At 40.7% G+C, this 247,407-nt stretch overlaps 4 protein-coding genes, 3 long non-coding RNA genes and 2 other non-coding genes across 10 annotated transcripts; 2 read left to right on the forward strand and 7 right to left on the reverse strand.

The window, feature by feature from the left end:
* The first annotated feature begins 1,786 nt into the window (after nt 1-1,786).
* On the forward strand, nt 1,787-20,978 carry LOC103278799 (uncharacterized). The gene is made up of 4 exons (XR_010006937.1): nt 1,787-1,900; nt 10,097-10,208; nt 11,010-11,074; nt 12,337-20,978. It is a non-coding gene; the product is annotated as an uncharacterized LOC103278799 (long non-coding RNA).
* Nucleotides 20,979-22,101: 1,123 nt separating this feature from the next.
* On the reverse strand, nt 22,102-46,221 carry LOC100568046 (TRPM8 channel-associated factor homolog). Its single transcript, XM_008110275.3, has 8 exons — nt 45,963-46,221; nt 38,485-39,126; nt 31,044-32,035; nt 28,647-28,741; nt 27,123-27,336; nt 25,374-25,613; nt 23,524-23,861; nt 22,102-22,948 (listed from the first exon to the last, which is right to left on the reverse strand). The coding sequence occupies exons 2-8, from the start codon at nt 39,099-39,101 to the stop codon at nt 22,697-22,699; spliced, it is 2,748 nt and encodes a 915-aa protein (XP_008108482.2). The 5' UTR covers nt 39,102-39,126; nt 45,963-46,221; the 3' UTR covers nt 22,102-22,696.
* Nucleotides 46,222-57,842: 11,621 nt separating this feature from the next.
* On the reverse strand, nt 57,843-76,157 carry LOC100568242 (TRPM8 channel-associated factor homolog). Its single transcript, XM_062983315.1, has 8 exons — nt 72,662-76,157; nt 69,172-69,813; nt 65,972-66,966; nt 62,589-62,683; nt 60,408-60,621; nt 59,959-60,198; nt 59,354-59,691; nt 57,843-58,326 (listed from the first exon to the last, which is right to left on the reverse strand). Exons 1-8 carry the CDS (start codon nt 73,276-73,278, stop codon nt 58,090-58,092), a joined length of 3,378 nt encoding a protein of 1,125 aa, XP_062839385.1. The 5' UTR covers nt 73,279-76,157; the 3' UTR covers nt 57,843-58,089.
* Nucleotides 76,158-97,089: 20,932 nt separating this feature from the next.
* Nucleotides 97,090-103,045, reverse strand: LOC100551672 (endonuclease domain-containing 1 protein-like). The gene is made up of 3 exons (XM_062983316.1): nt 101,952-103,045; nt 99,861-100,163; nt 97,090-98,048 (listed from the first exon to the last, which is right to left on the reverse strand). The coding sequence occupies exons 2-3, from the start codon at nt 100,140-100,142 to the stop codon at nt 97,437-97,439; spliced, it is 894 nt and encodes a 297-aa protein (XP_062839386.1). The 5' UTR covers nt 100,143-100,163; nt 101,952-103,045; the 3' UTR covers nt 97,090-97,436.
* Nucleotides 103,046-103,169: 124 nt separating this feature from the next.
* On the reverse strand, nt 103,170-106,158 carry LOC100551872 (endonuclease domain-containing 1 protein-like). The gene is made up of 2 exons (XM_008110289.3): nt 105,736-106,158; nt 103,170-104,602 (listed from the first exon to the last, which is right to left on the reverse strand). Exons 1-2 carry the CDS (start codon nt 106,015-106,017, stop codon nt 104,078-104,080), a joined length of 807 nt encoding a protein of 268 aa, XP_008108496.1. The 5' UTR covers nt 106,018-106,158; the 3' UTR covers nt 103,170-104,077.
* Nucleotides 106,159-112,040: 5,882 nt separating this feature from the next.
* On the reverse strand, nt 112,041-238,834 carry LOC134299673 (uncharacterized). 2 transcript variants are annotated; one of them, XR_010006939.1, is made up of 6 exons: nt 238,495-238,834; nt 210,756-211,737; nt 188,282-188,479; nt 156,035-156,133; nt 118,408-118,563; nt 112,041-114,667 (listed from the first exon to the last, which is right to left on the reverse strand). It is a non-coding gene; the product is annotated as an uncharacterized LOC134299673 (long non-coding RNA). The 2 variants fall into 2 exon arrangements; XR_010006938.1 differs by having other exon boundaries at nt 112,041-118,563.
* mir29a-1 (microRNA mir-29a-1) lies at nt 113,211-113,307 on the reverse strand. The gene has a single exon (NR_129944.1). It is a non-coding gene; the product is annotated as a microRNA mir-29a-1 (primary transcript).
* mir29b-2 (microRNA mir-29b-2) lies at nt 114,528-114,627 on the reverse strand. The gene has a single exon (NR_129947.1). It is a non-coding gene; the product is annotated as a microRNA mir-29b-2 (primary transcript).
* On the forward strand, nt 188,475-197,514 carry LOC103278800 (uncharacterized). The gene is made up of 3 exons (XR_010006940.1): nt 188,475-189,041; nt 189,710-189,781; nt 197,245-197,514. It is a non-coding gene; the product is annotated as an uncharacterized LOC103278800 (long non-coding RNA).
* Nucleotides 238,835-247,407: the final 8,573 nt, after the last annotated feature.

A 247,407-nucleotide genomic window follows, 5' to 3' on the forward strand; every position in this document is an offset into this window, starting at 1 on the left:
TGTCCATCTTCAGTAATGACCTAAAATGTGGATGTTTTGCTGTGCTTTTGACTAGATAACCCCCCCAGATAACTTGGCCCCAAGGAGTCCCCGGTGGTGCAGCAGATTAAACCGCTGAGCTGCTGAACTTGCTGACCGAAAGGTTGCCGGTTTGAATCCGGGGAATGGGGTGAGCTCCTGCTATTAGCCCCAGCTTCTGCCAACCTAGCAGTTTGCAAACATGTAAATGTGAGTAGATAAATAGGTACTGCTCCCGTGGGAAGGTAACAGCGCTCCATGCAGTCATGCCATTGGCCACATGATTTTGGAGGTGTCTACGGACAACGCCGGCTCTTCGGCTTAGAAATGAAAATGAGCACCAACCCCCAGAGTCGGACACGACTAGACTTAATGTCAGAGGAAAAATTTTACCTTTAACTTGGCCCCAACCAGGATCCAAAATCTTGTCCCTGCACAAATATATTATTCTCCATTTTACATTGCCTTCCAACCCTAATTTTGCCATCTGACCTACGCACTTCGTCCATTAGCCCTATCCTCAAAATTGATTCTCACCGGTCCGCCTACCCGTGCCCAGAAACTGATCATGGGTTCAGGTTCATTGGTTGTTGGTTCGATGGTTGCTCTTATATTCTGTTATAATGTTGTTTTATTCTGGTTTATATATTTTAGTGTGTTATATTATATTTTGACTATGTTGATCGGGGTCATCCCCATGTAAGATGTCCCGAGTCCCTCTGGGGAGATGGAGGCAGGGTACAAAAATAAAGTTATCATTATTATTATTACAACCAGCTGTTAGGATTTCTGAGAGCTGAAGGCCAAAACATCTGGGGAACCACAGGTTGAGAACCACTGCCTTGTGGCAACAGCAGTTTCTCCTGTGAATCTTAGCCTCTTTATGGAGAGAAAAAGCGGGGAATAAATAAACATAATAATAACAACAATGACAACAATGCCAGGCCACTGTTGTTTATTTTCTGGACTCAGATTTTGAAGGGTATCTGAGACAATAAATTTTTCCATCATGAAATCTGGCCACCTCTGTTTTCAATTTCCTTCCATCACAAAAAAAGCCTGTTTCCTGGATTTGCAATTTACCTACTTCCATCACTTTCCTGGATTTGCAACTTACCCATTCCCTTCCATCACTTATGTTCCAGCTTCCTGGATTTGCAATTTACCCATTCCCTTCTATCTAGTACATAAAATCCACCTTCCTGGATTTGCAATTTACCCATTCCCTTCCATCATATATATTCCAGCTTCCTGGATTTGCAATTTACCCATTCCCTTCCATCATATACATTCCAACTTCCTATACTGTATTTGCAATTTAACCATTCTCTTCTATTACATAAAATCCAGCTTCCTGGATTTGCAACTTACCCATTCCCTTCCATCATATATATTACAGCTTCCTGGATTTGCAATTTACCCATTCCCTTCCATCATATATATTCCAGCTTCCTGGATTTGCAATTTAACCATTCCCTTCTATTACATAAAATCCAGCTTCCTTGATTTCCGATTTACCCATTCTTCTTCATCACCTAAAAACCCATCCAGTTCATCCATTTCCCTCCATGACGTGAATTCCAGCCGCCAGGATTTTCAGTTTACCCATCCCTTCAAAGCGCGCATTCCCGTCGTGGACCCGCCTCCTTCGAGCATACGGATTGGCTTTCTCAAGCGGAGGGCGGGATTTACCCCACTTGGGAGATTGGCCAATGGCGTTTCCGTTGACGGGAGGCTGGGTAGTGACTGACATGCGCTCCAGCCAATAGGAGCCCGCGTCCGTTTGGCGAGCCGTCATTCCGCGCGTGGCGGAGGCTGAGGGAACAAGATGGCGGCGTGAGGGGGAGAAGCGCAGGCTGCGGCCCATTGGGCCTCCCCTGAGGTGAGCGGGGCGATTAAATAGCATACTATCTAGTAGCATAGTATCATAGAAGCCTGGGGTGTCTAGTTTTGTAAGATATTTACCCCATGGTTGAATTAACGCTGTGGGAGGAACCCTGGGAGTTGTAGTTTTACAAGGCCATCAGCCTTCTAGGCCGACGAATGGAATATGTCCCTCACCCAGGGATGCAGAATGCTTCAGGGCCATCCATAGGGATGGCTGAGATAGTGACAGCTTTGTATCGTTATTACTGTATTATATTTAATTATGTAATTCTATTTATTTATGCTCCGCTTTGCATTCCATATGCCAGCAAATATGGAAGAGGGTTATTGTATGTTTTACGGGCTGTATGGCCATGTTCCAGAAGTATTGTTTCCTGACGTTTCGCCCACATCTATGGCAGGCACCCTCAGAGATTGTGAGCTGTTGGAAAGTAGGCAAGTGGGGTTTATGTATCTGTGGAATGTCCAGGGTGGGAGAATGAATTCTTGTCTGTTTGAGGCAGGTGTGAATGTTGCAGTTGGCTGCCTTGATTAGCATTGAATGGCCTTTCAGCTTCAAAGCCTGGTTGCTTCCGGCCCGAGGGAATCCATTGTTGGGAGGTGTTAGCTGGCCAACAACTTCAATTCACCACGGAAAAAGAAAATGAAGGAAAACTGCCATGTCTAGATGTCCTAGTCATCCCCAAACCCAATCAGTAATTGGGCCACACAGTTTATAGAAAACCTACACACACAGATAAATATCTACATAAAAACATCACCCATGTTGAAAAAGAAGCACAATCCTGGCTGACCGTTCAAACCCGACCTCCTTCAAGCCAGTGGATATGCCGCCATAGATATCAGAAGAGCTTCAAGACCAAGAACAAGCCACAAGAGTAAAGACCCAGAGTAAAAGTGTTCTTACCATACATCAAGGGAACCATTGACTGCAAAGGGAAGCTGATGAAGAAACACAACCTACAAACTATCTACAGACACACTAGGAAAATAGAACAAATGCTACTTTCAGCAAAGTACAAGAGGGATCCTCTTACCTCTGCAGGAGTCTACCATATACCAATCAGCTGTGGACAAGTCGACATAGGGACCACCAAACGCAGCATTGCCCAAACACGAATCAAGGAACAGGAAAGGCACTGCAGACTGATTCAACCATCGAAGTAAACCATAGCAGAGCATGTGATAAACCAACCTGGACACAGGATATTATTTGAGAACACAGAAATGCTGGACCACTCTAACAAGTACCATGTCAGGCTACACAGAGAAGCCATTGAAATCCACAAGCATGTGGACAATTTGAACAGAAAGGAGGAGAGACCATGAAAATGAACAAAATCTGGCAACCAGCATTTAAAAAGCTCTAGATTCAGGACAGTAAATAAAGAGCAACACTCAGAAAACAGGGGAATTCCAGACAGGAAACAATCAGGGGCAGCTAACCTCCCAATAAAGTCCCCCCCCCCCCCCCAGTCAGGAAGCTGAAAGGCCATTCAATGCTAATCGAGCTAGCCAGTTGCAACATTCACACTTGCCTCAAACAGACAAGAGTTCTTTCTCCCACCCTGGACATTCCAGAGATATATAAACCTCACTTGCCTATTTTCCAACAGACCCAGAGGCCAAAGTTTGCTAATGCCTGCCCTACGGCAAACTTATCCTTGAGTTTTCTTGGCAAGATATGTTCAGAACAGGTTTGTCCCCCTGAGGCTGAGAGTGTGTGACTTCCCAAAGAATTATGCTGCCTCAGAGCATGGTGGAGTCTCCTTCTCTGAAGGTTTTTAAGCATAGGCTGGATGGCCTTGTGTTGGGAATGCTTTAATTGTGTCTTTCTGCATGGCCAGATAGGGTTGGATTGATTGACCCCTGGAGTGTATTCAAACTCTATAATTCTAAAACCCATTCTACACTGCCATATAATCCAGATTATATGATTTGAACTGGATTTTATGGCAGTGTGATAATAATAATAATAATAATAATAATAATAAACTGCACGCATCATCCGAAAATACATCACACAGTCCTAGACACTTGGGAAGTGTTCGACTTGTGATTTTGTGAAACGAAATCCAGCATACCTATCTTGTTTGCTGTGTCATACAACGTCGTTGTGTCAATAATAATAATAATAATAATAATAATATGCTTAGCAGGATGTCCCTCCTGCAAAAAACAAAGTTTTGGCAGTTTAATAAACTTCCCCATTTTTTAAATGATAGAACAGATTAGGAAATAATAACATTTATAACCCAGGAGCAAATATTGTGTTACATAGTGTAATGCATTCCTAAAATTGACAGCCAGCTTTCGATGGACAAGTAGGCAGTAAACTGTCTTTATTATTGTTTTTTTGGGGGGAGGGTTGTCATTGTGTTGTCGAAGGCTTTCATGATAGGAGAGAATACTTCTAGAACATGGCCATACAGCCCGGAAAACATACAACAACCCGGTTGTCATTGTGTTGTAGATGCAGGCCCCCTGTATACAGCTGTATAAAATCGAGATTATCTGCTTTGAAGTGGATCATATGGCCGTGTGGACTCAGATAATCCTGTTCAAAGCAGATAATGTGGGTTATCTACCTTGATATTCTGGATTATGTGTTAGGCGATCCTTCGTAGATCGAGGACGATTGTCTTCCATCTTTCTTGGAAGATGCCTGTGCGTGATTTTTTTTAATGTGTGGAGGTCGGTGCACGGCTGGTCAACACACAGTCTTCACAGAGTGAGGTTCCAGCAGTGGTGTGATTACACAACGACAGTGGCTTCTCAGTCTGTTGCAGCTTTCTTCCGCCTTCACAGCCGTTGTAACATGCACCATGTTATCTTCCCCTGCTCTGCCGTTGAGGTTTTAGGATTGTTCTTGGTCTGGATCCTCCCCTGTGGCCACTCCTGGGAATGCATGACTCCAGTGGTTGTGCCCTCAGGTTCATTGAAACACGCAAGCCCCCTCACCACGTCAAGGTGACAATCCATTGAGGGGGGATTCTGGATTATATGGCAGTGTAGAAAGACCCTAAAATAATCCAGGTTAAAGCAGGTATTGTGGATTATCTGTTTTGATAATACTGATTTTTATAGCAGTGTAGAAGGGGCCTAAGAATATCAAGTCAGATGATCCACAATATCTGCTTTGAACCTGGTTATCTGCCATATAATCCAGTTCAATTTGGATTTTATACACCTGTGTGGAAGGGGCCTCAGTCACCTAGTGAGTTTCAAACCCTGGTCTCCAGACTTATAATCCACTGCTCAAACTATTACACAAACCCTCCAATTTGTAGTAATTATACAACTATATTTTAAGATAGCCAGGTTTCATCTGGAGTACTGCATTGGGAACCTTATTTTAAGAAAGACAACATTGACTGAAGTTCAGAGAGTAGCAGTAAGGATAATAAGTATGGAGAACAAAACATAAGAGAAAATGTAGAGAAAGTTGGGCATGTTACCTTGTGGGAAAGATTATTTGAGTAACATGATTGCACTTTTTAAATAACTAAAATGTTGTTACAGAGCAGATGGGACAGGTTTGTTTTCTGCTCCCCAGAGAGGGTCAGACTAGATCAAATGGTTTTCAATTACAGGAGGATAGATTTCTATTGAACAGTTCAAGGAACTTTATGTCAGGAAGAGAGGTTCAGCAAAGGAAACAATTGCCTAGGGTCTCTTTCTCTAAATGTCTTCAAAAAGAAGCTGGAGTGTCATCTACTGGATAAAATTTCATTTAAGTTCCTGCATTCAGCAGGTGGTTGGGCTCAATGGCTTATGAGACTCCCAACTCTATAGTTCTATTATTCTGCCCCTTATACAGTAGAATGTCAGTCAAAGCTTCTACATTTTTTGCATTCTCACTTTCTTATAATAATGCCATAGTTGAGGTACCAGTCCTGGGGCTGATCTGTAGCTCTTTCTGCAAAGAAGTCGGCCTGTTCCTTTCCTGCTTTCAAAAATAACTTACAGTATGTAAAGCTGTGCCAGCCTTCTTGACCAACTAAAGATTTTAAAAATCAAAATTTATTTTTTTTGCTTCTGGTTTTGCACATTACTGCGTAGTGTTATGATTTTTTGTCTGGATATTTTTTTTTATCATTGCTTTTGGTTAAGCCTTCAGTTCTTTTTTGATTGAGCAGGGAAAGTTTTGTTTTTGAACTCAACTTGCACTTGGCTCTTTTGGGTTTAGCATTTGTCTATTTTGGAAAGAGTATTTAGGATTTTTCAGGGATTAGAAATGCTCTGACTAGCCTGTATGTAGACTATGAGGACAGACAGACTTCTTTTCATTTCAAACCCATCATTTCTTGAATGAAAGGCAGAATGAGGAAGGATGATCCCATCTGCAATGAAATATAATAGACCAGCTTGGAGGAGGCATTGAAATATCTAGTGTGAAAGAGTTGACAGATCTAATGCAGAATTGTTAGCGAGCTTCAGCAGATGGTCCTGGAAAGCATTTTGAATATATTAATTCAAATGCAATGTATTCATCATTATATACTCAGAGCAGCTGTGTCTATTGAAGCAGATATTGCTGAATTATTTCTTTAAAAAACATGCTTTGAATGTTGTTTATTCAGTTGCTGAAGTTATTTTTAATAGAGAAGGGAAAGATGTAGAAATAAAACAGAGGACCTGTTCAAAGTGCCTCATGTGCCAGATTATTTTACTGGTGAAGCCAAAAATGGTAGTCAACAGCTCTTCTTTTTTGGCAATCACTTTGAACATTTGTGAAAGAATAGATACTAGCAAATATGCAGATTTGGGTATCATTGTTTTAAAGACATGCTGGGTGTGTTCAGATTGTGGCACCCAGTGGCATCATTCCTCCTCCTTTCTTTTTGTAAAGGATGGAGCAACGGGATATATATGGTAGCTATTTGAAGAACTGCATAACCCTATATGATCTTAACTGAGCTCTTTATGGGAAGCCATCTCTCAGAGCCATCACCTTCTCAGGCATATGGTGGGAAAAAGAGAGCGCCTTCTTGGTGGCTGCTCGCAGACTCTGGGACTTCTCTAGGTAGGCTTTGATGGGCTCTCTCCTTGCTCCTCTCCTTCTGGCAAGTGAAAGCTTTCCTATTCTAAGAGGATTTTAGGAATTGACTGCAATAGGCTTGCAATAGTGTGCTGTCTTCTTAATTTTTATCACCTTTAAATTGATACTAAAAGGTTTTAATTGTGTGGATTACTTAATTACATTTTTAAAATAACTCATTTATATTTGTACTTACGTTTTTGTATCTCTATTGGTTTTAATGTTTTGTAAGTCCCATTGAGTTCTAGTGTTGAGGAAGAGATCAGAAATAAATTTAAAAAATAATGAATTGTGCATTATTGATACCCCCTTCACCTGCCTTCCTTGAATGCTGGATGAAGCAGGTGGACTATTGGATGCTGTTACTTGAAGGTGTCCTGAATCTCTACTGTTGTGATTCATAACACTTCATTTATTTTTGTTTTGTGTCTTCAAGTCATTTCTGACTTATAACGATCCTAAGGCATTCCTACCAGAATATTTTTTTTGTAAGAGTCGTTCAGAGGGAGTTTACCATTGCCTTCTTCCAAGAATGAGGGAATATGACTTTACAAAGATCCATTGGGTTTTTATGGTGAATTGGAAGTACTTATAACATGCTGATTCACTTAATACTTTGTCACCTGCTTTTCCTACTTGCCCAGTAAGGAGAATATCCTGCTGAGTCTTGCTGCTTGCATCCAATCTTTTCTCTCATCTTGTTTCCTACTGAAAATTTGCACCCAAATTCATGTGCCTCTAGGTTTTCTCTGGCTTATGGTGACCTTCTCCTAGGGCTATGTTGGCAAGGTGGCTTTAGAAGAGGTTTGCCATTGCCTTCCTCTTAAGCTGAGAGAGTGTTACTTGCCAAGGGTTGCCCAGTGGGTTCTGTGACTGAAGAGGATCCTTGCTGATTAAGTGAGGTGGTGACTACTAGCATATGCTTCCAGCCATATACATATGGTACTTTAAAAATGTACCTGTTCTGACTTGCATACAAATTCAACTTAAGAACAAATATACAGAACCTGTGTTGTTCGTAGCTTGGGGACTATCTGTGTATTCCAAATATACAGGCATTCTAAATTCCAAAACACTTCAAGTTCTAAGCATTTCAGATAAGGGATACGTGACCTATAATAATTTTCACAGTGCTGATCGATTTTAAAGTTCCTTACTATTCTATTCATTGGCTGACAAAATCCTTACCTTCTGAGGGTTTTGGTGGGAGTTGTTGGTACTTGTATCATTGAACATCAATGCATAATTTTGTTCTGAAAAAATACTCTGGAGATTTAAATGTGACTAGAATAGAGGTTGTCTATCTGCCCAGTACTTTTGTTGCTGCTCTTTCATTAGTAAAGTATTTTAGACCTGGGTACAGTAATTTATAACAGGATTTGTAAGCAAATGTAAATGCTATGGTGTTGGTTTTAAAAACCATTTAATTAGGAATCATTGCAAAGTGATTTGACATGTAAACTCGCTAAGCCAGATGTTGGAAAATTTAAGGATATTCTTGATTGTACGTGGTTGGAATCTGCAATAAACCTAGAGAGCTAAGTCTTGCTGAGTGTGCTGATTTTTTCCCCTTTGCCTTTGAAAATAATTCCGCATTGCAGGAGCAGGATAATAAGGACCAGAATGCTCTGGTTCGTATATACTAGGGATGTGTGTGTTTAATTGTTCAAGCAGCCTATAATGAAGCGGCCTTGCTTGCAGGTGATCCATCATTCTGCTACTGGGCTTGTCAGCTTTGCATTCTTGGGACCTGATTCCACTCCTTCAGTGGAGCTGAAGGAAAAAAATACTTAGATTTGATCAAGAATTAAAATTACTTGATGAGATTGGGGTTGCGTGCAAAAGCATGTATTTCTTCATTTGTAGCTGCGTTCATTTTAATTACGATAAATGGGCTTAAATGCTGGATGGGGTTACTCTCGGCTTCCATAAGAATACCATTTTGTTTCATCACCTTCACATGTAGATCTTTTGGGAACACAAGAGAAGGCCTTCTCAGTGGATGATACCAGATTCTATCATTCCTTTGTTTAGATTAGAGCCTGCTTGTTACCCTTTCATAAATAGGTGAAGACCTTTTTTCAGAAAGCATTTGAGGATTGATTGTATAATAGTATACTGCTTGGATTCCCCCCTTCCATTTTAAAGGGTATGTTTTCATATTTTTAATACTAATTTTAATGTAATTATATTTTAACTTTTAACTTCTTTTCTTGAATTGACTGGGGGAATGGTAGCAAATAAATAGATAAACTTAACTTGCAATAATCAAAAACAGTGTGAATGAAAAATTGTTTTCAGACCATGTTTCTGAGAATTCTTAAGGGATGGAGCTTTCTGATTTTGCCAGCATGTTACTTTTATTTTCTTAAAGAGAAGAGATGTTTCATGATATATTTGATGGCCTGCATGGATAAAGATGAGGTAGAAGGATGAAGATTGGTATGTCTCCAACACTCATTGGAAATTTGGCTGGAAACTGTGATCAACTGCAAGGCTTTTATTTATGTCCCTGGGTGTTGGGAGCATATGACTCTTTTAGATGCATATGATATTGAGGTAAAAACTGGTGTTCACAGCTAGACTGGGAGGTGTATGCTTGCTGTGTTTTTCCACTGACCATGATTAGAAGCTTCTGATTGTTTTGCATGAAGGGAGGAGAAAGTATGTAAACTATATGCTAAGACAAAACAGCTCATTAATTACAAAGTGGCAGCGTCGGTGGCAGACACAGGTTTAGGTTATGATGCTTTAAATTTTTAATATTTTGTTGTTATTTTGAAGTGTATTCGTATTTCACCTTTCCTTGAAAAAATAGATTCAAGGTGATTTACAAATTAAAATGACTCCTAAATATTGGAATCATACAAAGAAAACATTAAAAATGGAACTAAAAGCACTTTAAATCATACAAAATAGTACTACATGCTCTTAAATGGCCTTTCCTTTAAAAGATTGTCAAAATAAATTTTAGAAATGAACAAATTTTGCTTTTCAATAAAAATAGACCTTTCCTAGGAAGTGGCTCAACAACAGTGTCCTGGTTTAGTATGGACCTCTTCAGTGGTTTTGAGACAGAAGAGAGCAATTATCTTTATCTAAAGCGGTTTGAACTTAGACGTTTCTCATTTTGTCCTTGCCCATCTCCAGGCCCACGTTTGCACCATATTGATTGACAGTCCAAAGAAGAGAACTGGATTACTGTAAAGTGACGGCCAGAAGTTCATGGAGATAAATTATTTGTGCAGCTATGATACAAAAGGTATATGTCTTTCCCTTTTGGAATTGTTTGTCCTGCTACTTGATAGCTAAACACTATATGCATGCTGACATCCCAGGATCAGAATGTATGTTTAGCATCTTGTTGGTGAAATGTGCAGATCTAATTGAAAGATATCCCTGCATATGTACTTTTTTGGTCATGATAGATTCATCTCGTGCAGCTCCCTTCATGAGTCGTAGATCAACCATAAGTGAACAAGGGATACAATTTAGTTATGTGTGGCAGGACATTTTTGATCGACTAGTGTGGTGTAGGATCCTGATCCATGTTATGCTTTAATTTGGTTAGAGCATGCCATGAAAATAATACACATCGTACGTCAAGAAGATGCAGAAATGTTAGCAGGTGCTAGCAGGTGGAATTGTTCAATTTCCAATTAGTTTCTTTTTTCCTGGGGTGAAAACAGCCTCATCTGTTAGCAGTATCTAATTATTAGAGAGCTCTAATACCTTAGCAGACTACATATCCCAGGATTATGTAAACTGCAGCCATGACAGTTAGATTGGTGCCAAGGTGTAATCATTGTGTAGTGTGAAACAAAGCTATCTAAAATCTTTAAAATACATTTTTATAAAACATTCTGAGCTATATTTTAAACCTCTTGTAAAAATTATATTTTTCTGATGAGCAAAAACCTTTTTGAAATGTTGCTGTTGATTTTAATTCTCATATAATCCTACAGCAGTAACAAGAATCACCATCATTCAGACAATTATGAGACAATGTTTGTAATTTTTTGTTTATCTGGTTTGAATTGCTCTTAAATCTCTTTTTCCACAGGGAAAATTCTTATGGTTTCAATTAAACAATTAGAAGCTGAAAAACAATTGTGGTCTTGCATAACTGTAAGTATGAAAAGCTATGGACTAAACCTGATAATTGATAATGCTTGACAATCAAGTTTTAGGTTTCTTGATGAAAGTAGAAGAATTGGCATAGGAATGTAATCTGTTAGAAATCCCACTGTACCCTCATGAGATCTTTGCATAGTCGTGGTTGTATTGAAATGACTGAAAATTGGTATGCATTGGTAGCAGCTTCATAAAACACTGACAGTTTCCTGATAGTTGTCATTGCAATCTTTAGGCCCATTCACATTGATCCCTGAAGTAGAAAACTCTTTTGTATGTTCTGAAATAGAAAGCAGATAGGTTTATTCTTAATCAGTGGTTACATTGCTAGAGAGTTAATAGAATTATTTCAGACACCACAAACACAAAATAGTGGCTTCTGTTCTCTTCCGTGCTTATCTCTTTCTTCCCTGGCAAAGATTTTCATTTATTTCAACAATATATGCAGCATAAGACAAGTTTTGTTGTGAATGGAAATGGGGAAATTTTCTCTAGTAATCCGGTTTATTATCAAATGCATGCAAATTGATGGATTCCAGAATGAGCAAGAGTATTGCTATCAGTGGCAAAGTGCTTTTAGGATAAATAAAAAAGTAGTGTTCCATCTTTTGACAAGACCCTGGAATTCATCTGCAAAATGCTTTGTGTTAAACAGTATTCTAGAGGCTTTTCCAGTGTTTTTAAAGCATGAGGTGATCCTATGCATAAAAAAGCAATATTAGCTCCTTTTTAATGCAATCTGTCATTTCTGTTTCTTATTGGAATCTTTTCCTGCTGTTTTTCTTCAGTTGTACTGTAAGTTTTATTTCAATGTATTGAAATGAAATTGAAATTATTAATGCATTTTTAAAAGCAATTTTTTCCTCTGACTTTTAAAAAGCATTCTTAGAGATGTCGTTTTAAAATGCAAAAGTGCCAGGTCAGTGATGCACTGTAACTCTCCAGATATTTTGAAGGGGGAGAAGAAAGGAGGATGAAAGAAAGATATTTTTTTCTCTTTGATACATTTTAAGAATAAAAAGAGTCACAAATAGAAATAAATTTTAGCAGCTGTTGCTGAGAATTGTCAGGAAAAAGTTTGGGACAAGAGAAACATCATATGGATGTTTTCAAAAGTGCCAAAGACAGCAACAAACATACTAAACTCCTGACACATTTGCTCCAGAGTGTACATCCATATACTAAATATTTTATAAAACATGTGTGCATGTAATGCTTCGTTTCACTTTAATTATGTTAATTGTGTTCATTTCCAGGTTCTTTCCAGTCCCAACAAACGAAGGCTGAGTGTGAAGCTTTGCCTGTTTGTGAAGGCACTTCTGGCGAAGAAAAATCCCTCATCATCACCATAAGAGAAAATGAAGAATAATTACTCTCCTTTTGCTCTAGTTCCTTAACATAAAATTTGAACTTTTGTAGTAGAGGGGAAAAGATAATCTTGCTCTTTAAAATAGTTGACATTTTGTAGAAGTGTCAGTGGTGACAACCTGTTTTTCACTGTTTTGGCACGCTACAAATGTTTATCCATCCAGAGAAAGACTAGCAACTGTTCTGGCAGATAGTTATCCCTCTTCAGAATACCATAGTTAAGGAAAAGCTTACTCCCTACATTGCATTACTGAAAACCTAACAATTAATGTCCTTTGAGTAAGTGGATCTTAGTGTATGAAAGAACCTGGCAGAATAATCACGATATTATGTGCATATTCTAAAAGAAAGAATAACCTCTCAAAGAAAATAAAAACCCTTGGAAAATTCCTTAGCGGGGATTGTTCTCCTGAAAGGGAACCGTTTACAGATCACCGTCTTGATATCTCTATTTAGCAGCTGACGTCCAGCAGCTAATAGTCATTTTTTTTAATCCACTGTGTTGAAGTGCATCTTCCTTTTGTAAATCAAAGCAAATGAACAAAATAATCCCCATGTCTCAATCTGCCTAAAGGATAGAAACAGGAAATGTTGCTATAAGTTGCTGCTTCTCTAGCAAGTCCTTTCCTAAAGGGGCGAAGCCTTGAGGACTTCAAAGTGACCCCAGGTTCCCTGGCATTTCCACAGGTTCCTTGGGGAAATTCAGCAGCCAAAGGAGCAATAGCTTTCTCCAAGTCAAGCTCTTACCCAAAGGGAACAACAGCAAGTATAAAGGTATATATACTATTTTCCATTGCTTAGGTGAACAAAGAGTAGACATGCTCAGGAAGGGCTTCTTCACTACTTTCCTAGTGGGTGTAATCCACAGCTAAGGTGGACATTGTAATTTTAACATGTTTACAGATGATTCCTTTTCTCTGTTGTTTGTGATTTATACATGATCTTTTTTTAAAAAAAAATCATTGAGTAGTAGCTATCTTTCTCCACATTTTGCCAGGGCGAGTAGCTTCCTGGCAAAGTAATGTACCCTTTTATGCTGGATCCTGGAACCTTTAGTAGTGCACCTTACACAAATTATCAAAATGTGAATGCCAACTTTTTATTTTTTTTAAATCCTCAATCTGGGTTAAAATGGGATGACATAGATTGTAAATAATGGTCGGTTGTGGTTAACCAAATTCTGAATACTTTTTGATGGTCTGGTTAGAATTGGCAAAAAGGTTATTTTATACGAGGGAAAGCAGTGATGCTCATTTGGAGAGCCAGTTCTCTGTTCTGTAATTTCAAAATAATTTTAAGAGGAGCATGCCAGTCTAAGCACTTGTATGGGCTCACCACTTCTTATCTTGATTCTGTGTGATAAATGGATGCACAGAAAGTTCTTAGTATAATTTTATTCTGCTGTTTTCCTTAATTGAAAATCAAGTCAAACAAAATGAGAACACTCTTATAATGGTGAAAATATGTAGCTGCAGAAACTAAACAGAATGTCTGACCAGTTCATGAGCTTGTTATTCAGATTGATTTTCAAGTATATTGGGATCCCAAGCCAGATGGAAATTCCAAATGTAAAATAATTGCATATCTTTTTCAAAATCTTTGAAGGAATATCTATTGAAAATCAAAATTTGAAATGTAGTTCCAAATTTCTTACTTGAAATATAAGCTGTATTCTTCAAAACTGATACTAAAAATGTAGACGATTTTCACCAGTCGGTGGGATTTTTAATGTCTTAGCTACTTGACCCTTAGAAATATCATATTTGGATTTCTCACATTTTCATAATAGACATAATCAAGATCAGCCATGCCACTCACCCGAATGTCCAGCAAAGAAGTTTGTCCCTCCACCCTTTTCTCCTCATAAATCTCCTTCTAGCTATGTATTCACTTAAACTCAGTACGACTACATTAGGAGGAGATTTAAAGTTATCCTGGAGAGAAAAGTCTGCTAAATATGGCCAGGACATCCTGTTGCAGTACTTATCCTGTAGCATACCCTTAACAGTACTGTGAAAAAGGCAATGCTGCCTTAATCTTTGGTTTTACATGTTGAATTACATCTTTTTCTCCTCATTGGCAGGAAATCTTTCCATATGAAAGATCAAACAAATACGGGGCACGTGCAATAGTATAATATATACATATAAATATATTTTAATACTTGTGGACAAAACGTTACAAGTTGTTTGAGAACAACAAAATCACCAATGTCTTCCATTTTGAGATGTGTATAGTTCCATAAGCATTAGTGCTTTGTAGCAAAACTGTAGTGCCATTTTAGGATCGGTGCATGAGCCTAGTAGTATCTTTTTTATTTTAAATAACAATTTCAGAGTGACAAATTAATCGTGCTGATGGTGTAACTCATAAACTGGTACAGTTATGGTCTAAAGATGCAGTGTCGTTTCTAGGCAAATGGTAGCAGAAAGGCAGCAGTGTGAATTAAGGGGTGTTTACCGATAACAGCCTCCATGCCGCCAGTTACATTTAGATACACTGAAAAAAACTGCAATTAAAACCAAGACACAATGTTGAACAAAACCCTTGCTCTCTGAGCAAATAATTTGTTATGGGGAAAATAACTGATTACGTGTACTTTTTCAGTTTCAAGGGATGACCAGTTGACATATGGCTAATGTCTCCCTCAGCAATTCTTACTTAATATGTGACTATGTTTCTCATTGAGAAGGCCCAACATACTTTGAATTATTTAGCATATGTACCCTTAAGTATTATTGTATTGACACATCAGTGTAGCTCTTATTCAGAATGGTTTTACCATTATTGCTATTCAAGATATGTTGTTAAAAACCAGTGATCTTAAATTTTGATCACATAGATATGTAGGAAAAACAGTTGTAGGTGTTTCCTTACCATTTTAAATTTTAGATCACATTTTTTCTTGCAGTCCAAGTACCATTTGTATTGTAGTTACTGATTTTTTTTAAAAGAGTACGACTCCAAGAAGTCATTGTTTTCTTTTAAGTTCATACAATTCAGATTGCTCACTATTAATCGTACATGTTCTTTGCAGATTTGCAATTCTGTTTCATGTGTCTGTAAAGTACCGTATATGTAACAGAAGCACTACTTTTAGCTTAAGGAGGATACTGCATTTTATTTCTTGGTCTTTTCTATAAATGGCTGCCTTGGTGAGGGAAGGGATGTTTCTGCATTTGAGTTGATTATTGGCTGAAATTCAAAGCAAAGATACAGATTTTCTGCAGAAGATGAGATCTTGTGAAATTAGTAGCCGTTTAAAAGACTGTACCCATTCTCTCTTGTAAACTGAGAAGGTGGGCTGTTTATAGAAGAGCCGTAAGGACCAGAGCTCAGTCCACGTTCTTGTGTGAACTAATGTATCTGTACCGTTAAGAGAAGTAGATTTTAGCGCTTGGGAGAATCAATTGATGGAAAAATACCTCTGAAACTGGAATGCAAAATAGCACAGTATGTAGGGGGAAGAATCCCCAATGCAAATAAAGCCATAAGATGACTTAATAAATAGAACTTTAGTAGCAATAACTGTTTGCATGTAATAGGAACTAACTTGCAGTAGCAAGAATTGTACAGTAGAATAAATGGTATTAACCAAATAGGTTTGTGGTGCTCTGTGTCACAGGGAGTTGCTTGACAAGATGAGACTCAATTAAAAAAGTAGAATATCCTCTCCTTAAAGGAACATGGCATGAATGCCTCAGAGCTGGTTCAGGTGTAAGCTAGAATGTTTGTCCATTTTTTTTGCAACTGGAAAGACGTTTGCTATGTGTGAAGAAATGGATGAAGTCTTATGCTGCTTGTCTCTAGAAAGAATATGTTTGATATGCACCTCTATGGTGAAAGGGAGGCCTTTTGGAAGCAGATGTAGAATGTCTTTCACATTACATAATTACAACACATTGATACCACTTTAATTGCCATGGCTGTATCCTATGGTATTCTGGAGTATGTCATTTTGTGAAGTATCTAGACCTCCCTGCCAGAGAACTCTAGCATTTCTCTAAGCAACAAATCTCAGGTTTCTGTAGGATACACCTATGGCATTAAAAGTGGTATAAAAGATCTGTGTGTTGTAGACAATATCTAAGTCTGTCTATCCATTGGTGTAAGGTATAATGTTTAATTGTGGGATCTTGTCATTTCATAAAACTGCTTAGCTGTGTCAAATTTTCATAGGAATTTTAGCAAAGTACAGATCATTCAGATACCTCTACCAAGAGCTGTTGATGTCTCTTAGAGATGTACTTCACCTTTTTAACATGGAGATCCCATGTTGTTATTTCATTTTTTCTTAGTTTAACACAGATACTTTTGTAATTGAAAAGGAAAGGACATGATTCAGTTGAGTAGGCTTAGCAATCTCTTACTCCCATCACTCTAGAGAGTGTAGTAATACCTCCTTAACATACAGTTTGCACTAATCTTGTATGCGCGCGCATACTGAAGACCAAGGAAACTGTAAGTCTAATATGTAACTCTGCCTTAAGCAGTATTTAGCTGAAGAATATAACCAGATTCACCTGCAACATTGGGGTGTGTGCTTGACGAAAGGGATGTTACCTTTATTTCTATTCTTAACATTGATTTATCCATTACCCACCAACAATTTGATTAACACCACTTGTGTTTAAGAAGTAAGCTCCTGTTTTCAAACCAGAACGCACATGCAGTCTCTATGAAAACATGCAATTTTTTCTAAGTTAGCAATAGTTTCCAAAATAATGTTTGCAAACGGAATTTAGAAAAGACACATGCAAAGATAGTTAACAAATAGTTGATCACCAGTTTTACTTGCACAGAATATATAGCATTCTTTTCCAGAACTAGGAAGTTATTTTAAGCAAACATAGAGTGTTAAAAGTGTCACATACTTATATCAGTAGAACTTGCTTTGTTCCTAATCTTGTAGGCATATGCTTTGCAAATATATTTCATAGTGAACCTGGTGCTAGACATCACAGTGCTGTTGCTCAGTTCCATATGAAATAAAACTTCAGCTTATGTGTTTTGATTATGACCTTAAGGATATGGGCTTCATGACTACCATATACATTGGGATTGGCTTGACAGCTATTTAGAAAGTTACAGTCTGGTTGGTGACTTGTAGACACACTCGCACAGTTTCACAATGGAAAAAATATAATCTTGATCAATGGAAGTAAGGGCTGTAGGAAGCATGTACTTAAGGAGTTGTGTCTAAACTCAGTAATCTAGCATTGAAGTTTGTATCCATAATCACATAACAGGTGAAGAGAGTTTTTCAGCTATTCACGGACACTAGCAGCCCATGGTATACACATTTCCTTTTCTTCTTTGCACTGAAGTGATTCTCTTTTTAGCTCTTACTTAGCTTGAGATCAAGGTTTATTAAAAGCATATTGATGCTATTTTTGATGACTAGGAGGTCAATGTTTTTTTCGTGACATGTGCAAGCATGCCGACCCTCACCTGCATTTCTGTATTTTGTTGTCATTGCAGACTGGTATTCTTTTCTATCCTCTGCAATGGCCAAAATGACTCAGTTTTACTATACTAACCTCCCTTACAAGGTTAGTGGAAAGCATGGGGCTCCAGAGATGTGTCTGGATATGTCTCTTAGCCAGGCTCAGGATAATGACACAATCCATTAAGGGTCCCAACCTTTTCTCTGTTGCTGTGATGACCTTCTTGCTCTCCACCAGCCTCTGGCTGTTCCAGGGGTCTTCCAAAGTCATGGATGTAGCGAGTTGGGAATAATGGCAGAACTCTTAGCCTGCACTGGGCAATGCGGTGTCTTGGCCGGAACTTGCTTTTTGTAGTACTTTTGTCTCTCAGCCCTTGTGGTGATGTGATGAGTCTAACTTATAACTTCCCCAGTTTAGTGGAGAAACTCCCTTTCGTACTTCTTCCTTTCAGACTCATTTCCTTCCTTTCTCTTTGCTCTGCAATGAGCAGGAGTCCAAGCACAATACAAAAAAAAATACAAAGGTGCCAATCAGTATGTCTGAAATATAGGCTTCCAGTTTACACATGGCAGGCTTGTAAATGGTAGTTCTGGGGGACTTGCAACTTCAAGAGGCTAAGCTGAGCTGAATTTGCTTATCATGACATGAGTAATTTGTATAGGATGGATGGGAGGCATCTTTACCATATTTTGATGCATAGAGAGGCAGTGAGATCTCTGAAACACAAGCGTGTCCAGCAGTGTGAGGGCCTTTGTGTCATTGAAGAAAGACTTTGGCAAAAAGAGCCAATTAGGTTCTGCTTTGTAGGGTGAGACGATAAGGGCCCTTTTGTGCTATGCAGTTATAGCACTATGATTCCGGCTACATCTATAAAGGGATACTGGGATATATAATTTGCTGAAATATTCAGGGTCTCTGGCCCTAAACTGCAAATCCCAGATTTCATTAGGATGGAGTCAGGGCAGTTCGGATGACATTGTAATCCTGTAATTGGGTCTCATTGTAGCTGGAATTTGGGAAGTAAAGGAATGAAAAACGAGAACATAATTACATCTGGTGGGATATGACTGAAAGGTTTCTATACATCAAAAGAAGATAGAAATTGACTCTTAAGGGAAGGAGGTAGGAGAGATAGGTAGAATGGTAACAGAACTGGTTTTGATTGTTCGTTTTAGGTAGATTTCTTAATGTTTCTAAGTCATAGCACAATAAACATATCCACAAAGCTTAGCATTTCTTAAGGACAGGATGTTGCTGCAATTTACTCACTTGTTCCTCTGTGTAAGCACTTGAAAGCTTGCATGGGGCAATGACAGTGACACAAGCACACAGGCGCGCAAACCGTCTTTTATAGAGCTAGTATTCTAATTATGCATGATTGAGATGTCTGGTGTTATAGTTATTATTACCAGTAAATTGATATATGCATTTATACATTATGAAGCAATAGGAACTAATATACCAATAGCTTGAATTTTAACTGCTTTGATTCTCGGATTTTTCTTTTTTGTAGAGAACGCGCTGCCTCTTGAGTAAAAAAGGGGGCAGAGCATATAAATAAGGGAAGAAGCATGACGCCAAAACTGTGTGTTGGAAAGTAAAATCAGCTGAAATGAGCCCTTTTTAAACCTCTTACCAGGTTCACTGTGGTCCCTTGGCCCTGCATTGTATGAGCATGGTGGGTGGCAAGATGGGTTTCTTGTACAAATAGAAAGGGTGCAGAGTTTCAGAGTCCAGAAAAGTCAATAGGGAAAGCCCAAATTCAGAAATGGGGTGGGTAGTGGGGGGTCTAAGAGGACTTCTTGGTAATTCTTCAGGTAGTAGATAGAACTGTGTAGGAGCAAATACATGGAGTAAATGAAATCAGCAGGCAGTCTGCACTCTTCTGGCATTGAATTGTTTCAAGGACAGGTCTGCTTTTCAGGTATCTTTCAGCACCTTGGCAGCTATACAAAGATGAACTGGTTTCAAGCCAGCAATAATGAGGTACCTAACAGAAATCTATACATTGGAAAATAATGCTATATGCACTCAACTCAAATTGAAGCTTACTAAATCAGAGGGGCAGCATTTTCCTTTTACCTCATCTCTGTGTTTTGCTCCAGTTGAACAAAAGAAATACTGAGCATTGAAAATTGGGTGCCTTTCATGGAAAATATGTTAGTTACGTAAAAAACGTTGGACAAGCTTAGACCTTGTTGTATATCCTGGATTGGAAATTCATTTTTGTTCACTTGAACCTTAGATTTGAAATCCCTTTAAATTGCATTCTGGATGCACTCATTTCTGAAGGAAAACTATAGCTAATATGAACATTTCTTCATGGTATCATTTACCTTTTTCTTGCCTATGAAACTATGTTAATCAATACCTCTTTCTTTTCCTGAGCATATGTTTTGAACTTGTTGCGGAGGCCATATGTATACTGCCATTATCAGCAATGAGTAGCTGCCAAATGTATTTATAAAGAGTTTTGAATAGATTTGTGGTATTGACTTAAGCTTGGCTGCCCCTCTGATTTCATGTTGACAGGCTACACAAAATACATTTAAATTATCTCTAAATTCCTCCTCCTCTTGTTGGCTGTATGTGTTTGCTGATTGCACCTAGTTGAGGGTGGAATTTAGGTTTGTGCTACTTAACATCCTCTCACTTAATAGAATCAGATTATCTGTAGAGTGTTTGAAAATGTGCAAAGAACAAACTGAAAATAAGAGTAGCAAAGCCTCGATACTGGGGGAAAACACAGGAAATTTTGCCTCGATTACAGAAATAGCACTTATTGGTGTATTGCATCTGAACAACGGGAGAGAGATGAGGAAGGTGTATGTCGCACATATTATAGTCCACTGCACAAATTGTGTAACAGAACAAATAATCTTACCCTCTGTATATATCTATATCTGAAGTTTTCCAGAAGGCAGCTTGCTTTTTGTATCTATGCATCTTTGGGGGAGGGAAAGAGGGGTGAAATTGATTCTTTTGCGATTGTAAAACAATTATTCGACAATGAACTTGGAAACTCTGCTCCTGTATACGATTTTTTTAGCAATAAAGCAGCATGGGCTGAGAATGCACTAAAATGTCATTGTGTGGTTTCTTTGAGGAAGGAAATGTTGTAACAATTCTCTTGTATCTGTCATTTGAATGTTGTTATTTCCTAATTGCTGAATGAGCTTTGTAACAGGACAAATAACCTAGGAATTCTGCCCTGAATTATGTTTTCCTTCAGACTCCAAATTTCTAAAACTGCAAAATTTTAACTCAAATGTTTTTATATACAGTATGTGGCATTTTTGTTTTGATGCTGACCCCATCAGACAGACATTGCTAAATAAAATCTAACACCTACTTATGAAAAGGGGAGCAGAAAGTTTATATGAAAAAATCATAAATATAATGGGTTGCTGTGAGTTTTCCGGGCTGTATGACCATGTTTCAGAAGCATTATCTCCTGATGTTTTGCCCACATCTATGACAGGCCTCACAACTGCCGAGGATGCCTGCCATAGACGTGGGCGAAATATCAGGAGAGAATGTTTCAGCAACATGGCAATACAGCCCGGAAAACTCACAGCCACCCAGTAATTCTGACCATGAAAGCCTTTGACAACACATAAATATAATATTGAAGATACATTAGTATTAATTACTGAAAATAGATTGTCAGTATTCCAACTTGGTTATTTATGACTCTGTTACTATCACATACATAAACTTACATGCTTCTGTTTACTTTCTTAAATCCTTTTCAAGATGCTTTAACAGTGGTTCTCAACCTGGGTTCCCCAGATGTTTTTGGCCTACAACTCCCAGAAATCCCAGCCAGTTTACCAGCTGTTAGGATTTCTGGGATTTATAGGCCAAAACATCTGGGAACCCCAGTTTGAGAACCACTGTGTTATTGGGTGGGATTCTTAATACATTTCAAGTTGGCTCAAAGTGTGGAGAAGCGGTGAGCACAATAAAAGGCAGATTTAAGATTCAAAGGAGGTTCAAAGTGCAGGGGAAAGAAATGTTCCAGACTGAACAGTGCGAATTTCAATAGAAATGTAAAGTCATGTACCTAAATATATAAAAAAATCAAAGCCATGAGTGGTGTTGGTGAACTATAACGGCAAGCATATTTGAAAAGGAACGCATATCCACTAAAGCAGGGCTTAATATTTTTCTACTCCTGAGAAATTGTTATACGACAATCAAACATTTCATGATAATAAATCAAAAATATTTATTTTAAAACAATTCTTTCATATACATAAAAATCTGTTTCTTAATTATGAATATTTGATACTACAAGACGTAGAGGATCTTCACCATTTTTCATGCCACTCTGGTATGTTTCTTTTGCAGCCTCAAGTGGCAGACTACTCTTGGCTCTAGTTTTTCCTCTTAGAATCAGGTAAATTTCTTAATGCAGTCATTAGGTGGCAAGTTACACAAATTTCTTTGACCCCTAGATAGAGTTAGAGGACCCCAAATGGAGTCACAGCCAACAGTTTAAAGAGGTTTGGATTTGCCCTAGAGCAGGGTTACTCAAAGTGCTTGTCAATGACAAGCTTCCAGGAAAATAAGAAAGAACTGTATCCAAATTCAACAGAGCTTTAAAGATTTAAAACATTTGAAAAGTGGGAAGGCAGAGTGTTAATCAAGACTGTCCCTGTCATATTGGGATAACTGGATGGTATGTAAACTTATTTAAAATAGAAGCACCATCTCATATTTCACCTGATCAGCCTAATTCCAATGCAGGTGCACAGTTCTATGAAGTGCAGCTTCAGTTTGTTTCATTTCCAGTTCCTTACAGTGACAGGTACTGCTTCATTGGATCTTCTTCCCAGGAAGGGAAAGTTTTGGCTAATTTCCAAGAGACTTCATCTTCAATTGGCCACCCCCAGGCTTTAAAGAAAGGACCTAGATTTTTGTTTACTCTTCGTGAAAACGTTTCTGCCCACAAATTCATCTTGGATTTGTTGTCATTGGGGATTTTGGTCATTTTTTGGTACTCGGCAAAGATGTGGATATAGGGTTCCCATCCAAACGCTTCCTGTAGCTGGGGGCGAAAAGGTATATATATTTATTCCCTTAGCTACATTCTTCAAAGTAATATTCTGCATATTCTTTGCCTAAGAAAACCCTATAAAATGGATGCCCACTTGTGATTTGAAGATATACAGACACACCCACCCTAATAAGTAAAACCAAGGATAAACATGAATATTTACATCCTTTACCCCAGTTTGGGGCTCATACAAATCTTATCAGGGCACAGTGCTTATTGGATTGGATATTGAGTCCAGTCAAAACCTTTTTCATGCAGACAGCATGTAGCGAACAACCACTTTTAGATCTTTTACTCAAGTACTAACTAAAGTTCCAAGATCAGATCAGATCTGGTGCCTTTAGGATATTTAGGTCCACTACAAGCTATTTGGGAGTGGATTCTGTTAGGGTTCTTGGAAATGCAAAATGTGGGCATGACAGCTTCATGTATCTCCTGTGTTGGACAAACCCGGAGTAGACTTTTTGCAGGCTAATCAAGGCATGTTTACTTAGGAAGAAGTCCCTCACTGGGTTCCATGGGACTTGTCTCTAGATATGTATCTCAAATTCATGCTTCCCAGTTACCTGTAAATAGGGTTCCAGCGCAGTGAATACGTCAAAGTCCTTCAGCTGAGCTCCCTTTTGGAGATAGTCTTCAATTCTCTGCTTTCTCAGACATGGTTTGAGTTCTGGATGAGCTTTGTCCCTGGGGATGTTCAGGACCGTCTCATTGACGTAAACAGACCAGAGGTTGCAAGTGGCTTCAGTGGTATGGGGAGGGAATTCCCACCCACTTTGCTGCTGGTTGTGACCCAACTCATGGATTGGACCCCAGGTCCCTTTGGTTTTGAAGGCTTGCATGTTCACAATTTCCTCTATTCCCCCTACATTAGACATGACCGGATAACCAGAATGCATCCAACCTAAGGGACAGAGTTGGCATAGGAGAAGATATATATATAGAGAGAGAGAGAGGGAGGGAGATGGAGAGAAAAAATGTGAAGAAATAAACTGAAATTAGAGTTGTACAAATTCAGCAGGACTGGAGGTTGAATTTACCCAAACTTTCATTTTTTAGGTCCTCTAGGCAGTTCTATACAGTGTTCCCTCACTACTTCATGGTTCACTTTTCACGGATTCGCTGTTTCGCGGTTTTTCAGTAAACCCTAAAAGACTATTATAAATCATAAAAAATTACAATTTACAGCCTAAGGAAGGGAGGAAGGAAAAGCCAAAGGGAGAGAAAAGGAGCCCAAGCGGCAACAGGAGAAGGAAGCAATTTATCAATACACGATTGGTTGATAAAGACTTAAAATAGTGTATACAGTAGAGTCTCACTTATCCAACATAAACGGGCCGGCAGAATGTTGGATAAGCGAATATGTTGGATAATAAGGAGGGATTAAAGAAAAGCCTATTAAACATCAAACTAGGCTATGATTTTATAAATTAAGAACCAAAACATCATGTTATACAACAAATTTGACAGAAAAAGTAGTTCAAAAGCAGTAATGCTATGTAGTAATTACTGTATTTACGAATTTAGCATCAAAATATCATGATATATTGAAAACATTGACTACAAAAATGGCTTGGATAATCCAGAAGCTTGGATAAGCGAGGCTTGGATTAGTGAGACTCTACTGTATTAAAATAATGTATAAATATTAAAATAAATATAGTGTCCCTACTTTGCGGATTTTCACTTATTGTGGGTGGTCCTGGAACCTAACCCCCGCAATAAGTGAGGGAACACTGTAATATACTTCCACCAGAAGTTGACCAAAGAGTCATACTGGAGAATCTATTGATTCCTAGACATTTAGTTGGACCTCCATTGTGACTCTGATATGCTTCCACCAGAAGCCATTCATTCAGTAAGGTTTGCTATTATCTGTGGTTTTGCATATCCACACGAAGTTCTGGAACGTATCCCCCATGGATATGGAGGTATGCTGTATCTGACCATTTTCACTGATATGCGTATGATATGAAGTGGTATCTATTGCGCCAAATTGCTATGTGTGTGTGTGTGTAAAGAAATCCTTGCAAAAGTTGTTTGCAAGAGATCTCTGCAAAAGAGCTCAGCTTTTTGCAGAGGCAAAGCCACGCCTCAAACAATGTATCTGTTTGCTGGTAGATGGCTGGTTTTGTCAGTTGGGAATTTGAGCTTGGAGGGAGAGCACAGAAATAGACAGGCTCTCTGGCTACGGTCAAGTAGCTGTTTAAATATGCTATGCTGTATATACTGAATGCTGATTGATTAGTTATTGATCTTATGCAACTACAAGGACATTGTACAATTGACTTCAACTCAACAAGTAAAGTTCCTTTGTTCTTTCAATTCCTCTGCCTGGTCTGAGTCTTTTGCACATGGTGTTAACTGGACGTTGCTGGTTCCGCTATACACTCACCTGGTAACAGTATCTACTTACCAGCTGATATTTGAACGTCAGTCACAATTCGTTCTGGTCTGGGGAAAACAGGAGGAATGAATGCCAGCTTGGTCACAGCATTCATCATCTGGGCCCAGGTAGTGAGCAGGGTCTCAGGATCATCTACTTTGCGCGCATCATCTGAGGGCAATGTCAAGATGACGTTCTCGGTTTCTAGCTCAGCCCAGGGAGCAGGATAGTGACGTATGGTATCCTGCCAGGCCCGGATGCTGGTTTCACCTGATCCAACATTTTAAGAAAAGAAACATTCACTAACACCACTAGGCTCTGTGCCAGAGGATAAATGCAAGAATACACAAAACCCAATTGGATAACACTTCCTGGACACTCCACTTCAGAACTCCAAACAGCAGTCCTTGAACAAAAAAAAAAACCTATAAAGAAAGTTTGGAAACAAGCAGCTGGACAGAAATAGTTTCAGAAATTCCAGCCTTATCAACAGTGGATTGAACAGAGACAATGGTTCCTTGGCACACAGCACATAACATTAGTTAACACACCAGTTGTATGAGGGCTCTTGGACAGTTTATGGCATCTCCTTTCTGGTTCCCAGTCAATGTCACACTATATTCTAATAACTGCCTCCACCAGTCATACGGTTATCCACTCTCTTGTCTTAAGCAACGTCTCCCTCCTGCCTTCGTCCTCCAATAAATTTGTCACCTCATTACCATGTCTACAAGTTTTGCATTTCTATAGCTATAAAAGCCTGTTCCTAGACACGTCATTCCATGTATCTGAGGAAATAGTTTTGACCATAAAAACTTACTAGGTGACCTTGGACAAAGCACAAACTCTCAGTCCCAGAAAACCCTGTGATAGGTTTGCCATAAGTCAGAAATGACTTCGAAGCGCACTGCAAGATAATCATGGGAAGGTGCTAGAAATGTATTAGGTTAGGTAAAGGTTTTCCCCTGATGTTAAGTCCAGTCGTGACCGACTCTGGGGGGTTGGTCTCATCTCCATTTCTAGGCCGAAGAGCCGGCGTTGTCCGTAGACACCTCCAAGGTCATGTGGCCGGCATGACTGCATGGAGCGCCGTTACCTTCCTGCCGGAGCGGTACCTATTGATCTACTCACATTTGCATGTTTTTGAACTGCTAGATTGGCAGGAGCTGGGGCTAACAGCGGGCGCTCATTCTGCTCCCGGGATTTGAACCTGGGACCTTTCGGTCTGCGCTACCATCAGGGGAAATGTATTAGCCAATGATAAAATAACATACATTAAGCCATATTGAAAAATTCCAAGTAACACTACATAAAAAAACTTTTCACACTGAACTTTTCCCTTCTGTTTCAGGTTGTTATTTTTAGTTGAAAGTGTCACTTGCTCAATGGTAGAGATGGAATGCTCTGAAAATGTTGAGTTTTTTTGTTACTAAGATTTGGTGAATAATAACTCTAAAATTTCTAGATTTTTCCTCAGTTTAGAATACATTTCCTTTAGCTTGGCTCTACTTAACTTTGGTCTAGTGACGTAACCTTTCCCTTCAATGACCTGCTTCTTTCCAGGTGTGAATTCGTACGCTCTGATTTTAAGACATGTGCATTGAGCTGGTTGCAATGCTGGTAACAAAGTGACAGTAGTGAATTGTGCATAGCTTTTTGGATGGACATCCAAGTGCAGCTGAACTTCTTGTACCTTGCCACCACTTGTATCCAAATATTTTTTTGAGTTTACCAACTATCCCACAATGATTTGATTTTTGTGTGTGTGGATTCACTTGCCATGCTTGAAGTAAGGAGCCATGGTGGCCCCTTCTATGGTGATATATATGAAGCCAATGGAAGATTTCTCTGGCACTATGGTGTATAAGAGGCCTCCCCACAGACTGGAGACTTCCACTCTTGGACTCTTGACCTGAAATCGTCTGACCACCACCGGAGGACGTTGTAGCTCGCCAGCCTTGCTCAGGTCGTCAGAATGGCAGCCAATCTGTACCTGGAAAAAAGGATATTGGATTTAAGAGCCTGATGGTATTGAGACAGGTAAGGTTCCTTCCCAAATTTCTTTAGTCTCAGGGATGAGGGATTCTTTGCCATCTGTTGCCTAAATACACATTTGTATGGAGGTTGCTATCATCATTTTCTTGCCTGGGTTCCCAACTCATGAACCACAGGATAGAACAACCATTAATAGTCCACTTAAGCACTCCTAAATATAGGAATCTCCGATTATTTACATGAGAGAATGAGCACACTTATTTTTCCATTTTTTATTATATTATTATATAATATATTATTATATTATATTTTATTATATTATTTTTATTATATACGATAAGAGATATGAAAATATACATTTCCCTTGGACAGACACATTCAATTCCTTACATTACATTGCAGATAAGACATTGTGCATATTGGTGGCACAATGGGTTAAACCCTTATGCCGGCTGAACTGCTGACCTGAAGGTTGGGTTGCTAACCTGAAGGCTGCCGGTTCGAATCCACGAGGGGGGGGTGAGCTCCTGTCTGTCAGCTCTAGCTTATGGGGACATGAGAGAAGCCTCCCAGTAGGATGGTAACACATCCGGGCATCTCCTGGGCAACGTCTCTGTAGACAGCCAATTTTTTCACACCAGAAGCGACTTGCAGTATGTTCTCAAGTCGCTTCTGACATGATAAATAAATTAATTGTGCATGTTAAAAATTAAGGCAGAGTTTCTAACCAAAAGATCAACTGTAGAGGAAACATATAAGCATTCAGGGAAATCCTGTTTAGACCCAAGTAATAAAGCATTAAATAAGTGCACCATACAGACATAACATATAATGCACAGATTAATTTTGCTCCTGTTTCTAGGTCACTTCTACATTTTTCATGTATTTGGCCGATTGGATTGCAGAGCTGGAGAGAAGGAACCTAAAAGGAAAATTGCTTGGTGAATTGTTTCTGGTAATTCCACTCTTCCTTATCCTGAAGATGAAGCCAAGCAATTTTCTGCTCATAGTCCTCACAGGTTTGCTAATTTTAGGCCAAGATTACCCAAAGTCACAGAAGAAATCTGAAGCCAAGGCTTCTCAACAAGCATTGTCTGATTCTGATTCTTAGGTTTTTCCAGGGGATGCAATAAAATCTAAGTATTATTCTAGAATTTCAGGCCCAGATACCATATATTCACCCCCATCATACCATGTGACGTGATTCAGACATTATTATTATTATTATTATTATTATTATTATTATTATTATTATTATGTTTATTACGTTTATTATGTTTATTTATATCCCGCTTTTTCTCTCCGTACCTGCAGATTAGCATCTAGAACAGTGGATGGAAAGATCAAGGTGACAGTCTTGGCTGGAGGAACGTACATGCCAGAGCTTCTCCATGCTTCATTTCCTATAAGACCAAATCAACAGCAAATGAAATTTGCAATATAGCAATAGGTACAAGTCTCCAGGCCAGTGATTCTTAACCTGGGGTCCCCAGATGATTTTGGCCTACAAAAATCCCAGCCAATTTGCCACCTGTTAAGATTTCTGGGAATTGAAAGCCAAAAAGCTAATTTAACTAATTTACGTCATTATAAAAATGTCCAGCGGCATGCATGCCAGAAGATGAGGAAGTACTCCATCAAGGACTCGGCGTTACAGTGAATGATGAAGCAGCAACTCCCCCTGTGGCCGGAATCGAGCATACCCTCAGGAAGCTGGAAGCTGGAGAAGGTTAAATTGCCTCTGTGTCTCTGTTTCTATTTTCATATGGCATTGAATGTTTGCCATGTATGTGTACATTGTAATCCGTGTTGAGTCCCCTTCAGGGTGAGAAGGACGGAATATAAATACTGTAAATAAATAAATAAAAACATCTGGAGACTCCAGGTTGAGAACCACTGCTCTAGGCTATATATTAAATTTGACTTTGTCTTGGAGAATGAGAATTTTCTGAAATTGCTTTAACTGAATTTTATGATAGATCGTTACACATTAGAGAAGAACCTTGCCAAGGATCTAAAAAAAGAGTGGAAATTGTGTGTATAAGGATGTTATGAGTTACTGGGAATTATTAATATGATTTTATTTGTTTATTAAAAGAAAAAAAAGGGAGTTATGTATTAATGAAGGCCGGTCTCACTATGCGGTCTCAAGGCACTTAGTTTGAGATGTTAAACGTATCCCACCGCTTGGCACCAATTTGTAAACCGGTCTTTCAAATATAGAGGGAAGATATGTTTGGATTATATATATATATCAGGAGGATTTGGAGAGTAAGGAAGGATAACAGAACTAATGGGCTTAAATGAGTAAAGATGGTAACTTATATAGAAAAGTACGGTAACTGCCACCAACGTGAGGTAATGTCTTTTAAGGTAGGTGATAAAACAGTCAATGGTAATGGCTTTCCCTCATGCTCTGAGTGAGGCAAGGAGACTGATCTTTATGAACAACAAAATTCAAGTTTATTTGTACATAAGCGAGTGGTTCAAATATATATATGTTCAGGATCTTAAGTTACAGTGCAGAATATTTCTTAAACAACTTCTTTCAGAATGTAATAGATTAAACTCCCGGTCAGCTTATATCTTCAGCCTTTCCCTGAATGACACCAAGCTGCTGTCTCTGGCTGTATGAACAAGCCTTAATTTCCTAATTTTCCAAGTTTTAAAAGAGAGCTAACTCCAACAGCTCCTATTTCTTCAGAAGTCTAACAGCACCCCAAAACCGTTTTTTTTAAGGGTCAGCTTTAACTGCTAACTAAGCCACGCCCCCTTCTTCTCCAAGGAGAGGCTACGTTGCTATGGCAACCCGCTGCACTCTGCTTCCACAGGTCTCCAAGTGAGACCGGCCTTCATTAATACATAACTCCCTTTTTTTTCTTTTAATAAACAAATAAAATCATATTAATAATTCCCAGTAACTCATAACATCCTTACAGTGTGACTGTCCAAATGTTGGACCCCAGGTCCCAGCATCCGTAAATCAGCATAGCCAATGGGAATCAATGTTGGGAGCTGTAGTTCAACACCTGGAGGGCATTGCGATTCATGCCCCTTATTTAAGGCATGGTCACTTTGTAAGGAAATTTATCTCAAAGGGTTCTGGCTCAGGAGGCAATCAGGCAGAAAACCCAGTCTCGTGAGAGAACAAAAAGCAAAGTATTTGTTGTTATCATAGCTATGATAAAGCAAACAACCGAATGGCCACTGCAAAGTGTGTCGCAGTTAACAAAGAATATATATCTTGGCTTATCTAAACTTGACCAATTGCTGATGGTCTTCTTCATCTCCACACCTATTTTGGCACAGTTGGTGTCTGTGACCTAACATGTTTACTCTGAACTAGCTTCTCTCCTTGGAACTTTCTGGAGAAAAGCACCAGGCCACAGAAGGGAAGGGCACAAGTCCTGTGTTACACGTACTACTTTGGTTCATACAAAGAGCTTACATTGTCTATATAAAAGGGTAATATGATATATGAAGAGGCAAAGCTATATATGCAAAAGTTTACTATTTTCTGGCTTATGGTCCTTTCATCTTCACTGCTAAGGATATCTACCAGCTGCCCCATCTCCTTGCTAACATATGCTTATGGCAATGGTGGACAACTGCAGAAAGCTGGAGACCACATTCGTCCTCCCAGGAGACCTCTATGCCCTCATAGTACCCCTCCAAATATATCGACCTTTTAAAATCTTCTCTTACCGTTATTTGTTCCATTAATCCAGATGGTTTGGGGAGATGCTATTGGAAAGGGTTTTGTGAAATGTTGATTCAGGCAGGGGACTAAACTCTGGAATTCGGGCATCAGGTTGTAGAGATCCCAAGACATATAGAGTAAAACAGCTTTGTCTGAGTTGGATTTGATTGGGTTGTTTGCATCGATGTCGGGAATCCCACAGCGCTGGACCAGTTCCACCATATGCTTGTGAACCGAGGAGAAAATAGGGGATTTGGCAGCTGGGATCTGTAGGAATGCGGCTGAATCTTGTGCCAGTTTCTTACACCACTGGGAATACGGCGGATGTAGAGGTTGATTGTTCTCAACCTGTTCCTTGAAATAAGAGAGCATTTTTCGGAAGTTGTAATTCAAAGATTCGTCTCCAGCCTGTCTCACAGGGTAGGTTTTAGAGTTGCTTGTTTCTCCAAAGATTCCTATTCCAAACTTGTTCAGGATCTTGTTTCCTGGAAACTGCGCAATGGCACTGCTGTTGGGATGGTTGTAAGTCCAATACCAGGCATGACCCCCGATGAGGAGACCACCTCCTTCAGAGACAAATTCGTGGATATTTTCCATCTCGTCATCGCTATAGGCTGAGCAACAGTATACGCTGAGGCCTTCCTGAAGACTGGTGAGTTCACAAGGGATCATGGCTTGGAGTAACATAGAATGAACCCCATAGAAATCACTTCCAACTCCAACCTTTCCTCCTTTCCCAGCCATAAGCCACCGAATGGCATTGAGCAAAAATGTCTGCATTGAATCGGTATTCAATAGCCCTTCATGGGAGGCAACTACAACGCGTCCCCTGCCATAGTATGCGGCTCCGATGAACGTCTCATCAGAATCGGATACGGCAACTGGAAATGCCAAATTCCCGTGGATGAGCAGGGGAGAAGGGATCTTATCGTACATGTCAAACTGAGTCACTCCATTGAGAAGGGAATTTAAGTCTCTTTGGATGTCTAACCCAGACCTGTTGAAACAAGAGATGAAGAGTAGTATTAATGCCCTTCATCTAGACATTGTGCTCCTATTAAGGTGTGTGTATCAAGATCCAGAAGGAAAGAAGCTTTCATTGGAACAGTCTTTCCTATGCTAAGCTTGTGTCTAAGACCTTTAACATGACTGGTGTGTAGGAAGTAGAAATGCTGTTCATTATTAAAGAGCAAATTTTATTTATTTATTTATTTACAGTATTTATATTCCGCCCTTCTCACCCCGAAGGGGACTCAGGGCGGATCACATTACACATATAAGGCAAACATTCAATGCCTTTTTAACATAGAACAAAGACAAGACAAACATAGGCTCCGAGCTGGCCTCGAACCCATGACCTCTTGGTCAGAGTAATTTGTTGCAGCTGGCTGGCTGCTCACCAGCCTGCGCCACAGCCCGGGCCAAATCCCATCTCATCTATTTTACGGAAGGACATTTCAAGTTACAATTACAACAGCAGGGCCTAACAGAATTGTCTTTCTCATTACTTCCAGAGTTTTCCAGTGACAGGCTGGGGTAGATGTGGGCTCCAGACTTTCATATTTACTTGGTTATAGTAAAGTAAAGGTAAAGTAAAGGTAAAGGTTTCCCCTGACGTTAAGTCCAGTCGTGACCGACTCTGGGGGTTGGTGCTCATCTCCATTTCTAAGCCAAAGAGCCAGCGTTGTCCGTAGGCACCTCCAAAGTCATGTGGCCGGCATGACTGCATGGAGTGCCGTTACCTTCCTGCCGGAGCGGTACCTATTGATCTATACACATTTGCATGTTTTCAAACTGCTAGGTTGGCAGAAGCTGGAGCTAACAGCAGGCGCTCACTCCACTCCCAGGATTCGAACCTGGGACCTTTCGGTCTACAAGTTCAGCAGCTCAGTGCTTTAACACACTTCGCCACCGGGGTTCCTTGGTTATAATGCACCATCAAATGCACCATCAAACCTTTGGCCCTGAAATATACTGTATAAGACTCATCTATCCCTAAACGGTCTATGTTAATATATTTGGCTAATGATCCCCGTCCCCTTGATCAAGGTTTGTTGGTGGCACAGTGTGTTAAAGCGCTGAGCTGCTTAACTTGCAGACCAAAAGGTCCCAGGTTCAAATCCCGGAAGCGGAGTGACGCCTGCTGTTAGCCCCAGCTCCTGCCAACCTAGCAGTTCGAAAACATGCCAATGTGAGTAGATCAATAGGTACCGCTCTGGCAGGAAGTTAATGGCGCTCCATGCTGTCATGCCAGCCACATAACCTTGGAGGTGTCTACGGACAACGCCGGCTCTTCGGCTTAGAAATGGAGATGAGCACCAACCTCCAGAGTCGGTCACGACTGGACTTAACGTCAGGGGAAACCTTTACCTTACCTTTTTATAGTTTTACTTCATTTTTAATAATGTGTTTTATTATGCTGGCTATGTAGTGTAAGTTGTTGTTTTATGATTGGAAACCGCTGAGTCCCCTTGGGGAGATAGAGTGGTATATAAATAAAGTTTTACGTAATTTTTTACTTACTTAATGTGCACCCCAGTTTTGAAGAAGCACATTACATAAAAGGGATTTCCTGTTGTATGTAATGCACTCAGTTTATTAGGCTTAGGGCTTCATCACAACGACCAGCCAAAGCATCCTGCTTCACCTGATTTTGCTGTCGGATGTGGGGGGCAGCGGGGCAAATCCGTTAGCCCGTGTCCTTCTCCCTCACAACGGTGCAAGGATCCGTGCTGGCTCTATTGTAGCAGCACAACACGTGCGGGCTCCCGTGTTGTAGGGGTGCCTTTGCCAACGCTTCCATCCCAGTTGGGGCAGAGCCTCCGTCAGATGTCACACAACGTTGTGTGATGGCTGGTGTGGGGCTCCATCCCCAAGACAGGGTGGAAGCATCCTAGAATGCTAAATTTACCTCGTTTGACGAGGCCCCCATATGTGAACAGGAATCTGTCAGAGTTATGATTTGTGTGGTGTGAAATTTTCAAAATGTAGTTTAAAGCTAGTGTGTGCAGCATCTATTAGACTGAGCAATGGTTGAGTGCATAGAGTAAGATTAATTGCCAGAGTAACACTTCGTAGCTTCCGCAGACGTAGCCGGTAGGCTTGATCGATCCACGAAAAATTTGATTCTAAACTCGTTTCAAAACTAGAGGGGGGCAGCGTTTCGTTTCTGAAGGTATTTCCGAATTTTGCCCCTCAAAAAATTCGAAATTAACGAAAATTCGTTATTTTCTAAATTAATTCGTTAATGGCGGACGCGCATGCGCAATTCCCAAAAACAGCACAGAGGGAGAGGACTTTACAGGACTCTCCCACCCTCATTTTTTGAGTGATCTTCTTCAAACTTGGTACAATGGTAGAACACATTTAACACTGATAGCTCACCAAAATTTGGAATGTTTCCCTTATCCTCTGATTTTTGGAGAATTTTCATAGCTTTTATAATAAACCATTTTTTTAATAATTGCAGAAATCTGTTCCTGGTTTGAAAGTCTTATTTCCTGTTAAATTGGGTTGTCTTTACTGTGAAAGTCGTTGTTCTACTTCAGAAACTTTGTTTTTGTGGCTGAAACTTTGTTAAATTGGTGTGTGTGTGATATATACTGTGTATATATATATAGTCCCTGCATATGTGTGTGTGTGTGTGTGTGTGTGTGTGTGTATAGGTAAAGGTAAAGGTATCCCTTGACGTTAAGTTCAGTCATGTCTGACTCTGGGGGTTGGTGCTCATCTCCATTTCTAAGCCCAAGAGCCAGTGTTGTCCATAGACACCTCCAAGGTCATGTGGCCGGCATGACTACATGGAGTGCCATTACCTTCCCAGAAACACCCAGAAAATGGGAATTCCAGACAGGAAACAATCAGGGCCAGCTAATACCTCCCAACAAAGGATTCCCCCAGGTAGGAAGCAGCCAGGCTTTGAAGCTGCAAGGCTATTCAATGCTAATCAAGGTGACCAATTGCAACATTCACACTTGCCTCCCACAGACAAGAGTTCTTTCTCCCACCCTGGACCTTCCACAGATATATAAACCCCACTTGCCTAGCTTCGCACAGACGTCAAAACCTCTATGTCTGCCACAGATGTGGGTGAAACGTCAGGAGAGAATGCTTCTGGCACATGGCCATAGAGCCCGGAATACATACCACAACAGTGTGATCCCGGCCATGAAAGCTTTCGACAACACAACCACAGTATCCATTCAAGTTCATGTAGCGTGGTATGGAGACCTGTATTGGGGGGAGGGAGGGTGCGAATCTGGGCCCCTGGGAGTCGTAGTCCTCCCTCCCTCCCCGGGAGCAGCCGAGGACGGGCCTGGCCCACACCCCCTCGCATCCCGGGCCTCTTCCTCCTCACCGCCGGGCCCCGCGCCAGCCTCCATCTCTGCGTGTCTCTATAGACCTCTGTCTCTCTCGGTCTCTCCATTCCCGGCTCCATTCGCCGCCTTCCCGCCTCACAGAGAGACACCAGGCCTGAGCTGAGGCGAGGCGGTGGCGGCGGCAGCCATTTCCCCCCTCCGTCTTCCTCCTCCTCCTCGGCCTCCTTCCCCCTCACCCCCTCCCATTGGCTGAGCCCGTGACGCCCCTTTTGCTGAGGGGCAAAAGGAAAGGGCCTGAATGGTGGGAGTTTGGGTGATTTGCAAAAGCTTTTTTTTCCTAACGAAAAAAACGAAGAAATAAGAAAAAACGGCCTCTCGCGATTCGAAACCGCGATATCCAGACGTGTGGACAATCAAGGCCGTATATTGCTTCAAAACAAATGAAAATAACGAATTAATAACGGGTAACGGGGAAATCGAATTATTTGAGCAAGCCTAGTAGCCGGACATAAGACACTGTTGTGGAATGGGGGCGTCAACAAGTTAACTGATAATGTTCTTTGGTCGCCGCTATCAATTGAGCCAGACATGTTTATGAGCTTTTCCGGCAGTGCTTTGTAAATAGCTGTAAATTACTGCAATAAAAGATAAGAACCACCGAGTTCAGCTGTTTGTGGATTTATGTTTATGTTCGTGTGGCTAAGCAGCTTGCTAGTTTGCTGACGAAGAGGAAAATTGAGACGGAGAGGTGATTGTGTCTCAATTAAGCCTCTCACACACGGACAGAATCCACACACCTATCCTTTGCAAGATTCACATGGTTCCCAACTGAACGCATTCACAGAGGTTTTGAAGGTTTTGTGAACGAGGCCTGTTGGAAGGCACCCACTGCCTGCTTTCCCTGCCTGGCTCCTTGATATCATACAGTGAAATGGATGGCAGCAAAACAGCCGGCAGGCAAGGGGAACGGTGCCCCTCCATCAGGCCAAGTTGTTGGACTGCCAGGTTGAGGAAAGCGAGGTGGGCAGCTGATCTGACAAGAGAGGGAGGAGGAGGAGGTGATGACAGTGCCTGTGACTCTCAAGGCAGCACCAACGAAGAACGAATAGGAGAGCCGGGAGTAGATGAGATTATGTGTGTGATTCTAATGCGCCACCAAATCTAATGCACATCTCATTTTTGGTGATGTAATGTCGCCAAAAAAGGTGAGTATTGAACTCGAGTAAATATGGTGTATGAAACTGCAATCTAACTTAAAGATGGGTCTCAACCACAGCATTTGCTGTGGTAGGTCTTCCAGTTATTTCTGATCTATGGCCACCTTAAGGTATTGTGGTCTGAACAAGGGCATGGAAGCCCATTGGGTGATCTTAGGCAAGTCATACGTTCTCAAAGTCCGAAGAAACTCTGATGAAACCAATGTGTTGTCGAAGGCTTTCATGGCCGGGATCACAGGGTTGTATGTATTCTGGGCTGTATGGCCACGTTCTAGAAGTATTATTACGCCAAATTGCTAATGTGTATGTATGTGTGTGTGTAAAGAAATCCTTGCAAAAGTTGGTTTGCAAAAAGAACTCTGCAAAAAGGGAGCTCAGCTCTTTAGCAGAGGCAAGGCCACGCCTAAAACAATGTATCTATTTCTGGCAGGTGGCTGGAAATGTCAGTTGGAATTTGAGCTTGCTAGAGAGAGCAAGGAAAAAGAAGGCTCTCTAATAGCTACGGTCAAGTAGCTGATTTAACATGCTATGCTGTATGTATATATTGATGCTGATTGATTCGTTATTGATCTTATGCAACTACATGGACATTGTACGATTGCAGAACTGTTTTGTATTTCAACTCTACAAGCAAGAGTAAAGTTTCCTTTGTTCATTTCAATTCCTCTGCCTGGTCTGAGTCTTTTGCACATGGTGTTATCTGGATGCTACTGATTCCGCTACGCTACGCTATAATCTCACCTGGTAACAATACGTTCTCAAAGTCCGAAGAAACTCTGATGAAACCAATGTGTTGTCGAAGGCTTTCATGGCCGGGATCACAGGGTTGTTGTATGTATTCTGGGCTGTATGGCCACATTCTAGAAGTATTCTCTCCTGACGTAGCCAGATTTTGTTCATTCTCATGGTTTCTTCCTTTCTGTTGAAGTTGTCCACATGCTTGTGGATTTCAATGGCTACCAGTATTAAAAAACTCAAAAATCAGAACAGTAGATGGGAAGCAACACTCATAGAATCATAGAATCATAGAATAGTAGAGTTGGAAGAGACCTCATGGGCCATCCAGTCCAACCCCCTGCCAAGAAGCAGGAAATCGCATTCAAAGCACCCCCGACAGATGGCCATCCAGCCTCTGCTTAAAAGCCTCCAAAGAAGGAGCCTCCACCACAGCCCGGGGGAGAGAGTTCCACTGTCGAACAGCCCTCACAGTGAGGAAGTTCTTCCTGATGTTCAGGTGGAATCTCCTTTCCTGTAGTTTGAAGCCATTGTTCCGTGTCCTAGTCTGCAGGGCAGCAGAAAACAAGCTTGCTCCCTCCTCCCTATGACTTCCCTTCACGTATTTGTACATGGCTATCATGTCTCCTCTCAGCCTTCTCTTCTGCAGGCTAAACATGCCAAGCTCTTTAAGCCGCTCCTCATAGGGCTTGTTCTCCAGACCCTTAATCATTTTAGTCGCCCTCCTAAAATGAGGGCAGGGGAGCTCCAGGGACGGCTAATGACTCTGAACAAAGGATGCCCTCCAGGCAAGAGACAAACCTTTCCAATGCCAATCAAGGTGATTAATTGCAACATTCACGCTGACGTCCAACTGATAAAGAACTCTTCTCATACCCTGGACTCTCCACAGATATATATTAACCTTCCTTGCCTAGTTTTTCCATGCCTCACAACCTCTGAGGATGCCTGCCATAGATGTGGGCAAAACGTCAGGAGAGAATGCTTCTAGAACATGGCCATACAGCCCGGAATACATACAACAACCCTCTGATGAAACCTTGCAAAGAAATCTCTGTGATACGATTGCCCTTCAACCAGTGCAAGTGACAGAAACAAACTATCCAGGCATGCAAGAAAAACTGAAGATATACAATAACAACACTAAAATAAGGCAGATAAAGAGAAATACTTACTTAGTGATCAGAGGGAGCCTTGGCATTTCCGTGGGTACGGGAAAGATCCCATTCTCTCCCATATTGGCAGTGAAATACACGCCAGCCACACTGGTCACCCAGTTGCCAGGGAATTCCATCAGAACGTTCTCTTCACCGTGTTGATATGACCAGTGCCAGGCCTGTCCTCCGATCAGCAGACCTCCACCTCTTTTGACAAACCGTACCAGGTCCTCCGCCTGGTCACCATTGTAGGCATCCAGGCAGTAGACCCCTAGAGGGTCTCCAAGGGGAACTCCAGGATGCACTTTGACTCCATTGCTAAGGAGTACCTGGGAGAGGGCAGCCATGCTTTGGTGGACCCCCACTTGTGCTGTGGATGATGGCTTCAGCCACTCCAGAGCATTTCTAATCAATGGCAAAAACCGGGGAAGGACCGGCATTGCTTCATGGGCGAAGACCACCATGTGTCCTTCTCCGTACTGAGACGCAGCAATGAGGACTTCATCCTTCGAACTCAGAAGCACCGGGAAAGCCCGGTCTCCGGTGAGCAAGAGCTGACAGGGATTAAAATCTCCTGTTACATCCAGAGACTGAATGCCTTTCACTAGAGATGCATAAGATGCTTGGGAATCCATTGGAACAGCCTGTGTACTATTATATCTGAAAGAGAAGACAGAGATATCAACAGAAGCCTACCGAATTCTGACAACTCCATGTCAACAAAAATTTTAATCAGATTGTGTTGTCAAAGGCTGTCATGGCCGGGATCACAAGGTTGTTGTATGTTTTCTGGGCTGTATGGCCATGGTATCTGGCTAAGGTAAAGGTAAAGGTTTCCCCTGACGTTAAGTCCAGTCGTGACCGACTGAGGGTTGGTGCTCATCTCCATTTCTAAGCCGAAGAGCCGGCGTTGTCTGTAGACACCTCTAAGGTCATGTGGCCGGCATGACTGCATAGAGCGCTGTTACCTTCCTGCCGGAAGGTAGGTACCTATTGATCTACTCACATTGGCATGTTTTCGAACTGCTAGGTTGGCAGGAGCTGGAGCTAACAGTGGGCGCTCAAGCCGCTCCCGGGATCTGAACCGGATTTCATTTAAATTTGGCATCTGGCTACCAGTATTAAAAAACTCAAAAATCAGAACAGTAAATAAGAAGCAACACTCTGAAAACAGAAGATTTCCAAGGACAGCTAATGACTCTGAACAAAGGATGCCCCCAGGCAGGAAAAGCCAGAAGATGAATCAAGGTGATTAACTGCAACATTCACTCTGCCTTTCATCTGACAAAGAGTTCTTCTCACACCCTGGACTCTCCACAGATATATATTAACCTTCCTTGCTGAGTTTCTCCATACCTCACAACCTCTGAGGATACCTGCCATAGATGTGGGCGAAACGTCAGGAGAGAATGCTTCTGTAACATGGCCATACAGCCCGGAATACATACAACAACCCTTTAATCAGATTAACAGACCTGTATTTTAACATTATCTTAGAGGCAGATTGAGGTAGTTCTATTAGAAAACAGTAGATAAGGAGGAGAAACAGGTAAACCCTTATCTTATCCTGGTGCCCTCTGCTGTGGTAATCTCTGAGCAGTTAGACTCAATTTAACCCTCTCCGAGGGAGATTCCACCAAAAATCAGCAGAGTAGCAAAAGCAAAGCTCTCAAATGCAGCAGTTACTTACATGGGGCGAGCAAAGAGAAGCCTTTGACCATTTAGGATTGCAATGGACTGCAGAGTCTCAATAAAAGTTCAAAAAGTATTTATTCAGGTAAAAAGAACTCCATTGTAGATAGAAAGGCTTGGGAGCTGTCTAGTCTACTCTAGACTGGTTTCTAAGGAAAAATAAGAAAGGAAAAATAACAAACATCTAAATAGTTATGTCTTGCCAGGAGAGACAGCAAGATGCTGCTTGTTAGCTAGAAGAACAAAGGGAGAAGACTGAACCAAAATGGTTCCAACCTCATGGTCCAATTTATTGGGGCCATAAAAGACATTCTGACCAATGAGAAGTTAGTGTCCCTAAAGATTCACATTTCCACTAATTTCAAAGTAAGGGATGTGACGTAAACAGGATAGAGTGAAACACAGTAAAGCCTGTCTAGGCATGCTTTGGAAACAGGGAAAGGATTCCCTCAATCAAACTCTATCATCTATCTAATTACATCTAGACTTGAGTAGTCCAGGATGATTCCCAACACCCTCCTTCTCCCCAGGATCCATCTTGGAATGCTGAGCTGGAGCTTCCTTTGATAAATGAGGCAACTTGTGGGAGCTGGACGTAGGCACCAGAGAGAGAGGGCTGGGTCTTAGGGAAGCTAAGGAAGATGGCTCCAATCTTGGTGTTGACCCATCCACCCACTCAAGTCTGACTGGTTGCCTAGATGTCAGGTAGGGATTTCCCTCCCTGTTGGAAGTTTTTTTTTTTTTGTGCCTACCCCACACTGTGCTCTGTGGACTGGGGAATTGCATCCATGATTACACAACCATTTCTTGGGCAGGATGTGGAGCCCTTTGCTGATCTGTGGGACCGTGTTTGAGATGTCTTACTCCTCGTGTTTGCACACGCCTCTTGTAATGGTTGTGTAGGTGGTAATAAATTGTTTGAAATAGAGCCATTAGTTCTTGAGTGTCTCAGGTAGGTATAATTGTCGTTTGGGGACTCAGAAGTTTCATGTGGATTTTGTGTCATGTTAGGCGCATGGTTCCCTAAGGTTGAGGAGCCCTGTTTATTTTGGTCAACTTGTTGGGAAAATTCATCAGGCTCTTGGATCTCATCTTGGAGGGCTGCGCTCTGATCGTTTTTTAGAAAAGAAGAGATTTTCATCTGGCCCTTAGGATTCTTTTTCCTCTTTCCGGGTGGCAGGGCATCCGTATCTCCTGGGTCTTTAGAGCCTTTAGAGTCTTTAGTCATTTTGCCCAGAAACTTTTTTCTTTCCTTGGTCTTTGCTCAAGGGTGGAGGATTCTGAGAGGTGAACTCTAGCCTGCACCTCGTGTTTCGAGACCTTACAGGAGTTAGTCCTAGGGACTAGTGAGCCTTCCTCCCCCATGATGCTAAAGTGATGAGCTGATTCTGAAGGCATCTCCAGCATCAGCTCTTGATTGCACTCCTCATTTATTTTCTACTGTTCTTCGATTCTTATTATCGGTGATTTTGGGTGTTTATCAGAGGCGGGTATTGTCCACCGTGTAAGCTCCTGAAACATTGTCAGGGGAGTTTGAGGGGATTCTATTTGAGAGATGGGGCCATTTGTTGCTATGGGTAAGTGTGTACGTTTTGTATGTTTCACATGTTTTGATATGGTCAAATTGACTAATCAATAAAGAGTTGTTGTTGTTGTTGACTGGGGAATTGGCTTTGGGTATGGTCTACAATTAGTTTTTGGTCACTGGCAGATTTTTGTTGATATGGAAATTGATGAGCACCCATGGAGCCATCTGGATTCCCCTCTTAGGTCTTGGGGCTGGAGAGGTTGGGATAGAGGCTCTTCTTCGGGGCCTACTCCTCCGTCCTTGGGGATTGGGATTTGCAAAGGGAGAGACTTCGGGGAAGCCTTCCAAGTATGAGTGGTCTTGAGAGGAACCCACGTTTGGGTTTACCTTAGAGCTCTAATGTCTTCGCCTGAGTGGTGGCGAGGAGGTTTAAGAAATACCTGTTGCTGCCACCTTTTCCACATCAGTACACTCTCTGGTTTATTAGCTGAATCAAATAAACCAGGAAATTGGTTAGCATACGAATTGAGGAAGGAAAAGAAAAAAAATGTAATTGTTAAGATATCACACAAGGATAAAATATTAATTGATGATATCAATATTCAACAGTATTACAGTAATGTATTTAAGGTTGACCATATATCTCTGTAAGACATAGACAGTTACTTAATCAAGCAAAAGTTATCAAAATTGCTGAAGCACCAAAGCAATTGATCAATGGGCCAATAATACCAAAAGAAATAGCCGAGGCTATCAAAAAAATAAAAACTGGGAAAGCACCAGGCACAGATGGATTACCAGCATTATAAACATTTTGAAGGTCAACTTGAGCGACTGCTTTTACAAATAATGAATTCCATACTTAAACCAGGATATATACCTGAAACATGGTGAGAAGCTGTAATACCAAAGGAAGATCAGGAATTGGATTTTACCACAGAATTATTGACCAATATCTTTACTGAACAATGACTATAAATTGTTTACAACCATCCTGGCTGAAGGACTGAAACGCATATTTCAGCAGTTTACTTATCAGGATCAATATGTTTTAATGCCTAAAATACAACTACATCGCAACATAAGGACTATATTTGATATTTTGGAGTACAGTATTTGGAAGAACATAATGAAAAACAAGTGATTTGGATCTTTTTTAAATACAGAAAAAGCCTTTGGTAAACTAAATTGGCCATCTATGTTTTAGGGATTTTGTGTTAGGGGAAACTCCCAAAAATACAGCAGAGCATCCAAAATACAAACAGGATACTTATAGTTGAGCATTCAGCTCACAGCAAGCAGAGCGTGAAGTGTTGTGGCTGGAAAAGAAATTTAGAGATTAGGAGGCAAACACTCTATAAATTAGAAAAAGTTTATTTACAAAAATAATAACTACAGTTCCTAATAGTAAAGAACTGCATCTGAGCTACTCTAATGCTATATCTTCTAGGGTTCAAAGAGAGGAAAAAATCTCTAAGCACAACACCTCTCCTCACACACAAGCAGAAAGAGGTCTCAATATGATGCAAGAAGCAGAAGTCTGAAACAAAGGCATGCACCTGCAAAGTATCCATTCTAAATAACGAATCAGAATGAGAGTAGAAATCGAGAGAAGAAAACAAATAGATACATTCCAACTGCAATTCAGGAGACTGACTGTTCCTCATTAAGGACTGCAGACTTGAGTAGTGTAGGGTTGAATTCCAATACAATGTTTAAGGCAGGGGTCCCCAAACTAAGGCCCGGGGGCCGGATGCGGCCCTCCGAGGTCATTGACCTGGCCCCCGCCCTCAGTTTTATAATATAATATATTGTATATACATATAATATTGATAATAATATTAGAATGTAATACAATATAACACTAATAATAATACCATATAATAATATTAATTATATATTCTATATTACATATAATATTACTAATAATATTACATTATAGTGGTATAGTTCAATATAGTAATATATAATGCTAGTATTGTGCTATGCTAATAATATAATATATTGTATGTACATATAATTTGTAAGCCACTCTGAGTCCCCTTTGGGGTGAGAAGGATGTGATACAAATGTAGTAAATAAATGCAGTAAATAAATAAATAATAAATAAACAAATTTTAGATTTAGGCTCGCCCAAAGTCTGAAATGACTTGAAGGCACACAACAACAACAACAACAACAACACTAATTAACTTGACTATCTCATTGGCCAGAAGCAGGACCACACTTCCCATTGAAATCCTGATAAATGTATGTTGGTTAAAATTGTTTTTATTTTTAAATATTGTATTGTTCTTTCGTTGTTGTTGTTGTTGTTGTTGTTGTTGTCTTTGCACTACAAATAAGACATATGCAGTGTGCATCAGAATTTGTATTTTTTTTTCAAATGATAATCCGGCCCCTCAACAATCTGAAGGATTGTGGACCGGCCCTTGGCTTAAAAAGTTTGAGGACCCCTGGTTTAAGGTATTGAAAGACATGGTTTTTGGAGATAATTCCATAAAATTGATACAATCAGTTTATATTAGGCAGACAGCACAGGTGGTTGTAAATGGAAATTTAACCAAGCCATGTGAATTTCAGAAAGGGACTAGACAAGGATGCCCACTCTCAACACTTCTGTTTACACTAGCTCTTGAAGTACTTTTAAGGGACACATGATATGAGGAAAAGATTTCTGGAATAAAGATTAAACAGGAAAATTATAAATTGTGAGCGTTTGTAGATGACTTGATGATTACTTTACAAAACCCATTAAACGGAATAGGAATCTTGATGAGAAAGTTGACAGATGTTAGAACTTTAACAAGATTTAAAATCAATAACCAGAAAACAAAAGTGTTAATTAAAAATATGGATATAAAAGAAGGAAAAATGTCAGATATAACTGGTTTTAAAATAGAGAAAAAGTCAAGTATTGTTCCAAAATAATTATGAAATTTTATGGATAGGTATTTTAGAAGACTTACTATAGTGGGATAAGTTACAATTATTATTAGGCAGAATCTGTGATAAAAATGAATGTTTCCAAGGATTCTATTTCTTTTTCACACAACACCTGTGATAGCGACAGATAAACCTTTTAAACAATGGCAAAAGGATATACAGTAGAGTCTCACTTATCCAACACTCACTTATCCAATGTTCTGGATTATCCAACGCATTTTTGTAGTCAATGTTTTCAATATATCATGATATTTTGGTGCTAAATTCGTAAATACAGTAATTACTACATAGCATTACTGTGTATTGAACTACTTTTTCTGTCAAATTTGTTGTATAACATAATGTTTTGGTGCTTAATTTGTAAAATCATAACCTAATTTGATGTTTAATAGGCTTTTTCTTAATCTCTCCTTATTATCCAACATATTCGCTTATCCAATGTTCTGCTGGTCCGTTTACGTTGGATATGTGAGACTCTACTGTATCTAAATTTGTATGGCAAGGAAAGAAACCAATAATTAAACTTAAGGTGTTACAAGATGCAGAAGAATGGTGTGGACTAGCTACACCTGATCTGAAACTTTACTTGTTATTTACTTTGGATAAAAGACAGGGTTCTGTTGAGTAATACTAGGATGTTGGCACTGGAGGGACATGATTTGAGATATGGTTGGCATGGTTACATGTGATGTGACAAAGTGGAAGTGAACGTGGCTTTTAGAAATCATTATGTTAGACCTGCTGTATTACTAATATGGGAGATATATAGATTAATCTTATGACCGAAGATGCCAGCCTGGGTTTCTGCACAAAAAGCATTTTATAGAAAAGAGATGAAAGGCAAGACAAAATGGTTAACTTATCAAGATCTCCTAGAAAATGTACATGGAGAATATCTAATTAAAACAAGAGAGAAATTTGATTTCTTTAACAGCTGGGAACTCTGGGGTATGGGTTTGGTTTCATATAATCTTTACTGAATAAATAAGGTTTACAGTCTTTTTCCTTTACACTTAAGCGTCTGAGGGGGGAAAGGAAGGGGTCTGAGGTTGTTAGGAATGGTGGGAGTTGAAGTCCAAAACACCTGGAGGGCTCAAGTTGGACAATCCTGGTGTAGATGCATTCAGAGGTGAAACAGAGACTACAGAAACTGGTATTCATTCATTGGTGACCTCCCATCCAAGTGCGAACCAGGGCTGACCCTTCTTAGCTCCCAAGACCAGATGGGATCTGACAGTTTGAGGAAATCCCACATATACAAAACAATCCAATCAAACAAAATTTTCAATAAGGAAAAAAAGCAATAAGTAAATAGTTTTCAGAGACTCACCTTCCAAACGGGTTACGATCCCTTCAAGTCTATCTGCTTGCAAAACGATGCGAGACCATCCGTTTGGAGCATCTTATTTATGGCTTGAATGAAAGATGTTGATGAATCACAAGCGGGTCATAAACTTACACATTCGTTTTCTGTAAAAGGAAAGTAGATATTTGATCAGTCCACTGCAGAGGAAACCATATGAACTCTTAGTAACCTTTTTAAAGTGGGTTGCTGTGAGTTTAAAGTGGATCGCTGTGACCTTTTAAAGAGAATTTTTTTTAGAGACAGGAACAAGCCTTCCTAGAAATGTACTTAGGAGTTCAGGCAAAAGATAAAGAAACCGGAATTGGAAGTTTACTTCTGCCCTTTGCCTTGGAAAAATAAATACAGTAGAGTCTCGTTTATCCAAGCCTCACTTATTCAAGCTTCTGGATTAACCAAGCCATTTTTGTAGTCATTGTTTTCAATATATCATGATATTTTGGTGCTAAATTCGTAAATACAGTAATTACAACATAACATTACTGCATATTGAACTACTTTTTCTGTCAAATTTGTTGTATAACATGATGTTTTGGTGCTTAATTTGTAAAATCATAACCTAATTTGATGTTTAATAGGCGTTTCCTTAATCCCTCCTTATTATCCAAGATATTCGCTTATCCAAGCTTCTGCCGGCCCGTTTAGCTTGGATAAGTGAGACTCTACTGTATATGGAAATGTATTCAGACAAAGAATCAACTGAAAATGGAGCTGCACAGCAAAATATTCTCATAAGATTGTTAGGTTATGGTAGGTAGTCCAAACTATTTTACAGTTATTAATGAATACGTTTATTAAGGTTAGATTCAGTTCGGAAAATATATAATAAGAGCTGTGGATCAATTCAGATGGAAACCAAAACTATTGAGGTCAACGAAAGTATATACAGGGCCATGATGGTGCAGCGGGTTAAACCGCTGAGCTACTGAACTTGCTAATCAGAAGGTTGGCAGTTCAAATCCGTGGGGCAGGGTGAGCTCCCACTGTTAGCCCCAGCTTCTGCCAACCTAGCAGTTCGAAAACATGCAAATGTGAGTAAATCAATAGGTACCACTTCAGCGGGAAAGTAACAGAGCTCCATGCAGTCATGCTGGTCGCATGACGCTGGAGGTGTCTACGAACAAAGCCGGCTCTTCGGTTTAGAAATGGAGATGAGCACCAACCTCCAGAGCTGGACACAGCTAGACTTATTGTCAAGGGGAAACCTTTACCTTAAAGTATATACAGGATGACTTGTATCCCTTATCCAGAATGCCAACATCTAAGGTTGGCTGAGATTGTGAGACCAGTGTTTTCTGATTGGTCCATTCTGCAGTAACCTTTGTTTCACACACACAATGATTAAACATATTGTATGTATAAAATGACTGCAAGGCTTTGTGTGTAAGGCACATTCCATCCATCCATGAACTTCATGTTTAGACTTGGCTCTCATGTCCAAGATATCTCATTCTGGATGTATATGCAAATGCAGGTATTCCAATATCTATCTATCATCTATCTATCTATCTATCTATCTATCTATCTATCTATCTATCTATCTATCTATCTATCTGCATAATACAAGTGAATATCTGTATGTGTGTATGTGGCACAGTTGTCCACTCTCACAGATAGCTCCAGCCTTCACAAACAGGCTATAGTTCCCAGTGCTGAGGAGCCACCAAGTCACTTCCTCCCAGGACATTGCAAGTTACAGCGAGCACATCCCAGCATTCCTTTCTCTCTTCATTTGCATGACCCTGCCCACTGCCTATCTCTTAACCCTTTCCTACCCTTTCCTATGGCACACAGCAAAAAGAGGAATTGATCAACAACTGAACATAATGGAGAGGTTCATTGAGGAGAATTCAGCATTATTTATAGGAGTTGTAGGGACTGGGATGTATAGTTCACCTGCAATCTAAGAGCACTCTGAACCTCACCACCGATGGACCTGGAACTAACTTGCCATACAGACCCAACATGACCAAATTTGCATCCTGGCGGGGTTTGGGGGTCATTGACCTTGACATCCAGGAGTTATAGTTCATCCATATTTAGAGAACACTGAATCCATCTGATGATGGATCTGGACCAAAATTTGGCACACAAATTCAACATGACCAACTGGGAATACTGGTGGGCTTGGGAGGTGAGTGACCTTTATCTATGGGAGCGATAGTTCACGTGAGCTCTCTGAACCCCACCAATGACAAATCTGGAGCAAACTTGGCACACAGACTCAATGGTGCCAACTTGGGGTGATTGACCTTGGCATCAGAGAGTTATAGTTCACCCGTATTCAGAGAACACTGAACTGAGCAAGTGATGGATCTGGAACAAACTTGGCACACAGACCCAACATGGCCAACTGTAAATACTGGCAGGCTTTGCAGGTGATTGACTTTGGCACCAGAGAGTTATAGTTCACCCGTATTCAGAGAACACTGAACCCAGAAAGTTATGCATTTTCTAATGGGAGCATTCATAAAAAACAAAAGCAAAGACTGAGCTTTTTTCCTAAGAAATAGCATAACATATGACCAAACTGATATTACTTAACATCCGAAAACAAACAATGCCCTTTTCAAATAACCCGGACATTGCCAGGTACCCAAGCTAGTCTGAAATAAAAGTCAGATCTAGACACAACTTGCATTTTCTAAATTAATTAGAAATCACACAGAGCTACTTAATTTTTAAAGAGTGTAAGAAAAACAAAACACAGCACGGAGGAGGAACTCACTGTTCATATGTCTGGATAGAAGGAAGCCATTGCTTCTTCCCAAATTATTGCGTTGTATTTACTACACAGAGAGAGACGTGGTTCTTAACTCACAGTTCTGGCAGGTCCTTTTTTTTTTAATATCTGGACTTTGCACTTTCTTGAGCCATTTGCCACACCTATTTTAATCCACATATCTGGTGATAAGGAGAATGCAGGGACTGTGCTTTCTTGGTGCAGATTTTTCAATAACTTTAGTCAAATCCCTTCTTAGCTACATTATTTTCAATGCACAAAATGGCTAGATAGTTGCTCTTGATTATTTGCACTTCTTTGCCATGTTCACCAAACTACATATCCTGTGATTCAATAGGATGGAGCCAGAGCAGGTAAAGAGGTATCAAGGCAGATTTCTACTTCACATTTGTATTGAGGTCTCAAAACTCCAAATTCTGAAAGACAATTATTGTAATAAAACATAAAACATGGCATATCATAGAATCATATTGTTGGAAGTGACTCGCAGGGGCATCCAGTCCAACCCCTACTGTCATACAGGAATACACAAGCAAAGCACTCCCAACAGATGACCATCCAGCCTCTGTTTGAAGTTCTCCAGAAAAGGAAATAGCACCACACTACAAGCCAACATAATCCACTTTCAAATAGCTTCTACCAATAGGAAGTTCTTCCTAACGTTTAGGTGGAATCTCTTTTCCTGCAGCTTGAATCAATTGCTCCACATCTGAGTCTCAGGAGCAGCAGATAACAAGTTTGCCCCCTCTTCAATGTCATATCCTTTCATAAATTTAAACATGGTTCTCATGTCCCCTCTCAGCCTTCTCTTTACCAGGCTAAACATCCTCAGTATTATGGATTGATGATGATAAATGGAAACTCATATGTGTGCCTGCGATCTAGAGTCACCCGCAGATCAATAACGTGCTGCTCAGGTTTGCAAAACAAAAATACAGGAACTTTACTAATTCGGCTTCATGCACTTCATTTTCCAGTTAACACACACAGCACAGTGCCTTTGCAAACCATGATACTCAGCTCCCTAAATCACCCCTCAAAGGGATTCATGGATTGCACACTGTTGACAGTTTTGGTTGCCCTTCTCTGAAGACACTCCAGTTTGTCAATATTCTTCCTGAACTGTGATCCCCAGAACTGGACACTGTGGTCTGACTAAGGCAGAAGAGAGTGCTATTCTTGTTTTCTTCAATCTCTAGACACCATTCTCTGTTGATGCAACCTAGAACCACGTTGGGCTTTTCTTAGCTGCTGCAGCACAGTGTTGGCTCATGTTTAGTTTGTGATCTATGAAGCGGATTCCTAGGTCGCTTTCACATGGACTGCTGCCAATTTAGGCCTCTACGTTTCATTTTTGTTGCCTAAATTAGCTTTAGTACCCAGTGATGCTGGGTTAGGTCTTTTGTAATGCTATTTATAAGAAACTAGCTGTGCCCGGCCACGCGTTGCTGTGGCGAAGAATGGTGGTATGGGAAATAAAGTATTGAGGAATTGGTGGTAGTTAAGGTAAAGGGTAAACGTTTTCCTCTGACATTAAGCCCAGTCATGTATGATTCTGGGGGTTGGTGCTCATCTCCATTTCTAAGCCGAAGAGCCGTCATTGTCCGTAGACTCCTCCAAGGTCATGTGGGATGACTGCATGGAGCGGCGTTACCTTCCCACCGGAGCAGTACCTATTGATGCACTCACATTTACATGTTTTTGAACTTCTGGGTTGGCAGAAGCTGGGGCTAACAGTGGGGGCTCTGTCAGTTCCCCCAATTCAAACCTGCGGCCTTTCGGTCCAGAAGTTCAGCAGCTCAGCGCTTTAACATGCTGTGCCATCAGGGGACATTATTTCCTAAAGGTTGTGAATATGCAATATTTCTGATTGTTTTGTTTTTTGTTTGTTTGTTGGAGGCAAGTATGAATGCTGCAATTAGGAAAAATGATTAGGATGTAATGGCCTTGCAGATTTAAAGCCTAGCTGTTTCCTCCCTGAGTGATTTGTTTGTTGGGAGGTGTTAGCTGGCCCTGATTGTTTCCTGTCTGGAATTACCTTGTTTTCAGAGTGGTGTTGTTTGCGATATTTTATATGCTTCTACTGTCTGTGGCCCTGAGAAAACAGAGGATTGGCCAGACTTTGATGATGGGAATCCTTTGTTGGGAGGTGTTAGCTGGCCCTGATTGTTTTCTGTGTGGAATTCCCCTATTTTCAGAGTGTTGTTCTTTATTTAGTGTTCTGATTTTAGAGATTGTATTGTTCTGTTTTATTATACCACATTAATTTTTATATATTCTGATTTTAGTGTTTTTGAATACTTGGAGCCAGATTGTATTCATTTTCACGGTTGACCGCAACACAATAATAATAATAATAATAATAATAATAATAATAATAATAATAGTAAGGATAGTAATGATAGTAATAATAATGACTTTGGTAATACATAGTGCTTCACTGCCTTCTCAGCTTCCTTTCTGGAAGAATCCTTTCTTGGGAGGTGTTAGCTGGCCCTGATTGTTTCCTTTGTGGAATTTCCAATTTCCTTGCTTTATTTACTTTCTTTATTTCTTTATTTCTTTATTACTGTCCTGGTTTTAGAGATTATATTGTTCTGCATTATTCTATCCTAGAAATTATTTCATATCAAAGTAGAATCTCACTTATCCAACATTTGCTTATACAATGTTCTGGATTATCCAACACAGTCTGCCTTTTCATAATCAATGTTTTTGTAGTCAGTGTTTCAAATTCATTGTGATATTTTACTGGTAAATTTGTAAATACATTACAGTAGAGTCTCACTTATCCAACATAAGTGGGCTGGCAAAATGTTGGATAACCGAATATGTTGGATAATAAGGAGGCGTTAAGGAAAAGCCTATTAAATATCAAATTAGGTTATGATTTTACAAATGAAACACCAAAACATCATGTTAGACAACAAATTTGGCAGAAAAAGTAGTTCAATACGCAGTAATGCTATGTAGTAATTACTGTATTTATGAATTTAGCACCAAAATATCACGATATATTGAAAACATTAACTACAAAAATACGTTGGATAATCCAGAACGTTGGATAAGCGAGTCTTGGATAAGTGAGACTCTACTGTAATTACTACATAGCATTACTGCGCATGGAACTATCTTTTCTGTCAAATTTGTTGTATAATATGATGTTTTGGTGCTTAATTTGTATAACGATTACCTAATTTGATGTTTAATCAGCTTTTCCTGAATCCCTTCTTATTATCCAACATATTCACTTATCCTGCCGGCCTGTTTATGTTGGATAAGTGAGAGTCTACTGTATATTTCTAATCTTATATTATCTGCTCAGAACTGGATTATATGAGGCCCTTTCTTCATAGTTGTATAAAATGCACACTGAAGTGGATTATATGGCAGTGTGGAGTCAAGATAATCCAGTGCAAAGCAGATAATATAAGATTATAAATGGGTTATATAGCTGTGTGGAAGGGCCTTGAGTCTACACTGCCATATAATCCAGTGCAAATTAGATAATCTGTGGAAGAAGTCTAAGTGAGGCCTAAATCTGCCTGTCCCCTAACTGAAACCTGGCTGTCCCTTGGTTGCTAGGCAACCAAGTGGGCAGAGATTAGCCCTCTAAACTGGCAGCAATTGGATAAAAACAATTATTGCTCTCCCTCTAATTAGGACTTTATTTTTCTTTTCTTTTTGTTGTATCAACCTAGAGCCGTGGATGATGGGTTGTGTTGTCAAATTTTGAGGTTGAGGGGCCTGTAGTTTTGTTGTTTTGTCCACTGCCCTGATGCCATCACTCTTTTATATATATAGATAGTCATTTATTTGCTTTTGTTTTTTTTACGAATGCTCCCACTAGAAAATGCATAAGAGGCCAGGCTGTGGCGCAGGCTGGTGAGCAGCCTGCTGCAATAAATCATTTTGACTATGAGGTCATGAGTTCGAGGCCAGCCCGTAGTGGGGTGAGCACCTGTCAATTAAAAATAAAATAATAGCCCCTGCTCGTTGCTGATCTAGCAACCCGAAAGATAGTTGAATCTATCAAGTAGGAAATAAGGTACCACTTATAAAGTGGGGAGGCAAATTTAACTAATTTACAACGTTGGAATGAGGAAGTGCCGTCACAATGGATGATGAAGCAGCTGCTCCCCCCTGTGGCCAGAATCGAACATCCCCTCAGGAGAAGGTTAAATTGCCTCTGCGTCTGTCTCTGTCTCGGTTCGATGTGTATATGGGCACTGAATGTTTGCCCTATATGTATATACTGTGATCCATCCTGAGTCCCCTTCGGGGTGAGAAGGGCGGAATATAAATACTGTAAATGAAATGAATGAATGCATAAGGATGTGGGTGAACTACAACTTGCAACAACATGTGTAAATTCCTCCCAAACCCCACCACTATTCAAAGTTGGTTATGCTGGGTATAGGAGCTGTGGCCGTGCAATGTTAAACCCTTGTGCTGACTGAACTGCTGACCTGAAGGTCGGCGACATAAGGCGAGCTCCCGGCTGTCAGCCCCAGCTTTCCATGCAGGGACATAAGAGAAGCCTCCCACAGGATGGTAACACATCTGGGCATCTCCTGGGCAACATCTTTGTAGATGGCTGATTCTCTCACATCAGAAGCGACTTGCAGTATGTTCTCAATTAGCTTCTGACATGATTAAAAAAAATGTTAGTTATGTGTGAACCCAACAAGTGATGGATTTGGAGCAAACTTGGCACAGAGACCCAACAAGTGTGGTCCAGATCCATTGGCAGTTGGGTGCACAAAGCTATTTGGATGTGGGTGAACTATAACTCCCAAAATCCAATATCAAGCCCCTCCAAACCTCTCCATTATTTTCTGTTCCTCATGGGGGTTCAGTGTGCCAAGTTTGGCCAAGATCTGTTGTTGGTGGGAGTCTCAGAGCTCTCTAGATGTGTGGTGAACTATAACTCTCAATGTCTAAGGTCAATTTTCTCTAAACCCCTCCAGTTTTTTCTGATCATCATGTATGGGATATGTGTTATGGTAAAGATCCATCATCAGTGTGGTTCACAGGGTTCTCCAGATGTGATTGAACTACAACTCCCAAAATCCAGGGCCAGTCTCCCTCAACCAACCCTCCAGTATTTTTTGTTCATCATGGGGGGTGCTCTTACACTGGAAACCCATTGCTTGGTGGTGTCAACTTGTTTTGACAGGTCAGCAGGAGTATAATGTATCATTACCTTAGACAAGGAAAGAATGAGAATGAATCAATACCTAAGGTCATGCACCCTTCTCTGGAAACATGGAAAGGTACTGACTAATCACGAGTAGCTTCATTACATAGGCAATATCTGCTTCCACAGAACAATGTTGGGTGCTCATCGAAATTATGTGATTCCAAGGAACTGGCCTTTGCACTCTACGTGGGGCTGCCGTTGAAGATAGCTCAGAAATTGCAACTACAGTAGTAAAAAGATAAATGGGCAGACTCTGTATGGGAGCAAGTTGTAGGGAGCATAGTATGCCCCTATTAAAGCAGCTCCACTGTCTGCCCATAAGTTTCCGGTCCCAATTCATGGTTCAGGTCCAGCCTATTTAAGAGAGCGCATCTCCCCCTATAAATCTGCACAAATCTGCTGGAGAGGCCCTTTTCTGAAGTTTGCCCTGGTGTTGATATTAATTGACTCCTGGCTGGGTAGTCTAAATGGGTTTGTATACTATGGTTTTAACTTCTCACTTTGAACCTTGTTTATTGTTATTTTAGTTTGATTTAATGTAGTTTATGTTAAATTTTGGGAGCCCCGGTGGTGAAGTGTGTTAAAGCGCTGAGCTGCTGAACTTGCAGACCGAAAGGTCCCAGGTTCAAATCCCGGGAGCAGAGTGAGCGCCTGCTGTTAGCCCCAGCTTCTGCCAACCTAGCAGTTCGAAAACAGGCCAACGTGAGTAGATCAATAGGTACCGCTCCGGCGGGAAGGTAACGGCGCTCCATGCTGTCATGCCAGTGGCCACATGACCTTGGAGGTGTCTATGGACAACGACGGCTCTTCGGCTTAGAAATGTTGATGAGCACCAACCCCCAGAGTCAGACATGACTGGACTTAACGTCAAGGGAAACCTTTACCTTTACTTATGTTAAATTTTATTGTCGTGTTTTATCTTTCATTTTTGGAGCACCTTATATTGATTAGGTTATTGTTGTATTCTTATATTTTATGTTGTCCTGTTTTATAAGCTGCCCCGAGTCCGTCTAGACAATGACTAGGCATGAGAGAAATGTAAACTCATGCTATACACACACACACACACACACACACACTAGAGTCCTGGCTATCCGACTTCCGGTCATCCAGCACAGCGTATTATCTGATGCCCGGGGCCGCCCTCCCTTGCTTGCTCACTCACCTGCCCTTCCAGGCCAGCTGGGTCTAGGTTCTGCATGAGCAAGCAAGGGCAGGTGGCCAAGGTGGCAGTGACGGCAGAAGCAGGAGCCTGGTCTCCCCTTCCTGCCTCCTATGGATCCTGGCTCCCTATCCCGCTTGGTGGCAGTGGCCACCTTTGCCACTTTCCCTTGCTCGCTCACTTGCTCACCAGGCTGGGTCTTAGTTCTGCCGCCACTGCCACTGTCACTACTGGGACCCGGCCTGGTGAGTGAGTGAGTGAAGGAGGGAGGGCGGATGGGTGAGTAAGAGAGGGAGGGAGAGTGCGCAGCAAAGGCGCAGCAGTGGCAGAAACAGGAACCTGGAAGAGGCAGCCAGGCTCCTGCTTCTGCCGCCACTGCCCTTTTGCCACCTCCCCTCATTAGCTTGCCCTCGCTTGCTTTCTCACTCACTCACCGGGCTGGGTCCTGGTTCTGCCATTGCCACCGGGACCCGGCCCGGTGAGTGAGCAAGTGAGGGAGTGGCTGCAAAGGCGCAGCAGTGGCAGAAACAGGAGCCTGGAAGAGGCAGCCAGGCTCCTGCTTCTGCCGCCACTGCCCTTTTGCCACCTCCCCTCATTAGCTTGCCCTCGCTTGCTTTCTCACTCACTCACCGGGCTGGGTCCTGGTTCTGCCATTGCCACCGGGACCCGGCCCGGTGAGTGAGCAAGTGAGGGAGTGGCTGCAAAGGCGCAGTGGTAGCAGAAGCAGGAGCCTGGAAGAGGCAGCCAGGCTCCTGTTTCTGCTGCTGATGCGCCTTTGCCGCCCGCCTGCTTGCCCTCCCTCACTCGCTTGCTCACTCACTTACCAGGTTAGGTCCCAGCGGCAACAGTAGAATCAGGATCCGGCCCGGTGAGTGAACGAGGAAGGGAGGGAGGGTGGGTGGCAAAGGAGCAGCAACAGCAGAAGCGGAGCCTGTCGCTAAGCGTTTAAGAAGCCATTCATTATTGCAGGGCCTCTTAAAACTTACTGCTCATGATGTTTTTTGGCACATAAATTTTTTCCTTGGCCCCAGGTATATAGATACATAAAATAAGTAAACCAATCAAACTATTACTGATAATAAATCATAAAGAAATTTATTTCAAAACTAGTCTTGGTATACAGCACATAGAATTTTACCATTTGTTAAAGATGAAAGAAAATTTGCAAATTAATAAGACAGACGTGCTTATTTTTTTTCTTACATAAAGAATCAAATCTTGGGTGAATGATTTGCAGACTGTACTCTATTGGTTCTCCTTTTTGAATAGGCTAATGGTAAAATTATATAAGATTTATTCTTCAGGTAAGCCTGAGATTGGTGACACCATGTAACAAAAATCCTGGTCTGAAAGTGTTATTTCCTGTTTAATTATTCGGTACTTACAGTAGAGTCTCACTTATCCAACACTCGCTTATCCAACGTTCTGGATTATTCAACACATTTTTGTAATCAATGTTTTCAATATATTGTGATATTTTGGTGCTAAATTTGTAAATACAGTAATATATGGTACATTTAATATTTTCTCTATTATTATTGGTATTATTACATTTATTATTTTTCTCTATTATTGTTGCTACTATTACGTTTATTTTACTCTATTTTTATTATTATTAATAATACATTTATTATTTCACTCTGATCTTATTATTATTACTGCATTTATTATTTTACTCTATTTATTATTACATGTATTATTTTCCTGTATTTATTATTATTACATGTACAGTAGAGTCTTACTTATCCAACATTCGCTTATCCAACATTCTGGATTATCCAACGCATTTTTGTAATCAATGTTTTCAATATATTGTGATATTTTGGTGCTAAATTCGTAAATACAGTAATTACTACATAGCATTACTGTGTATTGAACTACTTTTTCTGTCAAATTTGTTGTATAACATGATGTTTTGGTGCTTAATTTGTAAAATCATAAACTAATTTGATGTTTAATAGGCTTTTCCTTAATCTTTCCTTATTATCCAACATATTCGCTTATCCAACGTTCTGCCGGCCGGTTTACGTTAGATAAGTGAGACTCTATTGCATTTCGAAAGTAGTTGTTCTTCTCCAGAAAATTCATTTTTGTTGTTGCCACAAACTATGTTGAATTGGTTGAGACTCGATGAGATATTAATTGCAAAACCATAGCAAAATGTGCTGTGGGATGTCCTGCAAAAACACAGTTTTTGCAGTTTAATAAACTTTGTTCATGTTTTATGATAGAAGCAATTAGGAAGTAACATTATAACCCAGGGGGGAAAAATCATGTTACATAGTGTATCCTCAGCATATACAATATACGAGGGCTATCCAGAAAGTAGGTTACGTTTTGGATTTTAAAAAGGACAAAGTATAGGATAAATCATTTACCATATGCAGCTGAAAGACACATTCCAAGACTACAATCTCATGTAATCCCCATTGAAATTTAGGCATGTTTCATATAGATAAATCAGTTTGAAAAGTACTGCTCCAGTAAATTCCCCGCTTGTGTCCTCAGCTCTTCTCCCTTCTCTCTTCCTGCTGCGTAGCTAAAATGCTGCGCTGCCAGCCACGCCCCCATTATTGGAAACGGAGGAGAGAGGCGGCAAATTTATTGGGGCAGTATTTTTCAAACTGATTTATCTATATGAAACGTGCCTAAATTTCAATAGGGATTGCATGAGATTGTAGTCTTGGAATGTGTCTCCCAGCTGCATATGGTAAATGATTTATCCTATACTTTGTCCTTTTTAAAATCCAAAACATAACCTACTTTCTGGATAGCCCTCGTAGTTAGGATATGTGCTGATCTCCTCAATTTGCAGCAATTGAAATAGACTTAGGACAAAGGGGGAAAAGGAGAAATAAACTGGGACGTTTCAAAAGTACATGAAAAGTGGGAATGCAGAGGATTAATCAGGAATGTTGGGAGAGTTGGTAGGCATGTAAATCCATTAAAAACAGAGGATCCTTCTCTGGTATCTCTCCTTTTGACCCTACTTCATTGGATCCTCTTCCCAGGGAGGGAAAGCATTGGCGAGCTTCCAAGAGACTTCATCCTCAATCGGCCACCCCCAGACTTTAAAGAAAGGGGCGAGGTTTTTGTGCACTGTTTGAGAAAATGTTTCTGCCCACAGATTCATCTTGGATTTGTTGTCACTGGGGATATTGGTCATTCTTTGGTACTCGGCAAAGATGCGTTTGTAGGCGTCCCATCCAAATGCCTCCTGGAGCTGGGGAAAAAGTATATATCTCATTAGCTAAGTTCTTCAAAGCAGTGGTGAACCACCTCTGAGTACTCCTTGCCTGTGAAGACCCCATGCAAGCAGAAATTGATGCCAGCAGGTAACTTGAAGGTAACGCATAAACACACCCACCCTAATAAATTAAACCAGGGATAAACACGAAGCTGCATCAATAACTATTTACATCTGCAGCATTGGGAGAGAATCTTAAATGAGAATCTTCACAGTTCAGGACTTCTGCCCTATAAAAATAAACTTTGTTTTTCACCCAGAAAACCATTGATTTTCAAAACAATGCAGTTGTCAATGGCTTTATTGCAACAAGAAAAGGAACAGTAAAATTATTTGTTCTTGCCGTCATGAATTAAATGTTATAGCCTGAAGAAAAAAAAACAACTATTTACATCCCCAGTTTTTCCCAGTCTGAAGCTCATTATAAATTTTATCAGGTCATAGTACTTATTGGCTTGGATAGTGAGTCAATTATTAAATTATTTTCCATGGTATATAGTCTTTAAAATAGGGTTCCCAAACTAAGGCCCGTGGTCCGGATGCAACCCTCCAAGGTTGTTTACCTGACCCCTGTCCTAAACTTTAGACTTAGGGTTGACTTAAGTCTGAAATGACTTGAAGGCACACAACAACAACGAGCCTAATTTTGGATTACAGTATTTCATCATAGTCTGGCTCCCCAACAGTCTGAGGAACCTTGAACCAGCCCTCCACTTAAAAAGTTTGATGACCCCTGCTTTAAAAGCTGACCCTGCTTGTCTTCCAAGATCAGACCAGATATGATGCCTTTAGGATATTGAGATCATCCACAGGTGGGAAATATTGTTGTTTTGGTGATATTGAGATTCTTGGAAATGCAAAATATGGGCATAACAAATGCATGGATCTTCTGTGTTGGGGACACCTAGATTAGATGTTTACAGTTGCTTTGGGAATAAGTCTCCCACTAAGTTCCATGGGCCTTGTCTCTAGATAAGTATCTCAAACTCATGCTCCCCGTTACCTGTAAATAGGGTTCCAGCGCAGTGAATACTTCAAAGTCCTTCAGCTGAGCTCCCTTTTGGAGATAGTCTTCAATTCTCTGCTTTCTCAGGTCTGGTTGGAGATCTGAATGAGCTTTGTCCCTGGGGATGTTCAGGACCGTCTCATTGACGTAAACAGACCAGAGGTTGCACGTGGCTTCAGTGGTATGGGGAGGGAATTCCCACCCACTTTGCTGCTGGTTGTGACCCAACTCATGGATTGGACCCCAGCACCCTTCGGTTTGGATAGTGTTCATGTCCACAATACTCTGCATTGCCCCTATGTTAGACATAACCGGATAACCAGAATGCATCCAACCTATAGGAAGAACATAAGTAAAGTTAGAGAGAGACTGAAGTAGTAACTGTAAAATGAGAGGTGTACAAATGGAACAGGGTTGAAGAGTTTGGGAGGAGACTTATTGAGGACGAGCTGAATGAATCCCATCCATGACAGATCTGGATAAAACTTACCCTTCAAGATCCAACTTAAAATATCAGAATATTTTCCCTACAGATATGGGAGCTGTACTGTATTTGACAGTTCTCACTGATACGCGTATGATATGAAGTGGCTTCTACTTACCAGCTGCTATTTGAACATCGGTCACAATTCTTTCTGGTCTGGGAAATACAGGAGGAATGGCTGCCAACTCTGTGATGGCATTCATCATCTGGGCCCAGGTGGTGAGCAAGTTCTCAGGATCGTCTATTTTGCGCGCATCATCTGAGGGCACCGTCAAGATGATGTTCTCAGTTTCTAGCTCAGCCCAGGGAGAAGCATAGTGACGTATGTCATTCTGCCAGGCATAGACACTGGTTTCACCTGATCCAACATTTTGAGAAAGGAAACATGTGTTAAGACTACATTGAACGAACAGCCCAGTAGAGCAAAAGAAGCTGGTTTGGCCAAAGTAAAACGGCTAAAATGGATCTGTGCATAAGTCTATTAGCCACCTCTATCCAAATACATTACTAAGTTTACAAAATATCCCACAGTGACGTGGTTTTTGTAGAGAGAGGGGATTTGCTCACCATGCCTGAAGTAAGGAGCTGCAGTGGCGTCTTCTATGGTGATAGATATAGAGCCCAAGGAAGAGTTCTCCGGCACGATGATGTACAAGAGGCCTCCCCACAGGCTGGAGACTTCCACTCTTGCATTTTTAACCTGAAATCGTCTGACCATCACTGGAGGACGTTGCAGCTGATCGGCATTACTCAGATCATCAGAATGGCAACCAATCTGCACCTGTAAAAAGGGATACCGGATTTAGGAGTCTGGTGATACTGAAACAGTTCCTCCCCTTGATCTCATTAGGCTGATGGATTGGATTCTTTGCCATCTGTTGTCCGATGAAGGTTGCTATCATTATCTCCTTGTTGCCTGGGTTGCAGGGAACCACAGTATAGAACAAGCTGGTAGAGATATCAAGAATACTGTAGTCCACTTTCAAGCACTCCTAAGTATAGGAATCTTACGCTATTTATATCAGAGAATATTATCCTTTTAGACTATGTTATTATATACCAGGCATGGGCAAACTTCTGTAGTTGTATTTTAGTGTAAGGGTGAAATGTTGAATCAAGTGTTTTGCTGCTGAGTTTTTGCAACTGTGTATTCCGGCATGCTTTCCAGCAGCACACCGGATAATAGCAGGCCAGCTTGAATGATAGCCTGCCTAGCCAATAGGTTAAGCCTTCCGGTCTCAGAGGGCGGACAGGACGTTCATCATTCTGCTATGGAATGTGGTCTTTGCCGACAGAAGAGCTTCGCTGACGATTGGCAAAGAGAGAGGACATACTTTGCCTTGCATGGGTCCTATGAGCGATGGACTTTGTAACTGTATATAGTTTGTATATACAGTATAATAAAGCCTTGGAATCGCTGTGATCAGCTGAATTACGACTATGGTGTCGTTTGTCCGTGCTGATTAGCTGGATGCTTAAGAAGTCTGACGGAAAATGGATTGGTGAGAGGCCTGACTCACCAATAAATCAGGGTGATTCTGAACTAATTAACCCCCCCACCCCCGACAACTTCCACCCTCCAGGTGTTTTGGACTTCAACTCCCACTGTTAGGAGGGAGTTGCTGTTAGGAATTGTGGGAGTTGAAGTCCAAAACACCTGGAGGGCTGACATTTGCCCATGCCTGGTATATAGGATAAGAGATATGGAAATATATGTTCCCCTTGAGGAGAAATATAGGCTTTTCAGTATCTAGGCACATTACATTCCTCATGGTACATTGCAGATAACCAATATGCTAACCACAGAGGAAACACATAGGCATCCAGGGAAGATAAGTATCTTCCATAGGCATTACAACTTATTGCAGTTTTTGTTTTGCATATGCACACAATTAGCAATTATCTAGTTAGATTACAGTTCTAGTCTACTTAGCTGGGATTTTCTCTTAGCTGCGTGGTCTGGGTCTTATCAGCGAGGAACTTCGCTATCAGCACATGAGCTATACTAAAGAGCTATTATATAAGCTATTATAAAGAGCTAGGGAGGCTGATTTCAATCAATTTAGCATCTGTTGAATGTTTAATATCCCTCCCAACCTACAACTATTTAATCAGAGACTGATCTTACTAGTTTCTAATAATGTGAAGATTGTTAATTTCTTGATATAAACATCTACTCTCTTACAATCAGATCAATTGATTTCATTGATCTTTCATTTGTAATATAATACTTGAGAATTAATGGTTGGTGGCTGCCTACTATCACATTGCATCCGTTATCTGGTAGTCATAAGCCTTTACAACTAGAATCGTAAATCAATCATGCAAGGCTATCGCTGTTTATAGTTTGGTTGGTTTCTTCCATGGAATCAATGAGTTTTTATGACTTTCAGCAACATTTTGCAATACGTAGACCTTTATACTTTACAACTTTCATATTTTATGATTTATAAATATGCTCATTATACTGTTCTTCCATTCAAACTTTAGTTTTAGAAAATATACCCAATGTGCTCAGCCTGCAACAATATAAGATATTAGATGTCTAAAAGGTAACAGAAGTAATCTAAAGCCAAGGCTTCTCTGCAATTGAAGTTCTTCATGAGAACATGAGTTGTGTGATCCCTGAGTTGTATTTTTGCAGGGGATGCAATAAAATCACAACATTACGGTACTCTAGAATTTAAGCCAAGGCATCATGTCTTGATTGGTTTTACATTTATGCAACACATTGTTTAGTAACTTCACCTGCAAATTAGCATCAAGGACAGTTGATGAAAAGACCACGGTGGCAGTCTTGGCTGGAGGAACGTACATGCCAGTGCTTCTCCATGCTTCCTTTCCTGTAAGACCAGCAGAAATAATTTGCAGTATAGCAATAGGTGCAGGACTCTATGGCAGATGTCAAATCTGACTTCTTCTTGGAGGATGAGACTTTTCCAAAATTGCTTTAACACAGTTTTTATGATGGAGGGATATGTCATGAATACTTTTTGACCCTCAGTGAGACAGGTTGCATTAGATAAGATAGTCACAGACTATATAGCTACATTGGTTACACAAACAAAGGGGATATTACATACACATTCACTCTAAATGCATACATTACTATCCCTTCTTCCTGCTCCTGGAGAAGAGAGCCACATGAGGAAAGATCGTGGTCCCTGCAAATCTGGCATTCGGCTAATACACCAACTTTCTCTGTCCCTTGGAGAAAGAGGCAGGTGTACAGACCATGCATTCCTGCAGTCTGCCACAATATTGGAAAGTAAGAAGGTCTCTTATATAGCATTTCTGCTGTTGTTGAAGTTGTAAATGACTGACAACCTGCTCTTCAGCTAAAACTTGCTGTAATTAAGTACAAATTTTAATATACAAATGTTATGTTTAATTGTAGTTTTGTGTTTTAAAAGGGTAAGAATTGCAGTTACTGCATCTCAGCACTCGATTGCCATGGAGAAGTGGGCGGAGCCAACTGCCGTTTTGCTGAAGAAGTGCAGAGTTTAAAAAAAGGAGAGCCAGTCTGTGCTCTGATGAGGCACAGGGAAGATTGATCCTGGTTGAGAGGATCAAGGGAGACTCAATTGGTCATTTTGAGTCAGTTTAAAATATGTTTGGTGACTTATTTGGCATAATCTGTGTCCTGGTAGGGAACAGAGAGTCTGTGATAGCTTATCACAGGGGTGACTGTGGTATAAAAGTGGAAGAGGAATAAGGTTTAACTACCTTAGGTAAAAGAAGTAATATTTTAGAGAGTTGATTCATCTTATTCTGGAATTGTAACCGTTAATAAGAAAACCTCTACATGAGAAACAATACTGTAACCACTAAGCTCTGTGCCTGAATGAACTTGTTTATATATATATTCTGAACCAAGTACGCTACCATCTAGAGTGAATAAAAAGAAGGAAAAAGTCCCTGAGGCGTTTGGTGGTTGCATCTTCCCAAATAGGTGGCATTCATACTAATTAGCCCTTTATAGATTGGCAGGCATTAATTAAGATCCTTTACAATTTGGTGGCAGTAGTAATTAGATTCCCCCTTGTCTGAAGGAGCTTCAGTCGTAATTAAGCATTCTACACACTTGCTTACTTCATAATTTTCTGGACAGATTTATTTTTCTTCCTTAAGTAAAGAACAATTGTTTGATGTCCTTAACTTAAAGAATAATTGTCTCTGGCCATGCAAACATGTTGTTTTCAACCTCAGTTCAACAGGCCAGCAATGGCAGCTGTTCTCATCAGTACCTTTCTATCACAGTTCAGCAGTTCATGAATTCTTCACTTCCTTTGCAGTTTTCCAGGCTTCATTCCCAGAATGCTGTCTTTAGCCTTATATAGGTCTCAATCATACTCGAATCATACAGTTTCATTAAATCCACTCATTACAGATATGTATTGGAGAAGAACCCTGCTAAGCATCGGAGGGCCCTTCGAGACAGGCCCTATATCCTAGGACAATGATGGGCGAGCTTTTGCGCTTGGTGTGTCAAAATTCACCAAAAATCCTAGCATGACTTTGGGTAGTGTGTCACTCTGAGAAAAAAAACCCCCATAATTTCGCAATATGTATAGTTTAAATAACAAAAATGTATAATTGTAATATATAACTGTATTTAATAAATCAAAAACTATTTACTACCCTTATTTCCATGTACAAGGATCTATGGTACCTCTTGCAGTTTCCACGCTGATTTCTCTCTATTCTAGTTTCAATGTAGTCATGAATAATGAATAATATAATAGTAATAATATGATAATATACTACAATAATAATAAAATAATAATAGAATAATAATAGAATTATATATATATATATATATATATATATATATATATATGTAATGAAATTTCGGCCTACGACAAAACAACAAAACTACACATCCCAGAAACACTAAACTTGGCAGCACAACCCCTCATCCATGCCTCTACGTTCATACAACAAAAAGAAAAGAAAAAATAAAGTCCTAATTAGAGGGAGAGGAATAATTGCTTTCATCCAATTGCTGCCAGTTAGAAGGCTAAGCTCCGCCCACTTGGTCTTCTAGCAACCCACTCAGCCCAGGGGACAGGCAGAGTTAGGCCTCGCTTAGGCCTCTTCCACACTGCCTATAAAATACAGATTACCTGATTTCCCATACCACCATACTTTGCCACAGCAATGCGTGGCCGGGCACAGCTAGTGTGTGTGTATGTATATATATATGTGTGTGTGTGTGTGTATATGTATATGTATATGTGTGTATATATATATATATATATATATATATATATATATATATATAAATGTAATGTGCATAATTTCCATGGAATAAACAACAAAATCACTGGACCAAATCACACCAAATTTGGTCACAAAAGACATAGTCATCCAATCAATCTGCAGGCGGCAGCGTGTCAGCAAAAATGGCTAGGTGTGTCAGTGCTGCCACGCATGTCATAGGTTGGCCATCACTGTCCTAGGATCTGATCCCAGGTTTTCTGCATTAAATTGGGTTATATGAATCCCCATTCCCAGATAATCTGGGATAAACAGAAAGCCTGGGATCAGATCCTGGGATATAGGGACTGTCTGGAAGGGCCCTAAGTGGAAGTAGAAACCACATGACTGTTCAAATGTTGGTTTCCAAGTCCCAACATCCTTAATCAAAATACCCAATGGTGTGCAGTGCTGGGAGTTGTAGTTTGATTGTTGGCGAGAGTCAGGATTTGTGCCTCTGATTTAAGGCATGCTAACAATAACTGTCAATTTCCCCACACCTTCCTGCCAACATACACTTACGGGAGGGATAGATGTCAAATTACTCCTCCCAGTAGACCTTGGGAGACAGCACTCCTCCCAAGTTATAAATCACTGTCCCAAAATGCTCTCTCAGGGCATGTTTTTACCCCTCCCCAGCCAAATGCTCTACAATTTCGGGGTAAAATAGGGGGGTCATCCCCACGAAACATTAAAGCCCATGGAAGGCAAATATTACTCATGGGATGCACTTCACAACCCCTGGCTTAAGGCAACTCTATTCAAGGAGGGCTATTCTTAGTCATATATCTCAATTAATACCTGGGCATCCAAAGGATTACGCCAAAAGACCCAATAAACACAAGGATCTGGATTCCAAACAAACTTCTCACCATTATTAGTTGCATTGATCCACATGGTTTGGGTTTCTACAGGAAAGTGTTTTGTGAAATGTTGATTCAGGCTGGGGACTAAACTCTGGAATTCGGGCACCGCGTTATAGAGATCCCAAGACAAGTAGAATAAAACAGCTTTGTCTGAGTTGGAATCGATTGGGTTGTTTGCATCGATGTCGGGAATCCCACAGTGCTGGACCAGTTCCACCATATGCTTGTGAACTGAGGAGAAAACAGAGGATTTGGCAGCTGGGATTTGTAGGAATGCGGCCGAATCTTGTGCCAGTTTCTTACACCACAGAGAATACGGCGGATGTAGAGGTTGATCGTTCTCAACCTGTTCCTTGAAATGGGAGAGCATTTTTCGAAAGTTATAATTCAAAGATTCGTCTCCAGGCTGTTTTGCTGGGAAGATTTCATTAGAGTAATCAATTGCTTTCCCAACGATTCCTATTCCAAACTTGTTCAGGATCTTGTTTCCTGGAAACTGGGCAATGGCACTGCTGTTGGGATGGCTGTAAGTCCAAGACCAAGCCTGAGCCCCGATGAGGAGACCACCTCCTTCAGAGACAAATTCGTGGATATTTTCCATCTCGTCATCGCTATAGGCTGAGCAACAGTATACGCTGAGGCCTTCCTGAAGACTGGTGAGTTCACAAGGGATCATGGCTTGGAGTAACATAGAATGAACCCCATAGAAATCACTTCCAACTCCAACCTTTCCTCCTTTCCCAGCCATAAGCCACCGAATGGCATTGAGCAAAAATGTCTGCATTGAATCGGTATTCAATAGCCCTTCATGGGAGGCAACTACAACGCGTCCCCTGCCATAGTATGCGGCTCCGATGAACGTCTCATCAGAATCGGATACGGCAACTGGAAATGCCAAATTCCCGTGGATGAGCAGGGGAGAAGGGATCTTATCGTACATGTCAAACTGAGTCACTCCATTGAGAAGGGAATTTAAGTCTCTTTGGATGTCTAACCCAGACCTGTTGAAACAAGAGATGAAGAGTAGTATTAATGCCCTTCATCTAGACATTGTGCTCCTATTAAGGTGTGTGTATCAAGACCCAGAAGGAAAGAAGCTTTCATTGGAACAGTCTTTTCCTATGCTAAGCTTGTGTCTAAGACCTTTAACATGACCTGTGTGTAGGAAGTAGAAATGCTGTTCGTTATTAAAGAGCAAATTTTATTTATTTATTTATTTACAGTATTTATATTCCGCCCTTCTCACCCCGAAGGGGACTCAGGGCGGATCACATTGCACATATAAGGCAAACATTCAATGCCTTTAACATAGAATAAAGACAAGACAAACATAGGCTCCGAGCTGGCCTCGAACCCATGACCTCTTGATCAGAGTAATTTGTTGCAGCTGGCTGGCTGCTCACCAGCCTGCGCCACAGCCCGGGCCAAATCCCATCTCATCTATTTTACGGATGACGTGAAAATGGTTGACGTGAAACTGTTGCAATAGCAGATTCCCAGATTAGTTTAGTGTTTACACCTTATTTTATTTTTGGTTATTTAATTTTTCTTACTTAAGTGATATTTGGTTGTACTGTTCTAATGTAGCACAAATCCTATGTGAAATCATACTACGTATTTTTGACATTAATATTAAAATCTGAAATATATACAGAAAGTCCTTATTTATTTATTTTTTTACCATATTTATATCCCACCTTTCTCTACTCCAAGGGGGGCTCAAGGCGGCTTGCAAACTTCTACAGTGCCTTGGGCATAAAACACACACATAAAATACAACTATAAAAATTAAAACATACATAAAACATAATTAAAATACATTCCAATATGAGACACATCATCCAAAGGCAAGGTCTAAAGCCGTTCCCAAATCCACTGCACAATTTCAAGGTAAAAAAAAAATTGCACTGCGCTATTTATCAAAGGACTAATAGTTGCAAGGAAAGTATTGGGAGATTTAATTACTTCAACCAACACTGACATCTTAAACTATTTCTTTCCCACTACATTACACATTTAATGCTCTAATACAGTGGTTCTCAACCTGTGGGTCCCCAGGTGTTTTGGCTTACAACTCCCAGAAATCCCAGCCAGTTTACCAGTTATTCTGGGAGTTGACGGCCAAAACATCTGAGGAGCTACAGGTTGAGAACCACTGTTATAATATACGTATTTGGCACTCCATTGGACCAGACGATTTCATAAAGGGGAGGAAAGGGAAGATCATATTTCCAAATAATGATGTGCCTTTATGCATCGATACTAGAACAGAAACAGGCACTACCAAAGTTTTGCTTTCGGCTCCACCACTCACTATACTTCTGACTGAAAATAAAACTATTTCCTTGGGGTTAAAAAATAAATGATCTCAGGTTATGTTTTAATCAACCACCTTGATTTTTGGGTTATCTTTGTTTGGGTTATCTTTGTTTGTCATACTAAAGACTAAAGACCAAAGGAAGCAATATTATATAGGAAGGTATAGCCAGGCCAGGCTGTGGTGCAGGCTGGAGAGCAGCTTGCTGCAATAAATCACTCTGACCATGAGGTCATGAGTTCAAGGCCAGCCCGTGGCGGGGTGAGCAACCGTCAATTAAAAATAAAAAAATAGCCCCTGCTCGTTGCTGACCTAGCAACCTGAAAGATAGTTGCAGCTATCAAGTAGGAAATAAGGTACCACTTATAAAAGTGGGGAGGCAAGTTTAACTAATTTACGACTTGGAATGAGGAAGTGCCGTCAGAGTGGATGATGAAGCAGCTGCTCCCCCTATGGCCAGAATCAAACATCCCCTCAGGAGAAAGGTTAAATTGCCTCTGCGTCTGTCTGTCTCTGTCTCGGTTCGATGTGTTTATGGGCATTGAATGTTTGCCCTATATGTACATAATGTGATCTGCCCTGAGTCCCCTTTGGGGTGAGAAAGAAGGGCGGAATATAAATACTGTAAATAAGTAAATAATAGTAACATGGTACTGTGGTTTGAACAAGGGCATGAGAGCCCATTGGGTGACCATAGGCACGTCATAGGCGCATTCTCATTCTCAGAGGCAAAGTCCAAATCACTCTGAAGAAACCTTGCAAAGAAATCTCTGAGATACGATTGCCCTTCAACCACGACAAATGACAGAAACAAACTATAGTCGCACAACAGAAACTGGAGACACACGATAAGAACACAGAAATAAGGCAGATAAAGAGGAATACTTACTCAGTGATCAGGGGGACCCTTGGCATTTCCGGGGGTACGGGAAAGATCCCATTTTCTCCCATATTGCCAGTGAAATAAACACCAGCCACACTGGTCACCTGGTTGCCAGGGAATTCCATCAGAACGTTCTCCTTGCCATGTTTAGATGACCAATTCCAGGCCTGTCCTCCGATCAGCAGACCCCCACCTCTTCGGACAAACCATATCAGATCCTCCGCCTGTTCGTCACTGTAGGCTTCCAAGCAGTAGATCCCTAGAGCGTCTCCAACGGGTGCTCCAGTATTAACTTGAAACCCATTGCTAAGGAGCATCTCAGAGAGGCCAGACAGGCTTTCCTCGACCCACACTTGTGCTGTGGAGGAAGGCTTCATCCACTCCAGAGCATTTTTAATCAATGGTAAAAGCTGGGGAAGGGTCAGCATTGCTTCATGGGCAAAGACCACCATGCGCCCATCTCTGTACTGGGACGCAGCAATGAGGACTTCATCCTTCGAATCAAGAAGTACCGGGAAAGCCCGGTCTCCGGTGAGCAGGAGCTGACAGGGTCTAAAATCTCCTGTTACATCCAGAGACTGGATGTCTTTCACTAGAGATGCGTAAAAGTCTTGGGGATGATTTGGAAAGATCAGTGTACTTGTGGCTCTGAAAGAGAGAGATCAACATGAAGATATTGATTTCTGAAAGCCATTGAATTCTATCAACCTGCCTCTCAACCACATTTTTGTTTCACATATTTATAAACAGAGTGGATATTAATTGTTTCTGAGACAAAATGAAATCGTTCTGCCTGGTATCAGCAGTTAAGGAGGGGGATCCCTTGACCCCCTCCTAGGACCTCATCACATGGAGCATTTCCCCAGTTGTAGGCCACTTTAGATCCATTTCAAGGACGAAGTGGCACAGAGCCCAACAGATGATGTTTGCCTGCTTCCGTCCGTCATTCATTGCCTTTTGTTCTCGAAATGGAGCTGAAACGTGCTGAAAGGAGGGAGTTCTGAACAAGGCTGAGGAATTGCTTTCTGAGCTCCTAGCGTGCACCAGAACCATCATTAATGCCGAAAAATACAAAAACGGAATACAACAAAATCAAAATAATTCAAAAACAGGACAAAATACTTAAAAGACTCCAACTTATATGTAAAACAAATAAATACAATTGACTTCCATCTATTGTGTTGTGTTTTTGTGATATTCTCTTGGTGTATTTGATGCGCTTGTTTGTATAATTTATTCTTTCCTATCTATCTATCTATCTATCTATCTATCTATCTATCTATCTAAGACTACCTTATATCATTATTTTGTAATTTTCCTTTTTAAAATAAATCTTGATTGGTTCCCAGTCTGTTTGTTTTCTGGGTTTTCCTTGTGTATTTGATAACAGATATGTTAACTTATCTAAGTTCATAATTTCTAAAATTTTATTGAGCCTGTGAAGAAGTATGAATTTTAGTTTACAGATGTCATGTTTAACTGCGTTTTAAAAGTCATGTTTAACTGTGTTTTTTAAAAGAGTCAGTATTTCAGTTACTCTGCACTCATGAGTGGTTGCCATGGAGAAGGGGGCAGAGCCAATTGCGTTTAGCTGAAGAGAGAGTAGAATTTGGAGGGAAACTCAGTCTGTGGTCAGAGAACCACGGGGAAGGTTGATTTTAGAGTCGGTCGGTGCCTTTATGAAGTACCGCAGAGACTGATTCTGGTTGGCTCAAATGTTTGATTTTTGAGTCAATTTTAAAATAAGTTTGGTGGCTTATTTTAAGGTAGTCTGTTTCCAGATAAGGAACAGATAGTCTGTGATTGAAATTCACAGGGTGACTGCAGGTTAAAGCAGTGGAGAAAGAAGTGACCTTTTAGGAAGTTTGAATCACCTCATTCTGTTATTGCAAGTGTTAGTCAAAGTGCCTCGAAGAAGAAAAGTTATTGTAACCATTAAGCTTGTGCCTCAATAAACATGATATTGTTCTTTTTAACATCTCAGCTTCTGTCATCTATTTTACCATCAAAAGCAAACAAGAAAGAAGAAAAATAAAATTTTAAAAGTCTCCTCTCCAAGAAGCCAGTGGCTAAATCTTCTAATAGTGGTGGCAAGAGTTGATAATCCCCTTAGCATTTGGTGGCAGCATTATAAAACCTCTATAATTTGGTGGAAGCGTTTTAAAATAAACATCATTATATTGGTGGTAGCGGATATAAAATATATAATAATATAAATTTCAACATCTCTTCTTTGCAATTGGTGGCAGCAGTGGGATTTCAAAAGATTCCCCCCTGCCTGAGTTCTTTGCAGAGCCATGTTTTTATATCTGGTCTATTTTTTCCCCTCCAACTTTTGGCGTATGTCATTCTCGCTGCCGCGATCAGATAATTGAACAGAATTTCTTTATTTTTATCTTTTTCTATGTCGAACATGCCAAGTAGAAAAAATTTAGGTTCCAGATCGATCTTAATCAGTAACATCTTTTGTATTCCTTGTACTTCTCTCCAAACTTCTTTGGCCTTCTCACATGTCCACCAGCAATGGAAATAGGTGCCTTCATGCTTTCCGCATTTCCAGCATTGGTTCGAAACCTTTTTGTAATATTTCAATAATTTTTGTGGGGTCAGGTTCCATCTATACAAAGTTATTATCCAGTTTTTTTTGAGGTCTGCCGAATAGGTTAATTTTAATCCCACGCTTTCTCCCATTCTTCTATTCTTATTGGTTTCCCTATATTCTCTGCCCACTTGATCATGCACTCTTTAATTAGTTCTTCTTCGGTTGACCACTCCAATAATTTTTTATATCATTTGGTTATAATTTTGGTTTCAGATTGTATTATTTTGTCCCAAAATGATTCTCTGTCTTCAAAAACCTCTTTATTATCCATATTGAAATACTCTTTTATTTGCACGTATTGGAGCCACCCTACATTTCTAAAATCCTGGTTTATACTTTCTTGTGTTTTTAATTTATATGTGCCTCCTATTCTTCAGGGCAAAGGTGTTTAGGAAATTGGTGGAGATGTCCTTCTTTATTGCTGTCATTCCTAGGGATATCAACCCCCCCCCCAAAAAAAACAACCCCCAAAAAAACAAAAACTAAATAAAGTTCTGTTTTTGCAGATTATTTTCTGGGCATTCCTGACAACATTTCCAAATTTTTATCACCACTTTTGACTGAGTTTCTGTTGAACCCTGAGACATATGGAAACAGTACTATATTTTCCTTCTCCTCCTTTTCTCTCTTTTTATATGATTTAAAATATTTCAGTGCATCTGTTGTAGATGAAGGGAGATAACACCAAGAGAGATCCTTCTGAGAGACCAAAAAGTCCGGTTTATTATTTCAGCTGAGTCTCTGGAAGTGGAATGTGTTCCAAAAAGCAAACCAGAGCTAGATCAAGCTGTGGACTCATGCCTTATATACATTTTCAGACAAAGAACATGCTCTTACATACTGGAAGCTAACAACAACAACACAGAAATAAGGCAGATAAAAAGAAATACTTACTCGTCAATCCGGGGGACCCTTGGCATTTCCGTGGGTACGGGAAAGATCCCATTCTCTCCCACATCGGCAGTGAAATAAACACCAGCCACACTGGTCACCCGGTTGCCAGGGAATTCCACCAGAACGTTCTCCTTGCCATGTTTATATGACCAATTCCAGGCCTGTCCTCCGATCAGCAGACCCCCACCTCTTCGGACAAACCGTACCAGACCCTTCGCCTGTTCGTCATTGTAGGCTTCCAAGCAGTAGATCCCTAGAGAGTCTCCAACGGGTGCTCCAGTATTAACTTGAAACCCATTGCTAAGGAGCATCTCAGAGAGGCCAGACAGGCTTTCCTCGACCCACACTTGTGCTGTGAGGGATGGCTTCATCCACTCCAGAGCATTTTTAATCAATGGTAAAAGCTGGGGAAGGGTCAGCATTGCTTCATGGGCGAAGACCACCATGCGCCCATCTCCGTACTGAGACGCAGCAATGAGGACTTCATCCTTCGAATCAACAAGCACCGGGAAAGCCCGGTCTCCGGTGAGCAGGAGCTGACAGGGACTAAAATCTCCTGTTACATCCAGAGACTCAATGCCGTTCACTAGAGATGCATAAGACGTTTGGGGATCCATTGGAAAAGTCTTATACTAATGGATCTAAAAGAGAGAGATCAACATGAAACAATTGAATTCTGACAGCCACTTAATTCTGCCATCCTGCATGCCAACCATATTTATGCATCTGTTGTTCATGAAAGGAGTCAGATTTAAACATTGTCTCAGAGGCAAAGTGAAATTGTACTGTCAGGTAGTAGCAAGTAAGGAGGAGGAAGAGGCACGTCCTTATCTTCTGCTAATGCCCTCTTCCCCTTTTTTCTCATCCTCCTATTCTTCCCTTCTTTTCTTCCTTCCATTCCTTCGTATTTACTTAAGTATAAAGCACCAATTGGAAGAAAAGGGACAATGACTCAAAAATAGGAATTAGCAAACGATGACATCTTACCTTCTAAGGCTCATGAATTAAGAATATGCCACAAATAAAACCTTTTGAGGTTCGTGAGAATATTTCCTGGGATTTCCAAATAGAGGAAGAAACATTCCTCTTAAGGGAGCATATTCAGTCTTCTTGACAAGGAACAGATTTACTTCTCGTGCCTAAAAATAACATCTTCTGCATCAAGGAAAGAGCTGGGTGCCCTCTTCCCCTTTTTTCTCATCCCTCTATTCTTTCCTTCTTTCCTTCCTTCCATTTCTTATTCTCATCCTCCCCTTTCCTCCTTGTAATTTTCCTCCTCTTCTCCTTTTCCCCCCTGACCTTTCTCCTTCTTGTATTCTTCTCTTCCTCCTCCAATTTTTCATCCTTCTCCTCTTCTCCTTCCCTGTTCTCCCCATTTTTCTCTTATTAATATATATTTTAAAATTATTAATAATACAGTAGAATTTGCCTTATCCAACCTCTGCTTATCCAATGTTCTGTATTATACAACGCAGTCTGCCTTCTGCCTGGATCCACAGCTGTTTCACTAGGCAACAATGTGCAGCGGGCCAACACTATCCAAGTGGCAGCAGCCACTATCCAAAACAAATGGCAGACTTCTTGTAAAACATGTTTTGGTGCTTAATTTGTAAAATCATAACATAATTAGATGTTTAATAAGCTTTTCCCTAATCCCTCCTTATTATCCAACATTTTTGCTTATCCAACATTCTGCCGGCCCGTTTATGTTGGATAAGTGAGACTCTACTATATATATATGTGTGTGTGTGTGTGTGTGTGTGTGCATCAGTGAAATGTCAACCTTACAGGATGGTACAACTCCTGTATCCTCAGGGGATACACTCCTCAGCTTATTACGGACAGAGGAAAACATTGATAATTTCAACCACTATTGAAATGATCAACTGTAATGAAAGTTACTTTTGCGTCATCCTGGAGGACCTGGAAAAGATTTAGAGAAGTATCCCCTCTAGTAATTTGCTAGGTCCTCCAGAATGACTTCATGGTAACTTCCAGCAGAAGTGTACCAGAGAATTACCTAGAGGACCTAGAAAATTCCTAGAGGATGGACTAGGAGATACATATATAAACACAATCAAGGAGCTATACAGGAACGGAATGGCAATAGTCAGAATATCAGAGCAATTTCCTATTCAAAAGGGAGTCAAGCAGGCATGTCCACTGTCACCACTCCCATTTCTGTTATGTATAGAAATAGAATCAGAAATAACATAAGAATATAGGGATATAAGATAGGGCAAGAGGAAATAAAGGTAAACTTGTATGCAGATGATATAATGATGATTCTAACTAATCGTGTTATTGCAATAAGAGAATTAAAAATTGTCCTTAAAGATTTCAAAATAAATTCAGGATTGGAAGTCAACATAAAAAATTCTGAAATTATGTATTTTGATGTAAACCAATCAGAAATAAATAAATAAATAAAATGACAAATGGGCATGGGTACGAAAAAAATAAAATATCTAGGCGTAACAACAATATGAAAAATATAGATAAAATGGCAGAAAGAAATTACAGTATAAGTAAGTATTGTAGAAAGTCCTAAAGGCTAAAAAGGGCAGAAAAATAAGAATCTAATCATGCTAGGCAAAATAGAAGCAGGTAAAATATTTAAACTCCCAACCTAATGTATTTATTTCAACTCCTTCCAAGGAAATCAATCAATTCATTTAGGATATGGAACAAAACTATACAAGATTGGACTTTTGAAAAAAAGATATCTAGAATACCAAACAGACTTTCCTACACATACCCAGGAGGAAATAGGATGGGGATTACCAAACTTGGAATTTTACTGTGAGGCATTTCAAATAAAATCATTATTGGAAATTAGTAGCAACAAGAAAGAAACATGGATTAGGATAGAAAATGAAGGAAATAAAGGCAAGGGAAGGTATGGAATGTTTACAAGTAACCTAACAAAAGATATAAAAATACAGTCCCAGAAAAAAGTGTTAGAAATATGGAAACATGACAGAAATGTATAAACGAACACTTTTAGAGAGTTTATATGAGAAAGCGATTGACCTGAAATGGTGGAAGGAAATGAGAAGTATAGGATATGACAACATTAAAGATACGTAACTCTAAACAAACAAATGAACTTACTAACTAATTGACTAATTAGAGAAGAGGATCATCCTTCACCCAATAGGACAACCCTAGCAAACTATATACAGTATCGTTGTTAAATAAAAAGCCATTGTTTGAAATAGCCATAGCTTCAAAAGCCATACAAATAATTCCCTTAAAAGAAGAGAAAGAGTTGTTGTGGAGGCAACAACAACAGAAAATACTTAAGGTGCTAAGTTGTGAGATGTCACTCTTCTTTCAATCATCTTGGAGAAATTCACCCTTTTCTCCTGCTTTACGTCCTCTGTGCTCCTTCAAGTTCTTCTAGTCTTCTTCCTATTAGCTTTAAAGGAAAAAGGAAGAGGATGGAGTCAAATCGTACGGCGGCCAAAGTAATGATGAGAAAGACAGATGGCTGCCCAACATCTGTCAGCCGCAGCTGTGCATGGGGTGGGAACCATGTGCCTCCAATCCTTATTATCTCGGTTTTCCAGCCTGCCTGGGAGTGGCCGTTGAACCACACGATAGGGCGCATCTACAACACACAAGGGCAAACTTCAGCCCTCCAGGTGTTTTGGACTTCAACTCCAACAATTGTGGGAGATGAAGTCCAAAACACCTGGAGGGTCCAAGTTTGCCCATGCTTGATAGAAACTGTAGAAATAATGCAACTTGACACTACATTAACTGCCCTGATTCCAGGCTATGGAATAATGGAAGTTGTCTTTTGGTCAGGCACCAGATTCATTCGGCAGAGAAGGCTCAAGATCTTGTGAAAGTACAACTCTCATTAACCACAGCATTGAGCCATTGGCAGGTAAAGTGGCAGAGGCGGTTCAACCACCAGGCCAACTAGGCAGTTGCCTGTGGTGCCATCTTGTTGGGGGCGCCATCAAGGCACCTCCTGTCTCCACAAAGTATTGAACTGCTTTTTCTGTTGATTTGTTGTAAAACATGATGTTTTAGTGCTTAATTTGTAAAATCTTAATGTAATTTGATGTTTAATAGGCTTTTCCTTAACACCTCATTATCAAACATTTTCACTTATCCAACACTTTTATTTTTCAGTGATTGGTTTGGGGAGGGGGTGCACCAAAATTCTGTTCGCCTACACTTGAAAAATACCTAGGGCTCTGTAAAGTGGGGTCGAACTACATTAAATCTACAGTGTAAATCAGTGGTTCTCAACCGGTGGGTCCCCAGGTGTTTTTGCCTACAACTCCCAGAAATCCCAGCCAGTTTACCAGCTGCTCGGATTTCCGGGAGTTGAAGCCAAAACATCTGGGGACCCACAGGATGAGAACCACTGGTGTAGATGTACCTTAGGTAGGTGTCAGTGGGAATAAACACAATTGGACTCAAAGCACTTTTCTTTAGGTGAGCTCCCTAAAGACAGACTTCAGCAAAACCTTGCTTTAGGCTGCTCCAAACTCAGTTTCTCAGAGAATTATGATAATCTATTGTATTTACTCAAGTATAAAGCTCCAATTGGAAGAAAAGGGACAATGACACAAAAATAGGAAAAAGGAAACTATTACATTTTCATAGAATCATAGAAAAAAAAAGTTGGAAGAGACCTCATGGGCCGTCCAGTCCAACCCCCTGAGGCTCCCTAAGGCTCATAAGTTAAAAATATGCCATAAATAAAACCTGGAATACTAGTTTCAATTCTGTGCACCACAATTGAAGGGAGACGTTGACAAGCTGTGTCCAGAGGAGGGCGACTCAAATGAGCAAGGTTCTGCAGAACAAGCCCTATGAGGAGCGGCTAAAGAGCTGGGCATGTTTAGCCTGCAGAAGAGAAGGCTGAGAAGAGACATGATGAGGGCTGTGAATGGAGAGGTGAGTGGAAGTCATAGGGAGGAGGGAGCAGGCTTGTTTTCTGCTGCCCTGGAGACTAGGACACGGAATAATAGCTTCATACGACAAGAAAGGAGATTCCGCGTGAACATAAGGAAGAACTTCCTCACTGTTCAGCAGTGGAACTCTCTGCCCCAGCATGTGGTGGAGGCTCCTTCTTTGGAGGCTTTGAAACAGAGGTTGAATGGCCATCGGTCGGGGGTGCTTTGAATGTGATTTTCCTGCTTCTTGGCAGAATGGGGTTGGACTGAATGGCCCACGAAGTTTCTTCCAACTCTAGGTTTCTATTATTCTATTACTATTGGTAATAGAATAAGACAGATTGCATCAAAACCTTGCTTTAGGATGCTCCATACTCAGTTTCTCAGAGCGTTATGATTACCTATCGTACTTACTCAAGTAGAAAGCACCAATTGGAAGAAAAGGGACAATGACTCAAAAATTGGAATTAGGAAGCTATCACATCATGTTGTCAAAGACTTTCATGGCCGGAATCACAGGGTTGTTGTGTGTTTCCTGGGCTGTATGTCCATGTTCTAGAAGCATTCTCTCCTGACGGTTCACCCACATCTATGGCAGGCATCCTCAGAGTTTGTGAGGTATATATATATCTCACAACCTCTGAATATATATATATATATATATATATATATATATATATATATACACACACACACACACACACACACACACACACACAGTAGAGTCTCACTTATCCAACATAAACGGGCCGGCAGAATGTTGGATAAGCAAATATGTTGGATAATAAGGAGAGATTAAGGAGAAGCCTATTAAACATCAAATTAGGTTATGATTTTACAAATTAAGCACCAAAACATCATGTTAGACAACAAATCTGGCAGAAAAAGTAGTTCAATACGCAGTAATGCTATGTAGTAATTACTGTATTTATGAATTTAGCACCAAAATACCACGATATATTGAAAGCATTGACTACAAAAATGCGTTGGATAATCCAGAACGTTGGATAAGTGAGACTCTACTGTATATATCTCACAACCTCTGAGGATGCCTGCCATAGATGTGGGTGAAACATCAGGAGAGAATGCGTCTGGAACATGGCCATACAGCCCGGAAAACACACAACAAACTATGACATCTTCCTTCCTAAGGCTCATAAATTAAGAATATGCCATAAATAAAACCTTTTGAGGTTCATGAGGATATTTCCTGGGATTTCTAAATAGAGGAGAAAACATCTTTCGGAATTCTTTCTGATTTTTTATTCTTTGCTGCCTCTGTCGCCATTGTCCATCTTCACTCTAGACAAGGATCAGATTTACTCCTTGTACCTAAAAATAACACCTTCTGCATTAAGTAAAGAACTGGGTGGTTTCAGTTGGAGTTTTTAATAAAACTCCTTGGAAGAGTATCTCAAGAGTTAAATTATTTTAGACACAGCCGAAGGATGGATTCTCATTTTTGTCAGACAGGGTGAGTATGTTGGAACTCTCTAATAAAGTGGAAAATTCGTTTCATCGGATTTCTTTAACAGCTGGGAACGTCATGAATTTCATAAAGTTTGCTTCGTAAAGGAAGCACCAGAAGACGTAGAATTAGTGCAGCTTGACACCATGGCTCAATGCAATGGGATCGTGGGAGTTGTAGTTTAACACGGTCTTTAACCTTCTCTGAGTAAAGGGTGTCTCAGCAAACTACAAATCCTAGGATTGCATAGCACTGAACGTTGCCGGTGAAAGTGTTGCCAAATTGCATTAAATTTATAGTCTAGGTCAGGCATGGGCAAACTCCGGCCCTCCAGGTGTTTTGGACTTCAACTCCAGTTGAAGTCCAAAACACCTGGAGGGCCGGAGTTTGCCCATACCTGATCTAGGTGCACCCAAAGAAACTTAATATTTATTAGTGGCTTCCCATCCAAGAACTAACCAGGACTGACCCTTCTTAGCTTCCAAGCGCAGATGGGTTTGGATACTTTTAGGTTCTCTATCTTATACTAAACAGTTTAACCAATCAAACTAATTATCGATAAGGAAAAAAGCAGTAAGTAAAAAGCTTACCGGTTTCAGAGACTCACCTTCCAAACGGGTTACGATCCCTTGGAAAAAGGATGCTGGACGGTCGGTTTGGAGCATCTTATATATGGCTGGAAGGAAGGTTGTTGATGAAATCACAAGTAGGTCATTTGTTTACATAGCCTTAAAAGGAAAGGAGTGCAAAGTAGCTATTCGATCAGTTTACTGCAGATGAAACCATATGGCATTATTAACATTTTAAAAAGCTATAGCAGTAGTAGCAAAACGTCCCATCACACTGCTGAATAGGTTTCATTGCCAGGAAGTTATTTCTAATGTTTAGGTGGAATCTCTTCTCCTGCCATTTCATTCCATTGCTCCGTGTTCCAGTTTGTAAAGTAAGACTGACTTTCCCCAATTGAGACATTATACTCCTACCCTGTTTTCCTGAAAATAAGACATCCCCAGAAAATAAGACCTAGTAGAGGTTTTGCTGAATTGCTAAATATAAGGCCTCCCCTGAAAGTAAGACCTAGCAAAGTTTTTGTTTGGAAGCATGCAGGATCGGTAAATGTACATACCATAGATTGTTGTACATGGAAATAAAGGTAGTTACAAGAAATAGTAGCAATATACAGTAGAGTCTCACTTATCCAACATAAACGGGCCGGCAGAATGTTGGATAAGAGAACATGTTGGATAATAAGGAGGGATTAAGGAAAAGTTTATGAACATCAAATTAGGTTATGATTTTATGAATGAAGTACCAAAACATGTTAGACAATAAATTTGACAGAAAAAGTAGTTCAATGCGCAGTAATGCTATGTAGTAATTACTGTATTTACAAATTTAGCACCAAAATATCACGATGTATTGAAAACATTGACTACAAAAATGGGTTGGATAATCCAGAACGTTGGATAAGTGAGACTCTACTGTAATAATAACTTTTCTTGTATCCCACCTCCATCTCCCAGAAGGGACTCAGGGCAGCTTACACAGGGACAAGCCCAACAACAACATAAATTTACATACAAACAGAAATTTAAAACAGTAATTTAAAAACAGTATAGCCATAAAATATAATACAGAAATTCTTGAAAGGATTCACAGTTCGGTTATGCTGGTTTGTGATGACAACTACTGTACAGTAGATAATACATTTTCATTTTTAAACAATTCAACCATAAGTGTGAATTCTTATTTGTGGAAAAATAAGACATCCTCTGAAAATAAGACCTAGTGCATCTTTGGGAGCAAAAATTAATATAAGACACTGTCTTATTTTCGGGGAAACAGGGTATCGATGAAGCCTAGATTCACGTTGGCATTTTTAGATGCCATATCTGTAATGTTGCAAAGCATATGTACAAAGCATAGTGTGGTGGAGGTTCCTTCTTTGGAGGCTTATAAGTGGAGGCTGGGTGGCCATCTGTTGGGGTGCTTTGAATGCGATTTTCCTGCTTCCTGGCAGAATGGGGTTGGACTGGATGGCCCATGAGGTCTCTTCCAACTCTAGGAGTCTATGATTCTGTATTCCCAACCAGACAGTAAAGCAATCTAGAACAGTGATTCTCAACCTTTGATCCTTCAGTGTTTTGGACCTCAGCTCTTAGAAATCCCTTACCAGCTGTTAGGAATTGTGGTAGCTGGTACAAAACACCACTGGTCTAGATAATACTTACTTACTTAGGCGATCCCTCATTCTCTGAGTATGATGGCCTTCCAAGTGTAGTGTCTTGGCGGTGAATACGTAGGTGATTATGGAGCCCTATTCTTGATCTGCATGTTCTTTCGCAGTGAGGACATTGGTTTCCAGGTGGAAGGCAGTCCCAATCAGGGTTGGTTTGACATGCCTTCCTCTTGGCACATTTCTCCCTTTCGCCTTCCATTTTTGCCTCTTTAAATTCCACAGCACTGCTGGTCACAGCTGACCTCCAGCTAGAGCACTCAAGTGCCAGGGCTTCCCAGTTCTCGGTGTCTATGCCACAGTTTTTAAGGTTAGCTGGGGCTAAGAGTGGGAGCTCACCCTGCTCCCTGGATCCAAACCATCGACCTTTCGGTCAGCAGGTTCAGCAGATCAGCAGTTTAATCCGCTGAGCCACCAGGGGCTCCATAGACTTATATAGATAAAGGGTAAAGGTTTCCCCTGACGTTAAATCCAGTTGTGCCCGAGTCTGGGGGTTGGTGTTCATCTCCATTTCTAAGCCGAAGAGTCGGCGTTGTCTGTAGACACCTACAAGGTCATGTGGCCGGCATGACTGCATGGAAGCAGTACCTATTGATCTACTCACATTGGCATGTTTTCGAACTGCTAGGTTGGCAGGAGCTGGGGCTAACAAAGGGCGCTCACTCCGCTCCCCAGGTTTGAACCTGGGACCTTTCAGTCTGCAAGTTCAGCTCTTTAACACACTGAGCCACAGATAATAAGGATTCAGAAACTGGACGATATGGCAGTGTAGATCCAGCCTAAGTGTAGTACGTTTCTTCCAGTTGAAACCCATTTGGTTAGTTTTGGCCCGGCTCTCTCATCTGTTAAATTTATTTTGGATTTTGATCTTGTCTTCTGGACTTTTGGCTTTCTCTGCCCATTTGCTGTCATCTGCAAATTTTGTTAAAATGCCTTCTATTGCACCATTGAAATTATTGCTAAAGATGTTGAGTAGCACTGGCCCAAGGACAGACCCCACTGGTCTCTTCTCTCCAGAATGAAGAAAGAGTTGGTCATCACCCTTGTCGAAAGGCGGTCAGATGCCTTGCAAGAATCAAGATATGCAAACTCCAAGGGATTCCCTTCATCTGAGAGCTCTGTCGAATGAGAAAAGGGTCCTCTGCCTAGACATATTTTTGAGAAACCCATGTTGACTTTTTGTGAGCATTGCCTTCTTTCTTAATTGCTTACAAGTCATCTGTTTCATTATCTAATCTAGAATCACTCATGGTATTGATGTCAAACTCTCGAGTGGTCATTGTTTGGGAAGTGAAAGAATGCTGGACTCAAACACAGAAGGGCTGCTTCCCGAAACGAGCCTTGCATTTTCACCAGAACTTGCAAAAGATCCAGGTTCAAAGCCATTCAAACGATCATTGGATTGCGTTCAGTGTCACGCTCACTTCAAACGACCAGCATGAACGCAGATCAAAGGCAGCTGCTATCAAAACCAATCTTTATTGAAGAATACACGACTTGGGAAAAGTCGAGAATGACATAATGTTTACATACAACCACTTTTATTACCTTTGCTACTACGTCACATCACACGTAAATATCATCACCAAAACCCCACCCCCTGTATCACATTTCTACCATTTTCACACAAACTACTCATTATACTTGTTTACATTTTTACTCCACCGGTTCCCAGGCTGTGCTGCCAGGTGTTCCAGGAGCGCGCTTTGTTATGGCTCCAATTTCCAGAGCTTGCAGACTCAGCTCTGGGAATTGGCCCCATGACATGGTGCCCCTCCTTTCGCCGACCCCTCCTTCTGTGCTCTCTCCGTCTTGATCCTGAAATAAATCAAACAGGAATACTATGTATCCATTTTATCCAAAGTACCCATATACTTTTTTAACAAGCTGCGATGGAATACAGGATGTATTTTTCCCAGACTTTTCGGCAAGAACAATTGGAAAGTCACTTCGTTTATGACTTTCTGTACTCGGAAGGGTCCAATGAACTTGGGGCCCAGCTTTTTTGAAGGTAGGCCTAGTTTGATGTTCTGTGTGCTTAGCCACACTAAGTCCCCTTCTTCCAGTTTATCGCCTTCCATCCTTTTTTTATCTGCGAATGTCTTATATTTTTTGTGCGCCTCCTTTAAGGATGCAGTCACCTGACCCCAACATTCTAGCATTTGGGCTTTCCATTTCCCTGTCCCTATTTCTTCATTCTCTGCCCAAGTTGGCAATTGGGGGAGAGGCTGGACCTCATATCCATAAACTATTTCGAACGGGGTTTTATTTGTTGCAGAATGGACAGTAGAATTAAAGGCTAGTTCAGCGAAGGCTAGCCACTTAGACCAATCGTTTTGTCTCATATTAGAGTATATGCGAAGGAATTGCCCAAGCGTCTGTTGGGTACGTTCTACCGCCCCGTTTGTCATGGGGTGAAAAGCAGAACTTAGGCTCCTTTCTGCTCCTAGCATTTCCAAGAATTTCCCCCAGAATTTTGCCGTAAATTGAACACCCCTATCGCTGACCACCCTACTAGGACATCCATGAAGTTTGTAAATGTGGTTTATGTATAATTCAGCCAATTTCTCTGCTGATGGTAATTTCGCAAGTGCTATGAAGTGAGCCTGCTTGGAAAACAGGTCTAACACTGTCCATATATAACGATGTCCTTTGCTGACAGGCAGTTCTCCCACAAAGTCCATAGCTACACATTCCCAAGGTCTGGTAGGTTCTGCCACTGGTTGCAACAGACCCATTGGCTTCCCTCCCCTCGATTTATTCATGGCACAATCATCACATTGGGTAACATAATTTTTTATGTCCTTTCTCATCCCTGGCCACCAACAATGTTTTGCTATTGCCTTCGTTGTCTTTGTAATCCCCATATGACCAGCGCTCTGGTTATTATGAAAACGATGCAAAATCTTAGTCCTTAACATTGCTGGAATATACAGTTTCTTTTTCACAAACCAAATTTCTCCCTTCTTCTCCCCTTTTTCTGTGTTGGATGAAATCCACTGATCCCTTTCATATGATTGTATCAGTTCCTTTTCCCAACTATCCCCTTCGTCAAATTTGACTACGGCCGTACTCTCCCTTTGGGCTTGTGCCCTTGTACTGACAGCTAAACCCCATTGCCTTTCGGAAAACAAAGTTCCTTCCTTTGCTGTGGCTACATCCTCGTGTTGAGGCATGCGTGAAAGGGCATCGGCCAAGACATTCTGTTTTCCTTGGAAAAATTTCAGTTGGAAATTGAACCTGCTGAAGTATTGTGCCCATCTAATTTGTTTGGGGGATAATTTTCGTGGGGATTTTAAGTACTGGAGGTTCTTATGATCAGACCAGACTTCAAATGGAATTTCGCTCCCTTCGAGGAAGTGTCGCCAACATTCCAATGCCTTTAATATAGCTAATGCTTCTTTTTCCCATATGGGCCAGCATTTCTCAGTTTCGCTAAATTTTCGTGATAAATACCCACAAGGTTTCAAATTCCCATTTTGATCCTTTTGCAATAATACTGCCCCATATGCACAATCCGAAGCATCACAATGGATTATGAAGGGACTCTGGATATCGGGGTGCTTTAGGACAGGTTCCTCCGTGAAGCGTTCTTTAAGGGTTTCAAAAGCCTTTTGGCATTCTGGCGTCCAACTCAGTTTGGCGCCAGGGGCTTTCACTTTTGCCGTCTCCCCTTTCCCCTTCGTTTTTAAAAGTTCAGTAAGGGGTGCAGTTATTTGCGCAAAGCCTTTTATGAATGATCTATAAAAATTTGCAAACCCCAGAAATGATTGCAATTGCCTCCTCGTTTGAGGTACTCCCCATTCCTTTACGTCTGATACTTTAGACGGGTCCATAGCTAATCCATCCGGAGATATCCGATACCCCAGAAAGTCAATTTGTGTCTTATTGAATTCACATTTGGAAAGTTTTGCATACAGCTTTGCTTCCCTTAGTTTTTGCAAAACTTCCCGGACCAGTTCCACGTGTTTTTCTTTGTCCTCGCTTACGATAAGGATATCATCCAAAAATATGAATACTCCTCGGTACAACAGTGGGTGCAAGATTTCATTTATAAGCTGCATAAAGCAAGAGCCTCCGTTTTTTAATCCAAAAGGCAAAATTTGATATTCAAAAAGTCCGAATGCGCAGGAAAATGCAGTTTTCCAAGTATCCTCGGGTTTGATTCTTAATTTATGATACGCTTCGATTAAATCGAGTTTGGTAAATATACTCCCTTTCTTTAACACGGTAATCAGATCTTTTACTAATGGCATAGGGTATTTATTATCCTTTGTAATTGCGTTTAAATTGCGATAGTCAATGCACAGTCTTAAAGAGTTGTCTTTCTTTCTCCTAAATAATACGGGGGCTCCCAAAGGGGAGCAGGATGGCTTAATGAAGCCCCGCGCCAGGTTTTTATCAATATATTTCCTCAATTCCTCCTTCTCCTGAACAGACATAGGGTAAACCTTTGGTTTAGGTAAGTTTGCCCCTGGGGTTATTTCGATTCCCACTTCTATATTCCTTTTGGGAGGTAATTTACTTGCTTCTTTCTGATTGAACACATCCACAAAGTCTCTATATTCAGGGGGCAATAGTTCTTGGTTTATTTCCTCCGGTTCATCTTCCTCGCTCTCTTCCTCTGCTATCTTGCTTATTTCCCCTTGTGTTTGTTGCTCTTTAAATGACATGCTCTTTCCCCTCCAATCTACTTCGGGGTTTGCCTGCTCCAGCCACGGGATCCCAAGTATTACATTATACGTGGCAATAGGGGCTACCACAAAGGATATTCCTCCCTCCCATTTGCCTACTTTACACGGGATCCCCTGTATTTCTTTCGTGGATGCCTCCCCAGCAGCAACCGACCCGTCCAATTGCGCGAACGCAATCGGGGCTTTCAGTTCAGTTTGCTGACATTTCAGCTCCTCCGCTAATTCTGGAGTTATAATGTTCCTAGAGCAGCCGCAATCCACAAATGCTCTACAGGTGGCTCGATTCTCTAGCCCCGATAGGCAGATAGGCACTACTATCATGCGTTTGTCTTGACTCACCAGCTGCTCCGGGGGTTCTGGGGCTCTCACCTCCTCCTCCGCTCGTCTCCCTGCTGCTGGCGTGGGTTTTACGGCTTTGGGCGGCTCCCCCTTCCGGGCCCAACATTCCGCCGCCCGATGGCCCGTCTTCCCACACACAAAGCATCCTGGCTTGGGTTTGTTGTCGTCTCCTTTGGAGGGAATCCCGGGCCGCCCTCCTGGTCGCTCCTGCTTCCGCGTTTCTCCCCGACCCCTCGCTGCCGGTCGCTGCTGGGCGCCGCCGCTCCGAAAGCGCCTTACTTGGGACAGGGTGGATTCAACGCGCCCTGCCAATTGAATCCATCCCTGTAATGACTCCGGGTCATCTCTGTGCGCCGCCCAGCTGAATATCTCGGGGCGCAGTCCTTCTTTGAATATCTCCACTTTGGTCACTTCGGACCACTCTGGTACCCTTTCCGCGAGATGGAGGAATTCTTCTGCATACTCGGGCACCGTTTTGTCCCTTTGTTTTATGACCTTTAGTTGGTCGCGAGCTCTTAATTGCTCCAGCGGGTCTCTGAAACGGTTCTCTAGCGTGGCCAGGAATTGGGGCACTGACCTCAAGCACGGGTCGCGTCTGGCATGTAATTGCACATACCAGCTGGCCGCCCCCCTTTTTAGGGTATTACCAATGGCCCGAATCATGCTTCCTTCGGAGGGGAATGTGTGCGCATTGTCCTCCATGTATCCTCTGATGCCAATGAGGAAAAAGTTCAGCTCGGATGATTCCCCTCCGTATTCCAGTTTGAGCTCCTCTTTCCTAGGCATCCATTCTGTGGCCCGTTGCCTCTGCATGGGTGGTCCGGGGAAGAGTTGCATCGGGTTCCCTTGGGCGGCCCCTTTGACCACGCCGTGCCCCAGCCCGGCGGTTGTTCCCCGCGGCTCCCGAAATTCTGCCGCTGCCGTCGGTCCTTCCACCCATCTGAATGCGGGTCCTGCTGTAGCCCCCGCACCTCGCCTTCCTTTGTCGTATGGCGCATCCTCCCCATCTCCGTGGATCTCCGGCTCCTCTTCGCCTTCCTCCGCCAACCCACTGGACCCGATCCCTGGTCCCAGCGGCCTTTCAACCCCGACGCCCATTCGGGGGGTTGGGAGTCCTGTTGGAGTTGGCGGCCTCAGAGTTCCCAATGCTTGCTGGCGATCCGCCTCGCGCGCCATCCTCTCTCGGAACTCCAGCTCCTGCCAGTACTCCTCGTCTCCGTTGCCGCCTGCCGCCGCTGGGCTCTGCGTCGATGCGCGCTGGCCCCTCTGGCTCCAAGCCTCGTCCTTACTCGGCTCTCTTTCGGCACCGTATCGAGTGGGCTCCCTCTGGAGATTCTCTTCCAACAGCGGCACCAACCTTCCCACGGTTTCCGACAGCCTGGACAAGTTGGTCTCCAAGATGGACAACCGTAGGGCCACGGTCTCCGGCATGCTCCCTCCAGACCCCCAACTAGTCTCTGCAGCCGCTGAGACGCCTCTCCCTCCTCTGGGGATTCTATGGGTCACTCCAGTCGGTCTGGGGTAGCCGGTAGAGGAAGCGATGGCCTGTAGCGTTTCCTCACCCATCGGCCGAACATCTGGCAGGGGCCCCTCTGCCCCCTTCGGGCTCTGGTCGCCCCCTCCACTCATTGTCACTTCACTGCGACTCCGCAGGAGGGTGAGAATGGGATTCTCGACTTAATGTCACGCTCACTTCAAACGACCAGCATGAACGCAGATCAAAGGCAGCTGCTATCAAAACCAATCTTTATTGAAGAATACACGACTTGGGAAAAGTCGAGAATGACATAATGTTTACATACAACCACTTTTATTACCTTTGCTACTACGTCACATCACACGTAAATATCATCACCAAAACCCCACCCCCTGTATCACATTTCTACCATTTTCACACAAACTACTCATTATACTTGTTTACATTTTTACTCCACCGGTTCCCAGGCTGTGCTGCCAGGTGTTCCAGGAGCGCGCTTTGTTATGGCTCCAATTTCCAGGGCTTGCAGACTCAGCTCTGGGAATTGGCCCCATGACAGTTCAGTATCAACAGATAAGGGGGAGATGAACACATCAGAGATAGGCAGAAAGGAGCCCAAGAGAATATGGATTCTGAATTACTTACTGAACACTATCTGTATCTAGCTATATATGTATGTATGTATGTATGTATGTATGTATGCGGCGGAGTATGTGGCAGCTTTCTGATTGGCTGCCACTTTCGCAGGCCACTGTGACCACCAGGAAGGACGGACCTGGACCAAACTTGCCACACATAACCCCCATGAGCCATTTTATGTCCTGGTGCCATTTGGGGATGATGGGCCACGGATGTTGGGATTTGCAGTACTTTCAATCGCTTCGGCTCCCACAGATCACTACCATACCCACGAGTGACGGAACTGGACCAAGCTCGGCAGACAGAGCTCCCATGATCCCCTTTATGTCCTGGTGCAGTTTGGCGGAGGACAGACCAAGGATGATGGGACTTGCAGTACCTTTACTCACTTCCCGACACCACTACAACTGCCAGGAATAACAGAATTGAACCAAACTTAGCACCCACTACTCAGCAGACACCAATGGCCTTCGCTACAAGTACATTGCAAGTTATAGTGAGCGCCATGAACATGTCCAAGAGCCCTCCACAAACATCATACTGCCCACCACCCAAGTGAAGGCTTCCATACAGGGACAATTTCATCCTAGATTTTCTGTTTTTCCTCCACCCGGTGTTTCTTACTCTTTCCATTGGTGTGGAATTTGCCTCTTCCATAACCCTTTCCTATTCTTTTCTATGGCACACAACAAACATAGGAATTGGTCAGCAAATGAACATACTGGAGAGGTTTGGGGAGAATTCACCATGATTTATAGGAGTTGGTTCATGCTGAGTAGTGGGAGCTATAGCTATTTGTGGAAGTGGAGCTTGTCTGTGTAAGTGGACACCCCCAGCCACACACATACGTACATATTTTCACGTTTATTATGTACTAGCTTGGGGACCCGGGGGTGCCCGGGTCATTTGAGAAAGACATTGTTTTCCTGTGTTCCAAAATCTAATGTCAGCTGAGATCAGTGTGTGCAGGTGTACTACAACTCCCATATGCAAGTTCCATCGTGCCTAGTTCATCCCGCTCCAAACATCTCCAGGGTGTAGAGTAGGTGATGGGGGCTCTATGTACTTTTCTCTATTATTGTTGCTACTATTACATTTATTTTACTCTATTTTTATTATTATTAATAATACATTTATTATTTCACTCTGATCTTATTATTATTATTATTATTATTATTATTATTGTATTTATTATTTTACTCTATTTATTATTACATGTATTATTTTCCTGTATTTATTATTATTATTATTATTACATGTACAGTAGAGTCTCACTTATCCAACATTTGCTTATCCAACGTTCTGGATTATTCAACGCATTTTTGTAGTCAATGTTTTCACTACATCGTGATATTTTGGTCCTAAATTCGTAAATACAGTAATTACTACTTAGCATTACTGTGTATTGAACTACTTTTTCTGTCAAATTTGTTGTATAACATGATGTTTTGGTGCTTAATTTGTAAAATCATAACCTAATTCGATGTGTAATAGGCTTTTCCTTAATCCCTCCTTATTATCCAACATATTCGCTTATCCAACATTCTGCCGGCTCATTTATGTTGGATAAGTGAGACTCTACTGTATTATTTTACTCTATTATTATTAAAAGGATACATAAGCACATTTACATTGAAGAAGACGAGAATCATGATTTGATCAGAGTTGGACAATCTTATCTTAAATTTGAGCTTTATGTAAATATTCAAAAACATTTAACCTGTCGATGCCTCGATTAATGTAATTTTATTGGCATCTATTTTTATGTCTGAAATTTACTACCCTCGGCTTATACTGGAGTCAATGTTTTCCCAGTTTTTTGGTGGTAAAATTAGGTGCCTCGGCTTATATTCGGGTTGGCTTATACTCGAGTATATACGGTACATCCACGGGCATTAGAAGAACTGGCAGAAATAATTTCAGAACCGCAGGCAATCATCTCTGAGAATTCCTAGAGAACAGGAGAAGTTCCACTAGATTGAAAGAAGGCAAACATTGTTTCCATCTTCGAGGAGGGTAAACAAGAGGACCCAAACAATGGCCACTTCGTTGGTCTGGAAGCAACACCAGGAAAATCATGCAAATCATGAAAGAGACAATCTGTAAGCCCTTGGGAAGGAATGCCAGGCTCACAAAAATCAACAGTGGTTTCTCAAGAACAAGTCACGACAGACATATCTTATCTAGAGTTACGAGCTGAAGGGAACCCTGTGGAAATAGCATGTCTTAATGTCAAGAAGGCCTTCAATAAGGTCCACATGACAATCTCACAAAGAAGCTAGTAAAATGTAGAGGACAGTTAAGAAGATTGGGAAATGTTTGGCCAAGCCCAAAGATTGCTTCCTAATGGCTCCTCTTCAACCTGAAAAAAGTGATCAGTAGAGGGCTGCCACTGATGTTTTGGTGCTAAATTCGTAAATACAGCAATTACTACATAACATTACTGTGTATTGAACTGCCTTTTTTCTGTCGATTTGTTGTCAAACATGATGTTTTGGTGCTTAATTTGTAAAATCATAATGTACTTTGACGTTTAATAGGCTTTCCCTTAATATCTCATTATCCAACATTTTCGCTTATCCAATGTTCTCCCAGCCCATTAATGTTGGATAAGCGAGACTCTACTGTATATCCTCAGAAATGGACAAAGCTGCTCTCTGGAGGGTTTTATTGCAGTACATGTAATAAAACATGTAAGTACAGTACATGTAACTCTGGGCCACTTTAATTTGAGCATGCTTGTCTCTCACAAAGGTTCTATCTGTTGTGACTCAGCTGGAACCTCAGATTGATTCTGATGAGGATGATGGGATTCAGGTTCACAATCAGGTTCAAAATGTTCCTGTTGTAGAAGATGAGGAACAGAGAGTGCAAGTTCATTTTCCCACAGCAAGGAATGATGTTGATGATACTGAAACTAGCCAGGTGCACATTGACTTGGAAAAGGAGGACAGTTCTCAGTCTGATAATGAGGCTCAGCCTGCTAACGAGCAAGCTGACCTTGTCGAAACAGGCTCCTTAGATCGAGCTGACCATTTGCAATTCAGGGTTCAGAGGAGTGTGAGAATTGCAAACAAGAGGGAGGTTAGAGGCCAAAGAAATGCTTTCATGCTTTGCAAAGGGTATTAAAACAATGTGGTTGGAGACAAACCTTTGTCAAAGCAACTTTTCGTTCAACCAAGAAGCAAGCTCTCATTTTCCTGGATTATCTTACAGCTCTTGTGTTCATGTTCTTGGGACTTTGTCATGCTCTATGGGACTTTGTTTATTTCTGGTGATTTCTTGAATTATGCTCTAAGGCAGTGATGGCCAACCTATGACATGCGTGTCAGCACTGACACGCCTAGCCATTTTTACTGCCACATGCAGATTGATTGGATGACTAGGTCTTTTGTGGCCAAATTTGGTGTGATTTGGTCCAGTGGTTTTGTTGTTTACTCCATGGGAATTATGCACATTACATATATATATATATATATATATATATATATATATATATATATTCTGTTATTATTGTAGCATATTATAATGTTATTAATATTATATTATTATTATATTATTTATTATTCATGACTACATTGAAACTAGAATAGAGAGAAATCAGCATGGAAACTGCAAGAGGTACCATAGATTGTTGTACGTGGAAATAAGGGTAGTAAATAGTTTTTGATTTATTGAATACAGTTATATATAACAATGATATATTTTTGTTATTTAAACTATACATATTGCGAAATTATGGTTTTTTTCTCGTAGTGACACAACACCCAAGTTATGCTAGGTTTTTTGGTGAATTTTGACACACCAAGCGCAAAAGGTTGCCCATCACTGCTCTAAGGCTTTGTTTTGTAACAATCTTTTGGAACTTTACTTTTGTTTTTAAAGAACTTTTTATCTTCTATTTTCTAATAAACTAAAAAGACTTCAACCTTTGTGCAGTTTGGTGTATACAGCAAGGTGAAGCTAACCTGAGGTACGACACTATCTATACTGCCATATAATGCAGTGTGGTCAGTGTAGACACATATAGTGCAGTTTAGTGGTTGTATAAAGAACATCTGAAAAGATCGACTTTGAACTTCAGTAAGTTTCTTCCTGTAATACTGTTAGACATTCCTATTTTACTTTCTTATTTTCTGCAGCAAAACCTTGTGAGCCTCTACAGTGGTTTTTAATCTAGTGCAGCATTTTTCCAAAGGAAGCAAAGAGTGTTTGAGGATCAGGACATCCGTAGGGAGACCAAGGTGCTTGTTTCTAAAGCTATTGTCCTCCCAACCCTGTTATACGCCTGCGAAACGTGTCTACAGACGTCACACTCAACTCCTGCAACAATTCCATCAGCGTTGCCTCCGAAAATCCTGCAAATCTCTTGGGAAGACAGGCAGACACATGTCAACATTCTTGAAGAAGCAAAGATCACCAGCATTGAAGCGATGCTCCTATGCCATCAACTCCACGTTGTTTGAATGCCCGATAACTATTTCCCAAAGCAGTTACTATACTATAAGAATGGAAAATGAAATGTTGGTGGGCAGGAAAAGAGATTTAAAGCTAACCTTAAAAATTGTGGCATAGACACTGAGAACTGGGAAGCCCTGGCCCTTAAGCACTCTAACTGGAGGTCAGCTGTGACCAGCAGTGCTGTGGAATTTGAGGCATAAAACCAGCACATAGATTGAAAAACTCTAAAACATTCTGCCCTGGGTTTGTTTGTTTGAGAACATTGGTTTCACATGGTCTGGACTAAGATTTATATATGAGGATTTTGGATGAATGAATTTTAACTTGGATATGTTTTAAATTTTGTATCATGTGTTTTTATTCTATAATGTTATGTTGTTTTTATATGAACTGTTGTTTAGTGTATTGTTTGCAGGCATTGAATTTTTGCCTATTTATTGTAAGCTGCCTTGAGTCCCCTCGGGTGAGAAAGGCGTGGTAAAAGTACTGTAAATAAATAAAATAAATACATTTGAAGAGACATGAATTGAGGGCAAAAGGGAGAAATGTGCCAAGAGGAAGAAGGCGCGTCAAGCCAACCCTGACCAGGAATGCCTTCCGTCTGGAAACTGATGTCCTCACTGTGGAAGAACATGCAGATCATAATAGGGCTCCACAGTCATCTATGTATCCACCGCCAAGACACTACACTTGGAAGGCTTGGACAACAAGGGATCGTCTAAGTAAGTAAGTAAGTAAGTAAGTAAATTATGCCTACATTTCTGTTTAATGGAGATATATTCCATGATTCCTGCACATCTTTTCAGGTTGGAGAATAAATATGTTCACAAAGTCCTATGCTGCCACCAAGGGGTGGTTTCCTGTATAAAGGAGGTGAGCTTTGTCCTTCTTTGGGTTTTTCTTTTGTGACTGTGTACTACTTAAGCAGTGGCACAGTGTGTTAAAGTGCTGAGCTGCTGAACTTGCAGACCGAAAGGTCCCAGGTTCAAACCCGGGGAGCGGAGTGAGCACCTGCTGTTAGCTCCAGCTTTTGCCAACCTAGCAGTTCGAAAACCTGCAAATGTGAGTAGATCAATAGGTACCGCTCCGGCGGGAAAGTAACGGCACTCCATGAAGTCATGCCGGCCACATGACCTGGAGGTGTCTATGGACAACGCTGGCTCTTCGGCTTAGAAATGGAGATGAGCACCAACCCCCAGAGTCGGTCACGACTGGACTTAACGTCAGGGGAAACCTTTACTTTACTACTTAAGCATTGAACTGTGATTCCAAAAACTAGAGTCTGATTCCCCACTTGGCCATAAAGCCCAATGGATGACCACGGGCAAGTCACACTCTCTCAGCCTCAGAGGAAGGCAAACCTCTTCTGAACAAATCGTGCCAAGAAAACCTTTTGCTTGGTTTGCCTTAGACTCATGATAGGTCAGGAATGATGGGAAGACACATAACCACCACTACGATAATCCAGTTAATTCTTACCCATAAAACATGGAGCACCATATTTCTGAGTAAACAATAATAGGATGACATTCTAACAATGTACCTACACAGTGGAATGAATGCAGTTTGACATTGTTGTCAAAGGCTTTCATGGCCGGAATCACTGGATTGCTGTGATTTTTTCCAAGCTGTATGACCATGTTCCAGAGGCATTCTCTCCTGATGTTTCACCTAAATCTATGGCAGGCATCCTCAGAGGTTGTGAGGTCTGTTGGAACTAGGCAAGTGGGGTTTATATATCTGTGGAATAATGTCCAGGGTGGGAGAAAGAACTCTTGTCTATTTGAGGCAGATGTGAATGTTGCACTGGCCACCTTGATTAGCATTTAATGGCCTTGCAGCTACCAGTACAGTAGAGTCTCACGTATCCAAGACTCGCTTATCCAAAGTTCTGGATTATCCAACGCATTTTTGTAGACAATGTTTTCAATACATCATGATATTTTGGTGCTAAATTCGTAAATACAGTAATTACTACATAGCATTACCATGTATTGAACAATTTTTTTCTGTCAAATTTGTTGTATAACATGATGTTTTGGTGCTTCATTTGTAAAATCATAACCTAATTTGATGTTTAATAGGCTTTTCCTTAATCCCTCCTTATTATCTAGCATATTCACTTATCCAATGTTCTGCTGGCCCGTTTATGTTGGATAAGTGAGACTCTACTGTATTAAAAACATCAGGAGAGACTGCTTCTGGAACATGGTCATACAGCCTGGAAAGCTCCCAGTAACCCAGTTTAACACTACAGTAGAATCTCACTTATCCAACATAAACGGGCCGGCAGAATGTTGGATAAGCGAAAATGTTGGATAATAAGGAGGGATTAAGGAAAAGCCTATTAAACATCAAATTAGGTTATGATTTTACAAATTAAGCACCAAAACATCATGTTATACAACAAATTTGACAGAAAACGTAGTTCAATACACAGTAATGTTATGTAGTAATTACTGTTTTTATGAATTTAGCACCAAAATAACATGATGTATTGAAAACATTGACTACAAAAATGTGTTGGATAATCCAGAACGTTGGATAAGCGAGTGTTGGATAAGTGAGACTCTACTGTACTTGAACTTCTTTGGCTCAATGCTATGGAAACCTTGGAGCTGTAATTTTAGATAGCCTTCTCTGACGAAGAGTGCTGGTGCCTAGCCAAACTACAACTCCCAGGGTTCTACTGCATTGGACTATGGCAGTTAAAGTGGTATCAAACTGTTTTCATTCTACAGTGTAGATGTACCCTAAGACAGCAGCAACATACTGAAGGGACCATAAGCCAGAAAATGGTGAACTTTTGTATATATGGCTTTGCCCCTGCATACATCATATTAAGCCTTTTATATAGACCATGTAAACATTTTGCATGAACCAAAGTAGTACGGTAACATGGACCCTGTGCCCCTCCCTTCCTGTGAGCTGGTGCCTTTTCCAGAAAGTTCTAAAGAGAGAAGAAAGCTCAGAGTAAACAAGTTAGGTCATTGGTATCACTTGTGCCAAAGTAGGTGTGGAAGGTGAGGAAGACCTTCAGCCATTGGTCAATTTTAGATAAGCCAAGATATATATTCGTTGTTTGTTGCGACATGCTTTTGCAGCAGCCATTTGCATTTTGTGTGTGTGTGTGTCAGGAGTAACCGGAGTTGCTTCTGGAGTGAGAGAATTGGCCGTCTGCAAGGACGTTGCCCAGGGTATGCCGGGATGTTTTGAAGTTTTACCATCCTTGTGGGAGGCTTCTCTCATGTCCCCGCATGGAGCTGGAGCTGATAGAGGGAGCTCATCCACACTCTCCCCGGGTGGGATTCGAACCTGGCAGCCTTCAGGTCAGCAACCCAACCTTCAAGTCACGAGGCTTTTATCCCCTAGGCCACCGGAGGCTCCTGGCCATTTGCATGATACAGACCTTTAGGGTGTGTACGGCTGTTTGCCTTATCATAGCTGTGATAACAATAAACTTTGCTTTTTGCATCTCTCACGAGACTGGGTTTTCTGCCTGATTTTCCTCTTGAGCCAGGACCCATATTTGAAGGTAATTGTCTTACAATATGAACAACAATGGTATGGTATTAACAACAGTGGTAAGGGAGTTGTTGGGAAATCATCCTGGACTACTCAAGTCTAGATGTAGTTAGATAGATGATAGAGTTAGATTGAGGGAATTCTTTCCCTGTTTCCAAAGCATGCTTAGATAGGCTTTACTGTGTTTCACTCTATCCTGTATACGTCACATCCTTTACTTTGAAGTTAGCAGAAATGTGACTCTCCAGGGACACTAACTTCTCATTGGTCAGAATGTCTTTTATGGCCCCAATAAACTGGACCACGAGGTCGGAACCATTTTGGCTCTCTTTTTCTCCCTTTGTTCTTCAAGGTAACAAGAAGCATCCTGCCATCTCTCCTGGCAAGATGTAACTATTTAGATGTTTGTTATTTTTTTCCTTTCTTATTTTTCCTTAGAAACCAGTCTAGAGTAGATTAGACAGCTCCCAAGCCTTTCTATCTACAATGGAGTTCTTTTTACCTGAATAAATACTTTTTTTTTGAACTTTTATTGAGACTTTGCAGTCCATTGCAATCCTAAAGGCTTCTCTTGCTCACCCAGTGTAAGTAACTGTTGCATTTGAAAGCTTTGCTTTTGCTACTCTGCTGATTTTGGTGGAATCTCCCCCAGAGAGGGTTAAATTGAGTCTAACTGCTCAGAGATTACCACAACAGGAGTAACATCAGTAGCCTTTATTACAGTCAACAAACCATTAGGTAACACACAGATATATAGTAAAGCAGCATAGTAAAAACATTCAGTTATAAACATTTCTACCATTTATACCATTTCAAATATAAAAATGACTTTCTGGGTATATGATTACAAAATGGCACAATATTAAAAACAATATTAAATATTTTGGACATTCCACAAAGAGAAATAAGTAACAGATAAGGTAGTAGTAAAAAGCAGCTATTTATCCCCTTTTCAAAAAAAGGCAAATGGAAAGCAGGTGAACAGAACCGATGGCAGGATGAAGTGTCATGTCTTGATCACCTTGTTCCGCATCTTTTGGAGAAGGAGCCCAGTTTCTGGCTCCAAAGGCAGCGGCGCCTATGCGCAGCCCGGTTTGTGTTGCAGGCATTGTTGAAAAGATCAACGTCCCCCTTCCCATAGAGTCTAGTGAGCAAGACCTGCAGTTCATCCAGGCTGCATTGCTTGACTTTATTCTCTTTATTCTTTGCAATGGCAGCCCAGGAGGTCCGGCCTCTCTTCTCATGAACGCAGCAGGCGGCAGACCAGATGTGGCTGGGCTGGTTGACTCTGTTGCTGAAAACATATGCATCCCTGCTGGGCACCGCGCCGGAGATGACATACAGATCATGGCAGACATGAGCTTTTCCAGCGCTTTCCTGGATACCGTTTTGGTAGTTTCTCCATGAATATTCGAGTCCTGTATACAGTGGGACGGCGTTGGTCAAAGTGGATGCCGCAACTCTGCTATCTTCGTCAGGTTGATGTACAACGGGGCTCAAATATCCCCTCTTATAGTCGAGAAGGTATTTGTAGTCAATTGAAACCGCTTGGCTTTGTTTAAGCTGCCACAAGGGAATTTGGGTTGTGTCTTCATCTTCCATGCTTCTTCCAAAATTGAGCCCAACAAGCTGAAAAACAGGAAGGATAAGTACATTTATTACTTATCTCAGGCATGGGCAAACTTCAGCCCTCCAGGGGTTTTGGACTTCAACTCCCACAATTTCTAACAGCCGGTAGGCTGTTAGGAATTGTGGGAGTTGAAGTCCAAAACCCCTGGAGGGCTGAAGTTTTGACAGGAAACCGGTGTCCTGAATTATTGAGGTAGTTCCCCTCACCCGTTAGACCACTTAGTAACTACTAAGCGGCACCAACAAACACGACAGCACAGCCATTCTTATCTGCCAATCCCAGCATCTTTATTTTACAAGTATTTACAAAGTAAACAGCCAGAGCTGCTCAGAGACATCTTGCAAGAGCAATTAATGGAGTCTCTCCTTTGCTCTTATCAGTGAACCAAAGCCACAACCCACATTCCACAGTCTATGACATATCTTCCTGCTAAGTAGCACAAACGGAAGTCTTGATGCTTTGCCCTTCTAGCCATAAATCAGGGCTCTCTGCAATTAACCACTTGACTACTGGAATGCTTACTGGAGCAAATACACACACTTACATAGCAACAATGAATTAAACATTTCATTGCATAACACAAAAACCGTAACAAGTTTGCCCTGACTTATCTGGTTAAGGACAATACACATTATTGCTGTGTGCCTTCAAGTTATTTCTGATTAATGCTGACCCTAAAGCATACCTACTGTTGTTGAAAAATGCACTCCCAGAAGGCAAGTGTGCTAGATACTTCTTTGACTACTAGACAGCCAAATTTCCCCTTACTTAAGGCTCTATCACCCACTCTTAATCTTTGTTGCAATCACTAGGTTTGCATTTATAAGTGATATAGCAGATTTCTTGGACTAGAGCAGAGGTCCTCAAACCTTTTAAGTGGAGGGCTGGTTTACAGTCCCTCAGACGGTTGGGGGGGTGGAAACTATGATGAAATAGTCCCAAATTGGGGTTGTTGTTGTTGTGTGCCTTCAAGTCATTTCAGACATAGCTCTAAAGTTTAGGACAGGGACCAGGTAAAGGACCTCGGAGGGCCACATTCGGCCCCCGGGCCTTAGTTTGGGGACCCCTGAACTAGAGGGATCCCCTCACTTCTGCAGGAGTCTACCGTATACCATGCAGCTGTAGACAAGTCTACTTTGAGACCACCAAACACAGCACTGTCTAAACACGAATCAAGGAACTTGAAAGGCACTGCAGACTAATCCAACCAGAGAAGTCAGCCATAGCAGAGCATTTGATGAACCAACCTGGACACAGCATATTATTGGAGAACACAGAAATGCTGGACCACTCTCACAACCACCATGCCAGGCTACACCGAGAAGCCACTGAAATCCACAAGCAGGTGGACAATATCAAGAGAAAGGAGGAAACCATGAAAATGAACAAAATCTGGCTGCCAGTATTAAAAAAAAAAATCTAAAATCAGGACTGTAAATAAAGAGCAACACTCTGAAAACGGGGGGATTCCAGACATGAAACAATCAGGGCCAGCTAACACCTCCCAACAAAGGATTCCCCCAGGCAGGAAGCAGGCAGGCTTTGAAGCTGCAATGTTTATCAAGGTGGTCAATTGCAACATTCACACCTGCCTCAAACAGACAAGAGTTCTTTCTCCCACCCTGGACATTATTCCACAGATATATAAACCCCACTTGTCTAGTTTACAGCAGACTTCGCAACCTCTGAGGATGCCTGCCATAGATGTGGGTGAAACATCAGGAAATAATGTGTCTGGAACATGTCCATACAGCCTGGAAAACTCACAGCAACCCAGTCTCTTGGACTAGTTGGGTCCGAAGTTCTCTTACCTGTGGCTCTATCATCCACCTTTCGGTTTCACTGCCATGGCCAGGTTTGCATTTGTAAGCCGAGTATATAGGGACGCGTTGGTCTTTGTCGTACATGGTGGCAAAGCGGTAGGCCTTCTTGTAGAACTGGCAGATCCTGGCGTCGTCGACGGGGGTCAGGGACTCTCCTGGTGGCTTCTGATCCAAGAAGAACTCAAGGCAGTTTGAAAAATCCTCTACCACTTCGCCCTTTCCAGGTATTGGAAAACATGCAACCAAAAGGGGCAGGAATGATAAGAACATCTTTATGGTGGGATTCTGTGTCTGGAAGAAAGACGGTTGTATTGGTCAAATAATTATCGTTTCTTTGTGTACTATCTAATTTCTACTCACACTTCATTCATAGAGTGGAGTTCTGGAAGAAGCAAAGCATTGAAGCAATGATTTTGCTGGACTTCACTGGACTTTGCTGCATTATTTGAACGCCCAGTCGCTTCTCCTAAAGAAGTAGCTTTATTCTCAATTCAAGAAGAGAAAACAGAATGTTGGTGGATAGCAAAAGAGACTGAAAGATGAGCTTGAAGCTAATTTTAAAAAATGTGGTATAAACACTGAGAACTGTGGGGGTAACGCAGAGGGTTAAACTGTTAGCTGCAGGAAATCTGGGTTGACAATTCGAAACCACAAGCCGGGGTGAGCTCCCAACCGTCAGCCCTAACTTCTGCCAAACTAGCAGTTCGAAAGCATTCAATGCAAGTAGATCAATAGGTACCACTTCAGCGGGAAGGTAAAAGGGCGCCCCATGTAGATATGCAGACATGCCAGCAATACAGTTGGAGACATCTATATATATAAAAGGGTAATGAAATTTCGGCCTAGGACAAAACAACAAAACCACACATCCCAGAAACACTAAACTTGGCAGCATAACCCCTCATACATGCCTCTGCGTTCATACAACAAAAATAAAAGAAAAATAAAATCCTAATTAGAGGGAGATGAATAATTGTTTTTATCCAATTGCTGCCAGTTAGAAGGCTAAGCTCCGCCCTCTTGGTCTCCTAGCAACCCACTCTGCCCAAGGGACAGGCAGTTAGGCCTCACTTAGGCCTCTTCCACACTGCCTATAAAATACAGATTATCAGATTTTAACTGGATTATATGGCAGTGTAGAGTCAAGGGCCTTCCACACAGCTATATAACCCATTTATAATGGACTTAATGTCAGGAGAAAACCTTTATCCTTTACCTTAACTACCACTAATTCCTCAATACTTTATTTCCCATACCACCAGACTTCGCCACAGCAACGCGTGGCCGGGCACAGCTAGTTGTTTTATATTTTAACTTGTATACACTTTGTCTTTTCTGGGCTTGGCCCCAAGTTAGCTGCCCTGAGTCCCTTTGGGCAGATGGTGGCGGGACACAAAAATAAAGTATTATTACTGTATTATTATTATTATTATTATTATTATTATTATTATTATTATTATTATGATACAGCAAACAAGATAGATATGCTGGATTTCGTATCACAAAATCACAAGTCGAACACTTCCCAAGTGTCTAGGACTCTGTGATGTATTTTCGGATGATGCGTGGAGATCCCAGTAGGGTGGCCTTTTGCAGTTGGCAGATCGTAATTTTGTCAATGTCTATTGTTTCCAAATGCCGGCTGAGATCTTTTGGCACAGCACCAATAATAATAATAATAATAATAATAATAATAATAATAATAATAATTATTATTATTATTATTATTATTATTATTATTATTATTATTATTATGTCTAATGATGAGGAATACAGAGTTGTAGTCCAGCATCTGGAGGGCCACATAAAATGACATGGTTGGCTGGATTTGACCTGTGGCCTTTGGGTTTGACACGTGTCCTAGATGATTTGGATAGATCTTCAGCATCTTCTGTATTATGTAGAACCATTCTACCTTTTGAAAAGACAAGCAGCCTCAAGCTGACCAGAATGGCAGGAATTTATTTTTTCCATCCATACACGAGAAACATTTGTACATGAGATATTCTGTCTTGGCAGAGCAGCTCAACAGAGCAATTTTGCTCCAACCTTCCCCTGGGTTTGCAAACAAATCATTACCTTGCATGATTATTCAGGTTCGCTATCTTTTCATTATTCATATGTTTGTTCAAGAATATTCTCTTTTACTCGGTTGCGTGTAGATGTAGATGATTGGTGTACTGCTACCAAGGCTAAAAGGCTCCTCATGGGCATGTTGACTCAGAACATGGATGAGTTCATAATGCGCTCTGACAGCATACTTGGTAACAATGGCTTGAATCCTTTGGTGCATTACAATGCTTTGGTTTTACGGAGGCATTGAATGTTTGCCATTGTTATGTTGGAATTCGCCCTGAGTCCCCTTGGGGAGATAGGACGGAATACAAATAAAGTTTTATTATAATTATAATTCTATTATTATTATTATTATTGTATGACACAGCAAACAAGATAGATATGCTGGATTTTGTATCACAAAATCACAAGTCGAACACTTCACAAGTGTCTAGGACTGTGTGATGTATTTTCGGATGATGCGGGCAGATCCCAGTAGGGTGGCCTTTTGCAGTTGGCAGATCGTGATTTTGTCAATGTCTATTGTTTCCAAATGCCGGCTGAGATCTTTTGGCACGGCACCCAATGTGCCCATCACCACCGGGACCACCTGCACTGGTTTCTGCCAGAGTCTTTGAAGTTCAATCTTGAGGTCCTGATAGCGGCTGAGTTTTTCCTGTTGTTTTTCGTCAATGCGACTGTCACCTGGGATGGCAACATCAATGATCCAAACCTTTTTCTTTTCCACAACTGTGATGTCTGGTGTGTTGTGTTCCAGAACTTTGTCAGTCTGGATTCGGAAGTCCCACAGTATCTTTGTGTGCTCGTTTTCCAATACTTTTGCAGGTTTGTGAGGGTTCTTTTCTGCTGGGAGGTGGTACTTGAGGCATAAGTTCCAATGAATCATTTGGGCCACATAGTTGTGTCTCTGTTTGTAGTCTGTCCGTGCGATTTTCTTACAGCAGCTGAGGATATGATCTATTACTACTAGTACTACTACTACAATAGAAGAGATGGTGACAATGAGGGAGATTGACCACCCTACTGTAGACATTACCGAATGCACCTTGTGTCATGCTGCTCCTCAAGCCTTCGGCAATATGTGTCTCTACCTGCTTCAACTAAACCCATTGGATATGATTTTGCCAAGAAAAGTACTGGTACCAAGTAAGCCTGAGATGTTCAGGTCTTGCTTCCAAAAATATCTCTCCTAGGGCTTGCACCCACAGACACATAGTGGAAATGCCTTATTTGTTTTTTTATTTATTTACAATCTTTATATTCCGCCCTTCTTTCTCACCCCAAAGGGGACTCAGGGCGGATTACAATGCACATATACCTTGCAAACATTCAATGACATTAGACATATGATATATAGACACACACAGAGGCAATTTAACATTTTCCAGCTTCATGACGGTATGCTCAACTTGTGACACCGAATCCTTGATGGTAATACTTCCTCATTCCTTTCCGTGCGCTCATGGCAATTTTATGGTATCGTAAATTAGTTAAATTAGTCTCCCTGCATAAAGCAGTATCTAGATTTTCTACTTGATAGATGGAATTGTCTTTTGGGCTGTTTAGGTCAACAGCGTGCTGGGCTATTAATGGTTGGGAGCCTAACCCGACCCAGGCTTTGTTCTCATGACCTCTCGGTCAGTAGTGATTTATTGCAGCTGGCTACTAACCAGCTGCTACATTCACAGTAGAAACAATATTTTTCTTTTGAAGGATGAATTTACTCCTCTTCTCATAAACAATAAATGTTCTTTAGTTCTTTGATTGTTCCACATACACAAATTGAGTCCCCTTCTTATATATAATGATTGTTCTTGTTTCTTTATTATGGATAGTAGACTGCAAAACCACAACCAGTTTCAACTCAAAAGAGTCTTCATCAGGTGGATTGTAGTCCAATGCGAATTGGAATCAAACTGTTTGCAGAGTATGTGTGTTTAAAACCTAGACCTTTCTGATCCACATTTAAAAAACTCAAAAAAAAAAACAACTGAAAAAAAGGACTACAATCCTTTTGGAAAGGAAAGGGCCTGAGGCTGTTAGGAATGGTGTGAGTTGAAGTCCAAAACATCTGGACATCCCAAGTTTGCCCAGGCTTGATCTATTTGCTGTTACAGTTCACCCCTGGGTTATTTACATCCATTGTTGAAAGGGTCGATCTTTTCCTTCCCGTAGAGCAGAGCCAGCTCTTTCTTGAGTTTCTCCAAGCTGTATTGCTCGACACTGTTCTCGTCATTCTTTGCGATTGCACCCCATGCGTTTCTGCGGTTCTTCTCACGCACGCAGCAGGCCGCGGACCAGATGTGGCTGGGCATATTGACCCTGCCGCCGGCGATATACTCGTTCCCGGGCACGGCTCCTACGATGACATACAAGTCCTTGCAGAGCTGAGCCTCTTTCTTGACACTCTTTTCGTAGCTGGCCCAAGCTTCTTCGTTGAGTTTGCTAAACTGGGGCACAACGTTAGTCAAGGTGAAGGTGGCCGCTCGGCTGTCTTCGTCCGGCTGGTGGCAAACGGGGTTCAGGTGGCCCTTTTCGGTGTTTAAGGCCTGAGCGTAATCTTTGAATGTGGCCTGGTTCTTTTCCACGCCCGAAGCAGCGATGTTGGTTTCACGCTCGTCTTCCATGCTCCTCCCTAAAGTCAGGTCTACAAGCTGAAACGTACAAAGACAATATCTGATCAGGCATTGATTCCCAACCTTTGGGCCTCCAGGTGTTTTGGACTTCAACTCCCAGAAATTTAATAATAATAATAGATAATAATACTTTATTTTTCTATCCCGCCACCATCTCCCCGAAGGGACTCGGGGTGGCTAACATGGGGCCAAACCCAAAACAAAAAACAAAATATTACAGTTAAAACCAATATAAGTAAGGAAAAACAATTATCAACATAACATTCAAAAAACACAAAATACAAAAAACACCGTAGTGACCAGATAGGGAAGGTAATAAAAATGAATGAAATTTATTTATTATTTATTTACAGTACAGTAGAGGCTCACTTATCCAACACTCGCTTATCCAACGTTCTGGATTATCCAACGCATTTTTGTAGTTGATGTTTTCAATAGTAGTTCAGTACTCAGTAATGCTATGTAGTAATTACTGTATTTACAAATTTAGCACCAAAATATCACTATGTATTGAAAACATTGACTACAAAAATGCGTTGGATAATCCGGAACGTTGGATAAGTGAGACTTTACTGTAGATACCAATAAAATTTAATTAATTGAGGCATCAGTAGATTAAATGTTTTTGAATATTTACCGTATTTCAAAGAAAAGCAATAAACTAGCTCTATAAGTGGAAAAGTAGGGGCAACAAAAACAATATGGTATCAACAATAACCTAATAATAATAATAATAATAATAATAATAATCATCATCATCATCATCATCATATATAAAAATAATGTATATGTATGGCTACAGATACACAGGTACATGGATCTATATGTATAAAGGATTTGCAAAGACCTGAAAACATATGAGGGGAAATTCATATATAAAATTAATGTATATAGATAGATACACATATAAAGATACATAGGGATTGCAAAAGCTTGCAAGGGGTTAATGCCTATATATCTGTAGGAGAGTTTAACAAATATTTCAGGGGGAAATGCTTTCATGAAATTAATGAATATATATTTTTCTTCTTCCTGACTTGCAAGGGTGTCTCTCTTTTCAAAACATTCCCTTGGGAGGCTTTGCAAAAGTAAACACACTTATGGTGTGAAGGGAAGTTAGAGCTTTTAAAAGAGCAGACAAGTGATCTTACCTGGGGCTCTATCATCCAGCCGTTATACCTCTGACCCTTGCCAGGTTTGCACTTGTAAGCGGAGTATATGGGAATGCGTTTCTCTGTGTCGTACATGGTGGCATAACGGTAGATGTTCTTGTAAAATTGGCAGATCCTGGCAGGGTTGGAGGGCGTCAGAGACGCATCTGGCGGCGTCTTGTCCAAGAAGAACTCGAGGCAGTTTTGAAAGTCCTGCACCACTTCGGCCTCGGCAAGCAGGGAAGAACATGCTGCCACAAAGAGCAGGGCCTGCATCAACATTGTTATTTGTGCCGCCGGAGGTTGTGTCTGAAAGATAAGTCAATTATTATAAAAATTATTCCAACATCCCAGGGATGCCTCTACACCAGGCAAACTTTGGCCCTCCAGGTGTTTTGGACTTTAACTCCCACAATTCCTAACAGCCGGTAGGCTGTTAGGAATTGTGGGAGTTGAAGTCCAAAACACCTGGAGGGCCAAAGTTTGACCATGCGTGCTCTAAAGACTAGTTCCAAGATACCTGAGACTCCTCATAATAGAAAATGTTATATTTTGACTATCTTTGGGCCGAAAACATCCCACATAGAACAGCCCTGACACATACGAGGGTTGAATGAAAAGTAATGCCTCCACCTTCGTTATTTGGGTTTGGATGGGAATATTTTAATAAATCAAATGCAGAAATAATCCTTAGAATGTGCTCTTTCACTTTCCCACATAATCATCAGACAATTGGATACATTTCTGCCAATGATGAACGAGTTTTCTGAAGCAGTCATGGAAGAAGTTTACACTCTGTTTCTGCAACCAGCGTCTCACAGGATGCATTGTGCACAGATCTTCCGTTAGCCAAGCAAAGCAATAATGTGACCCACACGTTCTTGTGAAATACCAATTATGCTTGAAATTTCTCTCTGAGTGATATGACAATCATCCTGAATCAATCTGTCAACCTTTTGCTTGTGAAACTTGGCGGTTGCTGTCACAAGATGTCACAGGCCCGGGCTGTGGCGCAGGCTGGTGAGCAGCCAGCTGCAGCCGGCTGCAACAAATCACTCTGAGCAAGAGGTCATGAGTTTGAGGCCAGCTCAGAGCTTGCATTTGTCTCTGTCTTTGTTCTATGTTAAGGCATTGAATGTTTGCCTTATATGTGTAATGTGATCCGTCCTGAGTCTCCTTCGGGGTGAGAAGGGCGGAATATAAATACTGTAAATAAATAAATAAATAGACTCTTTGTTTGTCACGCAAGTCAGATGTTTCCACCTCAATATCTTGAAACTTATTCGCCCAACGACACACAGGACTCACATTAACACAATCCCCATAAACAGTTTGGATGGATCTCCCATGGGGTGACACCTTCTGCTGTCAGGAATTCAGTGACTGCACGTTGCTTAAGTCACATTGACCGACCGTCTGCACAGGGTTCCATACTTCACACTTTAACAACACAACCGTTCAATGCTAAGGCTTCCCGCCAAATGGAACTAACTGTAGAGGAGAGTCTACTGAACAAGCCAGGACCTTCCACATACCAGTAGTGCCAACTGTTGAGGAGTTACGAAGGTGGAGGCATTACTTTTCATTCAACCCTCGTAGGTTGACAAGGCTTTTAGCCTTCTCTGTTGAAAAGAGAACTACAAATCCCAGGATTCCATATTACAGAGCCATGGAAGCTGAAGTGGTGTCAAACTGCATTAATTCTCTAGCGAAGATGCACCCTATGTATGGACTAGACAAAAATAGTGGCCTAGAGCAGAACTGTCTATATTGAAACCTGGTCACCTTTCAAAAGTGGCTACAGGCATGGGCAAACCTCAGCTCTCCAGGTGTTTTGGACTTCAACTCCCACAATTCCTAACAGCCAGTGGGAATTGAAGTCCAAAACACCTGGAGGGTCGAAGTGTGTTCATGCTTGCTATAATATCATCAAAGAACCCTTAATCTTTTAGCCAGGTGATATATGACAGATGTTAGATCTTGGTTTAGAAGTTGAAGGCACTAAGCAAGGCTTGGAGTCGTCCTAGGAGAACCAGGCCTTTTGTAGTTCAGGACTTACCTTACACTTTGGAAATTTCGTTCCAGAGGAGGAAAAACCTATGAGGAAAGAACAGAGAAAAATAACAAAGCGAAAGAATGCTTCCAGTTTGTTAGAGATGTTGGATTTGGTACTGGAGGCTGAACATCTGGTGAAATAGCTCTTTGTTTGGGGATCTTATAAAGGAGCATTCAAGTACCCTTCACCCCGCCCTGGCAGTGAAAGTGGCAGATCGGGTGGAGGAATGTGTTTATTCGGATGACAGGTGTTGTAAAACAACAGATGTGGTGATAGGTCTCTATCTAAAACAGCCATAAAGATCTGGCTTGCCCCAAATTAGCATTTCTATCTGGAAGACCTTGAGAACAGAAACCACTCCTTGAATTTCTGCATAGAAGATACTGGTGAGAGAAAGCATGGAAAAGGCATGGCAGGATTTATCAGGAAGCGACTTTTTTCTACCGAAAGCTCCTCCTCATTTTTCATATCATGTTTATGTTTCAAATATTATTAAATGCATGTGTTTGTATATTTTTATATAAAGCCCTGTGTGGAACAACAGAGGGAGCTGGGTATGTTTAGCTTAGAAACGAGACATCCAAGAGGTAACATGGTGGGAGCCATCTGAAGGGAAGGAACGAGCTTGTTTAATGCTGATGTCCCACCGCAATATGACATCCTTACAAATATTTGAACATGACTATCATGTCCCTTCTAATCCTTCTTTGCTCCAGGCTAAATAAGCCCAGCTCCCCAAGCAACTCCTCAGAGAAATCCCTGGTTCAACCTTTGAGCATTTTGGTTGCCCATGTTCCAGCTCATCCATATGCTTCTTGAATTATTTTGCTCAGAACTGGAGACAGTATTCTTCCAGGTGAGGAATAGAGCGATACTTTCTTTGATCTAGACCAGGCAAGGGCAAACTTTGGTCCTCCAGGTGTTTTGGACTTCAACTCCTACCATTCCTAACAGCCTCGGGTCCTTTCCTTTTCATCCTCAGCCGCTTAAGCGGCTGAGGGTGAAAAGGAAAGGGCCCGAGGCTGTCAGGAATGGTGGGAGTTGAAGTCCAAAACACCTGGAGGGTCCAAGTTTGCCCAGGCCTGATATAAACTACCTTCATTCAATTTGCTGCTTGAGCTGATTTGAACCTTTGCACAAATCAGGTTGAGGCAATTGAGAATTTTCAATGCTATACAGTTCAGATGAATGTTTTCAGTGTGTTGTATTTATTTTGTTTAACCTTTGTATATATTTTACCTGATTTTATACTGTTTAACATGGAGTGCTCAGTTTTATTTTATACTAAGGGTTTTTTTTTTAAATTGAGTCTCCTTTGGAGCTTTTTTAGTAACAAATAAATATGTTCAATAACTGAGTACAACACTTTAAATTCCAGTATTGTCCCACGTAGATAAACGTCTTAGAAATGCTTGGTCAAAGGAGTAAACAACTGTATATTGTGGTTCACACTTTAGATAAATTTATCATAGTCCCATGTAAGTTAATGCTTTGGAGATGCGCAAAAGGAATGTAAACCATAAAGGAATGTAGAACAAAGGAATGTGGAAACAAGGATTCCCAGGTATTTTTTAACCCTTGTTTCTGGATCAAAATCCCTTCTTCAGGTAGCTTCTGAAGGTTCTTTCAAGCGTTTGTTGTAGACTTTTCTGCAGCTTTTGTAAAGGAGTTTGTGGCTCTGCTATAGCATTTCAATTGTGGATAATGATCCTACTCCTTAGTGGAAGTAAGTTTTTTTCTTTGCTTAATTGAGTGTTAAACCAATGAGAAATTGTTTAATGTTACTGGGTGCTGGCAACAGCAAATCTATTATGTTCTTTTTAAAATATAGTTTACAAGCATTTCTAAGACGTTTATCTACGTGGGACAATACTGGAATTTAAAGTGTTGTACTCAGTTATTGAACATACTTATTTGTTACTGAAAAAACATACAAACATGAATATAACGTTTGATGTAATGCTGTAAACAGTTTGTATTTGTGTATTACTCATGCGCCTGTAAGGATTATAATTTGTCTGTTATCATTGTTCTATTCTGTATATTAGTTAGTAATAGGACAACTGTATCTTTACACGTATTATAGATTTCTGCGTACTTTAGTGTCTCCTTTGGAGCTGCCATGGGAGTAAAATGGCTTTGAAATGAAATAAGTAAATAACCAATCTGGTCAAGCCTAGGGGCACCGAGACGTATGAATATTCATACAATGGAAATGCCTGATCCTCAGAATAAAAAAGAGAAAAGCGATAAAGGAATAAAATCCAATTGGATACATAGATAAGATAGACTGGTGCCGATTGGGAATTGTCCTTGTGAAGACAGGGTTTCATTATTTAGCCAATCCTTTTTGTTCAGAACAAAGGGTTATATTCAGGTTATTTTAATTTATTATCCATTTCAAAGCTCCAGACAGGGGACAGGAATAGAGTATGCATCTCTCCTTTTAGAATATCCCCAGGCATTTGATAATCCTATCTGGCGCAAATCTGGTTTCTTCATTTTAAAAGAATCCAATGGAGTAGAAAGTAATGCAGTCAAAGGCTTTCATGGCCGGAATCACTGGATTGCTGTGAATTTTCTGAGCTGTTTGGCCATATTCTAGAAGCATTCTCTCCTGACGTTTTGCCCACATCTCTGGCAGGCATCCTCAGAGGTTGTGAGGTCTGTTGGAAACTAGGCAAGGGAGGTTTCTATATCTGTGGAAAGTCCAGGGTGGGAGAAAGAACTCTTGTCTGAGGCAAATGTGAATGTTGCAATTGATCACCTTGATTAGCATTTAATGGCCTTGCAGCTTCAAAGCCTAGCTGTTTCTTGCCTGGGGGAAATTCTTTGTTGGGAAGTGCTAGCTGGCCCTGATGGTTTCTTGTCTGGAATTCTGTTTTCAGGGTGTTATTTACTGTCCTGCTTTTAGAGTTTTTTTTTAAATACTGGAAGCCAGATTTTGTTCATGGTTTCCTCTTTTCTGTTGAAATTGTCTACATGTTTGTGGATTTCAATGGCTTCTGTGTAGTCTGAGATGGTGGTTGTTAAGAGTGATCCAGCATTTCTGTGTTCTCAAATAATATGCTGTGTCCAGGTTGGTTCATCAAGTGCTCTGCTATAACTCTAGTTGGATTAGTCTGCAGTGCCTTTCATGTTCCTCAATTCGTGTTTGGGCAATGCTGCGTTTGTTGGTCCCTATGTCGACATGTCCACAGCAGCATGGGATACGGTAGATTCCTGCAGAGGTGAGAGGATCCCTCTTGTCTTTTGCTGAATGTAGCATTTGTTGGATTTTCTTAGCAGGTCTATAGTTTGTAGGTTGTGTTTCTTCATCAGCTTCCCTAGGCAGTCAGTGGTTCCCCTGATCTATGGTAGGAACACTTTTTCCTCTGGGTGGAAAAATTCATTTTTCTTTTCTTTTTCCGAGCTCAGAAAAGTTCCTTTCAGGAGGCTTAAATTCACTTTGGCAGTGACAAATAGAACAGACCAATTTTATCATTTTCTGAATGGTAAGTCAACACTTATAATGTAAATCCTATTAAGTAGGGCTACTCTTAACTGGGATCAACAGTTGGATCGAGGTCTGGGATTGCCAATTTCAGGATACCACTACACTGCAGTATTATTGCAGTTTGTCACTTTAACTGCAACGACTCAAGGATATGGAATCATGGGACTTGCAATTTTAGAAAGTCCTGTCTGCCAGAGTAATGGTGTTTTGCCCAAACTACAACTCCTAGGATTACATAACCTTGAGCCCTGGCAGTTAAAGGGGTGTCAAACTAGATCCATCTATGCATTGACTCACCATTCAACAACTGATTAAATGGATGTACTGTACTCTATTCAGCACTAACCAATGGGATTTTATTTTGGAATTTGTAGGTTGCCGAGATTATTGGGCTACAAGTCCCATTTGCCCTAGCCAGGTTAAGATGATGAATGATAGGACTTGGAATCCAAGAACCAGACTATATGCTTCCCACATCTGGCCATTCTGGTCCTGTCACTACAGTGTAATAGTTTGAGTATTGTTGCAATATGATTGTGCGAGATCAGAATTTGAATCCATGCTTGGTCTTGGAAACCCAAGGTAAATCCTTGGGCAAGTCACATTCTCTCAGCCTCAGAAAGCAATCGCAACCCCCCCCTGAAAAACTCCTTCCAAGAAAACACCACAAATGTGCCATATATTGCTTTGAGGCACACAGTAGACATTGAAGAAATACGTGTGTGTGTGTTGTACAAAATGAGGACACAAGAGGACGCCACACACTCAGATTTTACTTGGGAGGAAAGAGTGATGGTAACTCGGTGGTAAAGCACATTCCTCTAATGCAGGTAGCATTCATAATTCCCCAGTAATTCCAGCAAAGCAAACAAATAGAGGATGCAGATAAAAAAACAACTAGCAGCCCCTGCCAGCCAGAGTAGAAAATAAGGAGCGATCTCAATTGCCTTCTAGACTTTCAGAAATACAAATCCCTTAATGATCTTAAATATCCTAAAGGCACAAGACAACTATCCGATTGTGGAAGCTAAGAAGGGTTAGTACTTGGACGGAAGACCACCAATGAATAAGTGCTATAGGCTCTTATTTTAGAGGAACTGGCGAAAGTACATCTGAGTACCTCTTGTCTAAAAACCCCCATTATATTCAATGGTTACCATAACTTGACAGGTGACTTACACACACAATGGCCATGATTCAGGTGTTGTTTAAGGTATCTGAGAAATGCTGGAGCTCTCTCTAGCAGCCAAGAGGTTAAACTGTTGGGAATACTTTGGTTATTTCTACATGGCAGAATGGGGCTGGACTGGATGGTCATTGGGGTCTCTTCCAACTCAAGGATTCAATTACGCTGTTATATTTGAGATGTATCATAAGACGACATGACTCGCTAGAAAAGACAATAATGCTTTTCTATAATGGAAGGCAGTAGCAAAGAGCTGTTCAAGATGAATGAATTGACTTGGAGGTCTCCCATTCATAATCATCTCATATGAAAAGTCATCTCATACAAATAGGTCATCTGAAAATGAATCTCATTATTCATAATCATCTCATATGAATGGGAGACCTCCAAGCCATTCATATGAATAGATGACCTGGAGAACTCCCATTCATAGTCATCTCAAAGTTGGCTGACAGCAATTATTATCAAATGTTTGGTTTGCAAAGAGCACTGCAACTTTTATTGTATTAGACCATACACCAGCTCTGCGAGGTAAACTTCAGTTTCTTTATTTTGGGGAGGGGGGGGGAATGATACATCCAGCCCCAATTCAGCATCTTCTTCTTTCTTCTTTGCTCCTCCATATAGTCCACTGCAGAGTTAGGACTTCAAGCCTTGTCCTGCCCTTCCAGCTGTGATGGCTGAAAGAAGCAACGTCTTTATTTCTACACTCCGCCGTTCCAGCCTGCTTCCATGGTGATATTCCCCAATCACTATAACCGATTTCAAATGGTGCTAGAAAGAGAACTAGACTCCGAACACCAGAAGAAATCAGTCATCCTTTAAAGGGGTGACCGGACTCTACGGAGCCAAAGGCTGACGCTCCTAATTTAATATACACAAGGAATCTTGTAAGCATCTTATTTTAAAAGAGCACATCCATTCTGTTAGGCACAATTAAGTTTCATTAGACTAATATAATGGGATTTTTCCTCATTCAACAAATGAAATAAAAAGCAGACTCACTGGTGGAATTAAAATACTTGCACAGCTCAATCGGAGATGCAAGCTGCTGACAAAAGCGTGATTGCTTTATGTTCAACCAAATCAGTTTCCTTTGAGCTACTGCAGAACAGTTATTTTATTCTGAAAACAATTTCTCCTTTGCGGGGTCAAGCTGATTCACTCTTTGTTCCCACTCACTTTACACTGTGCTTCTCCATGCAAACAAGAAGATTCTTAGAATTTCACATCTTATTTTTACAGACAAAATATGTCAATAACTGATTTTTCTAAGAAGCCATATACGAGTCATAGGCCTTATGCCATGTGACGTGGCTATATTTTGGGACTTTTGGCAAGACGTGTCATAACATGCTATTGTTGCATTAAAATCGTTGTTGTTTCTAGATGGAGATGTTCCTTTAAAATACATTCCTGCACCCTTTGTTGGATCTTCCATGCTTCACCTATTGCCAAAAGACTGTATCCTGAAATCTGAAAGGTACCTCTTTACTATCCATTGTTCAAGGCTGAGTACGTCAGTTATGCTTCAATTATGCACGGATATGTATTTAATAGAGGTCATTTTTAAACAAATATTTTTTTGAGATAGTCATATTAATCTTTATACCTAGCCTCTCTTTATATCCTATACATTCCCCCTTTTTTAAAACATTGCATGATTATGAACAGTTTGCATCTGTAAGAAGCACATAAAACACTGGGGTATGATTTTTCACAATTATACCCAAACCCAAATTCTGCTTCAATGAGGATCATTATATTGCTACTATAAACCGCATCTTGGTACAAATGAAATCATTTAACTTCTCACACGTAGCCAATTCCTAAGAGAAGATTCATTTATTTTTTGTGGTTGCTCTAAGTAAATTGTTTGGGTTGTTCTTTTTTTTTTTTGCTCTTCCTTCTATTTTGCTGTCAAAGCTATTTGTTAAAATGTAGGCCGTAAATATTTCTTAAGTGGTTGCTGCTAAAAAACACACTTTATCAGATGCCTTAAATCCCCCTTCGCCTTGGAAGCCCCGGTGGCTTCCTGGGGAGACTGAAAGAGCTGCCATTCTTCCTCCAAGAGCACTGATTTCAAATGGTGCTAGACATTGTGTACTTAAATCTAAACCACCATATGAAACCAGCTTCCTGAGGGAGCTCCAGACGGACTTCCTTCTGGTGAGGAATGAGGCCACTGCTTGACCTAGAAAAAAAGAGAGAGAGATGTGAGCACATGTTTGGGTTTTTAAAGAAAAAGACGTTTCCTTTTCGTATGACCGCAGAGGCAACCATGAATGAGAAAGCCGAACCATCTCCCATTTCCTCCTGAAGCTCAAGGAGGAACCTAAGCAGAACACAATCCACTCAAACTGAAAAAGGAAGGATCTGGAGAAGTTTCTTTTCTAGGCTTTCCAAAAACCCCAGTAAACATGAATACTGGAGTTGCGGTCCAGAAAAGGAGCCATTCAAAATCCCTATCTCTATAGCAGCTGTGGTTAAGCCCATGAATGTGGAGAGCCAACTGTGATACTTATGAGTTAAGAACACTAGTACTAAACTGGACCAAAAATAATATGCCCATATAACTCAGTATTTTTCTGACAGTCAATGACCAAAATATCTCAGAAAGCATAATGGATGAAATTTGCTCCTCTAGACATTTTAGTTTCCAGTAGAACTATAATTTGAATGTGTCTCCAAGTCAGCAGCTCTCAACTTTTGGTTCTCCACTTATTTTGAACTCCAAGTCTCAGACCATGAGTTCGCTGGAAGTTGAAGTCCAAAGATCTGGGAAACAAAACATCTATCAGTAGTCAGTGGGCTAGTTACACTACCAAGTAGTGATCTACCGTAGCTATTGACTTCCAGCCTATGTAGCCTCTTCATTCATCTGTGTTACCAATCAGCTTGCTGGCTATCTACGTCCAAGCCAAGAACCTCCTCGTTCCTTTTTGTTTTTGGTTCATACTGGCAAATGGCTTGTGGGTGTTGACATTATCACAGACCCATGCCAAAATCTGCTAAAGACAGCAAGGCATGTCAGAAACAGAAGATATACATTACCAACCATCATGAAAGACACCTTGCAGTTTAGGAGAGGCAAGACCTTGACCGAAAACCAAAAGGCCTGCCTATCGGTCACAATCCAGATCTGGGTGTATCCTGGCTTTGCTTTAAAAGTATCTCTGGAGCTGAGCTTCTCCTTGGTAGTTTTCTTTCTTTCTGGACTGATTTATTCCTTTGATCACACTCTTATCTTGCAACCTGTTAAGCCTAAAACAAATTCAAGGTCTCTTGCCCCTGGGCAATTTTTCTCCATTCCCAGCCACAGGGATTTCTTCTAAGTGAGGAGTAATCCATCAATTTCCTTTGGCAAACTTAAAACAACATTCTGAAGGCGATGACTTCAAGATTAATCACAAAACTCCAACCGGCAACCTCTTGGTAAGGCTACTTGAAAGGACAGCTTTTCCACATGAAATGTTTCAATAATATCCTCACAGTTGCATTCCTTTCTCTCACTTTCTCCTTGGTTGTGGGATGTGCAAATGTGGTTTGCAAATTATAGGGTGATTTCTTTCTTCTGCGATCTTGCAATAATGGCCAAAGCGAGCCTCTGCCATAGACAATTATTCTGATGCACTTACATCAAATGACTCAATTTAGGTTTTAAAGAAATGGGCACAACTTGGGTCCATTGTACTGTTGCCTTCAACCTCTGCTTCATAAACCACCTCCGAGGGTTCCAGCAATCTACACTGCTAAATTAACGCAGTTTGGCACCACTTTAGCTGCCATGGATTAATGTTACGGAATTCTAGGAGCTGTAGTTTGGTGAGCACCACTCCTTGGCAGAGAATGCTGAAGACTTTGCAAAACTAAAATGTTGAGCCCTAGCAGTTAAGGTGTTAAATTGCATTAATTGTACAATGTAGACACATCCTACGTTGACAATTCTCATTATGGCATGAATCACAGAATGGTAAGATCTGCAAGGACCCATATAAAAGAAAGTCCAACCTCCTAGTTGATGAAGAAGTGTTAAGTATCCCCAGCAGACAAAATCTTCACCATACTTCCGGGTCACTGATCCCATTTTCAAGCTTTTCTCAGCATGAAGGAGTTTATTACAATATCCAGCTGAACTCTGTCCTCCAGTAATAACTGCATATATGGGGGGAATTTCAGCAGGTGCAGCTCGTTCCACAAACCGCACCTGTTGAAACTCCCTATTCCTGTTATATATCTATATTAAAGAGACACGTTCTTGGTTTCTTGTGGGGGCTGAAATATGCTTTGAGAAGAAACAAGGGACAAGATATTCCACCCTCAAACGTCTCTACAAAATTGCTCTCTTCTTTCGAATGCATACCTGAGAATCATGCAGTTCTCCAGTTACTGCTGAATGGCAACTCCCATCATCCACTTGCTCTACTGCTGGGAATTGCAATTGCACATCATCTGGAAGGGTGCATGACTCCCACCCTTGCCCTAGTCTCCTCAAAACCTGTATTTTATATTAGATCTTTAGTTTAATTTCTTATTTCTATGTTTAATTCTATGTTAATGTTTAAATGTTGTTGGCTTTAAATTGGAATTTGTACAGCTTTGAGTTTTATAAGCTGTTTTCAGTCTTGTTTAACAGAGGAAAGCAGGATATAAACAAACTACTGCCCTGAGTCTGCAAGACCTGAGCAGGGCTATAGATATTTCTCATTGAAAAGGCCAACAAAAGTAAGAGCTAACACCAAATCCAATTGCTATTCCTAATCAGAACGAGACAGTTGTTTGCTGAATGTACTTAAGAAAACCCCATTGGTTCAATGGGCAAGATCCTACATGATCAAGCACAGTGTAAGATTTTTAAAAATATTTATTTTCAGAAGATGGTAAAGAACATCAGCCACTGCAAAAACAAAAATGGCACACACAAGTGTAAGGTGGGCTTGCATATAACAGTATTCATATTTATGTCAGAAGCAAATTAGGAATACAGCTATGATGTATTAAAAAAAAGTCATTGGCACGCTGGCTGATATCCGAACAGAGAATGGGTCAGAGATGCCCATGCCTTGATAGTGTCCCACAATTACACTGAAATGAGTTATATATAGGCCCGGGCTGTGGCTCAGGCTGGAGAGCAAGCCAGCTGCAACCAGCTGCAATGAATCACTCTGACCAGGAGGTTATGAGTTCGAGGCCCACTCGGAGCCTGTGTTTGTCTTGTCTTTGTTCTATATTAAAAGGCATTGAATGTTTGCCTATATGTGTAATGTGAGTCCCCTTCGGGGTGAGAAGGGCGGAATATAAATGCTGTAAATAAATAATAAATAAATAATCCCACTGGAACATTACAGCACACCAAAATATCTGGGAGTCACTCTGGATCGTGCTCTGATTTACAAGAAGCACTGCTTGACTTTCAAGCAAAAAGTGGGTGCTAGAAATAATATAACACAAAAGCTGACTGGTACAACCTAGGGATTACAACCAGATACAGTGAAAACATCTGCCCTTGTGCTTTGCTACTCTGCTGCTGAGTAAGCATGTCCACTATGGAATACATCTCACCATGTTAAAACAGTGGATGTGGCTCTTAATGAGACATGCTGCATTATCACAGGATGTCTACGCCCTACACCACTGGAAAAATTATGCTGTTTAGCCGGTATTACAGAACTGATATCCGCCGGGAAGTAGCAGCCAGTTAGTTTCTTATGAGCATAGATCATAAGGTAAGAATAACTTATCTCCAAGGTAAGAAGAACTTGGAGGTAGATTCCTCTTTCTTAATTCCTGTTTCAGAGATCTGGTAACAAAACCTGGTAGATTTCTGTTTGTAGATTCCCGATTGCTTAGCATCAGTTTTTTAAATCAATTCCTCCTCTTTCCCCCATTTCTTCCTCCCCATAATATAATTTAAAGCTTTTACAACACTCTCACCAATAAGCTTCGTATGTCTTTGTTTTGGAAATGGAAAAAAGGCACAATCCATATGGAAAGGGTAAAAAAGGTTTCTCTCTTTCTTAGTAGCAGATGACTTTTTTGCAGCTTGCCTCCATTTAGCAAGAGTATTCCTCACAGAGCAAACAGTTGCACCTGAAATGAAAAAAAAAAGGGGAAAGTGTAATTGTATTACTCACATTATGCCATCAATTATTCTAGGCTCCTGTATTCTTTGCCTTTTATTCTCTCGCAGCGTTTGGCTAAAGATCTTGTAAATCTACAACACCTATTATTTCACAGCATTGAATATTGGCCATTGAAGTGGTGTCAAACTGCATTACTTCTACAATGTAAATGCATCCTTTGAAATTACACAGGTACATAACAATAGCAACAACAATAATGCCAAGAAAGTCTCAACTCCGGACATTCCTACCACTTTGGGAATCATCTTGCTTTGGAAATGTTCAAAGAGGACTTTGGTTTCTGAAAACGTCAACTGGATCCATTCAGAGTATGCCTTGTGCCATTTCTTAACATGTACAATATTTTTTTAAAAAACATAAACGTTATTCCAACCCCCCCCCCCCCAAAAAAAAACAAAACAAAACAAAACAAACCCCACAACAGAACAGGAATAGTAACACCAACCACAAATGATATGTTAACCTTTACAATTCTAAAGTAAGATGGTAGACTATGTAAGAGGTCCGGTTGTAAAGCAGGTAGATCATCTTAAATATTCAAACAGCAAACTGAAATTTGAACCATCATGGTCTAATGGTTGGAGTGCTGGATTCTGATTCCAGAGACCAGAGTTTGAATCCATATACAGCCATGGAGGCCCAGTGGGTGATCTTGGGTAAGCCACACTCTCTCAGCCTCAGAGGAAGGCAAAGGCAAGTCCCCTCTGAACAAATCTTTCTAATATGGAAAGTCTTCCTTAGGGTAGCCATTGGTCAGAAATAACTTCAAAGTATGCAGCAGCAACAACAACCAAAGTGAAACTGACACTCTCTGACGTCAGGCTGGAAGTTTTTATAGGACTATCCTAAAAGTCTTCTTCAAACATTTAACGGAACAGAGAGAGAAGGGTAAGTAAGTAAACTTTTATTACAGTCAATGACCAGCTCATATCAAAGATACCCAGTCCCATACATCCATATCAAACCCGAGGGGTTATATACTTCAGACTTCAATAATAATAAAAAACCATTATAAAATTGAATCAGAGAAGGGTGTTTGTTGAGTTTTGCTTTGGCTCAACAGTCATTTTTTTAGGGATTTACACAGGTGAAAGGAATCTGATAATATTAGGAACCTGTAGTTGAGTTTTCTTTATCTCTCCCCATCCACTTTTCCTTTGGTGATATGCTTTTTTTTTGGGGGGGGGGGGGGATTATAAACCTATCTGGCACGGCTGTCTTATCTGTTGACGACGTTTGGTATCTATGCCATCTAGAAAGCATAAATGCTATTAACAAATACCCATACAATCAAGCCATGCCAGAAAAAATTCAGATCATGTATTTCATGAATTATTGAGCTGTCTGTCAACTTACCTTTACCCACTACCTGTCAATGAAAAGGCATATTGCCAAAACCTCAATACAAGAGTCTTCTTGCGGTGTTTGGAGGCAGAAAAAAATCACAAATGACAGACATGTAGGGCCTACTAAGAAAAAATGCAGTGTGGAATACATCTGGCTCAGGGATGCATCCATACTGTACAATTAACATAGTTTGACATCACTTTAAGGGCTCAGAACTATGGAATCCTGGGAGTTGTAGTTTGGAGAGGCATGCACACTCTTTGGCAGAGAAGATTAAAGACCTTGTAAAACTGCAACTTCCATAGGATTTAGCCATGGTAGTTAAAGTGACAACAAATTGCATTTATTCTATGGTGTAGATGAACCTTTAGATAGGGAAGCATGATTCCTAACTGTGATCTAACTCAATGCCAGGGAAACTTTTGAAGCCCAAGGGCCAAATTCTATTTCTGAGAATTTCCTGGAAATTGCATTCCAGTGCTGGGCTGGGCAAAAGGAGCAAGCCCCAAAAGATATGCATAGTACAAGATAACGCCTGGCTCCCAGTGGCTATGATTCAGGAAAGGCTAACATTCTTTGCTAATTTATTTTCTGAACCTTCTAATGTACGTGCTCTCTGGTCATTATTATCCAGTGCTTTGAATCACACGGTTTCATCTGTGTATGCTACAAGCACACACTATTGCTTTTGTTGTTCTAGTATGTTGTATTTGGTGATTTTGTCAATTTTCTGGCATTTTGCTATGAATGTCACCAATGTGAGGACATATATGTGCTTTCTAGTTGTCTGTTGACTTTTTAAAAGTGTATTCTTAAGAAAGGGATACTCAGAAGTAATTTTTTCAGGTATTTAGATTGATATCCACCTATAGCATGCCAAGTCCATAAAATAGAATAGACTCTGGAGCCACATGTCAAATAAAGTTTCAGGTCAGGCTTGTTCCTGGCTATGGGATTTTGGGGCCAAACCATGAGAATAAGGGATGATTCCTGATATCACAGGCAACAAGCCCTTGATAGATCATTAAAGATCAACTCTAGTTGCACAAGAGTATGCTTCTGGCATAAAAATTATAAGGTCTAACCAATGAAGGGGAAAAGGGTATTTAGGCTACAACCATTTTATCAAGGTTGTAGCCTAAATACCCTAAAAGCACTGGAGAAAATTCATTTCTAAATATCCCTGGTTCCTCCAGTGAAACCCTATGGTCAACATCTAGCCTAAAATGGCCATTGAACTATACTCGAGGACCTAGTGATTCCTACTATTTGAATGATCAAATTAACAAAAGCAAATATAGAGATTTTCTTGTATGATGGCCAACTCTCCATTTTGGAGATCTTTAAACATATGTTACCTTTTAACATATATTTGGATAAAGCATCTTTCAGGCATGCTTTGGTTGTGTATTCCTGCATGGCAAAGGGTAGGACTAGATGGCCTTTGTGGAAGCCTTCCAACACTAGGACTTATTCTATGGTTCTGGGATCCCTTAGAAGGCATAGCATGTGTGCCTTGAAAGTAAAAGATGAGTTGCAACCACCTCAGGCCATTTCACAGAACTTGATTAAAGTTCACACTGTACTCAATGTACATGTCTCCTAACATTTTTCTGGAATCCTGATTTCTATCTTCTGATTTAATAAACAAGATGCCTATTTTTTCCTGCCTCCTGCCCTTCTGCGAAATCTCCTGGATGAACCGCTCCAGGGGACAAAACACTGGGAAGAAAATCCTGTAAAAGATTTCTCTGGCGTGAAATATAAGCGTTTAGCATTAGCAGCTCGGAGAACACTCTCAGTTGTTGTGGGTTTTATTTCTCCATGGAGTGTTTTTGCTGGCTTTATTTCTTTCATATCATTTACAAACTGCGTCTTCTTTTCAGTTCAAAAGCAACCTAAGATTACATGGGATATACAAAAAAGGGAGAGAGAGGAGGAGTGGATTTTATGGATGTTTGGCAGAGCTGTCTAAAGACAAAGGAGGATGCTGGCAAGAAATATTATTACCAAGTGTTAAGAGAATCATTTAATAGAATTTAAAGTCCTTGGCTTGTAATTCTATCAGGGTGTTAAAAATGCAGCATTTTGAGAGTAAACATAAAAGATGTTGTTGGCAAATTTAGTAATTGCATATACAATGGTTACTAGCAGAGAAATCAAAACAAAAAAAGCAAAATAGCGCTAGCTTATTTGGGGACGAATGTAGGATCTGCAGTTTACATTATACAATTATAATGCTATGATTCATTAACACCATGGCGGTATCTATCAGCAGTCCTGTGATTTGCAGTATATGTAGAATTCTCATCCTGAGTGCGCTAGTGCCTACCATCTCCAAATTACAAATCCCAGAACTCTATAGGATACAGCTGAAGAGAAAAATTACTGGCAAATATTGCTAATTGTGCTAATGCTAAAATGTGGAGCCTAAAGGGCTGTTTTAAAGGTAAAGAAAGGTAAAGGTTTCTCCTGACGTTAAGTCCATTCGTAAACGCAAAAGCCTGAATATACACAACTAGAATTATATTTTGTTTTCTTTTTGAAATGGCATATCTACACTGTAGAATGAATACAGTTTAGCATCACTTTAACTGCCAGGGTTCAACAGTGTGGAATCCTGGGATTTGTAGTTTGATGAGACACCAGCATTTTTTGGCAGAGAATGCTAAAGACACGATGAAACTACAATTCCCACTATTCCATATCAGATAAAGTGGTGTTAAACTGTGTTATTTCCAAAGTGTAGATGCACCCTGAGTCAGCCCAAAGGGCCTGGGAACTATGTTTCACAATGCTAGCTAGAGTAGCAACACAGATTTTAACTGTTTTTAAGAGTTTTGAGTTTTTTTTAACCAATTTGTTTGTACAATTCTATTTTAATATTTATATGCTGTAGATTTAAAATTGTATTGTATTTTAATTATTGTGAGCTGCTGTGCATCGCAAGCCATAAAGGTAAAAGCGGGATGATGATGATAACAACAACAACAACAACAACAACAACAACAACGATAATTCATGTTTCAAGTTGCTGTTTCTTGGGTGACTTATTGAATGCCCTCCTAAAACAAACCACTTTTAAGAAGAAAGCAACCTTTTTTCAATTAAAAGAAAACATACAATGGCTGAATAATCTCATTTTGTCCTAGGCAATTCCAAAACAGTGGAGTCACCACTGGGAAGGCACTGCGTCATGGGCACCAGGCAGGACAATGGGTTGTTTATCAGAGCGAAAGGTAGTTTCAGACTGTCATTGGTGACTCACAAATACACAATAAACTTACTGTTGTCTGTGGCTTTGTGTTAGCAGGGAGTGCTTTTGGAAATAATTTGATCATGAATAATTACAAGGCAAAATAAATGGGCATGTACACCATAGATAATGTCTATATCATACCGCCTCCTGTCTTCTTACTTTGTAAACAAGAGGCTATTGTCTGATTTTTGTCACCTGATCTTCTGCAGAAAATAGCTGCAAACTGAAGCTATTTTCACCTAGCGTATCTTACCTATTGAGGAGGAAGCTTACAGACCAAGTGACCATATTCTGAAACATTTGTAAGAAGAACACCAGAAAAGGTATGCTTAAGCAACATCAGAGTGGGAGTAAGATGGCAAAAATTATTGATGATGAAGAATAAACAAGATAGGAGAGATTTCAGTAGTTTGCCTTTGCCTGAGCCTATTGGGAAGGTAACTTTTCTGCTTTCTCTTCACCTTAGATCTTTGAATGCAAACTACTTTTTCACTCAAATAAGTTGAGGACAAAGAGGGAGAGAGAGCAACTGGGACATTTAAAAATCTGTTGAAAATGTGGGGCAGCAGAAGATTAATTGGGATTGTCTCTGCCAAATCCAGACAGAGGCTGAGGCTGTCTAATAGTATAGACCAATAGTTTTCAATCGTTGCCCATTCAGATGAATCAAAGGGATTTCAACTCCCAGAAGTCTCCACCAGCCTAGTCAATGATCAGGGACTCTGGCATGTACAGACCAAGATATCTAGCGAACCAATGGTATAGTAGAATGTGGTCTAATATCTGAGATATTTGTGGTGCAGCCCAGAGAGTGTAGTGGTTTGAGCATTTGGCTATGACTCTGGAGACCAGGGCTCAAATCCCCTTATTAAACACTCTCACAGCCTCAGAGGAAGGCCATCACAAACCTTTTCTGAACAAATCTGGCCAAAAAAAGCTCTGTAAGAGGTTTGCTTTAGAGTCTCCATAGGTCAGAAAAGACTTGAATAATTTTGTGGAGGTCTGGGAGTTGTAGTCCAAAAACAATAACCACCTCGACCTTTGCAAAGATGTGGAATATCATCTTCTAGGGATTCTTTTAGGCATAAGTCCAATTCAAGCGCATCAAGTTGTATCAGGGTGCACTCAATAACCCTTGATCTCAATCTCATCCTTCGTGGTTGTTTGGTTTACATTTTTTGTAGAAGAAATGTCCTCTTTTCTTTGCCAAAACACTCTCACCAAATTCTTTAGGTACAGCAGGATAAAATGTAAACAATCCTTACAAAATAAAAATAAAAGAAATAGTGAAAAATTATGTAAAGAAAACAAACTGCACGGCGGCAAACCCTCCACCGCCTCTTCTTTCCATGGCTGTTTTTCTGTTTTTGGTTCTTAACCCTCCAGCACAAGTAAATATCCAAGCGGTCTGCATGATGTAACAGGAGTCTGTCAAAAAAACACAAAACAAGACCAAGGACAACATGTTCTTAAGCTCAGAATGCTGGTCAATTCTTGGGGAATTTATTCTGCAATCATTGGCCCGAGTTCCAAGTTTTTGCTAGGAGTGAAGCTCTCTCTGGCTTCCGCTCAGTCTTTCAGCTTTTCTAAATCCAAAAGCAGAGAGCCTTGAAGAAATCATTACTCAGGCTTGGGCCTTGGAAAGAGGAAGATTGCTTGCCTGTCGATGGATTAAATGGAAGGGAAATTCGGATGCACTATCACCACATGCTGCAACGTATTCTAAGCATTTTCCCCAAACAATGGCAAGAAGCGGAAAAGTTGGAGACCAGTCTCTAAACTAGACCTATTTAGCTTGGACACAAAAAGACTGAGAGGTGATATGTTTTCGCATGCCTTTAAGTTGTTTCCGACTTGTGGTAACCTTCTCACAGAGTTTTCTTGGAAAGGTTGGTTCAGAGGGGCATTTGCCTCTTATTGTATCTGAGACAGTGTCAGGCCATGACTTTGGAGATGAGAGAGTTTAATATTTCCACTTGGCCATGAAAACCTACTGGTAATTCTGCAGAAGTCACACACTTGCAGACCCAGAACACCAAGTGATAACATCACTTTAGCATGGAGATGGGCAGGTATAGTTGCATTCCTGTATGATGCTGATAGAGTGATGCCCCATTTTCATCTCACCAAATACTGGCATTCATTTTTGTCCATTTCTACATGGTTGATTATCTCCTAGCATTCATAGGCACAGCGCTATTAGCCATGTCATTGTGGGGAATTCTGCCCCCCCCCAACTGTTTAAGTCCATGTGGGCATTTAAAATATGACTCTACCCTAGTCTACCAAAATGTTTCAAATGCAGCAAAGTGGCCAACAAACAACACTGGGGGAAAGAGGGTCCATACTATTATTGTATGAAAATTTTTTGGGAATTTTTGGGAAGTCCAATATTTCTTGGAAGGGAGGTTGAGAACTTGAGCAGCCTTAAGGGATGCAAAATATAGCTTGGAGGGAGGGCATGTCCACCAGAATCTGAAATTCAGGCCTCCACAAGATGCAAAGAACCTGTTACTGTGTCTTTAATATATGTATGAAAGAGGGAGTTTCCACAGATGTGGCTTGTGTGACAAGTCACACCTGCTAAAAATGTCCCATATACACAGTTGTTACAGGAGGCCAGAGTTTAGCTGTAACTTTTACTTTACCTGCAAAACTCTGGCTATGCTGGACCACATCCTAGCCATTCTGGACTTTAACTGAAATGGTTGAATTCAAATACCTTTCTAGAAATGTCAAGGTTGCCTTGGATCAGTACAAAAGCCTGTATACTGCAAAGCTCTTAAAATTTGATACCATTCTTTCCATCATCACCTAAAATGACCAAACTGAAGCTTGTTGAAGAGTCGAGAAGCAGGAATTTAGAGATTCCTGACCTTATCACCCAGAAGTACCACTCAGCTTTAGCATTCCTTTTTTTCTTTTTTATTGTGGGGTTTTTTCTACTCGTCATTAGGGGAAACAATTTTAAAGACCAACATCTCAAAAGGACCAGCTTCATTTTTTTTTAAAAAGAGCTAAATTCTTAGTCTATCAGTGGCAGGGATCATGGTAGACCTCTAGATGTTGCTGAATTGCAACTACCATCATTTCCCAGCTTCTCCAGGAGTGGCAGTGTAACCATATCTTGAGCACTGCACAACTCCTACTTCTGCAACAATTATATTGTGAGTGTGCTAAAAATAAGATACAACTTTACAAACAATAATCACAAGCTAGCATCCTGTTTGGCAATTGTAAACTAATTAAAATGACAACATACAGAGCAGCGAAAGTGTAGGAGGGCAGGGTTATGTGGGCATACAGAAGCATGACCATGGATTGACACATTGGGGCAGTTGTGCAAATGGAGATGCGTGATAATGAGGGTTCTCATGGCTGTATGTATGTAGCCACTATTTGTGATTGTACGTAGAATAGTGATATTCTGCGATAAAGTCCTATGTTTATGTATAATTTATGAAAGGCAGGAAGAAAACTGCAGGAAATAATCCTCCAAGAGTACTTTGCAGGTTCTTGTTTGTAGTTCCTTAAAACGGCCATCCAGGGTTTGATTGTGCAAGCAGCCAGACCTCAAGGTGTGGCTTCCGGTTGGGTCAATTATTCAGTCTTTTGTTTTTTCCTACCACACCTGTAAGTCTGAGCAAAGCAGTATTGTTTATAGAGGTGGGTGTGAAAGGCAAACAGGAATTGGCTGGCACAGTCTGTTCTTCAATGCCATTGGCATGCACTGCCAGGTCAAAGGAAAACGTGGCTTCAGATATCTCTGCCTTTGGGCCACACATTTCTGAAGTTCCAGCGTGCCAAATACCACAGCAACCAGAGTACCAAGTATACCCATCTAGCGCATATACTTGGCATTGCCCAGACATGCATTTTGTTTGTGGCTTTTTCCCCTTCTTCCTTTGCTTTCTCTTATACACCTTCCTCCTCTTCTTTTTCTTTTCTTTTCTCTTCCCTCCCTCCCTTCATACCATCTTCTCTTCCCTTTTTCCTCTTTTGTTCCCTCCTCACACATTTCCCTTTTCCCCTCCCTTCCCTCCTTCCTGCTCCCTCCTTTTCTTTCCCTATCTCTCTTTCCTTTCTTCATCTCTTCTCCTCATACACATGTCATCTAGTAACAGCTCATCTGCTTTGCTTCCTTAATTTTTCAGTCACATGACAGAAGGCCACTTCACCTAAGAATTGTTGGAAATAGCAACCTCCCAAGCCTTTCACTATTTATTTGTTAATGTATATATTTGCTAAGCTGTATTCTATGTGTATGTTGATTTGCCAGTTTGACTGTACCTCTTTGGTGTGAGAGGGGTTAGACATGTGATTGTATTGAGCATGTTCAGACTCAGGACTCCATTTTTTAGCAGTTTCACTACATGTAATGTAGTATTGGACTAGGATTTTGGGAGAACAAAATTCAAATCCTCGCTTAGAAATGGAAAGCTACTAAATGGCCTTAGAGAAGTCACTCTCAGCTTCAGAAGAAGACAATGCAAACCTACTCTGAACAGATCTTGCCAAGAAAACCCTACAATAGGTTCACCTTAGCATCTCTATAAATAAGAAATGACTGGAAGGCACTCAAGAAATGCAGCTCCCTGTGCCACCAGAAATTGGGATTCTCTGTGGCAGTGCTGAGCCAAAATCATAGGAAACCAGCTTCTGATCCAAGTCAGAGGAGATCTGGCAACCATAATAAGGGGGCCCATTGAAAACCATCAGAGCTCATTGAACCACACAGGTCTCTGTAAGCACACAAAAGGGGCTACATTTCCCTGGTCAAAGCACTTGCTGGCGCATGAGTGCTTCCTTAGCTTTTGCTTGTTTTGGAGAGGCTTTGATGCCGAATTAAACCCACAGCCCTTTATAGACGTACCAACCCGAGCAAAGTACCGCTTCCGATCAACAGCAGGAATGGCTTGACAGCTTTGGGATTTGTCATTATTTCTAAGAGGGGCATAATTAGCATCAAAGTTCTGAAAGCCTCAGAACAGGCTTTGCACTGTGTTGTTTTTAAGCAGGAGAAAAAAGAGCGAACATACAGAAAATTTTGCTAATTGGGATGATTCTGGTGCCAACAGCATTTAGCATAAACAGAGTACAGTCAGCAGACAGGCTAGTCTACAAATAGACTAGGTCTCCTTAAAACAGGACCACACAGTGTAGAGGCAAGAGCAGTGGACTGGCCCAGGGAGATCTAGATTAAATTCCACTCAGATATGAATTCCTTTATATATCTTTGGACCAGCTAGCCTCCCTTTCTCTGGGTGCATCTACACTGCAGAATTAATACCACTGACATCATTTTAACTGTCATGGCTTAATGCGTCTTTACTGTGGCTTCAGCCTTCTCTGCCCAAGAATGATGGCACCTCACCAAACAACAAATCCCAAGATTCCACAGCATTAAGCCATGGCAGCTAAAGTGGTGTCAGACTGCCTTAATTCTGCAGTGTAGATGCACACTGTCTCCACAATACCAGTGGGTTGTAGAAATTAGATCAAGAGACAGATCACAGACACACTATGGTTATGTGCCTGATGCAGAATCTTGGCAGTTATTCACTCTCTTCTCCCCTGCCCACCAATAACCCATCAGAGCAAACCTCTTCCAAGTTCTGTTATGAGGTTATAATTAGTGTGGTGTCGTGGTCTGAGTGTTTAGTTATGACTCTGAAGACCAGGACCTGAATCCTTACTCTGCCATGGAAACTCACTGGGGAAATTAGTGCAAGTCACGATCTCTTTATTCAGAGGAAGGCAAAGCCTCTGAGTGTATCCTGCCAAGAAAACTCAACTACAGGACTGCTTTAGGTCACCATTCGTCAGAAATCATTTGAAGGCCCACAAGAACTTTTGAGAAAGCTATGTAGGAGCCTTTGTGGTACAAGCTGACAAACCAACCAACAAACCAACATACAGATACTTGACTTTTATATAGAGAGATGGTGATATTACGCCCTGTAATGAACAAGTATAAGGTAGTACTCTTGCATTTGCCTCAAGCTGAGACTGGAAATCCTCCAGCAAGCAACAGGTACATAAATACGACAGAGCGATTGGGATGCTCCCTACAACACTGTTGTGGTGTTGGCCACGTGATCCCTTTTTCCCTCACTGACAAGGCATAAGATTTAGTCAGGGTTAGCACATGTAGAAAACAGTATTCTAAGGAAAATAAGGGTTCTCACAATGAAGAGGAATGGAAGCCAAGAGGTCAAGACAGACTTCCAGGAATGGATGCCTGAGACATGAGAACGGCAAGATGACTCCATGCAGGACGCTCCATGCGACCAATGAATGGCATGCAAAAATTACGAGAGTCAGGAAGGCGATGGTCACTTAGTCGAAAGGAAAGACCCAAGAAAAGGATTTATGCTGCGGAGACATAGAAGTTATGATTGGGGAGGGGGAGGAAAAGAACTTTTAAAGAACAGTTCAAAAAAGCCTGCTTGGTGTAGTGATTTGAGCATTAGACCACGACTCTGGGTTTGAATCCTCACTCAGCTATGGAAACCCCCTGGGTGGTCTTGGGCAAGTCACACATACTCTGCCCAAGATAACCCCATCATAGGGTCACCTTTCGGTTGCCATAAATTGGAAACAACTTGAAGGCACCCAATGACAACAATAAAACCTTAATCCATTAGAGAAGTGGTTCTCAACCTGTAGGTCCCCAGGGATTTTGGCCTACAGCTCCCAAAAATTCCAGCCAGTTTACCAGCTGTTAGGATTTCTGAGACTTGAAGGCCAAAACACCTGGGGACCCACAGGTTGAGAACCACTGTATTAGAGCATCACAGCCTGGAAAGGTTACTTTTTCAGACAACAGCTTCCTGAGTCCCCTATCTAGCGAGAACTTTTCTAAGCTTTGCCTAGCATTATTTATTTATTTACTTCATTTATATCCTACACTTCTCACCCCGAAGAAGACTCAGAGCGACCTTACAAGATAGGCAGCAATTTGATGCCATAAACATACAAAAAATAAAATAAACAGTTACATTAAAACAAAAGACATTAAAAAAGCAACACATTTTAAAACCAATTATTAAAATAACGCAATCCAAAATCATAATCCAAGGCCGTTCCATTTGTCATTTTGCTATTTTTATTTTCTTATTGCACTTAAAACTTGCTATTCAAAAGCTTGGTCCCATAATCACATTTTTACTTTCTTCCTGAAGGTCAGGAGGGAGGGGCCTGCTCTAATTTTGCTAGGGAGGGAGTGCCATAGCCAAGGGGCCACCACTGAAAAGGCCCTATTCCGTCCTCACCAGCTGCACCTGCAAAGGAGGTGGGACCAAGATATCAGCTTCTGATCTGGGGTAGATCTGTCTCTGACCCCAACCACACTGACCATATAATGCAGTTCAAATTAGCTTCAAACTGTGACGACTAGACAATGAATGCCCAGGAAAGCATGCAAAAGAAAGTCCTTAATGCATAGTAGTGCTCTGTGGTTTGTGTAATCACCATCCAGGCCCCAAACTAATCCCGTGATTTCCTATGTAATCATTTACACAGTGAATCCATTTTCTTCAATACTGTTTGAAACTGTATTTCAGCGTAGATGTGCCCTCAGCCTCAGAAGGAGGCAAGTCTCTTCTGAGCAAATATTGCCAAGAAAGCCCTGTGACAAATTTGCCTTAGGGTTGCCATAGACTGGAAACAACTCGCTGGCACATAACAAAAAACAAAAATATCTATGTGCTAGAACTCTTCTTATACATCATTCGACTCAGACTTCTGTAATTTGACAGAAGCTATAATATATTTGTTTCCTTTGAAAAGGAAAATCCACAGAGGTCACTGTGACTGCCACCTCGTCGCCCTTGCCATCCCAAAACACAAGTTCCCTTGCACAACTCCTTTTCTTCCAGTGACCTCCCCACAACATTTGTGCATGCAAACAGCTCATGGAGGAGGAACCACGTGACAATGGGGTGACTGGACGAAAGGGGAGTGACTGATCTTTTGGACACAAGCCTCACTTTAGGCACCTCCTATTCTAGTGGCCAGGAGGAGTGTCCTCCACCTTGCTTGCTTGTAAAAGCAATCATGTAAGCAGATTTTGTAAGATAAGCAATTGGGTGGTGTATTTTGGGGCAGTTATCATGGCACACAAGACACAAACACACAGAAGACATGCAGCCACACTGTCAAATTATTGCGGTTTGACACCACTTTCACTGTCTTGGCTCAGTGCTATGGAATCCTGGGAGATGTAGTTTGGTGAGGCACCAACTCTCTTTGGAAAAAATGGCTAAAGACCTAATGTATCTATAATTCTCAGCATTCCATAGCACTGAGCCATGACAGTTAAAGTGGTGCAAAACTACATCCATTTGACAGTGGAGATGCAAGCAACTTCTCCAGGCTTCCTGACTCCTAGAAAATATGTTTAGGCACATCTAAATGGCAGCCACAAATTGTGCTTTGTTTCCATATTGCAGGAAGGAATCTTAATTCATAAAATTGGTTTCGTACATTCATTGTCTATTACAGACTATAGTGCATCTAAACTTCAGAAGTAATGCAATTTGATAGCATTTTCATTGCCATGGCTCAATACTATGTGTCATGGGAGTTGTAGTTAGTTAAAGACCAATACTATTTGGCAGAGAAAACAAAAGGCCTTGTAAAACTACAACTCCCAGGATTCCTTAGCATTGATTAAAGTGGTATGAAACTGCTTTGATTCTACAGTGTAGCTGCACCATCAGAAAAATTTTTGGACCACAAATCAAAGTGTCCCATCCTGGCTAGATGATTCCAGGAGCTGACATTAAAAAACATAACCTTTCTACATTCAGCTTTTAGGTGTATGATAGCAACAAGCTCATGTACTTTTTTTAAAAAAAAATTAAAATTCTTTTTAAAATTCTGACAAATGCAAACATCAATTCCTGCTATCCAACCCGTATAATGAACAATGAAATATGTTCTCTCTAGGTCTTCCAGCAACTAGTGCCTTTGGGATATTTAACACTGTCACATAATAATTTATTTGCAAGGTTTTTCCATAATGTCAGTCTGTACCCGAGGAGCAGACACACTGTTGAAGGAGTACTTTCCAGACAAAACCATGTCATTTTTTTCTTCGTTGACTTCCAGATTTTTTCTGTTTTTTTGTTCTGCCTGTAAGAGCCCATAGGAAATAGTGCCCACAGAGAGGAGAGAAAAACACTTTATAGGTCTGTGAGGCCATTAAGACATGGTCAGTTTGTATCGACCAAATAATGCTGAGATAGTGTCTGTAAAGGAATGAAAGCAGACAGCTTAAGAGAAATTGGAATATTTTTAGCAGATTAAAAAGGCTGGAAAGACAGGAGGAAATGGAACATCCTTCCTTTGCAAAGGAGGGGCTTGAGGTCTTTTGGATGCCTTGCATCTAGTTTCCTTCTCTTTCTTTTTTTTTCCACCTGCCAGTAAATCCCATCTTCCTACTGGTCAACACTGGAGCTGTCTGGACGAGATATCCTCATATGACCCTTCGGGCTTGATTAAATTCCTTATTTCTGGTCTGTATTAGGATGCATCTACACTGTAGAATTAACACAATTTCACATCACTTTAATTACCATGGCTCAATGCTATGCAGTCCTTGGCGTTGTCATTTTACAAGATCTTTAGCCTTCCTTCCCAAAGAATGCTGGTACTTTGCCAAATGACAATTCTCAGGATTCCAAGGCACTGAGCCATGGTGGTATCAAACTAAATTCATTCTAAAGTGTAGATGGACCCTTGGTTTTCAGTATATTTCTGTACAAGCCAGAGGCAAAAAAATCCTTGAAGAACATTTTGGCTCATGTCTCTTTAAGGGCTCTGAGGTGTTTGACCGAAATCTCTCCCTTTGGTGTTTTGTAATCTACCACATTGCTTTCCCATTCTTCTCCTTCGCAACACACCTGCCTCTACAGGTCCTATAAAGATTAGAAGGAACACAATGTTCACAAAATGTTTCCTTTCCGGGTTTGCAGGCTTTGTGTATTTGGAATGAAGGGAGTGGCTGCAATTTTTTTTTAATATAAAAAAAATCTCTTGTCTTAAATGCCAAGTCTCAGGGGCAGAGAATGTGTTCAAGTTGCTTGCCAACTTATGGCAAACCCATTTATTTCATTGGATTTTCTTAGGCGAGGAATACTCGGAGATGATTTCTGCCAGTTCCTTCCTATAAATCAGAGCCTACAGCACCTGGGATTCATTGGTGGTCTCTCATCTAAATGCTAAACAGGGCTGACTCTACATAGCATCCAAGTTCAGTGCCTCGCCAGTGTGATTTAGTGGTTTGAACACTGGACTATGGGTACATATATACTATAGAAAAGTTTTTTATTGTGTCAGAAGCTAATTGAGACAAGTCGCTTTTGGTGTAAGAGAATCGGCTGTCTGCAAGGACTTTGCCCAGGTGGCGTCCGGATATGTTACTATCCTGCTGAGAGGCTTTTCTTATGTCCATGCATGGGAAGCTAGGGCTGACAGACGGGAGCTCACCTTGTCTCGCAGATTCGAACCACCAACCTTCAGGTCAGTTCTTCAGTTGGCATAAGGGTTTAACCCATTGAGCCACCACGGCCCATACTATAGAATTAATGCAGCTTAGCACCATTATAATTGCATCAGCTCAGTTCTATGGAAACATGGGAGTTGCAGTTTGGTGATGCACTAGTACTATTTGGCAGAGAAGGCTAAAGGCCCTATAAAACAACAACTCTTGTGATTCCATATCAGGGCAGTCAAAGGGGTGTCAAACTGCATTAATGCTACTGTGTAAATACAGTCTTTAAGACTTCAATTCCCCCAAATCCCAGTCTTGGGAAGAAATTCTTGGAATTGAAATCCAAAACCAAAACACTTATTCAATTTACACAGTTCAATTTATTATGTTATCACAGAAACCGTTTTGCTTCAAGAACCTCCAGCAAAATAATTACACTATGTTACACAATTTTTGTTCCTGGGTTATAAATGTTATTTCCTAATTGGTTATATTGTAACTTTGTTTTTGTAGTCTGCACAAAAGATTAAAAAATGGCACATGGAAAGGTTAAAAATGGCAGCCTCAAAAATAAAGTTTCTGGAGTAGAACAATTACTTTCAAAGTAAGTACCACACAATTAAACAGGAAATAATACTTTCAAAACAGGAACAGAACATTTTTAAATTTTGTTACACGGTGTTATATTTGCTTGTTCAATGTTCAAAAGGTATCTTTTAATCACCAAATTTAAAAAAGGAGAGGCCCACCTGAAAGCAAAATGTACTGTGCATAACTTAATAAAATAACCAAACCGGATGTTGTAGCAATAACGCGAAAACAATGGGCCAATTGTCGACCTCCTGGGGAAGGTCACCGCGGCAAAGCCGTAACCTTGACATTGAAAGTTAAACAACAAACAACAACTAGGGATTATTCATATTCGGTGCTGCAATGTTAAATGAATACCTATTAAACAGGTATTCAAATTGCAGTTTCCCTTTGACTTCAAAGAGGTGATTCAGGGAAGGAAATTGTGTGCACCTTCTAGTCGCCTATTGATTTATTGCACTTCCATGAATTTCATAGGCTTTCTTAGGTAAGAAATACTTAAGTTTTGTCAATTCCTTTCTATGAAATGTAGCCTCCAGTACCTGGGATCCACTGGCAGTCTCCCATTCATCTACTGACCAGGGATGACCCTGCTTAGATTCCAAGATCAGAGGGGTTCTTGTAATTTAGAGTATTTAGGGCAACACTACCAAATAGTATATTCCCCTAACCAGTGAAATCATGTGAAGCTACAGAACTGGAAGAGATGGCGTGGCCACTGAAATCTGATACAGAAGTCCAATACATGATTCTGTAAAAGTTCAGTTTAGGAAAGTGGGAATCATAGGTATTTAATGTAGTGTCTCAGAGACCCTCGAGTCATGACCCCGTAGCCATTATGGATCAGACCGAAGAAGATATGGGGTTTGTGCCGACTCAGCAAGATCCAGCTCCCTTCCAGATGTCCCCTATTGACAGTTTTAGTCCACAGTTAATTACAAATAATAATAATAATAATAAAACTTTATTTATACCCTGCCACCATCTCCCCAATGGGGACTCGGGGCGGCTTACATGGGGCCATGCCCAGACACCATACAATATAACAAAATAAACAGCAAATCATAACACAATATAACAGTGCAAAAGGCCCTTGAGTCAGAGCCTGGTTCTCCAGAGAGCGCTCCTTTTGATTGGAAATTGTTTAGGGAAACATCTCGCTCGGACAAGGAGAATAGGAGAAAAAGCGCTAGATTAGCGGAGAAAGCAAGCGCTAATTAAGCCAGTTCCCTTGAGAGTTTCCCAGGAGGCTTGCATCTGGCAAGTTGTTGACTTTAGTCCACTTTCCCTTGGGAAAAAGTGTCCAGGCACCTGGTTTGAGGGGAGATTGAAGTCCCATAAAAGTTCTGTGTGCAGGCGGATCTTTGCAATGTCAACGTGTCAGTTGAGGAAATCACATCGACTCTAGTTTCTGCGGTGCGCTACTCTCGAGTAGACCGGGCGTTGCATCTCGTCTCCCTGCCAAGTCTGGACAGCAATTCAGCTCTACCACGACTAACCTTGCCTTGCCTTGTTATCCTAGCCTCGGACCTGAAACCTGGAACTCTTTGACAGACCTTGCCATAATCCCCACTCAAACAGCCTAGAAGTTTGAGTGTGTTTTGGTTATCGGATTTAAAACTTTGAACTCTAATACTGGACATCTACTTTCACATTACTGGACTATATTTGACCTTTTCTGAAAGGACTATTGCTGGACTATATACTCTGCTTATTTTTGTTTGACTCCTTTATTTCTTTAATAAAGATATTAGATTGTTTATTGGCCTCCTTGTCTGGTTCCCAGTGCTCACGCTGCCCTGAGGCGTCACATTTAATATCCAAGGGTCTGTCCACCCTAGAAATATAATTCAGGCCCAATACATGGTATTTTGTCCTGGATTAATCCCATTCGCGTCACATCTACTTGCAATACACCAGAGTGGAATTGTATCAATAGCCATACATTAGCCCTATACCGCAATAATAGCCGATATCACCCCTTTGTGTCAGCATGGCACAACACAAATAAGGAAAAAGAAAACACATAAAGTGAGAAAACGGCTGGCTCGAACCTCTCTCATTATTATGAGGACAAAGTTTTCGATGTGTAAAAGAGCATCTTCACTGTAACTCAGAGAAGAGGACATAACCCAGTTTTCCTATTTGGAAAGGATGGGATGGCTCCTACATCACAGACTGTACCCCAAAAAAATTAAATTAAAGGAGGTAAAAATGAGGAAAGGCAGAAAAAACAAATGAATTAAACAGAGAAAGCATGAAACAAAGAAAGACCTGATGTGTGGAGAACATCAGGATTACTGTTGTTGCATGGCTAGCAGCCATTGCTTGGTTTGAAAAAAATGCCGTATTTATTTTATTCTAAGACATCATTGATTCTAAGATGCACACTAATTTCAGTAACACCAACAGGAATATATATAGCACCTGTGATGCTAAGACACACCCCATTTTTACAGATTTTTATGGGGGGGGGAATGCATCTTAGAACTGAAGAAATACAGTAATACTCTGTGTGTGGGGACAATTTTTGTCAAGCATTCAAAGCACAAGGAGCAGAGCATTTGAGTCTGACTATTCTTCACAGAAATCCCCCCTTACCACCCAATCTGAGTTGGCAATTAGTGTTACTGGGAGGGGGGTACCACAATTTATAACTAAATTTACTGGTTATTCAGCAAGGAGACCTCCATCACTTCCTGGTATTTACTAAGTTGCTCACAACGCTCTGTGGACACACTACAATGGTTGCTAATGAAGTTGGTGGCATTCTGGATTCATGTCCGCCCAAGTGTGCACTTCGTAGTGCGTTTCGCCAACCTAATTAACCGCCCACTCACATCATCGCTTGCTCACCCACCCGAGTCGCACATTCTTCTTGTCCGGTTTCCTATTCAGTTCTGCACACAATGCAATGGTTCAACATTTCCCATTTATAAGGTCTTTAGCCTTTTTAGCCAAAAAGGATTGATAACCAGATGCTGTTTAAAAAGTGGTCCCCAACTCTCTGGTGTCAACCACAAAGCTTTGGGGAGTCTTTGAGATAGAACAGAAAATGACACTGGATTAACTTGTATAATTTGTGTGCCATCATGACAAACAATGACTTGGATGTGTAGAAATAATAGAAATAATAATAATAGACTTAGTTTTTATCTCACCTTTCTCCCCATGGGAACTCAAGGTGGTTAATAATGACATGACACAATATAATAGAATTTAAAAGCAGGGCAAATACATATGAATATAACAAAAAAATTAAACGTTTAACATACAATAAAAATACAATAAAATTACCTTTAAAACTAGACAGACCCGCTCAAAATCCCACTCCCAGCATCCACTGCAGCCTGATAGAAATGACTATCACTGAATTAAAGAAAGCCCACAGTTTCTCTTTTCAAAAAACAGAAGAGCAAAAAGGAAAAAGGGAGAAGAGAAAAAACCGTAAGATTCTGTGCCACTTTATTGTCAAACAGTTTTGCTCAATCATATTTGTACATTCAACTGCAAGTTATTTTTCCATCAATAGTTACCTGTCAACAACTCTTTGAGTTTTTAGTCATATTCCTAACCTTCCAGTATATTTGCATCACTAATAAAATAATGGAATGATCAAGATAGAAAATGAGCAGACAGAGTAAAAGCATCAGAAGAAATTAAATAGGAACCCATGACAGCAGATAAAAGCAAACAAAAATAAGCCTTCACCACATAAGAAGTCTGAAACGTAGAAGGTCAAAAGGCTTTTTTAATAAAAAGTTTTAATCATGTGCTAAAAATGAAAAACAAAGCAGGAAGGAGCCAAATGCATTTCCTGGGGCAAAATGTTCCATCAACTAGGTGTGTCCAAAAGCGAAGGACTTCTGCATTCCAACCAGCCATGCCAACCCGCCTAAACCCAAGGCTGGCATGGAAGGAGAATGCCAAACCCAAGAAGATTGCTTTTACCTCTACACTTTAGCGCCAAAAAGCAGGCAGAAATGTGGAGCGGGCAAAGGAGAGGAGACATTTGGGGGAGGGCGGGGTCCTAGAGTGTTTGCAGCGGGCACTTTTTATACATTTGTATAGATCAGAGGGTATTTCTACAATGTTTTGGAGAAAAAAATATATCTGAAAATTGTACTAATGTTTACAAAAATGTTGGAAGGTTTCAGGAACTAAATGGGATCTGAGGACCACATGGGGCTTCCAATGTATATTAGGGCCAGTCATATTCCCTTTTGACTGTATCAAAATACAGTAGACGCCTGTTTCCTAGGGCTATAAGGGAAGGACCCTGCGATAATGGAGAAAACAGAAATTAAAAGAGAGAGAACACCTGTCTAGGAGTCTCTCGTTCCTTCAGCGTGACTCCATGGTGAACTTCTTCGAGAAGCTAGAAGTATTCTCGTTATCTCTTGATGTGTTCTAGGTATCCCTAGATCCTCCAATATGACACTACAGCAGTTGTTCTCAACCTGTGGACCCCCAGGTGTTTTGGCCTATAACCCCCAGAAATCCCAGCCAGTTTACCAGATGTTAGGGTTTCCGGGAGTTGAAGGCCAAAACATCTGGGGACACACAGGTTGAGAACCATTGCTCTACAGTCCACTTCCAGTAGAAGTTGACCATATAGTTATGCTCTAGAGATTACCAGCGATTGCATATTAAAGTCAAATGAAATCATCGAAAGTTAAACCCACAAACATGGAGGGCTGATTTTTATGAAACAAAAAGTGAAGCCTGGTTGCTTCCATGTTTAGTCTGAAATTCAAAGGAGCTATCCAGATGCTGAACCTATTCTGGGGAAAGGGTTGAGCCCCTTGGACAGATCCTCCAAAGTAGGGGTGAGCAACTTCCAAGGATTAGAAGACAGCAAGCTCCTTTCCCTTAGCTTTTATACACATTTTGAAAGCATCTCCTCACAATACATTTTATCCTCCTTTTTAGTAGGCAGCAGGAAAAGAGAAAGACCCCATTACAGGTAAATTGATTCCAGCGAGGAAGCCTTGGCCCTACACATTGCAAGACCTTAAAGGATAATAACAGGGTGCCTTGGAGGTCTCCTATCCATAGAATCACTGCAAGTCATGATCTCATGACAATTAACAACAAACAATCTGGAATAATTCACTGTTCTGCCAACATGGCACCCACCTCTGTCTAAATAAATTGAACTGGATAGAATATCATGTTTAGAGCAGTCCTGCTGAAATAAGTGAAATTAGAGTAAATGTGCTCAAAGAAGTTAATCATGACTGGCTTAAATCCCACTTATGTTGATGAGTTTACATTTAAAAAGAGCAGGGATGGAATCCGACCCAGTTTACAATATCAAAAATTGCCTATACCTGAAGAGAGGGAGCTTAAACTTCATCATGATTACTCTTAAAAACTGCCATCCATTTTTAGCCTGCCTAGATTTCCTAAGCCTCTTTCTCATTAGGCCAGAGCTACATCAGAGATAAGCAGACAAGTTACCTTTAATTTATATTCTTAAATTTCTCTAATAGCTAACAGTAATAGTACAGTAACTCCTAAAGATTGATTATTCTTATTGCTGACTAAGGGTGCACTATTCTGTAGAATGGAGCTCGACACAACATTAATTGTCATGGCTCCATGATATGAAATCATGGAAATGGTAGTTTGGTGCAGCACCAGGATTCTTTGGCAGAAATGGCTAAAGACCTTGTAAAACTACAACTCCTTAGATTCTATACGATTCAGACACGGCATGTGGAGTCAAGCTCCATAAATTCTACAGTGTAGATGCAGCTTGAGAGAGTCTGGGAGTTGTAGTCCAAACAAATAGCGATCCCAAGTTTTGGAAATGACTAACTGAGGTTTCTTTCCTCCTATAGATGAGCTAGATGAATACATGTTTATATGCTCGGCCTCTACACTTGCAGATTTGACTTTTGTGGAGTTGATTAAAATGTTGGATTTTCCTTTCCATCACACACTGCTGATGCCTTTGTGCCACGTGCTTCTGCTCATTTTCTCTCTTCCTACTTACTTCTCCTCCTTTACTTTTCACAAAACAGCAAAATAAACACATGGACCAGTTAGCTGTAAAGTAGTGGTCTCACTTTGCCGAGGTGATCCAATTAGGGAGCCGCAAAATGAAGTGTTTAACACAGCAATGGGCCATGGAGGATAAGAAAACATATGTGAAGGAGGCCCCTAACAGGTTTCTCATTGATACGCTGTGCATGTGCGACATGACTGTTAACAAGAAATCTTCTGTTTTGCAATGTTAAATAAGTGAAAATGCTGGGGGAAGGCAGAGAAAGGGAATTAACATCTTACATACTGATGGGAGTCTTCAAGTGCCTGCGTTTCCAGAGTCAAAACAGCATCATTCACGCATAAGAGAGTAACATGAGCTAATTTAAGCTTTGCAAAAGTAAAGGATTTTTAGAGCAGAATATAAAGATTTTTAGGGAGGAAATATAAACTGAGACCCCCTCCCCACAAAACCCAGTCTAATATGGGCTGAGCATGATCAGTGGCTTAAGAATTCTTGCTTGTTCTTGAGGGGGGAAATGACATTCTAATTCAGGGATGAAGAATGAAATAACATCTAACATTCACAGATGAAAATTGGGACACGTGGCTGAGCAGCATAAGAGGGTTGCCAAGATGTCAATAGTTATTACCTCCTGTAACACTCTTGTCTCTCTTGATCAATGACAGCAGGTAGTTTGGAGGATCAATGAGGTCTAGGGCCTTTGGAGACTACAAGGCAAGAATGGAGTCATAGTGGCATCATAGTCCTGTAACTGTGGAGTATGAAATGGATCCTGGCGATGCTTGAATTTTGTATCTTCAAAAATCTAGGTGAGCCTAAAGGTTCCAGGACCACCCGTAATAAGTGAAAATCCGCGAAGTAGAGACACTATATTTATTTTAATACTTATACATTACTTTAGTAGTTATACACTATTTTAAGTCTCTATCAACCAATCATGTGTTGATAAATCACCTCCTCCTCCTGTTGCTGATTGGGCTCCTTTTCTCTCCCTTCGGCTTCTCCTTCCTCCCTTCCATAGGCTGTAAATTTTAATTTTTTATGATTTATAATAGTCTTTTAGAGTTTATTGAAAAACCACGAAACAGTGAATCCGCGAAAAGTGAACCGTGAAGTAGTGAGGGAACACTGTATTCCTGAATGGTAGAATGGGGTCAGACGGTCCTTGTGGTCTCCTCCAAATCTGTGATTATATGATCACAAACATATGCAAATCTATTTAAATATTATTCACACTGGCTTCAACAGATCTCATTCTTAGGTAAAATAATGTAGAATGAAACCGAATTCAGACTTCTCTTACATACTTAACCTACAACATGATGAACAATATTACATATGACTTCGGGATGTGATAAGTTCTCTTTAGTTGAAGGATCTTAAGCTGAGGTTGAGTAGCTGTACTGGTATTATCTGGGCTTTTGTACAAGACCCTTTGGCTAGAAGACCCCGAGAGTGCCTTCCAACTCTATGATTCTGTGAAGAAAAGCAAGGAAGAGCCTTAGGGCTGAAGTATCCAGATATGCTTTTATGTTTATGTGTATTTATTATCCTTCCATACCCCATTCTGCCTTCCTGTTCTATGATTCTACAAAGATATTGTGGTTACAAAAAGCCATTCCTTTCTCTGTCCTACTTCTCCTTAAAATCCTGCCTAATGAAGAATGCTGGAGAACTTGAAAGCTTGCTTGCTGTTACTGTGAGACTCTGGATGTCCCTAATAAAGGCATTTCCTAGTGGTGCATTTTTCTTAGATACAGCAAACGCAGCTTCTTGTTCTCTTTTCATTATCCTGGAGTCATTGCTAAGAAGAAAACAAAAACTACTGTCTTTTGAAGGATGAAACGTTTAGTGCCTGTCTCTAAGAAATCTTCACTGTGTTCTCATTGTTTCGCCTTGTGCTGCACGTCCATGGACAAGAAAATAAATAGGGAAGAAGACTGTCAGCTTTATTATCCCCCCAGTAAGAACTATGTGAGTCATGGGGAATCATTGATAGATTAATGCTTAGGTGAAATCTATTTTCTTACAGTTTGAATCCACTGCTCCGTGTCCTAGCCTCTGAGCAGCAGGAAAAATCCTGCCTTCTCTTCAATATGGTATCTTTTCAAGTATTTAAACCCACAGCTATCAAATTGGCTCTATCTTCCATATGACATTCTTTCAGATACTTAAGCATGGCTATCAAGTCACCCCTCAAACTTCTCTTCTCCAGGCTAAACATACCTACCCTCTTAAACCATTCCTCATCAGACTTCATAGCATCCAGATCTTCACTGTTTTGGTTGCCCTCCACTGGACACATCCCAGCTTGTTGCTATCCAGGTGAGGTCTGATCAGAGCAGAATAGAAAGGTATTATGATTTCCCTCGATCTGGACACTATGCAGTCTAGAATCGCATTGGCTTTTCTGGCGGCCACATCACCTTGTTGACTCATGTGGTCTACAATGACTCCAAGATCCCATTTCAAGCCAGATGTGACCCAACCTATTATAATCCTATGGTTGTAAGGACAAAAACGCCCATTTTGAGCCATGGGTGAAGGCTGAAGACCCATCTCCAAATTTTTCACACTAGGATAGTTTGGGGTTTTTAGGGTTTTAGGGGCTGCACATAGCAGTCAACCAACCACACTTGATAGCAGCCCTGGTGTATTGACACAAACGGCATTCAATTTATCTTTATCTCTTGTTTCATTGATAATTTTAGTGGCAACGCAAATGACTACTGTATGCTGGAGACACTTCCAAAGAAATTCTAGAATTGGAAAAGACTACAAAGGCTATCTAGTCCAAACCTACCATGCAGGAACACACAATCCAGCCCTCCAGAATTTGCTTAAAAACCTCCCGAGAAGAAGACTCCACCACACCCCCAGGCAGCATATTCCACTGCTCTAACCATCAGAAAGTTCTTCCTAATGTTTTGGTGATATCTCTTTTCATGGCAAGACCCATGAAAGCATGCCAACCAATGACTAACTTTGTGGAGCATCACCAATAAACTGATATGCAGTTTCTAAATTCCCTAGGAAAAGAAAGGGAGGCCTAAGGAGAGACTACATCATGATGTTCTCATGCGAAGGTACATGCTGGCAAAGCCACAGCCTCTTTTTCTTTGCCAGAGAAAAAGGACTAAAACTAAAATCCTGCAAGGAGCAAACACACCTCTCGAGCAAGAATGCAGTTGGAACAGGTGAGAACATGATGCGCTTGTCTGTACTGGAATCCACTCCTTCCACCACCACGTTTCTGTTTTATTTTGGTGAAGCCATACAAACCCAACATATTTTCCCAGCCGTCTGACGCCTACTCGCCTGGGATGGTGCTTTGGCAAGGCAAGTGTGTCATGCGCTCAGCGAGAAGCCTGTGGCAGCAAGTCCACAGGGAGAACAGAGATAGCTCTTTTGATTAGCATACCCTCCAACGAGTCACAGAGGGAAATCAGGACAGTCATGGCCAGACAATTTCAAATGACGGTCAAGAGGGCAAACGTGATTAATGAGGAAGAACAGTCTAGCCAGGATTGGCTGAAACTATTTGCCTTTGCCCAAGTCTGAATCCACATGTTCCTTTCCTCCACCCATTAATTGAGTATAAACTACTATTGCAATTTAAACTCAGCAACTGGGGTAAACTGAGGTCAAAAAGATCTGAATGGGAGGAGGTGAAATTTCACCATCTGAAGTTTCACCTTATCCTACCCATCCTCCATCTCCAAGTCACAGACACTTCCAAACTATATCCTCTTACTAATAAATTATCCTCTACTTTATTGTCTAATTTTATTAATAAAATGCATATCTTCCTCATGTCATTTATCTAAAATCTCACTTGATCTGAAGGTAGTTTAAATTTGCTATTACTCTGGCACTTACAGCTGATAAATGTTTTCCATACAATCTGAAACAAATTCTCTTTTATTTTTCCTCCTGCCAATCTCACTTTGTATATTAATATTTCAAATAAATAATCTGGGCCCATATTCTGTTGAACCAATTCTGTATTGATAAATATTTCAATACTTTAACTGTATCATCCTTTGCGGTGCATATCAGAGATAATATAAGGTTTTTAAAATTCAGAATACTCTCATTTTTGTCTTCAAAGGAGATAAGCAGTAATCCCCTCTAAAGTGGACCGTTTCTCCTATTACTTGGTGGATCCAGGTTAAAGCCTCTTCCCAAATCTTTGGACCTGACAGTCACATATGGTTCCAATCTCCTAATGTTCCACATCTTCTCCAGAATAATTTTGATGCCAACATTAAGATGACATCCTACAGTTAATGAAATGGAACAAGTCTGCCCTACACATAGGAATATATCTTGATTTTGATAGGTGGGCATCATTCAAACTAAGTATTTGGAGTAAGGCTAATATATGTAAGCTAAATGGTTTATGATGCTATTATATCTCAACGGATGTTCTTTATGGTTGGATACTCTTTTCACTAAGGATTACATTCCCAGGCTGTGAAGATAAATGTTCGCCATCTTTCCATCAACCATCAAAAGAGCCTACTGCTACTTCCACTACTCATAAATGTGTGTTTTATAGATATTTGTCTCTGCTTTATGATTTACATTGTATTTTACAGTGCACTCAATTTGCCTTTATATAATGGGTTTTCTGTTTTAGTGCTCTAATGTCTATAATCTAGGCTTTTAAATTAATGTTTTATCTGCTTTTAATTCTACAGTTAGTTTAATGTTATTTTAATCTTCACATTTTGTATGCTTCTACCTATATGTGGTTGTACTTGAACTTATGTTTATTTTTTAAGGTGTGTTGAGTCCAATTCAAGGGGAATATGCGAGATATAAATAAAGTAATTGACTGACTGATAGAAATCCTCAATAAAATATAGGATTAAAAATAAATGGATAGTTTATATCAAGGTATATGTCTAGCCCAAACTCTAGGACCTACCAAGGGTACCAAAATCCATGGATGCTCAAGACCTATTATATACCATGGCATAGTAACACAATGTATATAACATACATAAAATAGCAAAATCAAGATTTGGGGGGGGGGGGGGTGGATTTTTAAAAAGTACTTTTCAAGCCATGGATATTTGAATCTGTGGATGGGGAGGGATGACTGGAGGTAATCTCTCATTCGAAGCAGATGCACAATGTGGGGAAAGGAGCAATCATCCTACAGGATTGTTGCAGTGACTGCTGTCTGCACAATTTTTGTGCCATATTTATGCCAAGAATCGTTTATCATTCCTCCTGGTTCAAGTTTCTTATGCTGCAAGGTACACTTGGACATCGTCTTTTTACAACACACAATATTTAGGCAGCTTTTTCCTCCAGGCAACCCATTCCCACCTCAGTTGACCCCAATCCCGCTCAATTTGCCTTCTATTTATTCTTCACTGAGCATGTCACCTAACCTCAGCCTCTAGCTCAGAGAATCAAAGGGATGATCGCATTTTTCTCTCGGCTTCCTCTCCGCCTTGGAAGTGACCCGATTAGTCCCACAGACTTGAACAATAATAGCAGGCTTCCATATTTTCAGAGTTTTGTTTCCCAAAGAGGGGGACCTTTGGCCCTCGAGATGTTGCTGGATCACAACTTCCAACATCCTTGAACACTGGTAAGGGCTGATGGAAATGAGAGTGGTGAAATGACTCCAGATTTTAGTTGAACTTTAAAGGTGTGGAGTCCTGTCCATAAAATAAGTACAGCATCTAGTGGATTGGCTCCTTGGAAGTGCAGACTAAAACCTGGAGTAGATTCACTGCCCCACCATTACTGGAATGACTATTGATAAAAGCATCTTCTCCCTTGCTATATGCCTTAGTTGCAACGTGCAAGCTTTTAATCAGGTACAACTTTACGTCACTTTCCCTTTATCTTCAGTAGACATCATTGGCTACAAACCCAGTTTGCCCACAATTCATTAGGCAGGGAAAGAGGAGATGAGAGGGCAGAATATCACTCTTCCTAGTAAGCTGCAGCCTCTTCTAATTTGTGTGCTCTTCTTCACTCACAATTTGTGCCACTTTAATCACATTCTTATGATGCATACAGAATCATGAAGTTGGAATAGATCACAGGTGCAATCCAGTCCAACCCCATCCTGCCATGCACGAACATACAATCAAAGCACTCCTGACAGATGGCCGTCTAGTCTCTGCTTAAGAACCTCAGAGAAGGAGACTCCACCAGATTCCGAGGCATCCACATATTCCACTGTCGAACAGCTCTTATCACGAGGAAGCTTTTCCTAACATTTAGATGGAATATCTTTTCCTGCAATTTGAATCTATTCCTTTGTGTCCTAGTTTCTACAGCAAAACAGGCTTCTTTACCCTCAATATCCTTTCAATTATTTACAGATAGCTTCTCTTCTCCAGACTAAACGTACCCAGCTCCCTACACTGCTCCTAATAGAGTTTGCTTCTAAATCTTGGATCATTTTGGTAGCCCTTCTCTGGACACATTCCAGCTTGTCCATAACATTATTGAATTGTTTGCCCAGAACTGGACCCAGAATTATTCCAGGTGAGGTCCGACCAAAGCAGATGAGAGTGCGAGTATGACTTCTCCTGATTTAGACACTATACTCCTATTGATGCAGCCTATAACTGCATTGGCTTTTTAAGCTGCTGCATCACACTGTTGACTCATATTTGTGGTCTATTCTTAAATACCTTTCATGTGTTCTGATTTCAAGCCAGGTGACATCCATACCATAGCTAAGCGTTTTATTTTTGTTTTATTGTAGTACAATCATACATTAAACCCAGCTGAAGTTCATTTTGTTAGATTTTGCCCAGCTCTCTAATCCATTAAGGACAGTCTGGATTTGATTCTGACCTCTAGGGTATTACCTATCCCACCCAATTAGGTGTCAACTGCAATATCTGATAAACATGTTGCAGAGTACAAATATCACATGTGCTTCTGGTATTCTCCAACATAAATAAGTAACAGAAAGCAGATCAATGTGTTGTCAAAAGCTTTCATGGCCAGAATCAAAGGGTTGTTGTGTGTTTTCCGGGCTGTATAGCCATGTTCCAGAAGTATTCTCTCCTGACGTTTCTCCCACATCTATGGCAGGCATCCTCAGAGATTGTGAGGTATATGTATATATATACCTCACAACCTCTGTGGATGCCTGCCATAGATGTGGGAGAAACGTCAGGAGAGAATACTTCTGGAACATGGCCATACAGCCCAGAAAACACACAACAACCCAGAAAACAGATCCTATTCAAATCCCATTTTTGGAGAGTTAGGAGTAAAAAATAATCCTATTCTTAATGCTTTTTGATATGCCAAATGCCTGAAAGTACAAGGCAAAAGCTAGAGGCACACATCTGTCCATGATAAGTGATACCTTGAAAACACAGTAATAAATCAAGATGGCTTGATAGAAGATGAAGATGTCTCTTCACTTTGATATGGTCGGCTTCAGTGATTTCAGCAATTAAATTTCTGATGGCATCCACCTGGCGAACTCTGACCGGCAAACTCCCTTTTGTGCCTGACAGTTGCAAATCACAAAAGCCATAAAAATCCAGTTTCCTCCCTGAGATAAGACAAAAGCCAAGAGAGTTTCCGCCGGAGTCAACTTTGACAAGCTTCCCTCTTAGGCAAGCTCTCTGAGGTGCCTTGCAGTTACTCTGTAAAGATTTATAGCCAAAAGCGTCAACAAAAAACAACTATGCAAACTTAAAAAGAAAAGCCCAATCTTGTGTCAAACCACAATCCTTTATTCTATGAAATCGAGTGACGTGTTCTCCTCCACCCTTTCCTTTTCCTCACCCACAAAGAAGCCACAGCAGAATGACTTTCACCGTGACCTTGGAACCCACATCTTTTGATGGATCTACTCAATCAAGTTGCTTACTACTTTTTGGGGTCCTAAAAGACCCAAGGAGAAAAGGATTCCTGGGGGGGAAAGGAACATCATTTGCTGGTTCCTTTGTACATGGCAGAAGTCTACTGAAAACCCCTCTTAGCTGCCAAACAGGAAAATACATTCTCTCTCTCTCTCTCTCTCTCTCTCTCTCTCTCTCTCTCTCTCTCTCTCTCTGTTTGAATGAATGATGGTGGTTAGTATTTAATGCTCAATGTTTAATGGCATCACTAGGGACACCTCCAAGGGTTAGGTTTTGGCTCTAGAAACCTCAAGGAACAATTCTGAAATGGCAATCCTAATACTGTCCAAACTGGAGGAGGTTAATACTATTTTCTTCTGCTTTTCTCAGACTGCACCTGAAATACACTACAACTCCTTTATCCACAGACTCATAGAATCGTAGAGCTGGAAGAGACCGCAAGGGCCATCCAGTAAAACTCATTCTGACAAGGTAGGAATACACAGTGAAATCCCTACACAACACATGATATCTACGGTTTCACTTATCAACACTGCAAGACATACCTCCCTGGAAGTGTCTGTGGCATTCTGCAGGTCATTCAGTTATCTTCCATGCTATGTTTCCAAGCTTTGCTATTATCCATAGTTTCCAATATCCATAGGGGTCTTGGAATGTATCCCCCCATGAATATGGGAGTACAGGCAGTTCTTGAGTTACAAATGGGGTGAGGCAACAGGAAGTGAGAGGAACTCTATCCCGCGGAAAGGAAATTCACTCCTGTAAGTGCTACCATGGAGAAAAGGTGTCTCCACTGAAGCTTTATCACCAACCCTTGTTTCCCCAGCAACCCAATGAGTTCAAAATCCAATTGTCATATGGTCAGAAAGTGAGGTGAAAACTTCTGAATAGGGGCACAGACAGCAAAACAAACAATATGGGGAGAGAAATCTATGCTATCTAACACTATTTTTTTTTTGCTGGAGTTTAAAATGTTTTGACTTATATACAAATTCAACTTAAGAGCAACTACATAACCTGTCTTATTGTGACACAGTCAAAAAGAATATTGACAAGCTTTAACCATTTCTGGTGGGAGCTGCTTTTCATACCCCATCAATCTTTTTGACCTGCTCTGAACCCATTCAAGCGCAGCTACAGTAAAGGGGGAGTTATGGGGAAAGAACACTGCCCCCCAACAAGAATGCTGATCCCAATGCTGTTTTCCTTCATCCTCCATATTTCTAGCATTGCAGTAACCTCAAATTAAACATGGGTCAGGCAATATTACTAAGAGAACCTAAGAGTTCTAGGTATGAACGATTTCAAAGTGTATCATTTTCTACAATGCTAGAAATTTGGGGACAGAAGGACAATGTAACAGGAGGTCTAATGCCCACATTTTGCAAACCACCACTAGCCATATCCCTCAGCTAGAGTCTTCTTTATGGAAATAGGAAGGTGTGGAAGGTGTCAGCTGTTCATCACTGTTCCTTTTTAAAGCAAGTGAATGTTGCCTACCTTTTCTTTGAATGTTCACCATTGAACTTCTCCAATGCTCCCAACTCTTTACCCTGTTTCCCCGAAAATAAGACATCGGTAAATGTACATACCAGTTGTACATGGAAATAATGGTAATAATATATTAAAATGTTATATTATTTATATTTATACAGTAGTAACAAGAAATTCTTGAGTCATAGTTTGTCTGGTTTGGTTATGTTGGTTTGTGATGACAACTACTGTACAGTATATAATAAATGTTCATTTTTTTGTTCAACAATAAATATGAATTCTTCTTCGTGGAAAAATAAGACATCCCCTAAAAATAAGACCTAGCACATCTTTGGGAGCAAAAAATAATATAAGACACTGTCTTATTTTCGGGGAAACACGGTAGTCCACTGGCAAAGAACCTGGGACCTCAAATCTCCATTTGGAGGAAAGATGGAAACAATAACGACAGAAAAATAATACCAAGTGGCTGAACAGGATTTGTGGATCTTTCCAGGGCACTCTTATTTCAACAAGACAGACCTTGTCGAAGCTTTCATGGCTGGAATCACTGGAGTGTTGTATGGTTTCCAGGCAGTATGGCTATGTTCTAGCAGCATTTTCTCCTGACATTTTGCCTGCATCTGTGGCTGGCATTTTCAGAGGATCCTAGAACACAGCCATACTGCCCAGAAACCACATAACACTCCAAGGAAGACATTATTCTGGCATTTATACGTAGGAGGAGCTAGTACAGCTTGGCACTGAAAGCTATAGCAGCAACCTGGTTAATCTATGCATTCTTGCCAGCACATTTTCACACTACAGCAAATCATACATAGATTCAATAGCCACAGTTCTATTTATCCGTATTTCCAAAAAAGACATCCCCCACTGAAGTGTTTATGGGCCTCTCTTGGTCCTCCAGTGTGATTCTATGATATGCTTTTGGGACAAGTATAACCATATAATAAGGTTCACTATTATCCATGATTTCAGGTATCCACAGGCTCTTGGAACCTATAACCTGTGGATACAGGGCTCCTAGAAAGCATGAGGTGGGATCTCAAAAAAGCCTTTTGCAGAACAATATTTCATAAGGTAACATAATTGAGACAACACTTTCTTGAGTCAGCTTGTCAAATGCACTTGGAAAATATAATGACCTTGACATACAGAGAAAGACTTATATGTCATTTAAAGATTAACCAACATCAATTCTACACCATGCCCAATGGACAGATGCCTCATTAAAAGAAATCTCCAAAACAAATGGGTCGGGACACAAGGACTTCATGTCAACGAGGATTTTGGACTAGAAACTGTTCTCATGTCCATGGGTCTTGGAATAGTCAAGAGAGGAATATAAATACTTAAGACTCCTCATGGGTCCAACCCAAAGCCTCTTAGTCTAATGCCTTCTTTCCCTCAATGATCAACTAGAGCCGGATGGGTAGTCATTTTAAATATATTGGGTTTCTGTGAGTTTTTCGGGCTGCATGGCCATGTTCCAAAAGCATTTTCTCCTGACGTTTCACCCATATCTATGGCAGGCATCCTTAGAGGTTGTGAGGGCTGTTGGAAACTAGGCAAGTGAGGTTTATATATCTGTGGAATGCCCAGAGTGAGAGAAAGAACTCTTGTCTGTTTGAGGCAAATGTGAATGTTGTAATTGGCCACCTTGATTAGCATTTAATGGCCTTGCAGCTTCAAAGCTTGGCTGCTTCCTGTTTTGGGGAATCCTTTGTTGGGAGGTGTTAGCTGGCCCTGATTGTTTCCTATCTGGAATTGCCCTGTTTTCTGAGTGTTGTTCTTTATTTACTGTCCTGATTTTAGAATTTTTTCATACTGGTAGCCAGATTGTGTTCATTTTCATGGTTTCCTCCTTTCTGTTGAAATTGTCCACATACTTGTGGATCAATGGCTTCTCTGTGTCGTCTGACATAGGTGGTTGTGAGAGTCGTCCAGCATTTCTGAGTTCTCAAATAATATGCTGGGTCCAGGTTGGTTGATTAGTGCTCTGCTATGGCTGACTTCTCTGGCTGATTTAGTCTGGGTGACCTTGGCCCAAATCACACTCTCACAGCCTCAGAAGAAGGCAAAGACAAATCTCTTCTGAACAAATTATGGCAAGAAAATCCCATTATGGGTTTGGTTTAGGGATTCAGTAAGCCAAAAATCACTTAAAGCACACATTAGAAATCCTCCATAGTGCCAAGCATACAGAAGATCTGCAGTCCTGTAAGAACAACTAAAAAAAGGAAGCCAAGACCAATTACATTTACAATGAATTACAATGAGACACTAAATATAGTCTTATATAAATGTCGACTGGTTACATACAATAATGTGTATGTGTTGGGCGGGGGGGGGGGGGGAGCAAATACATCAACACCTTGTCTAAAACATTTTATTAATCATTCTAAAAGACAATGCGTTATAAACCAATTTTTCCCATAGAAAAAGCTCTGGAGAGGGAGGAATGAGGGAAAATATTTCAGAACCAACCCCTCCTTCCATCTGATTTTCTTCTGTTTTCTTTTTGAGGCTTTTACATCATTATTAACAAAAGAAAGGAGCTACTGAACACGTGCAAAGCTTCCATGCTCCGGCAGAGCTGCAGGAACCCAAACATACATGCCCAGGATTAGGGCTGTCTGTAATCTTAGAAGAAAGAAAAACACTAGCTGGAAAATGGCCAAGCAAGAGCATTAAAGAAGCCACAAGTCTTGCCAAAGGAGATGGGAAGCGTTCGGATTCTTAGGACTACAAGAAACACTTATACTTTTGTAAAATGTATGCAGTTTGACACCACTTGAAATACCAAAGCTCTATCCTACAGAGTCAGGGGAATTGTAGTTTTCTGAGACTTTTAGCCTTTTCTTACACAGTGCTGGGTGTTTCACCAAACAACAAGTGCCTGGATCCCATAATAATGAGCCGTGACAGTTAAAGCAGTGTCAAACTGCATTCATTCAACAGTATAGATGCACCATAAATTATTATGGTTTGCTTCAACTGGAAGTAGCTCTTCAGTATCTCATGCCCTTATGGCGACCGAGATGGGGGCTGCTATCACACTATAGAGCTGAAAGTGTAGGTAATTGGTGATCCCATTTGAAATCCTGTGGTTGCTAACTGCAGAATTCTGGGGCTTGTAGTTTAGAGAGGGGCATTTAAAATGCTCGGCCAGAGGGGCCCAGGGTTTCACAAAACTACAAGTCACAGAAATCTGCAGGAGGCAGCCACAGGAATTCAGATGGGATGCATACTCTTGGCCTACTCTTTAAGCTCTAGTGTGATAACACACCTTAATAATGATTCCAAGCAGTGACTACCAAAGCCTGGGCTCTGGAGATCTTTGGTAATCACTGCTCCAAATCATTATTCTCATCTCAGTAGCCATAAGGGTGTCCTGCATACTTTTTCCTAACATGAACATCAAGGCTCTCAAGATGCAAAACACAGCTGCAGCTATTCCCTGGCAGCTGCAGAAGCTTGGAGGACAAAAATCCTAGATACCATAACACAATGAAAACACCAAAGCATTGGCTTCTTTATTGTGGCACAGACAACTGCAGAAGCTAGCCCTTCCATAATACCTTGGCTTTGAGGATACCTTCAGACGCCAGGCATTTGGGAAACTGGCACTACAGAACCAGTGCCATTCCTGGTTCCCAGAAGGAGCATGCCCAAGTTCTAGTACAGAAGCTGATTGGGCAGCATGAAGAATTTTACTTTGATGCTGTTGATGGGACAATCTTTATCACTGAATAAGCGGATGTTTTAGAATCACTGAATTCAAAGCGTCTACAAATGCCATCCAATCAAACCCTATTCTGCCACACAGGAACACGCCATTGAAGTATACCGGACAGATGGCCATCTAGCCTCTATTGAAAAGCCTCCAGGAAAGGAGAGACTACCACATTCTGAGGCAGCATATTCCATTGCCGAACAGCTCTTATCATCAGGAAATTCTTCCTAATGTTTAATGGAATACCTTTTCCTGAAATTTAAATCCATTAAAGCAGAAGAAAACAAGCTTCCAGAGCAGAAGAAAACAAGCTTCCTCTCCTCAATGAGACAACATTTCAAAGATTTAAACAGGGTTATCATGTTGCTTCTCATTCTTCTTTTATCCAAGCTAAACAGAACCAGCTCCCACAGCTGTACCACAGAGGACTTGGCTTACACGCCTTTGATCTTTTTAACTGACCTTCTCTGGATATGCTCCAACTTGCCAACGTCCTTCTTGAGTTGTGGTGTCCAGAACTGGACACACTGTTCTTCCTGGTGAGTCTGACCAAAGCAGAATAGGGTGGTGATATGATTTCCCTGGATGTTGGACTATTTTCCTATTAATGCAGGCTAGAATAAATAGGGGTTTAACCTAATCTGAATAATGGCCTGAGCTATTCCAAGATAGGATTCAGCACCCTGGAGAACTCATCTGAACTTCAATCTGAAACACAGAGCAAATTCACCTCTCCCTGGGTATGGAAGCCATATCAAACAGCTCTGTCTTTCAAGCAGAACTTTCAACCACTCCTTGGTATCTAACTAGTCCTTCCACCAAATGATAGTACCAGCCATAGTTTTGCTGGCCACAGCTGGGAATCGCACAGTGGACAAAATAGGCTTGTTGAGATCCCAGTCTAACACAATGGCAGATCGACTTTTGAAATCTCATGAAATGCCAGGTACAAATGTAGTTAAATACTCCCTTCTATTGCATGTTAACTGTCGCATGCCATCAAAACATAATGTTAGAGGACAGCTATCTAATACATTACTAAACATTGGTTGAATACCATTAGACACAAATACCATTACACATCAACTGCTGTCCATGTCTGCTGTCAAGTACTCAATGTCAAAGCCAAATATCGTAGATAGCAAACTGTGCTTTAATACATTTGGTAAATGTTCTGCAAATCTCTTTTCCAGAGATGTTAGAATCATAGAGTTGGAAGAGACACTAAGGGTCATCCAGTCCAACTCCTTTTTGGAATACAGGAATACACAATCAAAACACTCATGAAAGATGGCCATTTTCTCAAAATTCTACTCCCCACATTTTCTAGCCACCATTTGGGTTGGAATATTCTGAGAGCAGTCAAAGCAACATTTCTAAACTCTGGACACCTGCTACTTGATCCCTTTTAACTGGAAATGCTTGGGAACTTCTGGACTGAAAGCAGGGTCTTTGTTCCAATAGCTTCTCCATGTGAACAACTTTTGGCATTAGCTAGAGATGAAGCCCCCACTACAATGTTTTATTACTTGGATCCATATCTTCTCGATGACAGGAATTCACACATGAGTCTAAATAAGCATGCTTTCTGAGTGTAATTATGCAATATAGGGACAACTGAAACAGACAGTGTTGTGTGTTAAGCATGATTGAGGTTAAGACATGAGTTGCCTGTTCCTAAAGACTCCCAAATTTGCTACAGCAGAAAAGGAGAATGATTTCACTTTTCAAACAAAGCATATTCCCACTGGTATTTCAAGCCAAACCATACTAGTGAAAAGCATATTTTCAACCACATGCCATGTTTTACAAAGAAATGCATTAAGGCCAGCTTTTCTCCACCAAAGCATCAAATCAAATAGTGCGGCAGAATCAGGGGATCAGAACAATATAGACCACTTTGGGAATGGGCCTTCTGTGATTCCTGTAAATGGGATTAAGCAATCAACCATTCCTCCTTAACATACTGGTATAAAAGCTAAGCATGGTTACCAATCATTTATATGACAATCTGTTTCCCTGTCAGAACAAGACTGGAAAAGCTAATTTAAAACCAGAATCATGCAAGAAGGTATGTGAAAAAAAGACTTTCTTCTTGTATCTGATATTCAGAAAAGCTATCCCATTTAATGTGTATTCTTTCTCAAAATAGCTGTTCCTTGATGTCAAACATCATTGTGCATCTACACCAGGCCTGGGTAAACTTGGGCCCTCCAGGTGTTTTGAACTTCAACTGATCTACACTATAGAAATAATGCAGTTTGACACCACTTTAACTGCCATGACTAAATGTTACTGAATCCTGGGAGTTGTACTTTTACAAGCTCTTCAATCTTCCCTGCCAAAGAATGCTGGTGTTTTATAAAACTACAAATCCCATAACTCCATAGCACTGGGTCATGGAAGTTAAAGCAGTATCAAACTGCATTAACTCTACAGTGCAGATGTGCTCTCAATTTTCCCTCTCTAAAATGGACACAGCAATAGCCTTTCTTGGCAGTACTGTTGTAAGCTCAAACCACCACACAAGTCAAAGAACATGCTAAAATTCAACTACGAAACTAGTCATGGATGAAATGGAGCAAATGTACTGAATTAAAAAGCATTTAACTCACGGTTTTGCCAAACTTATGGAGTTCCATGTAGATTTCAGGTGTTAATTCCACTCTCAGGTTCTTCATTCATTTCCTGTCTTAGCTTCTTTTTGGGCAATGCTGTAAGCAAGAAAAGAAGGAAGAAATGACACACAAACCAAGCAAGGCTTCTGTTCTTGATTCATCTTCCTGTCTGGATCAGTAGGCCCAGAATTTAGACAGAGTAAATAGTAAATTTTGTCCTCTTCTTTCCTCCAATAATGCCGATCCGGTAGCTGCTGTCGAGAGAACCAAACTGCTCCTGTAATCTGGCCTTTGCTGTTGATCTGTGATAATGCATCCAGGAGATCCCAGCCAAGAGGTTCAAAAGAACGCCATCTGATTTTTTAAAATGAAACAAAAACGCAACGTGTCCAGTCCCCTGTTCCACATTGGCCGGGCACATTGCCTTCCAGCTTTTTTTCCTCTTGAGCCCAGGTTTTCCTATTTGATCTCCCCAAAGCAAAGCTGCGGAAGAGGAGTATTAAAAACCCGTTGCGAACGGTTCGTTCTCCACATAATACAGAACGGAGTGCACGTTCTCTCCCAGCTGCGTACACAATGGGTCTGATCTGGCATCCCGGTCCTTCCCTCCCCACTCCACGGTTCAAGATGCTGCCTTGAATCTGATTTCATAACCGGCTCTCCAACTAACCACCTACTCACACACATCACAGAATGGGTTGCACTCAAAAGCTCTCAGGAAATCGCCCTTGGTTGCCAACGAAATATATGCTACCAAGAACTAGAAAGAAAGGAGGAGGGAAAGAAAAGACTCTTTTCCTTTTGGCCGCCGAGTCCTCCATCACTTGGAAATCAAGCCACGCTCACTGTCTCTGCCCCAGAACGCATGCAAGCATACAGGGCTTTCAGAAAGTGAATTTAGCTATTTCTATGGAAGTTCAGAAAAAAATGGTTTAACAATTGTGATGGGATTTTAATGGTCAAATGGAAGCTCCATGAACAGAAGCAATATATCTCTACATACAAAATACTGAAGATGAAGAACAGGAGAAAGAATTAGATGGGCTTGTCCAGCAAGGGTCTTTTTTAGTAAACAAAATTCCCTCACTTGGCATTCTTCTCACATTTTAGATTATAACTGCAATCATAACTACAAATCATCCCAATCCAGCACATCTGGAGAATGCTAGGTTGAAAAAGTTGTTCTTAAGTATCACTATCACTCATCTAATTCTCTTCTCTAATGATTTGAGGGAGAACACTTTGTTGACTTAGAATCATAGAATCAAAGAGTTGGAAGAGATCTCATGGGCCAATTCAGTCCAACCGCCTGACAAGAAGCAGGAAAATTGCATTCAAAGCACTCCCGACAGATGGTCATGCCTCCTCTGCTTAAAAGCCTCCAAAGAAGGAGCCTCCACCACACTCCGGGGGAGAGAGTTCCACTGCTGAACAGTTCTCACAGTGAGGAAGTTCTTCCTGATGTTCAGCTGGAATCTCCTCTCCTGTAGTTTAAAATCATTGTTCCACATCCTAGTCTTCAGGGCAGCAGAAAACAAGCTTGCTCCCTCCTCCTTATGACTTCTCCTCACATTATTTACACATGATTATCACGTCTCCTCTCAGCCTTCACTTCTGCAGTCTAAACATGCCCAGATCTTTAAGCTGCTCCTCATAAGGCTTGTTCTTCAGACCCTTGATCATTTGAGTTGCCCTCCTCTGGACACATTCCAGCTTGTCAACATCTCCCTTCAATTGTGGTGCCCAGAATTGGACACAGTATTTCAGGTGTGGTCTGACCAAGACAGAATAGAGGGGTAGCATGACTTCCCTGGATCTAGACACCATACTCCTATTTATACAGGTCAAAATTCCATTGGCTTTTTAAGCTGCTGTATCACATTGTTGGCTCATGTTTTACTTGCTGTCCATGAGGACTCCAAGATCTTTTTCACACGTACTGCTGTCGAGCCAGGCGTCCCGCATTCTGTATCTTTGCATTTCATTTTTTTTCTTCCACAGAATAACCCTACAGGGAAGGGTTACAAATCCCATTTTATAGATGGGGAAAATGAGACTGAAAGATAATGATTCTACATACTATAACTCCAAGAAGCCCCAAAATCCAACTCACTTGCTTCTGAAACATGCTAGCTCAACATATTAGCAATGGCATCCATAATATTGTCGCCATCATCTGCCTCTTTACGGAGGTCATATCCACCATCAATGATATACATAATCAGTTGACCAAAATAATAAAAAAACAGCTACCAATAGGAAGCTGCTCACACTTTTCCCCAGCGTCAACAGGAAAGGACACTCCAACACTTGTCAAAAGAAATGGTCCCCAAGGAGATTTCGAAGGCTTTCATGGCCGGGATCACAGGGTTGTTGTATGTTTTCCAGGCTGTATGGCCATGTTCCAGATGTATTCTCTCCTGATGTTTTGCCCACATCTATGGCAGGCATCCTCAGAGGCATCCTCATAACCTCTGAGGATGCCTGCCATAGATGTGGGCGAAACGTCAGGAGAGAATACTTCTGGAACATTGCCATACAGCCCGGAAAACATACAACCCCCGGTCCCCAAGGATTTCCTCCACAATATGGGAAGCTTTCTTTCCAAAATTTTCACTTTTGTACAAAAAAACAGGATTGTGTGAAAATGGCTATTGTGGTGTTCTTTTTAAAGTTACACAATAATAATAATTGAAAATGCACCCAACACCTTGAGTGGGGAGGAGAAAATTTAAAAGCTTTCATCCTTGCCTGCATGGATGAAATTAGCAATTATGAACATCCCTTCCTTCCTACCTGACCTTGGCAGCACCATCTGCTTGGATGTTAATGCCTTGCATTTGTCCAACTGATCCAGTACAACAGAATCTGATTAGTAGCCCCTCACCATGGTCTCAGACAGAATATATATTCCCTATCACTTCCAATGTTCCCACTTCTAGCTGGAGACAACAGTGACTGAACCTGGGTATAACATAAATGCAGAAGTGGATCCAAAAAGTCCCTTCTCTTTGCACTGAATGGTAAACACAAATCAGAGAAACAGCCACACGAGAAAACAATAGCCCACAATCAGCTGCTCGAAGAAGTCCTGAACTTACAGTTCCAAACGTACTAAAAGAAAATAAAACCCGCATTTCCACACTTACATCCTGGTGCTGGTTATCATGCCATCATTCAATTCAGGTGAACACTGCTGCTTGCTTCTTCTTCAGCAAAGAGAGAGACTTGTGTAAATATCCACATTTTTGACTCCAAGGGACTCAAAATCCATTTCCAGCCTCCAAGCCCTGGTCCTACAATGCTTCCAAAATAATAAAAGCAGAAGGAAGATTGCACATTCTGGCCTTCGATGAGGAGGTAAGATTTGGTGTTTCCCTCCACCCTTTTTGAAAGTTCAACTCTGATTGGGAGATTGGTTGGAATAATAATTAAAAAATCTACAAAACCTGCCAGCTGTGTGGGGAAAAGTCTGCAACACTCATCCCTTACAAACAGCAGTGGCTCAGTCTTGAAATCATTGACTGGCCAAGGATGGGAAGGAAATGCACATTTCCAGAGAAGGGATTTGGGACTCCGATTAGCACACAAAAAGCAGCGGAGCAAAGCCACGTGTCTCTCCTGACCACCAACAGAACATAAACCCTCCTCACACTCATCCAAACCACAGAATGACTGGTGGAGAATTGATTTCCTCTCCTTTCCAGCCCCTGCGCACTGCTGAGACATCCCAAAGCCCTTTCTTGGCTCGGATATAGATTCCAAGCCGGGTCCATTCGGCGTTGTAAAAACCGAGGCAGCCCATGTGCCAGAATCCTTGCTTTTGAGTCAGCCTTCAACTACACACAGAAGGAAATTAGTCAGGGAAGCAGGCAGCACATGGTTTGGTTGTGAGTCGCTCTGCAAGCTCTCGTGCAATGCGGCCGCTTCTGGGAAATGCCAGATCCTGGCAACGCCCAAAGAACAGGAAAATTCCACACACCGAGGAAAAGAAAAAGAGGAAAGAAAAGAGCTGGGTGTATGTGTGTGTGTGTGTGGGGGGGGAGGGATGAGAGGATCCAAGTGGGTGATGCATAAAAAGTATGGTGTCAGTGGAAAGGGTTTATTAAAGTTGATTTCTCACTAGAGCCAGTGCAACCAAAACAGCGATAGGAAGGTGCGGATGCATGGAGAGAGAAATACTTTTGTGCACAATCACAAACGCATACACATGCAGGCAAAAAACAAAACCAGGCCCTTGATTGTCAGTGATAAGAAAAATAATTGAAAGTACAGACAGAATTTGAGCAGTGACAGGAGCGTAGAATTGACTCTGCAGGTTGGTTTAAAGTACTGTACAGAAAATGAAGCCCCAGGTTCTTTTAAACTGGCTTGGTCCCTGGAGACTGTTAACTCTATCAGATTTGGGAAAGCAAGAGAAAACAACCAATATCTCGTATCTTCAACATTTCATAGATGAACATTAAGACACATCTGGCCAAACAGTATCAGAGCATGGTCAAGATAGCAAAATGTATTAATGAGGAAGAAAAGCAAGGGATAAGAGGATGCAGCAGTTTGTTTTTGACTGAGCTTCCAGTGAAGGGCAATGTGGCACCCCTTCCTCTCCCTGCTTAGTTGGAGGGAGTTCCTTTTGGATTTTGAACTTGGTTTGCAGCAGTCGAAGTAAGCTAAGGGCCAAGGGGGAAATGTGATGAAGAGAAAAATTGGGATATTTTAAAAGCAGATGAGAAGTGGGATCACAAAGGGCTGTTCACACCACATCAAGTCAGTTGGGAGGGCATAGAACCTTGAGATACAAGTAAATATGGTAGACAGGGAAAGTAGTACAGCTAGTGGGTCTGCATCATTCAGTGAGAGAAGGTATCAGGACCCCAAAGTCAGGCGTACCTATCTGTCTCCTGGGATGTGCTAACTCTTATGGTTACCTACTAGAAGAAAACCAAACTTTGGCCATATCATGAGAAGACGCACTAGAAAATACGATAATGTTTGGTAAAGCCAAGAGTAGTAGGAAAAGAGGAAGATCATATTCCAGATGAATAGACTCAGTAGGAGAAGCCACAGTCTGAAACTGTAGAAACTCAGTAAGTCTTTTGAAGACAGGGTGACTTGGAGGCCTTTCATTTATAGTGCTACCATATGTTAAAGTTGAAGGTAGTTAGCAACAAAGCAGAAGAAAGCTAGCATGGGCTAAAATTCTAGAAAACGGGGGTATGAATCCCTTTTCAGCGAGTGAACCCCATTCAGTCTAACTACCTCGGAGAATCCTGGAATTATGATTGCGAAAAGGTACTCTTCCCAGTTCTGACTAATTGTTTTGTAGTGCATTGATGAATTACTGGATGCCCATCCCTGGTAAGTTTCCAGATCAATGGATACAAAATTAGTGATGTCTCAAGAATATTAAGAAAAAGTAAAAATAAATGCTGATCTTCCGTATCAGATATGGGACCCATGGATGTGGAATTTTTTGGGGGGAGGGGGGTCGACCTAAGGGAACACCTCTCTAGAGATTTCTAGGTGAAGCCTGCACAACCTGTGGCCCTATGGTGTTTTGAACTTCAGCTCCCAGAATGTATGGCTAGGCCTTCTGGGAGTTGGAGACCCAAACATATGGACCACAGATTGTGTAGGCCTGCTCTAGGTCTTCCTGGGAAACCCTATGGTAACCATCTGGTAGAATTTGACCACAGAATTGCCCTGGAGAACCTAGAGACCTATAGAGAATTGTTCTCTAGGTCCTCCAGCATGACTTGACCATCAACTTCCAATGGACCATAGCATTATCCTTGAGGACCCAGAGTTTCAATTCTGCAAATAATCAAACCTGCAAATGTGTCACTTTGTGTTGTCTAATGCCTTTTACCCTATTAACCTTTCTAATCAAATGGGTTTTGCAGATGAAAATGACTTGATGGCCAGTCATGACTCAGAAAGAGACTTCTTAATTGCTCTGTCATTCTACTTTTGACTCTCTGGGGTTGGGAGGACAAGTTGTGTGTATATATACACAAGAAAGACACACACAAAACTACTGTTTCGACCCACCGCAAACCATACAGTTGGAATTTGGGTACTGGAGGGGCCAAGCTCTCAGATCTTTATTACTCATCTCAAATTCATGTAATTCCCACTGACTAAGGGAGTGACTAGGGCAGAAAGCAGTCATTTCACTCACACCTGCTAAGGAGATAAATCCTTATTTGGACCAGGCGTTCATCCTTGTGGAACGGAAAGGGATGTTGGTTTTACAAATGAGAAACAGGACGGCCCCATGCAATGTGCCCCCCTCCCCAACACTGTGACTGCATGAAGCACTCTTCAACAGTATTATTTTCCAGGAGGACGGCTTCTCCCAGAGCAGGCTGGAGCACAGAATGTTCTTCCTCTACTTTTTCTGCTTTTCATGCTGTTATAGCCAGCATGCAAGGGGAAAAGGCTCTTCTTTCATGCCCTGATCTGGGAGTGGCCGGTGGGTCCCATGTCAGTGGAAGAGCGACTCCATTTCTGGGTTTGGACAGCTTTAATTAAACTATCCAGGATGGTGAAATCATTTGGGGGAAGTCTTTAGTAGAAGTTCTACTAAAGAGGTTGTTGAAGTTCTCAAGTTCCTTCCTGGGCCCCCAGGAATGACTGGAGGGTCCCATGTGACTGGGGCTGGTACCACACTGTAAAATAAATGCAGTTTGACACTAATTTAACTGTCCTGGCTCAATGGTATGGAATCCTTGGGAGTTGTAGTTTGATGGAGCACCAGCAACATATGGCAAAGAAGGCTAGAGACCTTAAAAATTAAAGCTCCCATGACTCCATAGCATTGAGCCAAGGAAGGTACAGCAGTGTCAAACTGTATTAATTCTGCAATGTAGATGCACCTTAGGGCACTGAATCTGATTGGGTGTTGGTTGAACTTGTAAAGGAGCTTCTGGATGTGCTGGGTTTACATCAGCTGCTATTTTCAATTAATACAATTTGTACTCTCTGGTAACAAGAGGTATTGCAGTTTGGATGGCAGCAGAGAAGATTAGAGTGGACAATTTCTCATTGCAATTCGCCATCAGGTCAACCTTAAGGCAACCCTATGAATGAGAAATATCCCCGATTTTCAACAGTATTGCTCAAGTCTTGTATAGCTTCCTTGATCAACTCACCCCACCTGTAGTGCCATCTCCCTCTTTTCCTACTGCTTGCCACTTTCCTAACCATTACATCCAAAGTATGGCAGTCTCTGTTTAGTAATTTTGGCTACAAGGCTGAGTTCAGGCTTTATTTGTTCTCAGACTCATTCGTTGATTTATATCTCTTTATCAGACCATGGTATATGTAACTCTCCTCTGGCATATTTTGAATACGTTTATTTCCTCTCCTGTAAGCTGTCTTCACTATCCAATTTTTACATCCATACATAGAATCTCTGAGTTGGAAGAGGTCTCATGGACTGTCCAGTCCAAGACTCTGCCAAGAAGCAGGAAAATTGCATTCAAAGCACCCTCGACAGGTGGCCATCCAGCCTCTGTTTAAAAGCCTCCAAAGAAGGAGCCTCCACCACACTCTGGGGCAGAGAGTTCCACTGCTGGACAGCTCTCGCAATTAGGAAGGTCTTCCTAATGTTCAGGTAGCATCTCCTTTCTTATAATTTGAATCCATTGTTTCGCGTCCTAGTCTCCAATGCAGCGGAAAACAAGCTTTTATCCCCCTCCCTACAACTTCCTCTCACATATTTATACATGACCATCACTGCATAAATGACACATGTTACATGCAACCTGTGAATGCATGTATCTGTATCTATCCATCTGTAGAAAGTGTGTACAAACAAAATTAATCTATACGATGACTTGTATGATCTTGACTTGACTACTGTCGATGTCATCTCATGACAGCCCAATGAAAGAAGATCTCCAAGTCACCCTATCAATAGCTTTGCTCAAGTCTTTCTGACTCAGGGTGGTGGCTTTCTTGGTTAAATTTATTCATCAGCATTATACTCTTCTTCTTTTTCTACTTCTTTCAATCTTAGCAAACATTATTGCTTTTATTGAGCAGAATAAATAATCTCTTCTCATTATATGGTAAAAATACAACAGCCTCAGTCTAGTCATTTTGGATTCTAGGGAGAGTTCAGGCTGGTTTTGATATCGGACTCATTAACTGGTCTTTTTGGTGGTCCACAGTATCCATAAAACTCTCTTCCAGCATTGCATCTCAAAGGAGTTGTCCTTTTCCCATGTTTTAGTCTTTTCAGCAGTCTACAGCATTTGTGGTACTGTCACATTTTCTGATTATGGTATTCAATGACAAACCTTTGATATTCAGTGGATCCTATTCCCAGCCCCGGTAAATGTGAACAAATGCACAGTCATCTTTTCTGCTACTGACTTCCACTTTATAGATCTCTACTGACTTTTTTCAAGGAATCATGTTATCTTGCAATATGTCCAAAGTATGGCAGAAGAGGAAATACCAACCTCATATGAAGAAATTTCTGTATCAAGGACTATCTCTTTTCTGTAAATGCTACTGGATTTCTAATTCAGCAATTAGTCTTTAACTTGGACTGTTATGCTAACCATTGAGTTTGAGGGATTCATTGTCATTTGGCAAATAAAACAATAATTTAGCAAACAGATTGGCTAATAAATTTTTTAAAAACCATGCCTGGCCTCAAAAAACTTTGGCGGAAACAAATTACATTTTAAGACTATAATCCCCAAAATAATGTTCCTTGGCTACAGTTGGGATTATCATTCACTTTATGAGGCATGACTACTACTAACATCTTGAGAGATTCAGAATTTTTCAAAGCACCTCACTGTGGATATTCCAAAGTCTTCCCTGATCTGACAGTCTGCTCTTGCTTTTCAATTCAGAAGCTGTGATGTAGACTCACATAGCTCTGATTTCGCCCCATCTGTGCGGAAACACTGGAATGTGCTGTACTGCATTACAATGCAAATACAGTACTAACTGAAGCTAAAAATGCCTCTCGGCAGAGCCTGCAGCCTCCACTAAAACCTCAATCAAGCTGACAGGTGGGCTTTTATTAATATCTGAACACACATATCAAGAGTACTACCTAGATGGTGGAATCACCTCCCATTACAGGCCCACCAGTTCCGGACCTTTTGTTGATTTTTAATGTAAATTGAGTAACCCTTATCCAAAATGCTTAGAACCAGAAATGTTTGGGATTTTGGAACATCTATAGGTACATAATGAGGTATCTCAAAGATGGGATCCCTGCCTAAACACAACATTCATTTCTCTTTATATACAGTTATCCCTCCACATAGGTGAATTGGACTTTTGTAGATTTGATTATTCACAGATTTGATTAAAATGCTCCAACAACCTAATCAGACAGGGTAAATTTTGGTGGCAATTCCGTTTCCTCTTTAGCTTTGCGATGGAGCTCACCGGCTTCCATGCCACAATGTACAGCTACTTCCAGTGGAGATCCAACTAAAGAGGAACATGAGAGGCTTCTCATCTTACATTGGAATCTATGGGGGAATTATGGGAAATTCCATGGGGAATAAGATACGGGGAGAAGCTGGGCAATGAGTTCCTCACGCCCACACCAGGCACCGGTGGATTTGCCATGATGGATAGAGATTCCGGTGGGAAATATGATGAGGTTGTAGGTCCTTCAGAGTGGCAGGGGTTCAAAATGTATTTTCACCAAGGGCAACATCAGCCTTATGGGTCATTTGCGATTGTAAGACTATATAAATGTAGCTTACTCCTTAACATATTGTTTAATAACCTGAGACATCATATGGCGATTGTTTTGCCCAGAAACACATATTTTGTCTGTAGAAATATTAGTGATTTATCTGTACAGATAATTCAGTTTTTATGTGTAGAAAAAACATGGGTTTTCTGAGCTGAAAAATGTGTTTTTTTCTGTGCAGAAAAAAACATTTTAGCACAGAGGAACCAGACATATTTCTGCACCAATAATTCCCAAGGCACAAAAAAGTTACAGCAGCCACACAATTCTCTGTATTCTTTCCAATGGGGTTTCCCATGTGTTCAGAAACTCCTCTCTTAATTGTCAAATCAAAAATACCAAAATTCAAATCTCACAGTATGCTGCTAAAAACGGTACAAGAGGCTTCCCGGTCTCTAGACTGGAAGGAGAATGATTCAGTTACATTTCTAGTAGGTCTTTTGAACTTTCCATAATTCAAGGATGACTTATGACAGTAATTCTTCGAACCTTTCAGACATGGAAAGTCCCCTTCCCATGCATTTCATGATCACTTCAAAATGTTAGAGGGTTATGGATGCATCTACACTATAGAATCAATACAGTTTTGACACCAGCCTAATTTTCATGGTTCAATGTTATAGAATCCTGGGAGTTGTAGTTTGGCCAAGGCACCAACAAAGAAAGCTAAAGAACTTGTAAAACTACAACTTCAATTACTGACTTATGGTAACCATAAATTAAACTATTCTGGGGGTTTCCTGGCAGAATTTGCTTAGAGTGGGTTTGCCCATGATTTCCTTCGAAGTTGAGAGTGTGATTTGCCCAAGAGCAATCATTCCATCGCAGAGCAGGGATTCGAACCCTGATCTCTTGGAATTATAGCCCAACACCATGTTGGCCCTCGCACCCACGTTACAGATTAAACAATTTTTTACTTTTAAGAGATGCCCTGAGATCAACTGAAAGGTGGATGGAAATAAACAAATTAATATGATAAGGCATAGTAAAATATAATTGCATAGATGAGAAAAGCAAAAGAAAAGAAATATGAGTGAATGCAGAAGGAAGGGCCTAGACCTCTGCCCACCAGTTCTCTCTCCACCAAATTTTTGTGTTCTGCAACTCAAGGTAGGTCTTGGGCATCAGTTGCTTTTGGAGCGCCTTGTTAAAGTAACAGTAAGAAAAAAGGAGCACAAGTTAGTCCCAATACCCGCCTACGATTATTAAGGGCAGAGGTACGTTGTATTTGCCCTGGCATGGCTCCCAGCCTTCTTCACACCTGCAGCTTTCAGGCTTAATAGTCCACCCTCGATCCTAGCACTCTGGGAAACAGCACGCAAAAGCTGACAGAAACAACCATGTCTCCATTTTCTAAGATGCCCTGGATGAGGTAAACTGAGGGTGCACCACTTGAACTGCTATGACTCAATGATACAGATTCATGGGAGTTGTTGTTTTGCGAGGCTTCTGTCAAAGAAATCCAGTGCCTCACCAAACTACAAGTCCCAGTTTTCCATAGCACTGAGCTATGGGAGTCAAAAGTGGTGTCAAACTTTACAGTGTAGATGCACCCTTATGATACTCTAAGTGTAAGATACTCTAAGTCATCTGGACATAAACTCCAAATTCAGGAAGATACAGATTTTCTTCTTTTTTATATGGAACGTAAGTCATTCTGCCATTTGCCAGTCAGAATACAGTAGACTCTCAGTTAATCCCATGGGGATTGGAAGATGCCAGATAAATGTAGTTTCTGGTTGCTTGTGAGTTACTATTGAAAATAGGCATGTCTAATACTATACCATATCATAAACTCTGCACTGACTGGATATTAATATTGACATACAGTTATTAAAAACAAATAACGACCTATAAAGGAAAACCTAATTTAATGCAATCCAGTTTTACTGTATTATAAAACAGCTTTAGGAATGAAATATGCAATAAAGTATTATTTTTTCAGTAGTTTCTGCTTGAGTTGCTTGAGTTTCACTTAATCATAGTCTCTGGTATTTGCCAGTCAGAATATTTATACAGACTGAACAGACAAGTCTCACCTGGTGTGACAAGTGTCACCTGGTGTGACATCTTCATATGGATCTGTGATGCCCATCTCCAATCTGAATTCTCTCCAGATTGTATACCATGGGGAACCTCCAGATCCCCATGGTATACAATGGCTGGTGATAGCAGGAGTTGTCGTCCATCACTGTCTGATTCTGGAGAGTCTTGTCTGCTCAATGGTCTCAAAGGGGATCTGTCCAACTACCTCCCACTTCTATCTTATCAGCAATGGAAGACTGCCAAGCAGGCTGCACCTGGCACCTCTGGACTCCCTCCAAACCTGCAGTGTCCTTTGAGAGTTCACTGTCAAAACCTATCCTGGATGACGGTTAATTCCTCCATCCCTGTCCAGCCTCACAATCTGGGCAATGCCAGCCAGTTGGGTTTTGCAATCACTCACAATGCTCCTGATGCTTGGGATATAGCAACACATGCATCAACATTTCACAGTTGAAAGCTGGGACAAGGGTAGCCAACCTGCATTAGAGCAAAGTTACGTATTAATAGGGATCAACAATCTAGGGGAAGCTACAGCAGTTTGCTTTCCCCTTCGTCTACTGGAAAGGCTAGGATTTGACTCTTTTCCTACCCATCATTGCTGAGTGAAATGTCTTGGATAATGAAATAGAGGGCATGTTTATCAAACCTGCAGATGACACCAAACTGGGAGGGATAGCTAATACTCCAGAGAACAGGACCACAATCCAAAATAATCTCTACAAATGAAAGAGCTGGGCCAAAGCCAACAAAATAATTTTCAACTGGAAAAAGTTTGAAACTGCACAATATAGTCAATGTAGACTAACATAATGCAATTCAACGCAGTTAAACTGCATTATATGAGCACACACTAACGATATAATGTAGTTTCAAATTGCATTATAAGGCAATGTAGATGGGGCATCAAGTAACCAGAACAGAATCAAACAGAACTCTCAAGCAACCAACAAATTTTTAAAACTAAAACTGCATATTACATTCACACAGCAGTTTAATAATACAGCAAACTAGTGTTTCATTAAGTTAAATCTGTCTTTATTTGCTTTTAATTGTTATATTTCAATATTACTAGTAAGTTCATAGTTTTGGCCCAGCTCTCTAATCTGTAGGGCTTATCTGAACTGTGATCCTGTTCTCTGGGGTATTAACTGTCCCTCCCAGTTTGGTGTCATCTGCAGGTTTGATTAACATGCCCACTATTTCATTATCCAAAACATTTATATCAGTGCAAAGCATAGCAATACAGGTACGTGCTCATAAGGCCTGCCTCTGCAACACCTCCATTTGTGGATGGTGTGCCAACCTGCATTTCTTCCTGCACCTCTCCTTGCTATTGTTTTTTGCCCACGCAGATGTCTCCTTGATTCCCCTGGATTGCAAGGAACATGCCTCCGAGTCAGCTATGTGTCCTTGGACAAAAGCCTGGAAGACGTGGGCTGGGGATGGAGGCACCAGGCAGGCACCTATGCCAGGCAACTCCACCAATGCCTTCTAGCTTGCCCCTACCTGGCTGTGCCAATGCTGGAACTCCCACGAGGAGCAGCCTTCCGGCTTCTGCCAATTGTGGGCAGAAATTTTCGAGCATGGGCTGATGAGGTCAGTTATCTGCCTAGGATTAGGGTGGGACTAATTTGTTCGGTGCCCTACAGTCCTCAGGAATGCCAGCTTTTGCCAAGGAGGAAGCTCAAGACTTTAAGACTGCTCTAGAAATTCACTGAGAAAGAAAGACCAGAGCTGACAACACCAAAGACATACCACAGAATCATAGAAACACAGAGACGGAAGAGACTCCAAGGGTGATCCAGTCCAATCCCATTCTGCCATTCAGTCTCTGCTTTAAACCCCCGGAGGAGGAAACTTCACCACACTCTGAGGAAGCATATTCTACTGATGAGTAACTTACTGTCAGGGAAGGAGCAGGTAAAATTGTTGCTACTGCTAACTCCTTGCCAAAGACCAAGAGTGTTGTGTGCACATTCACACAACACACCCTTGGGCTTTTGAGAGAGGGCTGGAAGCAGGAAAAATGGAATCAGGTTATCAGCTAACATTCTGTTGAGGACCAAGGCTCTCACAGCACATTCATTCCCTTTCTCAAATCCTGAGATTGCTGTGTGAATGTATCTAGAATCATAGTTATAGAACCATATATGAATACAATCAAAGCACTCCTGACGGCCATTCAGCCACAGCTTCTGCTGGGGTCTCCAGGGATGGAGACTCCACCATACTTCAAGGCAGCGTATTCTTCTGCCAAACAGCTCTTCCCATCTGGAAGTTCTTCCTAATTGGAGGGGGGTCCATTTTCCTGCAATTTGAATCTGTTTCTCCATGTCCTAGTCTCTATAGTAGCAAAAAGCAAGCTTGACCCTTCCTCAATGTGACATCCTTTCCAATATTTAAACATGGCTCTCATGTCTCTCCACAGCTTTCATTTCTCCAAGCTGAACAGACCCAGCTCCCAAAGCTGCTCCTCACAGGGATTCATGGTTTCCAAACTTTGATCATTTTGATTTTCCTTCTCTGGACATGTTGATTTCCCTTCGCTGGACACGTTCAGGCTTGTCAATATGCTTCTTGAATTGTAGTGCCTATTTCTGGACATAGAATTCCAGGTGAGGTCTGACATATAAACATACTTTCACTTATATATAGAAAGACATTTATGGCAGAGTCCACAGTGCTTCCCTTTGCACTGTCAAATTTCAGATATGATGGAGTGACAGCTCTGAGAAATAACTCAGCAGGGATTGGATTTGTAACTAGCCCTCTTTCTCCTATCCATCATTCACTATGTATATGTAAATATAGGTTGTTGTTTTTTTTTAAAAAAACCCCAACATCTGAAAAACTTCTTATGCCAAGCATTTCAGATGAGAGGTGACTCAACTTGTAATAACTTTTGTTCCCTTGCTGCCTGCATTTGGCCACACTATAATGCAGGGATCCCCAAACTAAGGCCCGTGAGCCAGATGCGGCCCTCCAAGGTCATTTATCTGGCCTCTGTCCTAAACTTTAGACTTAGGGTTGATCTAAGTCTGAAATGACTTGCAGGCACACTACAACAACAATCCTAATTTTGGACTATTTCATTATAGTCGTCCCCCCCCCCCAACAGTCTGAGGGACCATGAACCAGCCCTCCACTTAAAATGTTTGAGAGCCCCTGCTCTAATGTGTCTCTGTCACATGTGTCCTGGATTTCCCAACTGTGAAAAGTTAGAGGGTATGATATCTTGGAGATTTTTTTTCCTTCCAGCAATGACTTCTGAAAGAGAAACTTGTGACAAACCCTCCCACCTAGCAATTTCCTGGCAAGCTGACTCTGCTCTGGAAGACTGGGAAGTCCCTCGGCCAGATCAAAGCAGGAGCACAATATGAATGCACAGAGACATGTTGGTCAAAGTATCAAGGGGAAGGGAAGTTAGCAAGCATGAAAACATCATAAAAATGAATACTATTTTTTTAAAAAAAGAAAAGCCCAAGTCATACTGCATTGTTCCCAGAAATGGTTTGATTTATGCCAGAGGTTAGCATTGGTATGTTGTGGATGCAATCCAGAAAGAACGGAAATGCCATCAAGAAATGTTCAAGTGCTCCCTTCCAGACAATGGTAAGCAAGACCATATCTCCTATACATTTGGCTGCCCTATTTAAAGAATCTCAGAGTAGACCTCCTGAAATCCAACATTTGAGAAAGTTACCCCACAGTTTCCAACTCTCCCATTCCTTTAGCTAGGAGATAGAAGAGCATTAATTCACAATTTATTACACTGCCCTTTATATAGTGACTCCAGGATACATTTCTTAGGAGAGCAAGAGCGAGTTGAATGTTGCTTGATATTATTTAGGATTATTTCTGCCAGTTTCAAACTGTCTTTAAATTGGGTTGCTGTTCATTTTCCGGGCTGTAAGGCCATGATCCATACATTGTCTTTAAATTGAAAAACTAGTTTTAGACTTTTGTAATTACAATAAAGTCAACTTAAAATAGTAGCTAAACTACCCTGAGTTTTTCAGATAAGGGTCAGCATATAAGCAGCCAGGGTGGCATAGTGTGCAAAAATGGAAAAATAAAGAACTGCCTTCAAAAGAAAATTGGATTATAAAAGTTTTAGAACTGATAGAAATGGACAAGCTATTTTGTTTGATAAAGGAGAAGTCAACTGGCATTTTTTCAAAAGAATTGGAACCATTTGTATTAGTGATAAAGAAAAAAGAAAATGTGGGCAAAACGGTCCCACCATATCATTTTATGTGGCCCCCTAGATGCTGGGCTGCAACTCCTGTATTTCTCATTATTAGATATCATGACTAATGTGATGGGAGTTGTGATACAATAACATCTGGAAGGCTTTTCTGTTTAGTGTTTTTCTGTTTAGTTGGGATAGTGGGGTTTGGATTTAGATACAAGGCTTGTGGATATGATATCTGACTTCAAAATGTTCTTCAGCCTTTCCCCAACCACAGAGCCACAATTGCTGTAGGGTTACAATTCCCATTATCCCCAGTCTTTGTAGTGGATAATCAAAAGTGATGGTATGTGTCATTCAATAATATTTGGGGACCCAAAGTGGGTAAAAGTTAAAGAGCACTGACCACTATGTAAAAAATACATAGTTGGCCCTCTGTATCTACGGATTCTCCATCCATGATTCAACAGCCCTTTGAAAGCAACCATAAGGCTGATGTGGCCCTTGATAAAAATGAGTTTGACATCCCTGGTACAGGGTATATTTAAAAGTTAAGTCCTACTCTAGTCCAGTGGGTAGAATACTGCAATTTAGGATACCACATAGTCAAGTCATGACAAGGATTTCAAACAGCAATAGCTGTGTAGTCGAATCCTTGCTAATGGTAACCAAGGGCACATCTACATGGTAAAATTAATGCAGTTTGACACGACTGTAATTGCTATGGCTCAATGCTATGGAATCCTGTGAGTTGAAGAACAGGCACTCTCTGGCACTGAAAACCAAAGACCTTAAAAAGCGACGACTCCCAGGAATCCATAGCATTGAGCCATGGCAATTAAAGTGGTGTCAAACTGCATTAATTCTACATTGATGATGCCCTCCAGGTTTTTGAGGCTACCTGAGGTCAGCTGGATAAAGGCTTGCAGGTTTGCCATCACCACACAAGATAATCACAACTGGTTTAATTATCTTTGATTTCCATAGAACCCATGGGCAAATCGTCTTCCTTTGGGTTGGGTTCTTTATCTTGACTTTTTGACCCTTAAGTAAACACTGGCCTTCCATAAACGTCCATCACTTATCTGTTGCACTTTCGCTTTTACCACTTTGGGAGAAGATAAACAAATGGGTGGAACTCTTTTCTAAACAAATTCTAACAGAACCTGTACAGGCAGAATCATTCCGACACAGTCCCTTTGATCTAGCTGGCCAAATGGAAGAAAAATACAGAGTTCATACTCATGTGAAACCTGAGGATGAAAATCCTAGCTTCTGGCAATGTATTTGACATTACAGAGCCAAAGAGCTGAGAAACGCTATTCAAAAATGGTGGATGAGTTGAAGACGTGTTTGTGCCTTTGAGTTGCCTGCCAACGTATGGCAACCCTATTTATTCCATAGGCTTTTTAAAGGGAAAGAAATCTTCAGAGATGGTTTTGCCATTGTCTTCCTCTGAAATAGAGCCTGGTAGTCACTGGAGATCTCCCAACCAAGTACAAAACAGGACTGACCTTGCCTAGCTTCCAAGATTAGACAAGATCTGGTACCTGTAGAGTATTTAGGTATTATAATGTCTAAAATATGGGTTTGCATAGGTCTTACAAAGTACATGGATGTGCCTTAGCACATCTCAGCCTCTTTCTTCTACTCCTTTTTTGTAGGTCTGTAATGGGAAGTAAATTTAGTGGTTTATCCCTTGGAGTGTTTTTGGAAACACACTTCCTTGTATTCTGTCCACCAAAGATGTTGTAAGTATCCTACATATAAGGCAGATCCCCATAAAACCTAACGGCGCATTCTAGTGAAAATAACTCAACCTTTAACAGCCTCTTCAACTCTTTGTTCCCTGGGATGTTTCTCTTTGCAAGACGTGTGGCTTTATCAGGTTATCCAAAGTTTATGGTAGCTGGGAAATTTGCAGCTTCCCCTTGAATTTAACTTGGATACTCAATCCAGTTTTCTGCCCTAACAGATCTATAGAGAGAACAAACAATGATCCACCCTCAATGGAAGCCATTTCCTGCATATCGTAATGAGTCATAGACTTGATGCCTTCCACTTGAGAGAAAGAAGTCCAGAGCAGCGACTTATAAAGGGCTACGACAGACACTTCCTTTGGAAACTTGGATCTCTGTCATATTTTGGGAATGAATGAATAGATCATTCCATTCATTCCATATGATCTCAGTCATAGTGCCAAGTAATTTGTGTTTCTATACAGTTATCCATTCACATTTGTTGGAGTTAAAGCAGAGGTTCTCAACCTGTGGGTCCCCAGATGTTTCAGCCTACAGCTCCCAGAAATCCCAGTCAGTTTATCAGCTATTAGGATTTTTGGGAGTTGAAGGCCAAAACATCTGGGGACCCACAGGTTGAGAACCACTGGGTTAAGGGAACAGACCCCTGAGAAGGTACATAACTTAAAAATGCAATTTTAAAATCTGAAATAATACCATTTGAGGATCCTCTAAGCTATCGTGAATGGGTCTGTGATCAACTTCTGCCGCACGCTGACCACTGAATCATGCTAGAGGACCAAGATATGCTCACACAGAGTTTTGTCTAAGCATTTTTCTATGTCCTCCAGTGCAATTCTATAGCACTCTTCTGTCAGAAAATATTCTTTTCAATAGGTATCATTATTATCTACAGTTTCACATCCCCATGGTAAGTTTAAAATCATGGTATCATAGAGTTGGAAGAGACCACAAGGACCTTCTAGTCCAACATCCATTTGCCAGACTGGAATATTGAATCAAAACACTCATTACAGATGGGTTTTAGAGTATTTTGAAATTCAAGATAAGAAATGCTTGGCTAGCATCTCCCCAAAATACAAATCTTAGGAATCTACAGAATGAAGCAACGATTAATAAAGTGGCACCAAACTCCTGGAACTATGTAGTGCATATACAGTGAACCATTTCAGGTAGCGCCCAACATTTATGCAATCTCCTTTTTAAAACTCCTGTCATTTTTGAAACACAAATATGCACATATGACTGGTAAGGGTTCCAGCTTTATGTTTTTCCCTAACAGGACTGAGTGTCGGTGTGTTTAAAGTGGCATGCAAGAAGGAAGAACCCACATACCATGAGGCAAGAATTTCATTGTAGGGGAAGAAAAATATCACTTGTGATCTTGAAAATTGCCAAAAAGCAATTCCAGCTGTCACTGGGCTTTTTTTTTTTTTTGGAGATGGATCCTGACAGGAGATGGGTTTCTTTCCAACAGGTCCAGAGCAGGCTGAACTGTAAAGAGCCTGCAGCTAAAAAGGGATTGACATTTCTGGGTGGGCTCTCTTACACCATGCCACCTGTAAACCTCATGCCAAGTAGCACACTGTTAATGCAACTAAGCTTTTTGATTCTTAGTAATCACAAATCTGTGCCTTCATGCACAATTTATCCCAACAAAAGAGAGATTTTCATCAGAGAAAATGCAAAACCCTTCTCTCGTTTGTTGCTATGGATTTTTTTCATAGTAAAGCCATCAGGAATGAATACCTGAGTATGTACCTTGCTACTATGGAAAACAAAATGAAAAACCTAGGGATACTAGCAATTAACTTTCTCCTCCACTGCGCCTCTGCGCCCTCTTTCCGGTAGCTCAGCAAACCATGCCTTTGCTAATTTTGTTACACTTTTGAGAAAATAAGAGGCCAGAAATTACTACGTTAAGGGCCAATACAGTAACATCTCCTACCTTCATGAAGGTATCTTAAACAGCTTAGCATCCCTTACCCAAAATGCATGGGACCAGACGTGTTTTGGATTTTTTCAGATTTTAGAAATTACATATTCGTACATGATGAAATATCTTGGAGATGGGACCAAAATTTAAACACGGTTTTTAATGTTTCAGCTATTATTATTATTACTGATTTTTCTCTTAAAGACACCCAAAGCAGTGAAAACAATATAATCTATCATTTAATACCTAAAGTCCATAAACTTTAAAATAGAATTAAACGTAGTACTATGTAAAAATGAATAAACCATTAAAACCAGTATAAAAGACATAAAATACCACACAACTGACAACTTGCTAACTCGTTGCCCCCAGATTCTTAAACTATTTTTTTCTAAATGCCATCTAGTGGTTGTTTTAGATATTTACATGAATTTGTTATGAAGTATTTTACTGTGGAGTTTGCAGAAGATGCTTCGACTACACTTCATAATAAAGAAAATCAGCATGTTTAGCAAGTGCTGATTTATTACTAGTAAATGTTTGGTTTTTATATCTATTCCATATACCTATATACGTAGAGTCACATAAAATTTTCTCAGGCCAAAAGGGCTCCCGAGTGGAAAAGTTTAAGAAGCTCTGCTCTAGAATACTGGGTGTCTTGGTCTAGAAAAATATCTTGCATACCCTGAAAAAAGAAGACAAAAGTACAAGTGTCCAAGAGTGCACTACAGAATGCATGCAGTGTGACACCACTTTAGTGGCCATGGCTCAATGCTACTGAGTCATGGGATTTGTAATTTGGTGAGGCGCCAGCATACTATGGTAGAGAAGACTAAAGTCATGTCACATTGCATTCATTCTACTGTGTATATGCACTCTAAGTGTCTCAGGCTGGATCTACACTGCCCTATAATCCAGTTTCACAATATGAATCGACTGCATTGAACTGGATTATATGAGTCTACAATGCCCTATAACCCATATCAATGCAGTTAATCCACATTCTGAAACTGGATTATAGGAAAGTGGAGATCCAGCCTTACCAAACTACAAATCCCAAGATGCAGCCATGACAATTCCAATCTATGAAATCCTCAGACTTGTAGTTCTGGGAAATATTTTTATTTACTCTTATTATTTACTTTAGTTTTAACCTCTTCTTTCTCCTGATATAGAACTAAAAATTCCAGGTTCCGTTAATATGCAACAGTGGCAGTTAAAGAGGCACAAGCATGCCACAATTCCATAGAACATTACAAATATAAATCTTTCTCCATCTGTAGCATGAGGAATATAAATCTTCCTCTCTCTTTCTTCCCAGGCCACCTGACCTTATGAAATAAGCCTTGAGAAATTTGAGAAACTGATCTCACAGTCTTGTTTTGTTGGTGTCCCATGCTTTCTTCCCTGTGGCATAGGACTTTCAGAAGATGAATCATTCAATATTTCCTTCACAAAGGATGCAATCGACAAAACTGCTGGAGCATCTGACCAGGCGTAGTCACATGGAGCTGGGTTCTATTCCTGGTTCTCTCCAGCTGCCTTTGAAAATATTTCATTCCTTGCCTAGAATCATAGAGTTGAAAAAGACCTCACGGGTCATCCAGTCCAACCCCCTGCAAGAAGCAGGATTTTTTTTTAAGATGCTGGTTCATTGCCTTGCTATGGTCAGTTGTGTTTCTTCACACTCACTACTGCATCACTTTGGTCCTAGGCAAAGGGATGAGTTATTTCATCATTTGTAAGTCTTCTCCTCAAGATAGGCAGTGGTATTCAATATAGGACTTAATCTTCTATCTCCCTAACCTGTAGAAGATCAAAACACTGCATTATATTTTCCATCAGCCCCAAGAGTCAAGGATGATGGGGGTGTAGCCAAGCATCTGGAAAACCACAGCTTCCACGCAACTTGTTTCGTGTAGTTCTAGGGTGCATCTACCCTGTAGGATTAATACAGTTTAGCACCATTTTAACTACCATGCCTGAATGTAGTTCACTAGTTTTACAAGGACGTTAGCCTTCTCTACAGAGTTAGGGCTTCTTCAAACCACAGCTCCCAGGATTCCATACCACTGAGCCATGGCAGATAAAGTGGCGTCAAACTGCATTGATTCTGCAGTGCAGATGCACCCAATGTTGTGGAATCATGGGAGGTATTTTTGGTGAAATACTTAAGTTTGCTGAGGCATACTCTTCATTTCAATAGGATTGGCTATGGTCCATAGTTTCTTGTTTCCATGATAAGCTGAGAAATATATTCCTCATGGATGTGGGGTCGTGCTGTAATTCAATGCATTCACTGTGTTTTAGCTGGTGAAAGGCAAAGCTTTACAAAAACTATCTATACAAAAGGTAAAAAACAATTAAATGACAATTTGGTTGTGAAAACAAAGTAATATACAATTTACACATAGCAGAAAGATAAAAGCACAGCTCTGTTAAAAGCCCTATCTGTTACATAAATTATAAGATAAACACTTGCCAGAGGAAGGAGAGAAGGGAACTTCACAACCTGATAAACAATTAGAACATAATATGCCAAACATCATTATGTTTAAGAAAAAGAAAGCTTGAATTATAGACGTGTGAATTCCAGGATACAGCTGAATCAAAGGCAAGAGAAGGAGAAAAGTATGAAATACTGCAATGTATAAATGGAAATTTCACTACATCTGGAATAAGAAAGCAGCTGTGATTCCAATGATGGTAGGTGTTTGGAAGCAATGCAAATTGAACAGACAAAATGTCTGAAAGAATCTGCCACATATAGGATCACGACGGCAGATTTTTTTAAAAAAAAACGACACTTCTTGGAATGTGCCACATTATCTGACAACACATCACTGATTCCTACATTTTTGATGGAATCTGAATCACTGATGGCCCAAAACTCCAGTTCAAAGACACTAGATGGACTGATAATGATACAGTAAGACACCTGTACCTGTGGGGAATATGTTCCTGCCCAGACCGTATTTACCTGAAACTGTGGATATGACCAAATGCCATTGAATACCCTGACTTCTGGTTCCAACATACCGAGTTGCACTGCAGAACGTAGAAAGGTAAAGGGTAAAGGTTTTCCCCTGACGTTAAGTCCCGTCGTGACCGACTTTGGGGATTGGTGCTCATCTCCATTTCTAAGCCGAAGAGCCGGTGTTGTCCGTAGATACCTCCAAGGTCATGTGGCCGGCATGATTGCATGGAGCACCGTTACCTTCCCGCTGGAGCGATACCTATTCATCTACTCGCATTTGCATGTTTTCGAACTGCTAGGTTGGCAGGAGCTGGGGCTAACAGCAGGCACTCATTTCGCTCTCAGGATTTGAATCTGGGACCTTTTGGTCCGCAAGTTCAGCAGCTCAGCGCTTTAACACACTGTGCCACCAGGCACATTTCTGCAGAACGTAGAAAGGTATAATCTCTAGAAATGTACCAAGTCATCCACTATAACTCTATGATAACTTCTGGGGAAAGCATACCATAGAATTTCACTGGAAAATTCCTAGAGACTGTTTCCCCCTAGGCACTTACTGTTGTTCTTACTGATGTCTTTTTTTACCAATGGTAATGTTCTGGGGAAGCATACCATAGAATAATGATGGAAAAACCTAATAAATTTATATAGAGAGTATTTTCACCTAGGTGAAGAAAAAGTAAACCCATAGAAATGGATTCCATAATTATTACCAGAACTGTCTAAAATTCTAGTACATAACAGCTGGTAGGCTATGAAACCATGAATTGTAAGGAAGAAGATAAGGAAGATAAATCAAATCCCCAACGGAAAAGCTAAATTTTAACAGTTGTGCAATCGATACTCAATGGAAAACAAACAAAAGGGAACAGAACATGGAACTGGGCAGCCTGTGTGCACTGCTAAAGCAAAGCAGAAAAATTTTAAGCCAATGATTTGCAGTTTCCACAGCAAGAGCAACAAGGGAAAAAATAACCTCCAAGATTTCAGTGGACAATGAGTTTCTCTGAAACCTCCTCAAGGCTGTTGCGAGCTGGCAGATAGCTCAAAAAACAAATGCCGGAGAGGTAGCTTGAGTTCACGACTGACCTCACCCACCGTCCCTGCAGCACCAGATTTGTGCTATGGATCAATGTGAACCTCTTGATATTGCCATAATTGTTGCTGTTACAACATGTACTAGTACACAAACCACATTGCCTTGAAAAGCCACTTGTCACGACAGCTCTGCATTACCTTAATGCTTCCATCAGAGTTAAAAGGAATGTAAGGACACCAAATTGAACAGAACATAAAATCCATTTCAGACTTTCTGGTAGTGAATGTGAAATAGATTGGAAGGGAAGGGTGGATATGTAGGTGTGTGTTTGTCTACTGGTTACATGAATTCATCAGCCCACAAGTTGAGGTTGTAAGCTCCAATTGGGGAGAAAAGCAAGTTCCAAATCAAATCAAATAAAAAATAAATACAGTACAACTCCCAAATTGAAGGGGGGGGGGGTTTACATTCCTGGGGTTTACTTAGAGTGGAAATACACAAACTCAGATAATAATGAAACATACCATAAAATCATGCTGGGGAGCCTAGAAATGCCTATACAGAACACCTCCTCTCTGTGCATCGTTAGGTTCTCCAAAGCATCTCCATAGTCAACTATTGTTGGAAGTTAAGTATACTATAGTTTTGTACTGGAAGACCCAGAAATTCCCAGAAAATTGTTTTCTTAGCTTAAAAAAGTTTAATTTCTTGTTTCTCTACTTTTGTGGGGGTTCCAGCGAATACGAAGGGCTGACTGTACATCTATCTATCCATCTCTCTCTCTCTGTCCATCTCTCTGAATGTAATACTGCCTAGTCTGAACAGAAGATAGGAGACCATCATCCATTTAAGAATGTTGACACTGAGTCCTCAAAACATCCACCTCGGAGGCAGCTCACTGCAATAATTCATTCATTAGGTTCTGCTTCTTAATCCCTCAAGATGGCAGGCTACAAATTCAGAATAGACTGCATTGATATATCCATAGTTTGGAAAGAATGAGCTAATTGCTATGTCCTTACACAGTACAGTACAATCTGCACAACCGCCATCCTCAAGTCGTTTTGGAGACAAATCACTGTTATTTTAATTAAATACTTAAACTCTATTGCAACTCTCAGGGTTTTTTTCTCTTGTTCTTGTGCAATGCTTGCCCTGCCATCCACCTTCAGGGGTCACCTGTCTTAATGCAAATGTCGTCAAAGGGAAAATTGTTTCCGTACTTAATAATTAAAATAATTTAATGTGACCAGATACCCATGATTATACTATGGTTGCAATAAGACCCACAATAACTGGCTATTTTTGTCCCACTGACATGATGAATAGTTGGGAAGCCTGTAATTTGTGAGGTTGAAAGGCTGCTCTGCTTTGGATGTGCTACAGAATCGTGGCAAGGAAATGGGATCCAAGGTACATCTAGTCCAACTTCATACCAGAGCAAGAACCTGCCTCTAAAACACCCATGAACCACCTCTGTTGAAAAACAGAATTAATGCTTCTGAGAAAATTGATTCCTCTGTTAAAACTGCTTTTATCATGTGGAAGTTCTCCCTAATGTTCACTTGTAACTCTCTTTCTTGTAATTTGAATACATTGAAGGAGAATCCACTATCCATTGAGGCAATCTATTCCATTGTCAAGATGATCTCCAATTCAGGCAGTTCTTCTTAAAGTGAAATCTTTTCTTCCCATTTGAATCCATTGTGTTTTTACTCTTTTTCTATATGACATCCTTTCAGGTATCGTAAGGTGGCTATTTTATCACCTCTCATACATCTCTTGAGGTACGCAGTTCACTCAACCATTTCTCATAGGGCTTGACTTAAAGACCTTTGACCATTTTGGCGGCCGCATCTCTGGACACCTTCTACCAGCAGGCCCATATCTTTCTTGAATTGCAATGCCCAGAAATGGATACAAGTTTATTCCAAGTGGGGTCTGGCCAAAGCAGCATAGGGTGGTATGACAACTTTCCTCGATCTAGATATTAAACTTTCACTGATGCAGCAAAGAATCGTACTGGCTTATTTGGCCACCACCATTACACTGCTGACTCATGTTTAGCTTGTGATCTACTAATCCAACCAGATCCTTTTCACCTGCACTGCTGTCAGGTCCTGTACCGTGTCCTGCTTTTATAAATTTCCTCTTTTGAGGTTATTCTTATGCAACTCTGTGCTTCTGTTGTGATTTTAAATATTTCCCTGTAAGCTACACTGATCCTTTAACTGAAGGGTCACATTGAAATCTGAACAAAACAAATTACTACCAGGGATCTTTCTCATCTCTCAGGAGGCTACACCCTTTCTGACTTAAAAATAAACACATACATAAGAATGCCCCAATCGGTGCATCGCTCATTAAAACTCCCATCTCAAAGCAAGCAGGAACAACATGACCTTGTTTGCTTGATGAGTTCTTATTCATTGTTCCAAGTGCTTCACTCCCTTGTGTACAGTTAAAAAAATCCACATTCTTTTCCTTTTTGGCAACTTTAGGCCCAAGGCACCAAAGTTAGGCTACCATTTCCCGCCTTGGCTAGCTGCCAGAATTGCATAACAAATGGTCACCCACTCTTTACCTTGGAGATAACCGCAAATTATTGCAGTGTGCTATTGTAATATGGGACTTTTGGGATTACAGTTTCCAAAATCCCCCCACCCACATAAACCAGCTATATAGTCCCAACAAATTAACTTCTTCAAAAATGCACAAAGCTATGCTTTGAGTCACAGATTGATAGTTTTCTTGCATTACAGGTCTACTACAATTGCCATCATTAGTCCTAACAAGAATGAAGGGGAAATTGGAAAATTTGCCCCATTTATAAATTTGGAGCTGTGGTCAATCCAAAGGACTTACTATTGTCACTTTAACATAATATGTTTTCATGGCTCTACTACTTCCTAAGCAATATTAAATGAAGGCTCTAGAATTCAAACCCATTTCAGAGATGTAACTGGCTGCAGTCATAAGGTTTCTAGACCTCAAGAAAAGCCTGTCTCCCTGCACATCCAAACCTGCCCCGTTCCTGAGGCTGAAGTAGACACTGCAATTGAAGTGGGTGGTGCTTCTAATCTTATTAGTCTCCCTAGTTCCAGATGCAAGGCGGAAGGAGATAATAATTGAAAACCTGAATGTGGAGTGAAGCCAACAAGGTTCTAGTAAGGATTTGGAAACATTATATTAGAACTAGAAGTCCCAGAATCCAACAGCTGGGCTGTATACTAAAATATCTTTAGCTTGTACTTCATTAGTCTGTTTTGGCCAAGAGAAACAAACTATGCTGGCCAAGGAACGTTTTCATTTAATCTGGTTGGACCTGGTTAATGATCCATCTACACTGTAGAATGAATACAGTCTTACACCACTTTAACTGTTATGGCTCAATGATATGGACACCTGGAATTTTGTGGCTTTGTGAACCTCCAGCACTCATTGGCAGAGAAGGTTAAAGACCTTGTAAAACTACAACTCCCATGACTCCATAGCACTGAGTCATGGCAAACTGTATTCATTTTACAGTATACACACATAGTAATCTCTTAAAAACCCTTTCAGCTGCAATAAATTCTGCTATGGCATTCCATAAAGAAATGGACGACTGGCTTTAGCTCACTCATGACTTCCCATATCTTGGTTCGGTTTATCGCTTTAAAGAATAATACAGAAACTTTTAGGACAATTTTCAGATTCCAACAGTGGGGTTTTCACTGAATTGTGATCTCCGGACATCCCATGTGGTGATGTAACTTTGTGAATAATACCCAGAATATTGACAAAGCACATGTTTGGAGAAGAGGGACCAAGGTGGTCAAAAGTCTGGAAATCAAACCTGATGAGGAATGGTTGAAGGTTGGAGAAGAGAAGACAAAATGATGATGTGAGAGGCATCTTTAAATATCCAAAGGGACATCATGAAGATGGAGCGAAGTTGTTTTCTGGAGCTGTACAGACTAAAAGCATCAACCAATGACTGCAGTCCTAGTCTTTGACATTTTCTTGACCGCCAGCATCAGTAAGGATACACTTGTGTAGTCTAATCAATGTCTCTAGACCTCAGCTCTTAACCTCACTTACCCAGCTTTACAAATGCATCTGTGGAGCTCATCCAAGCCACTGACTTTGTCTACACTCAAGAAGGCAAAGACAAAGAAACATCTTGGAATCTTTCCTTTTCTCCATCAAAGAAGCAACTAAAGCCAGCATCTTTTAACTAGTACTTTTCCCCTGCTATGTGTGTCTCAATATAAATATCATTATACAATTTGTAATTTTTTCATTCTATTACTTATACCACCAAAACACCCATGAAAACTACCCCTCGCAGACATCTCTAGGTCCTAAAATGCAATTTTATGGTTGACTTCCAGCATAAATCAACCATGGAATTGTGTTGGAAGACCTAGAAATTCCAAGGGAGGTTTTAAAAATAATTTCTTTATTCACAGTTTTTTCACTTTTACACGGGTCCCAAATGTGTAAGTCTTTTTCTGCGTAAAATGGAAATTTTGGGTGTTCTTCCTCACCACCGTCTTGTTGCCTGGTCACATTCTTGTGACCATACCGTGATGTAGTTTGACGACATGCTTCCCAGGCTGGAGAATGTACAGTGTTAGTTAGTCCTACATGTTTATCACTAACTTCCACAATGTGGAAAACTTTTCTATGCCACTATGGATTCCTAACACAACATTTGCTGCCATGTATTAGGAAAATGACACCCAATAAAGTACAAACATAACCAGAACTATTCTTTTCCATAATCCCAGTTAGGCAAAGTGAGACTTTGTTTTTTTCCCCCTTGAAATTTCCAATACTCTTCTGGGAGAAAAACAAATCTTCCATATCCAACCATAATTTCATTTTAGGTTGAAATTCAGGCACCTCCAACATAAAGATGAACTTTTGCGGACCAACAATCATTCTAACTTGGAACAGCGTATGGAAGTGTTGGAGCCCCTGCTTGCGCAGGGGATTAAACTGCTGAGCTGCTGAACTTGCTGACCAAAAGGTTGGCGGTTCGAATCTGGGGAGCAGAGTGAGCTCCCACTGTTAGCCCCAGCTTCTGCCAACCTAGCCGTTCGAAAACATGCAAAACATGCATGTAGACCAATAGGTACTGTTCTGACGGGAAGGTAATGGTGCTCCATGTGACTCATGGCGGTCACATGACCTTAGAGGTGTCTATGGACAACGCCGGCTCTTTGGCTTGAAAATGGAGATGCGCACCAACCCCCAGAGTCTGACACGACTGGACTTAATGTCAAGGGAAAACCTTTACCTTTACTATGGAAGCGTTACTTTTTTGGCTTACAACTTTCAGAATCATGCTGGTTGGGAGATGTAGTACAATTACTATCATTAACATTATTCAACCCATGTAAACGGGTAGTCCATGAAAACTAATTGGTGGTTCTCAAGATTTGGTCTTCCAGATGTTTTGGACTTTAGCTCTTAGAATTCCTGGGCGTCTGGGACATGAAGTCCAAAATACTTGCAGGAACAAAACTTGTTAATCAGGTTCCCTAGCCTCTCCTTCCCATTTTCCCTGACCCTAGGCCTCCATTTCCATGTATAAATCCCTTACCCCCCCTCCCCCTACTTTCCTATTTCCCTACCTCTCCCTAACTCTTTGACTTCCCCTATATTTTTAGTATGTAAACCCCCCCCACCCCTGAAAACCAATAAAAATTTAGACAAAAAAAGGATAGATGCAAGTCTAAATAAGTACTAAGAAAATAATGGTCTGGATGCAGAGGTTTGGAAAGTTACTTTTTTGTATTATAATGTTCAGAATCTTCTCAACAGGATGGTTACGGGCCATGCTATCTGGGAGATGTAATACAGGACAGTAGCTATTCCGTCTCTGATTTGTTAAAATGCACATTTTATTGGAGGAAAGGGAGCACTTGGTCAACTTTCCACATGTAAAAAATCTTGCAGGCAGCTTTCAGCCCTATCATTCTAGAATAATCACACAGCACTTTTAAATAATGTTCAAAGCACTTATCTCACATTACCTCAACAATTCTCATATAACAATCTGGTATGGCAAGGCAGAGTTATTATCTCCACTACTTTTGCTGGCGGTGACTGTTTTTTACCATAAAACATTGCTTGGATTTTAAGATCTATCATTTGTTTCCCCCTTCCACTTATTATTAAATTTTTGTAAATTTTGTGGGGCCACTCTAGGTGGGACTAACCAACAGGATTCTAGCCCCTATTTCCAAAAAAATGTTTTTTTTAGTTTGGCATTGTTAAATAGGCACTTACTGCTATGGCAATAGGATCTGCTGATCATTAAACTTTCAACTGTGAATGTTTTATCTTTCTAATCTTGGAAGATAGATCTTTAAGCAATGGTAAAAGCAGTATGCTGACTTTTTAGTTCAAGTACAGTATGACAAAAGACTGAGAATAGATTTCAAGTTGTAAATTTAGCAGGTGCGTGAATCAATTTGAAACTGGCTGATGTGAAGCCGGAACTTGTGAGTACACGCTGTTAAACCACCATGAGCTCAACACTTCTCAAAGGCATCCCTAAAGTTTCTCAGGCTGGATCTACAGCTTGATGCGGTCTGAACCACATATAATGCAGTTTTAATTATATTGAACCGTATTATGAGTCTATACGGACCTTAGAAAACGGATTCAAACTGCATTGTACAGCAGCGCAGATCCAGCCTCTGCCAGCTGAAATAAGAGCAAAAAGCTTCCACTGGAGTCTTACAAACTAGATTGTACTTTTTTATAAACACACTTAAGAAGCAGCACTTAAAAACAAGGATTTTTTTTAAAACTGACCAATTTATTCTATTAGCATTTCCAAACAAAATCCCACTGATCTCGTATAAGACATATCAAACTATGAGGTTTTCTTTAGTAAAGACTTTCAAGTCTAAACAGTTTTCCACTAGGGAAACCCCTTTCATAGCTTACAACTGAAGGTATATAATATCAGCAAACTACAATGCCGTTGGTATGCCTGCACTGCAGAATCAACGTAGTTTGATACCACTTTTACTGCCATGGCTCAATGCTATGGAATCCTGGGAGTTGTAGTTTCACAAGGTCTTGAGCCTTCTCTACCAAAGAGTGCAGGTGCCTCTCCAAACTACAACCGGCAGTATTCCTTAGCATTGAGTCATGGCAGTTAAATTGGGGTCATACTGCAATATAATGAAGATGAACCTCAGATCGACATATCCGAAGTTGGAACCACTCTTGATGGTGGTGAAACCAGTTATAATGTACCCATTTTATCAGTTTAAAGACTGATAAGAGCATAGGGAGACAAAATGAGGGCCCTGTCCTGCAAGTAAGAATAAGGACATTTCCCAGATACCAATGTGGCAAAGCGCTGTATTCCTGATGATGTGCGTCACCTGACCTGCAAAGAAGAGGAAGAAAATCCAGCAACCCAGACCCGGAAATTTCCACCTGCTTGTTGGACAGGCTACCTTAATATGATGGTGCAATTTGAAAAACCCAAAGCAGAAACCACTACAGAAAAAGAAGCACGGCTTATTGGGGGGGAAATATCATTCCTGCAGTGGAGTCATACGTCTTCTTTTTTTAAGAGTTAAGGCCAAGTCCAGATCAGAGAATCACAGGGTGCATCAACAATGCAGAATTAATGAAGTCTGGCATCACTTTAACTGCCTGGAATCATGCGAACTGTTGTTTTATAAGGTCTTTAGCCTTCTCTGCCAAAGAGCACTGTTGCCTCGCAAAACTATAACCCCCCATGATTCCATAGCATTAAGCCACTGAAGTTAAAGTGGAATCAAACTGCATTACTTCTACAGTGTATATGCACCCATGGATATCAGCCACAACCAGACCCTCTCTGTAAAACTATACAATGCTTAATACCATTTGAATGGCCATATCTCTATCCTAATTGGTGGATTAGCAGTTTCATGGCCTATTTAGAATTCTCTGCCAGCCCGCTCTCTTGTGCATCATGAAACTATAAATCCCAAGGGATGAAATCATGGAAATTAAAGCAGGATCCAAGTGGTATAATCCTGTAGTGTGAAGGAGACGTTGGGTCATCTAAACTGTAGAATTAATGCAGTTTTGACACAAATTTATCTTCCGTGGCTCAACTCCATGGCAGCCTGGGAGTTTAGTTTGATGAGGCACCACCACTTCTTGGAATAATAATAATAATAATAATAATAATAATAATAATAATAATAATAATAATAATAATTATTATTATTATTATTATTATTATTATTATTATTATTACAGACCTTGTAAAACTACAACTCCCAGGATTCTAAAGCATTGAGCCATGGCAGTTCAAGACACATCAACTGCATTCATTCTACAATGTAGATGCACATCTAAAGTTTAAGATGGGGAAAGGAGAGAAAGAAGATGCACAGAAAAAAAATTAAACTGCCTTAGTTCTTGAAGACGTAATGCATGCCTCTAGGAGATACATTCACTATTGCCGCTAGACAGTTTCAAATTTCTTACATACTGGTTTTCTCCTATCTACCTGGAATATTTTAGAAATGTCGTATTTTTTCACTTACTTCCAGATGTCGTCATCCAGGTCTTTAAGGTGCATTCAAAGCAACTGTACCAAAGTCCTGCCTTCATATGGTTTCACTGGATGCACTTGGTGGGGAGAGTAATTACGATGGAGCAAATGAAGAGTGCATAATCCAAATGACAGATCGGATCCGAGGCAACGGCTTCGCCACACCCAGGGTTTCGTTTGCATGTTCTCTCTAGAACGAAAGCAAAGTTCAGGTTGCAGGACGGGGAAAAAAAAACTAAAACCACAATGCCGGTCAGACATATCTTCTTGTTTCCTTGCACAGAGGGAGGAAAAGAGAGAAAGAGGTCTTTGAAAAGGGAACCAGGAATTGAGCAACCTGGGAGAAAAAATTTATACACTCTTTGACATTTAAAAATAGGTGGTTTTTTTTTTTTTTGGAAGAACTAATTCATGCATGGCCAGTGCAATCTGAATTTCAAGAGCAGGAAGTTTCAACTCCAGCCGGTGTCTTTCTTGTGAACTGAACACTTTCCCCGAATCAAAGAGGCACCGAGTCACTGCCTTGGGTAGGGTTATGCCAGAGAAAAGCAGTACCAGGATATGAACTCTCCCTTTAAAGACAGCCAAGACAAGGAACTCAAAACAAGAAGTCATTCGGCCTTTGCTTGTTTTCTTTTTAAAGGAGCCATGTCAATAATGCTTGGAAAAATCCCAAGAAGTTGGGAAAGATACACAAAGGGTGCAGTGATGCCAAACTGCATATATTCTACAGTACAGATGCACCATAAGAGGTTTGCTGTTGCTACTGCTTCCTTTGCAATTCCATTGGCAGCATTATTTATGTTGGAAAGATGAAGAATTGCTGAAAAATCAAGGCTTAAGTAATGTGGTAAAGAGAAAAATCATGTACTTAAGATTTTTCATTTTTACAGTAACAATGTTTCTAGACCTGATGACTAAAAAAATACATTAGATAACTGCATTAGTTGTTATTGCATGTCTTGAAGCGATTTCCAATTTATGGGCACCTGAAAGCACACCTGTTACAGAGTTTTCTTAACAAGCTCTGTTGCCATTGCTTTCCTCTGAGGCTGAGAGATTGTGACTTGTCTAAGATCATACAATGGGTTTCCATGTTTGAGTGAGAATTAAAACTCTAGTCTCCAACATAATACTGACTCTCCCAAACCAATCATAAAATGCATTTCATGTTCCAAAGTAACACAGTGAATTTCAACCTATCAAGACTGCAAACATAGCATTTCTCAACCCCCCCCCCCCCCAAAAAAATTTCTGCAGGGAAAAATACATTCTCAGTGACTTGAAATGTTCCAGAAATGTTATATCTCTGATGTATTGTGTGTTAATTGGAATTAGTGTTAATGTGTATAATCAAATATCACTGGTGTGCTTTCTCAACCTTCCAATAACAGACTCATTGCCTATTTTTGCATAACAGGTGAGATCTAATTCCTCTAAAATGAGAGGACCACCTTTGGGATGCTCAGAATTACTCCTGGACCATCCAGAGGTTAGCAAACTCCATTATTTAATTATACGCGTGTTAAGAAAGCAATTTATCCAAATTGTTTAAATGAATGGGCTTTGTTTCAATCAACAACTTTCTTTGTTCTCTCATTAGGGGAAGAAATCATCTGTGTCTAATTGGGCTGATTGTAACTCTTGAATTATTTTATACACCACCGACATTGACCTGCTCATGCATCCATTCCCCTAGAAATAATACAGCCTGTGTAAATTGTGTCTCAATTTCTGTAAATTTTCCTACATTTGTTGGCATTCAGAAGGGGCTTGTCCTTGCCTTCACAAGTCCACAAAAAAGGTCAGACAAAAGTAGAAGTGACCAGGGGTGGCATCTATATTATAGAATTTGGTTTAACACCACTTTGACTACTACAGGTCAATGCTATGGGATCCTGGGATTTGTAGTTTGCTGAGGTACCAACCCTCTTTCTCAGAGAAAAGGCTGAAAATCTCGTAAAATGATCACCCTCATGATTTCATGCCATTGAGCCATTCAAGAGGCATCAAACTGCATTAACTCTACAGTGGTGATGCAGATAATTATCTATAGGACTACCTTCTCTTGTATAATTCACACTATATGCAAATGAAAGAAGCTGGCTTGAAAATTAAATTAACATAAGGCATTAAGCCTTGGCAAACTGGAAATCAATTTTTTTCCCTGGAGACCCATCCCAAATTCTTTCACTGCAATTTGAGGATTATAAGGATGAAATGCTAATACGTGGCGCAGCCAAACTCTTTGCTCTTCCTCCCAAGGGCCCTGTTTTGCATTTCCAAACCTATGAACAACACCATAATCTCCGTTTGGAGCTATTTTGGTTGGACCTATTGACATGCCTCTCCGCCCACTCGCTTGCAAAAGTCCTGGCACTAGACAAAGTCTTCCATAAAAAACAGTCTTCACAATGGTGTGGGGATATGGTTGCATCTGCACTGCAGAACAAATGCAACCTGACACCAGTTTCACTGCCATGGCTCGATGCTATGGAATCGTGGAAGTTGTAGTTTGCACTCTTTGGTTGAGAAGACTAAAGGCCTTGGAAAAACTACAAATCTTGAGATTCCATAGCATTAAACCATGGTTTGGTTTCAGGACACCCCCGGAAACCAAAGTCTGTGGATACTCAAGTCCCATTATGTACAACGGCATTGTAATATAGCATTCCTTAGATAAATATATATATATATATCAAGGTTTAATTTTTAGGATTGTTTTTGGGAGAGGGGAAAATATTTTCTAATCATAGATAGTTGAAGCTGTGGTTATGCTTCATTAGTCTACATAACTACTAAACCCTTATTGTAACTATACTATTTATTACAATTCAGGTTCCTTATTATGCCTTACAGCTCCATTACACCAAATCTACCTATCTTTAAAAAGTTAACTTCTGCTAAAAGCAGAGTACAGTATGGTATTTCTTCTATTCTAAGATTCAGTTTCCTTCTATATAAACTTCTAATATCTAAAAATGGGGTGCATCTTGGAATCGTAATCACTTCCTTTTCTTTCTGTTGGTACTGAAATGAGAACACATTTTATAATCAATGGTGTCTTAGAATTGAGGAAATATGGTATAATTCTCATACATCAAACATGATGATTTTATGCCAAACTGAGGGGTCTGAATCAACCTGTAAAGGAAGCTAATACATATCTCTTGTCCCGTTGCCCAATTTCTCTCTCCAAAATGGAATATAGTCAATCAGACCTCCATATTTGCTGGGGTTGGGACACAAAAAAGTGGGGAAACTATGATTTTTTTTTAAAAAAATGCTTTTTTTAAATCCTAAAGTTTACTTCTCTAGGTGCTTCAGCATGATTTTATGGTCAACCTCAATTTGAAGTTGACCACAGGATCATATTAAAAGACCTAGAGATTCCTAGAGAGAACACTTTAATCAATTCTGCAAAAGTCAAAACCGCAAATGGGAGGGCAAACTGTGTATCAATGAGCCTCTTTTAGGTGACTAACGAAGCCTGAACCTTTTCATCCAAATCTGAAGAGGGCATATAGAGTGAGTCATATGAAAAAGAAAAGGACCTGCAAACATTGTAGTCAGTTTCAAGGTGTAGAATCCAGCTTTCCTTGGCAGACGTTTTATACTTGCAGAACATTGATATTTTTAGCACAAGGTACAAACCTCTCGGCAAATAGACTTGGGAACACATGGCAGCTACTAGAACAGATTATTTTGCAAACAGGCTTTTTTGACAGCTGAGCTCCTCCAAACCTCCTTTCTGAGAACAAATGAGTCACAACTACAATTTGAAATGAAAGTGCCTCCTCCAAGTGCTGCTGGTTAAAATAAATCTGCTTTTTAAATATTTATTTATCTTTAACACCCACATACGTCTTTGTGTGTGTAAAAGTTAAGGCACAGTCCAACAAAGAGTTTTATGATAGCCTTGCTACTTGAAGTTCAGGGCACAGCAATAACGCAAACTGTTTCACTACAGCTGAAGGTGAGTCACTAACGTCTATCTGAAATTCCCAAATCGCGTTTGGAGCACAGGGTTGGACTGAAAATAGATGAAAGTCCTAAAGGCTACAATTGTAAGGTTGGATGATAATTCAGAGACTGTTCTAGAGACAAGGACATGAAGCAATTGATTCAAATTGAAGGAAAACAGATTCCACCTTAATATGAGGAAGAACTTCCTGACTGCAACAACGGTTGGACAGTGGAATATACTAGTCGAGTTTCCTTCTCTGGAGGTTTTTAAGCAAACTCTCTATGGCCATCTATCAGGAGCACTTTGATTGTGTGCTTCTTCGTTGCAGAATAGGGCTGAATTGGATGGCTCTTGTGATTTCTTCCAAGTCTAAGATTCAATAATTCTATGATGCTCACCATGTACCTTATTCACAAATAGATTCAAGTTTTGGAGAGACATAGTGCACCCTTTTGGCTGTCAAGAAAGAACTCTTTTTAAAAGAAGCAGTATATTTTCAATGACATTCTTAGCTCAACAGCAAATTCAGAGGAAGGACTTGGCAGGAAGCAAAGCCAGATGGCAAGGTGCATGTGGTCAAGACATTTCCACCACTACTTTAGATCATGGGTGAGCAACTGTGCTGGGGTCAGAGCAATTTTCCTCTTCATATGACTCATTGGGTCATTATCCATCTGCAAGTAAGTGGAAATGCTTCAACTCTCTTCTGAAGTTCTGCTCATAGAATCATAGAGTTGGAAGAAATCTCATCCAGTCCAACCCCTGCCAAGAAGCAGGAAAATCGCATTCAAAGCACCCCTGACAGATGGCCATCCAGCCTCTGCTTTTCCAGTCCTAAAGGAAACACAACCCAAGCTCTCCTAATAGATGGTCATTCAGTCTCTGCCTAAAAACTTCCAGAGAATGAGACTCCACCACATTTCAAGACATATTCAAGCAGCTTTAGCATTTAGAAGTTCTTCCTAAAGTTTAGGTGGAAACTTCTTTCCTGCAATTTAAATGCATTACTCCTTGTGTCCTTCTCTCCAGAGAAGCAGAAAACAATCTTCCTCCCTCCTCAATGAGCCCTGGTGGCGAAGTGTGTTAAAGCACTGAGCTGCTGAACTTGCAGACCAAAAGGTCCCAGGTTCAAATCTCAGGAGCAGAGTGAGCGCCCGCTGTTAGCTCCAGCTTCTGCCAACCTAGCAGTTCGAAAACATGCTAATGTGAGTAGATCAATAGGTACCGCTCCGGCAGGAAGGTAACGGCGCTCCATGCAGTCATGCCGGCTACATGACCTTGGAAGTGTCTACGGACAATGCCGGCTCTTTGGCTTAGAAATGGAGATGAGCACCAACCCCCAGAGTCAGACATGACTGAACTTAATGTCAGGGGAAACTTTTACCTTTTTTTACCATCCTCAATGTGACATCTTTTGAAATATTTAAACATGGCCATGTCTCCTTCTGCCTGCCTTCTCTTTTCCAAACTAAACATTCCCAGCTCCCTAAGCTGTTTCTCATAAGGATTCATAGTTTCCAGATAATCTAGCTTGTCCATTTCCTTCTTAGTGTCTAGAACAGTACACTGTACAGGCAGTCCCCAAGTTACAAAAATCTGACTTACAACAATTCCTAGTTAAGAACCGAGGTGAGACAACAGGAAGTGGGAGAAATCTTCCCTTCAGAAGGGCAATTAATTCCTGAAGGAGTTATCACAGGGAAAAGGCATCTCAACTGAAGCATTATCACCAATTATATTTTCCACAGCAAGCTACATTTTCCAAAATCCAATTATCACAGAGACAGAAGGTGAGGGGAAATCTTCTAAACAGGGGTACAGACAGCAAAACAAACACCACAAGGTGTTAACCCTTACCTATGCTATCCAAAGCCTCTATCTATCTATCTATCTATCTATCTATCTATCTATCTATCTATCTATCTATCTATCTGGAGTTACACTTTAAAATGTACCTGTTCCAATTTATATACAAATACAACTTAAGAACAAACCTATAGAGCAGGGGTCCCCAAACTAAGGCCCGGGGGCCGGATGCGGCCCTCCAAGGTCATTTACCTGGCCCCCGCCCTCAGTTTTATAATATAATATTTTTATATCAGTTTTAATAATATAATATATTGTATATACATATGATATTGATAATAATCTTATGTTATACAATATAATACTAATAGTAATACCATATAATAATATTAATTATATGTTATATATTACATATTATATAATAGTATAGTGGTATAGTTCAATATAGCAATATATAATGCTAATATTGTGTTATGCTAATAATATAATATATTGTATGTACATACAGCTGCTCTGAGTCCCCTTCGGGGTGAGAAGGGTGGGATATAAATGTAGTAAATAAATGTAGTAAATAAATAATTAATTTTAGACTTAGGCTCGGCCAAAGTCTGACATGACTTGAAGGCACACAACAACAACAACAACAATCCTAATTAACTTGACTATCTCATTGGCCAGTAGCAGGCCCACACTTTCCATTGAAATCCTAATAGGTTTATGTTAGTTAAAATTGTTTTCATTTTTAAATATTGTATTGTTCTTTCGTTGTTGTTGTTGTTGTTGCACTACAAGTAAGACATGTGCAGTGTGTATAGGAATTTGTTTGTATTTTTTTTTCAAATGATAATTCGGCCCCTCCACAGTCTGAAGGATTGTGTACCGGCCCTCTGCTTAAAAAGTTTGGGGACCCCTGCTATAGAGCCTATCTTGTTCATAACTTAAGGATTGACTGCATATCTCAGGTGACGTCTGACCAAAGCAGAATAGAGCGGTACTATTACTTCCCTCGATCAATGAGCACTTCATGAAGCTCAGGTTCCTTTCTAATAGAACAAAGAACGATCCAATGAAGCTAACCAAACAGGGAAAATCTAGGACAAGAAAAAATTGAGAATGTCTTCCTACAGACCAAGAATTCAATTTTCCGCCATGCTGTGTATTGATGGGTGCTAGCTTAGATGGCTCTAAGGGAAGATTAGACAATTTTGTAAAGGATGTAGGGATCAATGGGTACTAATCATGATGTCTATATATTACCTCGAGTATCAGAAGATTCTGAATAGGGGTTGCTAGGAAACACGAGCAGCAAGATGGTGTTGTACTCACATCCCATTTGCAGGAATATTGTTGAAAATTGAATCCTAGACTAGGGGACCCAAATCAAAAGACAAAATTCATTTATGTTTCATATATACTTTGTTCACACAGCTCAAAAGTAATTTTATACACAACATTGTCAATAATTTTGAGTCTAAGTAAGCCATCAGAAACCAAAGCTGTCACAATTCCAGCCACCTATGTGGACACTTTTGTTATTATTACATAATTTAAGAATTCTGAATATGGGATGATGAAACTGTTATTTCTGATTTTTTATGTGTGGTTGTGAAAGATGGATAGTGAAGGAAGCCAAAAGGAAAGAAAAATCAACTCATTCAAAATATGATGTGGGAAGAAAGTTCTCTGGTTACCATGAGCTACCCCAAAGGATGCATCATTCTACACTATAGAATCAATGCTGTTTGACACCACTTTAATTGCTATGGCTAAATGCTATGGAATCATGGGAGTTGCAGTTTGGTGAGGCACTGCCGCTCTTTGACAAAGAAGGCTAAAGATATTGTAAAACTACAGCTCCCATGATCCCATAGCATTAGACCATGGCAGTTAACGTGATGACAAACTGCATGAATTCTGTAGTGAAAATGCACCCCAGGACTCCTGGAGGTTTCTCATTTGTATGGCTACTATTAAGTTGGAGCTGACTCAATGGCAAATAATAACAAATTGGTGCTTCAGCCTCTAAAGAGTTTGCAGCAATCTGCTGCTTTCTTTGGAAATGCCAGTAGAATCCTTAAGTATGCTTTTCAACACAGCGAAAGGCAAAAGCATAGAAGGAATTTCAATTAGATTGCGCTGTCCCGGATGCTGCATAAGACTTCAATGCTATGGCCGGAACCGAATCAAGTAGCGTCACTGAAAAGAAAACACACAAATACACTTCTTCGCACACTCATGTACACACAGACTGAAATCCCAATGATGGCCTTCTTCACGAAGCCGATGAAGGAGGCGGAAACACGACGCCACGCATTACAACGCCACCAAGGGTTCCGTTACCATAGGAACTGGCTCTCTGCAAGTAGCGCAAAGTACTCGACAGCTAAACTATCCGTAAGTTCCGATACTCATGTGGTTTTGAAGAAACAAGGATTTACAAGCCCACAAAAATGCTCCCCTTTTAAAACATGCATGCGCACACAAACACACCCTTGAAGATGTGGGAATGCATGGATAAGGGTGCAACTACACTGTTGAATTATTGCAGTTTGACCCCACATGAATTGCCATGGCTCAATGCTATGGAATCCTGGGATTTGACTTTTAAAACTACAAAGTTCATGGGGTTGCCATAAATTGAGAAGTGACTTGAAAGTACAAACATATATAAAATTAGTTATTTATATCTGTTCTGACTTACAGTACATCTACACTGTTGAATTAATGCAGTTTTGACCCCGCTGTAAGGGCACTTTAAGTTCCTACGGAATCATGTGGGTTGGCAGTTTGGTAAGGTACCAACACTCTTTGGCAGAGAAGGTTAAGGACCTTGCAAAACCATGATTCCATAGTATTGGAATTAAAAGAAAATTAAGACAAAAACTTAATAAATACTGTTTTAGTTAAATGGCAGTTAAAATGATTTTATTTTAATTTTTATTTAAAGTGTTATTTCTTCAATGTTTTGCCAGTTGTTTGTGTTTACCTTAACTGAAAGTCTCCTAGATAAATGTGCACAGCTCAAGGAAATGGGCAGCATTTTTGGAGATTCTGAAACACATCCCAGCTGTATTTGCTCACAAAATCAAAGTATGGATTTTTTTTTGTATCAGGCATAAGAAAAACATATGATACTTTTACAGATACAGTGGTAACATCTCTCTTATTCTTATTTTCCATAGGAAAAATTATGAATCAATGTTGGAATTCAACCATTTTGCAACCATCACTGCAGAAAGCCGCTGCAAAAACAGTTTCCCTCCATTGCACTTTCAGCTTCACAATAAAGTTCAAGACGACTGTGTTCCTCCTCCAATTAAAAATGCTAATGTGCCCAGTTAATTGTTCTGACTGCCGTTATCTGTCAGCAAGCAAGGCCAACCTGTGGGAGGAATTCCTTGCCTCTTGATGGGGAAAAGAGAGTTGCAGCTTGTACCCAGAGCAGATGAAGGGCGGATTTGCAAACGTAAGAATTCAAAATGTGCAACTGAAAGCAGACTGCACCTGCCAGTCGAAGACTGCTGCTCCTAAAGTGGCACAGAGAGAAGTTTTTTTCAGCTTGTGTTACAAAGAAATCCAAATGTTCCTTAGAGAAAAGTCAAGTTGGCAAATCTTGAAAGAAAACTTGCCCACATTCAATCAGAGTTGCATCTACACTGTAGAATTACTGCAGTTTGGCACCACTTTAACTGCCATGGCCCAATGCAATGGAAACCTGGGAGATTTAGTTTCACAAGGTCTTCAGTCTTCTCTGCCAAAGACTGCTGGTGCCTCATCAAAGTACAACTCATATGATTCCACAGCACGGAGCCATGGCACTTAAAGCAGTGTCAAACTGCATTACGTCTATAGTGTAGATGCACCCTAGAAACGACTACAAATTCAAGTATTTTTGTCCACATCTAAGTCCATATTTGATACCCGAACTGTACCAAAACTGGAGTTTTGTTGATGCATTTGGTGAAGATGGGAAGAATCAAGGCAGGAAACGAATTTTGGAGTTTAGGAAGCTGCCTCATAACTTCCCATTTGGCTATCTGCATAGATCGATATATGGTATCCATGAGTTCAGAGTCCTTCCTCCTTGGTTCTCTTTCTAAAACAGTAACACTGCTCTCCTGCAAAAGAAAAGAGGATGACTCCAAACCTAGGTATTTCCATGTAAAAATAAGACATTGCCATCACTGCCTGTCATATGACAGAACAAGGAACCCAAACAAAAATCACCTAGGCATAAAAGCAACAAAGAAAAGAAAATGATTCACAATCCCTGGTTTAGTTTTTACTGAAGGAAAGCACCAGCGGTGGGACTGAAGAAAAAGGGCCACATCCTTCAGCCTAAAATACATTGTTTTTGTTTTGTTTTTTTACTTCTTCTGCCAATTGGTTTCAATACAGAAGGAAAGGGTATCAGAGAACAGAAGGTGGTTTTGAATATATATTTCTGAAGATAAAAAGGTAGGACAGGAAGATAGGAAAACATTTGGGAAAACACATTTCTATCTCTGGGCGCATCTACACAGTAGAATTAATGCAGTTGGTTACCACTTTAAACTGTCATGGTCTAATGCTATCAAATTCTGGGAATAGTAGCTTTACAAGTTCTTCAGCCTACTCTGCCAAAGAGTGCTGGTACCTCACCAAACATTTGAATAATAATGTTCATCTATGGAAATATGTCCTAAAGGTGATCAATCTGGCCTCAATATCCCAAAGGCACCAGATCCCATCCGATCCTGAATAATGCTAAGCAGGGTCAGTCCTGGTGAGTATTTGGATAGGAGATGGCTAAAGAAAACCAGGTACTGCAGGATATGTTTCAGAGAAGGGAATTGGCAAAACCACCTTTGAAGCTTCCTTTCCTTAAAAAAAAACTCTATACAATTTATTGGGTTGCCATAAGGCGACAGGCAGTTTGAAGGCACACACAAACACATTGTCATCAATAGTATTCCTCCCACGGAAGAACAAATTCATATTTTTCTCATTCAAAAGAGAACCATCAGAACAAGCAAGAGAAACATTTTTACTTATCTTTGCTTTCTCACTACCATACATAAATTATGGATTCCTTTATTCTCAGAAAGCGGCATGACATAGCAGGTACATTTTCCAAAATGATCTGTTATTATTTTAACAGCTTGCTAAGACAGTTTTAGAAGAGGATGAGAAGAACAGAGAGAAGCAGAAAAGCTATTATATATTATTATATATATTTTGACAGCCAACATGCGGTATGTAAAGCATTGAGATGGAGGGAAAAAGAAATATAAGACTTCTAGTATAGTCAGACCTCCACATTCACTGGGGTGAGGGGCACAGGACCCACCTGAAATTGGAAAAATTGAAATAAAAACACTTAGTTTAATTTAAAAAATCTCATTAGGAATCTCTAGGTGCTCCAGCACAGTTCTATGGTCAACTTCTGCTGGAAGATTACACAAGAATCGAACTGGAGGACCTAAAAATGTCTAGAGAAGCATTCTTGCTTGGAATCTCTATGTTCTCCAGCACAATTATATGGATGTAAACATTCCTACAGATAACATACTGCCAAAATACACGAATAATCAATCCGCAAATGTGAAGGGCTGTCTGTAGCACCTAGTACTACAATACAATAGCTATCTAGGCAATATCTAGTAGGATATCCCTTCATTTCTCACCCTGGGCCTTGGATATTCCAAACAGAAATAGGAAGGAATCTATTAGTTTTTGAATATTATTTGAGTTTTTACTTTGGTTTTTATTTTGCTCCAGCATTTCTCTTAGAAAGCCATTTTAGAAATGTTAGGTTTTGACATACAGATTATGTTTTTATGTTATGTAGTTTTTTAACCACTATCACATTGAGAACACGTTAGAACACCAGGAACATATTGCTGGTGTCGATAAAAAGCTACTATTCTGGAGGCTGATTGGGATGTTCTATCCAACAGTCCAAATACAGCAGCCTTCTCAGTCTTCTGGCTAAAATTAAGGATAGAATGCATTGGGAATATGCCTGGTAATGTGTGATGTCTTGGATCATGGATGAAATAGTTATTGAGGAGCACCTTGCCAAACTGCTCACTGGAATTTCTTCCCAGTATGTTCATTGTCATAACCACCAAAAATATTCTATCAACCAGAGAACTGGCCATGCTGATTTGGATAACCTGCGAGTTGTAATTCAAAAAAAGAAGCCTTCCAAGTTATGTAGGGAACTAATAAGGACCTCTGCTTGCTCCACACCTTTCCATGTTTGTCTAGTCTTAGAACAGAGTAATAAAAATGCCCACTTCTCTTCTCATACCTGTGTTGATCAGATTTCTTACAATGATAGTGGCAGGCTGTGATGCAGAGATTTTGTAGGCTCACTTGCCAAAGGCATGGTTTCTGGCAAGTTGTTGAATTCAAAAGGTGTTATTGGCTGAGTTTGGATGTTAACATTCTGTTCTTCCAAGCCACGAACAAGCCAGTTCACCTGTTCCCACATCTTCTTGCATCCTCAGCTTAATGAGTAACAGCATAATCACATCTGAAATAACAACTTTTGCTTGATCAAACTGTTCACATTTCCAATGTGGTCTGGAGAATGTAAGGCTCAGATGCTTAACTGGAAGAAGATGGATAAACATGGATCTACATAAGCCGTCAATATAATAAAAAGCAGCTAAAATCCCAGAGGACAAGGTCAGAATTCAAAATGACCTTAACAAAATTAGAAAGCTGGGCCAAAACTAACAAAATGAATTTCAACAAGGAGAAATGTAAGGCAGGAAAAATTAAATGCACAAAGACAGAATGGTGAATCTGGCTCAACAGTAGTATCTGTGAAAGGGATCCAAGAGCTTTAATAGACTACAAGCTGAACAGTGTGACAGCTAAACAGTCTCTTGTCTTCACTACCTACAATCTGGTTTGGACAATGTAAAAACAACCCACAATGATGTGCAAACCAAGAAGTTATTAATTTAGCCAAACACAGGTGTGTATGTGTATTTATGTACATAAATGTGGCAACATTCTTAATTCTGTAAGTCAGTGATCTTAACCTCCAAATCCAAGAGCATCTGAGGGAACAAAGGTTAAGAAGCCAAGTCCAACAACATCTGTAGCCCTGAAGTTTGAGAAGTCAAGCCCAACAACATCTGAAGCACTAAAGGTTGAAATGCCAAGTCCATGAACACCTGGAGCACTAAAGGGTGAGATGCCGAGTCAAAGAATATCCGGAGGACAAATGTTGAGACATCAAGTTGAAGAAGTCCTGACTGTTGTTCATTCTGAATATAGCTTCTGGGACATGAAATCCAAAATATTTGGTAGACAAAAGATTGGGCTACACTGGTTCAAGCTATGGAGAATTCTCTCACGATTTGGTGGATTCAGAATAATTTGATTACAACTACAGTATGCTTAGAGGCACATGGCCCAAACGACTCGAGGAAACTTGATTTATGCTATTACATCAATGCAGACAGTGTGGCAAAATTCAGCAATAATAAGATGACCTCTTTGGTTCCCCTTTATTGAAAGATACTCTCCGCTTCTGCTGAGGGAGGGAGGAATCCTGTGCATTATGACCTGTTCCACATGCGTTTATGTGTGTGGGCGAATGCCTAGAACACTTTGTAATAAATTCATCCAGCCTTCGCAGGTGAACGTTGATGACTGATCCCCAAACCTCATCCACCTTCTCTTTGCTGTGTACCACTTGGCCTTTGAAAGATCAGGACATTGTGGATAGAAATGCCACAGCTATTGTGGGTTATTACTCAGCCTGTTAATTGCTTTTGAGTTTCTAGCACCCAGTGAAGGGCTTCTTTCTTGTCCTTGAAATGCTACGGCAGGATTTGGAAGCAAGAGGTTCATGCAAGAAAGGAGAGTCATGGAACTGTTCTGATTAAATTTAAAGACTGTGGGAGGGAGGATGTCAAAGTATGTGTGCAATATGGAGGAGAGAGATGTATCTGTTACCACTTTAAACCTTATAGTTCTTAGATGCTATGAAAGCTTCATAGCATTTCCTTGGTGTAGAATTTTCGGTTACTATGTGCCTCCAGGTCTACTTAGGGTGACCCTATCAGAATGTTCTTGGAAGGATTTATTCAAAGGCAGTTTGCACTTGCTTGTCTCTGAAAACCTGGGATGCATTTGTGTTGAAGAATTAATGCAATTTGTCAGTAATTGCCGTGGCTCAATACTATAGAATCCTGGGAATTGTAGTTTGCTGTAACATCAGAATACTTTAACAGAGAAGTCTAAAGACTTTGTAAAACTACCAAGCCTTGAGCCATGGTAGTTGAAGTGCTATCAAACTGCATTAATTTTACAGTATAGATGCGCCTCTGGTCTCCCCAAAGTGATTTCACACTGTTGTCGAAGGCTTTCATGGCCAGGATCACAAGCTTGTTGTATGTATTCCGGGCTGTATGGCCATGTTCCAGAAGTATTCTCTCCGGACGTTTCGCCCACATCTATGGCAGGCATCCTCTGAGGATGCCTGCCATAGATGTGGGCGAAACGTCCAGAGAGAATACTTCTGGAACATGGCCATACAGCCCAGAATACATACAACAACCCTGATTTCATACTTCACGACTATTGTACAGCACTCTGACTGCACTTTGGTTTCTGTGGTTTCATTTTATGGGATTTGTAATTTGAGGAAGGGTACTCAGAATTCTGCCAGAGAGCTCTAGCGCCTCACCAAATTACACACCTATGGATCCCACAGGATACATCCATGACAGTGAAATTCAAGTCAAAAAGCTGTAACTGTGTTGCATGAAAGGGTCCTGGAGCCAATTTCTACTACATAATAGTGCCATTTTTAGTTGTTGTTAACAGCTGTCAAGTAGACTCTGACTTATGGTGACACCATGAATGAGGGACCTCCAAGTTACAGTCTTGCTCAGGTCTTACAGACCTGTATGGAGTCTCTTCATCATGAATGCAGCCTTCATCTTTTCCTGCCTCCTAACTTATTGTACATTATTACATTTTCTAGTGAGTCATGACTTCCCATGACATATGTTATGTCAGTCTTAAAAGAATTGTATAGCCTGCCAGTGCACTTCTGTCTAAATTCAAGCTGCTTTTAAAGCTTGGGACTTTACTGGAACACCTGGTCTATGTCCTATAGGTGAGGTTAACACACTGTTTCAGGACATGGGATGAGTCCTTTTTAGCCACTATGGAATGCCCTCATCAATTCATCTCAAATACTTCTAAAAACTTACTAAGCTTCTAAACCGGCTTTTAGCTCATTATGCTTAATATGTTTTTCAAACTGTTTAACTTGTTGATTTAAGGTTATAGGTAAAACAGACTAAAATCTTTTGATATTGCAGGATGTAATCGTTCGATTAATAAATACATTTGGCACACCATATCCATAGATTCAATGGCTTGAAAAACATATCCCCCACCCTCCAAAAAAAATCCCAAAAAGTAAAGCTTGATTTTACCATTTGATGCTATACAATGGGGCTTGAGCATCCACAGATTTAGCATCCTTAGAAGATGCCCAGGAACAAACCTCACAAAATACCAAGGGTTCACTATATAAATAATGCAGTTATAGCTGTTCAATACTACTTTTAACTATTACAACACCATCCTAGAATACTGGGGTATGTGGTTTGGTGGGGTAACTGGGATTCTCTCCTAGAGTTCTAGTGTAGTGCTCTATCACATACTACACCACTACAGTTCTCAAGCACTGATATTCTCCTATCTTGTTAAACTACAAATTCCAGGATTCTCCAAGATGGGATCATGAGTGGTATCAAAATTATTATATTTATCTATTGCAGAAACACTCAAACTCTTGTTTAGCCATTCAGCTGTAATTGCCATAATATCCAACCCGACATGTACCCACACATTAGCTCTCAATTTCCCTGGTAGCCTAACGTTAGTTTAATGATAGTGATGCTTATGATAAATCTGTGATTTCAATTTTACAGTACACTCTTTCTCAGGGCTTGGAAACATACAACCTGCTAGTTGTTTGTGGACTACAATTCCCAATTCCCCAAGTAGCTATACTGGCCATTGCTTATGATAAATCGCTTATTGCTTATGACTCAATATCTGAAGAGCTGCATGACTTCCCATTCTAAACATTTCCCAGGTAGCAACCATTTTTTAAAATGGATAAGAATGACACTCGTTTCCTTCTTGCTAAGATGTAGTTTCATTTTTAAGCTTTCCCGAGAACCTAACTTAGTTCACAGTTACACCAGGTTTGTTGGGGAATAAATAACTCACCCATTGAACCTATTCCTCACTGTTTTACGTGTCTGTTCTCACAAGCGTATGTGCAAAACTTACTAAATACACACATACTCCAACTGCCACTATATATCATGCTCAGACCTCTTCTTCTGAAAATTACCCTGTGGAACTCCCTATTGCTCATCTCTTGGGGGAAATTGTATTAAAGTGTTGTCTCTGTTAGCATCTAATTCTTATTCTTCTGGCCTAAACACAGAGTTTGGAAATGAGACTTTTGGGTTTGGGAAATTCCGGAAACTTACAGCCATTGTGACCACTGCTCATGCTGGTTTTAGGATTCTAAAGTCTGTAAGTTAAATAAGTAACTATTTCAAGCTCTGCCTCATGGTGCCTAAACGGTCAGTCATGCTAGGGTGGGGTGGAGCATATGCATCTTATCCAAAGATAAGACAAATTACAGCAGAACTTGACCAGAGAGCTTCACTAGAGGATATACTATGTCTAGAGAGAACATTTCTTTAAGTGCTTTTAGATCTTCCTAGTGCAATTCTGGTAGAAGCTGACCATGGAATCGCACTGGAGGACTTACACATCACTACAGAGAACAATTCTCTAGGCACTCCAGTATAATTCCAGTGGAAACTGACACTAGAATTGTGGTGGTGGATCTACATGTGCCTAGAGAAAACACTTTTCTAGACACTTGTAAGTCCTCCAATGCAATTCTGGCAGAAGTTAACCACAGAGAATTCCACTGGAAGACCTGCAAATGCCTAGAGAGACACTGCTCTAGGCACCTGCAGGTCCTCTAGTGCGATTCCAGTGGAAGTTATCAACGAAATTGTGCTGGATGACCTACACATCCGGGCTGTGGCACAGCTGGTTAAGTAGCCAGCTGCAATACATCACTATGACCAAGAGGTCATGGGTTCGAGGCCAGCCCATGTTGGAATGAGCACCTGACCATTAAAAACAAAAACAAAAACAGCCCCTAATCGTTGTTGACCTAAGCAACCAAAAGATAGTTGCATCGATCAAGTAGGAATTTAGGTACCACTTTGCGGGGAGGCTAATTTAACTAATTTACAACACCATAAAAATCATCCAGCAGGCATTTGGAATGAGGAAGTACTGGTATCCATCAAGATGTCACAGAGGATGATGAAGCAGCAGCTCCCCCTGTGGCCGGAATCGAGCATCCCCTCAGGAAGCTAGAAGCTGGAGAATGTTAAATTGCCTCTGCGTCTCTGTCTCTATGTTCATATGGCATTGAATGTTTGCCATGTATGTGTACATTGTAATCTGCCCTGAGTCCCCTTCGGGGTGAGAAGGGTGGAATATAAATACTGTAAATAAATAAATATACATACCTACAGATCCACTTTTAGAATTCAGCCTAATTTGCACTAGGACCCATTCATTTGTCTTGTGTATGTGTGTGTGTGGTCCAAGGTATCTGTAAATCTTTCCTATAATGCTATGGACCTCATCACACTAGAGCATGGGTCACTTTAAATCCACTTTAGGGAGGGGCCTTTAAATAGCTCAGCCAGACAAGTCTTGGGCCTCACCAAACTACAAACCCCAGAATTCTGCAGGAGGCAGAAACTGGATTTAAAGTGGATCCATGCTTTGGTATGATGCAGCAGTATGTTTCAAATGAGTCAGTTTTCTTCCTATCAGCTTTTTCACTGTCCAGCTTCCACAACTATACAGACAAACTGGAAACACTATGTACTGCATGGATAGTGTTGTTATTTAATAATGTATTTTTATACTCAAGCTGGCTCTACACCAGTTTCTGAATTCAGATTTTTTTTATCGTGTCAGAAACCACTTGAGAACATACTGCAAGTCACTTCTGGTGTGAGAACTGGCTGTCTACAGAGACATTGCAGATTATCTGCTTTGAACTGGATTATATGAATCTACACTGCCATATAATCCAATTCAAAACCAATAATCTGGATTTAGAAACCGGATTATATGGCAGTGTAGATGGGGCTTCAATGTCCTCCCAAGTCTTAGAATGCATTTACGATGCAGAATTAATGCAGTCTGAAACTGTCATGGCTCAATGATATGGAATTCTTGGAAATGTAATGTGGGAAGCCACCTGCACTATTTAGAGAAGGCTAGAGACGTTTAAAAACTACACTGCAACTCCCGGGATTCCAAAGCATTGAGTAGTGGCAGTTCAAGTGGTTGGAAACTGAATTAATTCTATAATGTAGATGCACACTTAGTCTTTTTCTGATACCATGTTGCAGTGAAAAATGTCATGCTCCTTTCCAACCTGTGGTTCATTCAATGTGCTGGAGAAAGTGCCCATCATCCCCAGGCACTTTCTTGCTGTCTGGGCTTTGGTGGGAGACGTAATCCAACCCAACCCAAGGGCCTCATTTTGGGGAAGGCTGAAAGGGCCACCCGGGCTCATAATTCAATTACAGTTGCGGTGTGTGTGTGTGTGTGTGGGGGGGGGGGGGGGGGGGTCAGGGGGAAAGAGGAAGAATTGAAGCCAGCTGCGGTGACATGTGTTTTCCCTTCCAGAAGGCAGATCCTGCTTCTGTTTAAGAGGGAAAGCACACAGAGGCGTATCTTTAAAAGATGGCTTACTCATGCATATGGCATTGATTTCTCGTAAGTTGAAACAAGCGTGCGGAAGACTTTCAACAAGTCGCCAACAGACTGAATCACTAAATGAGTTGAAATGATTTAACAGCTCTCTTCCTCCTGAGGATATGTTTTTCCCCCACCCACTCACTTGCCTCCCTCCAACCAGAAACAGGAGAGCATGAATTGCACATGTGACACATTGCAACACACATTCTCTGGCAGGAGTTTTTTTTAAGGGCCCATCTAAGATTTCATATGAAGGGAAAGGGAAGAGAAAGGTTTTCATCTTTAGCTGGAAAAAGGCTCGCAAAACAAACTCAGAACACGTCAGGTTAATTTTTATTTTATTTACAACAGTTTTACCCCGCCTTTCTCACCAGAGGGGACTCAAGGTTAAGCCAAAGGGGGCATTTTAAGGGCATGCACACAGTGGGTATATACATTATGGGTCTTTTTTCTTATGGACCGACAAAGCTGCAGAGCTCAGAAACAGTACTTTGTACTTATGTTAAAGTTCTCCAGTCAATATATCTACAGTAGAGTCTCACTTATCCAACATAAACGGGCCGGCAGAATGTTGGATAAGTGAATATGTTGGATAATAAGGAGAGATTAAGAAAAAGCCTATTAAACATCTAAATAGGTTATGATTTTACAAATTAAGCACCAAAACATCATGTTATACAACAAATTTGACAGAAAAAGTAGTTCATTACACATTAATGCTATGTAGTAATTACTATATTTACGAATTTAGCACCAAAATATCATGATATATTGAAAACATTGACTACAAAAATGTGTTGGATAATCCAAAACGTTGGATAAGTGAGTGTTGGATAAGTGAGACTCTACTGTATATGTGTGTATGTGGCATGGGTGTCCACTCATACAGACAGCCTCTGGCCTCCACAAACAGGCTATAGTTCCCAGTGCTGAGGAGCCACCAAATCACTCCCTCTAAGGACATTGCAGGTTACAGCGAGCACATCTCAGTGTTCCTTTCTCTATTTGCATGGCCCCACCCACTGCCTCTTCCGTAATCCTCTGCTATCCTTTCCTATGTCACACAGCAAACAGAGGAATTGAGGTTTGGCATCTGGAAGTTACAGTTCATCTGTATTCAGAAAACACTGAACCCAGCCAACATCAGATCAGGACCAAACTTGGCACACAGTCCTAACATGGACAACTGTGGATACTGACAGGGTTTCAGGGTGATTGACCTTTAACTCTTGGAGTTATAGTTCACCTGTGTTCTGTGAGCCCTCTGAACCCCACCAATGATGGATTTGGACCAAACTTGGCACATAGACCCAATGCTTACCACTTTGGGGCGATTAACCTTGGCATCAGAGTTATAACTCACCCATATTCAGAGAACACTGAAACCAGCAGATGAGAGATCTCAACCAAACTTGGCACACAGACCTAACATGGCCAGCTTTGAATACTGTCAGGGTTTGGAGAGGACTGACCCATGATTTTGGGAATTGTAGTTCATCCCCATCCTTATGCATTTTCTAATGGGAGCATTCATAAAAAACAAAAGGAAAGACAGGGTTTTTTCAAATAAATAGCATTACACATTAAACTGATATGACCAAACATCCCAAAACAAAATAAGCTCTGTTCAAATAACCTGGGCACCGCCGGGTACCCAAGCTACTGTGTGTGTGTGTGTGTGTGTGTGTGTATGTATGTACACACACACATATATATATATCCCACCGTGTCCAAGGTCTTCATCCATATCGTCCAACAAATATATCATGAGGCCATCTTAACAAGATTTGTTCTGAGATGGGTTGCCTTTGCTTTCGTCTCAGGTTGAAAGACTATGACTTGCCCAAGGCCACATAGTGGGTTTCCATGGCTGAGTGTGGATTCAAACCATTGTCTCCAGAGTTATAACCAAATACCCAACCACTACACCACCCTAGATCTCACACAGGCATGCTTCCCCTTAAAGAAATCTTCTGACATTGGAGCTCCATTTTCTAGTATCTCATCTAACCAATTCTCCCCTTTTCTCCTCATCCATTTAACTGTACGCTTTCTAAAAGCAGCATCTGCATTGGGAACATGGTGAAGGAGGGCTGGAGAAATATGGACAGTCAGTGTTGAGTTGGGGCATTTTGCCTAAAGCAAACAATGCAATAAAGAAAGTGTGATCTGGGAAACAGCAAGGTTCTATTCTAGCAAGACTTGCTTGAATTGGCTACTTTTCTGATATCGAAAGTATGGTATGATAGGTGACAGAAGGACAATGATTTTAACGCTGTCTTCAAAAATCCCTGTATTTCTTTTCCTTTTACTACACAGTGTGCAATTTATGGCACTCCAGATGTTGTTGGATTGCAAATCCTAGAATCGCTCACCATTTGGCATATTGGCAAGTACTGATGGAAGCTGTCTTTCCAACATCTGGAGGGCCAACCTTTGCTTATCCATTGTAGATGCCCATCAGTAGATCAAAAGTGATGAGGGAATCTTAACCTCTTTGGCAGAGACATCCACAGTTGAAAGGCTGATCCAAAGACAGCCCCATTAGGTTTGCATCTCAACCTAATCTCTTGAGATGTTGGGGCACACAGCTAAGCCTCTAAGTTCTCAAATTCTAGTCGGCCTTGTATGGGAAGAAGCAATCTTTCAGATATCCTGGCCTCAAGTTCTTTAGTATTTTGCTGGTCAAAACCAGCACCTCCCATTCAGTTTGGAAAATAACACAATTCTTGTAAGCCTGGTGTTATGTGATCTCTTCTAATGCACACCCAACTGCACCCTCCCGACACATTTCAAGAACAGTAGTCTAATCAAGTCAGAATTAAGGCGTGAACCACTTGGCCACGGAAGACACCGATTTTTTTTAAAAGTCCTACTTTTAGCGGCACAAAAAGATACACCTCCACCATTATCTCCTAAGCAGTCTGAAGTTCTTCTCTATACTCTAAACAGAAGTTATTTGGAAAAACCGAGAAACTCCAGCCTTGGAAAAATGGTATTTGAGAGCTTTAGATATAAAAAATATGGACATTTTGACAGAAATAGTATCACAGAACAACGCAAAAAGGCAAAGGACAGAGTGGAGTAAATTGGAACAATATCTAGAAAAAATAAATAATTAAATAAATAAAATAAACAATAGAACATTATAGAACAGGAGAAAATAACAACCTAAGGCCAGCAGAAGTAAAAACACCAATGCTGAATAAGGAACAAGTATGAAGAAAATTGGACCTGCTAAGCAGAGGATCTAGAAGACGCTACTATATATGTTTTGTTGGGGGAGGCTATGGGGTTTTTTCCTGGTGACTGTTTTATATATATATGAATATACTAAGATACAATGTATATGCATATATATATATATATATATATATATATATATATAATCCTTTTTTTTGTCTCGACTATTCCTCTGACGTTCTTCTTTCAGTCTTTGTCTATCTTGCTTAAATTGTTCCCCCACTTTTAATGTAACAATAAAAGTATAAATAAAAATCTTTTTTTTAAAAAGAAGCTATTTGACTACAGTAAGGCAGGTATTTGCTTCTCAGAGCTGCCAAGCAGATGACGCAACACTGGCCACATCACAATGGTAAGCCCTGGTAACAAACGCATGGCCACACACACTTATAAACTACAAGAGACCATTGTGATGGATGCTACAGTTCTTGTAAGCATGGTGTTATGTGATCTCCCCAATGCACACACAACACAAGTCTTCATTTTGCACAAGCTGCAGCATCCCAAAACATTTCAAGGACAACTTAATTTAGTGCAGTTGTCTACTTAGGCCAGGACTAAGGCATGAATCATTGTAGACTTAACATAGACGTTTTAGTCCTACCTTTAGTAGCACAAAAGGCTGGACCTCCACCATTATCTTCTAAGCTGTCCAAGTCCTTCTCCGAACTCCAACCAAAAGTAGTCTTTCTGACTAGTGGAAAACAGGAATTTACTCCACCGAGCTGCTCCACAACACAAGCCACATCACAATAGTAGGCCATAGCAACAAGCACATGGCCATATACACTCCTGAACCGCAATAGCAGGGCATTGTGATGGAAGTTTGAAAGAGTCAGAAACTTGCTTAATTTGGAGAAGACAGAGAAGAAATCATAATATATTGGATTGTCTTTAAGAAAATGATAATCAGATCTTTTGGTAAAGTGTGGGCAAAATAAAATGAGTTCCAAAGTTTAGAAATTAGGAACAATCAGGTAATGAGGTAAAACAGCTTGTTTAGGAGTGTATGGAGAAGCTACCATTGTTGAAAATCAAGGCAGGTTGGAGAAACACCTGGTTGAAGGAGTCATAAATCAGCCTGGATCTAGAAGGCAATAGAAGATCTGGGATCATTTTCAAGGAATGACCTCATCCATGGAGATACCTGCAGCTTCTTCTCTTTCAAGGTTGAAGATTTAACAGGCATTCTTCCTCCCATTAGGCCATTTCCTTGTGATAACCCATGAGATTAGGTCCAATTCTTCATTGTATAATCAACCTCCTGGCTAGACTTCAAAGTTTCTCAGTGCCAAAGTGGTAAAAAATGGAAACGTTCTTGAGAAGAAACAAAACAATTTGTTTTCCAAAAAAGGGAAAATGGAGTAGATGAAAGAAGTGTACACAACCTTTCGCCTCACACAAGAGCCTTCTGTCGTTTTGGGATTTTTTAAATGGTAGTTGCCTTGGAAACTACCAAATACATTGTTCTTCAGTCGATGAAATCAGCTTCTCGGGCGCCAAGCTGATAATGTCTCTTCATGATGACACAGCAGAGTTAGGATTGAGAAAATGGGAGGAAAAGTTCAACAAAGCAGCCCTTGAACCTGAAAGGGAGATAAACATAATTAAATAGGAAGAAGAGAAGAGGGAAAGAAAGAAAAAAAAAGTCTGCACCTAACATATTGCAAAATCTGTGACTTCAACGGTCTTTTTGACATTTACTTTCAAAATGAGCAATCAGGAGCCACTGCTTCATACAGGAATGGGAATTCTGTGGACCTTCTCTTCTGAGGTTATGTTATTGTATGTCCAAGCAAGTCAATACAGTCAATGGTGGGGGATATTGGCTGTTGCAATCCAACAAGGTCTTAAGCATTGGTGTCCAACTTTTAGTCCCCCAGGTGTTTGGGACTCCAACCCACAGAAGCCCTGGCCAGATTGTCCAATGCTCAGGGATTCTGGGAGCCGAAGTCCAAAACACTTGGGAGGACCAAAGGCAGGACCATTGGTTTAGAGCAGTAGTTCTCAACCTGGGATTCCCCAGATGCTTTGGCCTTCAACTGGTAAACTGGCTGGGATTTTTGGAAGTTGATAGGCCAAAAACATCTGGAGACTCCAGGTTGAGAACCACCGGTTTAGAGGGTCACAGCTTGGTCTAGAGCAGTGGTTCTCAACCTGAGGGTCTCCAGATATTTTGGCCTTCAACTCCCAGAAATCCTAACTGGCTGGGATTTCTGGGAGTTGTGGGCCAAAACACCTGGGGACCCACAGGTTGAGAACCACTGATCTAGTTAAAGGTAGCAATGAAAAGGAGAGAAGTAAATCAGGTAATAAAGTAAATATGGAGCCTTCATCACCACTATCACCATTTTAAAAGGCTTGTTGTTATTTTGTCATCCACTTGCATTACCTCCTGATGTTGAATGGAAGTAATGGTTACATCAGTAAATACAAACACTCCCATGTTTTAACTGCATTATATGGTCAAGTGTAGACTCATATAATGCACTGAATAGCACTGAACTGGATTATATGAGTCTACACTGCCATATAGTTCAATGAAGTTCATCTGCAATCTGAAACTGCATTATATGGCAGTATAGATGGGGCCTGGAACACAGAGGGTGCATCTGAATGGTAGAAGTAATGTCGCTTTGAAACACACTGACTACCATGGTTCAATGCTATGCAAACCTGGGAGCTGCAGTTTTGTGAGGTACCAGCACTATTTTGACAAAGGTGGAAGACCTTGTAAAACAGCAACTCCTTGGATTCCATAGCATTGAGCCATGGCACTTAAAGTGATACCAGACTGTATTAATTCTATAGTATAAATGCACTTTCAGTTATCATCTGTGAAATGTTGGAGGATATGGGGATCAAGGATTGAACTAAAAACTTGTGATCTGTAACCAGAAGAGGGGATTTTTGGAGATGATCTAAATGAACAAACAGCTCCAGAAGGAAGTGGGCAGCCCTTCCTTAAACACGGCAAACGATTAAATGTTCCCAACAACTAAACTGAGCAACATCTCTTTTCGATTAGACATGACCACAGCAACCTCAACTTGTTATTCACAGATGCACCAAACTGTGCCTTTTGCAAAACCGAAGAAACAAAAAGCCTTTAAAAAAAGAAAGAATATTTGACCAGTATTACAGTATAGTCTTGGTGTCCACCTAGTGACAGCTTTGTAACACTACAGCGACGTTGCATTTCACAGCATTTAATTTCCCTTTTGAGTGATACCACATTATCCTTCGAACTCATTTTGTCTGCCTAATGGTGCAGAGCCGCCTGGGTGTGCGTCTCTGAGAGATCTGATGTTCCCAAGCTGCACGCCTGATGCATGCGAGATGTGCCACTGAGTAATGCTTTATACATTAGAAGGTAATACTTCTAGCCAGGGCTGTAGCAGTGTTCCTTAAGAGAATGTTGCCCCCCCCCCCCGCCTTTTTCTCTGACCTTCTACTTTTATATGAACACACACCCCAAAATTGGGTTCTTTGGTGCTACACAAGTAAGAATGCATCTACACTGTGGCATTAACACAGTCTGATACCACTTTAACTGCCCTGACTTCATGCTATGGAATCCTAGGAGTTATAGTTTTACAAGATCTTTAGCATTTGGTCAAATCTGTAGTTTAAGGTAAATGGGAAAGTATCCTCCATGGATACATGGGTCTAGTTTGGGAAGAAGCAGCTTTCTTTGGCAGAGTAAGCTAAAGACCATACAAAAATTACAAATCCCATTATTCCATAGCATTGAACATGGAAGTTTAAGTGATGTGAAACTGCATTAGTTCTAGTGTAGATACACTTTAAGCAAAAACCTATGAAATTCTTGAAGTCACCATTCATCTAACAATAATGTAGACTTTTAAACATGTTTTTCTAATATATCTTGAGTATTTTATAAACTTGGTTTTTCTTTTCCCAACCCTGCAGTTGCTCTCTTTTTTCACTTCTGGGACAGATATTTTGCAACAAAACCAGAAAAAAAACCCAGGGGTTTTCTTTCATTTGTTTTGAGAATCGTTTTTTTTTTTTTACATTCATTCTCTAGAAAAAAATATAGTTGCTCAGGAAATCAGCTCGTACCGGAAACCAGTGACCTTTTAGCACTTTTTTTATTTATATATCATGCAACTGTGCATGGAAAAGAAAATGCGTTTCTAGTCACTGTTTGCATTATAACCTTTTGGTATTTTCAGATGAAGATGTAACCCAGGGTTAACTACCTATCCCTCAAAGCAAACATCCTGGATGGTGCTGACATGTGACATCACACATAGACTGATAGAGAAAACCCTGAGAAAACAAACAGAAAGCCGGGTCCACTTCCTCTTCTGACCAGTCTTAGTAGCAGAATAATCATTCTGACAAGTACTTTTTTCCAGATTCACACCCCTATACTTCCTGCAAAATCAGCTTGTATAGTTTTGCATTAAAAGCTAGGGGGAGAGAATCAAACTGGACAATTTCATTAGCAAAGGATTTACTATTTAGCCAGTCACCTTGCTTGGTATCCTCCTCCGATGTGCACCGCAAAATGGATATGTTGCTTTCTAGGGCTAACATGCTATTACTGTAGCTCTTCAGCCTACCCACAACTTTAGAAGACCCTTTATTTCCCCATTTTGTGATTAAGTTTGTTGCTATTAGACTAATAAACCTGGCAGCCAGGCTCTACTGGCTTTTAACAAGCTTATCGTCAAATGCTATTAAATCTCTTCTCGGGTTTTACTATAAACGGATGTGTTCCTGCAGTCTTTTGGCTCCAAAGCAGGAAAATATTTTGTTTTACGTATTTTCTCCCTTTTAAAGTGACTCATTCCATGCTAACTATGGTTACTGTCGATAAAAGGATTGCCTGTTCCCTTTCCCATTAAAAATTGTTGCAAAGTGGCCTATTTTAATCTAGATTTGTTTTGAAAACATATAACAATCCCCTGCAATTTATCTGTTTCTAAATGGGTGCTATTAAACCACTACCCTTTCAAATGTTATCAGCCCATAAAGGAATAGAAACGGATGTTGAAAGAATGATGTAATTCCAGAGAACTCTTAGTTCAATGGTTTAGAGTCCATGGTTTGCGAGCTGAGAGTCATGGGCTCAATCCTGCCTTTGCTAGGAAAAGACCCATGTTGGAAATTGGGCCTAAATGAAATTTTACTCCCAACTAGAATGGACCCATTAGACAGATAAAATTAAGCAAGGGCTGAATTGCCAAATTCTGATTGATTCAGTGGGAATAACAATTGGTTTAAGTCCCTATTTCAGTCAAAACATATGGATCTCCAGATGTTTTTAAAACATAGGCAGCATAACCAATGATAAGGGATTATGGGAGTTGCAGTGCAGCATTTGCTGGGGAGCCAAAGGTTCCTTTTGCCTAAACAATATTGATCTAGATCACAGATGAGCAAAGTATTGTCCCTAGGGATCAAATTTTATGCTCCATGATGCTCTTTAGGTGCATTTACCTCAACATTTTGAAGTCTCCTGGTTCCCCAAAGGATCAAAAACCATTTTTTGCATATTTTTTAAAAAAATCTTTTTTGCTTCAGAATGTTCTCTAGGGAGCATATCCCCTTAGCCTTTTACAGCTGCCCATCCTTGAGTTAGATAAATTTTGCAACTTTCTATGCTGCTATGTGATTACGAAGATAAATTTTTATTTTATTTTATTTGTGTAAGTCGGTATTGCTCTTGCAACTTCCAAAAGTGCTTGATGTCAGGAACCTTCACACATCAGAGACAGAACAAGCCTAACTTCAAGCGCAATGCAAACTGAGTAACAGGCATTCCAAGATTTGCGTAATGTTTTTGATGGGTCACACAGCCTTCATAAAACAGATAGCCAAGAGGTAATTTTGTTCCATACTAGGGAGAGGACATTCTACACTTTGAGAGCCATTGCCATAAAGGCTCCAAGCTGTCTGTTGCTGGAAGCAGCCACAAAACTGGCAAAGATAGATGTGCCTCCTGACTAAATCTCAATTATAAGGGGATCTACTATGGGTAGAGACAGTACTGTACAACTTATGACAGTCCCAAAATATTCAAAGATTTTAAGAAGCAGCTTGAATCAGGCCTCTTAGCAAACTACAAAATTGGCACAGAACAATCACATTCCCTTCAATTGTACCTATTTGGCAGGGACAGTCCTAATTAATCCTCCACTGTCCCATTTTTTCAGCTGCTTATCAAATGTCCCACGTTCTCCTTCCTACCACCTTTATCCACAGCTTACTTAAGTAACTACAAACTGAGGTCAAAGTGTAAAAATAGGCTGCATTCAACTCAGTGAGGAGGGAGAAGAGAGATGGAGACAGAATCTTGTCTTCCAAAGATGCTTAGGTAGAGGTAAACTGTGTCAGGCTCTCCTAGATTGCCTCCTCTTCTTGAGAAAGCAGTCCCAATTGTTCATTGTTAATTTTTAAAAATAAGTTATCTCCCCAACTCCAGAGTGATCACATCTTGATTCCATAACATCCAGCTTGGCTACTGCAACATGCTCTACACGGGTCTGCCTTTGAAGATGACCCTATGACTTCAAGTAGATGTTTCTTCAAGACTCAAATCCAGCAATGGATAAACTGAAGTCCACTAGATGGTGGGAAATGCAGTGGTTGAATGACATTTGGAAGGCTGGACATTGGCCCTTGACAAATAGGAGGGTTGAAGAAGTTCTTAGCATTAAATGAAGTAATATGGTCATCTTCAAGGGCAATTCCATATATTGCATATTGCAAGGGCCAGCTAGATGCTACAGAAGAAAGATGGGACCTGTTGAAGAAGAGGAGAATGTTTTTCAATCAAGGATAAAAAACATGACATTTCTGAAAAAAAACTTCTCAAGTAACATCCATCCGTCAGGATATATCTACAGGTTTTTTATCCAATCAGTCATGATGGAGAAAGGTGCTGCTCCATATTTTATATATGTACAGACCAACAACTAAAATATTGGAAGTATTATCTCAATTACAAACATAAATCACCTCTTGGAAAAGTTCCTTTGGGGGCAAATAACTCTAGAATCCAAAAGGCATCGGGTTCTGGGTGACAGGCTGAACATCCATAATATCCATCTTCTAATCTGTACTAGTATTAAAGGTAAAGGAACCCTCTTATCTTTTCATCTAGTCAACATAACAGATCTTGACATAAGTACTTTTACTCGCCCAGTGGAAAAACTCCTTCCTTCCTTCTTCCACTTTTGTCTGAATTTCTAATCAAAAATGTCTAATCCACACTTCCTCCATTGGATAGTCACTGGTGTGTTGGAAGAACCACAATTCTGAGCCAAATACAACTAAGCCGACACTATGTTGATCTTTTGTTCCTTATTTTGAATATACATAGAAGATTCTGTAGAATCATAGAGTTGGAAAAAGTCTCATGGGTCATCAAGTCCAACCCTTTGTTCATTGCAAGCTCTCCAGCTAAAGCATCCCCATCACTAACTATTCAACCCCCACCTCTCCAGGAAACTGGTTCCAATGCAAAACCACTTCTTACTGTAATGAAGTTCTTTCTAATGTTCAAGCGATGCCCACCCTCCTGTACCTTGAAATAAAGAACAAGGCGGCATGCTCTTCTCTATGGCAGATCTTGGGGTATTTAAAGAATGTGATTATGTCATCACGTCATTTTCTCTTCCCATAGCTGAACATGCCCAGCACCTTCAACCTCTCCTCATATGCTTTGTTCTTTACACTTATCTTCATTGCAGTTCTCTGAACTTCCTCCAACTTGCCTATATCCTTCTTAAAATGCGGCACTCAGAAGTGAATACAATACTCCAAACATTTCACTGACATAATACTTTCACTATAGCATTTACACTCAGCCCTCACATTTGCTGGGGTTGCAGGTAATAGGACTCCCATGAAAAAGAAAAAAACATGAATAAAGAAACGGTGTTTTGTTTTGTCTTTTTTATGTTTGTAGGAAATTTTAGATTTTACAGCATAATTCTGTTTCAATTCTTCTGAAAGCTCACCACAGAATAACACTGGAGAACCTAGAACAGAGATCCCCAAACTAACATTGAAGGCCCTCTAAGGTCATTTATCTGGCCCCTGCCCTAAACTTTAGACTTAAGAGGACCTAGAGATTTCTACAGAGATCATTTTTAATCAAATCTGTGAATAATGAAATCTGCAAAAATCAAAATAATAAAAGTAGACTGCATACTTTGTTCATTTTTGGGTGAATCCCATGAAACAACACTAGGAATCCCTGTGAATATTATTACATAATTGTGCATTTTATAACAATCTAGAGACAAGGGCCATCTGCTAATCAATCTACAGGCCACAATGTTCTTAAATCCAGTAAAGGGCTGTCTAATCAGTTCTTCTACCAGTTGCAGTGAAAAGAATTTCTTCTATTGCTCAACAGCAACTTTTCTTGGAATGTTTTACTTTATTTACTTAATCTTTTTAAAACTGTTTTTGCTGGTCAGAGACAATAGAATGGCTCATATATTCCATTTTAGACATTTAACAGCTGGAAAAATTGAAAAGTTTAAGCTACATATAAGTTAAATTCCTTTTCATCTTTGTATGTTGTTGCTTGCGAACTGCATTTGTGTAGGTTCTGGATCAGGACTTCAAGAAAGATGGAAAAGGGATACTGTTTTTCCATAACCTTCAATGAAAGATAATCTGCTATACTCATATCATCTCTTTGCTCTGGTGCAACGCTAGAATCAAAAGTACCTTATATCATGGGTCAAATAGCAGCTTGGGGTAGGCAATTTCAGTCATGACAGTTGGCAAAGAAAGAGAAAGATAATGTAATTCCCATCCCACAGTTGCTATTTAAAATACTTATAAAGGTGCTTTGAGCAATTTAAGAAATGTATAATTTGCCTCTGAATTACAATATTTGAAACTTCAAGAGACAAAAACAGATTACAAACCTAAATGCTTAAATAAAATTGCTAGTCCCACTTAGGCTAGATCTACTGAATGAACTGCAAGAAGTAATATTTGTGTAAATCTCACTGGTTGAGAAAGCTTTCTCTAGCTGGAACTAATAAATGGATTTACGCATCAGTATATACCAGCATAAGAAGCATCTAACTGGATTAAAATGGATGGCAAAACATCTGCTTGATACACACATGACCTAATGTTCAATCCTTAGTATCCCAAGAAGAGATAAGCAAGATTCATATGTGTATGTATCCTAAGATGAACTTATCTTGGTGGAGTCATGGAAAGATTTCTTCAGATGAATATTGCTGTTCTCTGGGGCTGAGAGTGTGTGATTTGGTTGCTCCCACATCAGAGGGCTTCTTACATGGTCAAGTGGGGAGTCAAACCCTAGTCTCCCAAAGTTATAGTTCAACACTCAAACCATTACTTGTGCTAGATCACAAGACTGATAAGTAAACTCTCAGAAGGCTGCCATCTGCCAGACTAAAAGCTACTGAAGTATTTGAAACAATGAACAGATTAAACTTCTTCTGTCTGTCTCCCGGTCCTGGCTGGTGGCTTCCATGTCACAGGGATGGTAAAACTAGAGTTAGTCTGAACTTCAAAAGAGTTACCCAAAGTTCCCCTTTACTTTGCAGATAGGGTTCAGCACCATGGACAGTTCTTTTAAGGTCTAGACTAAACCTTGGAATTGGTTTGTCACTGCACTGATATGGAAGTAACCAACTCTTGCGTGATTATGTGATACCATGACTGGATGCTACTTTATAGAATAATCATATTTTTTCAAGTTCTTTAATAAACTAGTTCTCAGGGGAAAGCTATTTTGCTTTCTTCCAATACAGGCATTCCCTGAGTTACAAACACCCAACTTACAAACAACTCATAGTTAAAAACGGGAGTGAGACAACAGGAAGCGAGAGAAAATTCATTCCTGAAATGAGTTATCATGAGGAAAAGTGGTCCCAAATGAAACTTTATCACCAATCCTTGTTTCTGCAATAAGCCAAATTTTTCAAAATCCAATTGTCAGAGGAACAAAAAAGGTGAAATCTTCTGAACAGGAGCAGACAGCAAAGGAATCACCACAAGGATGTTAACTCTTCCCTATGCTATCCAAAGCGCGATCTCTCCCAAATTTTACCAGTTGTTGGAACTCAGCTGGGAGAACATATGTGCTATATCTAAATTGGGTAATACTCAAATTCTAAATGGATGAGATGGTATATATTACTTATATTGCCTTTTTGTGGGGAGTCGACTGTACTGTCCGTTTCTTATCATTAATAGTGCTTTGAAAAGATAGCCAATAAAAGGTTCACTTTAAAGGGAAAGCCCACCAACCTTTCAGATGCAAACTGGAACACACGTAACTAACTACTATCAACGTATGGTGAAGCTGGAAAGCGTTATTAATTAGAATATACAAGCTGCACCAATTTGCTACCAGGAATTTCAGGATTCTTTTCCCACCTGTCCTTTCCCCCCTCCCCTGAGTTATTACAGTAGAGTCTCACTTATCCAACACTCGCTTATCCAACGTTCTGGATTATCCAACGCATTTTTGTAGTCAATGTTTTCAATATATCATGATATTTTGGTGCTAAATTCGTAAATACAGTAATTACTTCGTAGCATTACTGCATATTGAACTACTTTTTCTGCCAGATTTGTTGTATAACATGATGTTTTGGTGCTTAATTTGTAAAATCATAACTTAATTTGATGTTTAATAGGCTTTTCCTTAATATCTCCTTATTATGCAACATATTTGCTTATCCAACGTTCTGTCGGCCCGTTTATGTTGGATAAGTGAGACTCTACTGTAATTACTTTTGCACTTTGAAAGCAATCTGCAGCAATTGAAGCAATCTCAAGACAAAGGGATAGAGTGGGAGGAGAAACTGGGACATTTGAATAATTGTTTAAAAAGTGGGATGACAAGAGGATTAATCAAGTTTGTCACTTCCACATCAGGACAGAAATAAGCAAAGTTATCGTTATATTAAAAATCTATTTCAGATAATTCAGAAGCTAGTTTTCTGCTGCTCTAGAGACTCAGACGTGGCACAATAGATTCAAACTGCAGGAAAAAAAAGATTTTCCGTCTAAACTTTAGGAAGAACTTCCTGATGGTAACAGCTGCTTGGCATTGGAAGATGCTGCCTTGGAGTCCAATGGAGTCTCCTTCTCTAGAAGCTTTTAAGCAGAGGCTGGATGGCCATCTGTCAGGAGTGCTCAGATTGTGCATTTCTGCATGGAAGAATAGGATTGGACTTGACCCTTGGGGTATTCCAAAGTTAGCATTCTATAATTCTATAAGGAAACCTGACTGCTTTTAAAGCCAATTCACAACAGTACAACCTTCCCAAACATGATACCATCCATATGTTTAGTACTATATGGCAAAAGCAAACTGCTGCGGCCTCTCCTAGCATGTTCTTTCTTATTCATGTGTTGCTCCATCTTGACCACACTTCAATGTTGTGTGGCCACATGTGCCCTACTTTTTACCATCACAGAGCGATGGTTTCCATCAGTGGAGGGTGTCTGCCCTTTCCCTCCCACTGCATACACTGTTCAGGAAGACGCACACAGAACTTTTTGTTCCTGGTCGGAAAATTTCCCTCCTACTGATGTCACAGGCTGCATTCTCAGCTATCCCAAATGGGGCCTCTGTGCTTTGCCTTACTTCCCCTCTGTGTATTCTGCAGAGACAAGGGAGTCGGTAGAATAACTTTTTATTTTGTTTTGAAAGGTAAAATAAAAGCCAGGGTGATGTAGTGGTTTGAGTCTTGGACTGCAACTCTAGGTTTCGAATCCCTGTCTGCCATGGAAATCCACTTGAGCCAGTCACACTCTCTCAGCTTCAGAGAAAGGCAAAGGCAAACCCTTCTATGAAAAAAATCTTACTAAGAAGAGCCATAAATTGCAAATGAATTGAAGGAGCTCAAAACCAGGAATAGAGTAAGGCTTTAGAGAGCCTGTAGTTGCATAAAAAGTCAGCTTTTCTGCCATCACAACGGAAGGAAAAACTGAATATATCTTTACTGAATGTGATTGTTTCTGTGAAGAAAAGAGATGGCAATCATTAAAACAATTGAAACATATGAACTTGGCGGACTCGGTGGATTTGGATTAGAAACACTTGGATGTTTCTGTATTTAACAACTAGCGACAGGATACTGACACCGCTACAAGGTAGGCAAAGTCTCCCTAATTCTGATGCAAACAGGCTAGCAAACATCGGAACAAATCTGATTTGAAATGTAATCTATATATACAAGGTATATAATCAACATATGGATGTATATGGTTATTGGTTGGTTGGTCTGCTTGTACCACAAAGGCTCCTCCGTGGGTTCATGGGTCTGGACCAGACTTAGCATACATATCCTTCATTGTCCAACTTAAAATAATTTAGGGGTTTGAACTGAAAGAATTGCCCCTTTTTGTCCCATAGCAGAGGGAAAGAAAAGGAACAAAGCAGTTTGGCTGTGGCTAGGTGAAGGACTGATTGTGGCTAGGTGAAGTAGCCTTCTGGGATGTCACTGGGAAAAAAAGGGAAGGAAGTGGCTGGCTGTTGGTAGGTGACATATATATGAGAAGGGAGGGAGAGAGGAGAAAAAGAAGGGGAAAAATGGAAATACGAGGGGTGTATGAGGGGGAGGGAGGGAGGGAGGTATTAGGGAGAAATAGAGGAAGGGAAGAGAAAGCATACCCAGCCAATGCAAATAATCAGGTCTCCGAAAGTTAAACCTGCAAATGTGAATAGCCAACTGTTATCTCCTATATCAGAAAAATGCTCTTTTCCTGGAAGCACTTTCAAGTCTAAAACCAAGACCTTTAAGTTAGAAAGGCTAGCTTTTAGCTTCCAGAAGCTTGCCAGCTTTTCAAATGGACCCATGACTCTGCCAGCAGCTTAAAATGCAAACATCAGAAAGGCCAAGTTTTAATTCAGCGCCAGTATTTATTGGAATGGCACGTGTTAATTATTATTATTTGCGGTATTTATATACCGCCCTTCTCAACTCCGAAAGAGACTCAGTTAATCAAATGTCAACAAAATATTAGAATGATAGCAAACCCTAATTAGTTCAGATTGTAGGATTAAAGATGCATAAGCTATTTCCTTTTTAGACGCCTCTGGAATCCTTTCCTTTTTTAAAAAAGACTGCTTTGTTTTTTTAAACTTCCGAAAACTTGGCAAGCCGTTAGCTCTCAATAAGAAGCCACAGGCATCTCTTGCGCAAGGAGATTAATGGATATTATTTACATACTTTCACAAAAGGGAAGGCATAATCACCATTCGTCATGGGTCTTTTTAATACTCGCCATATTCACTTGTCATAACTGCTCCATAAAACAGAACAGGACACACTGTACTTCGGGACAACATAACAGGAAGCACTGGCCGTTTTATTTAGAAAGGTGGACACTGCTTCTTGGCTCAGTTCTTTTAAACAAAAAAAAATCCTAGTTCAGCAAAAAAACATTAAAATATCATCCAGGCAAATTTCAGAAAAAGGACTACTTTTATTTACATTAACAAAAATATATAAGCAGTCTCAGTTGGCAGGGATTGGGGGAAGTAACAAAGAGGGATATTATGGTGGTTTTTTTTATCCTATTGTTTGGTTTTATTTTGGCTTCTGTTTGTTCTTTTTATTTCTAATTTTGTTGTGAAAATGTAATAAAAGTAATTTAAAAATATACAAAAATATAGATGAGAAGAAAAAACAGTTCTGTGTTGGCCATTTTTTAGTCGAAAATGCAAATATACTTTTCCCTCAACATTTGTGGGTTTGAATTTTTGGGGTTCAATTATTCATAGATTTCATTAATATGTTCACTCTAAGTATCTCTAGATCAGACATGGGCAAACTTGGGCCCTCCAGGTGTTTTGGGTTCCAGCTCCTACTCTACTGGCTGTTAGGAATTGTGGGAGTTGAACTGCAAAACACCTGGAGGGCCAAAGTTTGTCCATGTCTGTTTGAGGTCCTCTAGTATGATTCTATGATCAACCTCTCCAGGTATCACTAGGTCCTCCAGTATTAATCTATGGTCAACCCCTCCAGGTATCTCTAAGTCCTCTGGTATGATTCTATGGTTAACCTCTCCAGGTATTTCTATATTCTCCAGTATGATTCTATTGTCAACCTCTCCAGGTATCTCTATGTCCTCCAGTATGATCTAGCTGTCCAGGTATCTCTAAGCCCTTCACTATGATTCTATGGTCAACATCTCCAGGTATCTCTAGATTTTCCAGTGTGATTCTATGGTTTACCTGTCCAGGTATCTGTAAGTTCTTCAGTATGATTCTATGGACAACCTCTCCAGATATCTCTAGATCCTCCAGTATGAATCTATGACCAATTTCTTCAGGTATTTCTACATCCTCCAGTATGATTCTATGCCATGGTCAACCTCTGTAGGTTTCTCTAGATCCTCTAGTATGAGGATCTATGGTTACCTTTCAGCAGACGTTGATCACAGAATTATACTGAAGAACCTGGAAGCTCTTTGGGTGGAAAAATAGCCATTTTATTATTTGCAAATTTTCACTTCTGATGGGGACCTTGTGCCCATAATACTACAAATATGGAGCACAGGGTCATACCGCAGAACTTATCTTTATGGAGGGGATACCTTGTTATTTTTTTTCACTGGAGAAGGACGTACCCCTAGCCTCAATGAACTTGGATTACATCCCCAAATGTTAGCACACTAGAAGCCCTTTTCTTCTTCTTAATCTAGTTATCAATAAGAACTTGCAAGCAGTAGGGACAGTTTCAGGGACAAGCACGGATTCGAATCCTGTTTTTTACAATCTTGCTCAAACCATGCAAATTATATTGACCAAAATTTTTACTTTTTCACAGTCATTAAACATACAATTATTCTCTGCTGTCTTCTTTTCCAGCCGCGCAGCCCTGCCCACCTGACATATTGTTTTGTTCCCTTCCAATGTATCCCAGTGTTGTTTTTGTGCCATGAGTCACCCGCCTGCGGTTGGCTATTTTTGTGCTTTAAAAGAGAGCAAGGAAGAAAAGCAAAAGCAGAGAGGCATCTGTAATGAAAATCACCAGGAGCATTTCAGTAATATTATTAACTCATTTTGTCCCCAATAATCTCTGGAGCATATACAGAGGTTTTGGAAATAAATTTGACTGGGAAGCCCATTACCCAGTTGAACCATAAACGTTCCCATTAAGGGGATAAGCATTAATACCTGTCAAAGTCTGAAGAGTGACGTTCATAAGATGCATCTACACTGTAGAATTAATGCAGTTTGAATCCTCTTTAACTGCCTTGGCCCAAGGATATATGAAATCATGGGAGTTGTAGCATGGAGAGGGACTAGCACTCTTTGGCTTTTAAAAATTGACTTAAAAACGTAATATTAAACCTAATTAAATTTGCCTTGAATTAAAATAAATTAAAAACCCGAAAATTACACTAAATCAAATTAACATTAAAATAAAATAAATTAAAATTAGTGGGGTGCTGTGAGTTTTCCGGTTTGCATGGCCATGTTCCAGAAGGATTCCCTCCTGATGTTTCTCCCACACCTATGGCAGGCATCCTCAGAGGTTCTGAGGTCTATCGGAAACTAGGCAAGTGGGGTTTATACAGGGTGTTTGAAAAAGAACTCCCTAGTTTTAAGTATAAATACATTAAAACTAGGAATTTACTTTTCAAACACCCTGTTTATCTGTGGAATGCCCAGGGTGGGAGAAAAAACTCTTGTCTGATGGAGGAAAGTGTGAATATTTCAATTAATCACCTTGATTAGCATTTAATGGCCTTGCAGCTCCAAAGCCTGGCTGATTCCTGCCTGGGGGAATCCTTTGTTGGGAGATGTTAGTTGGCCCTGATTGTTTCATGTCTGAAATTCCAGTTTTCAGAGTGTTGTTCTTTATTTACTGGTAGCCAAAACTCTAAAACCAGGACAGTTAATAAAGAACATGAAACAATCAGGGCCAGCTAACAGCTCCCAACAAAGAATTCCCCCAGGCAGGAATCAGCCAGGCTTTACAGCTGCAAGGCCATTAAATGCTAATCAAGGTGACCAATTGGAACATTCATACTTGCCTCAAACAGACAAGAGTTCTTTCTCCCACATTGGACATTATTCCACATATATATAAACCCCACTTGCCTAGTTTCCAACAGGCCTCACAACCTCTGCGGATGCCTCCCATAGATGTGGGCGAAATGTCAGGAGAGAATGTTTCTGGAATATGGCCAAACAGCCTGGAAAACTCACAGCAACCCAGTGATTCCGGCCATGAAGGCCTTCGACAATAAATTAAAATTAACTTTAATTAAATTAACTTTAAATTAAAATAAATTAAGAAACATGAAATTAAAATAGATTAACATGAAATTAAAATAAATTGAAATTAACTTAAAAACCTAAAATTATACTAAAGCAAACTAACATTAAAATATAATAAATTAAAATTAACTTTAAAATATAAAATTAAACAAAAATTAAATGAACATTAAATTAAAAGAAATAAAACTATCTGGAGCAGAATTAAGAAGAAGAAGGGGCCAGGAAGACATCTTTCCACCATGTCTCCTGTATCAATTTAATGATATAATGATATATAATAATATTATACTATACTAATATTATAATATATTGTATATACATGTAATATTAATAATATTATTATGATGTAATACAATGTAATAATAATTATAATTCACTATTATAATTGTACATTTATATTACATGACATATTACTAATAATATTGCAATATAGTCATATAATATAATATATTGTATGTATATATACTTGTAACCCGCCCTGAGTCCCCTTCGGGGTGAGAAGGGTGGGATATAAATGTCGCAAATAAATAAATAAAAACCTCAAATTAAACTAAATGAACATTAAATTTAAATTAACCTAACCTTAAACTAAACTAAATTAAATTAACATTAAATCGAAATAAATTTTTAAATAACAGCCATCAGGGGGTAAAAAATAACAATCAAGAACTGAGGTGAAACGAAAGAAATAAACGCGTTTCCATTTCTGTTTGTTTTGTTTTTGGCCTCCCTCATCTTCTCCTCCCTGCTTCCCTCTTCCTCTGGGCTGTCAATCAAACGCGCAACAGCCAATGGGAGAGCAAGGGGGAGGCGGGGCCAGGGCGGGCGCGAGGCCTTGCCGCGTGACCAAGCTGAGCCGGCTTCGGCGGCACGAGGCCGGACCATAACAAACACTCGAGGAGGGGAAAGGGAGGGGGGAAAGCGTGGGCGGGAAAAGAGCGGGGGGCGTGGCCGAGAGCGTCGGCGCGGCGATGCGATTGGCTCGCGAGCGGATGGAGGCGGGGCGGAAGGAGTGATGTGACAGGGGAAAGGAGGGGGGGGGAAGAGAACGAAAAGCCCGGCTGTCAAAACAAAGTCCTCGTAGTGAGGCGCTTAACACATACCCACACAAACAAGAGACACGGTTCTCACAAGTACGCAAACATTTCCGCACTAAAAAGCACATCCTCTCTTCTCAATACTCTTCCCTGACATTATTTCCCCTCACATGAAGTGACACAACCCACACACAGGCCTCCTTCCACTAGTACCATTAAACCACTTCCATGGAAACCAACATAGGCCTAACTGGGCCGCCATTTTGTTGTGGGCCCTATAGATGTTTCTAACTTAATGGATGAGGCCTTATTGTGGAGTTAATAATTCTCTTCAGATAATTATTGCCTTCCTCTGAGGCTGAGACAGCATGACTTGTCTATTATTCCACAAATAAATACTTTACGAGCAAAGTTCCATAGACCCAGGAAACCAACATAGGCCTAACTGGCCCTATAGTTGTTTCTAACTTATGGAGAAAGCCTTATCCTGGAGATACAGTAGAGTCTGACTTATCAAACACTCGCTTATCCAACGTTCTGGATTATCCAACGCATTTTTGTAGTCAATGTTTTCAATACAGTAGAGTCTCACTTATCCAAGCGTCTGGATTATCCAAGCCCTTTTTGTAGTCAATGTTTCCAATATATCATGATATTTTGGTGCTAAATTCGTAAATACAATAATTACAACGTAACATTACGGTGTATTGAACTGCTTTTTCTGTCAAATTTGTTGTATAACATGAAGTTTTGGTGCTTAATTTGTAAAATCATAACCTAATTTGATGTTTAATAGGCTTTTCCTTAATCCCTCCTTATTATCCAAGATATTCGCTTATCCAAGCTTCTGTCGGCCCGTTTAGCTTGGATAAGTGAGACTCTACTGTACATCGTGATATTTTGGTGCTAAATTCGTAAATACAGCATTTACTACATAGCATTACTGTGTATTGAAACTACTTTTCTGTCAAATTTGTTGTATAACATGATGTTTTGGTGCTTAATTGGTAAAATCATAACCTAATTTGATGTTTAATAGGCTTTTCCTTAATCCCTCCTTATTATCCAACATATTCGCTTATTCAACGTTCTGCCGGCCCGTTTACGTTGGATAAGCGAGACTCTACTGTAGCAAAAATTCTTTTCAGAGGAGGCTTGCCACTGCCTTCCTCTGAGGCTGAGAGAGTGTGACTCATCTATGATTCCACAAATAAATGCCTCATGAGCAAATACAGTAGAGTCTCACTTATCCAACATAAACGGGCCGGCAGAACGTTGGATAAGTGAATATGTTGGATAATAAGGAGGGATCAAGGAAAAGCCTATTAAACATCAAATTGGGTTATGATTTTACAAATTAAGCACCAAAACATCATGTTACGCAACAAATTTGACAGAAAAAGTAGTTCAATATGCAGTAATGTTATGTTGCAATTACTGTATTTACGAATTTAGCACCAAAATATCACGATGTATTGAAAACATTGACTACAAAAATGTGTTGGATAATCCAGAACGTTGGATAAGCAAATGTTGGATAAGTGAGACTCTACTGTACTTCTATGATAGGCCCAGGAAACCAACATAGGCCTAACTGGGCCACCATTTTCTTGTGGGCCCTATAGTTGTTTCTAGCGTATGGTTGAGGCCTTATCCTGGAGTTAGCAAAAATTCTCTTCAGACGAGACTTGCCATTGCCTTCCTCTGAGGCTGAGAGTGTGTGACTTGTCTATTATTCCACAAATAAATGCCTCATGAGCAAAGTTCCATAGACCCAGGAAACCAATATAGGCTTAACATTTTGTTGTGGGCCCTATAGTTGTTTCTAACTTATGGTTGAGGCCTTATCCTGGAGTTAGCAAGAATTCTCTTCAGAGAAGACTTGCCATTGCCTTCCTTTGAGGCTGAGAGAGTGTGACTTGCCTATTAATCCACAAAATGAGCAAACCCCATCCCCCCAGACTCCATTACAACTAGCAATCGTACATCTTCCTCATCAAAGGCTCACAAAATAAATCTTCTTGTGTTTCTTATCAAGTCTGGCCTACAAAATACTGCCACTCTCTCTGGCTGAATAATAGCCCAAACTAAACAATTTTAATAGTGAAAAATACAAATATTGTCACGGTTGATCTACCACATCGGTAGGCATGTAATCGGGCCTACAAAATACTGCCGCTCTCTCTGGCCCAATAATAGCACAAAATAAACAATTTTAATACTGAAAAATACAAATATTGTCATGGTTGATCTACCACATTGGTAGGCATGTAAGCATGGTCTAGTTACTAACTATACAAAAAAAATAAGAATCCAAAAGAAGAAGTAAATAATGTAGTATTTCAAGGTGACTTAACTACACTTTGAAATCCAACCATATAAACACAGTATATACAATCATAGAATCACAGAGTTGGAAGAGACCTCATGGGTCATCCAGTCCAACCCCCTGCCAAGAAGCAGGAAAAAAGCATTCAAAGAACCCCTGACAGATGGCCATCCAGCCTCTGCTTAAAAGCTTCCAAAGAAGGAGCCTCCACCACAGTCCGTGGCAGAGAGTTCCACTGCTGAACAATTCTCACAGTGAGGAAGTTCTTCCTCATGTTCAGGTGGAATCTCCTTCCCTGTCGTTTAAAGCCATTGTTCCGCGTCCTAGTCTCCAGGGCAGCAGAAAACAAGCTCGCTCCCTCCTCCCTATGACTTCCACTCACATCTTGATCCATGGCTCTCATCATGTCTCCTCTCAGCCTTCTCTTCTGCAGGCTAAATATGCCCAGCTCTTTAAGCCGCTTCTCATAGGGCTTGTTCTCCAGACTCTTGATCATTTTAGTCGCCCTCCTCTGGACGCTTTCCAGCTTGTCAACATCTCCCTTCAATTGTGGTGCCCAGAATTGGACACTATTCCAGGTGTGATCTGACCAAGGCGGAATAAAGGGGTAGCATGACTTCACTGGATCTAGACACTATACTCCTATTGATGCAGGCCAAAATCCCGTTGGCTTTCTTAGCAGCCGCATCACATTGTTGGCTCATGTTTAACTTGTTGTCCACGAGGACTCCAAGATGTTTTTCACACGTCCTGCTGTCGAGCCAGGCATTGTCCCCCATTCTGTATCTTTGCATTCCATTCTTTCTGCCGAAGTAAAGTATCTTGCATTTGTCCCTGCTGAACTTCATTTTGTTAGTTTCGGCCCATCTCTCTTGTCTGTCAAGATTGGTTTGAATTCTGCTCCCATCTTCTGGAGTTAGCTATCCCTCCCAGTTTGGTGTCGTCTGCAAACTTGATGGTCATGCCTTCTAAACCTTCGTCTAAGTCGTTAATAAAGATGTTGAACAGAACCGGGCCCAGGACAGAACCCTGCTTATGGAACTCCACTCGTGCCTTCTTTCCAGGATGAAGAGGAAGCACTGGTGAGTATCCTCTAAGTTTGTTCGCTTAACCAATTATTGATCCACCTAGCCGTACTTTTGCCTAGCCCACATTTGAATACACTAGAGTCTCACTTATCCAACATAAACGGGCCGGCAGAATGTTGAATAAGCGAATATGTTGGATAATAAGGAAGCATTAAGGAAAAGCCTATAAAACATCAAATTAGGTTATGATTTTACAAATTAAGCACCAAAACATCATGTTATACAACAAATTTGACAGAAAAAGTAGTTCAATACGCAGTAAAGCTATGTAGTAATGACTGTATTTACAAATCTAGCACCAAAATATCATGATATATTGAAAACATTGACTACAAAAATACATTGGATAATCCAGAACGTTGGATAAGTGAGACTCTACTGTAGTTTCTTTGCCAGAAGGTCATGGGGGACCTTGTCAAAGGAAGGCCTTACTGAAATCTAGATATGCTATATCCACAGCGTTCCCAGCTTGTAACTCTATTGAAAAATGAGATCAGATTAGTCTGGTATGATTTGTTTTTGATAAATCGTGTTGACTATTCGCAATGACTGCATTCCTTTCTGAGTGTTTGCAGACCACTTCCTTAATGATCTTTTCCAGAAATCATACATCTTCCTCATCAAAGGCCCACAAAATAGATCTTGTTCCTTATCAAGTCGGGCCTACAATATCCTCTCACTCTCTCTGGCCCAATAATAGCACAAAATAAATTAGTTTAAAAGCAAAAAAATAAAAATATTGTCACATCTATCATATCGGTAGGAATGAAAGCAGGGTCTAGTTATTAGCTATACTCAAAAAATAAGAATCCAAAAAATGAAGTAAATAATGTAGTATTTCAAGGTGACTTAACTACACTTAGAAATCCAACCATATAAACCAGGCATGGACCAACTTTGGCCTTCCAGGTGTTTTGGACTACAACTCCCACAATTCCTAACAGCTGGTAGGCTGTTAGGAATTGTAGGAGTTGAAGTCCAAAAGACCTGGAGGGTCCAAGTTGGCCCATGCCTGGTCTAAAGTATAAACCTTGCCCTACCAAACAAACCCTATCCTGCACATATTCCTGTCCTTGCAAGAATGAATCACGTAACACATACTTCCCACGTTCTGCACACGAAGATGTGGTCAACTAATCCAGGCACAGCAGAATAACACACATTACCATTTCCTTTCTTCTTATATAATCAAACGCTCAGCTGATTTCCGGCCAAACCAATATGATGTACAGCAGGACGCTTACAATATTATACATGTGCTTATCTTAAGTGATCTTGAGTGGTCTGCTCAGAGCCATTTGTTCCAATATAAGTTATATTTCCCTCCGGTTTTTCCCCGTAAGACAAACAACAATCCAGTCTTTACTTAATGGTGTTTCAAACAACTACTGAATGCATTATACTATAGCTGCTAGAAATATATATTTTGCTCTATACTAGCTGCTAGAAATCAGATATCTTGCTCTACTATATGACTGGATTTTCCGGATTTTGGCACAGACAACTTTTAACTATGGGGTCATAGTCTTAGTATACAAAAATACTACACTGAAAACAATGGCTCTCATACATAAATATGTTTCTGTGAAATTTTCAAAACTCTCTCGCCTTCAGATTATTCTTAGCAAAACCTGTTTTTTTTCCCCCTTCTTGGTTCAATCTAGCCTGACGAAAAATGGTCCCAGTCTCCCGTAGAGCCTTTCACTCCCAATATGGCCTGGCTATGAAGAACCCTTTGCTCTCCAGATGTTTTGGACCACAACTCCCACAATCCCTGACTGGGCAGAGCCAGTGGAAAATTCAAGAGGAATTTGTAGGTAAACCCTATGAAATGTATGGGGTTGCTGTAAGTCAGAAGACTCCACGGCACATGTAAACACCCAATCTTCTTATTACAATGAAAGGACAATGTCAAAGGGGATTTCAGGCAAGTAAAAGCCAGGGTTTTTTCCCTAGAAGTGAATGGGGGATTTGGAAGCAAAATAGTACATCCTATCCCACAGAACCCACATGTTTAGAAAGCCGGGCATAGCCAGATGTCAATATTTGCTCAACTCAGAACCGGTTTTGTTATTTATGAGTATATTACCTCACATTCCTCTGTTGTTCAACTGTGATATCGGAAATTCATAAGAAGGGGCTCATGACTGAGTACAATAAAATCTCGGATTGTAGGTGCGGGACACTAGATCTTATTTTCTCTTTTTAAAAAAGCTTGGAAAGTGGGTTGCTGTGAGTTTTCCGGGCTGTATGGCCATGTTCCAGTAGCATTCTCTTTTGACGTTTCGCTTTCATCTATGGCCGGCATTCTCTCCTTCCACCCTGGACATTCCAGATATATATACACTCCTCTTGCCTTTTTTCCACAGACCTCTGAGGATGCTTGCCACAGATGCAGATGAAACATCAGGAGAAAATGCTACTGGAACATGGCCATACAGCCCAAAAAAGTCACATCAACCCAGTGATTCCAGCCATGAAAGCCTTCGCCAACACAAAGTTGGAAAAGCTTTGGGGATGCCTGCCATAGATGTGGGTGAATTGTCAGGAGAGAATGCTTCTGGAACATAGCCATACAGACCAGAAAACACACAGCAACCCTGGGAATGCTTTCTTATTACTTCCTCATAATTCAGCATCTGCACCGTACATCTCCAAGTTGCTTCACTATCCTTTAAAATAGCACTTCCTGGAGGCATGCTTGAAAATAAAAATATATATTGATCTATAAGGATGTACCTTTAAGCTTGCTTGGTTAAAGGTCCTGACTTCTGCCCTATTCAATAACTCTCTTTAACCCTCTTTGATGATATATAAACACCGAAGATCTCCACTCAACCTACCTACGCAGCCTTTGCTATCACTGGAGGCAACCGTGTCCCTGCTGCCAGACAGTGTTCACAAGGGGAAACTTTCAGCAATTAATTAGTGAAATGTTTGTACAGGCAAAGCTTTGGATGTAAAATGTACTGTGAAATTGCTCAGGAACATTTCAGATGCTACATTGGCCTGGAGAAAACAAAAATGTTCCTTCGACACACACACCTCTTCTTTGCCTTCAAATGTCATTTTGTACAAACATTTCCCAAAACATCCTCCACCCTCGCTGGTTATTTCTTTACCCTCAGAGTTACACAATACATAAATGTCATTCTTGAGGAGAAAAGTCTCCTTTGACTTGCATCAGGCGCCTTAAACACGTTTCGTGGGCAAAACATCCGTCTGTCCTCCCAGCAGGAGAAACACCACAAGCGTTCTCTCCTACCCAACTCTACATGGGTGCCTGACGCATTACCACAATTGTTTCGTGCTCCCCTTTTCCCCCTCAACATCAACACTGTTTCGTAGGCAGCTGTCAACACTGTCTAACCGCATACGCACCCAGCTGTCAAGGACCCAAACCCCTATAAACCTCAACCCTGCTATTACAAGGCTTCGTATGTCAAGAACAATATGCCTGGCAATACAAAAACATCACAGTGGCTAGAGAGGCAAAGGGAGATGGGGTTCCTGACTGGTTTGTTTTGAAGTGGTATCGAAAAGGGATTTCTTTCTGCAAAGGTGGCTTGCTATACCGGACAGGAAAGGAAGAAAAGCCCCACAAGGCAAAATACCCTCTTCTATGTAAATACGAAACTTGCAGGTGCCTCCCTTGTCTTTATAGTGGTTAAAGCTCCCCACACCGAAATACTCAGAAAGACAAGAACAAAAAAAAAAGAGCACTCATTGACTTGTGCATTCACCAGCTCTTCGCAGATATAACCTATGTATTTCCCAGCATCCCAATGTAATGAAACTGTTTTATTTTGATGTGTTGTTAAACGCTTTTATGGTCAGAATCACTGGGTTGCTGTGTTTTCCGGGCTTTGGGATTTATATATCTTTCTCCCACCCTGGACATTCCACAGATATATAAACCTCACTTGCCTAGTTTCCAGCAGACCTCACAACCTCTGAAGAAGTCTGCCATAGATGCAGGTGAAACGTCAGGAGAGAATGCTTCTGGAACATGGCCATATAGCCTGGAAAACTCACAGCAACCCACTGTTTTGTTTTGCTCCTAGGCTACCATAGCGTTACTCTTTTGGAGAAGAGCTCAACCGTGGATTTTTCTACTGATGATGACGGAGAAGAGGGAGATGTACTCCCAACACTTCTATCAGGCACAAATGCATAATTTCTTAGCCAATGGTGCACCAAATAGGCAAGTTGTACTTGCCTTCAAGTTGTTTGTCAAACTTATGGAAACCCCAGGCATTTAATGAGGTTTTCTCAAGCTGGGAGATTTTTCTAAGAAGCAGCAATTGCCTACTTTGGATGTGTACTCATTGGAGCCTGAGACAGTTGCAGCCTTTCCCCTACTTCATCTGCAATATGGACGCTATATTACTGTTCTACCTTACAGGGCTGTTGGAATGATTTTGAGTTATTTACAGGAAGCCAACTGAATAACCTTAAAGCATTGCATAAAATAAGAGATTGAAGAATATAAATTAAACATCATTCTCTAAAACAGAAGGGACTGGGGGAAGCGCAACAACCACAATGGTTCTAATAAACCAAACGCCCCACCCCATTCTGTTGTTGTTGTGTGCCTTCAAGTCATTTCTGACTGATGGCAACCTTACCTAAAGCTTTCTTAGCAAGGTTTGTACAGAAAAGGACCAATATGTTTCTCAGCGAGTCACAAACTAACTTTGCCAAATGCCAGATTGCTATAGTTGAGTTCTGGTAGATATACTTTCTTGCCCAAAGCACCGCAGCACAATTCGAAGTGCGTAATACCCAAGACCAGCCACGTCACCCCTGAACCTAAGGCTGCAACTCTTTTCTGCACCTCTCCCCGCCTCTGGCAACAAATACAGACTGAGGATAAGGATAAGCCATCATAGAACACACTGCTTTTTCATGAGTGTCTGAAGACATCGCCCCACTCTGCCTGCAGCAAGCCCGATATTTGGGGGTATAAAGGGGGGTCGACAAGCTCAAAGGTGTCCATAGAAAGGGAAGCAAAATGGTCAAAGGTCTGTAAGCCATGACTCCCTATGAGTAGCTAAGGGAGCTGGGTCTGTTTAGTCTGAAGATGATAGGGTTAAGAGGGACACGAGAGCCATGTTTAAGTATCAGAAAGGATGTCCTATGGAAGAGCAAGCTGATTTGGTTTCTGCTGCCCCAGAGAGAAGGACACAGAGCAATAGATTCAAAGTGCAAGGAAAAGGATTCCACCTAAACCTTAGGAAGACTTCCTGATCAGGAGAGCTATTGATATGCTGCCTTGGAGTGTGATTGAGAGTCTCATCTTTTGGGAGAGTTTTAAAGAGAAGCTAGAGCAGGTATGGGCAAACTTTGGCCCTCCGAGTGTTTTGGACTTCAACTCTCACAATTCCTAACAGCTGGAATTGTGGGAGGTGAAGTCCAAAACACCTGGAGGGCCCAAGTTTGCCCTTAACAGAGTTAAGAGTCTCTGGATTATGTTTGTGTGTGTGTGTGTGTGTCAGGAGCGACTTGAGAAACTGCAAGTTGCTTCTGGTGTGAGAGAATTGGCCGTCTGCAAGGATGTTGCCCAGGGGACACCCGGGTGTTTTGATGTTTTTACCATCCTTGTGAGAGGCTTCTCTCATGTCCCCGCATGGAGCTGGAGCTGATAGAGGGAGCTCATCCAAGCTCTCCCCGGGTGGGATTCGAACCTGGCAGCCTTCAGGTCAGCAACCCAACCTTCAAGTCACAAGGTTTCTATCCACTACGCCACCGGGGGCTCCTCTGGATTATGTTGCCCTGCTTGTCAGAATGGCGTTAGACTGGATGACCTTTGAGGTCTCTTTCTATGAAATTGTATTGGTAGTGCTCAAGTCCTTACCCCAATCCAGGCATGGGCAAACTTGGGCCCTCCAAGTGTTTTGGACTTCAACTCCCACAATTCCTAACAGCCTACCGGCTGTTAGGAATTGTGGGAGTTGAAGTCCAAAACACCCGGAGGGCCAAAGTTTGCCCTTAAGAGTCTCTGGATTATGTTGCCCTGCTTGTCAGAATAGGGTTAGACTGGATGACCTTTGAGGTCTCTTTCTATGCAATTGTATTGGTAGTGCTCAAGTCCTTACCCCAATCCAGGCATGGGCAAACTTGGGCCCTCCAAGTGTTTTGGACTTCAACTCCCACAATTCCTAACAGCCTACCGGCTGTTAGGAATTGTGGGAGTTGAAGTCCAAAACACCCGGAGGGCCAAAGTTTGCCCTTAAGAGTCTCTGGATTATGTTGCCCTGCTTGTCAGAATAGGGTTAGACTGGATGACCTTTGAGGTCTCTTTCTATGAAATTGTATTGGTAGTGCTCAAGTCCTTACCCCAATCCAGGCATGGGCAAACTTGGGCCCTCCAAGTGTTTTGGACTTCAACTCCCACAATTCCTAACAGCCTACCGGCTGTTAGGAATTGTGGGAGTTGAAGTCCAAAACACCCGGAGGGCCAAAGTTTGCCCTTAAGAGTCTCTGGATTATGTTGCCCTGCTTGTCAGAATAGGGTTAGACTGGATGACCTTTGAGGTCTCTTTCTATGCAATTGTATTGGTAGTGCTCAAGTCCTTACCCCAATCCAGTTATGGGCAAACTTGGGCCCTCCAGGTGTTTTGGACTTCAACTCCCACAATTCCAGCTGTTAGGAATTGTGGGAGTTGAAGTCCAAAACACCTGGAGGGCCCAAGTTTGCTCATGCTTGGTCTAGCTCCTCTTCTCTAATCGACAAGGGAATGGGGAGCTATCTCAGAGCAAGATCATTGTGGCAAAATAGGGTTGGGCTGGATGACCCTTGAGGTCTCCCGACTCTAGGTTTCTATAAAAGAGCTGACTAAGATCTTCTCCAGTCTACCTAGCAATTTGGTAGGGCAAAAGCACTGGCAGAAATGGGCTTGGACTACACGACCTTTGGGGTCCTTTCCAACCCTAGGATTCTAGGAAAAGCAAGAAGAGCCCTGGCATGGCTGTCAAAACGCCCTAGCAGGGCACGAACTAGGAAGTGTGTATGTGTGTATACATACACGTACACACGAGGAGCAGAAGAATCCGGGGATGGGGCGAGGAGGGGGCCAAAGGCATTAAGGGAGAGGCTTGGGACCCCCTCTCCAGCTGGGATGTGAGGATGGGAAGGAAGGAAGGAGCCACCTCCGCTTGGCCTCCCGCTCCTCCTCCTCCTCCTCTGTTTACCTCCAGTTTGAATTTTATCTGCGCAACATGAGCTGGAATGCGGACATCGGAGCGGGGAAAAGGCACGCGCGGCCAGAGGCGCTCCCACGGGGCCCACGAGGAGGGGGGGAAAGGGGGGAAGGCGGCAAAACACGCACCCAAGTCACCGGGCGGGTTTCCTCTCCTGGCTGCCTGCTTTCTCTCCTTCTTCCAATGTCTTCCATGTCTCCAAAAGGTCCAGAAGATTGCGCACCAGAAGTGGGCTAACAGACCCGGGATTTTTGTTTATTTATTTGGATGGATGGCAGCCTTGGAGTCCCTATCTCTCTTCGTAGGGAGAGGCATCCCTTCTTGTTCCCATCCCAAACCCCTCTCCTTCTTCCCCAGCCCAAGAAACCCCTTGGCATCTCCCCACTTGGGTGATGCGAACTTACCTCCCAGGCGCGCCTTCCTCTTCTCCCCAAAGCTGCAAAATAAAAGGCAGGGAGACCAGACCGCCTCTCCTTCGATAAAAGCAAGCAAGCACATCCTCCTCTTCCTCTCTGTCGCCACTCGCCAGGCACCTTTTCCTCCTCGCCGCCCTCCCACCGGGAACACAAAAACCGTGGCAAGAAACAGGTGCAATTCCGACGCAGCTCCAAGTTCCTCTGTCGCTCCTGCCGCCCATCTCGGAACCCTTCCTTCCAGGATCTCCTGGGAAGGAGTGCAGGGAATCCGCCTCTTCTTTCTCTCTCTCTCCCACACAAACAATTCCACTGTGGATCTTCTTCCTCTTCCTCCGAAGTTTCCTCCTGCGTTTCTGCGTGCGCCTTGCGCCTTCCTCCTCCGGCTGCTCCACGATGGCAATGTTGCTGCTCTCTTGGCCACAATGTGGTTTCATTATATCGTGGCCATCATGTGACGCCGAGAGGCCTCGCTATGGAAACTTAGGGGACTCCCACGTGACGCTCTGCAGCACCAGCCCAGAGAGAGAGAGAGAGAGAGAGAGAGAGAGAGAGATTAGCCACCCTCTCTCGCCTTCCTCGCCCCAGCTCTGCTTCTCCACAAAAATCCCAGCATCATCCTCTCCAAATCTTGCTTCCTCCCTTCCTAGAAAAGCAAGGAGTAAGTTCTGTTGCAAAGCTGGAGACTAGAGAGAGAGAGAGAGAGAGAAGAGAGAGATTGAAGGCAACTAACATTAGGAGCCAACCTTCTTACCTCCCAAAATCACAGCATTCCCACCCCTCCAAGCCTTCCTTCCTGGCAAAGCAAGGATTCTCCCCTTTTGCATCTGGACAATTTCCACAGAAAGGAGGAAATCATGAAAATGAACCAAATTTGGCTCCCAGTATTTAAAAAAAATCAGGACAGTAAATAAAGAACAACACCCAGAAGACAGGGGAATTCCAGACATGAATCAATCAAGGCCAGCTAATACAGTAGAGTCTCACTTATCCAACACTCGCTTATCCAACGTTCTGGATTATCCAACGCATTTTAGTAGTCAATGTTCTCAATACATCATGATATTTTGGTGCTAAATTCGTAAATACAGTAATTACTACATAGCATTAATGCATATTGAACTACTTTTTCTGTCAAATTTGTTGTATAACATGATGTTTTGGTGCTTCATTTGTAAAATCATAACCTAATTTGATGTTTAATAGGCTTTTCCTTAATGCCTCATTATCCAACATATTCGCTTATCCAACATTCTGCCGGCCCGTTTATGTTGGATAAGTGAGACACAGGCCTGTAGCGAGGGGGCAGTTTTAGGGGTTCAACCCCCCCCCCCAAATTTTTCAGGTTATAAAAAAAACCTGGTTTACTCATGAATTTTAACTGGTTAACCAAATCCCCATGCTAAGTCTATGAGACACAAAACATTAAGAGTCCCTCCAGGCACTATTTCAAGCAGATATTGACAGGTTTGTAGCGGGGAGAGGTGTGTGCTAGGGGTTCAAACCCCCCCCTCCGAAATTTTCAAAACCCCTCCCGAAATTTTTTTCTGGCTACGGCCCTGGTGAGACACTACTGTACCTCTCAACAAAGGATTTCCCCCAGGCAGGAAGCAGCCAGACTTTGACATTGCAAGGCTATTCAGTGCTAATCAAGGTGGTCAATTGCAACATTCACACTTGCCTCCAACAGACAAGAGTTCTTTCTCCCGCCCTGGACATTCCACAGATATATAAACCCACTTGCCTAGTTTCCAACAGACCTTACAACCTCTGCAGATTTTTATATCATGTCAGATGCAACTTGATAACATACTGCAAATCACTTCTGGTGTGAGAGAATTGGCCATCTACAGAGACGTTGCCCAAGGGACACCCGGATGTGATACCATCCTGCTGGGAGGCTTCTCTCATGTCCCACCTCTGAGGATGCCTGCCATAGATGCAGGTGAAACGTCAGGAAGTAATTCTTCCCCAACATTGCCATACAGTCTGTAAACCTATCAGCAATGCAATTCTGCCCTAAGTTTTGTTGCAACGCAGGGCACAGGAGAAAGAGAAAGTAAAAAAGAAAGCAAAAAAGCCTCAGGAGCCAAGCAATCTCAAACCAACCTATCTGTCAAATAAAAGGAAATATAGAATATCTGAATCATATTTGGAAGAGACCACAAATGCTATCTAGTCCAACTCCATTTCTGGAAGAAAGAACTACTTGACCATTTCTGCCTCCACTAAATCTATTGGCCATCTTCTTCTATGACAGAAGCACAGTTGGAAGGCCCCCAAGGGCCATCTAGTCCAACCCTCTTCTGCCAGTCTGGAGCACACAATCAAAGCACTCCTGACAGAAGGCCACTTGGCCTCTGTTGGAAAATCTCCAGAGAAAGAGACTCCACCAGACTGAGACACCAGATTCCGCTATCTAACAGCTCTTACTGTCAGGATATTCTTCCTAATAATTAGATGGAATCTCTCTCTCTCTCTCTCTCTCTCTCTCTCTCTCTCTCTCTTTTGCAGTTTGAATCTATTGCTCCATGTCCCTCCTCAATGTGACATCCTTTCAAATATTTAAACATGGATCTCATGCCCTCTTCTCTCAGTCTTCTCTTCTCCAGGCTAAGCAGACTCAGCTCCCTCAGCTGCTCCTCATAAGGATTTGAGGTTCCCAGACCTTTAAGCATTTTGGTCACCTTTCTCTGTACGCTTTCCACCTTGTCAATAATCATATCCTTCTTGAATTGAGATGTCCAGAACTGAAGTCCCCCAGGTAAGGTCTGACCAAAGTAGAGCAGGGTTATTACTTCCCTCTATCTATACATTATATTCATGTTGATGTAGTCTAGAATTGCATTAGCCTTTTTAGCTGCTGCAGACATATTCACCTTATAGTCTACTAAGATTCCTAAATCCCTTACCCATGTACTGTTTTCTATCCATCTTGTATTTGTGCATATCATATATATAGGTTGGTAAAGGTTTTCCCCTGACATTAAGTCTAGTCATGTCTAACTCTGGGGGTTGGTGCTCATCTCCATTTCTAAGCGGAAAAGCCAGTGTTGTCCATAGACACCTCCATGGTCATGTGACTGGCATGACTGCATGGAGCACCGTTACCTTCCTGCCAGAGCAGTACCTATTGATTTACTCACATTTGCATGCTTTTGAACTGCTAGGTTGGCAGAAGCTGGGGCTAACAGCGGGAGCTCACTCCACTCCCCGGATTTGAACCTCTGACCTTTCGGTCAGCAAGTTCAGCCGCTCAGTGGTTTTAATCCACTGTGCCACCAGGGGCTCCCATATATATATCTATATATATAAAGGAGTAATGGTGTCCGTTCCTCCCACTAAACAACAAAAGTACAAGCCCCAGAACCTAGAAATTTGGCAACACAACCCACCATCCTTGCCCCTAGGTTCCGACAACAAAAAGAAAAGAAAAATAAAGTCCTAATTAGAGGGAGAGAAATAATTGTTTTTATCCAATTGCTGCCAGTTAGAAGGCTAAGCTCTGCCCACTTGGTCACCTAGCAACCCACTCAGCCAAGTGTTAATAAAAGAATAAAAACTAAAATAAAAACAAATAATACAATAAAAAACAATAAAAAACACTAAAATAATTAAAAACACTAAAATTAATACAATAAAATACTATAATAACAAAATGACTACAATTAATACAACAAAATAATAAAATATAATAAATAAAAAAGATAAGTTACAATAAAATTAATTAAAAATACAAATAAGGTCAAATAAAAATTCCACAACAATTTTTAACTAATACCACCACCACGTTGCCACAGCAACGTGTGGCCGGGCACAGCTAGTATTTATATATACGTATTCCCACATCTGTTCTACAATTAAAATTAACCCATTCACCAGAAAAGTGGACTGAGCAGGAAGGGCCCTCTGCACATAACCCAAGGTCCATTGAGTGAGTAGATGAAGTGAGCAAGCCCATTAATATTAAGCAATTTTCCCAACAAACCAATCAGTTAAGATTACAATAATTTCCCAGCCATCATTAAATTAGAAATTTGAGCAAATCTACCAAAGCAGTAATGTCAAGGCATTAGCAATAATGCATTAAACTCTACTTTGATATTTTCAAACTGTGTCTCAAGCAATGGAGAACTGGGGCATTTTGCAGAAAGGAACACAAGAAGGTAATCATACATTCCTTTCCCCAACATTCAGGCTTTCCCGAAAGAGCTGGGAAATAAATAAAAAAGTCCATGGCTCTCCTTGTTCCTCTTTTGCTAATGGGAAATGTAACTTTTGGCACATTCTCTGTGTACAGATAGAGGCCATTTTTTAAAAAGTGAAAGTATCTAATAATGAAGAAGCCAGGTTGGGTTTTAGTTGCTATGTCGCATCGTCAAATCTGAGCCCTGGCATTTTGGATTCTGAGCTCTTTGAGCACTTGGTAGAAGATGCCTTCGCACAGAAAGAAAATGCAGCTCTGCTTTTCTGCAGCTGTATTGGGCCTGCAATGCTGACAGTAGCACAAAACACATCCCTTGTTTATCTCAGTACAAAGAGAGAGAGAGAAATTACAGCCCAAGCAGATGGGAATTAGAAGATATAGGCTTTTTTTTCCTAATGTCATTTTGGTAGACTGCATCTCACAGCTAGTAGCTTTATTTTAAAGCAGACACATAAAGGCAAGAAACGTGGTGCCCTCTGTTCTATAGTGAGAATAATTTCAAAGCTGGCAAAGCAGAGAGAAGGAGGCAATGATGCAGCTGGCAGATTTTGAAGTATTGATAAAGGAGACCAAAAATAATCAACTTTTTCCATGTATTTTTATCTCTGTATGTTAACTGTGTTGTATCCCATCTCAAACCCTGAGGAGAGACTTTGTTATCATTACATTCTTGAGGAGGGAGACTTTTTGGATATTCTGCTTTAGGTGCTAAACTCTCTTTGGTCAGCCCAGATCAATTTAATGTGGCAATTCAGAGATTAAATACCCTAAAATTAAATATTTGAGGTGGTCCAATCACATTTAAACATTTGCAGGTCCCATTATGTCCACTAGGAAAAAATTTAAGCCTTTGATATCGATGGGAAATAATAATGAATTGCCTGTGCTCATAATTTATGGTGAAATTTGGATGTTTTCTGTGCAACTATGAATACATTTCTCAAAAAGAAATAACTTCCTTGAACTTTAGTAGGCTGCTGGATATATACATGCCACTATATTTCAGAGGAAGGAACTGGCAAAATCAACTTGAGTATTCCTTGCTTAAGAGAACCCTATGAAATTCAATTTCATATGTGTCAATATTAAAAGCACATACATGAACGTAATGCCACCTTCCCAAAATCTAAGCATAACATAAATGAGAGGCTGATTGAGCAGAAAGGATATACTGCTTATACAGCGAAAGTAAAAAAAATGCAATAGGAAGTTTAAAAACCATATCAACAGGGAAGAGCTAGAGGAAAAAAATGAGTCCGATAATTTTTAAAGGGAGGCAAAAGAAGCCACATTAATTTTAAAGGGCTTTGTTTTTGTTTTTATTTGTACACTGCTCAAAATTGAGACTCAGGATGGCCAACAATTTAAAAACACAACACAGTCAAGAACATATTCAAAAATTGAATGAATAGGATGAAAGTTATGATAATATTAAAATGATTTAAAACTACACTTAATAGTTATAATGCAATTAAAAGATAGCAAGCTGTTAACGGCAGTAGAAGTTACCCTTTCTAAGTTGCTGTGAGTTTTTCAGGCTATATGGCCATGTTCCAGTAGCATTCTATCCTGACATCTCTCATGCATCTGTGGCAAGCATCTTCAGAGATTTGTTCAGATTGACCATGAAAGTCTTCGACAACACAGTTACCCTTTCATTTCTTTCAGCTTGTGAAGTAGGTATAGCTAAGAAATAACAAGTGAAGCAAGGCTGTCCAGCATGTGTCACAATACAGAAGGTACCTGAACTAGATCATCCCTGTTTGCTTCCATTACTTAGAAACTGGAGATATAAGGACTTAGTCAAGTGGTCTTAAAGTTTGCCAAGTGTCCTGATATACAAATGCATTTTCATTGTCCCCATTTATATACCGTTTAAGTAATGTCCCTGCATTTATAAACCATCTCACTCTAGAGCTCAGATATAGACTTTTGGCTTGCCCGGGTACATACTTTCTCAACCTGATTTTGATATTTGTACAATAGGAAGAAATTATGTATTTTACAGAACTAATTAGACAGGGCATAGTTCACCTTGAAGAAATACTGGTTTTACATCTAAATAAATAGCTGGAACTTAATTATCCAAACAACTTTAACATGTTATTGAATAGCATTGTTTCCTTATGGATCCAGTTATATTTCCTCTTTGCAAAACATAACATCTTAGCAGCACATTATAAAAATAGAGCAATATATATTAACTATATTGCAGGCTTGTTTTGGGTAGTCCTAACAATTATGTTCAATATTGTCCCAAAGTGAATGTTTACAGAGAGTTAAAGAAACAACAAAACTAAAGCAGGAGTTTGAAGGAAAGTCTGTAGAAACTCTGGAAGACATGCAATTCAATGTATTATAAGAATAGCAATGGGCTAGTTGGTTTGTAAACTGACCCAGTTTCAAGCTATTCTAAATATCTGAATTGGTGTTTGTTTACTGGGTTATAAGATCATATTGATTATTTGTGTTGAAACAAAGCTAAAGCCTACCAGTAGGTTATAGCCTTTTTGTTTGCAGGCATTTCATACAATCCACAATAGGTATATGTTTGCAAAACTGGGCCTTTTGGATATATGAACATCCATACTAAATGAGTTTTTTCTAAATAACCCACTTTCCTTCCACTTAATGTTATTGTTCTTATGGAACCAATATCTTCCATGTTCCAACAATTAGCATTGTATCCATTAGGAGAAATAACTCCCAGTTTGTATCATGACCCAAAATAAGATTTACCTTGGAAAAAGTAAGCCTCATTGTCACATATCTCCCTCATTCTGTGCTCTTTCAAGTCCAGGTCCCTGGGTAATATTTCCCTGCTCTCTGCCATTATATTTGCAATAGCATCATATCCAGAGAATGAATAAGAATGACTTTGGATGGAGACCAGAAGGCCCAAAACACCTGAAAGATATATAGGGAAAATCAGAAAACCAGTATCCCATTACAGATACCTAAAATTAGAAAAGGAAGGCATATAAATCATGAATATTCACTAGTCCATCCTGTAATTACTGGGATGCTTGTTGGCTACTCTAGTAAAAGGTAAAGGGATATGTTCATGCTATTTAAGAAAAAACAAGGCCTTTGGACATCTCTGCCAAAGCATGGAACTATGGCATTCAAAGTGGTGTCAAATTGTATTCATTATACAGTGTAAATGTACCCAAAATCTCTGTCCCCTAAGTATCAAAAGTCTGGAAAAACCTTTAAACCTTTCATGCTGTACTGTTGAAAGTGGGAGAGGGTCGGCCCTTTGATGCCAAGAGTCTGCATTAAGTTGCTGCTGTTCTTACTGTAGTGCTGAAGTTGACTCTGCTTTATTGGGGGAAATGTGTTGCAGCAGCAGCAGGAGTGGTCTGTGTTCTTAAAAAGCAATTTGCTTAACTCACATTTCTCTCTCTGTCTGTCTCAGATCCCAGCTGGTCTAAGGATATACAAGGGACTCCTATACAGCAGACTTCAGAAGTTGCAGACACAGACAAAAACCCAAGTAAGTATATGTTGATTTAGCCCTGATCAGAGCTAACATAACACATAAGCACTCACATGAAGTTAAATAAATAGAGTGAACGAGAACAGTCTGTACATTCCTGTGGAAACATAGTGACCAGATTCTTCAGGTTATGTTCTTCTGACAGCAAATAACAGTTTCCCCATTTAAAAAACTGGATATAATTTGGCAACCATATTGGCAGTTGGCATTGAAAGGGACTAAGTGTCTTATTCATGGGAGAAATAATAGCTACCTTGACTCCCAGTTCTGGGGGAAAAGAATAATATAAAGTACAGACATTTATTAGTAACTAAATAAGTCCACTGCATTATATAATCTTTGTAATGTAATTTTGGCAGACACAACTGAAGAAGAGCCACATTATGGGCAGTCATAATAAAATAGACAGTCTTCATATAGATTATTGCTGAGCTCTGTGAGAAGAAATAACCTTTTTGGGAACTAAGAATCTTAGTATGATGATATAGTACTTTGGTAGCAAAAGGGCAACAACCCTATAATCACTTTGCAAGTAATAATAATTATCAAACTCAATAAGCTTTATATGGGAGTAGAAATGTATAGGACATAGTTATTACTTACATGGGGTAACAAGATATGCAACTTCCAATGGATAGTTAGTAATTCAATCTTTTTCTAATGACTGGAAATCTCTCACCAATTGCGAGTGATCATTTTTAATATAAGTCTTGATAATAAAACATGCTGATTGCAAATGGCAACTTGGAAGAACTGCTCCTTTTAATCCAAATGTTGAAAAGCATACTATAAAAACAAAGTATGGTTCCACCCTACCACCCTTAAATTATTGTTTTCAGTTAACAGCAATTATATGCCAAATGGAGCACAATCCTCTGCATTTCTAAACAGAAGTAAGTCTCATTCAATTCAGTAAACCTTATCCCAGGTAAACTGAAAGCTGAAGAGTTGTTCTGCTCTTTTAAGTCATTTCCAACTTATGGAGACCGAAAGGCAACCACATCATGGGGCTTTCTTGACAATGTTTCTTTAGAGGAGGTTTGCCTTTGGCTTCCCATGAGTTAATGTGACTTGTGCAAAGTCATCCAGTGGATTTCCATATCCACGTAGGGATCTGAACCATGGTTTCACTGTGTCAGAAGTGATCAGTAGGGTGCCATAGGGTTCTATCCTGGGTCCAGGGCTATTCACCATCTTT

Source organism: Anolis carolinensis, chromosome 5 (assembly GCF_035594765.1).
Source record: "Anolis carolinensis isolate JA03-04 chromosome 5, rAnoCar3.1.pri, whole genome shotgun sequence".
Classification (NCBI taxonomy): domain Eukaryota; kingdom Metazoa; phylum Chordata; class Lepidosauria; order Squamata; family Dactyloidae; genus Anolis; species Anolis carolinensis.

Coding starts and splice junctions, on each gene's coding strand:
- LOC100568242 (XM_062983315.1), bottom strand. CDS start 73,278: ATGGATCCCCAAACGTCTTATGCATCTCTAGTGAACGGCATTGAGTCT. Junction 69,814..72,661: donor AGGGTCCCCCGGATTGACGA/GTAAGTATTTCT, acceptor TCTCTCTTTCAG/AGCCACAAGTACACTGATCT. Junction 60,199..60,407: donor AGCTCCTTACTTCAGGCATG/GTGAGCAAATCC, acceptor ATGTTGGATCAG/GTGAAACCAGTGTCTATGCC.
- LOC100551872 (XM_008110289.3), bottom strand. CDS start 106,017: ATGTTGATGCAGGCCCTGCTCTTTGTGGCAGCATGTTCTTCCCTGCTT. Junction 104,603..105,735: donor GCTGGATGATAGAGCCCCAG/GTAAGATCACTT, acceptor TGTACGTTTCAG/CTTGTAGACCTGACTTTAGG.
- LOC100568046 (XM_008110275.3), bottom strand. CDS start 39,101: ATGGATTCCCAAGCATCTTATGCATCTCTAGTGAAAGGCATTCAGTCT. Junction 32,036..38,484: donor AGGCTCCCTCTGATCACTAA/GTAAGTATTTCT, acceptor TTGTTTCAACAG/GTCTGGGTTAGACATCCAAA. Junction 23,862..25,373: donor TGACGTTCAAATATCAGCTG/GTAAGTAGATAC, acceptor TCTGTCCCTTAG/GTTGGATGCATTCTGGTTAT.
- LOC100551672 (XM_062983316.1), bottom strand. CDS start 100,142: ATGTTCTTATCATTCCTGCCCCTTTTGGTTGCATGTTTTCCAATACCT. Junction 98,049..99,860: donor GGTGGATGATAGAGCCACAG/GTAAGAGAACTT, acceptor CCTGTTTTTCAG/CTTGTTGGGCTCAATTTTGG.